The sequence below is a fragment of the Gnatocerus cornutus genome, unplaced genomic scaffold (assembly GCF_029298725.1).
Source record: "Gnatocerus cornutus isolate USDA-ARS CGAHR unplaced genomic scaffold, icGnaCorn1.1 ctg00000023.1, whole genome shotgun sequence".
NCBI classification, from domain to species: Eukaryota; Metazoa; Arthropoda; class Insecta; order Coleoptera; family Tenebrionidae; genus Gnatocerus; species Gnatocerus cornutus.
This window is the reverse complement of record NW_028275375.1, coordinates 2,598,824-2,853,707: the sequence shown is the minus strand read 5'-3', so window position 1 is coordinate 2,853,707 and position 254,884 is coordinate 2,598,824. Positions and strand designations below refer to the sequence as shown.

General features: G+C 35.0%; 26 protein-coding genes across 43 annotated transcripts; 15 read left to right on the top strand and 11 right to left on the bottom strand.

Annotated features, from left to right (window-relative positions):
• Window positions 1–19,461: 19,461 nt before the first annotated feature.
• LOC148166365 (neuroglobin-like) lies at window positions 19,462–81,253 on the bottom strand. Of its 2 annotated transcripts, XM_088049053.1 has the most exons (4): window positions 81,136–81,253; window positions 68,248–68,616; window positions 20,318–20,549; window positions 19,462–20,253 (listed from the first exon to the last, which is right to left on the bottom strand). In XM_088049053.1, the coding sequence occupies exons 2-4, from the start codon at window positions 68,436–68,438 to the stop codon at window positions 20,107–20,109; spliced, it is 570 nt and encodes a 189-aa protein (XP_087905179.1). In that variant the 5' UTR covers window positions 68,439–68,616; window positions 81,136–81,253; the 3' UTR covers window positions 19,462–20,106. The 2 variants fall into 2 exon arrangements, with proteins under 2 accessions (XP_087905179.1, XP_087905180.1); XM_088049054.1 differs by lacking the exon at window positions 81,136–81,253 and having other exon boundaries at window positions 68,248–70,345.
• On the top strand, window positions 29,160–29,983 carry LOC148166372 (inducible metalloproteinase inhibitor protein-like). Its single transcript, XM_088049052.1, has 3 exons — window positions 29,160–29,267; window positions 29,312–29,491; window positions 29,539–29,983. The coding sequence occupies exons 1-3, from the start codon at window positions 29,207–29,209 to the stop codon at window positions 29,943–29,945; spliced, it is 648 nt and encodes a 215-aa protein (XP_087905178.1). The 5' UTR covers window positions 29,160–29,206; the 3' UTR covers window positions 29,946–29,983.
• LOC148166371 (alpha-tectorin-like) lies at window positions 32,105–33,202 on the top strand. Its single transcript, XM_088049046.1, has 3 exons — window positions 32,105–32,343; window positions 32,394–32,573; window positions 32,627–33,202. The coding sequence occupies exons 1-3, from the start codon at window positions 32,280–32,282 to the stop codon at window positions 33,148–33,150; spliced, it is 768 nt and encodes a 255-aa protein (XP_087905172.1). The 5' UTR covers window positions 32,105–32,279; the 3' UTR covers window positions 33,151–33,202.
• On the bottom strand, window positions 38,418–38,801 carry LOC148166370 (chymotrypsin inhibitor-like). Its single transcript, XM_088049060.1, has 2 exons — window positions 38,709–38,801; window positions 38,418–38,657 (listed from the first exon to the last, which is right to left on the bottom strand). Exons 1-2 carry the CDS (start codon window positions 38,761–38,763, stop codon window positions 38,479–38,481), a joined length of 234 nt encoding a protein of 77 aa, XP_087905186.1. The 5' UTR covers window positions 38,764–38,801; the 3' UTR covers window positions 38,418–38,478.
• LOC148166369 (serine protease inhibitor swm-1-like) lies at window positions 49,202–49,818 on the top strand. Its single transcript, XM_088049055.1, has 2 exons — window positions 49,202–49,517; window positions 49,567–49,818. The coding sequence occupies exons 1-2, from the start codon at window positions 49,250–49,252 to the stop codon at window positions 49,770–49,772; spliced, it is 474 nt and encodes a 157-aa protein (XP_087905181.1). The 5' UTR covers window positions 49,202–49,249; the 3' UTR covers window positions 49,773–49,818.
• LOC148166368 (chymotrypsin inhibitor Ani s 6-like) lies at window positions 54,854–55,729 on the top strand. The gene is made up of 2 exons (XM_088049058.1): window positions 54,854–54,923; window positions 54,972–55,729. The coding sequence occupies exons 1-2, from the start codon at window positions 54,866–54,868 to the stop codon at window positions 55,148–55,150; spliced, it is 237 nt and encodes a 78-aa protein (XP_087905184.1). The 5' UTR covers window positions 54,854–54,865; the 3' UTR covers window positions 55,151–55,729.
• Window positions 57,414–57,974, top strand: LOC148166367 (chymotrypsin inhibitor Ani s 6-like). Its single transcript, XM_088049061.1, has 2 exons — window positions 57,414–57,732; window positions 57,777–57,974. The coding sequence occupies exons 1-2, from the start codon at window positions 57,681–57,683 to the stop codon at window positions 57,950–57,952; spliced, it is 228 nt and encodes a 75-aa protein (XP_087905187.1). The 5' UTR covers window positions 57,414–57,680; the 3' UTR covers window positions 57,953–57,974.
• Window positions 63,792–64,574, top strand: LOC148166366 (uncharacterized). The gene is made up of 2 exons (XM_088049218.1): window positions 63,792–63,852; window positions 63,907–64,574. Exons 1-2 carry the CDS (start codon window positions 63,792–63,794, stop codon window positions 64,572–64,574), a joined length of 729 nt encoding a protein of 242 aa, XP_087905344.1.
• Window positions 81,254–85,925: 4,672 nt separating the features above from the next.
• LOC148166361 (uncharacterized) lies at window positions 85,926–117,123 on the top strand. Of its 3 annotated transcripts, XM_088049028.1 has the most exons (11): window positions 85,926–86,296; window positions 93,760–93,887; window positions 94,468–94,609; window positions 100,621–100,841; window positions 103,790–103,957; window positions 113,950–114,672; window positions 114,718–115,565; window positions 115,620–115,783; window positions 115,831–116,221; window positions 116,271–116,529; window positions 116,576–117,123. In XM_088049028.1, exons 2-11 carry the CDS (start codon window positions 93,807–93,809, stop codon window positions 116,738–116,740), a joined length of 3,162 nt encoding a protein of 1,053 aa, XP_087905154.1. In that variant the 5' UTR covers window positions 85,926–86,296; window positions 93,760–93,806; the 3' UTR covers window positions 116,741–117,123. The 3 variants fall into 3 exon arrangements, with proteins under 3 accessions (XP_087905154.1, XP_087905155.1, XP_087905157.1); XM_088049029.1 differs by lacking the exons at window positions 85,926–86,296; window positions 93,760–93,887; window positions 94,468–94,609 and adding an exon at window positions 99,829–100,047; XM_088049031.1 differs by lacking the exons at window positions 85,926–86,296; window positions 93,760–93,887; window positions 94,468–94,609; window positions 100,621–100,841; window positions 103,790–103,957 and adding an exon at window positions 113,805–113,900.
• On the bottom strand, window positions 104,118–105,424 carry LOC148166364 (uncharacterized). The gene has a single exon (XM_088049038.1). It carries the CDS (start codon window positions 105,359–105,361, stop codon window positions 104,141–104,143), a length of 1,221 nt encoding a protein of 406 aa, XP_087905164.1. The 5' UTR covers window positions 105,362–105,424; the 3' UTR covers window positions 104,118–104,140.
• Window positions 108,092–109,368, top strand: LOC148166363 (uncharacterized). Its single transcript, XM_088049039.1, has one exon. It carries the CDS (start codon window positions 108,107–108,109, stop codon window positions 109,322–109,324), a length of 1,218 nt encoding a protein of 405 aa, XP_087905165.1. The 5' UTR covers window positions 108,092–108,106; the 3' UTR covers window positions 109,325–109,368.
• Window positions 111,825–113,223, top strand: LOC148166362 (uncharacterized). Its single transcript, XM_088049036.1, has one exon. It carries the CDS (start codon window positions 111,950–111,952, stop codon window positions 113,198–113,200), a length of 1,251 nt encoding a protein of 416 aa, XP_087905162.1. The 5' UTR covers window positions 111,825–111,949; the 3' UTR covers window positions 113,201–113,223.
• A 2,235-nt stretch (window positions 117,124–119,358) lies between the features above and the next one.
• LOC148166360 (cytochrome P450 4C1-like) lies at window positions 119,359–121,930 on the top strand. Its single transcript, XM_088048524.1, has 8 exons — window positions 119,359–119,539; window positions 119,584–119,778; window positions 120,465–120,647; window positions 120,694–120,763; window positions 120,816–120,988; window positions 121,035–121,198; window positions 121,244–121,592; window positions 121,642–121,930. Exons 1-8 carry the CDS (start codon window positions 119,359–119,361, stop codon window positions 121,806–121,808), a joined length of 1,482 nt encoding a protein of 493 aa, XP_087904650.1. The 3' UTR covers window positions 121,809–121,930.
• A 2,549-nt stretch (window positions 121,931–124,479) lies between these two features.
• Window positions 124,480–125,617, bottom strand: LOC148166359 (uncharacterized). Its single transcript, XM_088049133.1, has 5 exons — window positions 125,431–125,617; window positions 125,262–125,383; window positions 124,987–125,215; window positions 124,817–124,940; window positions 124,480–124,769 (listed from the first exon to the last, which is right to left on the bottom strand). Exons 1-5 carry the CDS (start codon window positions 125,474–125,476, stop codon window positions 124,559–124,561), a joined length of 732 nt encoding a protein of 243 aa, XP_087905259.1. The 5' UTR covers window positions 125,477–125,617; the 3' UTR covers window positions 124,480–124,558.
• Window positions 125,618–128,486: 2,869 nt separating this feature from the next.
• Window positions 128,487–134,158, bottom strand: LOC148166358 (uncharacterized). The gene is made up of 2 exons (XM_088049243.1): window positions 133,994–134,158; window positions 128,487–131,241 (listed from the first exon to the last, which is right to left on the bottom strand). The coding sequence occupies exons 1-2, from the start codon at window positions 134,055–134,057 to the stop codon at window positions 128,738–128,740; spliced, it is 2,568 nt and encodes an 855-aa protein (XP_087905369.1). The 5' UTR covers window positions 134,058–134,158; the 3' UTR covers window positions 128,487–128,737.
• A 98-nt stretch (window positions 134,159–134,256) lies between these two features.
• On the bottom strand, window positions 134,257–183,661 carry LOC148166356 (proton channel OtopLc-like). Of its 11 annotated transcripts, none has more exons than XM_088049382.1 (15): window positions 183,422–183,661; window positions 179,121–179,511; window positions 167,446–167,607; window positions 160,728–160,858; window positions 156,522–156,957; window positions 156,300–156,365; window positions 155,623–155,920; window positions 155,416–155,576; window positions 139,631–139,787; window positions 139,339–139,551; window positions 139,067–139,288; window positions 138,761–139,013; window positions 136,390–136,671; window positions 136,081–136,294; window positions 134,257–136,034 (listed from the first exon to the last, which is right to left on the bottom strand). In XM_088049382.1, exons 2-15 carry the CDS (start codon window positions 179,199–179,201, stop codon window positions 135,726–135,728), a joined length of 2,985 nt encoding a protein of 994 aa, XP_087905508.1. In that variant the 5' UTR covers window positions 179,202–179,511; window positions 183,422–183,661; the 3' UTR covers window positions 134,257–135,725. The 11 variants fall into 11 exon arrangements, with proteins under 11 accessions (XP_087905508.1, XP_087905509.1, XP_087905513.1 ...); XM_088049383.1 differs by having other exon boundaries at window positions 136,081–136,261; XM_088049387.1 differs by having other exon boundaries at window positions 155,623–155,812.
• LOC148166357 (apyrase-like) lies at window positions 140,992–153,518 on the top strand. Its single transcript, XM_088049394.1, has 7 exons — window positions 140,992–141,183; window positions 141,230–141,644; window positions 152,186–152,402; window positions 152,446–152,646; window positions 152,693–152,850; window positions 152,892–153,141; window positions 153,186–153,518. Exons 1-7 carry the CDS (start codon window positions 141,077–141,079, stop codon window positions 153,503–153,505), a joined length of 1,668 nt encoding a protein of 555 aa, XP_087905520.1. The 5' UTR covers window positions 140,992–141,076; the 3' UTR covers window positions 153,506–153,518.
• A 3,003-nt stretch (window positions 183,662–186,664) lies between the features above and the next one.
• On the bottom strand, window positions 186,665–205,044 carry LOC148166355 (proton channel OtopLc-like). 2 transcript variants are annotated; one of them, XM_088048973.1, is made up of 7 exons: window positions 204,579–205,044; window positions 198,974–199,165; window positions 198,807–198,920; window positions 194,105–194,328; window positions 193,884–194,060; window positions 193,665–193,825; window positions 186,665–191,047 (listed from the first exon to the last, which is right to left on the bottom strand). In XM_088048973.1, the coding sequence occupies exons 1-7, from the start codon at window positions 204,782–204,784 to the stop codon at window positions 189,893–189,895; spliced, it is 2,229 nt and encodes a 742-aa protein (XP_087905099.1). In that variant the 5' UTR covers window positions 204,785–205,044; the 3' UTR covers window positions 186,665–189,892. The 2 variants fall into 2 exon arrangements, with proteins under 2 accessions (XP_087905099.1, XP_087905100.1); XM_088048974.1 differs by lacking the exon at window positions 204,579–205,044 and adding an exon at window positions 201,920–201,973.
• Window positions 205,045–206,878: 1,834 nt separating this feature from the next.
• On the bottom strand, window positions 206,879–208,088 carry LOC148166354 (vesicle-associated membrane protein 7-like). Its single transcript, XM_088048693.1, has 5 exons — window positions 207,914–208,088; window positions 207,655–207,858; window positions 207,378–207,606; window positions 207,263–207,330; window positions 206,879–207,208 (listed from the first exon to the last, which is right to left on the bottom strand). Exons 2-5 carry the CDS (start codon window positions 207,856–207,858, stop codon window positions 207,044–207,046), a joined length of 666 nt encoding a protein of 221 aa, XP_087904819.1. The 5' UTR covers window positions 207,914–208,088; the 3' UTR covers window positions 206,879–207,043.
• A 21-nt stretch (window positions 208,089–208,109) lies between these two features.
• LOC148166353 (uncharacterized) lies at window positions 208,110–212,471 on the top strand. Of its 2 annotated transcripts, none has more exons than XM_088048692.1 (3): window positions 208,110–208,203; window positions 209,676–210,797; window positions 210,844–212,471. In XM_088048692.1, exons 1-3 carry the CDS (start codon window positions 208,185–208,187, stop codon window positions 212,226–212,228), a joined length of 2,526 nt encoding a protein of 841 aa, XP_087904818.1. In that variant the 5' UTR covers window positions 208,110–208,184; the 3' UTR covers window positions 212,229–212,471. The 2 variants fall into 2 exon arrangements, with proteins under 2 accessions (XP_087904818.1, XP_087904817.1); XM_088048691.1 differs by lacking the exon at window positions 208,110–208,203 and adding an exon at window positions 208,229–208,344.
• Window positions 212,472–213,013: 542 nt separating this feature from the next.
• On the top strand, window positions 213,014–215,308 carry LOC148166352 (uncharacterized). The gene is made up of 2 exons (XM_088048695.1): window positions 213,014–213,294; window positions 214,822–215,308. The coding sequence occupies exon 2, from the start codon at window positions 214,841–214,843 to the stop codon at window positions 215,306–215,308; it is 468 nt and encodes a 155-aa protein (XP_087904821.1). The 5' UTR covers window positions 213,014–213,294; window positions 214,822–214,840.
• Window positions 215,309–215,347: 39 nt separating this feature from the next.
• LOC148166351 (uncharacterized) lies at window positions 215,348–216,272 on the top strand. Its single transcript, XM_088048694.1, has one exon. It carries the CDS (start codon window positions 215,348–215,350, stop codon window positions 215,834–215,836), a length of 489 nt encoding a protein of 162 aa, XP_087904820.1. The 3' UTR covers window positions 215,837–216,272.
• Window positions 216,273–218,968: 2,696 nt separating this feature from the next.
• Window positions 218,969–223,039, bottom strand: LOC148166350 (protein transport protein Sec24B-like). The gene is made up of 2 exons (XM_088048932.1): window positions 222,895–223,039; window positions 218,969–222,579 (listed from the first exon to the last, which is right to left on the bottom strand). Exon 2 carries the CDS (start codon window positions 222,571–222,573, stop codon window positions 219,376–219,378), a length of 3,198 nt encoding a protein of 1,065 aa, XP_087905058.1. The 5' UTR covers window positions 222,574–222,579; window positions 222,895–223,039; the 3' UTR covers window positions 218,969–219,375.
• Window positions 223,040–223,456: 417 nt separating this feature from the next.
• On the bottom strand, window positions 223,457–225,334 carry LOC148166349 (RNA-binding protein 28-like). Its single transcript, XM_088048605.1, has 2 exons — window positions 225,245–225,334; window positions 223,457–225,200 (listed from the first exon to the last, which is right to left on the bottom strand). The coding sequence occupies exons 1-2, from the start codon at window positions 225,255–225,257 to the stop codon at window positions 223,510–223,512; spliced, it is 1,704 nt and encodes a 567-aa protein (XP_087904731.1). The 5' UTR covers window positions 225,258–225,334; the 3' UTR covers window positions 223,457–223,509.
• Window positions 225,335–225,532: 198 nt separating this feature from the next.
• LOC148166348 (uncharacterized) lies at window positions 225,533–229,272 on the top strand. 2 transcript variants are annotated; one of them, XM_088048607.1, is made up of 8 exons: window positions 225,533–225,634; window positions 225,683–226,009; window positions 226,059–226,177; window positions 226,225–226,425; window positions 226,472–226,659; window positions 226,707–226,933; window positions 228,738–229,097; window positions 229,146–229,272. In XM_088048607.1, the coding sequence occupies exons 1-8, from the start codon at window positions 225,625–225,627 to the stop codon at window positions 229,253–229,255; spliced, it is 1,542 nt and encodes a 513-aa protein (XP_087904733.1). In that variant the 5' UTR covers window positions 225,533–225,624; the 3' UTR covers window positions 229,256–229,272. The 2 variants fall into 2 exon arrangements, with proteins under 2 accessions (XP_087904733.1, XP_087904732.1); XM_088048606.1 differs by having other exon boundaries at window positions 225,677–226,009.
• LOC148166347 (alpha-N-acetylgalactosaminidase-like) lies at window positions 229,256–245,317 on the bottom strand. 2 transcript variants are annotated; one of them, XM_088048608.1, is made up of 8 exons: window positions 245,184–245,317; window positions 244,595–245,105; window positions 244,365–244,539; window positions 240,999–241,430; window positions 232,502–232,699; window positions 232,284–232,448; window positions 229,534–229,606; window positions 229,256–229,484 (listed from the first exon to the last, which is right to left on the bottom strand). In XM_088048608.1, exons 2-8 carry the CDS (start codon window positions 244,759–244,761, stop codon window positions 229,360–229,362), a joined length of 1,335 nt encoding a protein of 444 aa, XP_087904734.1. In that variant the 5' UTR covers window positions 244,762–245,105; window positions 245,184–245,317; the 3' UTR covers window positions 229,256–229,359. The 2 variants fall into 2 exon arrangements, with proteins under 2 accessions (XP_087904734.1, XP_087904735.1); XM_088048609.1 differs by having other exon boundaries at window positions 244,595–244,790.
• Between the last annotated feature and the right edge of the window lie 9,567 nt (window positions 245,318–254,884).

Here is a 254,884-nt window from a genome sequence, read left to right as displayed (position 1 = left end):
TCGAGGTGGAGGACACGACTTCGACTTCCAGGACCGTCTTCAAGAGTGCGAGGATTCAACGCCCCGGCCAGCAAGCAAGTGTCATTTTATTTACACTAGATTCCTTTTCAGGGCTCGTCTAGGAGTTTTTAATGTTCTGAATGTTACAGAGAGCAGCCGTCATCGAGGTGGAGGACACGACTTCGACTTCCAGGACCGTCTTCAAGAGTGCGAGGATTCAACGCCCCGGCCAGCAAGCAAGTGTCATTTTATTTATACTAGATTCCTTTTCAGGGCTCGTCTAGGAGTTTTTAATGTTCTGAATGTTACAGAGAGCAGCCGTCATCGAGGTGGAGGACACGACTTCGACTTCCAGGACCGTCTTCAAGAGTGCGAGGATTCAACGCCCCGGCCAGCAAGCAAGTGTCATTTTATTTACACTAGATTCCTTTTCAGGGCTCGTCTAGGAGTTTTTAATGTTCTGAATGTTACAGAGAGCAGCCGTCATCGAGGTGGAGGACACGACTTCGACTTCCAGGACCGTCTTCAAGAGTGCGAGGATTCAACGCCCCGGCCAGCAAGCAAGTGTCATTTTATTTACACTAGATTCCTTTTCAGGGCTCGTCTAGGAGTTTTTAATGTTCTGAATGTTACAGAGAGCAGCCGTCATCGAGGTGGAGGACACGACTTCGACTTCCAGGACCGTCTTCAAGAGTGCGAGGATTCAACGCCCCGGCCAGCAAGCAAGTGTCATTTTATTTACACTAGATTCCTTTTCAGGGCTCGTCTAGGAGTTTTTAATGTTCTGAATGTTACAGAGAGCAGCCGTCATCGAGGTGGAGGACACGACTTCGACTTCCAGGACCGTCTTCAAGAGTGCGAGGATTCAACGCCCCGGCCAGCAAGCAAGTGTCATTTTATTTACACTAGATTCCTTTTCAGGGCTCGTCTAGGAGTTTTTAATGTTCTGAATGTTACAGAGAGCAGCCGTCATCGAGGTGGAGGACACGACTTCGACTTCCAGGACCGTCTTCAAGAGTGCGAGGATTCAACGCCCCGGCCAGCAAGCAAGTGTCATTTTATTTACACTAGATTCCTTTTCAGGGCTCGTCTAGGAGTTTTTAATGTTCTGAATGTTACAGAGAGCAGCCGTCATCGAGGTGGAGGACACGACTTCGACTTCCAGGACCGTCTTCAAGAGTGCGAGGATTCAACGCCCCGGCCAGCAAGCAAGTGTCATTTTATTTACACTAGATTCCTTTTCAGGGCTCGTCTAGGAGTTTTTAATGTTCTGAATGTTACAGAGAGCAGCCGTCATCGAGGTGGAGGACACGACTTCGACTTCCAGGACCGTCTTCAAGAGTGCGAGGATTCAACGCCCCGGCCAGCAAGCAAGTGTCATTTTATTTACACTAGATTCCTTTTCAGGGCTCGTCTAGGAGTTTTTAATGTTCTGAATGTTACAGAGAGCAGCCGTCATCGAGGTGGAGGACACGACTTCGACTTCCAGGACCGTCTTCAAGAGTGCGAGGATTCAACGCCCCGGCCAGCAAGCAAGTGTCATTTTATTTACACTAGATTCCTTTTCAGGGCTCGTCTAGGAGTTTTTAATGTTCTGAATGTTACAGAGAGCAGCCGTCATCGAGGTGGAGGACACGACTTCGACTTCCAGGACCGTCTTCAAGAGTGCGAGGATTCAACGCCCCGGCCAGCAAGCAAGTGTCATTTTATTTATACTAGATTCCTTTTCAGGGCTCGTCTAGGAGTTTTTAATGTTCTGAATGTTACAGAGAGCAGCCGTCATCGAGGTGGAGGACACGACTTCGACTTCCAGGACCGTCTTCAAGAGTGCGAGGATTCAACGCCCCGGCCAGCAAGCAAGTGTCATTTTATTTACACTAGATTCCTTTTCAGGGCTCGTCTAGGAGTTTTTAATGTTCTGAATGTTACAGAGAGCAGCCGTCATCGAGGTGGAGGACACGACTTCGACTTCCAGGACCGTCTTCAAGAGTGCGAGGATTCAACGCCCCGGCCAGCAAGCAAGTGTCATTTTATTTACACTAGATTCCTTTTCAGGGCTCGTCTAGGAGTTTTTAATGTTCTGAATGTTACAGAGAGCAGCCGTCATCGAGGTGGAGGACACGACTTCGACTTCCAGGACCGTCTTCAAGAGTGCGAGGATTCAACGCCCCGGCCAGCAAGCAAGTGTCATTTTATTTACACTAGATTCCTTTTCAGGGCTCGTCTAGGAGTTTTTAATGTTCTGAATGTTACAGAGAGCAGCCGTCATCGAGGTGGAGGACACGACTTCGACTTCCAGGACCGTCTTCAAGAGTGCGAGGATTCAACGCCCCGGCCAGCAAGCAAGTGTCATTTTATTTACACTAGATTCCTTTTCAGGGCTCGTCTAGGAGTTTTTAATGTTCTGAATGTTACAGAGAGCAGCCGTCATCGAGGTGGAGGACACGACTTCGACTTCCAGGACCGTCTTCAAGAGTGCGAGGATTCAACGCCCCGGCCAGCAAGCAAGTGTCATTTTATTTACACTAGATTCCTTTTCAGGGCTCGTCTAGGAGTTTTTAATGTTCTGAATGTTACAGAGAGCAGCCGTCATCGAGGTGGAGGACACGACTTCGACTTCCAGGACCGTCTTCAAGAGTGCGAGGATTCAACGCCCCGGCCAGCAAGCAAGTGTCATTTTATTTACACTAGATTCCTTTTCAGGGCTCGTCTAGGAGTTTTTAATGTTCTGAATGTTACAGAGAGCAGCCGTCATCGAGGTGGAGGACACGACTTCGACTTCCAGGACCGTCTTCAAGAGTGCGAGGATTCAACGCCCCGGCCAGCAAGCAAGTGTCATTTTATTTACACTAGATTCCTTTTCAGGGCTCGTCTAGGAGTTTTTAATGTTCTGAATGTTACAGAGAGCAGCCGTCATCGAGGTGGAGGACACGACTTCGACTTCCAGGACCGTCTTCAAGAGTGCGAGGATTCAACGCCCCGGCCAGCAAGCAAGTGTCATTTTATTTACACTAGATTCCTTTTCAGGGCTCGTCTAGGAGTTTTTAATGTTCTGAATGTTACAGAGAGCAGCCGTCATCGAGGTGGAGGACACGACTTCGACTTCCAGGACCGTCTTCAAGAGTGCGAGGATTCAACGCCCCGGCCAGCAAGCAAGTGTCATTTTATTTATACTAGATTCCTTTTCAGGGCTCGTCTAGGAGTTTTTAATGTTCTGAATGTTACAGAGAGCAGCCGTCATCGAGGTGGAGGACACGACTTCGACTTCCAGGACCGTCTTCAAGAGTGCGAGGATTCAACGCCCCGGCCAGCAAGCAAGTGTCATTTTATTTACACTAGATTCCTTTTCAGGGCTCGTCTAGGAGTTTTTAATGTTCTGAATGTTACAGAGAGCAGCCGTCATCGAGGTGGAGGACACGACTTCGACTTCCAGGACCGTCTTCAAGAGTGCGAGGATTCAACGCCCCGGCCAGCAAGCAAGTGTCATTTTATTTACACTAGATTCCTTTTCAGGGCTCGTCTAGGAGTTTTTAATGTTCTGAATGTTACAGAGAGCAGCCGTCATCGAGGTGGAGGACACGACTTCGACTTCCAGGACCGTCTTCAAGAGTGCGAGGATTCAACGCCCCGGCCAGCAAGCAAGTGTCATTTTATTTATACTAGATTCCTTTTCAGGGCTCGTCTAGGAGTTTTTAATGTTCTGAATGTTACAGAGAGCAGCCGTCATCGAGGTGGAGGACACGACTTCGACTTCCAGGACCGTCTTCAAGAGTGCGAGGATTCAACGCCCCGGCCAGCAAGCAAGTGTCATTTTATTTACACTAGATTCCTTTTCAGGGCTCGTCTAGGAGTTTTTAATGTTCTGAATGTTACAGAGAGCAGCCGTCATCGAGGTGGAGGACACGACTTCGACTTCCAGGACCGTCTTCAAGAGTGCGAGGATTCAACGCCCCGGCCAGCAAGCAAGTGTCATTTTATTTACACTAGATTCCTTTTCAGGGCTCGTCTAGGAGTTTTTAATGTTCTGAATGTTACAGAGAGCAGCCGTCATCGAGGTGGAGGACACGACTTCGACTTCCAGGACCGTCTTCAAGAGTGCGAGGATTCAACGCCCCGGCCAGCAAGCAAGTGTCATTTTATTTACACTAGATTCCTTTTCAGGGCTCGTCTAGGAGTTTTTAATGTTCTGAATGTTACAGAGAGCAGCCGTCATCGAGGTGGAGGACACGACTTCGACTTCCAGGACCGTCTTCAAGAGTGCGAGGATTCAACGCCCCGGCCAGCAAGCAAGTGTCATTTTATTTACACTAGATTCCTTTTCAGGGCTCGTCTAGGAGTTTTTAATGTTCTGAATGTTACAGAGAGCAGCCGTCATCGAGGTGGAGGACACGACTTCGACTTCCAGGACCGTCTTCAAGAGTGCGAGGATTCAACGCCCCGGCCAGCAAGCAAGTGTCATTTTATTTATACTAGATTCCTTTTCAGGGCTCGTCTAGGAGTTTTTAATGTTCTGAATGTTACAGAGAGCAGCCGTCATCGAGGTGGAGGACACGACTTCGACTTCCAGGACCGTCTTCAAGAGTGCGAGGATTCAACGCCCCGGCCAGCAAGCAAGTGTCATTTTATTTACACTAGATTCCTTTTCAGGGCTCGTCTAGGAGTTTTTAATGTTCTGAATGTTACAGAGAGCAGCCGTCATCGAGGTGGAGGACACGACTTCGACTTCCAGGACCGTCTTCAAGAGTGCGAGGATTCAACGCCCCGGCCAGCAAGCAAGTGTCATTTTATTTACACTAGATTCCTTTTCAGGGCTCGTCTAGGAGTTTTTAATGTTCTGAATGTTACAGAGAGCAGCCGTCATCGAGGTGGAGGACACGACTTCGACTTCCAGGACCGTCTTCAAGAGTGCGAGGATTCAACGCCCCGGCCAGCAAGCAAGTGTCATTTTATTTACACTAGATTCCTTTTCAGGGCTCGTCTAGGAGTTTTTAATGTTCTGAATGTTACAGAGAGCAGCCGTCATCGAGGTGGAGGACACGACTTCGACTTCCAGGACCGTCTTCAAGAGTGCGAGGATTCAACGCCCCGGCCAGCAAGCAAGTGTCATTTTATTTACACTAGATTCCTTTTCAGGGCTCGTCTAGGAGTTTTTAATGTTCTGAATGTTACAGAGAGCAGCCGTCATCGAGGTGGAGGACACGACTTCGACTTCCAGGACCGTCTTCAAGAGTGCGAGGATTCAACGCCCCGGCCAGCAAGCAAGTGTCATTTTATTTATACTAGATTCCTTTTCAGGGCTCGTCTAGGAGTTTTTAATGTTCTGAATGTTACAGAGAGCAGCCGTCATCGAGGTGGAGGACACGACTTCGACTTCCAGGACCGTCTTCAAGAGTGCGAGGATTCAACGCCCCGGCCAGCAAGCAAGTGTCATTTTATTTACACTAGATTCCTTTTCAGGGCTCGTCTAGGAGTTTTTAATGTTCTGAATGTTACAGAGAGCAGCCGTCATCGAGGTGGAGGACACGACTTCGACTTCCAGGACCGTCTTCAAGAGTGCGAGGATTCAACGCCCCGGCCAGCAAGCAAGTGTCATTTTATTTACACTAGATTCCTTTTCAGGGCTCGTCTAGGAGTTTTTAATGTTCTGAATGTTACAGAGAGCAGCCGTCATCGAGGTGGAGGACACGACTTCGACTTCCAGGACCGTCTTCAAGAGTGCGAGGATTCAACGCCCCGGCCAGCAAGCAAGTGTCATTTTATTTATACTAGATTCCTTTTCAGGGCTCGTCTAGGAGTTTTTAATGTTCTGAATGTTACAGAGAGCAGCCGTCATCGAGGTGGAGGACACGACTTCGACTTCCAGGACCGTCTTCAAGAGTGCGAGGATTCAACGCCCCGGCCAGCAAGCAAGTGTCATTTTATTTACACTAGATTCCTTTTCAGGGCTCGTCTAGGAGTTTTTAATGTTCTGAATGTTACAGAGAGCAGCCGTCATCGAGGTGGAGGACACGACTTCGACTTCCAGGACCGTCTTCAAGAGTGCGAGGATTCAACGCCCCGGCCAGCAAGCAAGTGTCATTTTATTTACACTAGATTCCTTTTCAGGGCTCGTCTAGGAGTTTTTAATGTTCTGAATGTTACAGAGAGCAGCCGTCATCGAGGTGGAGGACACGACTTCGACTTCCAGGACCGTCTTCAAGAGTGCGAGGATTCAACGCCCCGGCCAGCAAGCAAGTGTCATTTTATTTACACTAGATTCCTTTTCAGGGCTCGTCTAGGAGTTTTTAATGTTCTGAATGTTACAGAGAGCAGCCGTCATCGAGGTGGAGGACACGACTTCGACTTCCAGGACCGTCTTCAAGAGTGCGAGGATTCAACGCCCCGGCCAGCAAGCAAGTGTCATTTTATTTATACTAGATTCCTTTTCAGGGCTCGTCTAGGAGTTTTTAATGTTCTGAATGTTACAGAGAGCAGCCGTCATCGAGGTGGAGGACACGACTTCGACTTCCAGGACCGTCTTCAAGAGTGCGAGGATTCAACGCCCCGGCCAGCAAGCAAGTGTCATTTTATTTACACTAGATTCCTTTTCAGGGCTCGTCTAGGAGTTTTTAATGTTCTGAATGTTACAGAGAGCAGCCGTCATCGAGGTGGAGGACACGACTTCGACTTCCAGGACCGTCTTCAAGAGTGCGAGGATTCAACGCCCCGGCCAGCAAGCAAGTGTCATTTTATTTACACTAGATTCCTTTTCAGGGCTCGTCTAGGAGTTTTTAATGTTCTGAATGTTACAGAGAGCAGCCGTCATCGAGGTGGAGGACACGACTTCGACTTCCAGGACCGTCTTCAAGAGTGCGAGGATTCAACGCCCCGGCCAGCAAGCAAGTGTCATTTTATTTACACTAGATTCCTTTTCAGGGCTCGTCTAGGAGTTTTTAATGTTCTGAATGTTACAGAGAGCAGCCGTCATCGAGGTGGAGGACACGACTTCGACTTCCAGGACCGTCTTCAAGAGTGCGAGGATTCAACGCCCCGGCCAGCAAGCAAGTGTCATTTTATTTACACTAGATTCCTTTTCAGGGCTCGTCTAGGAGTTTTTAATGTTCTGAATGTTACAGAGAGCAGCCGTCATCGAGGTGGAGGACACGACTTCGACTTCCAGGACCGTCTTCAAGAGTGCGAGGATTCAACGCCCCGGCCAGCAAGCAAGTGTCATTTTATTTATACTAGATTCCTTTTCAGGGCTCGTCTAGGAGTTTTTAATGTTCTGAATGTTACAGAGAGCAGCCGTCATCGAGGTGGAGGACACGACTTCGACTTCCAGGACCGTCTTCAAGAGTGCGAGGATTCAACGCCCCGGCCAGCAAGCAAGTGTCATTTTATTTACACTAGATTCCTTTTCAGGGCTCGTCTAGGAGTTTTTAATGTTCTGAATGTTACAGAGAGCAGCCGTCATCGAGGTGGAGGACACGACTTCGACTTCCAGGACCGTCTTCAAGAGTGCGAGGATTCAACGCCCCGGCCAGCAAGCAAGTGTCATTTTATTTACACTAGATTCCTTTTCAGGGCTCGTCTAGGAGTTTTTAATGTTCTGAATGTTACAGAGAGCAGCCGTCATCGAGGTGGAGGACACGACTTCGACTTCCAGGACCGTCTTCAAGAGTGCGAGGATTCAACGCCCCGGCCAGCAAGCAAGTGTCATTTTATTTACACTAGATTCCTTTTCAGGGCTCGTCTAGGAGTTTTTAATGTTCTGAATGTTACAGAGAGCAGCCGTCATCGAGGTGGAGGACACGACTTCGACTTCCAGGACCGTCTTCAAGAGTGCGAGGATTCAACGCCCCGGCCAGCAAGCAAGTGTCATTTTATTTATACTAGATTCCTTTTCAGGGCTCGTCTAGGAGTTTTTAATGTTCTGAATGTTACAGAGAGCAGCCGTCATCGAGGTGGAGGACACGACTTCGACTTCCAGGACCGTCTTCAAGAGTGCGAGGATTCAACGCCCCGGCCAGCAAGCAAGTGTCATTTTATTTACACTAGATTCCTTTTCAGGGCTCGTCTAGGAGTTTTTAATGTTCTGAATGTTACAGAGAGCAGCCGTCATCGAGGTGGAGGACACGACTTCGACTTCCAGGACCGTCTTCAAGAGTGCGAGGATTCAACGCCCCGGCCAGCAAGCAAGTGTCATTTTATTTACACTAGATTCCTTTTCAGGGCTCGTCTAGGAGTTTTTAATGTTCTGAATGTTACAGAGAGCAGCCGTCATCGAGGTGGAGGACACGACTTCGACTTCCAGGACCGTCTTCAAGAGTGCGAGGATTCAACGCCCCGGCCAGCAAGCAAGTGTCATTTTATTTACACTAGATTCCTTTTCAGGGCTCGTCTAGGAGTTTTTAATGTTCTGAATGTTACAGAGAGCAGCCGTCATCGAGGTGGAGGACACGACTTCGACTTCCAGGACCGTCTTCAAGAGTGCGAGGATTCAACGCCCCGGCCAGCAAGCAAGTGTCATTTTATTTACACTAGATTCCTTTTCAGGGCTCGTCTAGGAGTTTTTAATGTTCTGAATGTTACAGAGAGCAGCCGTCATCGAGGTGGAGGACACGACTTCGACTTCCAGGACCGTCTTCAAGAGTGCGAGGATTCAACGCCCCGGCCAGCAAGCAAGTGTCATTTTATTTACACTAGATTCCTTTTCAGGGCTCGTCTAGGAGTTTTTAATGTTCTGAATGTTACAGAGAGCAGCCGTCATCGAGGTGGAGGACACGACTTCGACTTCCAGGACCGTCTTCAAGAGTGCGAGGATTCAACGCCCCGGCCAGCAAGCAAGTGTCATTTTATTTACACTAGATTCCTTTTCAGGGCTCGTCTAGGAGTTTTTAATGTTCTGAATGTTACAGAGAGCAGCCGTCATCGAGGTGGAGGACACGACTTCGACTTCCAGGACCGTCTTCAAGAGTGCGAGGATTCAACGCCCCGGCCAGCAAGCAAGTGTCATTTTATTTACACTAGATTCCTTTTCAGGGCTCGTCTAGGAGTTTTTAATGTTCTGAATGTTACAGAGAGCAGCCGTCATCGAGGTGGAGGACACGACTTCGACTTCCAGGACCGTCTTCAAGAGTGCGAGGATTCAACGCCCCGGCCAGCAAGCAAGTGTCATTTTATTTATACTAGATTCCTTTTCAGGGCTCGTCTAGGAGTTTTTAATGTTCTGAATGTTACAGAGAGCAGCCGTCATCGAGGTGGAGGACACGACTTCGACTTCCAGGACCGTCTTCAAGAGTGCGAGGATTCAACGCCCCGGCCAGCAAGCAAGTGTCATTTTATTTACACTAGATTCCTTTTCAGGGCTCGTCTAGGAGTTTTTAATGTTCTGAATGTTACAGAGAGCAGCCGTCATCGAGGTGGAGGACACGACTTCGACTTCCAGGACCGTCTTCAAGAGTGCGAGGATTCAACGCCCCGGCCAGCAAGCAAGTGTCATTTTATTTACACTAGATTCCTTTTCAGGGCTCGTCTAGGAGTTTTTAATGTTCTGAATGTTACAGAGAGCAGCCGTCATCGAGGTGGAGGACACGACTTCGACTTCCAGGACCGTCTTCAAGAGTGCGAGGATTCAACGCCCCGGCCAGCAAGCAAGTGTCATTTTATTTACACTAGATTCCTTTTCAGGGCTCGTCTAGGAGTTTTTAATGTTCTGAATGTTACAGAGAGCAGCCGTCATCGAGGTGGAGGACACGACTTCGACTTCCAGGACCGTCTTCAAGAGTGCGAGGATTCAACGCCCCGGCCAGCAAGCAAGTGTCATTTTATTTACACTAGATTCCTTTTCAGGGCTCGTCTAGGAGTTTTTAATGTTCTGAATGTTACAGAGAGCAGCCGTCATCGAGGTGGAGGACACGACTTCGACTTCCAGGACCGTCTTCAAGAGTGCGAGGATTCAACGCCCCGGCCAGCAAGCAAGTGTCATTTTATTTACACTAGATTCCTTTTCAGGGCTCGTCTAGGAGTTTTTAATGTTCTGAATGTTACAGAGAGCAGCCGTCATCGAGGTGGAGGACACGACTTCGACTTCCAGGACCGTCTTCAAGAGTGCGAGGATTCAACGCCCCGGCCAGCAAGCAAGTGTCATTTTATTTATACTAGATTCCTTTTCAGGGCTCGTCTAGGAGTTTTTAATGTTCTGAATGTTACAGAGAGCAGCCGTCATCGAGGTGGAGGACACGACTTCGACTTCCAGGACCGTCTTCAAGAGTGCGAGGATTCAACGCCCCGGCCAGCAAGCAAGTGTCATTTTATTTACACTAGATTCCTTTTCAGGGCTCGTCTAGGAGTTTTTAATGTTCTGAATGTTACAGAGAGCAGCCGTCATCGAGGTGGAGGACACGACTTCGACTTCCAGGACCGTCTTCAAGAGTGCGAGGATTCAACGCCCCGGCCAGCAAGCAAGTGTCATTTTATTTACACTAGATTCCTTTTCAGGGCTCGTCTAGGAGTTTTTAATGTTCTGAATGTTACAGAGAGCAGCCGTCATCGAGGTGGAGGACACGACTTCGACTTCCAGGACCGTCTTCAAGAGTGCGAGGATTCAACGCCCCGGCCAGCAAGCAAGTGTCATTTTATTTACACTAGATTCCTTTTCAGGGCTCGTCTAGGAGTTTTTAATGTTCTGAATGTTACAGAGAGCAGCCGTCATCGAGGTGGAGGACACGACTTCGACTTCCAGGACCGTCTTCAAGAGTGCGAGGATTCAACGCCCCGGCCAGCAAGCAAGTGTCATTTTATTTACACTAGATTCCTTTTCAGGGCTCGTCTAGGAGTTTTTAATGTTCTGAATGTTACAGAGAGCAGCCGTCATCGAGGTGGAGGACACGACTTCGACTTCCAGGACCGTCTTCAAGAGTGCGAGGATTCAACGCCCCGGCCAGCAAGCAAGTGTCATTTTATTTATACTAGATTCCTTTTCAGGGCTCGTCTAGGAGTTTTTAATGTTCTGAATGTTACAGAGAGCAGCCGTCATCGAGGTGGAGGACACGACTTCGACTTCCAGGACCGTCTTCAAGAGTGCGAGGATTCAACGCCCCGGCCAGCAAGCAAGTGTCATTTTATTTACACTAGATTCCTTTTCAGGGCTCGTCTAGGAGTTTTTAATGTTCTGAATGTTACAGAGAGCAGCCGTCATCGAGGTGGAGGACACGACTTCGACTTCCAGGACCGTCTTCAAGAGTGCGAGGATTCAACGCCCCGGCCAGCAAGCAAGTGTCATTTTATTTACACTAGATTCCTTTTCAGGGCTCGTCTAGGAGTTTTTAATGTTCTGAATGTTACAGAGAGCAGCCGTCATCGAGGTGGAGGACACGACTTCGACTTCCAGGACCGTCTTCAAGAGTGCGAGGATTCAACGCCCCGGCCAGCAAGCAAGTGTCATTTTATTTATACTAGATTCCTTTTCAGGGCTCGTCTAGGAGTTTTTAATGTTCTGAATGTTACAGAGAGCAGCCGTCATCGAGGTGGAGGACACGACTTCGACTTCCAGGACCGTCTTCAAGAGTGCGAGGATTCAACGCCCCGGCCAGCAAGCAAGTGTCATTTTATTTATACTAGATTCCTTTTCAGGGCTCGTCTAGGAGTTTTTAATGTTCTGAATGTTACAGAGAGCAGCCGTCATCGAGGTGGAGGACACGACTTCGACTTCCAGGACCGTCTTCAAGAGTGCGAGGATTCAACGCCCCGGCCAGCAAGCAAGTGTCATTTTATTTACACTAGATTCCTTTTCAGGGCTCGTCTAGGAGTTTTTAATGTTCTGAATGTTACAGAGAGCAGCCGTCATCGAGGTGGAGGACACGACTTCGACTTCCAGGACCGTCTTCAAGAGTGCGAGGATTCAACGCCCCGGCCAGCAAGCAAGTGTCATTTTATTTACACTAGATTCCTTTTCAGGGCTCGTCTAGGAGTTTTTAATGTTCTGAATGTTACAGAGAGCAGCCGTCATCGAGGTGGAGGACACGACTTCGACTTCCAGGACCGTCTTCAAGAGTGCGAGGATTCAACGCCCCGGCCAGCAAGCAAGTGTCATTTTATTTATACTAGATTCCTTTTCAGGGCTCGTCTAGGAGTTTTTAATGTTCTGAATGTTACAGAGAGCAGCCGTCATCGAGGTGGAGGACACGACTTCGACTTCCAGGACCGTCTTCAAGAGTGCGAGGATTCAACGCCCCGGCCAGCAAGCAAGTGTCATTTTATTTACACTAGATTCCTTTTCAGGGCTCGTCTAGGAGTTTTTAATGTTCTGAATGTTACAGAGAGCAGCCGTCATCGAGGTGGAGGACACGACTTCGACTTCCAGGACCGTCTTCAAGAGTGCGAGGATTCAACGCCCCGGCCAGCAAGCAAGTGTCATTTTATTTACACTAGATTCCTTTTCAGGGCTCGTCTAGGAGTTTTTAATGTTCTGAATGTTACAGAGAGCAGCCGTCATCGAGGTGGAGGACACGACTTCGACTTCCAGGACCGTCTTCAAGAGTGCGAGGATTCAACGCCCCGGCCAGCAAGCAAGTGTCATTTTATTTACACTAGATTCCTTTTCAGGGCTCGTCTAGGAGTTTTTAATGTTCTGAATGTTACAGAGAGCAGCCGTCATCGAGGTGGAGGACACGACTTCGACTTCCAGGACCGTCTTCAAGAGTGCGAGGATTCAACGCCCCGGCCAGCAAGCAAGTGTCATTTTATTTACACTAGATTCCTTTTCAGGGCTCGTCTAGGAGTTTTTAATGTTCTGAATGTTACAGAGAGCAGCCGTCATCGAGGTGGAGGACACGACTTCGACTTCCAGGACCGTCTTCAAGAGTGCGAGGATTCAACGCCCCGGCCAGCAAGCAAGCGTCATTTTATTTACACTAGATTCCTTTTCAGGGCTCGTCTAGGAGTTTTTAATGTTCTGAATGTTACAGAGAGCAGCCGTCATCGAGGTGGAGGACACGACTTCGACTTCCAGGACCGTCTTCAAGAGTGCGAGGATTCAACGCCCCGGCCAGCAAGCAAGTGTCATTTTATTTACACTAGATTCCTTTTCAGGGCTCGTCTAGGAGTTTTTAATGTTCTGAATGTTACAGAGAGCAGCCGTCATCGAGGTGGAGGACACGACTTCGACTTCCAGGACCGTCTTCAAGAGTGCGAGGATTCAACGCCCCGGCCAGCAAGCAAGTGTCATTTTATTTACACTAGATTCCTTTTCAGGGCTCGTCTAGGAGTTTTTAATGTTCTGAATGTTACAGAGAGCAGCCGTCATCGAGGTGGAGGACACGACTTCGACTTCCAGGACCGTCTTCAAGAGTGCGAGGATTCAACGCCCCGGCCAGCAAGCAAGTGTCATTTTATTTACACTAGATTCCTTTTCAGGGCTCGTCTAGGAGTTTTTAATGTTCTGAATGTTACAGAGAGCAGCCGTCATCGAGGTGGAGGACACGACTTCGACTTCCAGGACCGTCTTCAAGAGTGCGAGGATTCAACGCCCCGGCCAGCAAGCAAGTGTCATTTTATTTACACTAGATTCCTTTTCAGGGCTCGTCTAGGAGTTTTTAATGTTCTGAATGTTACAGAGAGCAGCCGTCATCGAGGTGGAGGACACGACTTCGACTTCCAGGACCGTCTTCAAGAGTGCGAGGATTCAACGCCCCGGCCAGCAAGCAAGTGTCATTTTATTTACACTAGATTCCTTTTCAGGGCTCGTCTAGGAGTTTTTAATGTTCTGAATGTTACAGAGAGCAGCCGTCATCGAGGTGGAGGACACGACTTCGACTTCCAGGACCGTCTTCAAGAGTGCGAGGATTCAACGCCCCGGCCAGCAAGCAAGTGTCATTTTATTTACACTAGATTCCTTTTCAGGGCTCGTCTAGGAGTTTTTAATGTTCTGAATGTTACAGAGAGCAGCCGTCATCGAGGTGGAGGACACGACTTCGACTTCCAGGACCGTCTTCAAGAGTGCGAGGATTCAACGCCCCGGCCAGCAAGCAAGTGTCATTTTATTTACACTAGATTCCTTTTCAGGGCTCGTCTAGGAGTTTTTAATGTTCTGAATGTTACAGAGAGCAGCCGTCATCGAGGTGGAGGACACGACTTCGACTTCCAGGACCGTCTTCAAGAGTGCGAGGATTCAACGCCCCGGCCAGCAAGCAAGTGTCATTTTATTTATACTAGATTCCTTTTCAGGGCTCGTCTAGGAGTTTTTAATGTTCTGAATGTTACAGAGAGCAGCCGTCATCGAGGTGGAGGACACGACTTCGACTTCCAGGACCGTCTTCAAGAGTGCGAGGATTCAACGCCCCGGCCAGCAAGCAAGTGTCATTTTATTTACACTAGATTCCTTTTCAGGGCTCGTCTAGGAGTTTTTAATGTTCTGAATGTTACAGAGAGCAGCCGTCATCGAGGTGGAGGACACGACTTCGACTTCCAGGACCGTCTTCAAGAGTGCGAGGATTCAACGCCCCGGCCAGCAAGCAAGTGTCATTTTATTTACACTAGATTCCTTTTCAGGGCTCGTCTAGGAGTTTTTAATGTTCTGAATGTTACAGAGAGCAGCCGTCATCGAGGTGGAGGACACGACTTCGACTTCCAGGACCGTCTTCAAGAGTGCGAGGATTCAACGCCCCGGCCAGCAAGCAAGTGTCATTTTATTTACACTAGATTCCTTTTCAGGGCTCGTCTAGGAGTTTTTAATGTTCTGAATGTTACAGAGAGCAGCCGTCATCGAGGTGGAGGACACGACTTCGACTTCCAGGACCGTCTTCAAGAGTGCGAGGATTCAACGCCCCGGCCAGCAAGCAAGTGTCATTTTATTTACACTAGATTCCTTTTCAGGGCTCGTCTAGGAGTTTTTAATGTTCTGAATGTTACAGAGAGCAGCCGTCATCGAGGTGGAGGACACGACTTCGACTTCCAGGACCGTCTTCAAGAGTGCGAGGATTCAACGCCCCGGCCAGCAAGCAAGTGTCATTTTATTTATACTAGATTCCTTTTCAGGGCTCGTCTAGGAGTTTTTAATGTTCTGAATGTTACAGAGAGCAGCCGTCATCGAGGTGGAGGACACGACTTCGACTTCCAGGACCGTCTTCAAGAGTGCGAGGATTCAACGCCCCGGCCAGCAAGCAAGTGTCATTTTATTTACACTAGATTCCTTTTCAGGGCTCGTCTAGGAGTTTTTAATGTTCTGAATGTTACAGAGAGCAGCCGTCATCGAGGTGGAGGACACGACTTCGACTTCCAGGACCGTCTTCAAGAGTGCGAGGATTCAACGCCCCGGCCAGCAAGCAAGTGTCATTTTATTTACACTAGATTCCTTTTCAGGGCTCGTCTAGGAGTTTTTAATGTTCTGAATGTTACAGAGAGCAGCCGTCATTGACGTGGAGGACAGGAGTTCGACTTCCAGGTGGACCTTCAGGATGCGACGACTCAACGCCCCGGCCAGCAAGCAAGCCCCTTTCATTACTACTTTCCTTTTCAGGGATCGTCTAGAAGTTTTTAATGTTCTGAGTGTTACAGATTGCAGCAGTCATCATCGGAGTGAAGGACATGATGTCAACTTCCAGAAGGACCTTCAGGATGCGAGGATTCAGCGCCCCGGCCAGCAAGCAAGTCTCATTTCATTTTACTACTTTTCTTTTTAGAGCTTGTTTAGAACTGAATTCTTGATTATTTTCACTAATTTCTGCTTCTTTCAGGTGTATTCCAGAGAAGAATTTTCTTCAGTGTTCCTTCTTCCTCATAATTAATGTCTTTTGTATGTCTTTATTTCAGAGCTCTCCTGTACCTAGTATAGTTAGTTAAGTTAGTTAAGTTAGCAATTAAGTAAGCAACTAAGTTTAGAAAGTAAGTTATAAAATAAGTTTTAGAATAAGTGCGCAATTAATAAATCGGAATATGAAAACAATTATTTGGTAACATTGGGGTTTTAACCATAACTAACTATTGGGAAACTAACATTTCGGAGTACTAATACGGGACTAACACCAATATGTAACTGTAATACGTTTCAGATTTTAGAATTCTGCAGGATATTCCAGTGCCCACAACGTCACAGTCCACTAGGTCGAGCTGTCAACGCTGAAGATGTCGACGACAGGTTTGAGTTTCTAACCGTTTCTCTTTCAGGTTTTGAAATGTTGAGTGCTAGCACTCAATGGGTTTGTTGATTTGTTTTGTGTTGTGTTGTTTTTGTTTCAGATAGCAGAGTTCTGCAGAGTTCCCTTGGTCACTTGTGGAGCGCTTGCGCCCACTACACCAGGGCCGGCCGGCCGGTGTCACCAAAAGAAGCTGTTTCCAGAGCTGAAACTGCAGGAGTCCAAGGATTTCTCAGGCGATTCCTGGATTCCGAGGTTCCCGGAGATGTTCCCACAAATAAAGCGATAAGTTTTTAATTATTTTCTCTTTCAGGTTTGGAAATGTTGAGTGCTAGCACCGGTTTGTATCTTTTTTAATTTTTGTTGTTTTGTTTTGTGTTGTGTTCTTTGTTTCAGATAGCAGAGTTCTGCAGAGTTCCCTTGGTCACTTGTGGAGCGCTTGCGCCCACTACACCAGGGTCGGCCGGCCTTCGGGCCGGCCGGTCTCACTAAAAGAAATTGTTTCCAGAGCAAAAACTGCAGGAGTCCGAGGATCTCTCAGGCGGTTCCTGGATTTGGAAGTTTCCGGAGATGTGCCTTCAAATAAAGCGATAAGTTTCTAACCGTTTCTCTTTTAGGTTTGAAAATGTTAACTGCTAGCACCCACTTGTATCCTTTTTTAATTTTTGTTGATTTGTTTTGTGTTGTGTTCTTTGTTTCAGATAGCAGAGTTCTGCAGGGTTCCCTTGGTCACTTGTGGAGCGCTTGCGCCCACTACACCAGGGTCGGCCGGCCTTCGGGCCGGCCGGTCTCACCAAAAGAAATTGTTTCCATAGCAGAAACTGCAGGAATCCGAGGATCTCTCAGGCGATTCCTGGATTTGGAAGTTCCTGGAGATGTTTCCACAAAAGTGATAAGTTTCTAACTCTTTTCTCTTTCAGGTTTGAAAATGTTGAGTGCTAGCATCCACTTGTATCCTTTTTTAATTTTTGTTGATTTGTTTTGTGTTGTGTTCTTTGTTTCAGATAGCAGAGTTCTGCAGAGTTCCCTTGGTCACTTGTGGAGCGCTTGCGCCCACTACACCAGGGCCGGCCGGCCGAAAGGCCGGCCGGTGTCACCAAAAGAAGCTGTTTCCAGAGCTGAAACTGCAGGAGTCCAAGGATTTCTCAGGCGATTCCTGGATTCCGAGGTTCCCGGAGATGTTCCCACAAATAAAGCGATAAGTTTTTAATTATTTTCTCTTTCAGGTTTGGAAATGTTGAGTGCTAGCACCGGTTTGTATCTTTTTTAATTTTTGTTGATTTGTTTTGTGTTGTGTTCTTTGTTTCAGATAGCAGAGTTCTGCAGAGTTCCCTTGGTCACTTGTGGAGCGCTTGCGCCCATTACACCAGGGCCGGCCGGTCTGACCAAAAGAAGCTGTTTCCAGAGCAGATACTCCAGGAGTCCAAGAATCTCTCAGGCGGTTTCTAGATTTAGAAGTTCCTGGAGATGTTTCTACAAAAGTGATAAGTTTCTAACTCTTTTCTCTTTCAGGTTTGAAAATGTTGAGTGCTAGCATCTACTGGGTAACTTTTGTTTATTTTGTTCTTTCGCATTTGCTTTTGTTCGTGTTTGTGTCTCATTTTCCAGATATCTAGGGTTCCCGTGGCTACTAGGCCAGGAGATGTGAATTGAAAGACATCTCCAAAAGGTTAACAGATGACAACAGTTCGAGCCCCTCATCGTCTACAGCTAGGGGGTGGAGACCCCTGGTGAGTGTACATTTGTTTCCATCACTATCAGATAAAACACGTGTTGCTCTCTTTTGTTTCGAGTCAATCATTGTGGATCCAATTCTGGAAGGCCCAGTCAGGCGGATTAGACTCTTGGATTCGAAATTTCGTTCAAGGGCGACAGTGTTTAACATTTAAACAGAAGATTGTAAAATGTATTAGGAGTATCTTAATTAAGTATTTTTTGAATTATACTATGAATGTATTCTGTTCGAGCTAATAAAATGTGAACACAAATTTACAAATTTTGATTTATTTCCCTTACGGTTTGGTACAGAACGATCATTTTAAAATCACGTAGAGTAGCAGGCCATGGGAGTATTTTGACAGTAAAACGTATGTCGTTTCTTGATTGCCATAGATTTGCTCTAAATTGAGTATTTTAATTAAAATCTCGTTGAAACAAAAAAGCGAAGTGTGTCATTGCGTAAAAACGTTAGAATTTGGTAAAAATACACAAATTTTGCTCTTTTATTGACAGAACTGACAGCTATTTGATGTTTGACACTTTTATCCCAGCGCATCCACCATTTTTAACTCGTCAACTTCACTTATTATTTATCTAGTCGCCTTGCAAACGTGTGTCTGAACTTGACTTTCAAACGTCAACAATTTTGTGTCAAAATGAAAACATTTGAAATTCCCTAAATACAGCAAAAAATGCGAGAATTCAAACGAAAATCAATGTAATAATTTAACATTCTACGTGCAAAATTTTTACAACAAATCATTTTACTCCAACCACGCCAACTTGGGCGTACTCGCGCGTTCTTCCTTTGTTTTCGGCGCCTCCCCCGACTTCTTCCTCACTTTCTTCAGAAACAGATTCCGCGCCACGTTGATCCCCAAGTTCCGATTCTTAGTAATATCCCTCAGGATCTTGGAGAACTTGTACCTCTTGCGCCTCGACAAGTTCTTCACCACGTTCAAGTTCTTCTCGTGCATGGGATTCATCCCCACGTTATCCAAATTCAGGACGTCATTGGAATCCAGGACCGGGCCCAGCGTGGACATGGCCCGGGACACACCGGCCTGGATCAAAATAATAAAATTTTATAAAACAGAAACTTTGATCTAGTGACCTTAATTAAGAAGTGAATACAGCGACATCTCATAGACAATCGAAGAACTCCTAACAGACGATTATAGAGTGCTTTACCTGCCACAATGAATGAAGAAACACTGAAGGGACGAAACAATTCACAAGTAGAAAATTATTTAAACTAATTAGTGGGTATTAGAACTCACCTTTAACTTTCTTTGATTTTCCACTTTCGTCTTTAAATTCCTCCTTGCCATATCTTTTTGATCAAAACTTCTTTTAAAGGACTGCGCACTTATGGTGGAGGCGCCGGGTTCACAGAAGTTTCCGGAAATTGTATTTTAAATCATTGAATATTTTTGTAATTTGAATTTTGTATTGCAAAGTCGTTTTTAGAAATCAGTAGGAGGTTATTATAAATTTTCTATTAATAATAAAGTTAAATAAGCGCGATAAAGACTCCATTGTTGAAAAATTCAATCATATTGGAATTCAATTCCTTTGCGCTTTTCTTAGAAGAGTTTTCCAGTTGTTAAATGAATAATGAAAGGCAGAATACATGTAACTATATATCATAATACATAAATAACAGTATTTTTTAGACGATTAACATGAATCTGATTTGTTGGTGAACATGATACATACAATATACTATGAGTACATACATATAATGTGTAGCACAAAATACACATCTTCAATATCATTATACGTATAATAATATACACAATTAATAACAATTTGTATCATCAGTTTATCATATAAAAACGTATTGTGTGTTTAGTACTAATATTGATATTTACAGTACGTAATAATAATAATCATAATGATGATTTTAAGGCTCTCCACACACGTTCATGACATTTTAACAAACTAAAAAATTGGTACTTGTCTCTTAAACAATTGACTTTCAATTGACCTATTTGAGGAATAAAAAAAAACAAAGTTATGCAACTGGTGATTGTCTCCGCCCCCTTAAACATTGCATAACTTTGTTTAAACGAAATAAAATTCTGCCCACACTATCAACTAAAACCCTAATTTCACCGAATGGAAGGCATAAGCACATAAGCATATAACATATCTAAGACACTATAAGTCTCTAAACCCACCCACACGTCGGTTCACCATAATTAACTCGGTTTTTTATGTTTATAAACAGGTGTGCACAGCAGTGATGTTTTCTTCTTCAGTCTGGTGTTTTTCACGTTGTCGCATTGGCATTGTCGTATCCTTTTATCAACGTTTCGATGATGAACTTTATCGTGATTTTGTAGATGTTCTCCACATTTTCGGTGTAACGGTCTCCAAGGGTCGTTTCGACGGCAGTCAAGAAAGGTTTTTCTATTTTCTACAAACAGAAATGGGGGATTTACAATGAAAAATGGTGTTGGGAAAATTCGATGGAAACTCACCCAAAAATACTCCACTTTAAAACCAGGTATCCGTCGGTGCGAAGCGCCGACTTGGTGCAAATATTCAAAGAAAGCGTCCAGGTTATCCAGTCCTTTAATACCTTCGTCGAGAGTATTCATGACAGTGCTTGCATGTTCCGCTAATTCCAGACTATTGGCTTGGTCTTCTTTGGTTTTCAGTTCTTTGAACTTTTCGAATAAATTTAACAGCTCGCCGTGCTCTTCGAACAACCTGGAAAGAGGAACGATTATTATTAACTGCACGAAATAACAATTAGAAGGTGAAGATTACACTAGGAAAGTACTCCGATTTGCTCCATCAGGGCAGGACTCGGAGATATTTGTAAAATAATTTGTTGTGGTAAACCGCGTGCATTTTTGTTCAAAAATCGTAATTTGCTCTAAAATAAAAATTCTAATTTTGGCCTCGTTTGTTCTATAATTTTGTAATTTGGCACTTTCAATAAACAAGTCAAAACTAGTCATCTCTGAAAATTTCGTTGCTACACGATAAAAATTACAAGCAATTTCTATTTTAACAAATAAATGGAGACATTTTTGGTTCGCTTTAAAAAGAAAATTCTAATTTTTGTTTTGTTTGCTCTACAATGTTGTAATTTGGGACTCTTAATAAACAGGTTAAAACTAGGAATTTCTCCAAATTTCGTTGTTCTACGGTTAAAATTACCAAAATTACAGATTTTATCAAGAAAAAATAAGAAATTTAAATTTGCTCTAAAATGAAAATTCGAATTTTTGTTTGGTTTGTCCAATAATTTTGTAATTAGGCACTTTTAATATACATTTGCTGCTCTACGGTTAAAATTACCAAAATTACAGATTTTTACAAAAAATTTGAAAATTTTTTGTTTCGCTCTAAAATCAAAAATTCTAATTTTTGTCTCGTTTGTTGTATAATTTTGTAATTTGTCGTACTTAATTAGCAAGTCAAAAATTGTAACCTGTTCAAATTCGTTGCTCTACGGTTAAAATTACCAGATTTACAATTTTTTAACAAAAAAATTAAGATATTTTTGGTTTGCTCTAAAACGAAAAATTTCTATTTTGGTTTGGTTTGTTAAATAAGTTTGTAATTTAGGACTCTTAATAAACAAGTCAAAACTAGTAATTTCCTTAAATTTCGTTGCTCTACGGTTAAAATTACTAGAATTACACATTTTAACAAAAAAAATGGAGACATTTTTGGTTCGCTTTAAAATAAAAAATTCTAATTTTGGCCTCGTTTGTTCTATAATTTTGTTATTTGGCACTCTCAATAAACAAGTCAAAACTAGTCATCTCTGAAAATTTCGTTGCTACACGATAAAAATTACAAGCAATTTCTATTTTAACAAATAAATGGAGACATTTTTGGTTCGCTCTTAAATCGAAAAATTCTAATTTTGGTTTCGTTTGTCCTATAATTTTGCAATTTGGCACTCTTAATAAACAAGCAAAACTAGTAATTTCCCTAAATTTCGTTGCTCTACGGTTAAAATTACCAAAATTACAAATTTTAACAAAAAATTGAAGAAATTTTTGGTTCGCCCTTGAATAAAAAAAATTCTAATTTTTGTCTCATTTGTCCTATAATTTTGTAATTTGGCACTCTTAATTAGCAAGTCACAAATTGTTACCTCTCCAAATTTCGTTGCTCCACGATTAAAATTACCAGAATTACACATTTTAACAAAAAAATGGAGACATTTTTGGTTCGCTTTAAAAAGAAAATTCTAATTTTTGTTTTGTTTGCTCTACAATGTTGTAATTTGGGACTCTTAATAAACAGGTTAAAACTAGGAATTTCCCCAAATTTCGTTGCTCTACGGTTAAAATTACCAAAATTACAGATTTTATCAAGAAAAAATAAGAAATTTAAATTTGCTCTAAAATAAAAATTCGAATTTTTGTTTGGTTTGTCCAATAATTTTGTAATTTGGCACTTTTAATAAACATTTGCTGCTCTACGGATAAAATTACCAAAATTACAGATTTTTACAAAAAATTTGAAAATTTTTTGTTTCGCTCTAAAATCAAAAATTCTAATTTTTGTCTCGTTTGTCGTATAATTTTGTAATTTGTCGTACTTAATTAGCAAGTCAAAAATTGTAACCTCTCCAAATTTCGTTGCTCTACGGTTAAAATTACCAGATTTACAATTTTTTAACAAAAAAATTAAGATATTTTTGGTTTGCTCTAAAACGAAAAATTTCTATTTTGGTTTGGTTTGTTAAATAAGTTTGTAATTTAGGACTCTTAATAAACAAGTCAAAACTAGTAATTTCCCTAAATTTCGTTGCTCTACAAATTACTAGAATTACACATTTTAACAAAAAAATGGAGATATTTTTGGTTCGCTTTAAAATGAAAAATTCTAATTTTGGTCTTGTTTGTTCTATAATTGTGTAATTTGGCGCTCTCAATAAACAAGTCAAAACTTGTAATCTCTCCAAATTTCGTTGCTCTACGATTAAAATTACTAGAACTACAGATTTTAACAAAAAATTGAGAAATTTTTGGGTCGCTCTAAAATGAAAATTTGCTATTTTGGTCTCGTTTGGTCTCCAATTTTATAATGTAATACTCTTAATAAACAAGTCAACAAAACTAGTAATTTCCAAAAATTTCGTTGCTCTAGGGTTAAAATTACTAAAATTACAGATAAAAAAAGTAAACAAAATCAGATTTTCAAAGATTGGATTTTGTTCAGTGCCTGCATTTCCTCATATTTTCCTCCGATTCTCTAATTTTCTCACCTCCCCTATTTCACGCAAAATCGAAAGAAAATTCTGAAAGTGTTGGCTTTAGAAAAAAAAATATCGGAACTAAAACCATCGCAATTTCCACGTATGAAAAGTAAATATTTGTAAGATTCGACAGTTTTCGAGCAAAAAAATCTGCATGCAAAATGAATCACACAAGAGACTCCGTTTTAATTCCATTTTTTCGATCAGCTAAAAAAGTCACCTTAATTGCCTATTCACTTTTAAATTCGTAACATGATTTCTTTACTCTTCCGTTCGCTCATTTCCATCATTAGTATTCATCGAACATTTTCCTACAAGAAAACTTTTAATTTTCCTAACTGATAAACTTCCAGAGTCGGACGGAAAAATCATCGTAAATTAAAAGTAGCAATGTTTAATCACATTAGAACTCAAACACGCCATTTCCTTTAATTGTGGAAATATTAAAAACATTATTTCGTTCGCAGGCTTTCAGCGATAATTAAAGATATGATCAATTAATTCCGATTAGAAATGCTGTTACGAAATTAAAGTTTTATTTATATTACGCTTCTTTAATGTCCATCGTCTAATCTTAAATTTATCGATTTTAAAGACTTTTAGTCTCTAGCCTCCTTTCCATTTTCCCTCGCAAATTTCTAATTGGCCACGAGCTATTATTTATACAGTGCCCAATCAATTTGACGGTTTACTTACGCAGTTAACGCCGCAAACGTTCGCAAAATCAATCACCCGAAAAGCTAATAAATTCCATCTAACGATTATGATGTAAACTCACTGGCCGCGAAATCAATCAAGTTGCCTCTGCTGAATGCACGTGAATTGGAATTTACCTCAAATGAATCGAATCTACTACACACTTAATTTCTTCGGTTCAAATTCTTCTGACCTTGCTAAGTTCAACTTTGCTCCGAAGCGCGTATATGGAAATACTTCTATCCGACGGTTCACTCCCGGAGAATTTTATTGCTTCCCGTTTTATAGGAGATAATGTCGTTAGAAACTTTTTTAATGTAAAAACTCGCAGAGAGGAATTTTACTCACGAACCATAAATGTGCACAATCAAATAATTAGAGGAGTCAACAATTTTGGGGGCAATTTCGACGGGAGATGTGGAAAGTGGTTTTGTTCCAGCAGGTCCGGATTCAGGGCTATTCTTGAAAATTAATTCTTTACGGTTGATTGGATGTTAACAATTAATAAAAAAATCGAAGAATCTAACGAAAACCCGAAAAATCTTTTCCGGTGATCGTTTGTTTCTGGGTTCTACTAATGCATGATTTTTCGGCTAAAATCATGCATTAAATGGGCTATTAATGAATGATTTTATTATAGGCCATGCTCGTGTAATTAAAATGCCTCGATCTTTAATCGCTATCATTAGCAACTTGGTGGTTAACTAACTATTATCCAAAAAGCACTAATAAAGTAGCAATTTATTCACTCATTTTAGACAAATAAAATACTCTTTTACTCTCTCAGCACTTTAAAGAAAATTATGCCATATTTCCATGACAACAATGCAAGCATGGCTTTCTAAACGCTAAAATTCGTCACTTCTGTCAACTCTTTTAATGCCTTAATAGCAACCAACAGAGGCTTTGAATAAAATCTAGTATTATATTCAAGTGTAAGGTCAAATGAAATCAAAATCGTCTTTAATTTTAAAGATGAAATTTTAAAAATTTGCATGCTCTAGAAGCTGAGGCAAAAGTTTGTTATTTTGTCACGGTTCGTTTGGCGTCGCGACGTTTAAGAAGTATAATTTTTAACAATTTTTGAGCTTTCGTCGAAATACTGGCGAATTCAATTTTTTTTCAACATAACTGTGATACAAATATTTGAATTTTTATTTTAAATCTAATGCAAACTGTGTTTAAAATTTGCGAAAAAAATGCTGTTTTATCAAGTCAGTTTTCAAAATTATGACGGCGCATTGACTACGTTTACACCAAATTTTAGAAGTCTTAAAAACCTAAAGAAGCTAAAAATAATTTAGAGAAAATCTAGAAAAAATAGAGAGAATTGAAACCAAAAAAAACTTGTATTTGAACGTATGTCGGCTTCTTCGTCGAAACCCGTCAAATCCCCCAAACATTCACATTTCATTGGTCAAAACTGCGCCGACGGTGTTACTTACGACAAATCTCCCCTGCGACTGCAAACTTAAAATTTCACGCGATTTGATCCGATTATCGCGCAATTTGATGCAATATTAAAAAGTCCCGTGTCCGCACTTCCAGGTTAGGTGAGGAAGCTGATCAGTAGACATTTGCCAGATGGTTGCCGTGGCAACCCTGTCGTGTATATACTTACTCACTAGGTCACAAATCGATTTGGAAGCAACCATTTAAAAAGAAAAGAAAAACCTCGACAAGTTAGTTATGTGTAATTGAACTACAACAGAAACCTTCTTTAATGTTTTTTTTTTCTGGAATAACTTTATTTTACTACTTTTAACGTGCACTTTTCGCCTCTTTTGAAAGACTGCATAAGTGGCTTACACCATTACTGAAATATGTTTATTTCGCGCGGAAGAACCAGCATTCAATTTCAGTTCAGCATCAGAAGGCTTAAGCTTTCTCGAAAACAGAAAGAAAAAACGAGTTCTCTTTATGGTAGAGTTGTGTTTATTAATAAACGGCAAAGATCAGTTTGGCGGCATACAACTTATAATTTGAGGTTTTTTAGAGGGTACATGTCTGCTGATAAGGAAATCCGTGCACGCAGAGTTATCGACCATTCTAAAAATAACGATATTTGCTAAAAATAGTGTGAAGTTGACATTTTTAAGTGTATAAAGGGGTGTTCGTCTATTCGTTTTGTCATAGAGAACGTGACAAGTTGACAGATCGGTGATACGTTCGCTCCGCTTGCTCAACGCTGTCGTAAATTTGTGATTTCTGTTAAACAATTGAATTCGACCAATTGTGTTTATTTTCACGAAAATATGGAGAATAAAAAAAATAAAAAATTAAAATAATAAAATGGTGGAGGAGCCATATTACAATAGTCAATAAATTGTAGGCGAAATTTTTATTGGGGTAGCAAAAAGTCGTTTCTAAAGTAAAATTGTCTTCTGATTCTGAATCTAAAGTCCGTTTTGTTCCATCAGGTCAGGACTCGGTGATATTTGTAAAATAGATTTTTTAAAGTACACCGCGATGAGCTTTGTTTTTTTCTCAGATTTTTTTAAGGGTAATAATTTTTCGTAAAATTTCACAGAGGTTCCAAATCCGGGCTCCTCAAAATCAACGTACGACAACAAATAACTGAGTCATGGACGATTAAAGTTTCGGATAATAAATTTTCAATTACAAAATTTTTAATGCTCAATATCTTTGAAACTATGACTGATAAAAAAACAGTCTGTGCCATCGTTTTTCTCGCGCTCTGTCCTTTTACAATTCGCTCTTAAATATGCAAAATTCGCTAGTCAATTTTTTTCGGAAAAAAAATCCGATTCAAGCGATGAAAATTTTCTTATTTTTTGTTTTTTGACTGCCACTCATAAACTAATTGACTTATCAATTTGAAATTAGACCAATTAATAGATCACAAGCCGCTCTTTCGATTGATATAAAAGTCAAAAAGATTAAACGCTGCTTTTGCCCAGAAAAAGTTGCTTAAAAATCACCCTAAAAAGACCAAAAAACCTAATTTAGTCAATATATTGTTAGTTTGTGAATAACTACTTTATTGTGGCTCATTTAACGCAAAATTTCACGCAGATTCTAAAACTGTTGTAATGGTTTTTGTACGTCAACAAATAACCGAGTTATGGCCGATTGAAATGCCGGCTTGTAGCCAAAATGTAAAAATTTTGTTGAATTCGAAAATTATTATTTTTTATGACTAAAACTATGCAACTCTACTTCAGTCAATATCTCACCTCAAGCTACAGGATACTTTTTTAAAATATAAATTAAAACATAAAAAAATCTATAATTTAGAGGAAACCTATAAAATCTAAAAATTTAAACAGCTTCTAATTGTCTAAAAAATGTAAAAAATACATTAAAAAAAAGCTCAGATTTTAATAAGAATAGTGTCCAGGGAGATCATAAAAACATACAATTTAAAGAATGAGAAAAATTCTCAGAAACCAAAAAGTACAGAATGTCTAAAATGGACAAAATCTTAGGTTCAAATATATTTCAAACAATTTAAATAATCCAAAATCAAAAAAAAATGGTATTCAATGTATTTCTTGTTTGTTTTGAAAAAATGTTTAAAAAATTGAAAACTTTAAAAAGACTAACACGTTAATTGGGAACAATAAATAAATAAATCTAAGAAAGAACCTAAAGAGAATAAAAATGACGTTCGAAAAATCTAAGAACCCTAAATAAAATTTAACCCAAAATTGAAACCTTTCGTCTTTCCATTTTGGGTCAGAAATTACTCAAAAGTGTCGTGTGATCCATGAAATTTCTATTCTAAGTCGGCCCTGCATTTTAAACACATGTCGGTTTTTTGCTCGAAAACTGTAAAATCTTTCAAATATTTAGCTTTCATACGACCAAAATGTTGCAATGGTATTAGTTACGACATGCAATTTGAACTCAAAGCTAAATGCGAATAAAAATTTAGTCGACTTGCCAACATTTTATTATTTTCATTTCGATTTTTAGACTTTTCATAAATTCTTTTTAGCTTCTGTCAGAACTCCCTCTAAATTCTCTAGATCTATAAATGTAAACACAACCAAAAAGAAATCTAAATTAAATTAATTAAAGAAAATCTAAGAATAATCAGACGAGAAAAAAAGCGATATTTTAATGGCGGCAATGGTGGAGGAGCAAAAATTATTTTTCGTTATATTTGTTTATAAAAATGTCCATCATTTATTAATATTATATCTACTTTAGAATTTATAGATTCCCAAACAAAAATAAAAATTATGGAGATTTCCCAAGAATAACTTCAAATAATAATTTGTTTTTTTGCCACCAAATATATTATTGCTTTAATTATTCGAAAGACGTATGCATCTAGCATATTTAATTTAGAAATTGAATAATAATTATTATTGATATAACTTTTCCAATTAAAATTTTAAAACTAACTAAATCCGGACTAATATCAACAAAATTAAAATATTATGAATAAATTCCGTTGGCTTATGCAACTCTAGTAACATGAATAACACCGTAAATATGAATGCAATCTTAAAAAAATGCACATATTTTACATATTCATAATTTAACGTTTATAAAAGTTCCATTATATCAATTGTTCGATACGCTATTTATTGCGTTGTTTAAACAATTTGGCTTGCAAAGTATGTAAAGTAGTGGGAGAACTGATATAAATAGTTGTAAAAGTTTTACACATTTAAACTGTTTTTTAAACGTTTTGTAAGTATCAACATCTATTTGTTTATGTTTCGTATCAGCTAATTCGTGACATAACGTCCTCAAGAAAATTAGTTTTTTTCATCAGACAAAGTGCACCCTACAATCTCAAGAAAAGCTCGCTTTTCTAATTTACCTTAAAATCAATGTCGTTTTCCACGCAGTTGCCTCATCTATTGAAAAACCCCAGTGTCTGATTAAGGTTTTTTTTTAATTATTACCTCCAAACTTTATTAATTTACGTAGGCTTTACCAAGCCATAGAATCAAAGCTTCCCACTCATAAAAAGCCACAATTTTTTAAATCCTGTCTTTATAAAAGGAAGCGCTCGCATCCTTTTCATCCGAGGCGGTTTTACAGACCGAGAAAATAAAGGGAGCTTTTTTGGAAGTTTCCAGCGGAACTGTGTGTAAAGAAACTAACCGAGAATATCGCGGAAAACGGGAGAGAGGTTTGTTTTCGAGTTTCAATGGGATACGCTAGAATTGTTTCGATATCTAATTAGGGGTAATGCATCTCTGATTTTTCCACGTTTCCGTTAACAGCCGTTTTATGTAAAACTGTACGTATGGATATTTTATCAGAGGGTAAATCTCGGCGTGATATGTGGTAATATAATCCGAGGGTTGTTTTACCCCGTGAAGGAGGGATAAGCTAAGTCGTTTACGTTTCCTTTCGTGCTCGCTTAAGCTATTAGTGAGGGACATTATCGTTGTTTCTAACTTAATTCGCATCTTATCGATGCCAATTACATTTCGTTTATTAACAGATTTTGGGGGAAGAGATGGCCAGGTACCAACTTATCGCGTTTGCAGGACTTTTAATCCTTGGTTCAACCTCCGCAGGTAAAAATTCTTTTGTTAATACAAAAATTAATAGTTTTTTTAAGCCAATTCGACGTCTTGCCCGGAGAACGAGGAATTCAAACAGTGCGACACAGCCTGTCCCCGGACTTGCCAAGACAAAAACCCCGGAATTTGCACCGAGCAATGCATCTCCAGATGTGCTTGTATTGATGGGTATATAAGAGAAGGTCCCGGTGGTGTCTGCGTGCCGGAATCTTGCGAAGGTACCATCCACCTCCCCCTAAATAATTAATTAATTGTGTTACTTTAGGGGTGCAAATCTGTTCGAAAAACGAACAGTTTACAACGTGTGGTACTGCATGTCCTCCAGTCTGCAACGAACGCTACCCAGAAATCTGTACAATGCAGTGTGTTAAAGGATGTTTCTGCAAAGGCGGTTATATCCGCGAGAGTGAATGTGGAGGCTGCGTTCCTGAAGATACATGTCAACCTACATGTGGAGAAAACCAAAAATATAGCACGTGTGGTTCTAGGTGTCCTGGAACTTGCTCAGAGCCGTCGAAACCGTGTGCCAAAATTTGTGCCAGAGGTTGTTTCTGTAGGGAAGGTTACCTTCTGGATGATAACACTGGGAAGTGTATTCGAAGAGAAGAATGTCCCAAGATGACCGCACAGACTGCACAGGGTGGATCGGAGAATGCCAGAGCTGCTGAATGATTCTAGCGACGTGGAGTTAATAAAGGCGTTGAATAACACGTGTAGTTTTATTTATTAGCACTTAACCGCTAGGTGAGAAAGTTTTGCTGACTAATACAATTTACTTTACTACGAAATGAGAGGCAATCTCTGTGTTACATTAGCAGGAAAGTAAGTTATAATGCGGTTATGATTGGCAGTATTATGTGCTTATTGATTTCAATTATTCGTATTATTCCGGAAGTGGAGCACCTATTAGCACGGCGATGAGAGATTCTAGATGCTTACTATCTGACAATATATTATCTCTGATTCAATATTGACCGAAAAATTTTGCGTTACTGGGGTCTCTCGATTCTTTACGTTTTCTAGTTTCTTTATAATTCCTCTCAACTCTGAAAATCCTCTAAAATTGCCTTTCTGGAGTTTTGTAGATTTTTTTTAGACATTTGAGATTATGTGGATTCTCCAGATTTTACAGATTTTTATACATAATTTAGACGCTTCGATGCTTGGTTAGATTTTCACATGTTTGCATATTTTGATTGCGTTTTCCATTTTCTTCAGATATAATCGTTTCATCAAATTATCCAGATTTCCGTCCAAACTTTCCAGATTCTCCTGAGTTAAGTCCTTCAAACTCTACTTTGCTAGAATTCTTAGGTTTTCTAGACGTTTAAGATCCTTTGAATTATTCAAATTCTCTAATATTTTGAAGGTCTTTTAAAGAGTATTCTTTAGATTTTGTATCTCATAAAGCGGTAAATGTATTAAGATTTAGATTCTTTACACAAAATCATAAACTCCAAATTTTTAATAGATTTTTAAATATTTAAAAAAAAATAATTCTAAAAATTCCGACGTTTAAAAAAAACATTTCTACATAAAAAAATTACAAAAAAAATCGGAAAATCGTTAAAAAGTGTCAAAGTCGCAATTTTTTTTTTAATCTTGTTTTTTAAGTGTACGAAATTACAGAATTCTAGAACAAAAAGTACAAATTTTGTTTTTTCTTTCATGACAAACAACAAATTCCAAACAAAAAAATTGCAAGTCCTACAGTTTTATTGTAAAAGCTCCAAAATTTGAGGATTTTATTTTTTTAAAGGCGTTTTTTAAGTATAAAAAATTACAAAATTCTAGAACCATAAGTAATATTTTTTAGAATTTTTTCCTTTTTAGAACCAACTGAAAAACACGGTTTTCTAAAAAAGTCCGTTTATCCTACAGTATTAACGTTAACAACATGAAATTTGGTAGATTGGTTACTTTAGACATGTTTTCTGATTGTTTTAATGCACAGGATTCTACAACAAAAAATACGAACATTATAACTTTTTTTCCATGACAACCAACAAAATTTTCGAAAAAAACTCTTATTTTGACAGTTTTAAGATTAAAACTACAAAATTTTAGGGACTTATTACTTTAGAGACGATTTTTAAGTGTACACAATTACAGAATTCTAGAATAAGAATTTTTCAGGACCAACTTTTCTAAAAAGTTCCCCAAATTTTACAGAATTGATTCTAAACAAGTGAAATTTAGTAGAGTGGTTAGTTCAGATGTGTTTTCTGATTGTACTAAATTACAGGATTCTAGAACAAAAAATAAGAACTCTAGATTTTTTTGACAAGACACAAAATTCAAATTTGTTATTTTAGTGTCCCCCAAACCCATTTTTCTTGAGATTCGTTTTCCAGTTTTAAACTGTCTCTAAGGATGTGTTCAGTACATTTTTTCTGTGTCCTTTCAGGTCATTTAAAAGACACTTTCTAGCCTTCTAAATTTTCCCTTGTTATCAAGACAATAAACCGTCCAACAACAATATTTTGCTAGACTATTGATAAAATGAATAAACAAATATCTATATGGATATTTATGTACTTACTTAGTCAACTTTCTGTGGAGTTAAGCTTTGCGTACTCAAAAGATACACTTTGGGTATTTTCCGTAAAAATATTTATGCGTGGAAATTGCTTCTAACTATCTCTAGAATTTAGGACAAAAACTCTAGTTTTTTCCTTTTAAACCGTCAAGTTACAATGTTGGAACAGAAATTCTTTCAGTGCGCGTAACTAAATTATTGCATAAATATTTCCCTGCATTCTGGTATTTGAAAAAAAAGTAATATAAAAGTTTCAACATACCGACTTTACAAAAAATAGAACAATAAACGCTTGTTGATAAGATGTCAACTTTTAACTTTGCGACGACATCCAACAATAACAAAGATCTTAAAAGTTAATCCTTTTAGCGTGTTTGCAGATTTGGTACGCCACATATTTACCAAAAGAACGTATAAATAGAACATTTTCTGACATTTCAAACCATTGAGTACCCGTTGCTCTCAAAATGTATTCTCTTGTGGTTTTTGCCCTAGTGAACTCTTTAGTGGCGTATCATGTCACTGCTTCAGGTAAATTAACACCATTCGGAAATCGTCACTTCTATTACCATTTTTTTAAGAAAATTTGTGTCCTTTGAATGAAGAGTGGAACGAATGCGACACTGCTTGTCCTCCAAGTTGCGAAAATCGAACACCTCTGATTTGTACCGAGCAATGCATCAAACGCTGCTCTTGTATTAAAGGGTTTGTTAGAGAGCGACCAGGAGGTCGTTGTGTTCCTTTAAAATCTTGTAACAAACGTGTGTATTCAAATTATCTCTAAACTCTTCGTAATTCAAACCTAATTTTCCAGTTATTTGTGACAAACCAAACGAAGAATTGTCTTCCTGCGCCACGCAATGCCCAGAAATTTGCAACCAAAGAGAGCCTCGTATCTGCCCAGCCGTTTGCACCACCGGCTGCGTTTGCAAGAGTGGCTACATAAGATCAGAACTCGATGGAACTTGCATACCAAGAGACCAATGCAAGCCCAGATGTGGTCTCAACGAACGATTTACTTCCTGCGGGACAGCCTGCCCTTCGATTTGTAATCAAACCCTACCGAAACTCTGCACATTACAGTGTATCCAAGGCTGTGTTTGTAACGAGGGTTTTATCAGAGAAACGAAAGGGGGGCGATGTGTTCCTGAAGTGGGTTGCGAGCCAAAATGTGAAGAAAATGAAGAGTACAGCAGATGTGGCAGCGCTTGTGCGGCTACGTGCTCAGAACCGGTCAAGAGGTGCAACAGAATTTGTGTTAAAGGGTGCTTCTGTAAGAAAGGGCACGTGCGGAATGGAGACGGGAAGTGTATCAAGACTGAGGAATGTCCTAGATAAAGCGAATTTTGTTAACACTTATTTTGAATTTTACCGAAAATAAATTACAGTAGCGAGCATAATTTTTATTTTAATGTCACCACAACAGACTGAAATGAACCGTCTTTTCTTTAGTATAAGTTTGTTTCTGGTTTCTCATTAAAACTTCCAGAGCCTTTTAATTGTGTAAATATGAGTTTTACGCTTGAAAGGAAAAGCTTCATTTTGAGCAAACTGTCATCATCATCATATCATAAGCTCTCAGACGTGACTTCACCCAAAATCTCGTAGCCTACTAGACGTACAAATTAAATTGAACACAATGTAAGTTAGGATTTATAAATTCTAACAGATTCACCTTAAATAGTAAAAATAACGTTATTTTGACGTCAAGTGAGCAAGGCGTAATATCGTCGTTTTAGTAGATTACAGTAGTAAAAAACATCCATTTCACTGACGCTTTAGTGTGCTGATATCAGTTTAGTTATTCGAAACGACTTAAACAGCACATTATGCTTGACGTTGGTAATACATAATTTGTTTGGTTTTGATAAAATATTTTAAGACTTCCGTTGTTATGGTAGGTTATATTATGTACATAAATAATATGAGAATATTATATGTTGCAAAAGTGATAAATAATGTTCAAAACAAAATCTCGAATATGCACTAAAAAGGTGCAATTTCATTTTATGCGACTGTTTTTATGGATTTCATCTCTGCAAACACTAAAGGAATTAGTTTTGAAAATATCCAGCAAATTAAGGAAAATACGGGTTTTTAAGTTTACTGCAGAAATGGTGGAATCCCCCAATTATCTTTATAAAGCTTTTATTTCTAAAAAAGTGTCCACGTGCGCCCCAATTTCTTACTTTTAAACACTGAAAAGACGAATTTTCAAACATGCACAGAACTAATTAAAATACAAAAATGGTGGAGGGCCGGTTTTTTATTTTTAAATTATTTTTTATTCTGTTTCATAATAAAATACAATTTTTATGAAATGTGACTATTTTATTGAAGATTTTGTATGGATCAATACAAAAATTAACAACTTTCTAAATATCTACAAAATTACAAAAAGTAATAATATTAAAATATTCTGCAAAATAGGAACTTTGTGTCTAATGTGTCCAATTTGCACTAAAATACTTTAATTTTATCAAATGCGTCGATTTCCTTGTGAATTTCTTTCCTTTAAAAACCGAAAAAACGATTTTTCTAAATATCTACGCTGAAATTCATAATTCCAATTTTATTTTATTTCATTATGAAGAATGAATATCAAGAAATCATTTTTGTGAAGTTTTCGGTTATCTACAGTATGTCCCCGGATTGAGTTCACAAGAGGAAAAAAAAGTTTATTTTCTATTTTACAAAAAAATGACAAAGGAATAACATTTTTTGCTTATTTCAAAAGAGATAAATCTGTAATTAAAATTTCAAAATTATTAGTTTGTACTTTTAAAATTAATTTTTTCATTATTTTTGTTTATTAAATTTTGTAATCGTATTTAAATAATAGCGGGCTGTGGATTTACAATATCAAATAGTGCGTAAAGATTAAAGAAAAATTTACCCAAAAATGTGTAAGTATTAAAAAATTGGAAAAGAAATGCAATTGCATCCTTAACAATAATTAAGAAAATTCGAAACAATCTTAAAGAATTACTAGTTAGAGTTGAATTATGGGCTAAAACAGGTAATGGGTCAACCAAATAGTGGAAATTGGTTTGAGTTAAGAAACAAATTTCATTCCTTTGACATTTTTTGCAAAATTAAAAATAAAAAAGTTCTTCGTTATTTTTTGTTTTTTTCGATTTTAAGAACAGCTTGATAATATTAAAGTTTTAATTAAAGATTTATTTATTTTAAATTAAGCAAAAAATATTATTCCTTTGTCATTTTTCTGTAAAATGAAAAATAACGTTTTTTTCCCCTTGTGAACTCAATCCGGGGACATACTGTAAATGCAGATACAAGAACAGTTCCAAATATCCACAGAATTAAGAAAACTAAGATTTTTTAATTCTGCAAAATCTCTTTTTCCTAAATTCTAAACAAAGATCCAATTTTATTAAATGAGCTCACTTTTTCGTGTATTCCTTCTCTCCAAACACTGAAATGACAGTTTATTAACGAATTCACAGAACTAAGAAAAATACGATTTTTGAAATTTGGTGGAGGCGCCCACACTGTTATTTAAAAATTATATTTATATGCCTTTACTTTTTACTTATTATAATACTTCAAGTTGATAAAATGTGTGGTCATTTCCTTTTGAGTAAGAAAAAAATCAGAATTTTTCAAGTATCTACAGAATTAAAAAACTCCGGTCAAAATAGTAAAGATCTTGACATTTAAATAAAATGTCTAATGGGCGTCAAAAACATCAACGTTATTATATGCAATCATTTTCTAGCAGATTTCTAGTCTCCACGAACCGAAATATATTTTTTTAAATGTATATCGACAGAATTAAGAAAAATACGGATTTATAAAAGTGCTGCAAAAATGTTGGAAGCTCCCAAATTTTTATTTCCAAATTATTTTTCTACTTCTCTATCAAGCTCAAATTTTGGGAGATGCGCATTTTCTTGTGGATTTCGTCTGTTTAAGCTTAGCTACAAAAAATTTCCCAAATATTCACAGAATTACGAATTCCAAGATTTTTTTAAATACTTATGGCAGAAAGGGGGCAGTTTGTCAACTTTCGAACAAAATGTCTCATTGTGCATTAAAACGCTTCAATTTCGTTAAATACTATTTTCTTGTGTTTTTCTTCTCTTTAAACACCAACAATACGATTTTTCAAAATATCCACGAAATTAAACAAAATACAGATTTTTAATTTTGCTGCGAAAATAGCGGAGTTTCTCAAATTGTAAGTTCCAAATTATTTTCATTTTACTTTATAAAACAATTTCTTGAAAATTCTGCCTGTCTAAATGTAAAAACAAAGAATTTTCCACAAATATTCACAGAATATTGTTATTTCAAATTTACTTTACAAATTATGCGGTCATTGCCTGTGGATTTAGAAAAAAACTGAAAATTTTCAAACATCCACGGAACTAAGAAAACTGAGAATATTATAAATTCCTCCAAAATATTGATTAAGTATGTCTTATGGGGCGCTAAACACTTCAGTCTTACATGCAATCGTTGCTTGTGGATTTCTATTTCTTCTCTCCAAGAACAGAAATCACAAATTTCCAATTTATATAAACAGAATGAAAGAAAAAACGGATTTTCAGAAATGGTGGAGTCTCATATTGTTAATTCTAAACAATTATTTTACAAAGCACGAATTTTGCCCATTTTCTTGTAGATTTTGTCTGCCTAAACGCAGAAACAAAGAATTTTCCAAATATCTACAAAATTACAAAAAAAACTAATTTGTTTCTACGATAACGAAGAATGTGTTCTAAATAGGTGTTTAGTGTGCGCTAAAACCCTTCATTTCTATTAGAAACAGCCATTTTTGGGTATTTATCCTCTCAAAACATCAAAAATGATAAATAATAACAAAGAAAGTGAAAAAATATGAACTTGAATGTTAAATTTTATATGAATGAACAAAAATTTGTAATTTTCATACAAATTCTAAGGTTACGCGTTCCACATTGTTATTGTCAAGTAAGTATTGACTTTCAGGTATTAAAAAAAAATAATTTAAGTTATGACCAACACCTAAAAAAAATGAAAAATTCTACACTATTCGAATAAAGCGACAAAAGTCTTTTTTCTTCCAGGCACACTGGTTGGTATTTTTTTATAGAAATCCAGTATTTACTTTACAGTAAAAAGTGCATTTTAAAACACGACGAAAAAACGAATAAAATTTTTATTTTTTATTGCGGCTACATGTTTTCAAAATAAACATATTTACAGTTTAGAGATAAAAGTTCAGTGAATTTAACGGAAATTTCATTGCGAAATAGTTTAATGGAAGTAAGTAATTAGTATGTTTGTATGTATGTTAAGCAAATATTTAATATTTAAGAACAGAATAAAAATTTATGTAAGTACATCATTTTAACCCCGAAAGAACATAAAAATGCTAATTAGGCAGAAATATCTGTCTTAGCTTAAATTTCAGATGTACTGTTATTATCAAATTAAATTATAAAAGCCCCAATTCGAAAATCTCTTTGTTCAGTGCTTCTATTGAGGTGAACGTTTGATGTGTTTGCTTAATAAATCTTTTAACTTTTATTTACTTTCTTAAGACAATTTACAGAGTGACAAAGGCTTTAATGCGAAAATTAATCTTTTTATAACACTAAAAAATGTATAAAAGCATTATAAAGCATTATTCTCCGTGCCTCCAGAAGTATTAACTGCTAATTTAAAAGTTAATATTAAAAATGTATATTCAAGTGACCGCGTTTTTGATGGTACTCTTTTTGTACCACACTTCTGCTTCTGAAGGTAATTTTTTCGCCCTCCACCACTTTTCTATTTAATATTATTTTAGCCAATTGTGCCAGAAACGAAGTTTTCAAAACCTGTGGCTCCTCATGCCCGAAAATCTGCAACGAAATCATCCCCAGAATTTGCCCGGCTGATTGTCTCCAAGGGTGTTTCTGCCAAGACGGTTACATTCGCGAAAAGATAAGAGGACTTTGCGTACCCGAGACTCAGTGTCAACCAAAATGTGAAGAAAACGAAGAGTACAGCATGTGTGGAAGCGCGTGTCCAGGCACCTGTTCCCAACCCATAAGGATTTGCAACAAAAAATGCGTAAAAGGGTGTTTCTGTAAGGCAGGATACCTGCGCGGAGGTGAAGGAAAATGCGTTAAAAGAGAGCGTTGTTAGGTCTAGAATGAGCATGTCCGAAAAGTCCGATGGTATTTGTTGAACCTTAATTATAATTATGTTATCAGAACTCGCTCACCGGATGCCCATTTATTTCCACGTTCCAATTTTCGTAAATAATTCCCCAACACCTAAATCATTATTAAATTATTGTTACGTTTTAATTATCCTCAAACAGGAAAACGTAATTTCGGGAACAATGAGCACAGGAACTAATTCAAAATAGTTAAATTACTTCCCAAGTAAAACATAGCAATCAGAGAAGTTAAAGTTGCGACGGAGCAAATTCTTAAATTAAGTAAATAAAGTTGTTCCAAACATTACGCATATTCTGGCACGAAATTAATACATCTTGAATAATTTCCTAAGATCTTTGTTATTATGGGTGTTTGCAGATCTCTCCCGGTTCGAGTTGTGTGTTATGCAAACAAGATTTACATTTCGGTTAACATTCGGTCGGTTATACATTATTACTGGGATGATTTTGCTTTTATTTCCCAATAATCAATAAGTATCTACAATGTTAGGTCAACGTTCACAATCAACAGTTGCGGTACACTCGTTGTTGTCGTTTCTTACGTGGCCGTCCTTGCAGTAACATTGGCGTTTTTTGATGGGAACGCAGAAGACGACTTTGTAATTTCTGCAAGTTTGACAGTCGAAGCCTTCGTCTTTTACGATCTCGTTTTTACCACACTGAGGTTCATCTAACGAATAAGATTTTATGCGTTTGATTAAATTTGAATTTTTGATATTACCTGCGAATACAAGGAGTGAAACTGAAAGAATAAAACACAGAACTGCTGCCTTCATTTTAGCGGAGTGATAGAAACTGATTTATTCGTTTCAAGGTTCTATGGAATATACAGGATGATTCTTTAAGGAGAAAAGTGGGGGTAATAAAAAAGTTAAATTGCCCAATGAAATTCAAAATTTTATGTATCTCGATAACAAGGTCAGTTGCTATCCACACTTTATTTGTTAAAAAAGCGCTGTAATAGTGAACGCAATGAAGTTTTTTGTGGCTCTTGTACTTTTAACTTTAGTTGGTTTGGCCCTGTCAGGTATTCAGTTTCCTACGATATGAATTGTTCTAATTCATTTCGCCTCTTTTTTAATTTTAGAGTATGAGTGTCTACAGCAGGAATGTGGTGAAAATGAAGTACTAAAATCTGAAGTGTACGATTGTAAAACATGCAACAGACAATTTGTCAAATGTGCACCACGACAAGAGTTTCGGTGTTACTGTGACAACAATGCAGGCTTTGTCAGAAGAGATGACGATAATAAATGTATACCCAATAATGAGTGCCTTTAAGGAACATTTTGACACGTTGACCGAAAATAAATGTACAATTTTATTAACGAAGAATTTTTTGATGCTCGAATTGTGTTTTTTACATTTTAGATCTCTAATTTGCCGAGTTGATAGATTTTCAGTTCTTTTTTTTATTGATGAATAACTCAAAAGTATTAAATGTCGTTTTCACCTTGAAAATTGATTGAAAAACACTCCAAAAAAAGTTTTTCGTCAATGCCTCGTATATTTGTGAAGCTAATTCAACTTTTGTGGGCCCATTTTACGCAAAATGTCACGTTGAATCCAAAACCGAAAAATTTTCGTTAAGAAATAACTGAGTTATGGCTGTTTCAATTTTTGAAGGCTGGAAACAATTCGCGCTCAATATCTCGGCTATTATTACAGATATTGAGATGCGGTTTGCGCCATCGTTTTTCACGCAATTTTTTACATAAGAAATAGTTTTTAAATTTTCCAAAAGTCAAAAGTTGCAGTTTTTCGCGACTAAGACTATGCCAAACTTCTGATATCGATATATCGCGTATTTTTTGGAGTGAACTTGATTTATTATACATCATTTTACCGAGAATTTTCCACAAATTCCAAATTTGGAATTGAAATTTAGAACCAACAACAAATAACTGAGTTATGGCTGATCAAAGCTTCAGATAGTTGATTTTCGTTTTTCCTAATTTTTAAAGTTAAATTTCTCGAAAACTATTAGAGATATTGAGATGCGGTTTGCGCCATTGTTTTTCTCGCGATTTTTTACATAAAAAATAGTGCTTTGATTTTTCTACAGTCAAAATTTGCAAATTTTCGCAAAAATTTATGACTAAAACTATGCCAAATTTCTGATATCGATATCTCGCTTATTTTTTAGAGTAAACTTAAGTTATTGACATCAGTGTACGCAGAATTTTCCGCAGATTCCAAATCTGGGATTGACATTCAGATCCGACAATAAATAACTGAGTTATGGCTGACCAAAGTTTCGGAAAGTTGATTTTCATGTTTTCTCATTTTTCCTAATTTTAAAGTTAAATATCTCGGAAACTATTTGAGATGTTGAGATGCGGTTTGCCCCATTCTTTTTCTCGGTTCATTTTACGTTAGAAAATGTTCTCAAAAGCCCAAAATTCAATAGTCGATTTTTGGCGAAAAAAAAATCCGACTCAAACGGTGAAAATTTTTCATTTTTTTTATTTTTGGCCATAGCTTGTAAACTATTTGTCCGATCGATCTCAAACTTGGCCAGTAGATAGATTTCGAGCTTCTCTTTCGACTGATGTATAATTCAAAGCTATTAAACGTCGTTTTCATTTTGAAAACATTGATTAAAAATCACCCAAAATGACGTTTTCAAAACAGTTTTTGGGCAATGCCTCGTTTATTTATTAAGCAAACTCAACAAATTTGGGTCTCATTTTACGCAGAATGTCACGCTGAATCCAAAAACATGAAAATTTTTAATTTTCGTCTACAAATAACCGAGTTATGGCCGTTTGAATTTTTGGGTTGTCGCCAGAAGGCCAAATTTTTGAAGGTTCAAAACAATTCGTGTTCGATATCTTGGAAACTTTTTCAGATATTGAGATGCGGTTTGCGCCATCGATTTTTTCGCGATTTTTTACATAAGAAATAGTTCTTTGATTTTTCTCCAGTCAAAAATTGCAAATTTTCGCAAAAATTCATGACCAAAACTAAATAAACCAAATTTCTGATATCGATTTCTGGCTTCTGTTTTAGAGTAAACTTGAGTTATTATACATCAGTGTACGCAGAATTTTCCGCAGATTCCAAATCTGAGATTTAAATTCAGATCCGACAACGAATAACTGAGGTATGGCCGATCAAAGTTTCGGAAAGTTGATTTTCATTTTTCCTCATTTTTCGTAATTTTTAAAGTTAAATGTCTCGGAGACTATTTGAGATATTGAGATGCGGTTTGCGTCATTCTTTTTCTTGACTCATTTTACGTTAGAAAAAGTCCTCAAAAGTTCAAAATTCGATAGTCAATTTTTTGCGAAAAAAAATTGCGACTCAAACGATAAAATTTTTTCATTTTTTTTACTTTAGGCCATGGCTTGTAAATTATTTGTCCGATCAATCTCAAATTTGGTCAGTAGATAGATTTTGAGCTCCTCTTTCGACTGATGTAAACAGAAAAGTATTAAACGTCGTTTTCACCTTGAAAACAGTGATTGAAAATCACCCCAAAACGACGTCTTCAAAACAGTTTTTGGCCAATTCCTCGTTTATTTATTACCCAAACTCAACTTATTTAGGCACATTTTACGCAGAATGTCACGCTGAATCCAAAACCGCAAGAATTTTTAATTTTTGTCAACAAATAACTGAGTTATCGCCGTTTAAATTTTTGGGCTGTCTCCAGAAGGCCAAAGTTTTGAAGGTTCGAAACAATCCGGCCTCAATATATCGGAAACCACCAAAGATATTAAGAAACGGTTTTCACTATCGTTTTTCTCGCATTTTATTACTTAAAAATTCGGTCTTACATTTTCCGAAAATCGAAAATTCGTAGAAGGCAGCAATTCTTTCTTTTCACCTTTTCACCCCCAAAAGTTCCTTCATGTTGCTTTGATGCCAATGCACCTTTAGAACCACAGAACAGAAATGATTGGGTTATGCAAACTAAATTTACATTTGGGGTAAAACTCGGTCGGTTTAGGGACGATTTCGCTTATATTTCCGACTAATCAGTACCAATCTACATACAATCTTCCATTAAACTTTACAATCAACAGTTGCCGAACACTCATTCTTGTCGTTTCTCACGTAGCCATCCTTGCAGTAACACTGACGTTTATTGATGAGAGCACAACGCACAATTTGGTAATTCTTGCAAGTTTGACAGTCAAAACCACTGTCTTTTACGACCTCGTTGTTACCACATTGTTCATCTGTCGAATAAGTAAAATAAATTTGCGTTAAATTATTAACATTACCTGCACATGCAAGAAGCGAAATTGAAAGAATGCAGAGGACTACTATTACAGGCTTCATTTTAGCGAACTGGTGGGATTTCCAGACTTCATCACTTTTATTCGTTTTCAAGGTTCCACAAATTACAGTGGGGGAAATAAAAAGTAAAATTGGCCAATGAAAAACAAATACAAAATTTTAAAACAAATCACAATAACGAGGTCATTCCATTTCATTTCAGTAGTGAGCACCAAACAAGAACATGAAGTTTATTGCGCCTCTCCTAGTTTTAATTTTCGTTGGTTCGGTCTTGTCAGGTATTCAACCTCGTCCAACGCGAATCGTTCTAATCCTCTTTTTAATTTTAGCAGAGGAATGTCCACAGCGCGAATGTGACGAAAATGAAGTCCTCAAATCTGGAGTGTATGATTGTAATACATGCAAGAAACAATTTTTCAAATGTGCACCACAACAAGAGTGCGGGTGTTTCTGCGACAACAATGCAGGCTTTGTCAGGAGAGACGATGATAATAAATGTATACCTCGTAATGAGTGTCCTTAGAGGCACAGAAACTTGAACGATGTTGTAGAAAAAGTGTTGTTTTGTGGGGAAATAAAAACGAAATAAATCGAAAATCTGCAGGACTTAAAAAAGTTGAAAGTTTTTCAGGAGAATTGATCATTAGCTTGCATGCCTGGTTAATACGAAAATGAGTTCACGAACTAAATTATTAGACACATGCAAATATACATGTTTGCATGTTAAAAACTATGCAAACAAAAAATATTCATCAAAAGCTTAAAATTATACAGGTGGTTCGCAATGAGCTGTTAATTTTCGGTTCCCTCTACCACTTCTTTAAGAACTATTTATAAAATGTAAAAAGTTCGGTAAATTCTTCTAAAATATCAGTTCATTTAATCAAAACAGCGAGTTATCGCCGAGGGCGTTTACTAACTGGAAAGCATTTGTTGTCACCTTCTTTTCCTGCTGTTTAAACACGCAAATCCTCTTGTCTTCCTGCACATTTGATAACTACAATTGTCCCATTGCATGTTTCGCAGTTATATGCTGCCAACTTCAGTATTTAAATCGCACGAAATCGCACAGAAAAGACATAATATGCTAAAATGAACAAAAAAAAACATTCCAGGATGTTTATTTAAGCTGTTGATTCTAAAATCTCACTTTTTTTGCACAGTCCGTAGAATCTTGTTAATAAAAATCGTCTATTTGCCTGAGAGAATTATGTAATTACGACAAACAAGATTGGGTCGTATAAAAGCGAACTTGATCCTGGTCAATACGCAATCCAAGATGAACTTTCCTGCTGGTATTGTATTTCTGGTTTTTGTTACATTGGTGTGGTCAGGTAGAATTGTAGATGATAATCAAAAAAGTGTTTTAATTAGTTCTTTTAGAAGACTGTCCAAAGCAGGAATGTGGTCCCAATGAGGTACTAAAATCAGGAGTCTACGATTGCAAGACATGCAAGAGACAAATTGTCAAATGTGCGCCCCGGAAAGAATGTGGCTGCTATTGCGATAACAATAAGGGATTTTTAAGAAGTGACAACGATAATAAATGTATTCGGCCTGATGAATGCCCTTCACCTATAAAAATGTAAAAATTACAACGTGTACTTCAATATAATGATTTTTGTATCAAAATTAGTCACTCGAGTGGGATTATCTACTCGTTCAAATATGATAATTTTTATCTAGAAATAAAATAAATGTTTGTCTACTTAAAGAAAAATATGTAAACAAGCATGTGCAATTATTTAAATGAGCTTCTCAGTTTTAATATTTTTTGCTGTAAAATTTTGTTATAATCTATCTCTATTTCATCTTTTACGACATATTGTTGAACGTCGGCGAAAATATACTTCCAGACTTTAACTTTCTTAGAAGTCTGTTCAATATTTACTTAAGTTAATGAGATTTTATTTTTTATTCGGGTCAGAGCTCTGTAATTGAAAAAATGAAAAAAACAGAGAGACATTCAAACAGTAATATTTATTTACATACGAGCGACTGTAGGTAGGATTTTACGGCTCGAGAGTAATATTAGCTCATGAGTCACAAGCGAAGGCGGCATTTGCTGGAGAGACGTAAAACGTTTTATGGTTGATAAACCGTCTAAACTAGAATTAACAATGTGGAATCTTCTAATAGGTGGAAATTTTTATGTTAAAGTTGGAAAAATCATTTTGAATTATAAAATACATTGTGTAAATAATACTTCGGCGTATAATCTTTATTATGAAAAAGGTTTTTCCTTCTAAATGCCCCTGCGGCTGGTGTAATCGGACTTTTTTGCCGGCTGGAGTATTTACGCATTGTCGGCACAAAAATCAGATTACGGTTGAAATAAATTTCAGTATTATATTTTAATTTTTGATATAATTATCAATAAATCAAAAATTGTGTCACATCAGAGCTATTAGCATGGATTTTTTTTATAGAGTTGACAAAAAACTATTCCGCTTTACTTAATTATGAAACAGTTATAAAGATCAAAGCAGGCAAAAACTTCGTTGCGATATGGATAATTTGCTTGACAAGATTTTCTGCATTCTGAAACATCGTATTTTTAAATACCATTTATAACGATCTTGTAAACTTCATTTTTCCTGCAGCGGATTGTTTGTTGGCGCTAAATTTAAAATACACCTCTGCGATTGGTGCAATTTACTCATCTATTAAAAAAAATTGACATGTGCGACAATTTTTCGTTTGTTAATCGAAATCCGCTGCAGGAAAAATTAAGTATGCCTAGTGGTATAAGTAGGTTTAGTGAAGCGCAAATTAAACGTATTAATCATTATTATATCAAATCAAACTAATTTTGCCCATTTTCACATTGGTCCTCATTCGGGCAATCTTCAATTAGAACACACTTTCTATTGCTATCACTCAGGCGAACGTAATTACCGTCTTGACAATAACATTTCGTTTCATTTAGAAGAGCGCATTTCACAATTTTGTAATTGGAACAAGTTCGACAGTCAATTCCACTGTCTTTCCAGATTTCATTTTCTCCACATTGGTCACACTCTGCAGTAACTAAAAACAAGTTTTATTACATACAATATTCGCGAAAAAAAGAAAAATACTTAATAAAGCAAAGTGCAGTAAAACACAAATTGCCAACACTTTTGCAATTCCGTTCATTGCACGTTTTAAACTGACAATGAGTGTAAATGTGAAGTTCGCCTCTACTTAAGTATACAGACTTTATATTGGCTGAACTTTTATCTGACTTACGTCAAGTCGTTTTTGTTTGTTAACTTATCTTTGTTATCGAATTCTACATTCTTCAAAACTGGATTTAAATTTGCAAGTTAATTTGCATGGAATATGTAGGTAAATTTATGCATATGTTAACTAGACAAAAATTCGGAACAGACTTTATTGGTAGTCAATTAATTAATATATGGCGCTTCTCATTAGTGAGTCACGTCAGGCGATAAGTTTATTATATGCAATAACGTTTATACATACATACAGAGTGATATTGATAAAGAGAATTATTTGTCTAAACTTCATTTTTCCTGCAGTGGGTTTGAATTATTCTTTTATTAGTTTCTGATATTCACAAAACTAACAAACTTTTTCATCGGGATCTGTCACTCACCGATAACTGTCAATTATTTCAAGTTCAGACAGACGTTCGCGACTATATAAATAATTCATTTTATTTTTGTTTTTTTAACAATTTATTCTTTTGTTTTCTCAGTACGTTTGACTGACTTTATCTCTCTTTTTATCAAATAATCAAGACAAGAACTATGTTAAGAAAATATTTTGTCTATTTTTAAAGTTTGTGGTATTAAAAAAATGCTTGTAACTTTGTGGAAAAAATTTTGGTTAAGCTAATTAATTAGACGTTTAAGTTGATTTATTTGAAAAAAAATACCGTTAATCTAGACATTCTTAGAAGGTCTGAAAGAAAAGTCAATTTAAAGGGAAATTCTCTCAATCTAAGAAAATTTATGCCGAATTCTGCCACTATTAATTTTAGCCTGTCCAAACTAAAAATTGCGCTATCCAAAGAGCGTATAATATTATAATAGATAACTTATCTATTAAAAAGCAGGTGTGTATAATAATTAACTCTATTACAGGTATAAACGATCGATTTTGCACGACAATAGCCAATTGAGTAGAATAATGATACCTTTTGTGTACAAGAAACAGTAAATAAAACGCAATCAATTTAACAACGAAAAGGACCAGTTTAAACAAGAAATATCGCGACAGCAAAAATCAGCAGCTCAAGCAGACAGAAGTAATTCATCTGACAGCAATATTAATTCCTTCCACTTCATCTTGTTTCTCGTGTACTTCGTCGGACAAACATGATCAAATAAGCGATCGTCTAAAACCATCCAAATTTCGTTTTGGTAGAATTAACGTCACGTGTTGTAAGCAGAGCTTAGGCTGGTGGTTAAAGTCTGGGATTATGGTGTTGTGGGGTACAAAAGGACAATCACTTTGCGATTGGTGTGATTACCACAAGACAAGTGGGATCACCAAATCACCGAGGAAATTGAGTTTACGTCGGTGCCGATAAATTCGGGGAATTTTGAACTTCATTCTTGACTTTTATTTTGACACCAAAAATCATGCTGGTTTGTGAGTTGGTACCCCTGTCAATACTATGAAATTCTTCCAATAGAACGTCTTTTGATGACAATTCTAGAAAAATGTCCCTAAATGGAAACTTTAAATTGTTTTTCTCAACAATCGTTAAAATAATGTTAGAATTTCCAACTCATGCTAGAACTTGTTTTGGAAAACTGAGTTATCCGCACGAAATCGTACTGAATTTTTTACGAGTTGTCCCTAATTATAGACTATTTCCATGCATAGAAAGCGGAAGATAAAATGTTTAATTTTCTAAGGTTCGTGTTAATTGCGTCCACACGTAACTGAATATTTAGCTGTTTCGTTGTCGAAATATTTAGCTTTCGATGACATCCTTAATATCCTTAACATTGTAGATTCAATCTTTCCTTCATTCAAATCTACTTTGGAAGAAGCTTTTAAGCTAAGCCTACAACGAGATTGCCAAGTTGGTGACTTTCTTAAACCAAACATCACTGATATTAAAACTTTTCGGAGAACTTAGGGAATGGAATCGATATTGTAAAAGACAAACTTTTATTCCGAAAGAAATCGCTAAAACACCGATAAATTAGTAAAGTGCTCGGCCAAGCAACCGTGTTAAAATGTTCTCTGCGAAAGCCAAGTGTACAAATGCTGATTAATTGATGAAGGATATCACGGGGAGATCTCACCACAGGTCGCATTACAAATCCCATTGTGCTCTTGTGCTTTCAACCAGATATCAGAGCCGTTTTGTGAGAGGACAACAATACGAGATTTGTTTAGATGAAACGTATCAATTTTATTTTTGAAATTGTTTCGTTGACTCGTTTGGAGTGATTGATGTTATCGGCGGCTTTTGGAAGAGTTTAATAGCAGTAGTCACAAAAATTTGTCCTGGAGCTGTGAAACGTCGTTTTAAAAGTGGAATTGCCTCCTCAAAAAAAGAAAAAATCTTAGATTAAGAAACGGTTTTTGCCATCGTTTTTTTCGCAATTTTTTACATAAAAAAAAGTTCTTACATTTTGCAAAAGTCGAAAATTCATGACTAAAACTATGCCAAACTTTTGATATCGATATCTCGCTTATTTTTTGGAGTAAAATTTAGTTATTATGCATCACTTTACGCAGAATTTTCCGCAGATTCCAAATCTGGGATTAACATTCAGATCTGACAACAAATAACTGAGTTATGGCCAATCAAAGTTTCGGATAGTTGATTTTCATTTTTCCTAATTTTTCCTAATTTTTAAAATTAAATATCTCGGAAACTATTAGAGACACTGAGATGCGGTTTGCGCCATTGTTTTTCTCGGCTCATTTTACGTTAGAAAAAGTTGTCAAAAGCCCAAAATTCGATAATCGATTTTTCGCGAAAAAAAATCCGACTCAAACGATGAAAAATTTTCAATTTTTTTATTTTTGGCCATAATTCATAAACTATTTGTCCGATCGAGCTCAAATTTGGCCAGCTAATAGATTTTGAGCTCCTCTTTCGATTGATGTAAACACAAAGGTATTAAACGTCGCTTTCACCTTGAAAGCATTGATTGAAAATCACCCTAAAATGACGTTTTCAAAACAGTTTTTGGCCAATGCCTCATTTACTTATTAAGCAAACTTAACAAATTTGGGTCTCATTTTACGCAGAATGTCACGCTGACTCCAAAAACATGAGAATTGTCAATTTTCGTCAACAAATAACTGAGTTATGGCCGTTTGAATTTTTGGGTTGTCGCCAGAGGGCCAAATTTTTGAAGGTTCGAAACAATTCGTGCTCAATATGTCAGAAACTATTACAGATATTGAGATGCGGTTTGCGCCATCGTTTTTCTCGCGATTTTTTAGTTAAGAAATCATTGTTAGATTTTCCGAAAGTCGAAAATGTGAGTTTTTTGGAAAAAATGCACTAAAACTAAAGTCAATCGCTGATTTTTTGACGTAAACTTGCGTTATTTAGCTCATTTTACGCAGAATTTCGGGCAGATGCCAAATCTAGACTCTAAATTCATATCTTTGAACAAATAACTGAGTTATGGGCGATTAATGTTTCGAATAGTTGATTTTCATTTCATAACAAAATTTTTTTTTGACCAGTATAAATAAAATTTATTCGTTATAAATTAGCAATAACACACTAAAACCGTTCCAGTCAAGAAACTCCCAAACACCTCATAAACGATGCATCCGCCATTCCAACACTTGTTTAATCAACGAATAATGAGAGCGAGTACTCATGAGGGTGAAAATTGCCACGCGATCTGCCGGCTCTAGATGCGGTCAATTACTTTTAGCATTGATCTCTGACGTACAGTTCGACACTTTACAACATTTCTGTTGTGACTATTTGATAATGACCCGAATAAACAACACTGATAATAAAATTTCCTCATCACAATAACACGATTAGTCAAAACAGATTTTTATACGGCGTGAACTATGTTGGCAAAAACAACAATATTTGCCGCATTCTGTGTGTGCATTACTCTGCCATCACCGTTCTTAATCAAAGGCATCAAACCTCTAATTTGCGGTTTAAACGAAGTACCAACGAAATGTGTAGAGCCGTGTTTACCAACATGTGAAACTCCACAAGCACCGCCTTGCACCTTTCGGTTGTGTTTGGGAGGTTGCGCTTGTAGCGAAGGATATATCAGGAAATATTTAAGAGGACCATGTGTTAAAATCGATAGTTGCGTCAACCCAGGTACGTCTTTTATACTTTTAACTTGATGGCCACACGTGTCGTATTGTAGATAAAGTGAGCAGGAATAAGACAGTCCCGGAATGCACACAAAACGAAATGTTCTCAGAATGTGCCAGCAATTGTCAACCGACGTGTGACCGAAGAGATGTCAGCGAGTGTACAAAACTGTATTGTGCTCATGGATGTGTTTGCAAAGACGGATACGTCAGGAAGGAAATCACCGGAATTTGCGTGCCTGTAAACAAGTGTAGTTAAAACAGCGTGCAAAATATTTGAAACGAAAATAAAAAGTTGTAGGCAATTTTTGCATTTTTTTAGTCGTAGATAAAACATTGTACATCACACGTGGGCTATAGCATCTTACAATACTCGTGAAGTGACAGCTCAAAGTTGTAATAATGTGTAATTCTTTGACATCGCTTGCAATTTTCGCATTTTCTAATAGATGGCGCCACCAATAAAATTAATAAAATCATCTTAAATATTAAAACATTAGAAAACATTGGTGTTGGCGGACTCTGCATATTGACTATTGTGCTATTGTATCAATAAAAGTTAATGAATGATAATTACAGAGCACATATTTTTATAACAGCTAAACCATAAATAACAGCAGCAATCGCTGTTAATTGCGAGTTAATTGATTTCGGTTTATTCAAACTCGGCTGCACTAAAATAAATTGAGTAAAACGAGAACAGCACACGATTTCTTCCTGTTTTATAAGCCTAGAATAAAATTCTAATTTTCATTATTAGCACTTTATTTTTATTTGCAACACACCTGTAAAGATAACAACCAAACATAATTAACTTCCTAATTGCTCCAACGATTTTTCAACATTTTTTCTTCCAACTCAGCAATTTATTTAATGAACGAATGAGTTTCCGAATTCTAATAATGCATATTGATTCGGTTGCTAATTGGTAATTAGCTTGTTGTATAAAAAAATGGATTAGCTTGTTTATGTACGAAAACAACAATCAATAAAGTAATTCCGCAAATGAAATGGAATTTTCCAGGACAAAATTGGTTTGGCTACATAAAATTACTTCATCGGAAACCTCAAGTGAGTTAATATCGATTAATTTGCAATGAAGTTGAAAAAAGAATAGACAAGGTTTAATGGTGATATTTCCGGAGAATGCTTCATGTTTTATACAGGGATTTGATTGGAGCTGATCGATATGTTGGGGTTTTATTTAAAAGAAGAAAATATTTTACAAATGGACGAGAAAAAAACTCATATTTTCTGTTCAGTTACACAACTACTGAAATAACTTTTTCTTTTTGTTTATTCTTGAGTTTCATTACCTAAATATTTTTTCAAATATTTATGAACAGAATCTACGTTAACGATGTTTTACAAGTGTTTCACATTTATTTTCAGGAATGACATTTGTTTGGATAGTCGCATAAATTTTTACTTTAAATAAAATTCTTTTAGAGCTCTTTGAGCTTTTAGTGTTCTTTTATCGCCCATAATGCCTTCATTGTCTTTCAAATATGTATTATTTCCTTTGCTCTGTCTAGCCGTATCTGTCTTTCAAAGATGCCATATGATAATAGAATCTAGTTTCCTCTACGATTTCTGCTTTTCGTTCTTTTCAATAAAAACAAAGCGAAATAAAAGTTAAATAACTGCGAAGTTTACAGGTATTGAACTTATTGTTTTGATTTCAACTAGTCGACCTTCGAAGCAAAAAAAACGTGGGAACTAAACCAGAGGAGTACAACTGTTGAGCACGCGTTGAAGGTCGAATACTGGCTAGTTCACCTTGTAAGCGCCACCACCACAGGTGTGAAAGTTGTTGTAAGTCCAACTAGTTGACCTTCGAAGGAAAAACGCGTGCGAACTAGACCACTTTCGCTTTTGGAAACCTGCTCCAATTGTAGGAAGAAGTAATGACATCATCGTGTTATTTCTGAGAATATTTTGAACAAAATTTCGTAACTTTCGAAGATTCTGTAAATTAAATGTTTACAAAATTGTAGTTTTTTGATAAATTTCCCGTTTCTAAAAACAACAGGCCGAATGGAAAATATTGGAAATTTTTTGCTCGTCTTGAAAATGAAAATTTCTAAAATCCGTTTCTGTACCTTGAAAAAAATTGAGACTTGAAACAGACAGTCATCAAGTCTAAAATAGTAATCTCTCTAAATTTTATTGCCTTAGTGTCAAAACTACCAAAAATACAAGTCCGAATGGAAAATATTGAAACTTTTTTGCTTGTCTTGAAAATGAAAATTTCTAAATTCCGTCCCTGTAGCTTAAAAAAATTGTAATTTAGAACAAACAATGAACAAGTCGTAAATAGTAATTTCTCCAAGTTTTATTGTCCTAGTGGCAAAATTACAAAAAATACAGAGCCGAATGTAAATTATTGAAAATGTATGACTCGTCTTGAAAATACAATTTTTTAAAGCCCGTCCCTGTATTTAAAAAAAATTGAGATTTGGAACAGACAGCCATTAAACCAAAAATAGTAATCTGTCCAAATTTCATTACCCGACTATCAAAACTTCCAAAAATACAGGTCCGAATGGAAAATAACGGAAATTTTTTGCTCGTCCTGAAAATAAAAATTTCTAAAATCCGCCCTTGTGGCTTAAAAAAATTGAGATTTGAAACAGACAGTCATAAAATCCAAAATAGTAATCTCTCCAACTTTCATTGCTTTATTGTCAAAACTATCAAAAATACAGGTCCGAATGGAAAATATTAGAACTTTTTGCTTGTCTTGAAAAGGAAAATTTCTAAAATCCGTCTCTGTACCTCAAAAAAATTGAGATTAGAAAAAAACAGTCGTCAAGTCAAAAATTGCAATGTATCAAAATTTCATTGCTCTAGTGTCAAAACTACTCAAAAATACAGGTCCGAATGGAAAATAATGGAACTCTTCTGCTTGTCTTGAAAATGAAAATTTCTAAAATCCGTCCCTGTTACTCAAAATAATTGAGACTTGGAAGAGAGAGTCAATAAATCAAAAATAGTAGTTTCCAAATTTCACTGCCCTTGTGTTGAAACTATTAAAATTACAGATCCCAATGCAAAATATTGAAAATTTCTAAAATCCGTCCCTGACACTTAAAAAATTTCAGATTTGGCACAGGCAGTCATTAGATAAGAATAGTAATCTGTCCAAATTTCATTACCCGAGTATCAAAACTTCCAAAAATACAGGTCCGAATGGAAAATAACGGAAATTTTTTGCTCGTCCTGAAAATAAAAATTTCTAAAATCCGCCCTTGTGGCTTAAAAAAATTGAGATTTGAAACAGACAGTCATAAAATCCAAAATAGTAATCTCTCCAACTTTCATTGCTTTATTGTCAAAACTATCAAAAATACAGGTCCGAATGGAAAATATTAGAACTTTTTGCTTGTCTTGAAAAGGAAAATTTCTAAAATCCGTCTCTGCACCACAAAAAAATTGAGATTAGAAAAAAACAGTCGTCAAGTCAAAAATTGCAATGTATCAAAATTTCATTGCTCTAGTGTCAAAACTACTCAAAAATACAGGTCCGAATGGAAAATAATGGAACTCTTCTGCTTGTCTTGAAAATGAAAATTTCTAAAATCCGTCCCTGTTACTCAAAATAGTTGAGACTTGGAAGAGAGAGTCAATAAATCAAAAATAGTAGTCTCCAAATTTCACTGCCCTTGTGTTGAAACTATTAAAATTACAGATCCCAATGTAAAATAATGAAAATTTCTAAAATCCGTCCCTGTCACTTAAAAAATTTGAGATTTGGCACAGGCAGTCATTAGATCAAGAATAGTAATCTGTCCAAATTTCATTACCCGAGTATCAAAACTTCCAAAAATACAGGTCCGAATGGAAAATAACGGAAATTTTTTGCTCGTCCTGAAAATAAAAATTTCTAAAATCCGCCCTTGTGGCTTAAAAAAATTGAGATTTGAAACAGACAGTCATAAAATCCAAAATAGTAATCTCTCCAACTTTCATTGCTTTATTGTCAAAATTATCAAAAATACATGTCCGAATGGAAAATATTAGAACTTTTTGCTTGTCTTGAAAAGGAAAATTTCTAAAATCCGTCTCTGTACCTCAAAAAAATTGAGATTAGAAAAAAACAGTCGTCAAGTCAAAAATTGCAATGTATCAAAATTTCATTGCTCTAGTGTCAAAACTACTCAAAAATACAGGTCCGAATGGAAAATAATGGAACTCTTCTGCTTGTCTTGAAAATGAAAATTTCTAAAATCCGTCCCTGTTACTCAAAATAGTTGAGACTTGGAAGAGAGAGTCAATAAATCAAAAATAGTAGTCTCCAAATTTCACTGCCCTTGTGTTGAAACTATTAAAATTACAGATCCCAATGCAAAATATTGAAAATTTCTAAAATCCGTCCCTGACACTTAAAAAATTTGAGATTTGGCACAGGCAGTCATTAGATCAAGAATAGTTATCTGTCCAAATTTCATTATTCTAGCGTCAAAACTACCAAAAATACAGGTCCGAATGTAAAATATTGGAAATTTTTTACTCGTCCTGAAAATGAAAATTTCTAAAATCCATCACTGTGCGTCAAAAAATTTAAGCTCTGCTGGGCTCCTTCATCAAAAAAAAGTTCCAAAATAATGTCAATAAGATCTGATTGCATAAATTCCATATTTAGACAGTCATTAAAATTTATTGTCAATACCAATGCGACATTCAGAACGAAAGCAATTTCGAAATAAAAATGAAATGCAGATATTACAATAACGAACAGCGGCGAGCAGTGCCAAAACCCCTAAAACTATATTTTTCTGCCTCATAACAACATAATGAAATTTTTGTATAGCCGCATGATTTTTGCAGCGTCATAAACTGATGAAGTACGGCACAATTCCTAAAATTAATTAGCTGTGGTGCATAACACAGCTCATAAAGTAATTAAGTCTGTGGTCAAATTTATTACCATCCTGGTTAAATTAATCACTTAAAAGCAAAGATTCAGCCACGCTGTAAATTAAAAAAAGTAAAGAAAACGGTCTGTAATTTTTCCTGGAAAACAAAGTGAAAATTTGAGTTGGGAATCATGTCAATTTGTTTTAAAATTAACAGCTTGCACGACTCAATCACATGAAAATAGAAATTAACACATCTGCTGAATGATTTTTATTTATAAATTGAATGTAAACACTATAAATTCAAACAAACATGGTTTAACATATTAATTCATATTTAAAGTTTTAATTCAATTGGTGATATTTACTCGTGGCAAATAAAAAATATGTACATGTCTAAACTAACATTGTTATCGGGATTCCCATGTTTACCTGCCAACAATACATATAAGTAAAGTTTGACACTTTATTTTTCATTCATTGTCTCTATAACATGGCTGCTGGTGGTAAATTTCTGATAATTTTTGCTTTGTGTGTGCTGGCAGTCACAGGTAAACCACCTTTTGAGTAGTTTTGATGTAAATATCTTTTGATTTTAGCCCAAATTTGTAGAGAAAACGAAGAGCTGTTAGACAGTGGAGGTGACTGTCGAACTTGTCGAAATGCTGGAGTTCTTGTTAACTGCGTGGTGCTCAAAGAACGCAAATGTTATTGTAAATCTGGTTATGTGAGAGACACGAATGACAACAATAAATGTGTTTTGCCATCAGACTGTTAATAGTTATTTACAGTCGCGTGTGGTAACTTACATTTTACAGCGCGAAATCAGTTTGAAGCACGACGGCGTAGCCGGAGTGCTTTAATGATTGAGCGCTGTAAAATGGTTAACGCACAAGAGTTGTATTAAACTTTTTGGCCGAAAAATTTTAATTTAAATAATCGGATTTTTCAAAATTTATGAGAACTGTCACATCTGACATTTGTAAATTTCATCATCTGTCAATTCTGTCAATTTTGTAGTTGGTGCACAAAAAGTACACAAGATGGCTGTATAAAAAACGTTTTAATATTACTTTAAAAATAGAAATATTGTCTTAATTGAGATAATAATTTAGGTAGATTCCACTTTGATGATCAATCTTCATTATGGTAAAGTGATTTTAATTTATAAACGCATGTGAAGAGCAGACGATTTGGGCAATTTTTACAGCACGGCGTGTGTAAACGTCCAGGGCGCTTGTAAATCTAGTGTTTCCGAAGCTGTCAATTGAATGTTAATTTGACGTTTACAATTCATGAGGCCAAAAAATAATTAACAATTCCATATTTTTATAAAATAAATTTTAATGGAACTCCCGTTGAATATTTTATTGGTTAGGTCACCAAAATTCTCTAATCCCGCCCCTGGCAGAACAATGGAAACCTCTGAATGTTAGACAATACAACAACTCGTTATCGCCCCAGGCTTTGGCATAATAATCAAAATTTTTATACAGATTAATCAAAATTTATCAATTGAAAGTTAAATTTTTTATCAAATTTCGTAATTAACGTAATTTTAACGCAAAAACAATGAAAATTAAAGACGGTATTACCTTAAACATGTTTGTTGTCTAGACTAAAGTAGAAAATTTTTGAACAAGAGATAAAATTTGTAGAAATTTTAATTTGCGGCCGAACTAAAATTTCGAATTTTGTATGAAATTTGATAATTCTGGTAATTTTGATGCAAAAACAATGAAATTTAGAGATAATTTTACATTGAGCAAGTTTGTTCTGTGTACTAAATTAGAACATTTTTGAACAAAAAATTGAAATTTTAGAAATTTTATTTTGAGAACGAACCAAGTATTTTGAAAATTTTCTATCAAATTTTGAAATTCAGGTAATTTTAATGTAAAAATAATAAAATTTTCAGACGATATCACTTTGGGCTTGTTTATTGTGTGCACTAAATTAGAACACTTTAAAACAAAAAAATAGAATTTTTAGAAATTTGATTTTGAAGGCGAACCAATATTTCGCAAAATTTCTATGAAAGAAAGTATTACATTAGGCATGTTTTTGTGTGTACTAATTTAGAATATTTTGGAACAAAAAATTAAAATATTAGAATTTTTAGTTTGAGGCCGAACCAAATACATATTTCGAAAATTGTCTCTGAAATTTCGTAATTCAGGTAATTTTAACGCAAAAGCAATGAAATTTTTGGACAGTATTACCTTAGACACGTTTATTATCTGGACTAAATTAGAAAATTTTTGAACAAGAGATAGAATTTTTAGAAATTTTATTTTTAAGGAAAACAAAAAATTTTGAAAAATTTGTATCAAATTTCGTAATGCAAAGCAATTTTAATGTAAAAATACTGAAATTTGGAGACGATATTAAGTTGGGCATGTTTGTTGTGTGTACTGAATTAGAATATTTTGGAACAAAAAACAGAATTTTTAGAAATTTTATTTTGATGCCGAACCAAATATGTATTTCGAAAATTTTATATCAAATTTCGTAATTCGTGTATTTTTAATGCAAAAACAATGAAATTTGACGATATTAAGTTAGGCATGTTTATTGTGTGTACTGAATTAGAACATTTTGGAACAAAAAAACAAATTTTTAGAAACTTTACTTTGAAAGTAAACCAAATTTTTCGATTTTTTTATCAAATTTGGTAATTCATGCAATTTTAATGCAAAAGCAATAAAATTTGGAGACGATATTACGTCACACATGTTTGTTGTGTGTAGTGAATGAAAACATTTTAGAACCTAAAATAAATTTTTTCATAGGCATGTGATGTACAATGTTTTATCTACAACAGTTTTCGGTTTAAAAAAACGCAAAATATTTACAACTTGACTAGTCATATAATGGAGCTAATTAAACAACTCAAATAAGATTCTTAACAAACTCTATGAAGAAAACGAGTTCAGTTCCTCCGTCAGTTTTAGTCAACGTGGCTGGGTTTCCTTTGGGACCAGCCGTAAATATTCGCATCCGCTTATAACGTTTCGTTTTTTTCAATTCGAAAGATAATTCAATTCCTTTCCAGACTTACCTGGAATATGTGAGGAAAACCGTTTATTTTGCTCAATTTCTCGGGATATCGTATTAATTTAAAGGATGGATTCGAAATTCCTGTTCGATCAACATTTTTTGTCTACCTAAATTCACTTGAAAAATCGCATAAAAATAACTTTTTTTAGCAAAACTGCACAAGTGTAATTAAGCTGCTCACCTTCGCAATAACAATAATTGTGCGAGCTGTACAACAATAAACACAAATAAACGAACACTTTCATAAAATGGCCTTCAAGCTGCGGTTCTTTTTATGGTGTCACTTCATCATGCTAATGGGTAAGAAAGCACAAATATTCGTCCTGTGTAAAGACAAATTTCAGTCTCATCCTGCCCGCCAAACGAAGAACTCCGAGATGTTGGAATTAATGAAACTTGTTTCAACTGTAATTCAAAACCTGGAGGACTCTGCCTCGTAGCGACTGAGACAAAATGTTATTGTAGAGACGGCTACGTGCGAAATCCCTCTCAGAGCAACACTTGTGTCAGAGAGTGTTAAATTATAAGACATAAAATAAAATACCGACTCTGTATATTCTCTAATTTACCGAATTAATCAAACTTTGACAAGCACACGGCAATTCCAAGGCCACAACGAACAAAAGGTTGGAACTTCAAATTACCTCCGATCCAACACTGTATAGGGCAAAGCACGGCTAATTGCTTGTTATAATGAGAGTTGGATTCAGTGATGTCAGACATGTTCAATTAAACGCTCCTGCCATCATGCAACTAACCGGTGCGACATTTCTGCAAGGGCTAAATATGCTTTGATCAGTGTGGAAACTTTTCTGTTTATTTTCAAAAGAAAAATGTAAACTTGACAATGACCTTGTGGAATATTTTTAGTTTAGTTACCTACCACAACGTGATGAAAAACGCGCCACGAATGCATAAATGAGGCTAAAAATACAAACTAGCAATTAGTAGGTTTATTACTTGCTTTTTGATAGATTACAGTCTGTCGACTATCGCAAAAAATAATAGTTTATTATGAACTTGATTTCGAAATCTAGGGAATTTTACGGTAGTTGGCATTTGCAAAATGTTCGGGAAAAAAAATCGAAGTAGCCAAATCCAATTTCAGTCAGTTTGACAGGTGTGACGTTTTGAGGTTACTGGAGCGCAAGTTAGCCAACAGAGCGAAGATTTTGATCATGATCATGATGGTTCTCTTGCATCCAAAGAATTTTTCTCCGATGAATTATTAAGCCAAGTACAACAAGAAATAATGGTGTATTGATCGATTTATCATGGTTTATCAAAACCAAAATCTAAATTGTCAACGTTGACGGCAGGTTGACGGTTTGTCTGCTGCAAACCTAAGAAAAATAAATGCTCCTGGAAATATTGGCACCGGATTGGTCCATTACGATACCGAAATACGCTCAAACGCGTATCGAAATATCTTCATTATGAACGCGAAATAGAAAAAACATTTTTCCTACGACCCCATATGAAAGTGACATTTTCCACACGGTTAAATGACTCCGAAAGTTGATGTTTTCGTACATCCATTTCCGAAAGTAAAAGTCACTAGTGTGATATGAATATATCCGCAGAGACCTGTCAAATTTGACAGTTATTTTGAAATACAAATGTAATTCTTGAATTTTTGTCTCAAGTATCTAGACGATTCACTGTAAAACAACATGCATAATCATAAAAATGAATTGGTTAGGTCGTTTTTGACAAATCAGTTTTGACAGGTCTGTGCGGATATATTCATATCACACTAGTGACTTTTACTCTCGAAAATGGATGTACCAAAACACGAACCATCTAAATATGTGGCATACGTCACTTTTTTATGAGGTTGTAGAAAAATGACATTTAGAATAGATAAGAATTGAACTATTGTCGAAACTTATGGTTTCTTCCTGATGATGAAAAGTCGTAGGAAAAATCGTGTACATAATTCGTCGGAAAGTGTCTTTCTTGCACTCGTGTAATATCTGGCTGGCGCCTCGTGCATCTACTTTTACACTCGTGCGAAATTGGTCACTTTCCGTACTTGTTATGTAAATATCTATCGTGTGATTCATTAAATTTCCATTCTGGGTAGGCCGTGTATTTTGGACGTGCGTTGACTTCTTGTTCGATAACTAGCAAATCTCGCAAATATTAAGTCGAAACTACTGTAATGTTGTTAGTTACGACATGAATTTTTTTCTCAAAGCCAACTGCGAATGGAAATTTAATGAATCACACAATATATCGCAACTCAGAGAACTGTTTGATTTAAAATAAAAACACGTGTACTTCAAAATGTTCTTGTTACTTCTAGAGCTCACCCTCATTGGGGCGGAGACGACAACTTTTCACAAAATTGATTAGACACCAAAAGTGTCAAAATATCTATATTAAGTTTCGGCATGAAAAGCCCTTGCAAAATGAACCTAAGAACCAACGGCGCCAGAGCCCCCGGAATTGGAACTCCGGGCAACAAAATCTCTACAATTTCCGCAAATATTGGAAACGGCAGTGGTGGTTCTGACGGAGGAGCAATTACTGAAGGAACTTCCCCGGCGGGTTCTTCTTTACTCTCTTCTTTCTCTGCAGGTTCAGGAGCTTCGTCCGGTTGAGGCTCTTCCTGCTCCGGTGGTTTAGCCTCATCGTCATCTACAGGTTGTTCTTCAGCATCAGTATCATCCGGTGGTGTATCTTGTCCTAAAATTCCGTAAGAGAAGTTTGGTAAAAATAAAGTAGGTAATACCGTGCGAAGAGTGTATTAAATTGACTGCAATCACTGCGAAGATAAGCAAACGCCACACCCGGATATGCATGCTTTTCGAGCTCATTGAGTTTTATAAATTTTCACTTTTGGTTTATTATAATTATTTTATAACGAACGTGAGTTTTTCTTGATCGTTTCAATTTGTTCTGCTTGCTGTATAAACGTTACGGTTATTTTCTTAAAGTTTAAGTGTAACTAATTTTTAGCAGAAGGCTTTCGGATTTGCGTAAACAGCGGCGAAATGATTTCATCTTCCCGAAAGTTTTCCATTCTGGTTATCTTGAGCGTTATACTTCTAATACATTGTATTGAAGGTAACAAAATAGCATCTTTGTGAGCTTATTAAACTTTCTCTGGTTTGCGTTTACAATAGCTTTGTGAAGTTTCCGATAGATTTTATCAAAGAATTTGCGCAACGCAGATAAAGTTTATTGCAGATTTTTTGTTAAATGCTTATTTTTGTTACTGTTTTAGGGAAAAACAAAGATCACTCTTCGAAGACAGTGAAAGGTAAACGTTTTTTAACAATTTCAATGGTTTTTTATCATTTTTTTGCAGTCTCAAAAGAACAACTCCAAGAGGCGCAATTATATGGAATTGTAACTTCTTTAGGAAGGTTAATTTTTAAAATATTGTTAAGTTATCTACAAGAATTTTTATTCTTTATTCCCGGTATTAATTTGTTGTATCTACCAGTAGTTAATGCAATTTCAGAATTATTCTTTGGGAAATAATCGTGAGCTGAAATTAGAATGTATCTTCATAAATAGAAGATAGAAAATATAAATTTCCTACTTGTAATTTCGATGTTTATAAAATAAAAAGTATGACAACATCCAGTGTGCTGTGCAATTTACAGTGTCAAACATTGAGGTTATAAGTAGATATTTTAATTAGAGCTTATGCGCAAATTTAAGTCAGTAGAAAGTTAGAAAAATCAATTTCAGTTGTTTTAAAAACATGCAAAGAATGTGTTGACAACTGTCAACACTGTCAAATTTTGACAGTTGACGCTTCTTGCGTTAGTAGAATTCATGTTCGTTAAAAGAAGGCACATTTTCGGTGGTTTTCAACGCCAACTACAATGTTATATTCTTTTATGAAAAGCTGGTTTGTATATCATAAATTTTCGAGTTTTTTGAGTCATAATGGTAAAGTAGGTTCTTAAATTCTTACATTTTAGTAGAGGTCCGTAACCTACTTACGTCATAACGATAACAAAATGTGAAACGCCTGTACTAAAAACTTGTAAAGGAATTACACATTTTTTTTGTTCATTGAAGTTGAAGAATTTGCTTCTATAAAACTGAACATTCAAGTTCAAGTCATAACAATTTGTTTTTACTTTGTTTGTTATTATTTATCGTTTTTAATGTTTAGAAAAAAAAATATAAGAAAAGGGCCGGATTTAAGGAAAATGAAGCCCAGATTAGACACACACTCTCCATTATTGCGGAATAAAAAAAATTCTTAATACTTATGTACATATTTGTAATTCTGTAAATATTTGGGAAATTCTTTGTTTTTACATTTAAACAGATAAACTCGCAGCTTTATGCTTTATAAAAAAGGAGAAAAATAATTTAGAAATAACAATTTGAGAGGCTTTGTTACTTCTCGAGCAAATATAAAAATCCGTATTTTGCTTAATTCTGTGGATATTTTGAAAAATTGCCTTTTTGGAGTTTAAAAAAAAATTCATCAGAAAATGGCCACACTTAATAAAATTGAAGTGTTTTAGTGCACATTAGAGACTTTATTTAGAAGGTAAGACACATGCAGTCCCATTTTTGCAGTATTTATAAAAATAGTAGAATTCGTAATTCTGTAAATATTTGGAAAATTTCTTATGCCTGTGTTTTAACCAATAAAATCCACAAAAAAATTAACACGATTCTTGAATTTCGTGCATTATAAAAAAATAGAAAAATAATTTTGAAATAACAATGTGGACGCCTCCACCAACCACACAACTTCGCTTCTCTTAAAATTCGTGCTTTATAAAAAATAAAAAAATAATTTGAAATTAACAATTTGGGAGCATCCATCATTTCTGCAACAATTTCAAAAATTCGTATGTTCCTCAATTCTGTTAAAATAAATTTGAAACTTTGTCATTTCGGTTCTTAGAGAGAAGAAATCGACAAAGAAATTATTGCATATAATAAAGTTAAAGTTTTAGCGCCCATTGGGCAATTTACTTTGAACTCAACCCATTCACTATTTGACAGGATTTAAAAAATTCTCAGTTTTCTTAATTCTATGGATATTTGAATAGTTCCTGGTTATTTCTAAATTGACAAGTAACAATCGCACATTTCATAAATAGAAAAAACATAATTTTGAAATAACAACGTGGGCACCTCCACCAAACTTGTGGCCACTTTGAAAAATCGTATTTTGCCTAGTTCTGTAGATATTTTGAAAAACTGCCTTTTCAGTGTTTAGAGAGACAGAATACACAAGAAAATAGGCGCTTCTCTGAAAATTCGTGCTAAAAAAAAATAATTTAGAAATTACAATTTAGGCGCCTCCACCATTTCTGCACTAATTTCAAAAATTCGTATTTTCTTCAATTCTGTTAAAATAAATTTAAAAATTTGTCATTTCGGTTCTTGGAGATAAAAAATTCACAAGAAAATTATTGCATATAAAAAAGTTGAAGTTTTAGTGCCCATTGGGCGTTTTATTTAGAAGTTAACACCTTCACAATTTGACAGGATTGTTAAAATTCTCAGTTTTTTTTAATTCTGTGGATGTTTAAAAAGTTTTTGGTTATTTCCAAAATGACAGGAAATGACCGAACATTTAGTAAAGAAAATAGAAAAAACAATTTTGAAATAACAACGTGGGCGACGCCACCAAATTTGTGGCAACTTTGAAAAATCGTATTTTCCTAGTTCTGTAGATATTTTGAAAAACTGTCTTCTTAGTGTTTAGAGAGACGGAATACACCAGAAAATGGGCCCCATCTAGTAAAATTTCAGCTTTTTAGTCCACATTAGATTTGTCTAGAAGCTAACATACTCCATTTTTGCAGAATTGAAAAAATCCTTAATTCTGTAGATATTTCCTTGATTCTGTATCTTTTGGTATTCAGTTTTTACTTGATTCTGTATCTTTTGGTATTCAGTTTTTATAAAAATTGGAAAAAAAATTGTCAATATCGATTTTGGCGATTCCAATTTTAAAAATCCCCATTTTGCTTAGTTCTGTACAGATATTTTAAAAAATCGTAATTTCGGAATTTAAAGAGGAAAAATATTCAAAAAAATTGTCGCATTATAGAAATGATGTGTCAATTATTTGACATTAAAACGTCAATTTCAACTATATAAATAATTCCATTGATCACTCTGTACTTTTCCAGCTATAAGATGCTTAAATATAATTTGATTTGTCAGCTAACTCCGAAGAAATATGTTCTTCTTAAATAGAAACGTCACACAATTATTATAATCAGTAAAATTAGCTTTGTTTTATTCAGTCACGCATTCAAACACTGTTAGAGCACGTAAAGATTATTTGCATACCACACCGATAGGTGTTAAACCGATTTATCAACACCAGGCGTGAACAAGAAATTCTCATTTTTGACACCATGCTTAGGAAATTCTCCACACTGTTAATAATTCTGTTTGTTTCCAAAAGGACCAACTCTTGTAAGTGTTGCTATTTTCACTTCTATTTATTATTTATTATTATTGAATTTATAGTGTGCATTCCATGTCCCGAAGAAGGTCTAACTTTCTCTTCGTATGTCAATTGCGACTGCCCCTTAACAAAATTCTACGACAACGCCACAAAAAAATGTGTGGATTTCTACGAATGTCCCCCTTATCCAGGCCTTAATCTCCCATTAGTTAATCCCTTCCAAGATTTGAGCAATTTTTCCTCCCCTTCGTTTAACATGTTACCCCAGTCTCTCCCCAATAATCAAAATATCGATCTCCCCAAAGAAGTAACTCTTTTAATGAAAGCCTTCAACAAGCGTTCCCGCGACTTCCACACAACTTTGCCTCGTCTTCTAAAACCAGTTTTTGGTCCTGTAATGTTTGCAAATCAAGATTTGCTGAAATCCTGCGAGGGAAACGCCGGCTGCATGATCCGAGGTGTATTTAAAAAGAAAAGTAATTACGATTTGATTTTCCCGAAACTCGATACAGTGCTAGACGGATTACTTAAAATGTTTCGCGAAGTTTTAGATGATTTGAAGGAAATGGGGAAAGAAGAGTGCGCTCAAGAGGAGGATTGTCCTTTTCTTGAGAACATTTTGAAGTTGAATGATTTACTGCCACGGAATGCGGAGGAGATTAGAGATGTGTTGCAGATTGCTAAGCAGCTCGGCAAGTACTTCTTCGACGACGAGGACGCGAAGGAGTAGTCGAGCTTATTGGTGTTAACTCAATAAAGAGTGCATAAAACTGGACTTTTCTTAGATGTAACTAAAGAGCGCATTTTATTTATGGTTGAAACTGCTTTAAAAAGATGCAAAAAATTTGAAGATAACTGATTTAAGATTTAAGGGAAATGGAGCCCAGATTAGACAGACGCTCATAGAAAAAACAGTTTGAGAGACTTTGCTAATTCTGGAGCAAATATAAAAATTCGTACTTTGCTTAATTCTGCAAATATTTTGAAAAATCGCATGTTTGGAGTTGAATTTCAAAAAATCTTATAATTCGTAAGTTTCTTATGCCTGCGCTTAAACCAATGAAAACCACAAAAAATGAGCACATTTCTTAAAATTCGTGCTTTATAAAAAATTGCAAAATAATTTAAAAATAAAAATTTGAGATACTTCGCTATTTAAAAGTCTTTTAGAATTCGTAATTCTGTGAATATTTGAAAAATTCTTTCTGTCTGTGTTTAACCCCACAAAATCTACAAAAAAATGGGCACATCTCTCAGAATTCGCGCTTTTTAAAGAATTAGAAAAATAATAATTCAGAAATAACAATTTATTTATGGCTGAGGCTGTTTTAAAAGCATGTAAAGAATCTGATGACAACTGTTACCACTGTCAAATTTTGACAGTTGAAGTTTCTTGCATCAGTACGTACAATTAAAAATCATTAAGAGGCTGCACATCTTCACTGGTTTTCAACGCCAACTACGATGTTATATTTTTTTATGGAAAGCTGGTATGCAAATTTTCAATTTTCGAGGTTTTAGAGACATAATGGTAAAGTAAGTACTCAAATTCTTACATTTTACCAGAGCTCCTTTGCCTAATGACGTCATTACCGACAACAAAATTTGAAAAGCGCTTGTTGTAAAAACTTGTAAAAGAATTATTTTTTTTTGTTTATTGAAGAATTTACAAAAAATTGAATATTTAAGTTCAAGTCATAACATTTTTTTTTACTTTATTTGGTATTATATCTATCGTTTTTAATGCTTAGAGAAAAAAAATACAAAAAAGAGCCGGATTTAAGGCAAATGAAGCCCAGATTAGACATCCTCCATTCTTGCGGGATAAAAAAAATCTTAATACTTACATATTTGGAATTCCGTACATATTTTAGAAATTCTTGGTTTCTACATTTAAACAAATGAAATCGACACAAATGAAGGAAATGGCCGCTTTTCTTAAAATCTATCCTTTATAAAAAAGAAGAAAAATAATTTAGAAATAACAAATTCAGAGACTTTACTACTTCTGAAGCAAATATAAAAATCCGTATTTTGCTTGATTTTGTGGATATTAGTTTATAAAGAAAAAATACACTTAAAAACAGACGCACTTAATAAAATTGAAGTGTTTTAACTTGTAAAGAAATTTAAATTTTTTTTGTTCATTGAAGAATTTACTTCAATACAATTGAAGATTCAAGTTCAAGTCATTTTGTTTTTACTTTCATTGATAATTATTTTCTTTGTTTATTGTTATTTATCGTTTTTAATGTTTAGAGAAAAAAACTAAAAGAAATAAGCCGGATTTAAGGGAAATAGAGCCCAGATTAGACAAACACTTTCCAATCTAACATATTCGTACTTCTGTAAATAATTCGGAAATTCTTTGTTTCTACAGGGTGATTTTTTTAAAACGGCAGGCGTTGTAGAATTTTTATTTATGAACCGATTTCAAAAATTTAAAAAACAAATTAAATGGTTTTTAATTTACTATAAACTGGTGATTTTAAAATTTTTCTAAATGTTTTAGTATCTTTTGGGCGATACTCAACTTTCTTATTTTAAATTGACACCCATATTTTTTTTTTCATAATTTAGAAGATATTAATTTTCTTGATTCAGAAATGTGTAATATGTTCTACTTTTACAAAAAATATTAAAAAAAAAATCAAAATGAAAAAATTTAGGCAATGAAAGTTAATAAAATCTAGGTGCATGGTGTCAATTGTGCAATGAAAAAAACGGGATGGCGTTTCAACAGCATTTTAATTAAATTAGGTAGTTGTTTTTTCTGATTTCTAATTATTATTGTCTTTTGTTATTAATAATTTCAAAAAAAAAATGCCGATCCTTTCTATTATTTGCTGCTTTTTGACATTACAATAACGGCATTCTTTTATTTGACACCATGCAATAGATTTTATTAACTTTTATTGCTTATTTTTTTTCAATTTTGATATATTTTTTTTAAATATTTTTGGTAGAAGTAGAACATATTGCACATTTCTGAATCAAGAAAATTAATATCTTCCAAATTATGAAAAAAAAAATATGGGTTCCAATTTAAAATAAGAAAGTTGAGTATCGCACAAAAGATACTAAGACATTTAGAAAATTTTTAAAATCATCAGTTTATAGTAAATTAAAAACCATTTAATTTGCTTTTTAAATTTTTGAAATCGATTCATAAATAAAAATTCTACAACGCCTGCCGTTTTAAAAAAATCACCCTGTATATTTAAACAAATGAAACGGACAAGAAAATGTCCGCTTTTCTTAAAATCCATGCTTTATAAAAAAGAAAAATAATTTAGAAATAACAATTTGAAAAACTGAATTGCTAATTCGAGAGCAAGTAAAAAAATCCGTATTTTGTTTGGTTCTGAGGATATTTTAAAAAATCGCCTTTTTGGTGTTTAAAAAGAAAAAATTCACTAGTAAATAGACGTATAATTTGTGTTTTAGTGCACTTTAACACTTTATTCAAAAGTCCCCTTTTTGTAGTATTTAAAAATCAAAAAATTCGTAATTCTGTAAATATTTGAAAAATTCCATATAATATGTGTTCAAAACCACTGAAATCCACAAGAAAATAGGCAAATCTCTTAAAATATAAAGAAATAGAAAAATAATTTGGAACTATCAGATTAGCAGCCTCCAGCATGTTGGCAGCAATTTCAAATTCAAAACAAATTTAAAAATTCATGATTTTGGTTCTTAAAGAGAAGGAATTTACAAAAAAAATATTGCATATAAAACTAAAGTTTTTTCTTGAGAACATTTTAAAGATGTGTTGCAGATTGCTAAGCAGTTCTTCTCACGACGAGAACGGTGTTAACTCAATAAAGAGTACATAAAACTGGTCTTTTCTTAGATGTAACTAAAGAGCGCGCTTTATTTATAGTAAGACTAAGTAGATTCATCGCCGACTTCATCTTATACCAAGCCTGTTCAATTTTGATTTCTCCCCTTTGCAAAAAGTTCCCTCAAGGTCATCGCCGTACATACGCCAGCGACCCCAACGACGAAAAAACGTATCAAATTCTGGTGATAATTCTTTCATTTTGGTGACATTTCCGTCACTTTGAAAGTTGAAGTGATGATAGGTTAGGTATGTCGGTTAAATTCATCAAAAATTACGGCATCTGGAATGCAAGGAAAGCGATTTCTCCGAACTTCCATAAAGAAAACAGATCATTCTCTTCGCGGAAACGGCTAGTAATCAGAAATATATAATTAAAAATCAAAAAATGCCAGAACTGTGTTTCAAGAAATTGTCGAGAGTGGCGCTAGTGTACGCACGCCTCACGTACTCATGGCCTACTTCGCGGGAACAGATCTCGGAAGCTATTGAACAGGCTTGGTATAAGATGGAGTCGGCGATGGTAGATTCTAAACATCGAACATGCAATCCTACTCACTTTAGAAACATGCAAACCCCTGTAGACTCCATAGCCCTGCTGATCCCCTTCCACGACGCCAACATGTTGTATTTCTGCTTGGCAGTGAGAGGCAATCTAGGATCAACAGTCGCAGGTGGAGCAATCTCATCCGGTTTCCGGTTATTCCCCGATCCACCACTGGACGCCAATTTTCCCAGCTCGCACCCCATCGTTGTACAGCCAGCCTTCTGAGCACACACGACGTTATAACGAAACACTACGTTTATCAGTTTTCATCACAACACTGATGGTATTAACACAATGATGTTAACTTTCTATTTACACTATGTACTGCCTATTACAACTCCTTTTATAAATTACTTATTGTTTGTTTAATAAGGCAACGAGCTGAAATTATACGAATGACGTAGCACGAAACTCCAAAAGATACAATATACAGAGTGGCTCGTTTTCAATGGAAAAGATGACGTCTCAAACGTAGCCGCATCGATTTCCTCCCTCGAAAAAACAAAAGGAGAATATTCTCATCCAAATGAAGACACTCCTATTTCTCCTTCAGCGATTGCAAAAATGCGTAAACAGGTCTGAGATCGATTGAGCGTCTCGGCGTAATTTCCTTCCTCTGAAAGGTGACTCCTACAAGTACTTGCAGGAATGAAAGTAATGTTCTCTCAGAGGTAAACTAATTTCTTCGATTAATTACACTAGTTAACAAATTTTCGACGAAATTTGAACTGGAGGAAAGTGGAAGGTACAATTGCCTTCTGATTCTGAATACGAAGTCGTTTTGCTCCATCAGGTTAGATATTTGTGGAATAAGTTTTGGTTAACAACTTGCAGAATCTTGAAACTTTAAAATACATCGTTGAAAAGGTAATTAATTAATTAAGCTTTGAGAGAACTATACAGAAGTCGCCGGAGGAGGTAGTTTTTGCATACTTTTTTTGCATAGAACTCTTGAGTAGGTAGTTTGTTTTTTTATTATATTACTTCATAATAAAGGTTGAGATCTCTGCATTCTATTGCGGTGTTAAACACATTATTGTCTCTTTTAATTTAAAAGTTACAGGACAAAGAACATCACGTTTTGTTTATTTTTAAAAATTTTGCGTTTCTAAATATGATTTCATAGGTCAGAATGGAAGATCATAGATCAAAATATGCAGCAACTGTTAAAAAAGTGTTGATCAAACTGTTTATAATTTAAATAATTTTGAAGGCATTTTCGTATCAGTTTTGATCATTTTTTCGCCTCAGGTAAAATTTACGTCAACCAGATTTCCCGAAAAAAAGCTCTAGTAAAGATGTACATAAAAAAATAATTTCAGTGACATCTACCTCCTCATTTTGTACTAACTTTCCCAACAGATCGGCGAGTATTTATAGTTTTCCATTGTGTTTCTCAGAAAATTTCAATTTCCACCCTTTAATATTATTTTTGGTTCATAAGCAAACTGAGAACTCTTCAGCATTAAAAAGTTTTCTGGCATGTGTTAGCATTAATAGTATATTGTATAACAAGTGTTGAAAATGGAAGATTTCACACGGGTTTTGCAGAATTGAGCCACGAGCCGTAGGCGAGTGGCTTAAGCAAACGAGTGTGAAATCGAATTTTCAACACGTGTTGTACACGATATTTTTCCGACGACCACAAAAATCGCAGAGTTAATATTTTATTTTTTGAAAGTTAGATACCGATAATGCCCGATCTGCGTCAACCTGTGTGCAATATAAAAACACACAGTTGTCGGCCAATCAGAGATCTCAAATTTTTCATTGCACACGGGTATGCGCTTCGTTCATCTTTAATTTTAATTTTAAATTTTCACTACGAGAAAACTGTATGAAATGTGACATATTTTATAGTGGTGGTCGGAAAAATCATTTTTAAACTTAATATTTGTTTAGAAGTTGCGATTTTGTAGGTACTTTTTTATAAAATTGCTAAAAAATTAAAAAAAAATATAATTTTTTGAAAAACCTCTGAATGGTTTTTGCCCTGTAACTTCTAAACGAGAAGAAATAGCAATGCATTTGTCAGAGCGTCAGAAAGGCAAAATTTCAGTCTTTTCAAGAATGCATAATAATGACAAATCGGTATAATAATTATAGAGTTATATGAAAAAGTGCAAATAAAAATTACAAAAAAAAAATTTTTTTTGGGACTTCAGCTCAGTTTTTCAAAAATATCAATAGAATGACTAACTCTAGCAATGAGTTTATGGGTCGTCCGAAAGGTCATTCAATTGGCATTCTAAAACACACTTTCGCAATTCCATAAGTTTGCCAGTAAGAAAAGAAGAAGAAAGAAAAACTAATTTTTTTTTAAGAATATCTCTGAATCCGAATCTGAGATGACCTTTCCAGTTTTCCAGTAGATTTTTTTCCAAAATTTATTGACTAGTGCAACTCTTCTTAAATCATTTAAAAAGTGCTATAAAAAATGCATGCACGAGTAACGTGGTAAAGTTGTTAAATTAAAATCGAAAATAGTAATACATTTTTTGCACGATAGAACAATTTTGCTTAGTTACCGCGCCTGCTGTTGGAACAGTAAGTTGAGTTTACTGGTTACCAAGATAAACAAAACGGTAAGTACAAAATTTACTTACCGTTCTAGAACGGTAAGTAAAAATTTAAAAATAGTCATTAAAAATGAAGGATTTATATCCATTCTCAGACCGAAATTTTGACTTTTCAGGAATTTTTGAAGCACAATTATTGTCAATTATTTGTAACATTTTTAGTTTTATAAAAATAATCGAAATTTGTCTATCGTGCAAAAAATATTATAAGCATCACAAACGTTAAGGACTATACCGATCTCAGACAATAATTGGAGTCGTCGCTGCGCTCCTCCTCCAAACAATTGTCTTCGATCGGTAAAGTGTCCGTTCTTAATACTTCTAAATAAATTATTATTTTTGTAACTCTATGAATTCTGCTTTATGCATTTGAACAAACAAAATTTACACGAAAATGGCTATTTTTCTTAGAATCCATGCTTTATAAAGAAGAAAAAAAAATTAGAAATAACAATTTGAGAGACTGCTATTTAAAAATATTAGAATTCGTAATTCTGTGAATGTTTAAAAAATTTCTTATGTCTGTGTTTAAACCGATGAAATCCACAATAAAATAGGCACATCTCTTAAAATTCGCGCGTTATAAAGAAATAGAAAAATAATTTGAAAATATCAATTTGGGAGCCTCCACCATTTTTGCACTAATTTCAAAAATTCGTATTTTCCTCAATTCTGTTAAAATAAATTTAAAAATTTGTCATTTCTAAATTGAGAAGAAATGACTGCACATTTCGTAAAGAAAATAGAAGAAACATCATTTTGAAAAAACAACGAGGGCGCCTTCACCAAATTTTCGTAACTTTGAAAAATCGTATTTTTCGTAGTTCTGTGGATATTTTTAAAAACTGTCTTTTTAGTGTTTAGAGAGACGGAATATATGTATACAAGAGAAGGGGCCCATTTAACGAAATTTCAGCTATTTAGACCACATTAGACTTGCTTAGAAGCCAAAATTGCAGAATTATATTTGCAGAATTTAAAAAAAAACCTTAATTCTGTGACTATTTCTTTGTTTCTTTTTTCTCAAACAAAAGCCTCATCTAATATTCAATCTTTATTAATTTTGCCAATTCCACCATCTGCAAACCAACTTTTGAAATCCGAATTTTGCTTACTTCTGAGATATTTGAAAAATCGTATTTTTGGTATTTAAAGAAAATAAATAAACAAAAAATACTCCCATATAATAAAATGGTGTCTCGTTCTCAAATATCTGTCAATTATTTAACATTATAACGTCAAGTTCGACTAGATAAATAATAAAATTGATCACTCTGTAGTTTTCCAGCAGCTACAAGATGTTTAAATCATGAGAAACATCACACAACTATTGTAATTAGCAAGAAATTGACTCAAATTTGTATTGACTAGTCAATAGACGACTAGTCTTCAGCATTCATTCAAAAAGTGCAATGAAAAATGCATGCACGACTGACGTGGCGGAGTCGTTAAATTAAAATCGAAGAGAAGATTGTATAGAAAATATTGTGAATAAACTGTACTGAGTTGAAGGGAAAATAAGCAGCGATTTATCACCGGAGAATGACACTAATCTAGTGAGAATAATAGCCAATCGATGCCGGTATTTAGTAAGCAAATCTATAGAGACGCATGCTTAGACGTTCGCAATCCGTAATATCCTTCGCATCAAGCGGAGAAATGTTTGTTAATAATTAAGCGGTTTATCGATTAGTGTGTAGTATTCTATGAAGTTTTAATTCTGTAATTTCTCCCGGATGCCAATCGCAACAGTTTTAATTTTCCCAACGAAAAAACGACAAGTTGAGAAGAATGCGAAACAAAAACAATAATTAAAGACACGGCGCAATAAATGCGAATTAATTTTCAATGATTTATGGTCACTTCGATTGTATGGCACTCACTCTGTACGCCTGAGAACACTCTACTATTGACACAATGGTAAATTGGTGGAAAATCGAAGAAAATTGACGTCATACGCGCATTTCTGTTTGTCTGAATTGCATGTATGTAATTATAATGGTGGTAAATGTGCGTAAACTGTCTTCAATCAATGATGTTACTGTGACGCATAAACTACGTACTGTCGGGAATTTAATTAGATTCGTATAAATATAAGCGACACGGTGAATGTTAATTAGAAGATAAGGCTCTTCCTTGGAGGTGACTTTATATTAACTTTGCGTTAAAGTTTAGATACAGTTAGTTAGATCCTAGGGGGTTATTTGGAATAAAAGTATTAGAGAAATTAAAAGAATTTTAGCCGGCTCAAAATAGAGAGTTTTAATTAGAAATGATTAATGCTAGTTTCTTGACAGTAGTGACCGTTCGCAAATGCTGGGCTGAAGTAAATTAAGTTTAATGGATCTCTTACCTTATATTGAAGCTTGATACATTATAATTTAGGAATATAAGGGTATATTTCGACCAAAAAATGCTTTAAAAATTTGTATCCAAGAATTGTGTTCTGTGTTACTAAAAAACCTTAATTTTCTAAGAAGAATTCCAGCAAATTTATGGATTAAAGGAGCTATTAAAAACTCATAGAACCCCAGAGAATAATAAAGAAAGTTAGAGAATACTCAATAATCTAGACATCTAGAGAAGCTTCAAACATATTTTTTTTATAAAAATTCAATTCAAGCAATAAACCCGTTTAAGAGTCTTGGAAAACCTCAAAAAAACTTTGAGAAATTAGAGGGATTTTAAAAAATCAAAAATTAGGAATTTTGGCTAATAACAGCCTTCGGTTCATTCAAAAAATTTCTAAATTGAATCATTTCTGCTCTATAATTTTTAAATTTGGCTCAATTAGTAACTAAATCTAAATCAGTCCCCTCCTAAAATTTGATTCCTGCGAAATGAAAATTTCCAAAGTTACAAACTAAATAATTTTTTTTGGTCAATTTCGGTTCATTTTCAGAGGATACAAATCCAAAATGTATCTTGTTTGACTTATAATTTTGAAATTTAACTGCTGTGATGTTAAAATTGCCCGAGTCACAACCCCTAAAATTTTGTTTAAAAATTTTTCTATTCATCTTCAAATATTTTTTTTTATATTGCCTCTTCTGGTCTATGTATAATTTTGCAGTTTAGCATAATTAATAAGCAGAGTAATAATAGTAAAGATGTCAAATTTAGTTGCTTTAGCATCGAAATTACCTGAGTTACGACCCTTAATAAAAATTGTTTCCAGTTTTTGGTTTCTACATAAATTTCTACATAAAATCGCTTCGGTCCGATAGTTTTGAAATTTAGTTCAATTTATTAGATCAACCTAAATAACTATGCTCCTCAAATTTGATTATTATGGCGTGAAAATTACGAGAATTCCAAGCTATACCAATTTTTCTTGGAAAATTTTGGTTCATCTTCAGAATAAAAAAATTCAAAATGTATCTTGTTTGACTTTTCCAATTTGACACAGTTAATAAGCAACACTTGATTACCAACCTTCCAAAATTTTACTGCTGCGACTTTAAAATTACCAGTTACAACCCCTAAATTGTTTCCAAAAGTTATGGATATAATTTTTTTAAATATTGTTTTTTTTGGCCTATGTATAATTTTCAAATTTAGTACGCTTAATTAATAAGCAGGTCAATATTAGTAAACCTACCAAATTTAGTTTCGTTGGCACCAAAATTCACAGAGTTAAAACTCTTATTAAATTTTTTTGTAATTTTATTTCACTCAAATGTAAAAATTTCTAAATTAAATTGCTTATGCTCTATAATTTTCAAATTCGGCGCAATAAGTCAATAGGTCTGAGTTGATAACCTCACCAAATTTGACTGCTCTGGCAGAGTTTCAAAGTCTTTATTTCTTTTTGGAAATTTTGGGTTTATCTTCAGAATAAAAAATTCCAAAATTTGACCTCTTTAATCTTCAATTTTGAAATTTGGCGCATTCAATAACCAACTTCATGTTACCAACCTCTTAAAATTTTATTGTTCTGGCGTTAAAATTACCAAAGTTTCAGAGTTGGGAAATTTTCGGTTCAACAAAAAATTTCAAAATTTGTCTTGTTTAATAAGCAACTCCAAGTTACCAACCTGCTAAGTTATTAAGTCTAATTTGTTATTTTTCTTTTTTTTAATTTTGAGTGCCTTTTCAGAATAAAAAAAATCAAAAATTTATCTTGCTTGACCTATAAATTTGCAATTAAAGCCAGTCAATAAGTAACTCCAGACTACCAACTTCACCAAATTTGATTTCTGTGGTATTAAAATTAGCAGAGTTAATAAAAATTGTTTTCCATTTTCGATTTACTCAAAAAAAAAAATTCTAAATTGAGTCACTTTTGCTCTATAATTTTGAAATTTGGCTCAGTTAGTGAATAAATCAAAATTATTAACCTCTACAAATTTGATTGCTGTGGCGTAAAATTTACCAGAGTTACAAGCTCTAATATATTTTCTTAGAAAATTTCGGTTCAGCTATAGAATGAAAAATTCTAAAATGTATCCTGTTTAACAAACAATTTTGCAATTTTACACAGTTAATAACCAATTCCAGATTACCAACCTTCCAAAATTTGATGCGGTGATGTCAAAATTATCAGAGCTGCAGCCCTTAATTTTTTTTTTATTTAAAAAAATCAAACATTTCAAAAAATCCTGAAAACTAAAAAAATACTTAAATCCTGTGATGGTAAAAATTTCTCTTCGAGATTATTCAGATTTTATTGATTAAAAATAGTAAGATTTCCGAATCTTCCCGCATTTTTTCGATAGTTTTATAATTTTTTTCTTTCTCTTTTTCATTTTTTGAATTCTTGAATGTAATTAACTCAAATGATGCTCAAAATCAAAGACGAGAACAGAAAGTATAAGAATAAGAACGAAAGTCTTAATTAGAAAACTGCGGCCTTTCCCGAAATGCCTAGACTCCTCATGAGACGCTAGATTACGCCCAGAATCGATGCAACCCGGAGCAATTCCGTGAGAGTTTTCTTTTCATTCCTTCTTTTTCAAAATTAAAGTTCAACGTAGGAAAAAGCGAAAGGGTTTTACCAGGAAACCTGAAAGTCTACATCTTGATTTATGGCTTCGATAAAAGCTTACGAAATGAGGATGGCGTGAACGATCACGCTCCGCCCGTTAGAAGACTTAATATTCGTTGTTTTACAGAGTGTCTAAATTAATTTCAATACACTGTATAAGAAATCTGGAATTTTTCAAGCGATCGATTCTAGACCGGCGGTATTTTCAGTTCCAATGTTTACATAGTAAGAGGGTCGAATTAGAATCGGGCAATCTGTATTTATAACAGAACATGTTGATTCAATGTAAACATTACCTACGCTCCAAGTACTCGTCGTGTTTGTGCTAACTTTCGATAAAAATAAATTTTCAGAAAAGCGCTGCAATTTGCAGGTAAATACGCGAAAGGAAGCTACAATTCTATGTTTGACCTTTCAATTTATGGACCCTCAAAAAGTCTGTTCATTAGAAATTCGACAAAAAGATAGAAAGAAGCGAAACGAGGAGCACAAAGAACCGCATCGAGCCACTACAACGACAACGCAATCTAATATTTCGAAAGGATACAAAGGATTAGGAAAAGATAAATCAATAAGCGTCACACAAGACTTCGGCCTTCCTTCTCGTTCTCTTATTTTTCCGGGAAGCTCCTGAAAAGCCGCCGAATTCCATTAAAGGGGCAAGTAATGTATGTATGGACAAATCGATCCATTGAAATAGACACAAACATTTTAATATTTGCGACGGTTTTCCTAGTTCCGGAAGAATTATTTGCATAGTGAGAGGTAGTCTTTTGCATTTTGATCGAAACGGATTCTTTGAAAACAGCAGGGAAATGTAAATTAAGGAACCTGAATCTTCTAGCTACCACGAAGGCGGAAAAAACTAAGCACAACCCGTTAATTGGGCATTCATTTAAACCTAATCAAAGTTAAATTTTTATCAAAGATATGTCGCGTTGAAAGTTCCCAGATCTAATTTAAACTTTTGTATTTTGACCTGACCTCAACTCTAATTACTAAGGCGAGTAGGGATGGAGGCCCTTTTAATAGCCTTGTTTGCAGCAAAAAGGTAACGTGTAATTAGGATTTCGACAGAACTAACTTATAGAATACATCGAAACTATATTTGTCGACACACTTAATTTTATTACTGCCGGTCTTTACGAGAACAATCGGTCTAATGAAGCTTTATTCGCTTCTGTTGATTAAAAAAGTCCCCAATGAACTGTATATCTATCGCCAATCGATTTTTTGTTCGTTAACTGATAATATTCGGATGATTCTAAGAGATATTTTCGACGAATTTTTCTCTTTACAGTAGCACCTCTTTAATGCGAACAAAACTTGATCGCAATTAAATCAGATTACCGAGGTTCTAATGTAATTTGGTTGTACAGGGTGATTCACAAAAAATTTATTCGGCATTTTTCTCAAAATACAAAAATGATAAAAACGTGAATTTAGAATTTGAAACACCCCATATATGTATACAGGGACCGGCAACACTTGTGTCCACCCCCAAAATTGTCTTTAATTTTAAAGATTAAATTTTGAAAATTTGCAAACGCTCAAAGTTGACAAAGCTCTAGAAGCTGACGCAAAAATTTGTTTTTATCACTGATAGTTTTGGCGTCGCGACGCCTTAAAAATGTAATTTTTAGTTAATTGTGAGGGTTTGTGATATCAACCCCTAATTTAATTTTTTTTCAATATACATGTGTTAAAAATATCTCAGTTGTCATTTTAGATTCAATGCAAATTGTCTTCAACATTTGAGAAAAAAATGCTGTTTTATCAAGTTAGTTTTCAATTTCATTACGTCAAAATTGGGAACTACGTTTACACCCACCTGTCAACATCTTGTGTCACAAATGACATCTATCCTTTGGCTCGCTTTAGATTGTAACAAAAGTCTTACTTGGTGAAATTGTCGCTTTGTCGATGTTAATTAACGATTTCTGGTGTTCATAAAGTGCAACATGCCCGTGTTAATCAAAATTAACCTCTATAAGAGTGAATGAAGAGACTTGTGAAATTTTGGTGTAAACGTAGTTTGCCGCTGCGCTGTCAGAATTTTGAAAACTAACTTGATAAAACAGTTTTTTTCGCAAATTTTAAACACAATTTGCTTTAGATTTAAAATAAAAACTCAGATATTTGTATCACAGTTATGTTGAAAAAAAATTGAGTTCGCGAATATTTCCGCAAAAACTCGAAAATCGCTAAAAATTATATTTCTTAGACGTCGCGACGCCAACCAAACCGTGATAAAAGAGCTTTGTCAACTTTAAGCGTGTGCAAATTTTCAAAATTGTAACTTTAAAATCAAAGACGATTTTGGGGGTGGACACAAGTGTTGCCGGACCCTGTATATTCTGGATTTTACATCCAAATTGTACCATTTCAAAAATATTTTCCTTTTTTTAAATTATTTACATGTGAGCAAAAAAGTGTAGTTCAAAACCGCCACTTTTATTGGTAAAATTATATACAGGGTGCGATTTGAGGACAGTTAATTTTCGGTTCCTATGAAGAAAAAGAACTTTTTTATTTCAAATAGAACAGTATATTTTTAATATATCATCGTGGACCACCCTGTACAAAGTTGATCCTCCATCCAGATGCTGCACTTTTCCAACTCCGTCGCCTTTAAAGTTCGATGCTTTATTGTCAACACCGGAAGAAATATTTTCGAAAATAAGTGATTGGAACACCTCAGTATTATCGATCTCGCCAATGCAAGTCACGCAAGGTTCTGGCAATCGACACGCATCAAGGGTTGTTCCAAAACAAAAGATTACCTTTTGGGGTGAAATTGCTGCTTTTCAACAAGTTATCGATACCATCGTAGGAAAAACCGGCTGATTATACTAACAACGAAAAGCTCTAGAGAAAATTTTAGAAAATTAAGATCTTGGGTGAAAATTGCTTTTCCTTAGGTACTATTTTCAGCAATTCGTAAAAGGAAATTCAAAAAGATTGTTTTGAGTGCGTTAATAAGAGCGTTTCAATATTAGGTACGTTAATAGTTTTGTTATCATAGCAACATAAAAAACGGTTGAAAACGAAATGTAAATTAGAAAAAATACCACCAAAAAACTCGTTTTTACTAAACGCTGCCAAAAATATCTGTTTTACGGACTCGTTTGAGTCCCCAAAATAAGTCTTTCTCGGACTCAATCCCAAATAAGGTTTCTGTTTTCGGTAGCTTTAACTAAAAAATTTTGTTTGTAACTACGCCTCGTCCGTAAACAGCAAGAATTAGTCCGCAAAAACTGTATTTTAGATACTTTTAGATAATAAGAATAAATAAACTTTCTTTAACTCGTATTTACAATGCCGTTTTAAGTTGTCGTTTTAGTGAAGCTAAAAAGTAACATTGCGACACTCGTGAGTAAAGTGGCGCTTTAGGTTTTGAGTTTGTAGAAAAAGTATAATATGTAACACGTTTATAGACTTCCCTAAACACTCGCTACTCTCGTGTCTAAATAAACTCGTGACTAAAAAGACATTTATTAAACTTGTTAGATAATATACTATAAAAGCACTCGTCCTTTCCAGCACTCGTGTTATCTAAAACTTTTTTAAGCCGCCGTCCTTTTTTAACGTTTTTGCAGACAGATAAATTAGGCCAAAAAATGACGTTTGGCGTCTTTCGTTTTTCAAATTTTTTGAGTGACAGGGACGGATTTTAAAAATTTTCATTTTTAAGACGAGTCAAAAATTTCCAACATTTTCTATTCAGACGTGTAATTTTGACAGTTTTAATGCTTAGACAATAAAATTTAGAGAAATTACTATTTTTGACTTGTTTATTCTGTTCCGAATTTCAAATTTTTTGAGTGACAGGAACGGATTTTAAAAATTTTCATTTTTAAGACGAGCCAATAATATTTTCCATTTGGACGTGTAATTTTGACAGTTTTAAGGCCTCTAAAAAAGAAATTAAATATTTTTTGTTGTCATCAACGGTAGTCTACTGAAGTCCTTCAAAAAAAGTTAGAATTTTTTAATTTCAACACAATTACTAGAGAAGCAACCTTGAAGAATAAAAGTCACCAAATCAAACTTATTTTTTTTGTTTTTTAAATTTTGTTGACCTAAAAAAATAGTGTGGATTTATGCATCTAAAAATATCTTCGTGTTGCTACGACTCGGCTCCGCCTTGTCTTCAGTCTTCCAAAAAACATTTTTTCGGCCTTTTCATCCAAATTACTATTGAGTATTGAAGTTTTTTGATATTTTAGAATTTTGAAAAAAACTATTTTCGGCCTCAGAATTCAGTGTTTAGCCAGTTTGTAGCAATAATTGCAACCATCAAATAAATTCCATCGTAAACAACATTAGAGTCCATAAAGTGGCGGACACCGTCCGTAAAGCACTTTTGGACAATATTTTCTCACTTCATACAAGTCATTGTAGCCGTTAATAAAACTTACAGAACTCTTAAATTCAAACTTTATCGATTTGAAGGTGTAAAAGTGAAGAATGACAAATGTGCCATTCTGTCCATCCATAATGCAACTGTTGGAAAATAAAAACGATAGTTTTCAGAAGAGGCAAATAAATTGTTTTAGCGGCTTTAAATTAAATTAAACTAATGTGAGCAAGCGGGTTCGCAGATTGTTCGTTGAAACTTTGGCCATTTATTCTAATGATGTTCGTGTGTGCCATCAAATGCATTCGGATGCAAACGAGCGCACGAATCAACAGTGTAATCAGGAGGTGAAAATTTTTTCTTAATGGAGAAAAAATGGCGTCTAAGCGAGCTTTTGTAATATTAAAATGCCTTGACTGCAATTTGTACTTCGCATTCCTTGGACTCGGAGAGAAAAGTGGTTATAAATCAAATGGTGACCTTTCCATTTGGATCTATTTCCAATTTCCTCCAAATTGAGTGACAACCTGAAATAAAGTATTTGATCCTTCGGAGGTAAGTAAAATTGAGTAATTTCGAAGTGTAACCTTCTGCGGACGTACAAAGTATTTCATTAGCGGTAACTGGCTTGTGTCAATTCGAAGCTCTCAACTCGATGAAATAACATTTGTATTTAGTTTGTACTCGGCGTTGAAGACCTCGTATCCAAACACCAAAAGAATAATAAATAGGAAACCTCAAGTCCGACGTCATCTTTTCCATTTTTTACGCCTTTCCGCACGGGAAAACCGGAAAGAAAATGAGAATGTTTCTCTTCGGGATGGGATTAGATTGGGATCCGGCGTTAATCCGAATTGATTACATCGATTATTAAAAAAGTACAGTCACGGACAAAGCAAATGGAACTGCGTTCAACTCCGGAGTGTCCCGGTTCCATTTCCAATGCCCGCATCGCGTCACAACATCAAACTAACCGTCAAATCTTAATCCAAATCATTGAAATCACTGCAACCTCACACACTGTTTGTGTTAGGCAACCCGCGACAGAATAGGCGTTTCAGCGGCTTGCCTATCTCGACCTAGGCTGAGGTCCAACTGAAATTCAGCGTCCTAACGGGCTGAAACGCATGCGCTCTTCAATTTACAGACGACTGCGAGAGCGTTTGATGAAGAGGGTCTTAGGACGTGAAATATTGATTCGGTTATTGTTTGGGCCGGTTGTGCTAATATGCAAGAATTTGACACGGTTTTGCATTTCACAAGAATAAACAATCTCTTCTAATTCTATCAAAACGAAGCTCTTCAATTCGTACCTCTTCATATTCGTCTTCGCGTAATTTTTTCGTTCTGAAGATTACATAGCTCATGCTAAAAGCAGTCATTAATTATATCACGGTGCAGCTATTGCTACTAAAATTAAAAAGCCGAGATACAAACAGGCGAAATGAAAAAATAATGAGATGAAATCTTCGCGAATATATTAAACCGGCGAGTCATTGTTTTTCAAAATTTAATGAAACAAGTTCCTGGGAATACTCATCCGTTGCCACACGTGCATCTACCCTGAATAAACAATCTCCTTGTATAAAAAAAACCGAGGCGACGACGTCAGTTTCGCCTTCTTAATCCCGTCATCCGAGACCATCTTTCATCATTTTGTTACGCGGAAGACGTCTTAAACTATTTACTTTAACTTCAGTCAATAAAGAAACGAAACTATCATATTTCACCACGGTTATCATGAAAGATTTTTGATTTCTCCTTAATCAGTGGGACGTGACCTAACTTCCTTTGTATCTATCATCATACGGTTTTGACCTATTTGAGGACAGAAATCAATAATAATCATTTAAGGGTAGCTTAAAATATTTAGGTGAGGGTTCTGCAAAGACCGCCGGGAAAATAAGCTCTGGAGTAATCGATGTCGTGTTGAGAAGGGTGTGTGGGTGTATGTGTAAAAGCAGTAGCTAGGAATTGCACGTTTGGTTTTATGTGTTTTTGCACGGTGGCGAGGGGGCAGGAAGGTTTCAGGCTCAAATCGGAAATAGAGATGCAATTAAAAGTTCAAAAATACTTTTATATTGAACCAAAAATGATCGGTTTTCCCAAAAGAACTAAATTTGAACACAATTTTGGGTGGCCACTTAGTCACACGCTGGCTGCGATCGTAAATACAGAGTGATCGATAAAAGTGCGTCTTTGCAATTTTAGATGTTGGTAGCCCGTTTTATATACAGTGTGATTCACGTAACTTTTTCACCCAGCCGAACTTTAAATGCAACCCATAACACGTTAATCATCTGAAACTTCTTTCAAAAACATTAAGAAGTGTCAATTTTAGAGTTTGCCAGACTTGTAAAGTTATGTGAATCACCCTGTATATTTAGGCGCTCTCGTGAATAAATTTTCGAACATTTTGATGAGGTTTTTGTCTAGATCTGCTTGTACGTCCGACTAACAGGTGGCACAAGTAGAGCGTAGCTTTAATGACTCGACGAAAATTGGTTTTTCATGTGACACGGCAACCTTATCGCCATTCTAAAATCGCTTTGGTAATTTAAATTCAGTTAATTAATTTAAGTGACGTTTTTTATGCCTTTTTGGAGTTTTTTCGTTGTTTTTTTTTTAGCGGAATAAGGGGAAAGAGTAGGCAACTAACATTGCAAATGGCGCTTCTTTTGTTTTTTCTTTAGATTGTCTTTGTCGAAGGGTTTTGGGGGCGAATGTTGATTGATGAAATTCACTGAAAACTTTAATTTACTCTTTAGTTTCTCTATTTTTGACTTATTTACTGTCTATTGCAAATCTCAAATTTTTGGAGCGACAGGAATGGATTTTAAAAATTTTCATAAGTAATATAACGAGTGGGCTCGAAATTGTCGGAAATTTTTCCGACAGACGAGTAGTTTTTTCGACGATCAATTGCACGAGTGAGCGAAGCGAACGAGTGCCAATTGTCCGGAGAAACAAACTACGAGTACTGGAGGAAAAATTTCCCACAATTTCGAGCTCCCGAGTTATATTCGTCATGAGAATTCAACGAACTGACAAGCAACTGACAGCTCGCGTGGTATTTTCGCGTGGAATTGTCACTAGTGAAAATTTCCAAGAAAAGTTTGCTGTGATTGGTTTATTTGAAAAAATAAATGTCTCTTATTGGTCGAATCTATGGTGAGTTGAATTCTCATTTTCAAGACGAGCCAAAAATTTCTAATATTTTCCATTCGGACGTGTAATTTTGACAATTTTGAGGCTATGGCAATAAAATTTCGAGGGATTACTATTTTTGAACTGTTTATTCTCTGTTCCAAATTTCAAATCTTTGGAGCGACAAAAACAAATTTTAAAAATTTTCATTTTCTAGACTAGCCAAAAATTTCTAATATTTTCTATTCGGACGTGTAATTGTGACAGTTTTAATGCTAAGGCAATAAAATTTGGAGAAATTATTATTTTTGACTTGTTTATTCTCTGTCCCAAATTTCAATTTTTTTGAGCAACAGGGACGGATTTTAGAAAATTTCATTTTGAAGACGAGCCAAAAATTTCCAATATTTTCTATTCAAACGTGTAATTTTGTTAGTTTTGATGCTAAAGCAATGAAATTTGGAGAAATTTCCAGTTTTGACTTGTTTATTGTCTACTCCAAATCTCAGTTATTTTGAGCAACAGGGACGGATTTTAGAAATTTTCATTTTGAAGACGAGCCAAAAATTTCCAACATTTGCTATTCAGACGTGTAGTTTTGATAATTTTGATGCTAAAGCAATAAAATTTATAGAAATTTCCATTTTTGACTCGTTTATTGCCTACTCCAAATTTCAATTTTTTTGAGCAACAGGGACGGATTTTAGAAATTTTTATTTTGAAGACGAGCCAAAAATTTCAAACATTTTCTATTCAGACGTGTAATTTTGTTAGTTTTGATGCTAAAGCAATGAAATTTGGAGAAATTTCCATTTTTAACTTGTTTATTGTCTACTTCGAATCTCAGTTTTTTTGAGTAACAGAGACGGATTTTAGAAATTTTCATTTTGAAGACGAGACAAAAATTTACAATATTTTCTATTCAGACGTGTAATTTTGTTAGTTTTGATGCTAAAGCAATGAAATTTAGAGAAATTTCCATATTTGACTTGTTTATTGTCTACTCCAAATCTCAATTTTTTTGAACAACAGGGACGGATTTTAGAAATTTTCATTTTGAAGACGAAATTTCCAATATTTTCTATTCAGACGTGTAATTTTGACAGTTTTAATGCTAAGGCAATGAAATTGGGAGAAATTACTATTTTTGACTTGTTTATTCTCTGTCCCAAATTTCAATTTTTTTGAGCAACAGGGACGGATTTTAGAAAATTTCATTTTGAAGACGAGCCAAAAATTTCCAATATTTTCTATTCAAACGTGTAATTTTGTTAGTTTTGATGCTAAAGCAATGAAATTTGGAGAAATTTCCATCTTTGACTTGTTTATTGTCTACTCCAAATCTCAGTTATTTTGAGCAACAGGGACGGATTTTAGAAATTTTCATTTTGAAGACGAGCCAAAAATTTCCAACATTTGCTATTCAGACGTGTAGTTTTGATAATTTTGATGCTAAAGCAATAAAATTTATAGAAATTTCCATTTTTGACTCGTTTATTGCCTACTCCAAATTTCAATTTTTTTGAACAACAGGGACGGATTTTAGAAATTTTTATTTTGAAGACGAGCCAAAAATTTCAAACATTTTCTATTCAGACGTGTAATTTTGTTAGTTTTGATGCTAAAGCAATGAAATTTGGAGAAATTTCCATTTTTAACTTGTTTATTGTCTACTCCAAATCTCAGTTTTTTTGAGTAACAGAGACGGATTTTAGAAATTTTCATTTTGAAGACGAGCCAAAAATTTCCAATATTTTCTATTCAGACGTGTAATTTTGATAGTTTTGATGCTAAAGCAATGAAATTTGTAGAAATTTCCATTTTTGACTTGTTTATTCTCTGTCCCAAATCTCAATTTTTTTGAGCAACAGAGACGGATTCTAGAAATTTTTATTTGAAAGACGAGCCAAAAATTCCAATATTTCCCATTTCGCCTGTAAGATCAGCTCCGTTCTCATGGATAATTACCGTCGTACGCCTGAACAACCACGCAGGTGCCTTACCACTCTTCAAACCACCACAAAAAAAATCTCGCAACCTTCCCACTTTTAAATTCAACCATAAAAGTAGTTTGGGCATCAGTAGCGTGACTCGAAGCAGTTTAATCAACGAAATTATTAGGAGCGATATTTTTTAAGCTGATTAAAATGTATAAACGGGCTAGTTATACCCAGGGCTGTTTTAATTCGTTCACTTCTTTCCGAGAGTTTGTGTGCGTCTTCGTCGGCAAGTTTGTGAGATTTTAAATTATTTCCCACACTCACCAGAAACGCGAGGTAAATATTTGACGGGGAAGATTGTTTGCACGATTTATTAAGAGGTTTTGTGGCTTAGGTGTTATTGGAAAGCGAATTTTGGTAGAAATATTAGGCACGGTTTTGTAGGTTTTAGTAGAGACAATAATTTAACACACGTTAAATTCGTGGCATATTAACATCTCTTTTTTCACCGACTTCTTCACGCTTCGTGACTCAAAATAATATCAAAAACTGAACACAATCCACAACATTCGATCTCTGAAATGTTGTGGTTTGTTTTTTACCTCCAAGTCTTCATGATTGTATTTCCTTCCATTATCGTGCCAGAGAATGTTCGCTCATTTTATTGTCTTCATAGGCTCTCAAAAAATTGGTAATTGGCACTCATCGCATTCTGAACAGAATGTTTGTCACATGTTACAATCCGGTCGACGTTCTTTTCATGTAGTCCGGCCATTCACAGTTGCAGACAAACGCAACCAGATTCTCAATGAATTAGACGGAGCAAGGTCGGGTAGGAGCGGGGGCGTTTCCAAGTCGCGGTTCCTGAAGAAGGGTCCACACACTCCACCGTAACAGTAGTGCTCGCCGATGGCGATGTGTTGGAAGTAATCTGGAGCGCGCCTTTGGAAGTGTTAAAAAACGCGCAGATCGCGACCGGTGGGTGTTGTGAAGTGCTCCAAGTTCCAACCGATGAGGAGGGTGAATTATGATACGTCCAACAAACCGGGTAAGCGAAATTTTTGCGTGTACATTTAACTACCGTTACTAGTGCGTTTATGGCTTTGTCTCTTTATTGGGGTTGCTGGAAACTATTAAAGTCAACGCAATTAGCGCACTAAAGATTTGGGTCCTTGTTAGTGAGCGTAAAATGGCGCGAATTTATTAGCACAATCCGAAAATCCAATTGTTGAAAGTGGTAATTATAGTCCCGTTCCAACAATCAATCATTTCATCGCAAAGTGAAGGTTCCAACACGATCTTCATCTCACTAATTTTTAACTTTCGACAAACTATTATTTTAGGAAACCATGAAAAGTTCCCATTATTGGACGATTTAAACCTGTGAATTCCGATTTTATTGCTTTCGTTATTTACGCAGCAAGCCAATAAACCATTGAGATTTATTACCTTATCCTCCGACCATGCAACCATTTCCTGTCTCAGTCGTACAGTTTTTATTTGAAATTGATCATTATTATTATTGTTATTCTCTGAGAAGCAAGATTTTCAAGCCGCAAATCCGATCGTAAATTTCGGTTTCAGCACGTATAGTCTTTAAACCGATCATTAATAATTTCTCCGTTGCTGAAAACTCGAAAACCTCTTATTAGATGCTATTATTATAAATTATTCGATAGAGAATTGGGGCTAATAACAGCGTATTTGAAGCTCGTCTTGTAATTTGATGCGTTCACAATCGGGACTATCATAATGGGGTTGGTTTGATCGGTTTTTGATTTTTTGGAATTGCGGAGTTTCAAAAATGTAGGGCTTTTCGCACGCTCTACTTGTTTTATGATCGAAGCAACAGTTAATTATTCCGATAATAAAAATGTAGGATGTTGGAAATAAACGTATTAATCAAGTTTCTGCCTCTTCTTAAAAGTATCTGGAATCCAAAAATCGTGTTTGAACTTCTGGGTTGTCGCCAGAGGGCCAAATTTTTGAAGGTTCAAAACAATTCGTGATCGATATTTCGGAAACTGTTTCAGATATTGAGATGCGGTTTGCGCCATCGTTTTTCTCGCGATTTTTTACATAAGAAATAGTTCTTTGATTTTTCTACAGTCAAAATTTGCAGTTTTTCGCGAAAATTCATGACTAAAACTATGCCAAATTTCTGATATCGATATCTCGCTTATTTTTTAGAGTAAACTTAAGTTATTATACATCAGTGTACGCAGAATTTTCCCCAGATTTCAAATCTGGGATTTCAATTCAGATCCGACAACAAATAACTGAGTTATGGCCAATCAAAATTTTGGAAAGTTGATTTTCATTTTTTCTCATTTTTCGTAATTTTTAAAGTTAAATATCTCGGAAACTATTAGAGATATTGAGATGCGGTTTGCGCCATTCTTTTTCTCGGCTCATTTTACGTTAGAAAATGTTCTCAAAAGCCCAAAGTTTGATAGTCGATTTTTCGCGAAAAAAAATTGCGACTCAAACGATGAAAATTTTTCATTTTTTTTATTTTTGGCCATAACTCGAAAACTATTTGTCCGATAGATCTCAAACTTGGCCACTAGATAGATTTTGAGCTCCTGTTTCGACTGATGTATAATTCAACGCTATTAATCGTCGTTTTCATTTTGAAAACATTGATTGAAAATAACCCTAAAATGATGATTCCAAAACAGTTTTTGGCCAATCCTCGTTTATTTATTTAGCAAACTCAACAAATTTGGGTCTCATTTTACTCAGAATTTTATGCTGCATTCAAAAACATGATAATTTTTTAATATTTGTCAACAAATAACTGAGCTATGGCCGTTTGAATTTTTGGGTTGTCGCCAGAGACCCAAATTTTTGAAGGTTCCAAACAATCCGTATCTCGGAAACTATTACAGATATTAAGATGCGGTTTGCGCCATTGTTTTTCTCGCGATTTTTTACATAAAAAATAGTTCTTAGATTTCCAAAAGTCGGAAGTTGCAGTTTTTCGCCATTTCGCCTATAAGCTGACTGCACAATACACTCCCCGAAAAGCTCATAGCGAAAGCTCGCTCACATGCAGTTATCCTGTACCGTTCGTATCGCTGGAGCTTGGTAAAGTGTATAAGCAAATTTTCAAATTTTCGTCGTTGAAACGAAGGACGATTTTAAACGTGGCCACAGACAATTTCCGAACAGAAAAAAACAGGACGTCATTTCCATTAATTCCGCGCTAATTACATCTTCGCAAGTGGTACTTTTCACCTCAGTTCAAAGCTCCACCACCATAATTACGAGTTTAGAACAGTTGGAAGCGTTTTTCGCAAAGTCTAGTAATAATCAGTCTTTTCCTTAATCGAACATTGTGAATAAATTAATTAAATATTCCATCAAAGGCCGCTCTTGGAGCGTGAAAGATTCCATTCTTTATCTTGTTCTCGTCCGTCGTATCAAAATTCCAGAGAGAATGATATTAAATAAACATCCGGCAGGTAGCTGAAACACGCTTCGTTTTAATTGATAGCAAATCATTTTAACTGTTCTTAACCGCACGTTAATGTTATGTAGTTGAGTGTTTTCTAAATCGTGTAAATGGATTAGTTTGTAGCTTGTGGCAAGACGTTTTTCCCTATACATCGTAATAATCACTCGTGTTTAATAACAGTATTATATTTAATGAAGGTTGTCCATTTCCTGTTATCAGAGTGGATTAAACCTACCACAGGATATTTAAGATGGATAGAAATGTCAACAACACGTTGGTATAATCACAAAAACATGCAGCTCTTGGAGATTAGTTTGTCCGGTTACGTCTCTAATAAGCTTGAAAAAAGAAACAAAGACCTGATTATTTTTTCAGGTACTAATTATCCTTCACTGATGATAAAACACTAGTTTATTACTATACAAATTTAGAACACACAGGTGTGCTCTCAATTATTTCACTTTCGCGAGCAATATAAAATTACAAACTCGTTCATTTTAGTCGTACAAGATCTTCAAACAAAAATCAAGTTTAACACATGTCGTGGAGTTAATTGCGTTCATTATTTCTCCTGCTATCTGGAAACTCAAACGTACGTGTAAATAAGTAATACAGGTGGTCGAAAAATAGCGAACCGACTGATACGATCATGAAGGCATAACGTCACGTGAATCGGAATTGTGGTTCAAAATTTTTATTCAAAGCTCCATGTAATATTATAAGTGAGAGAAATGCTACATAACAAGCGAGTGATACAAATCTCACGAACATTTCGCTCATATATGACATACAACGTTTTACCTACGATCGCTTTAAGTGCTTTAATGAGACTCTTTACAGCACCGAAGTAGCAAATCGAAGTTTCCGAACAGAATTTCGCCACTCATAATCAATTAGGTAAAATTAATCCACATCCCTTTTCTACAAGATCAAAATAATGTTATCTCCCCAGCACAATAGAAAGTAGGTTCACTTTTCGCACGTTTGTTCTTAATGAAGATTTCCATTGTAAATTATGGATATTACAGAGCAGTGTTAGTTGTATGTTAATAACAGTGAGAAAACGCAATTTCTGGAGCAACCGGAAGAAATTTGTTGTCAGAGGGTTTACTTCAACATCCAAAAAATCCTATTTTTATTGAACAAATTTTCTTAATTGGTTGAGAATAAACAATCATTACTGACCTCCGCGAGTGATTTCTTTTGTTCCGCTGATTTAATAGCGGTGTTCAATAACCGTGTTAGAGGTAAAAGAAGCGGTCGGTTGTCCAAATTACCATAAGAGGATAATAAATGGAGCAGGTTTTGGTGGAGCAAGGGACAAGTGACCGGGCGGATGTTCACTTCCGTTCACAGAATATCACATTGCGAATAAGACGTGGCGTCTCAGGCGGTGGCCGGCACAGCGGTTCTTATCTTTGAAGAAGAAAATTAGAATTAAAGATAGAAATTCCCGTAAGATTTTGACGATCTTAAAAAAAAAATAAAAATCGAAAGAGAGAGTATTCAATAAAAATAAATTCAAAGAAGCCAAAGGAACAGAAAATCTGTTTGTTTGGAAATTGGATTCTCAGTGATTGTATGTAGGCAACACAGAATACGCACTGCGTTATATGAAGTCGCAGAGACTCGGGTTCAGTTTAGTGAACCCTGTGACTATTGTACACTTTTGGCTTAGATTAGACAAATCAGCTGTCAAATTGTCGATAAAACATTGTGAGATACACGTTTCAAAAGGATCTTAAATTAAACTTGAATCTTAAATAACTAATTATTGTAAACACTTTAAATATTTTTTTCGAAAACTTTAAAGGTGTTTTAAGTTAACGTAATATTCTCGAGATGCTAATTGAGTTATAACGTATTACACACGTACTAACTAAATGTTTTCTACCGTTTTATTGAGTCAACAGAAAGAGAACAATGCTAATTATAGTATTAACTAGCGATCTTACTGTTAAGGAGACTTGAGAAATTTGCGGTTTTCACCATCGTTTGCTTCCCCCATTTACGATAAGAATCCTGTAGATTTCTAATTGGGTCCATATCTAGCTTATTTAGCCATAAGTATTTGTGCTCATTTTACGGAGAATTTCGCGCAGAATCCAAAACTGGGCGAAATATTCACGTGTGTCAACAAATAGCCGAATTAGAAGCGTTTAAAGTTGCGGACCGTGAATTTTTAGTTCCAAAAAGATCGATATCTCTAAAACTAAGACAGAACGAAAAATTGGGTTTTTACCATCATAAAAATCCGGTCTTAACTTGAATTCAACAATTTAGAAACATTTTTTTAAGAGCTACCTTATTGTTTTAGAGATATTTTTTGTCGATTTTTGAACCTAAAAATCTCTGAAACTATAACAGTTATTAAGATGCGGTTTTCACCGTCGTTTTCCTGGATTTTCAGTTGATCAGGATCAAAGTTACGTATCTTGAATTTGAAATTTAACAGTGGTCGAAAAAAACAAGTTTTTAAATCTAATTAGGTCGATATCTCGCTTATTTAAAACGCAATCTTCAACTATTGAACTCATTTTACGCAGAATTTCACGAGTCCAAAACTGGCCGAAATGTTCACGTGAAATATAAGCGTTTAAAGTTACGGATAGTGAATTTTTAGTTCCAAAATGTTTAAAGCTCAACATCTCCGAAAATAAGACAGAAAGAAAAAGGGTTTTTTACCATCGCTTTGCTCGGGTTTTTACATAAGAATCTGATCTTGACTAGAATTAAAAAATTTAGAACGTTTTTTTAAAGACCATTTAAAACTTTATTGTTTTAGAAACTTTGTTGTCAATTTTTGAACCTAAATATCTCCGAAACCATGACAGATATTAAAATGCGGTTTTTGCCTTCGTTTTCCTAGATCTTTAGCCGGTCAAAATCATAAATTACATACCTAAAATTAAAAGTTTAAAATAAGTTAAAAAAATCAAGTTTCCAAATCTAATTCGGTCGATATCTTCCTTTTTCAAAGAGAAATCGAAAACTAATGGTGCTTATTTTACGCAGAATTCCAAGCAAAATCCAAAACTGAGCGACAGATTTTCACGTACGTCAATAAATAACCAAATTAGAAGCGTTTAAAATTAAGGATAGTGAATTGTTAGTTAAAGCTCGATATTTCTGAAACTGAGACAGAACAAAAAAAATGGGGTTTTTACCATCGTTTTTCTCGGGCTTTTTTTACATGAGAATCCGCTCTTGACTCGAGTTCAAATTTTTTTTTTAAGGTATGGTTTTATTAGAGTAATTTATTTGTCGATTTTTAAACCTAAATATGTCATATATTAAAATGCGCTTTTTGCCTTCGTTTTTCTGGCAATGTAGCCGATCAGAATCATACAGGGTGATTTTTTAAAAACGGCAGGCTTTGTAGAATTTTTATTTATGAACCGATTTCAAAAATTTAAAAAACAAATTAAATGGTTTTTTAATTTCCTAGAAACTGATAATTTTAAAATTTTTCTAAATGTCTTAGTATCTTTTGGGCGATACTCAACTTTCTTATTTTAATTTGACACCCATTTTTTTTTTCATAATTTAGAAGATATTAATTTTCTTGATTCAGAAATGTGTAATATGTTCTACTTTTAAACAAAAAATATCAAAAATGAAAAAATTTACGCAATAAAGGTTAATAAAATTTAGGTGCGTAGTGTCAAAAAACACAATATTGTTATTGTAATGTCAAAAAGCAGCAAATAACAGAAAGAACAAGTTTTCTTTCAACAAGATGGGGCTACACCTTACAATGCACAATGCATTTCTCGTAGGTGTCAATTGTGCAATAAAAAAAACGGGATGGCGTTTCAACAGTATTTTAATTTAATTAGGAAGTTGTTTTTTCTGATTTGTAATTATTATTGTCTTTTATTAATAATAATTTAAAAAAAAAATGCCGATCCTTTCTATTATTTGCTGCTTTTTGACATTACAATAACGGCATTCTTTTATTTGACACCATGCACCTAGATTTTATTAACTTTTATTGCCTAAATTTTTTCAATTTTGATAATATTTTTAAAAATATTTTCTGTAAAAGTAGAACTTATTACACATTTCTGAATCAAGAAAATTAATATCTTCCAAATTATGAAAAAAAAAATATGGGTTGAGTATCGCCTAAAAAATACTAAGACATTTAAAATTTTTTTAAAATCATCAGTTTATAGTAAATTAAAAACCATTTAATTTGTTTTTTAAATTTTTGAAATCGGTTCATAAATAAAAATTCTACAACGCCTGCCGTTTTAAAAAAATCACCCTGTATATTACCTACCCAAAATTAAAAGTTTAAAATAAGCTAAAAAATCAAGTTTCTAAATCTAATTCGGTCGCTATCTCGCTTATTTCAGGAGCAATCTAAAACTACTGGTGCTCATTTTATGCAGAATTTCATGAAAAATCCAAAGCTAGGCGATATATTCACGTACGCCGATAAACAACCGAATTTGAAGCGTTTTAAGTTGTGAATAGTGATTTTTAATTCCAAAGGCTCAATATTTCTGAAACCAAGACAGAGCGAAAGATGTCTAGCAAAATTCAGTCAAGATAGTCCAGTTTATTGCAAAACATAGTCGGAATAGTTTTTAGCAGCGCAGAATTTGTTGCAAAAGACAGTCGGAGAAATTAATGCGAACGTGAGATTTGTTGCAAAAGACAGTCAAAAGAGTTGTTGTGAAGACCTATTTGCTGGAAAAGACAGTGAAGACAGTTCTTAGCTGCCCAGAATTTATTGCTAAAGATAGTCAGAAGCGATGATGGGAACGTGAATTTATTCCAAAAGACAGTCGAAATAGTACTTAAAGCACCGAATTTGTTGTTAAAGACAGTACTAATTAAAAAAAATATGTGGGCGAGGTTACTACTTTGTTAAAATATTTTTTAACAATTTTGAAACAAAAATTAAATAACAAAAGATTGAATTACCTTCTTTTTACTCATGACAAAGCAACAACGAGTAATTAATTATTAAAACAAGAATTTGAAATTTTATTGATCATCCTTTTAGTGTGTCAACTGGCAACATAAACCTCATATTTCAGTTTCAGATCTTGTCGTCGACACATGCATCATTAATCACTGAGCTAAGATGCAAACGAAGAACATAAACATTGAGAGGGCCCCCAATAACAGTACAGATGGAGGCGGTACACGCATCAATATTCCTGAGGTAAATAACATAATAAAAACGTTTATACATAATCGCAGGTTTATTAGTTATGACCAATACAATCGTTATGGACAGTTTAATATTCAAGGTAATAATTTCTACTAACCCGTTGAGTAGGCAGGATTTCGTTATTACAACTTGCTGGGAAAAGTGGAATAAAAAATCGTCTGCAGCTTTTCCAAAGCGAATTTTATGCCAGTTATCAAGAAAAAAACTCGATAAACGGTTACTTTGTGATTAATTTGTGTAAACTTCATCCGACAGCCAACATTTAGCATAAATTTTAATATTAATATTATTGCTTCAGGAAATTACTTTTTCATGATTTTAAATGGCAGTTTATACTTGTTAAAGTTGTCAACAGAACTGTCCTAGAATCTTTAGTGACAGACTTTAATGTCGAGGACCACTCACACCCACAGATGTGAAGCTGACATTGATTCGCAATTTCTTGTAAGACCGCCAATTATGACAATGATATGATAATGACTAATGTGCAATGCATGTAAAGATAACCAGTGGAAAGTCGCCTCTTCCAATCCTCCGCGTTATTTACGAAATTACAGCCAAACTGTTTCAGAAATCCGTCTTGATGATACAGCGTGGTTTAAACAATATCGCCGAAGGCTTCCAGACAAATGGTGATGTAGACAGCGCTCCGCCGCTACCTCCAAGAACGGCAATTATATTCAGCCCTTTACCTGCCGTGTCTAAACCACAAGGTATGTTCAAAAAAAAAATGAAAAATTAGAATTTTTCTTACGTGACTACCCGCATTATCTCCGGTATTTTTTAATTGCATATTAGAACCCAAATTCTTTTAATTCAGCCAACAATCCAAGCGGGTATTTTCACTTTCCCTTCTAACGCATCGTTGAAGTCTCCACCAACAATGCGCAGTTCTGTTCGTTGAGCGCTCAGATCACTTTGATAAAGAGTCTTAATTAATTTAATTGAAGGTAATTAGTTCGAAAACTTGAATTTTGTGATAAGACGATGGTGTCATCATTTTTCTTGTGGGATTTAAATCCCCCAGCGACCTGCCACAACATCTCCTCTCCATCTGGTAATAAAGGATAAACAAACAAGAAAACACTTTCTTTGTACGTTGTTCGTTAATCCCGATCAGTTCCGATACTATCCGATTATCTAATTCTTCAGTCATAAGTTTACAACCTGTTGCGACGACGCCAGGTGCATAAGACGTTTTCATCCGTTGGTGTTCTTTGTTTGTACCACACGTGACCGGTAAAATTTGGCGTTTTTCCGATAGTGTAGTGACCAGTTTTTCACTTGGTGTACTGGGAGTTGACTTGGAAAAGCTGGAGCATAAGTGTGCGGGCATCGGTGAGTTTATATTATACCTAGTGTTTGTTTTATGGTTGTTGAGCTACCGAGGTATTTTATGGACGATTATCTTATTATCCTTATTAGTCTTGTAGAAATTTATAGCGAAAGATGCAGATTAAGAGTGGTGAAGAATTTCGCAGTTGAGGGACTTTCGTGGAATGTTTTGATGGAAGTATGAGAGAATGCTGTCATTATTTTTTTTCTTTCGTCGACGATTATTCAAGTGTTAGTGACACTTCTTTGGAATGTTTCTCATTGGAGTGGGCTCTTGTACTCTGCACAGAATAAAAGAAGACAATGTGGTGGATCACACAGGTGTGTTGACAGAATAGTGGGAACCGAACGAATCATTTTACTTTTAAATGAGACCGAAATATCGTTCGGAGAATTTTCTTATATTTCATAAAGGAGATAACATCGGACTTTCACATTCGTAAAAATATGCGTGGAGAGACAACAGCATCTTTATCTACAGTTGTCCCAAAATTAAGAACACTTTCACTGATTTTTTCGAGTCGAGAATAGCTCCAGTTGTTAACCAACTTCCATTTAAAATCTCGCTCGGTATCTTGCCGGAAAAATCCTCTCTCGGTAATACAGGAATGTAGAATCGTTACATTTCAAGTTTTTCGTATTTTTATAGTCTTCCAGTCGTCTCTCCATCACATTCTTTTTCCCTCGTCCGAGCTTCAGATAATCCGATGTTTTGACGCCACCAATATAACTAATAAGAGTGAAAGGCAAAAACGAATAATTGAGTTGTCCGATCGAGTTAATTGGCAAAAAGAACAGTTTTATTAAGATAACATTCTGTGCTACTGTGATATGAAATTTTTCGTCTCTGTGAATTCCGGTACGGAAAACTGGAACAAAATTCCGTTTGTCGGAGCTTTTAACTTTATTTATTTGTACTGTTAGTTTTTATTGTTTAAAGATTTATGTGTGAAGTGTTTAGAATTACAATAATAATGACAAATTAGTTTAAGTGATGCACATTTTTTTGTATTAATAAAGAATGTTCATTTGCTATTTTGGCTTAGTTTGCGTGTGGTAAAAAAAAAGTTCCCAAGAAAACGACCGTCACGACACGGAACTACGCTTGGTGTTTCTCACTAACGCTAAGAATGCTTTGTTAGGGAAAATTGCGTCTTGGTTACTGGAGGTTTGGTGTTGTTATTTTCGTACGAAGTTGGAAAATTCAAAAACAGTTAGATTACTCTCAAAACTTGCAGATGTTAGAAATTTTTCAAAACTTGCAGATGTTAGAAATTTTTCTTACTGTAACTGTAATTATAGTAATAACGTTACTTGAGTTGAACAATTAAGTTTAAGTCTGCCTATAAATGCAATAATTACACCATCAATAATACTCTAACAGCTTTTGCATCTACTTCTCTTTAGTGTTTTACAACAGAAGCAAGTCTTTGTGAAAGTGAATGGATAAGTAACGGTAACTTTATAGTGTTCTGAGGAATAAGAAAAGAAAAATTAAAGAAAATCCATGTGGTCCAAAAATTAGAGAGAATCTCAATAGACTGATGAAAATGTAACGAAAATTTGAGGGATTCTAAGAAGAATCAAAAAGAATTCAGACAATATAAGAAAAGTCAAGAGACTCTAACAGGAAAATATAAAAAAAACCCAAAGACGCAATTTTTCACGAGTTTCGTTACTGTAATACCAAAAATGAAGGACTTACAGGTTGTTGAAAAAAATACAAATTTTTCATGGCATCAAAAAATAAACATTTAAAAAATTAAATTTTCTTAAGGATAGTTAATAGCACAATTTTTCACGGAATTCGTTCCTCTAATAAAAAAATTAGAGATTATAAGATGTTACAAAAATATCAGTTTTATTTACCAAAAATTAAAATTTTGAAAAATTGTGCCTTTTGTCGTTAATTTTTGTAACTTAAATTCTTTTAAAGACAGTCAAGGATACAATTTCCCGGACTTTGTTACTGTACTAAAAAATAATGGAATTACAGGATGTTGAAAAAAATAAATTTTTATGGCACCAAAAAAATTATTTAAAATTTTGCGTTTTGTCGTTAATTTTTGGAAATTAAATTTTTTTAAATACAGTCAAAGAGCACAATTTTTCGCGGATTTCGTTACTGTAGTATTCAGCGAGAAATCGTCGTTTTGCATCGAAATATGCGGTTTTCTGTAAGAATTTTGATGATTTCGTGCAGAATTCTGCTGTTTTCTTGCAATTCAGCCGTTGAATCTTGGTAAAAAGTGATGATTTTGTAGATTTCGTGCTCTTCTTTGCGAATTTAACCCAGAAAACAACGAAAATCGGCGAGAAATCGTCGTTTTGCATCGAAACATGCGGTTTTATCTAAGAATTTTGATGATTTCGTGCAGAATTCTGCTGTTTTCTTGCAATTCAAAAATAAAAGATTTGCAGGATGTTCAAAAATAACAATTTTCAAAAATGTGTCTTTTGTCCTTTTTTAAAATTAAATTCTTATAAGGATAATGAAGGCACAATTTTTCTCAGATTTAGTTACTGTAACACCAAAAATAAAAGACTTATAAGATGTTAAATATAAATTTTTCATGGCACCAAAAATTAAAAAATTTAGACAATCGAAGAAAAGATCTACAAAGACATTTAGAAAATCAAAAGATACTCTAAAATAACAAGAACAGAACCGAAAGACTCTAAAAAATCTGAAAAAAATATAAAGAAAATGTGAGGGCAAACTCAAAATTTTAGAGGCTCAAGAAAGAGAAAAATGAAAGCACAAAAACTACAAAGAAAATATAAATATAATTAAATAGGGGAATAAAATATATATGTATAAGTAAAACGCCCAAATTAAAGATAATCCAAAAATAATCTAAGGAAAAATTTAAAGAAAACCTTTAATTAAACCGAATTTGAAGAAAGTCTGAAGAGTCTTGAGCATCTAAAAATTTAAGAGAATCTAAAGCTAATCTAAAACAAACCAAAGACTATAAAGTTAATCTAAGAAAAATCTAATCTAAATCTTTAAAACCCAAAAAGAATTAAGACATAACTTGAGAAAAATCCAAAGAAAATTTAACAGAATTTCAGAAGATTCTAAGAAAACTCAAGAATAATTTTGTACACTAGAAGAGAATATAGAAAATTTAAACAGCTCTAAACTCGCCAAGGAAAGTAGTACAGAACATCTAAATACTAAATATGTATGTAGTGTAAAAAGAATTGAAAAAATCTAACAAGAATCTAAATTGATCAAAAGGCAAATCTAGAGAATCTAAAGGAATTTAAGGAGCTAAAAATATAAATTCTAAGACCTGGAAGAATTTATGAAGAATTCATCTTGAGATTTTTGTCGTGGCCCTATAAATGAATGAATTTATCTGAAACCTTTTGAATTAGAGGTGGAAATATGTAATAGAATCTATGGAGAATTTGTAAAAAATCTACAGATTCCAAGGAAAAATCATTAAGATTTTATGCACTCGCTATGTAGAAAAGTTTGGAAAATTCAGATAGTAAACATCTTTAGTCATAACTGAGAAATTAAGAAAAATGCAAAAGTTAATGTAACCATAGAAAATTTGAAATTAACGTAAAAATATCTAGAGAAAATCAAAAGAGAGCGTAAAGAGAATCTAGCAAATACAAGTAATCCAGATAACTACAAGAAAAAAAATCTAAAGAAAGTTAAGAGACAATTCACAGAATCCAAAGAGGATGGATAGAGAATTTCAGAGGAAATAAAAAAAAATCAAAAGTAAAAGTACCTAAACCCAGAGAATCTAATAAAGAAAACCTAAAAAATTCAAATAGAACCAAAAAATTATCTAGACTCTAAACAGGATTTAAGAAGAGTCCTAAGATTCTTAGCATCGATTTTTCTTTTTTATGGTACCCAATCTGCATCTGATTTTATTTGTAATTTAACTGGTAATAGAAGCTTCAGATGACAGTCGAAGAAACAGAACCACGTAAAAATCTAGAGGAAGCTGTTGGAGTTTTGCAGAAGTCAATGGCGGCCCGTTCCATCCTTATTTGAACCACTCGAGAAACCGCCTTACGCTGGCAATTTAAATGGCCATTGCCCTACTTTTGACAGTACTCCGTTCGTTGAGCTGCACGATCCAAGAGGGCGTTCTAGTTTCTGAACATTGATCATAATCATTTGAAAAAAATTCCGAAACACAGTATCTTGAACAACAAATGCTCATTAATGACTGCAACGTAGTCATGCGTGTCTAGTATCTAATTGATTTTTACGGTTAGATAATGACGATCAACACAAAGAAATTGAGCATCAATCAAGACGGAATGAGGACTAACCTGATTATTACAAGTTAGATTAACAATTGGTGTGAGAATGTAGCGAAAAAAATGACGCAAATTTGCAGGACCTTCTCTTCTTTTCGAAGTGGTACCAAAGAAGACCTTTGAAATAGCCAAATTGACATCTTTCCCCACACTTCCGGTCTTCGTTCGTGAAAGTTCCACTTTAATCAACTGGCTGTGCGCTAACCGTAACAAGAGAGAACTTCCCGCTTTTCTATGTTAATCCAAGATTACTACATTCCCCCTCTTTTTTTGGCCAAGCCGTAGCTAAAACAATACAGCACAGTGTTAGTTCAGTGACGATGCAGGTGGTATAAAAATCGCGAAACGTGTGTGATTGTAAGATGTCGCCATGTGATGGCAACGGGTCGTACTGTTCGTCAAGTCAAGCAAGGAGAACGACTGAGGAGGTCGCAGAACTCGCTAAATCCTCTATCGGGGCCGGACAGTGACGTTGAACAAAATGAAGGGATTGCCAGAGTGGTCAAAACCACCGATTTCGGTATGTGGAGAAGAATGTCTATTGTCGTAATAGCGCTGCGTTACCACATCGACGCTTTCTAAAGAAGTCTTGTCGCTTTATGGAGCGTTTTCAAATTTTTTCTCATTACCAAAACCCATCATTAGTCTCTTCTTGGTACTACTAATGTCTTAAAATATGGAGATGCTTTTAAATGATGCCATACTTTAAAAGAATATAATTCAACTCTGATTTTATCTCACACATTTTGCTCGTCATTGTATTATTCTCATTTTTCAGAACGAAATTTTGTAGAACCACTTTGTAATTCGCTTTTTTTATTAGTATTCTCACCGTCATTATACATGTGAGCACGTTAATTTTAATACGTTTGTTATAATCCAACTCCTTATATGACTTGTGTTTTATACTATGTTTTTTCTACAATCTGCGAAATACCTGTTCTTTAAAGACTTTTTCCTAGAACGGTTAAGTTGGTACCTGTCTCATTTAAGTGTTTATTATTGGATGAATCTCACGCTTTGACAAGCAATTGACAGGAGTACCAACTTACAAAACTGAACCACTCTAAAATTAATTGTCCTTTTTTTTCAGTTGAGGTGGAAGGTTATGGGCCCTACAAGCCAGTGCCACCCCCAAAACCTTTACCCCAACAGCCTCCGTCGCAGCAAGGGTGCCTCACGCCGCCTCCTTACAGGATGCCTCCCTATCCTTTGTACAACGAGCCCAGTATTCCAGGAGCAACAGGATTAGATACTTCCACCTCTGATCCAGCGAGTCAACAAGGACTTCATACGCATTCCAGCAAATTTCCTGTAAGTGCGCTCGTTGGAAAAAAGTGTTGGATCTTCGTGTGCAGGAAGAGATTTCTTCTTACTTTTAACACCTACAATGACAATAAAACCGAAAACCAATAAAACGGTTATCGAGTCGTAAAAGCGGTTTCTCTTGTCACTACTAAATCATTTCGCTGGGGATTTTTATTGGTTTAATTAAACTCTATCGGAATATTTATACTGTACTGTTGTGTTAATAGACAGTGCATTTGTGTCGATAATTAAGAGAGGCATGAACGAGTGAAGCGAGTCATATTATTCATATCTAGTTGTTCGTTAAGCGTACGATCAAGAAGCGTGCAGTCTAGGAGAGTGAACGAACTCGTATAAAGGTTGTTGTGGTCGACGTTATATTCCTACATATGATTAGACGCCTCCGATTGTCTACAGCCTGTAGAACAATGACTATTATGTAGGCAGTGAGAAGAACTGTCTTTCATGAAGTGTGACAACCTGACGCGTTTTTAGGGATTATTATTAATTAACGTTGGTTGCATGCAGTGTTATGGGAGGATGTTATGATCTCATGAGGAGGCCGGGGCATCCGTAAAAAACAGAGGAACTAACACAATAAATAAATATTTTGTGGATTTTAGAATAAAACAAAAACTGGAAATTTCTAAAAATTCTAATTCTAGTTACTTAATTTTCTAATTTTAGCACAATTGATAAACAAACCTCAGATGGTAACGTCGTCAAATTTTTATTCAAAATTTCCATACATACGGGTTTTAATAAAAAACGGATGAATTTTTTTTGTTTGTCCTAATAATAAAAATTTCTAAAAATTTACATTCTTGTCTTAAATCTTTGTAACTTGGTACAGTTATTAAAATACTCGGAAGTAGTAACTCCTTCAAATTCTACAGATTCTGGACAAAAATTGCCAAAGTTATGGATTTTAATGGAAAAAAACTGTTTGTTCCATAAATAAAAATTTCTAAAAGACGCATTTCTAATTCTAAAATTTTGTATTTTAGCACACTTAAAAAAGAAGACTAAAGTCGTAATTTTGACAAATTTTACTACTTTTAAATTAAAATTGTTGCGGATCTTAATAAAAAAACGGATGAATTTTTGTTCGTTATAGAAATGAAAATTTTTCAAAATTTAAATATTTGTCCTAAATCTTTGAAACTTGCTACAGTTGTTAAACTACACGAAAGTTATCACTCCTTTAAATTCTACAGTTTTTAGATAAAAATTGTCAAAGTTATCGATTTTAATGAAAAAAATGTGGAAATTTTTAGCCCGTTTCGAAGACAAAAAATTTTAAAAATTTAATTTTTTGTTCTTAAATTTTTTAGTTTTAAGCACAGTTGATAAACAAACTTTAAATAGTAATGCCGCCAAATACTATTTTTGAATCAAAACTGCCATATTTACAGAATTTAATAAAAAAAGATTGAAAAAATTGGAAAATTTTAGTTTGTTCCGACTATAAAAAATTCTAAAAAGGCATTTCTAATCCTAAATTTTTGTATTTTAGCACACTAGATAAATAAGGTTACAGTAGTAATTTTGTCAAATTTTACTTATTTTGGAATCAAAACTGCCAACGGAATTTAATAAAAACGGTTGAATAAAACTGGAAATTTTTAGTTTGTTCCGAATATAAAAATTTCTAAAAGAAGCATATCTAATCCTAAAATTTTGCGATTTAGTACACTTGAAAAACAAGGCTAAAGCAATAATTTTGACAAATTTTATTACTTTTAAACCAAAATTGCCAAAGTTACAGATTTTAACAGACAACGGACGAATTTTTTGTTCGCCCTAAAAATGAAAATTTCTAAAAATTCACATTCTTGGCCAAAATTTTTGTAATTTGGTACAGTTGGTAAACTACACGGAAGTAGTAACTCCACCAAATTTTACAGTTTTTGGATAAAAATTGCCAAAGTTATGGATTTTAATGAAAAAAATCTGAAAATTTTTAGTTCGTTTTGAAGATAATAATTTCTAAATGTTCCATTTTTGTCCTAAAATTTTCTAATTTTAGCCCAGTTGCTAAACAAACCTTAAATAATAACGTAGCCAAATTTTACTATTTTTGAATTAAAACTACCGGAGTTACTTAATTAAATTCAAACTGGTGGTTGAAAAAAACTGGAAATTTTTAGTTTGTTCCGAATATAAAATTTTTAAAAAAAGGCATTTGTTATCCTATTTTTTTTTTGTCCTAGCACAATTCATAAACAAAGCTAAAGTGGTTTTAATTCTGATAAATTTTACACGTTTAAAGTCAAAATTGCCACAGATACGAAATTTAATAGAAAAATAGAAATCAAATGAAGTTTTTTGTTTGTCCTAAAAATTCACATTCACTGGAAAATTTTGTAAATAAGCACAGTCTATTCTAAAATAAAAATTGCAAAAATGTTTTTCTATTCTTTGCGATAAGAGACATTTATATTTGTCCGACCGCCTCTGATCAATCCCACGATTAAGTCATTGGCTAGCACTCTCCTTATCAAAGCAGTTTTTCTGACAAAAAACGCACAAAACGCCCAACTTGAGCGCTAATTTCCTGCACAACTTCTCATTGGCAGCTAATTAATCTACAAAAAAGGCTTCCTTTTACGGTCTTATCACTAATGAACGCTCCAGCATTATTACAGGACAATTTTTGCTGATAATAACAGTGTTGCCAACATATCAGGTCGATTTTTTCGACGACAAGTAACAAGAAAATATTTCCGAACGACTTCTTACACCAAGAGTTCAATTAGTCATGAGAACATTCCCAATGTCTTGGCGTAACAATCGCGATGAAGAATAACATTGCACCGTACCATTCATGATATTTAACAGTTCTTCTACTGGATGGCCATAGTAAAGTTTCACAAACCAACGCAATTGTGTAGTATTTACGTCACACTTTTGTAAAAGTAGATCGTAATAATTATTATAATTAATTTTTTTAGATTGAAAGGGAGGTGATTCTGTCGAGCACCGACAAGAACTCCAAAATCCCGATCCTCCACGACTACAAGAAAAGAACGAAAGGCGCCATTGCCCCAGACGTTCCACCTAAACAGATGGCTGCTTGGACTGCACAGGGCCAAACCCATCAGATTCTCAGTCCCGATCAGGTTTGTCTTATTGATATTCTCTAGTTGTTCTTAGAAACGTTACGCACATTTTTTATTGATTTTTGTAAAGCGAGCACGTCAGATTTTGAACACGCGATAACAAGATTCTTGTAACTACGGGCACATTGCCTTCGATCATTCCAGAATTTTAATTCCACAATTAGTTTAAACTTCGTTTATTTCTTACAATTTTCGGGGTTTCAAACTACATTTTATATTATCTGCGCTGCGGTTTATCACTGCCAAAAACTGTTCGATCTCCGGGGAGGTAAAGTCCGCACGTCTGTGCACAGGCTGCGTACAATTATTAGCAACGGGGTAGGTTATACAGTATGGAACTTGTCCCTTTCCGAAGTACTCCAAGTCGCACTGATTCCTCTTGACATTCCTCTCCACCATGAACTTCTCCAGAATGCTCCAACAACCACAATCCCATGGATTTCCGAACAAGAAAACAACGTGGTGTCGAAAACTGTCGTCTTCCAGTATCAAATGCGACAACTTGTTAAACGCGAGCGAAATCTGCAGTGACGGGTGCCGTTCCGGAAAATTAAACTTATTGAAAGTCAACGGATAAGAAATTCTGTTGTGACTCAAATCCAGAACTTCCAGTTGAGACAAATCCTTGAATTCCGCCACCCGAAGAGTCAAGATCTTGTTGTACGACACGTCAACAATTCTGATGTTTTTGAGGTTTAGTAATCCAGGCGGTGATGAGATTCTGTTGTGGCTAAGATCGAGCTCTTGGAGACTCTGGAGGTTTTCTAAGATGCTGTATTGTAAGACTTGGATATTGTTGTACGACAAGTCTAGTCTTTCTAAGCTAGTCGGAAGACTCTTCGGTCCGATCACCGCCAGTCTGTTGTTCCGCACAATCAGTTCCTTCGTCGCGTTTCTTAAGAACTCGTCCGAAAAAACGTCCGCTTCAATCATCTCCAGTTTGTTATCAGACAAGTCAATCGTGCGAATTTCGCAGTTATAGAACGCCCCTTTGTGGAAATACTCGATGCTGTTGTTGACCAAACTCAACTTCCTCAGTCTCATGTTGTCGAAAGTCGTGAACCGGATCCGTTCGACTTCATTCCCGTAGAATTTTAAGTACTCCAGTTTCCAGTCTTCCGGGTCAAAACTGAAGGTGTACGACTTTATATCATTAATCAGCCTCACTACTGTTAAATGCGTCATCCTCTTGAACCTGTCAATTCTGAAGGAATTCGCGTCGACTGATCGCAACTCTGCATTGTTATTTTCCGCACCGACAACAACTTCGGTCCAATTTTCGACGTTGTACTTCTTGAAATCCGCCAAATCGTCACAGAATGTAACATACGAGTGAATGCAGTTGCCGTCGGTTTGCAGAACGTGCACAAAAACAAGAAAAGTGAGTTTCGCGATGGAGCACATGGTGCTTGGATGCGACTGTTTTGAAAACTGACGAGACGGTGGACAAATTGAGTGGGAAGGCGATGCCGACTGGTATTTCCAGTTGAGAAAGGAGATTTCAATGCGATTTCAATCAAAATTGACTGGTATTCCCAGTTGAGTAAGGAGATTTCAATGCGATTTCAATCAAAATTAAATAGTAACGTCGCCAAATTATACAATTTTTGAATTAAAACTCCCATAGTTGCAAAATTTAATTAAAAGCGGTTGAAAAAAAACGAAATTTCTAAAAGGGGGATTTCTTTGTATTTTAGCTCACTTGATAATCAAGGCTAAAGTGGTAATTTTGACAAATTTCACTACTTTTAAATCAAAATTGTCACAGTAACGGGTCTTAATAAAAAACGAACAAATTTTTGGTTCGTTCTAAAAATGAAAATTTCTAAGAATTCACATTTTTGGCCAAAATCTTTGAAAGTTGGCACAGTTGTTACACTACACGAGAGTAGTAACTCCTTCAAATTCTACAGTTTTTGGATAAAAATTGCCAAAATTATGGAGTTTAATGAAGAAAAACTGGAAATTTTTAGTCCGCTTTGAAGATAAAAATTTCCAAAAACTCTATTTTTGTCCTTAAATTTTCTAATTTCTGCAGAGTCGATAAACAAACCCTTAATAGTGTAACGTGGCAAAATTTTACTATTTTTGAATCAAGACTCCCATAGTTACGGAATTTTGCAAAGAACGGTTGAAAAAAAATGGAAATTTTTAGTTTGATTAGAATATAAAAATTTCTAAAAAAGCATTTCTTATCCTAAAATTTTGTATTTTAGCACACTTGATAAACATAAGCCAAAGTAGTAATTTTGACTAATTTTACTACTCTTAAATCAAAATTGCCGCAGTTACGGATTTTAATAGAAAACGAATAAATTTTTGGTTCGTTCTAAAAATGAAAATTTCTAAGAATTCACATTTTTGGCCAAAATCTTTGAAAGTTGGCACAGTTGTTACACTACACGAGAGTAGTAACTCCTTCAAATTCTACAGTTTTTGGATAAAAATTGCCAAAATTATGGATTTTAATGAAGAAAAACTGGAAATTTTTAGTCCGCTTTAAAGATAAAAATTTCCAAAAACTCTATTTTTGTCCTTAAATTTTCTAATTTTTGCAGAGTCGATAAACAAACCCTTAATAGTGTAACGTGGCAAAATTTTACTATTTTTGAATCAAGACTCCCATAGTTACGGAATTTAGCAAAGAACGGTTGAAAAAAAATGGAAATTTTTAGTTTGATTAGAATATAAAAATTTCTAAAAAAGCATTTCTTATCCTAAAATTTTGTATTTTAGCACACTTGATAAACGTAAGCTAAAGTAGTAATTTTGACTAATTTTACTACTCTTAAATCAAAATTGCCGCAGTTACGGATTTTAATAGAAAACGAATAAATTTTTGGTTCGTTCTAAAAATGAAAATTTCTAAGAATTCACATTTTTGGCCAAAATCTTTGAAAGTTGGCACAGTTGTTACACTACACAAGAGTAGTAACTCCTTCAAATTCTACAGTTTTTGGATAAAAATTGCCAAAATTATGGAGTTTAATGAAGAAAAACGAAATTTTTAGTCCGCTTTGAAGATAAAAATTTCCAAAAACTCTATTTTTGTCCTTAAATTTTCTAATTTCTGCAGAGTCGATAAACAAACCCTTAATAGTGTAACGTGGCAAAATTTTACTATTTTTGAATCAAGACTCCCATAATTACGGAATTTTGCAAAGAACGGTTGAAAAAAAATGGAAATTTTTAGTTTGATTAGAATATAAAAATTTCTAAAAAAGCATTTCTTATCCTAAAATTTTGTATTTTAGCACACTTGATAAACATAAGCTAAAGTAGTAATTTTGACTAATTTTACTACTCTTAAATCAAAATTGCCGCAGTTACGGATTTTAATAGAAAACGAATAAATTTTTGGTTCGTTCTAAAAATGAAAATTTCTAAGAATTCACATTTTTGGCCAAAATCTTTGAAAGTTGGCACAGTTGTTACACTACACAAGAGTAGTAACTCCTTCAAATTCTACAGTTTTTGGATAAAAATTGCCAAAATTATGGAGTTTAATGAAGAAAAACTGGAAATTTTTAGTCCGCTTTGAAGATAAAAATTTCCAAAAACTCTATTTTTGTCCTTAAATTTTCTAATTTTTGCAGAGTCGATAAACAAACCCTTATTAGTGTAACGTGGCAAAATTTTACTATTTTTGAATCAAGACTCCCATAGTTACGGAATTTAGCAAAGAACGGTTGAAAAAAAATGGAAATTTTTAGTTTGATTAGAATATAAAAATTTCTAAAAAAGCATTTCTTATCCTAAAATTTTGTATTTTAGCACACTTGATAAACATAAGCTAAAGTAGTAATTTTGACTAATTTTACTACTCTTAAATCAAAATTGCCGCAGTTACGGATTTTAATAGAAAACGAATAAATTTTTTGTTCGTCCTAAAAATGAAAATTTCTAAAAAGTCACAACTTAGTACAGTTGTTAAACTACACAGAAGTAGTAACTCCTCCAAATTCTACAGTTTTTAGATAAAAATTGCCAAAGTTACCAAGTAAAGAATTAGGAAATTTCAATGCGATTTTCAATCAAAATTGTGCGTCTCTTTAAATACCTGCGATTGAACAAGGTCGCGTTGGGTTATCACGCGATATAATTATCGCAAAACCAGTTGTTGCCGCCAGTACCAACTCCAAACTCGCCATGTCTCCATATCTACTCCTAGTGCTGATGTTCCACCCATCAAATTGTGGGTGTAGACACTCCTTTGTAACAATATGTGACACAATCCAAGACTTTAAAAGTTACACCGACGTGGAGACTTTAACGGAAGTGATGATAGGGTCCGAAAGTGGTACCAACATGTCTTCGGTCGATTTGATGCACACTCTTCAGATCAGTCGGTACCACAATCTCTTAACTTTGATGATTATCAGAGCTGTCAATAGGTTGGATATTACCACGTATGCCTTTCAGTGTAATTACGACAATTCTCCTTTGCAAACAATTATTTTCTATGGGAACATCATGAAGGTCATCAAGCCGTACCATTTCCCTCTTTTCCACTTGAAGAAAATGAGTTTGGTTAACAATGAGATTGAAGCGGTGAAGGGTTGGGCGTTCCGAGGACATGAAATCGAAATCTTGGATTTGTCAGACAACGCCATTGAGGTTGTCGAGAGTGAGTCTCTTCCTTTGGTACCGGCGAATAAAGTGGTGATCATCCGGAACAACAAAATTACGCATATTGAAAGTGGGAGTTTTTCCTCCAGTCTTGAGTTCCTCCACTTGGACTACAATAAACTCCGGTACATCCAAGACGAAGTCTTCGCTGATTTGGTCAATCTCAAGCAACTGACTCTGAGTCACAACAACTTCAACGCTTTGCCAAAAATCGAGCATCTGAAGAAGCTTGTGCATTTTGACATTTCTTTTAACGCCATTTCGAGTTTTAAGAAAGACACGTTTAAGCAAATGGATGAGTTAAAATTGCTTGACTTAAGTAACAATCTGATTAAGAGCGACGTGGTTTTATCGTGGATTATTACCCCTCAGAAACAACCAACTTTGGTCATTTCGTTAGCAATGAACGGATTACGCCAGCTAAAAGTAGAAGAAGTAGTTCTCCAGAACCAGACTCTGATTTTGTTTGGAAACCCATGGGACTGCAACACTTGGCCGCAACTTAAAACCAAACTAAAAGGACATGAAAGTGAATGTGACATCGAGTTTCTATCGTCGGGAAATGCTCCCTATTGTATTAATTACAGAGCGGACTCTTATCTTTTCGTTAGCATGTGGGAGGGTGATGTTGACAGGTTCCACGACACTGTTACCAAGAGTAATAAAAGTACAAACTGTTTCCTAGCACCGATAGGACACAAACTGTTCAACCATATTGGTTTTGGTTGTGTCGCTTAATTAATGTAAACAATCCAATAAAATCTCAAAATAGATGGGCAAGACCCAGATCTTTCTATTATCGGGGGCCTTGAAAGGTTATCATTCTTTAGCCGCAATAAATTCGCCGCTGCAGTGCGATGTTCATATGACAACATGTGACACTTTTGAAGACTTCGAGAACTACAACGACATCGGCTCCGACTCAGGAAGCACGAAAATGGTCTCTGTGAACTTCATGGAAACCTTGAAGCTCGACAGGTACTAACTTTCGTCTTTGATTATCAAAACAAAATTTCTAAAAGGGGCATTTCTAATCCTAAAGCTTTGTATTTTAGCACACTTGATAAACAAGGCTAAAGTGGTAATTTTGACAAATTTCACTACTTTTAGATCAAAACTGCCACAGTAACGGGTCTTAATAAGAAAGGGACGAATTTTTGGTTCTAAATATGAAAATTTCTAAGAATTTACATTCTTGGCCAAAGTCTTTAAAACTTGGTACAGCTATTACACTACACGAAAGTAGGAACTCCTCTTAATTCTTCAGTTATTGGATAAAAATTGCTAAAGTTCTGGATGTTAATGGAAAAAAAACTGGAAATTTTTAGTCGAAGATGAAAATTTCCAAAAATTCAATTTCTTGTCCTTCAATTTTCTAATTTTAGCACAATTTATAAACATACCTTAACTAGTAACGTTGCCAAATTTTACTATTTTTGAATTAAAATTGCCACAGTGACGGGTTTTAATGTAAAACGGATGAATTTTCGGTTCGTCCTAAAATAAAAATTTCTAAAAATTCACATACTACTTGTCCTAAATATTTGTAACTTGGTACAGTTCGTAAACTACACAGAAGTAGTAACTCCTCGAAATTTTACAGTTTTTGGATAGAAATTGCCGAAATATGGATTTTAATGGAGAAAAACTGGAAATTTTCAGTCCGCTGTAAAGCTAAAAATTTTCAAAAACTAATTTTGTTCTTAAATTTTCTAATTTTTGCAGAGTCGATAAACAAACCTTAAATAGTGTAACGTCGCAAAATTTTACTATTTTGGAATCAAGACTCCCAGAGTTAGGGAATTTAATAAAAAACGGTTGAAAAAAAAATGAAATTTTTAGTTTGACCGGAATATAAAATTTGTAAAAGAGGCATTTCTTATCCTAAAATTTTGTATTTTAGCACACTTGATAAACATACTCGTAAGCTAAAGTAGTAAGTTTAAGAAATTTTATTACTTTTAAATCAAAATTGCCGCAGTTACGGATTTTAATAGAAAACGGCCGAATTTTTTGTTCGTCCTAAAATAGCTATTTGTGTACCAAGGCCAAAAAGTGGTTCTTTTTTGGCTGAGCCTTTTTTTAATGGTCGAGGCGCTAGCCAAGGCCAGAAAGAAGGCGAGGGCAAAATGGCACTTTTTGACCGTGTTACACACAAAATTTTTTAGGCGACATCATTATATTTACAAGTTAATTAATTTTTATTTATGATTTATTGATTTAATCAATTATAACAACTGAATAATTGTAAATATTTATAAATCCTTCAGAAAAGTTCATATTTTCCTTATTTACATTTGCAGTTTCAGCACGTGTAGCTTCACAATTTGTATGAATTAGGTTTGATGTGCTTTTTGATGTTGTTGCGACAGCACTGCTAGACATGTTCATTTTCAATAATTCAACACGTCTTTGTTGCACTTTACAGCAGTTTGTCGATTTGATTTTACCTAAATAATTATAAAATTAAGGGTTATATCGGTATCTTGACGTAATATGCAAAACTATGGATAGATGGCGCCACCATAGATCGGCCGAAAATGTTTGCGGCCAGAAAAGACTCACTTTTAGGCCGCTTTTAAGGCCTAAAAATTTTATTTTTAGTTCAAGTCGCCTAAAATAGATTTTTTTTTAAATTGACATTCTTATCCTAAACCTTTGTAACTTAGCATAATTGTTAAATTACTCGGAAGTTGTAATTTTTTCAAATTTTACGGTTTTTGGATAAACATTGCCAAAGTTATGAATTTTAATGGAAAAAAGCTGGAAATTTTTAGTCCGCTTTGAAGATGAAAATTTCCAAAAACTTTATTTTTGTCCATAAATTTTCTAATTTTTGCAGGGTCGATAAACAAACAAATAGTAACGTCGCCAAATTTCTAATTTTGAATCAAAACAATCATTGCTACGGAAAACAGTTGAAAAAATTGGAAAAATTTCGAAAAGAGGCATTTCTAAACCTAAAATTTTGCATTTAAGCACATTTGATAAACAAGTCTAAAGTAGTAATTCTGGCAAATTTTACTACTCGTAAATCAAAATTGCCAAAGTTACGGATTTTAATAGAAAACGAATAAATTTTTTGTTCATCCTAAAAATGTAAATTTCTAAAAATTCACATTCTTGGCCAAAATCTTAGTACAGTTGTTAAACCGTTACGAAGAGTACTAAAAGTAAAAACTGTGTTCTAGCACCGGTAGGACATAAACTGTTCAACCATATTGGTTTTGGTTGTGTCGCTTAATTAGTGTAAACAATCCAATAAAATCTCAAAATAGATGGGGAAGACCCAGATGTTTCTATTATCGGGGGCCTTGAGAGGTTATCATTCTTTAGCCACAATAAATTCGCCGCTACAGTGCGATGTTCATAACAATGTTCGCGAAAACTTTGATTCTTCTTTCTTCCTGTTCGCTCGTCCACAAAAGTGTGAGCGTGTGCAGACAATCGTTCATGACAACATGTGACACTTTTGAAGACTTCGAGAACTACAACGACACTGAGAACCTCGGTGAAGTCATCATCGGCTCCGACTCAAGAACCACGAAAATGGTCTCTGTAAACTTCATGGAAACTTTAAAGCTCGACAGGTACCAACTTTCGTCTTTGATTATCATTCGTTCGATTGATACTCTGGAGATGACTTACCACTATGAGTGTCTTTACGTCACGAGCTCGTTGAAGTACCTCAGTTTGTACGGTAACAATCTGAAGAAAATCGAAAAGTACCACTTTCCCCTCATGCCGCTGAAGAAGTTCAGTTTGGTGAACAACAAAATCGAATCTATTGGTGAAGAAGCGTTCATGCACCAGAGCATGGAGAATCTCGATCTCTCCGATAATTTCTTGGAGACGATCGAATTCAAATCCCTTCCCTTAACAAAAGTAACGAAGGTTTTGAGCATACGAAACAACAAATTATCACACATTCCCCCAAAAAGCTTCCCGGTGAGTTTGGAGGTGTTGAATTTGGACAAAAACAACCTCCGGTACCTCCACGACGATGTCTTCACTCCTTTGAAGCACCTCCAACAGCTGACTTTGAGTCACAACAAATTCAACGAAGTTCCGAGGGTGGAAAACCTAACGAAGTTGGTGGTTTTCGACATTTCCTTCAACCAAATCCGAAATGTGGACAAGGGGGCGTTCAAAAACCTCGACAAGTTGAAGTTGTTGGACCTCAGCAACAACAAAATCTCGAGTGTGTACATCTTGAACTGGTTGGAGGTCCCTCAAAAACAACCAACACTAACAATTTCGTTGGCTTTGAATCGTCTCAAAGATCTGAGCTTCAAGAATGTCGATCTGCAGAATAAAACGTTGATTCTGTATGGAAATCCATGGAACTGCAGCCGGTGGCCGGAGATTAAATCCAACGTGTCAAATCATGAGAGTACTTGTGACATGGAGTTTTTAGCAAGTGAAGAGACTCCGTATTGTATTAATTACAGTCCGGGCGTTTATAACTTCAGCGGGATGTGGGAGAGCGATGTTGATAGGTTTCATGGCGTCGTCGCCAAAAACCGGAAGGTGTCCCAGTGCACTCTGGCTCTTAAGAAGCAGCAGCTGTTGTACCCTGTTCATTTCTTTTGTGTGTTTGTGAAAGATAACTAATAAATCTAACAAAATTGATGAAATTTTCGTTCGTCGAAAAACCAGAACTGCCAACACGTGCCTGGTGGATTGAGTCATTGGATTTCATATTGCACCACCGGTACTGCTGATTGCGAAACTTGGAATTTTTCTTCCGTACGTGCCTGGTAGATGTCGCTTGTGTTGGTGTTAATTTGCATTTTAATGGTTCTTCGGCAATTCCAATGAAAGTTATCTTAATTTATCACTTCCCGTATTTGATGGGGCAGAAGAGAATTCTCAACAACCAATTAACATCAATGTTAGATTTAAAACCTGCAATTAGATATAATTGGCACATTTTTGCGGATTGGGAAAAAAGCCGAATTTTTCCCTTCTCACTCTTCACAGTATGCTTTGGAGTACCGCGGCTGTCTGAAGGCAATTAGAATGCGCTGTAACATCCGACTTATACATAATGCATCTTAATATGTGTTTATATTTATAAGGCAAGCGTTCAATTAAGGGGAATTCTTAACAAGAGTGCAGGTTTCCTACCTTTACACACTTGTCTGATTGGGTCTTCACAAGAAAGATACCATCTACGGGAATTGTTTATAATTCTATGTAGATGGCCGCGCGGTGCGGAATATCTATATTTTAATACACGCTCAGTATTGTTTCGTTCTTCGTTCCGGTAACTGCTCAAATGGTCGAGTTTGCGCTCAACACCACGGAAGCGGTTAACTTCCTACCGGTACCACCACAGTACTAATCGAATTTTGTTGTAGAACCACTCCGGAATGGTGCAGAGCCCTCACCAACAACTCGAGCAAAACTCGGTTTTTCGTGCAACGTACCACCCCACCCCTCAAGAGTACTACAACGGCCAAACTCCTCACTCCACTGGTGCGGTACCGAGGCAATCCTGGCATGGCGACCCCCCCAAACCGGCCCCTCGTCCATACCAAGACGAGTTTTCACAAAACACCCAACAAGTCACTGTACAAATTGAAGCGTCCAAGGAACAGAAGGATAAGAAGACAGTGGCGAAAACGTACCACACCATCAAGGACATTATTTCCAGCAGGTTTAAGAACAGTAATAAGGAAAACTCCGAAGACAAGACTGAAGAACCGGGTTTGAATAACGTCGCCGAGGAGCTGCGGCGGAGTCAACGGAATCTTGGGGATGAGGAGAAAAAGAGCGGCGAACAAGGCATATATGGGAAACCGCGCGTCGATCAGAATATTTCCCAGCACCAGTACAACCAACACATCATGCAGCAGCAGATGTTACAACAACATTACCAAGTGAATCAACAAATTAAAATGCAGCACACTATGTACCAACAACAGTTGATGCAAGCGCGAAGTCAAGAGGTGTTGTCACGACCGGACGAACCCATGTACTATCAAAACGCATATGGGGCGACGCCCCAGAGGGGTAGTAACAGGTTTCCGCCCGCCACCAACAGGGAGCAAGGGTACATGCAAGTCCAGCACCAGTCACCGGTGAGTTCGATTCAAAACCTCTTCAATTTTAACGTGTTTCTTTAGTTTACTAGTCCGAAGGATAAGGATGAGCGTCGGCAACCCATCGCAATGGAGCGCCGAAGCGCCCAACAAATCGAACGTGATAGTCAACGGCAGTTTGAGTCACGTCGTGCCGCGTCACAGCCCCAACTTGCGTACGAAGACGAGACGCGATCAGAAGTGCCTGATGGGCGACCTCAACCACAAGCAGCCCCCACACGGCGCGGTTCCCACGGGAATATCATGGAGGCGAGTCTACCATCAGCGCCGGATGGGGAGAAAGACAGCGATGATGGGGGCTTCCTCAAACGAAACAACTCAAAAGAACGGAAGTTAGACGAGAAGAAAGACCAGGAAGACGACAGTAAAGTCATGGAAACACTCCAAGGATCCCCGCGGAAGCGTTTGGAGGGAGAAATCGGGAAAATCGAAGGGGTGTATAACGTCGGCCAGCGATCTAAAGAGGAAGACAGAGGAAAGAAGAACGCGGGCTCGGCTGCCAGTTCGGATTACGACAAAACAGGACAGTCGTCTTCCAACGCTGATTCCGGAAGAGGAAGTGCTGCTTATAGCAGTGGGAGGAGACCTGGGGGAATTGATTTGGGGGAAAACCACAACGGGCAAAGGGAAAGTCACTATCGCGACCACGGACACGACTCTGAATGGGTCGATATCGTCGAAAACGAGTTGAGGAATATTTTGGAACCGAAGCTCCACGAGCTGTCGCTGCAAGGAAGTCGAGATGGAATCGCGAACTCCACTCTCAGCGAGAGCATTTCTTCGATGACTCCTCCTTTACCGCCTCTGTCACCTGGGGAGCAATCCTCGCCCAATATTACCCCCCGGAATTCGACGCGCTACAAACACAGCAGGTACGAAAATTGACTGTGATTCTAATCTCCAAATCTTGATTTTGAATCTTCCAGTTTGCCTTATGGGAGTAAACCGGATTATGAAGCCTACAACAGGTCGTCAAAACTCCACCCAAGTCGCGATGTTGGAGGAAACGCGCGTTGGACCAGCGGCTCTAACCAGAAGCACAAGAATCCGAAGAAGATTGATCACACCGCCGTGTTAAGAGGGAAACAAAGTACGTTTTCTCTTGTGAAAGAACAAACTTAACAATTCGTTTTGCAGTCTTCGGTCTGGACACCACCGACTTAACATCAACGACCACCAGATCTCTAGACCTGGAGTCCATGCTAGATGGTCAGAGCGACTCCGACGGCGATATCAGCACAACTGATGCTAGAGCCATCCGGAAACAACTCGAGGGTCTTGAAACCATGTACTCCGAGGTCCTCAAGCTTCTAGGGGTGAAAAAATACACCGGAAGATACCAACCGTCGGACCCCAGGTTCAGCAAACGGCGTTACGGAAGCATGTCATCCTTGCCATCGAGTTCTGTGAGCAGCCGTCCGATTAGAGACAAGCGACGTGCGCACGAAGACCGGAAAAAAGTCCGCGACATCAGAGGGATCAATAAGAGATTTCAGCGATTGGAATCTCACGTGGTGACTCTTGCAAGGTAAGGAAATTTGATGGTGGAAACTTCTTCTCTTCAGTGGTGTGTTTAGATCCGTTGCTCACTTATCGTCCGAAATGCGCACCCAGCATTTGATGATACAAGAAATGGAAAACATCAGAGGTGAAATCGCGGCTTTGAGAACTCAAACGAACATGTTAAATGTGCGATCTCAGTCAGCTTCCAGAGCTGTGAACACCTCGAAGGATTTACCAACTCTAGCGAATCCGACAAGGGTGAAAAAGCTCACGAAGTTTTTTGGAGATGAGCCGCCATTATTGAGATTGTTTTTAAGGAAATTGGGTTATGAGGTTCGTTTTTTAATGTTTGAGGCTTTGTTTTTAATTCTTTTTGTAGAAGTATGCAAACGTTTTCGAGAACGAACGAGTGGGAATGGTCGAACTGCCATATCTTAGTGAAGAACGACTTCAGAAAATGGGAGTACCTCTAGGACCACGGCTTAGGATCATGCAGGAAGCGCAGATTTCCGTTTGTAAAGACAACACATTGTGTATAGTATAGGAATGGTAGAATCAGACAATCATAGAAAATAAAAAATAGGTTTAGGTTTTGCATTAGAGGAAGTACTTTTTTAGGTTGTAATTTGTCTGGTTCATCGTGTTTGTAAATGGCGGCTCGTAAAAGACCTCGGGATTCTAGTTTAATTTTTTTATATTGTATATTTATTTTTATAACGAATTTTGTACATAAAAAAGTGAAGACATTGTAAGTTATTGCCACTTATACCAAAGATATTTTTATATCAAAAGAGCGATAAAAACTCGTTCGGTTTATTTTGAGGCTGAAGGCGTAATTCGGATGAGTTTTTATTTGACCGCTCAGTTTTTAGTTTAACATGTAATTTTGTAATGGGTTTTGTACTTAATAAAAGCTTGTATTTATTACTTATTATGTTATTCCCATACCACATATGTAACATGAGCGAACTTATGGGACAAAAAAAAAGGAAATATGACGATTTCTCCAAAATACCAAGTGATTGAAAAGGATATAATTTCGTAATGTGTGAAAAAAACTTAATTCAAGATTCAGAAAACGAAATGTATAACTGGTTATCGACCCTTCAAGGTTAGAATTCGTCGAATAAAAATTATTAGGAACTTCTATTTTCAATTTAATTTACATTGGTCCCACTGTTGAATTAATTGTCTAAGCTCTTTAGATTCTTTACATTTTCAATATTCTTCTTCAATTTTAATTTTTCTTTTCTTCTGTTATTTGTATCTGGATTATAGGGAACTTTGAATTCTTTGCATCCCGAATTTCACAAGTATTTAGATTTTCTAAAACTCTATAAATTTTTTTTATTCTCTTCGATTTTTAAATTTCTATAGATTTTTTAACTATATTCTAAATTATACTCCAAATATCATTTAATATTTTGTTTTTCTTCCAAATTCCGCTATTTTTGAGCATTCTTTTAAGATTTCAGACCGAAATAGAGAAAACTTTCTACTTTTCTCGATTTCTAATTCCACTGGATTTAGTGGCTTTCCGCGCAATTTTTTGAACTTTTTAGATCATCATTTTATTAAACGACTAAAATTGTGCTGATTTTCTGGATTCTCGAAAACCACAAATTCTTCATTCCTGTGAACTATTTAAAGTATATTGAGATTCGATTCAGAGTATTCGAATTCTCCCTTAGATTTGGTTGATTTTTGGATTTTTTATACCTTTTAGACGCTCCAAATTCTTTTTCAGACCTTTCAGATCCTTTATATCTTTGAGGAAATTACTAGTCGTGTATAAACTTTACCAAATTTCAAAATCATCAAGCGAAAGGCTCAAATTTTAAAAATTTTGAATGAATGACACTTTTTTGTGCATGATTTACCTAATTAGCTAAGAAATCGATCCAATAAACAACAGTTTTGAACATCCAGCCAATGAATGATAAGTTACGTTCGAATTGGTTGCTCGAGTGCGTGTTTTTTTTTTTTAAAACTTCTTTGATAAAGAGAATGCCAGCCAATCGCACGAATTCTTTTTTGGTTTTAATCCGATTTCATTCACATTCTTCATTTTGTTATGAGGAATGGATGGATCTTTAAATATAAATTTCTAAAAAGTGTTTCTTTTGCTTTAGAAATTTGTAAAAATTTGTAAATTTGTAAAAAAGTAACAGAATTTCCATTTTTTTAATCTTCAAAATTTACAATATTAAAAGCAAAGCATACAAAAAAATCACAAAATGTAGGTATATCGAAAATAAGCACCAATAAACAACAAATAAAAAAGAATCCACTGCAAACAACCCAAAAAAATATATCATTTCAAAAATTTATTGTCTGAACAGAGTCGAAATAAGTCTATAAAGCACCAAAATCGAAGTTTTTCTAAAATGTCAACAAAACTTTGGTTTGAAAGGCCTTAGAGATCTTTGCATGTTGGCAGTTGTGTTATCTTAGGGAGCGGAAGACAGATTTTAGAAATTTTTATTTTTAACTTTCTGTCTCGTGAGTTTGGTGAGTTCTAGCGTTTGCAATTTCTCCTAGACCCGTTTAAACTGGCAACAATAACTTTCAATTTTGAATTTAGTTAGGTACCTTAAGCATCATAGCAAGATCTAAACGTGTTTGAGCCTATTCATTTCTGATTCCCGAAATTTTCTCTGTATTTTGCACGTTTTTAAGTTTCCTGGATTTTGTAGCCATTCTCTCTACCATGTTTTCCAATAACCTTTACCTTTGACGATCCGATGTGACCTTGAAATCGATTTCACTAGATTGTGTCCGGAAAATTTCTGTCTAATTTAACCTTGCCAGTCGGTGACCTAGAAGATCTTTTGGCAATATTTTGATAAATTTATTAGTTTGCAATAAGTTGTAACAATAAAACATTTATTAACATTTTAAACAAATTCCAAATTTGCAAGAATTAATTGTATGACCGAGAGGTCGAGGCAAAATAACTCTGGTATTCCGGTACGATTGGTACCATTAGAATGAAGTCAATAACAAACGGAACTCAAATATTTGTTTTAATAATAAGGACAAAATTAATTCACTTCCTTTTTTCCTCTTTTAGTATTACCAAGGTGAATCTAAGATCTTGAATATTTAGTCCAGTATCCCAACATAATCTTTACAATTTGCTAGTGTTTCAAACGTATCAAGATGGACTTTTTGTTGTCTAATTTATCTCATTTACTACAATTATTTCTTGTGTTGTGCCTCATTCTTACCACTGTATACAACTGGAGAAGGCGATGGTTATACTACTACTCGACGAAATTTCCGGGACCATTTTCCTTGCCAGTTATTGGTACAGTGCAAGTTGCATTCGCTGGCCAAAAAGGTACGTTGAGTCACATGTTGTGACATCATTAATCTCGTTTTTAGAAATTTTTACAGTATTTGAGAGGCTAATCCGAACATGCCCCAAAGTGTGGAGAATTTGGATAGCTAACCAAATGTGCATCGTTTCGTCAAGACCTCAAGATGTGGAAGTTGTGCTAAACACGTCGGTGAACAAAGAGGATTTCTTGTTGTTTGACTATAATGAAGAGTGCATTAGTTCGATTTTCACATCACCCGGTAAGCTGGTTATTATTGCTCGCACTGTACAAATTTCACGTCTCTCTTGCAAATGCCGCCTGAGCTGGCGAGATGTGAAAAACCGCTTACTTGTCTCGGAGCTTAACTAGCTCCTTTTCAGTAATATGTCATTTGACTGACTTTCAAGTAAATAAACTGTTTATTAATGAATATAATTAAGATTTTTATCTACGACCATTTAGTTATTTGTTCATAACGTAGTTCGCTTGAACCCGTGTAGTAATGAACTCATTACGAGCTCTGATTGGCTGAAAGTCATTTAGTTATGAGCACTATAACCCAATGTTTCATTAATTTATCCAAGTACTCAATGAAAACAACTGTCAGATTTTATTTTGACAACTAAAAATTCCCAAAAGTCATTAAAGTTTGTGTATTTTGAAGAAGAAAATAGTGTTTCAACATGAATAGTAGTAGTGATAGTAGTTCTGGCGAATTAATGTGTACTCAGCTAGACATTGCAAAACCCTAACCTTTAATCCAAGGCTTGTGTCTACTTTTTAGTGGTCGTAGATAAACCATAGTATTACACTCGCATGTCATGGCCCTTATTTACTCGGTTGATGTACTCCATTCGCTCGCAGGCTCGCTCGTGTTGAAAAATCAACCTCGTAAATAAGACGTCTCATAACATGCTCATATAATAATATACTATAACATTGCAGTTGATGTGTGGAAAATGCACAGAAAAATAATAAATCCCAGTTTCAACCAACAAGTTATAAACTCGTTCACTGGGGTCTTCGCGAAATATGCACACGTCTTGACAAATAAATTAGAAGAGCATTATGAAAGTCCCATCGATATCCTACCAATAGTTTGGCGACAAACGTTAGATACGCTTTTTGGTAAGATTTCCTTCTATAAATCCCCATAATTTCGAGTTTTCTTTAGAAACACTAGCAGATGTAGATCCTGGCATTCTTGCCAAGAAAAATGACGACATTATAAAGATGATAGTAAGGTAAGTTATAACCTTCAAAAAAACAGTTTTTCTTTGGTTGTTTTTCTTTTAGATACGAGCAATTACTCACTGAGCGCTTTTTCAAAATCCACCTTCATTTGAATACAATTTGGAAGTTAAGTTCGTACGGTAAAGAAACCAAATCAATCATAGAAAAGAAGTTTGTTCATATAAGACAGTTGATCGATCTCCATCTTTCCACACACTTATCATTGGAGTCTCATGGTAAATATAACGACACTAAATCACCCGGTATTCAATTTCGTTTCAGATGACCCCCTTAGAGACAAGATATTCTTAAACAACTTGTCGAAAAACTTACCCTCGAAGGACGTCGAATCGGAAACTTTATTCATGTTCATTGCAGGGAGTGAAACAACAGCGATTACACTCAGCTCTGTTTTATTAATTCTGAGCATTTATCCAGAAATTCAGGTTAATTAATAAACAAATCAATCATTCATTCATTTGATTTTGTAGGAAAAATTGTACGAAGAGCAGTGTGCGATCTTCAGCGACCACACCTCAGATGTTACAGTAGAAGACGTCAACCGCATGGAATACTTAGAAAGAGTCATCAAAGAGACAATGCGTTTGTTACCACCGGCACCTTATGTCGCAAGAACTCCCAAAAAATTCATAAAATTGCAAGATCATACTATTCCAGCGGGCAGTGCTGTTATATTCCCGATCTGGAAGATCCACAAAGATCCAGAGTATTGGCCGGATCCGTTGAAATTTGATCCCGATCGATTTCTACCCAGTGAAGTTGCGAAACGACATCGGCTTGCATATTTGCCTTTTAGTTGGGGGCCTCGTAACTGCATAGGTTGGGGGTAAAGTGTGTGTGGTGGAAAAATACCGTGTGTTTGTTTTAGGTTTGAAATATGGAATGATGTCGATGAAAACGATGTTGTCTGTTATCGTTCGGAATTTGAGAGTGAGGCCGGGGAAGTACAAGTCTATCGAGGATATTGAAGTTGAGTTTCACTTTGTAGGGAAGGCGAAAGAAGGATATCAAGTTGCTTTCGAAAAAAGGAACTAATGGTATTTTAGTCATAGTTTGTCATCTGTAAATTACTTAGATAGTTTCATTTGTGATGTGTACCAAATAAATAAATTATGTATAGTAAGACACAACGAAAATAAAGACGAATTTAGGGTGAATTGGCGACTTTTATTGGTAAAAAAAAGCGTTATTATAGCTCATTCTACGCAGAATTTTACGCAAATTCCAAATCTGGTCTTGAAATTCACATAGGATAAATGACTAAGTTATAAGCCATTAGAGTTTGATTTCGTCAAATAAAACTTTATGACGAAAGTATGTCAAATTTCTGAGATAATTATCTCTCTTATTAAACGCTTAAAAGCACAGAAAAAACGTAAAACGTAAATTAATATGTAAAGTAAACTTACCCTACAGGCAGTGTCCGGATCAAGCTGCGACATCTCATCTCTGATTGGTTGCTCATGACATCATTTGCTCACCATCACTTGTGTTTCTGTTCACAAAACTCACTCACTTTCTCACAAAACTCACTCACTTTCTCACATAACGCACTCACTTTCTCACATAACTCACTCTTAGTTCAATATCTCACCCTAAGGTCTCCCAAGAACTCCGTCGTGTCTTCATGAGGAAATTTTTGAAATTTTGCGCGTTCACTACCGATACAAACGAAGCAACTGTCTTTGCACCGCGGAAAATCACTTTGGAAACACGAAGTGAGGAATGTTTCCGGTGAAAATAAAGCAAAACGGGGAAAAACCGGATATTACTAGTTAGGCAGTCGCTTGTCTTTAGGTTGTTTGTCAGGTATACCAACCCACACTGAATAATTTCCCTTTGATGTATGAACTGGGTTGTAAAAATTTCACTTTTCCCGGAAACTGCACTATTTTCGGTACTTCTATCACAGATAATAGAATGTTCAGGTAAAGACAAACAAATTAAAGCTCCATTTGATAATTGAAATTATTTTTGTTTGGTTAGTAACCTAAAAAACTCACTATAATTGACAGTTTTGGAACTAAAACCAGTAAAGGTGGTTTTGCATTCTTAAGGTCACTTTACACTGACATGGTCACCGAGATGTCAAATAGGTATTTTAAATTAATCCCATTGTTTTTTTTTGAAATGTTTATTCTTTTTCGGTTTCGGCGATTTAACATTTTATTTGCGTATATCCGCGGAATTCGAACGACTAGGTTAACCGATGGTGTCCGAACTGTTGCAGAACGCGGAATTTTCAGTTTCTTTCGAATTTTAGTGTAGAATTGTAAATTTCAGTGTTTCATAAAAGTGTTTTTGTGTTCTCAGACGTTTGGGCAATACTAATTCTCATCAAAATAGTGTGGAGAGAAAAATGTGGGGTTATGTTCATACGCTCAACAGATGGCGTCAACACAAATAATCTCCCACGGTCACTAGATAGAAATCATTTTGGTAAGTTTTTGTTCATGATGGTCTTACAAATTTTAGCTTATTTTGATATCAACAGGTCATTATAGGTTTTGTTCAAAGAAAGAAAAGTCTATTTTTAAAGAGCTTGCAATTATGACCTTAGGGTTAAACGTATTAATTTTATGATATCGTTTATGTGATTACTAGGAAAATATTGTTTATGTTCGATTTTATTTTATAATTATCTAGTAATTTAATGGGTAATCAATTCCTCAGCAGTTTATAACAGTAACTCTTTGAGATTGGATCAGTTCGTTGGCACCATTTTTGATAATTCCTATCTTCTTCCTTCCTGTAACTTTTTTTGTTGTTTGATTACTTTTTTGGTGTTGTTTCATTACATTTTTATTTGCAATGGACATATTTGCAAGAGTATCAACAACGTTTTACAGGTATTTTCTTGTATTATTGCCCCAATAAGTCCAACACCTGACTCATTTTAGACACTACGCCACAAAAATCAAAACCGTAGACCCCATCGAACTCAAACACTTCAACGAAATGGCTAAACAGTGGTGGGACAAATCCGGTCCTCTTGGCGCCCTTCATTCCTTCAACAATTGCAGAATCCCTTGGATGCAGAACCGTTTGAAAGACATTGGAATTATTCCTCAAGCATCTAATAATTTGGCAGGACTGTCATTTTTAGACGTAGGCTGCGGAGGTGGCATCCTCGCTGAAGGTTTATCTCGTCTAGGTTGTAAAACTGTTGGATTAGACGCCAGTCAAGAGCTCATCGACTTGGCAAAATGGCACGCTAAAGACCAAAATTTCCCCAATTTGCAATACACCTGTTCGACAATTCAAGACTTTGCTAAAGAGAATGAAGAGAAATTCGATGTGGTTGTTAGTTCGGAGGTCATAGAACACGTCACTGAAAAGGACGAGTTTGTTAGAGATTGCATTCGATGCTTGAAGCCTGGAGGATCGATTTTCATGACGACTCCAAACAAGACGTGGTTGTCGTTTTTTTGTGCTATTTTTATGTTGGAATATGTATTTAGAATCTTACCAAAAGGAACGCACAGATATGAGATGTTTATACATCTTAATGATCTGAAGGCATTTTTTGAAAGAGGTGAGTAAGAAGAGTTGGTTTGGAGGAGTGACCAGAGTTCTTTGTTGCAGAAAACTGCAAGACTGTGTACACTAGAGGGCTTATTTACGACGTGTTCAAAGATAAGTGGAATCTTATAAAAAACGAAAACATTTCATATGTCATCCATGCGGTTAAAAATAAGAAAACTGCTTGATATGAGAAATTATCTCTCAGTGTTTATTATTTTATACTAATACAATACATTCTGGTATAAAAGACTTTTTTGGTGTTACATAAGATCAGGATTTATATTCACAGGAGCGTAAGGCGCCAACAGAGTCAACAGATCCAAAGAATTCTCAGTAACCGAAGAGACGTACTCATCACACGGCTCCTTGATGGCTTCCACAAAAGATTTCGTCACCTTTTCAACCCGTTCGTCTTTAGGGCACTTTTTGCCAATTTTGGCCAGTAGACATGCCTCCCACTTCTCCAGTTGGCTGCAACAATGCATTAGTCGATTCCACAAAGACCTTCTTCAACTTACTCGCACGTGGCCTTCAGTCCAAACTTGTTGGAGTTGTAATCAAAACAATTAAGAAGTTCATCTTTGGTTTTGTCTGCTTGAACGGCTTTCACGCAATTTTGCACATAACTGCTGAATTGGGGGGCTAAAAGAGTTTGTAAGAAAGACTGAAAGGTGGGGGTGCAACTCACAGAAGAGGTACTCGTTGTTTTCGTAGGCGAAGTCTATGAGCGAGAAGGAGATGTCCAAGTCTAGTTGGGGCAAATCCTTGAATTCTTGAGGAAGGCAGTTTTCTAGTTCTTCCATGACTTCGTTGAAGCAGTTTTGTATGTTGTGTTTGAAGGTGTTTACTGGTGTTACAAACACTGGAGATTGTTGGGTGGTGACCATCAGGCATAAAGTGGCGTTGTCTAGAAGAGTCTAAGAAAAAAAAAATGTGTGGAAATGTTAAGAAGACTTAATTTACCTTGAAGTTTTCTGCGCTCCTCGAAGAGTTTTGGTAGCATTTCTCTTTCACCATGGTCATTGCAACTGCTTTCATTTTATTCATGTGATTAAGAATCTCAGTGTTGTTGGTGCAGTTTACATCTAAAACTCTTCAATTATAAGAAGAATTAATAATTAAACTCATTTACCGTAAAGAACCGATATGAAAACCGCACAAATTAAGAAGATCTTCATTTTTTTATGTTTCTGGTTCTGGTTCTGAGTTGAACTAGCGGAAGAGCTGCACTAACTTCAACCTAAGTATATTTTCCAACGTCTAATCTTTATAAATAAATTGGAGAATTGTCGTTGAGACTCAACGTCGCACTTGAAGGATATGAATCACGAGTTTAGATGGAAAAGGGCAATTATTTAATAATGGCAAGTGGAAAATTGTGGTTTTATCAAGAATTTAGTCCGACAAATAGAAATTAATTTGGGAACTAAAAACGTGACAATGGCAGCGAGCGCAAAAATTTTTAATGTAAATAATTTTTTATTTCGGTCCATTAAAACTCTTATTAAAGCATTACTATTAATTTTGTCTTTAAAGCACTGTTTTGTGAGTTGGATCTTCTGTCTACTGTAATAAATATAGTTTTTGCGGTCTAATTACTATTTATAGACGAAGTGAGGCCGATGAGTTCGCAAAAACGTTTTTAGTACCAATTTTTTAAATTCTAACCGTTGAATTTGCGCAAAATTTTTTTTGATTTTCGCACTTCAAAACGATGCGAAAACTTGAAAGTGGAGTGTCAAGGTGAAAATAATTGTCAAAACTCTCTCTTGAAGTTAATTTTACATCTTGCTGCGATGGTAGAAAAAGTCTTGTATACTATTCGTGCGAAATGGATGTCACGCACACGTCGTGTTGTCCAAACCATCTTTCTCCTAGTTTTTATGGATTTTTTTGGTTTATTTAAATTTTTTTATTTCTTTTTTGTTGTTTTAAATTAACATTCGTTCTGAATATAAAAAAAGAATAAAACGGAGACTTTTCCTTCTATAAATTAATATACAAAAAACAAATTGTGTCAATTCGAAACAATCCGTGTTCAACAATTAGGAAACTATTAAGAAATATTAGGAAACCCTTTGCGCCATCGTTTTTCTCGCGATTTTTACGTGAAAAATAGTTCTTTGATTTTCCAAAAGTCGAAAGTTGCAGCTTTTCGCAAAAATTCATGACTAAAACTATGCCAAATTGCTGATATCGATATCTCGCTTATTTTTTAGAGTAAACTTGAGTTATTATACATCAGTGAACGCATAATTTTCTGCAGATTCCAAATCTGGGATTAAAATTCAGATCCGACAACAAATAACTGAACTATGGCCGATCAAAGTTTCGGATAGTTGATTTTCATTTTTTCTCATTTTTCCCAATTTTCAAAATTAAATATCTCGGAAACTATTAGAGATATTGAGATGCGGTTTGCGCCATCGTTTTTCTCGGCTCATTTTACGTTAAAAAAAGTCCTTAAAAGCCCAAAATTCGATAGTCGATTTTTCGCGAAAAAAAATTGCGACTCAAACGACGAAAATTTTTCATTTTTTTTTATTTTTGGCCATAACTCGCAAACTATTTGTCCAATAGATCTCAAATTTGGCCAGTAGATAGATTTTAAGCACCTCTTTCGTCTGATGTATACTTTAATGCTATTAAAGGTCATCTTCATTTTGAAAACATTAATTGAAAATCACCCTAAAATGATGTGTTCAAAACAGTTTTTGGCCAATACCTCGTTTAATTATTAAGCAAACTCAACAAATTTAGGTGTCATTTTACGCAGAATTTCACGCTGAATCCAAAAATATGACAATTTTTTAAAATTTGTCAATAAATAACCGAGTTATGACCGTTTGAAATTTTGGGTTGTCTCCAGAGGGTCAAATTTTCGAAGGTTCGAAACAATTCATGCTCGATATCTCGGAAACTATTCCAGATATTGGAATGCGGTTTGCGGCATCGTTTTTCTCGCGATTTTTTACATAAGAAATCGTTTTTAGATTTTCCAATAGTCGAAATTTGCAAATTTTCGCGAAAATTCATTATTAAAACTATACCAAATTTCTCATATCGATATCTTGCTTATTTTTTAGAGTAAACTTGAGTTATTATACATCAGTGTACGCAGAATTTTACGCAGATTCCAAATCTGGGATTAAAATTCAGATCCGACAACAAATAACTGAGTTATGGCCGATCAAAGTTTCGGATAGTTGATTTTAATTTTTTCTCATTTTTCCCAATTTTCAAAGTTAAATATCTCGGAAACTATTAGAGATATTGAGATGCGGTTTGCGCCATCGTTTTTTTGCGGCTCATTTTACGTTAGAAAAAGTACTTAAAAGCCCAAAATTCGATAGTCGATTTTTCGCGAAAAAAAATTGCGACTCAAACGATGAAAATTTTTTATTTTTTTTTAATTTTTGGCCATAACTCGCAAACTATTTGACCTATAGATCTCAAATTTGGCCAGTAGATAGATTTTGAGCTTCTCTTTCGACTGATGTATAATTCAAAGCTATTAAACGTCGGTATCATTTTGAAAACATTGATTGAAAATTACCCTAAAATGACGTTTTCAAAACAGTTTTTGGCCAATGCCTCGTTTATTTATTAAGCAAACTCAACAGATTTGGGTCTCATTTTACGCAGAATTTTACGTTGAATTCAAAAACATGATAATTTTTTAATTTTTGTCAACAAATAAGCGAGTTATGGCCGTTTGAAATTTTGGGTTGTCGCCAGTGGGCCAAATTTTTGAAGGTTCGAAACAATTCGTGCTCGATATCTCGAAAACTATTGCAGATATTAAGATGGGGTTTGCACTATAGTTTTTCTCGCGATTTTTAACATAAGAAATAGTTCTTAAATTCTTTAAAAGTCGAAAGTTGCAGTTTTTCGCTAAAATTCATGACAAAATAAACTATGCCAAACTTCTGATATCGATATTTCGCTTGTTTTTTGGAGTAAACTGGAGTTATTATAGATCATTTTACGCAGAATTTTCCACCATAGATTCTCTATATTTTTTCCTTGTTTTTATGGAATTTTTTTAGATTTATTTTTTTTCTATTTCTTTTTTTATTGTTTTGAATTAACATTTTGTCTGAATATAAAAATGGAATAAAACGGGGTTTTTCCCTTCTATGAATTAATATACAAAAAAACAATTGTGTCAATTTAAAATTCGTTTATTTCAGTTTGCTTTTAACAATTTATTAGGACTATTGCATTTTCCTTTTAAAGCTCAATAACACTTGAAACAATTTTTCAGAAAATATCTACCATCGAAATTCTATATAAAATTACGTAATTTAAGGCATGTAAAACTTGAGCAATGTTTCCTAGCGAAACAATATTTTGTGTTAAGAGCGCAAATACAAAATTATGAGAACGTTTCGCTCGAATTCCGCACATAATTTTTTCGAGGCACTAATTGAGGCAAATCATGGTGTGGTTTCTTTTTGATCACCACGTTTCACTGGCTTTCTACCTTGCGTACCAGCATCCAATTTTTTCCAAATTTTATTCAACTTAGACAAAATCTTCTGTTCGTTCGTATCATTCATCATCTTATCGTAATGACCCCTTATTTTATCAAAACAGATTTTATTGATTTGTTTCGGAAAATTCCGCTTCTCCACGCATTTCTGCACCTCTAATGCTTCAGGATCCCATTTATAAACGAATTGGTCGTCTTTATTCACGTAGAAATTGACGATGTACGTTTCTTCAAGAACATTAGGGAACAAGAGGGGACTTGGCAGGATTCTCTTGAGGCACTGAACACTATAAATGTGCTTTTCAACGAAGGCAATAAACGCAATCACGTTCTTCAGCGCGTTGACTTCTGATCGTTTTTCAAACTTATCAATATCTCTGATTGCTACTCCGGTCCAGAAATTTATAATAACGACGGACATGCTCATGGCAAACAGAAAAAAGAGAAGATAGCCCCCGAATGAAGTCCTTTCGAAGTCAACTTCACTGACGTTGATCTCTCCAATAGTCATGAAGTACGACATGAAGACAGAACGATAAAGAAACGCGAAAAATCTGTGGTCTTCGAACATTATGTGGAATCCAGCAGCAAAAGCGATCATCAAAAGCGAGAAGAAGAGCAAGAGACTGATGAAGGTCCTGAAGACCATTTGTAACATGACAGACCAATGGGCGAGTTTCGGGTGGTACCCGGCGGTCAGAAGAAACACAATTGCCATTTCAATGAAGACAAACGCGCGGAATTCCGTCAAGCAGAAGCTGCCAACTAAACTAATCATCAAGAGGATTTCGCCGTACTCGTGCAGAGTTGTCGTCTTGGTACGACAGAACGACATTAGCTCCTGTAGGACGTTTTTCTGTCGGAGGAAAACCCAAGATTTTAAGACGATGTTAGCTAAACTGAAGCAGAAACAAACAACGCGTTCGCTGGGAGAAGAATACGGAAATCTATAGAAGAAAACACTAAGAATCAGGAAGAGGAGTGCTTGAAACCCGAGGATTCCCCAAAAGTAGTTCTTCACTTTAAACCACTTTAACATGACGAAGGTGTGAATCAGAGGATGTGCAAGAAGGTGCTCCAAGTGGTTGTACCTGCCAACGAGGGAGATGACGTCAACTTCCGTTAAATTACCATCCGTCAATCGCCGGAAACGGAACTTCATCGTGTACTCCGTCGAGTTGAAATCAATGAAGTGTCGCGTGTCGAAGACCAAGCAGGAGTCTAAGTACGTGTTCAAATCAGTGGGGTTGAGAATATCCAAAGGACACTTCCCCACGTTGTTTGGAACAGTCAAAGACACGTCCGGGCGCTTCAGGAGCTTGAAGATGGCGTTCTTGTGGCACAGCCGGATTGCGTAGTACAAAGGAGTGTTACCACTTTTTTTGAAGACAAAAGTGGGATCTAACTTGTCTGATTCCAACATAATCCCGAAGAACTCGCGTTTCATGGAGTGTCCTCTCCATCGTACGAAATTGGTAAACTGGTTGTCAGTGATAATCGTCGTCTTCCAGGTGATAAGCATTTTAAAGATATCCGGGTAGTTGTTGCGCGCTGCCATCTCCAAAGGAGTCATGGGGTTAACTTCAGTCACCTTATTGGGATTAGCGCCGTTCTTGAGGAGGAAATTGACCACCGGCGCCATGTTGCGAGACTTGTTGACCGCGTACTGTAAAAGAGTGTTTTCGCCATTGTCGCAATTGGCGAAATGTTGAATCTTCTTGTAATTTAAAAATAGTTGGATTTTTTCTTTCGCGATCCAAAAGAACAGCTTTGGTTTGATGTCCAATCTGCTGAACCGGTAGGTCCTGTTGATGCGCAATTCTTTTTGAATGAAGTCTTTCGTGAGGGTTTCTTCAGGTTCGCAAATTCCTTTGTCTATTAGGAGTTTCCCAACTTGCTTAAGAGTGTCTAAAGTACTCTCGTCTTTCGTCTTCTTAAATAGTATAGCAACATGGTCAATCGCAAATCTTCCACTGGCGTCATTTTTATTGACATCCACTCCTGCCTGCACCAAACTGTTGAAACACTTCAGAAAATCTCCATTGCTAACATCGGCGTACTTTAACGTGAAAATGATAACAGAATCCGAGTACCTCGTTTGATTTACATCTTCAAGACAACTTTGCTTGATTATTTCGTTTAGTCTTTCGATATTCAGAGTCGCTGCGGCAAAAAATAACGCTTCTTTGTTGTTACATCCGCATTCTTCATAACACACGTTTAACAATGAAGATATAATTGAAGTTTTGAAGTTTGTTTTACATGTTTGTTTCGAAAATAGAGTACTGCATTCGCTTTCAAGGACGAGTTTGAGTGCTTCCACTTTTTCTAGGATTGTGTGTTTGGACAGGAGTTTTCGGAGCTCGGCTGGTTTTTTGTCGCATGCTGAGTTGACGCTTTGGATCAGCTTGTAGAGATGTAGAAGTTTTTCTTGATCTTCGGTTTTATCTAGAAAGATGGTTAATTAATTTATTTGAACGGTTTTTGTTTGAGTTTTTGTTTTTTTAGTAAATGGTCGCTTGAGGCATTTGTTCATAATATTTATTGTCAAAAAAGTGTCATGTCCAAGTCTGGGCTTGCAATTTACATCCGACAACAAATAACTGAGTTATAACCGATTATATTTTCGGAGAGTCGAAAATTTGATCCGGTCGAATAAAACTTTATGACTAAAACTATGCCAAATTTCTGATATCGATATCTCGCTTAATTTTTAGAGTAAACTTAAGTTATTATACATCAGTGTACGCAGAATGTTCCGCAGATTCCAAATCTGGGATTGAAATTCAGATCCGATAACAAATAACTGAGTTATGGCCGATCAAAGTTTCGGAAAGTTGATTTTCATTTTTTCTCATTTTTCGTAATTTTTAAAGTTAAATATCTCGGAAACTATTAGAGATATTGAGATGCGGTTTGCACCATTGTTTTTCTCGGCTCATTTTACGTTATAAAATGTGTCCAAAAGCCCAAAATTCGATAGTCGATTTTTCGCGAAAAAAAAATCCGACTCAAACGATGAAATTTTTTCATTTTTTTTATTTTTGCCCATAACTCGTAAACTATTTGTCCGATAGATCTCAAATTTGGCCAGTAGATAGATTTTGAGCTTCTCTTTCGACTGATGTATAATTCAATGCTATTAATTGTCGTTTTCATTTTAAAAACATTGATTGAAAATCACCCTAAAATAAAGTTTTCAAAACACTTTTTGGCCAATACCTCGTTTATTTATTAAGCAAACTCAACAAATTTGGGTCTCATTTTACGCAGAATGTCACGCTAAATCCAAAAACATAAAAATTTTTGAATTTTTGTCAACAAATAACTGAGTTATGGTCGTTTGAATGTTTGGGTTGTCGCCAGAGGGCCAAATTTTTGAAGGTTCAAAACAATTCGTGCTCGATATCTCGGAAACTATTTGAGATATTGAGATGCGGTTTGTGCCACCGTTTTTCTCGCGATTTTTTACATAAGAAATATTTCTTTGTTTTGTCTACAGTCGAAATTTGCAAATTTTCGCAAAAATTCATGCCTTAAACTATGCCACATTTCTGATATCGATTATTATTTTTCAGAGTAAACTAAAGTTATTATGTTATACATCAGTGTACGCAGAATTTTCCGCAGATTCCAAATCTGGGATTGAAATTCAGATCCGACAACAAATAACTGAGTTATGACCGATCAAAGTTTCGGAAAGTTGATTTTCATTTTTTCTCATTTTTCCTAATTTTCAAAGTTGAATATCTCGGAAACTATTAGAGATATTGAGATGCGGTTTGCGCCATTGTTTTTCTCGGCGCATTTTACGTTAGAAAAAGTTCTCAAAAGCCCAAAATTCAATAGTCGATTTTTCGCGAAAAAAAATTCTGACTCAAACGATGAAAATTTTTCATTTTTTTTATTTTTGGCCATAACTCGTAAACTATTTGTCCAATAGATCTCAAATTTGGCCAGTGGATAGATTTTGAGCTTCTCTTTCGACTGATGTGTAATTGAATGCTATTAGTCGTCGTTTTCATTTTGAAAACATTGATTGAAAATCACCTTAAAATGAAGTTTTCAAAACAGTTTTTGGTTTTAAATACCTCGTTTATTTATTAAGCAAACTCAACGAATATGGGTCTCATTTTACGCAAAATTTTACGCTGAATTTAAAAACATGATAATTTTTTAATTTTTGTCAACAAATAACCGAGTTATGGCCGTTTGAAATTTTGGGTTTTTGCCAGAGGGCCAAATTTTCGAAGGTTCGAAACAATTTATGCTCGATATCTCAGAAACTATTTCAGATATTGAGATGGGGTTTGCGCCATCGTTTTTCTCGCAATTTTTTGCATAAAAAATTGTTCTTAGATTTTCCAAAAGTCGATAGTTAGAGTTTTTCGCGAAAATTCTGTTCTGAGGTCGATATCTTGCTTATTTTTTTGATCAGACTTGCTTTATTTAGCTTATTGTACGCAGAATTTCGCGCAGAATTCAGAACTGTGCCATATTTTTACGTACGACACTAGACAACCGAATTAAAGACGTTTAAAGTTGCAGATAGAAAATTTTTAGTTCCGAAATATTGTGTGATTCATTAAATTTCCATTTGCAGTTGGCTTTGAGAAAAAAATTCATGTCATAACTAAAACCATTACAGTAGTTTCGACTTAATATTTGCGAGATTTGCTAGTTATCGAACAAGAAGTCAACGCACGTCCAAAATACACGGCCTACCTAGAATGTAAATTTAATGAATCACACGATATATAAAGCTCTATTTCTCCGAAACTAAGGCAGAGCCAAAGATGTGTTTTTTACCATCGATATTCTCGCGCTTTCTGACTTTAGATGAGCAAACGAACATACAAAATAAATTGTAATTTCTCTCTATTTTTCGATTTCAACTCTATATGTGAATTTTATTTCTTTATCATACTTTCGAGCCTTTGGTTCTTTGAAATTATCCTTTTAACTCTTCTTTTAATGTCCACTGAATTTACTAATAACTTGACCTCGATACAGTTGCGTGACCGTCCAGTCGATTTTTTTTTTACAAAATCGTTACTACTAGTGCCCAAACAAAAGGAATTTTTTAATAAAAATAGAAGAGAAAAATCTGCATTTTTATTTGTGTACCACTCTACCCTTTACTAGAGACGAAAATATTTGTGGACTGCATGCAATTGCGCAACTATAAAAGGATAAATACCTTCAAGCTCTTCGATATCCACATACGTTTCTGTTCCATATTTCAAATCGTTTAATATTGTCATTGTGCCATCATTTTGATATTTTTTTCGTGGAAAACAATAAATAGTGTTCCTGAAAAACGTGAACTATCGTGACTAATTTTCTGTTATTACGTCCAGTCCGGTTTCAGTCCAATCGATTTTAGCACGGGTGTCCTAGCGCATGCACTAAATCAGTGATTAAAATGATAATGGATAAAAAAGAGTATAAATAAAACGAACATTATATTTTCGCACTTTTATTATTCTAAATAAATAAACAATGTAAATTTTAATAAAATGGCTGGTTACGCTATATACTCGTGTTTATTTCGGTAAATGACACACAACGTACTAAAATATGAAATGTAAGAAGATCTGTGTTAATGAAGAAATAATGAATAATATCAAGCATTCAACATATTTAAAATGTAATGGGTAAAACGTTGAACATTTAGAGAAAACGGCAGTGTTGAGTACGATCCAAGCCCATCTACACAGTAGTAGTTTTAAAGATTATCGACTTAATTGGACATTTGAGCGTAAGTACCTACTACACATCACGACCTTACTTGAATCTCATTAAATTTTTCTCCACAATAGAAATAAATACATTATGATTTAAAATATATACATTTATATGAGTATATTCTCCAATATCTAGCTCTATCTATAACATTACTTATAAATATGTAATATTAATGTTATATATTTTTACGGTGATATAACACAGATTTCACAAGACAGTAATGTAGTACATGTAAAATTTTGATGAGAATTATGACTGATTTCTCTCAACTTAACGCTAAATGGAATCACATTTTCAACGATTATTATTTGCTCTTCTAAGTCGAGACCTTGCTCTAATTTTAAGGTTGTACCGAAAGGTTGGTCATTTCTTACATTACAAATCAAACTAATCACTAAATGTGAGACGACGGGAACGAAATGTGGGGATGTTTAAGTCTTTTAGTTTAACATTGAGGTGGTCCACAGAAATTACAAGCAGTACATTTTAATATCTATGTGGCGGTACAAAAGTAAAATGTGTGAAATTGTAAATATCGTTCTGGTAACAAATTCCCTTTCAAACAAATCACATAAAATTCCACCAATATGGTTTGATTTTTTTGTTATATACACACACATATACCAACATCTAACTAGACTACATTTCAATATTATTAGTAGCGCTCGCTTGAAATTTTATAAAAATGTTGGAATTATGTTTATTTTAAAGTCTATAAGAACAGTTCCGCGGGGAAATACCGCAATATTCCCCCCCGGCACTGCAGTCAACTAGTCTAGTTACACTAAAACAGTAATCTGTAACACTGATCTACCGGGTCCTTATAAAAGAATGTAATGTGCCGCCTCTCGGTGAACCCCACTAAATCGGTCAGTATTTGAGGTAAGTGGCACTTTTATATTCGTTTATAAAAACCCTGTTTTTATGGTGGATGGGTCTGTTCTTTTAAGTAGCAAAATGTCTACGAGTCTAAGTACTTTGGTTTCATTATAAACATGTGCGTGTAACGGGGAGTCCCCAAGCAAAAACAACGTGAAGAAATAAAATACACAAAAAAAAACAACAAAAACAAAATTTTGCCTACTTTAGATGAGCAAAACCATCAGACTTTCTCATTATAAACCTCTGAAGGGAGTGTGTTTGTTAGCTGATCCCTTGGGACAACATAAATGCTACTTAAAGAATTACTCAAGTCTCGCTTTATAACTAGTCTTCCAGATCTCCGCCAGTGTGACGGCGGAGTGGAATCTATGGAAAATACACAGGGGCAGGGTGAAACGCTGAACGATGGCCCAAGCTAAGAACCCATAAAACTTCAATTGAACGGGATTCGCTTTCACTTTTTGCATCTCGAAAGTGTAGATAATCCACATGGTGACGTTGCAGATGAGCAAGAACGTGACGACTTGTCTTCCGGGTTTGGATCGGTCGTGCTCCGGGAGGTGGACACGTCGGCGCGACACGTCGGCGATGAAGAGCAGTTGGAGGATGACCTAAACAAACTGTTAACTCTTTCTTCCTTAAGACACCAAGTCGTACCTGTAGAACGGAGAGAACTCCGGTGATCATCACCAACAAATTGGATTCGTTGGTGAAGGCGTTCAAGTGCCCCGCAATGACACTGAACACCGCGTAGATGAACAAACCGAAAGCCGAGACGCGCAGGAGGATGTCGTTGAGATCACTTTGTTCTTCGGTTTTAAACTTGAGCGACTGTACCCTGCAATTTAGGCGTGTTGGCGTCAGGTGCATTCTTGTGTGAGAAATGAATGATGAGCGGCAAACAAAAACAAAGCATGAAATGAAGAAGCAAAATTGTTAGTGTCTGCGTTGGTGAGGGCTACTAACCTTATAAATCCGATTATGATGGCGATGATGCTCAGCACCATGATAACACAGTGAGAGACGTCTGCAAGGTAGATGGCAACGAGCTTGTAGTGGTCCTGGTAGATGAGCACGAAGAAGAGAATCAAGCAGATCATGGAGCACACTAAAAGGAGTAATCCGAAGAATAAGCCCTTGGAGGCTCCGACGCAGTCGACGCGGCCTTGTTGAGCGTGCGCTAGGGCGACGGCTCGGCGGGATAACATCACTTCCAAGCGGTGCTCGAGGTCTTCCTGGGTCACGTATCTGGAAGAGCACCCGCTTCGTGTCAAGTCCAGAGAAATTTGATCAAAAATGACCACAAAAATTATTTCAGTTTTGAAGTTTGACAGAAAAAAAATTCTTAAGAGTTCATAAATTTTTTATTAAAAAATTGAAATTTTATTCGAAAATTTCAAAATTAAATACATTTAATTAAGAAAAATTCTGTAAATTTTTGGAAATTTCTTTCTTTCTGTCGTCAAACAGACTAAAATCTACACAAAAATAAACAAATTTCAAAAATCAATATCAATCAATCAAAAAGCAAATATTTTATTCGACAACATCAAAATTAAATACATTTTAAAAATTTGTGTTTTTTTTAACTATGTGGATTTTTGAAAATTTCTTTCTTTCAGTCGTCAAACAGAAAAATCTACACTAAAATCATGAAATTTCTTGAAAATGAAGTGTTTATAAAAAAATAGAAATTTTTCTCTATAATATCAAAATTGAATACCCTTTCAAACTTGTATTTTTCTTAACTCTATAGAATATAAGAAATTTCTTTTTTCTGTCGTCAAACAGACTAAAATCTACACGAAAATGACCAAATTTCTTAATACAGAAGAATTTATAAAAAAGTAGAAATTTTATTCAAAAATATCAAAATTGTGTACATTTTAAAAATTCCTCATTTTCTTAATTCTGTGAATTTTTGAAATTTTTTTTCTTTCAGTCGTCAAACGGACTAAACTCTGCACGAAAGTGATGAAATTTCTTGATAATAAAGTGTTTATAAAAAATTTAAATTTTATTCTAAAATATCAAAATTGAATATCCTTTAAAATTTGTATTTTTCTTAACTCTGTGGTATTTAGGAAATTTTTTTCTTTCTGTCGTCAAACAGACTAAAATCTACACGAAAATGACCAAATTTCTTAATACAGAAGTGTTTACCAAAAAGTATAAATTATATTCAAAAATATTAAAATTAAATACATTTTAAAAATTCCTCATTTTCTTAATTCTGTGATTTTTTGGAAATTTCTTCCTTTCAGTCGTCAAGCGGACTAAACTCTGCACGAAAATGATAAAATTTCTTGATAATGAAGTGTTCGTTTATTCTAAAATATCAAAATTGAATATCCTTTAAAATTCGTATTTTTCTTAATTCTGTGGAATTAAGGAAATTTCGTTCTTTCTGTCGTCAGACTAAAATCTACACGAAAATGACCAAATTTCTTGATAATGAAGTGTTTATCAAAAAGTAGAATTTTTATTCAAAAATATCAAAATTGAATAAATTTGAAAATTCATATTTTTCTTAACTCTGTGAATTTTTGGAAATTTCTTTCTTTCTGTCGTCAAATAGACTAAAGTCTACACGAAAATGACCCAATTTCTTTATGTGTTTATCAAGTGTTTATCAAAAAGTAGAAAATTCATTAAAAAATTTCAAATTTAACTACATTTTAAATTTCGTATTTTTTCACTCTGTGGATTTTTGGAAATTTCTTTTTTTTTTGTCGTCAAACAGACCAAAATCTATACAAAATCTACCAAAATTCTTGCTATTAAAGTGTTGTTGAAATTTTATTTGAAAACATCAGAATTAAATACATTTTAAAATACGTACTCGTATTTTTCTTAAGTCTGTGGATTTTTGGAAAATTCTTTTCTTTTGTCGTCAAACAGACTAAAATCAACACAAAAATTACCAAATTTCTTGATAATAAAGTGTTTATCAAAAAGTAAAAATGTAAAATTCGTATTTTTTAATTGTCTGGATTTTTGTAATTTTTTTTCTTTTTGACGTCAGACAGACCAAAATCTACACGAAAATGACCAAATTTCTTGATAAAGAAGTGTTCAATAAAAAATATAAATTTTATTAGAAAATGCCAAAATAGTTACAAATTAAAAAAGGAAAGTATTTGATTTAATTTGAAACATTTTTTTCTTGTTCTTTTTTTGTTCTAAAATAAATGGTTTGAAGATAAATGAGGACAGCAATTTTTGGAGGTGTTTACCCCAATCTTAAGGGATGAAACTACCACGTTAGGTGAGAAAACTTTTGTCTGTCAAGCTTCAAAACTTGGGATTTAAAACTCATTTTCCCTGTAGGTAGTACCTTGGATTCCGCCCAATATGCTTCCACATGACGTAAATAACCGCCGCTCCGATCAACGAATATTCGATAATAAACGGATACAAATACGGTGCAGATTCTTGTACTATCGTCCCCATGATGTTAACTCGTTCGCAGCTCAAAGGATGAGTTACATTTCCAGTTGCATTGGTCGCATTCAACGCGCTAAAAGCTTGAGGGATAATATCATCAATGAACTCCGATCCGTTAAAAGTGTTAATTGGTTCTTCAGCGACTAAAAACAAAGAGGAATTAATGAACGCTGCTTCTAAGTACCTGCAAACCCACCGTTAACCACATTGTTAGTATCAAAGTTATTGAAGCTTCTGAAATCAAAGAAATTGCGTTGAGGAGTGGAAGCAGTACTAGTGGTAGGAGCAAGAGTAGTTGTTACAGCTCTCCAGAACCTAGTGGTGGCTGTTGTGGTAGTAGACGGCGTTGTAGTAGGAGTGTTATGAAACATTCGCCACATGGTCGTCGGTATGATTCTCGTAGGATTTGTGAACACACCTTTAGAGTTAGTAGAGTTAGTACCACCAAGAAAGACATGCAAGACTTACGTCTATAGCTGGTGGTAGTTGGCAGAGTGGTAGCTAATCTATGCAAAGTAGTCGCAGCAGTGCTAGTCGACGTTTTAAGCACACTTCTTAACGTCGAAGTAACAAGAGGTGCTGTAGTGATAGCAGCTGCTGTTGTAGTGATAATGTCTGGCACTGCAACGTTGCTGCCTAACACCGTGTTTGCATTGCGCAAATTGTGCATACGTACGCTTTCTGCAATATTTACAAAGCGATGATGAAGTTGTTAGTTACAAGAAAAAGCGGTGAGATGCGAGCGAATTGGAAGACTCACCTGATAAACCAACGGTCTGGTTGTATTCGTCCTTGTGGTATAAAGTAATCTCCTTGAGGTATTCAAGGACGAGGGTCCGAATCCAGACGCAGATGTTTGTGGCCACCACGTGCATCAGACCGAAACGTGCTATGACTTTGAATCGGTGAATGTTTAGCTGGAATAAATCAGGAAATTAGAAAATGTATTCATTATACTTAAAGCAGAGATTAAACGAGAATTTTTAATGGTATTTGAGGGACGGATATTCAGAATTTCATAATTTTATGGTAGATTTTGTTGTCTGGCTATTTTAAAGTTAAACTAATGTTAATTGAAGTTATGTTTAAAATTACGAATTTACAAACTGCAAAACAATTAAAACCCAAAAATATGCAATACAATACAATTTCGGTTTTTTAGATTCTCCGGATTTTTCGTCTTTTTCGAATTTCTCATATTGTTTTGGTTCCTTCGATTTATTTGATTCTCTAAGAAGAGGGGGATTTAAAAAAAGGGTGCCTTAGGTCCGGACTTGGAAAAGACCTCGAATAACTTTTTTTTACACGAGAATGAAAGAAAGCGTGGAAAAGTTAGAGAAACTTTAAAAAAGCAGAAAAAAGAAGAAAAGTTCCAATGAATCTAAATTTACGCGTGATGTGATGACACTGTGGAGGGAATTTGGTAATTTTTCATATAACTTCATTCATATAACTTTAGGTAACTTTTTCATTATTTCGTTTCTAATTGAAATTTCAGTTTGATTTACCAAACGAGTTGGGAAAAGTCACTTTACCACCAATCGGGATAAAAATTGGTTCTTTTGAGAGCCCAATTTATTTTAAACAAATAAAACTTTTCTCAATTTCCATTCTGAAATCATTCTTTAGATTTATCCTTTAAATTTTCTTCATGTTTGGAATATTTCAAACTTTTCGCAGTTAGATTTTTAAAAATTCAAATTAATTTTTGCGTTTTTTCTGTTTTGCGTTTTCCATGTTGATCGTTTAGACTAGCCATTGAATTAACTAATTAACTGTTCTATTGAAAATATCCAAAGACTCTCAGATTATTTTGAGAACTAATCATTTTTAAGTGGAGACTTCCGATATCACAATGACAAAAAACACAAAATTTAAGTAACAATCATAATCACTAATTGTTGTTGAGATAATCTTTCTTAAGAATTCCAAGGCTAGATAAAAAATTCGTGTTGATAACGGTCGCATTACAATTATTTTTCCACACCGCACTTAGTTTAATTCAAACCATCCGAATACATAATAATACTTTTACATAATGCTTTTTTTTAACATTTAAAAAGTAAACTACATCGCATTTAAAACATTTTAAAAAGTACTTGAGAATGCACAATTATGATTATTATCTGTCGCGATAATTCCCCCATCGTCACACACCTATGAAGCACTTTTAATCTTCAGTCATTGTCAAGCCGTGGGAACGAAGATGCTTCCACTTTTTTACTTCTGTTTAATCCCAGTGGTGCTGGTAAACAGCCAAAACGGCGATTTGTTTGACTTGACTGTTGTGCACGTCAACGATTTCCACGCCAGGTCTGTATGACCACATATCTCCAGTTTATCAAACGTGATTTTGCAGATTTGAAGAAACGAACGACGAAGGAGGGACTTGTAAAAGCGACACGTGCATCGGAGGCTTTTCCAGATTGTACCAAGAAATCAGCGACACTATAAAAGACAATTCCCATGCGATTCTTCTGAACGCTGGGGATAATTTTCAGGGGACTTTGTGGTACAATATTTACAAGTGGAATGTGACGCAATACTTCCTTAATAAACTACCGTTTGATGCGATCGTGTTGGGTAACCACGAGTTTGATGATGGCGTCGCTGGAGCTGTTCCTTTCATCGAAGAATTGGAAGCTCCAGTTGTGGTTTCTAATATCGATGATAGTTTGGAGCCGACGCTCCAAAATACTTACAATAAAAGCGTCGTTATTGAACGGTTTGGGAAGAAAATCGGGATCATTGGAGTGATAATAAAAACCACAAATGTAAGTTTTTCTTGGGGAGTAAAAATTTCCCAACCGGACCACCCAAAATTGATTTTTCGAATTTTGAAGCGGTTTTTTCTTCAAAATAAAGAATTAGGGGTCTGAAAAACTATCTAAATATTATTTTGAAATTATTATTTTTGATAAAGTTATGAAGATTCAAACTTTTTTGCAGCGAATCAGAAAATAGTATATTAAAGAACGTTTATAATGGCCAATTTTGGTGCACAAGTTCGCCTACAGCTCGTTTTATATGGGACGAGTGCACCAATGCCATTATAAAACCAGTCCTTTATACTATTTTTTCGAATTTGCACCCCTTTTTTAATAAAAAATTAGACTTTTCCTTTTTCACGATTGGTAATGGTTTTGTAACCACGACTTGCCACTTGATTTTCAAATTCAATTTAAAATTTGACATTTATTGACTTTTTGAATTTTAACCTAACCTCAGAACCTGTATTCACATCTATTATACAGGGTGATTTTTTTAAAACGGCAGGCGTTGTAGAATTTTTATTTATGAACCGATTTCAAAAATTTAAAAAACAAATTAAATGGTTTATAATTTACTATAAACTGATAATTTAACATTTTTTCTAAATGTCTTAGTATCTTTTGGGCGATACTCAACTTTCTAATTTTAAATTGGAACCCTTTTTTTTTTTTCATAATTTAGAAGATGCTAATTTTCTTGATTCAAAAATGTGTAATATGTTCTACTTTTAACCAAAAATATTTTTAAAAAAATTATCAAAATTGAAAAAAAACAAGCAATAAAAGTTAATAAAATCTAGGTGCATGGTGTCAAATAAAAGAATGCCGTTATTGTAATGTCAAAAAGCAGCAAATAACAGAAAGGATCGGCATTTTTTTTTGAAATTATTAATAACAAAAGACAATAATAATTACAAATCAGAAAAAACAACTACCTAATTTAATTAAAATACTGTTGAAACGCCATCCCGTTTTTTTATTGCACAATTGACACCTACGAGAAATGCATTGTGCATTGTAAGGTGTAGCCCCATCTTGTTAAAAGAAAACTTATTCTTTCTGTTATTTGCTGCCTTTTGACATTACAATAACGATATTGTGTTATTTGACACTACGCACCTAGATTTTATTAACTTTTATTGCCTAAATTTTTTCGTTTTTAATATTTTTTTTTTAAATATTTTTTGTAAAAGTAGAACATATTACACATTTTTGAATCAAGAAAATTCATATCTTCTAAATTATGAAAAAAAAAATATGGGTGTCAATTTAAAATAAGAAAGTTGAGTATCGCCCAAAAGATACTAATAAGACATTTAGAAAAATTTTAAAATCATCAGTTTATAGAAAATTAAAAACCATTTAATTTGTTTTTAAAATTTTTAAAATCGGTTCATAAATAAAAATTCTACAACACCTGCCGTTTTTAAAAAATCACCCTGTATTTAGGTACAATTATTGTTGGCAATTATATTGATACATTTTTTGTTCACGCAGCAATTTATTAAACACGAATCGTAAAATCCAAATTGACCAAGAACTTGACAGGAAACAAGTGACAGCCAGACTAATTAGTTCTGCCAATTCTTAAAAAATAAAATTTCCTACTTTGAGTTCTTTTATAGATTCCTATAAAGGACTCCAAATTGAGTACTCTAATGGACCTATTAAAGCGGCAAATTTGAAAAAAGGACTTTTACTGCCCTATTCACTACAGATACATCTATAAAATGAGTTATTAAATAAATCAAATAAAACAATAAAACAATTATTTTTTCTGAAAAAAAAAGCATTTTAAAAGGAAATAAATCTAAACTTAATGAAATTTTCGTATGTTTAGCCAAAAAAATTAAAAACTTTTTTATTTATGAAGTGCCAAGAAATGTTTTTTGTCAAAACTTGTACACTATGAAACATAGAATAAGTTGCACTTTTAATTTTTTGGCTAAACACACGAAAAATTTATTAAGTTTTTGTTTTTTGTTTTTAAAATGTTTTTTTGAGGAAAAATAATTGTTTTATTCTTTTATTTAAATTATTTAATTATTTTATAAGTGTGCCCATTGTTTCACCTCACGGTGGAATGTTGTAACACGGAATAGTTATTCGACTCAAATGGTTTTTGGATGTTTATTGAATTATCGGTACAACGACTTACTCTTTCGAGTTTAGAATTTTGAATGCTTAAAAACTAATTTGTTATGTCTCACCCCACCCTGCCACCATCAGTTGGTACAGAGGGGGTGGATTTGTGAATTGGTGGTGGCCTAAACATACTGCCCCCCTTGAAGTTACTTACTTAGTACTTCAATAATCGTATTTACATATATCATATTTACAAGATTATTATGCCTAACTAACAATTAAAAAATAACTAATTCATTAATAACAACGAATAAACATCTGTACATACAAACTTAAATGACTAAGAAAAGCAAGGCAATAAAGGGAAGAAAAAAATAATAATAATAAAATGCGAATTGTCCTTCACACGTAAACTGAAGTCCGCACTACACTTGGTCACTACTCTTGGTCCTGAATGGGTAGGAGACACAACCTTTTCAATGACCTCTTCATGACGCCTTGGTTGGTACGAACGCTGACCACCCGACAATGACCGTCGTTGCCTGGATGTACCTCTGCGATACGGCCCATCTTCCAACACAATGGAGGTGAATTGTCGACGAGTAGCACCAATGCCCCTACGAGGTTCTCGGGGACCTCGTCTTGCTTCCACTTGGTTCGCTGTTGGAGACTGCTTAGGTATTCGCGGGACCACCGATTCCAATAATGCTGTCGAAGACGTTCTACCAGCTGCCATCTGGACAATCGGTTGATCCGTACTTCTTGGAGGTCGGGCTCTGGAAGTGCTGTTAATGGCTCTCCAATCAGGAAATGGGAAGGGGTTAAGGCTTGCAAATCATTTGGATCGGGACTTAGTGGTAACAATGGTCGGGAGTTTAAACACGCTTCAATTCTAACCAACAGTGTTTGAAACTCGATTAATGTTAAATGGGCGTTACCCATTACTGCTTTCAGATGTCTTTTCATTGATTTGATATTGGCTTCCCATAGACCACCCATATGTGGGGATCTTGCTGGAATGAAATGCCATTTCGTATTTAAAATAGCCAATTTGCGCGTAATTTCCGGTTCTGACTGCCTTAACGTATTAAAGAATTCAGCTAATTCGCTTTTAGCCCCGACAAAATTCGAACCATTGTCACTATATAAATCACGTGGTTGTCCACGTCTGCTTGCAAATCTTTTAAGTGCGCCAAGAAACTCCTCCGTGGTCAGATTCGTAGCACACTCAATGTGAATCGCTTTTGTCGAGAAGCAAATGAACAACGCGACATAGACCTTGATTAATCGTCTTCCACGACCAACAGATTCTCGAATCATGAAAGGGCCCGCGTAATCTACTCCTGACACAAAAAACGGACGAGTAGGTGTAACTCGTTCAGCCGGGAGATTGCCCATTTTGATTTTTGGTGTTTTAGGATGAATATAAAAACATGGTAAACAGCGGTGTAATACTTGACGAATCGCACTGCGAGCTGAAACTATCCAGAAACGTTGACGTAAAGCTGCCAGAGTGGCCTGAGGGCCTGCGTGGAGTTGTCGTATATGCTCGTGCTTGATAATTAAATTGGTGACAAAATGATTTTTTGGTATTAAGATGGGATGCTTTACGTCGAAATTTAAGTTGGAGTTTTTGAGTCGGCCACCAACACGAATAACCTTCGAATTATCCATGTATGGATCTAACGATAGAATTTTCGATTCTTTCGGTACTGGCTTATTCGCGCTTAAATGTGCCCAAACCGTGGGAAATCCATCTCTTTGAACAATGCGAATTATGACCTCAAGGGATTCATTGAGTTCATCGTTGCTTATGCTTTCGGTCTTGATTTTGGTTTTAGTTTTGCAGTTTTTTATGAAACGTAGTATCCAGGCTGTGACTCTTTGAAGCCGCTCAAGACTTGAATATTTTGTCAACAGCGTGGCAGACAGAGTGCCTACATTACAAAGCACTACTGGGTTTTTTGTTTCCGGAATATTATCTGGGTTCGGGTTAAATTGTGACTTTGGCCAGGTTTCTTCGGGACCTAGAAGAAACTCCGGGCCATTGAACCAAAGCTTGTTTTTTAATAGATCCAATGGCGAGCTACCACGACTGATGATATCAGCGGGATTCGCTTCCGATCGTACGTGGTACCAATTTTCGGGCGCTGTTAAGGCGGCGATTTACCTCCAGAAAAATGTATGTTTTCAGGCCTCACAAAATTCGATATTACTCCGTTGTCTGTGAAAAAAATCAGTTCAAATTTTGTGAAACTGCAGTTAAGATAGTAATTAATGTCGGGACGTTGAGTTTTTTTGAAAAAAAGTAATGACAGTATGATAAAAAAAATGTTGAAAATCGTTAAATTTGGCCAAGTTTAGAACTAAATATCTCAGGAAATAACATTTTTTTTGTAAAAAGCTCTTCGTCCCGACACAGAACCATTCTTTAACAAGAAGAATATCATGTTCGTTCCACTGTTAATTCTTTTATAATCATGTAGGATCAAATTTACATGAAGCCTGCATCGCCCAAATTGTGGATAAATTGCGTACATCTTAGGTTGAAACCAACCCTCTGTGACCATGATGGTGGGGGAAAAAATAACATGTGTCCGAGAAGTGAGCTGAACGAAATTGTACGATAATAAACGACTAACTTTCTTTTCTTTGCCCATTTGGTCTCGAAATCGAGTCGATGTCCATTCAAATTTAAAGACTTGACATACCTAAATAACGGGCTCAGCGGCAAGTCACATATTTTGAGAAATTATTTAAACTACGAGTAGACATTGTCACATTAACCTGACTGCAAAAACTATATTATTAAGCTTTGTTAATAAACTTGCAATTTGATATTGAGAGTTCTTAAATATTGTCGTCTTGACAAATGAGAAAAAAATTATTGACGTTGAAATTCAAAAACTGTTCTAAGCGCCATGATATTAATTAAAAATAATGAGATATTCACCAATACAAATTAGTCAATGATTTTATTAAATTTTATTAAAAAATCGTAAAAATAATAACTAATTTTTTAAAAGTTTATTTATAAAACTCTTTGTTGGCAGGTTTAATAAATGGTAAAATCTGCTGAAGATTGTTATTTTGCTTGCATTTTTATTGGTTGTTTATATTCAATTGTGCTAATGCTAGCGCACATTTACAATACACCTATAACACTTTTAACAATTAGAATAAATTAAAACAGATGTGATAGGATAACTTTCACGTTGTGTTAAAATTTGAAGAGATTACTTACTAAAAATGTCTTTGTTGAAGGTTGACCATTGGCGATAGTGTCAGGAACAACAAAAATGATTTGTGTCTTGGCTTTATTTATGATTTACTACGAATTTAGTCAACATCAAGTTTTTCTGTTTGTTGTTCGGTTCATTCACAGTCCAGTTAGATAAGAAGCAAATTTTTATTTACAGATTGGATTCTTTAGAACGAAGGCATACAGACAAATACAAATACATCGGACATTCCACTTAGTTTTTCTTCTTTTACCTTCTTTCCGGTTTTCGTAACATATTTCTTGCCTTGCAATTTTAATTTATTAAAGGATTGAAAGTTTTTTTTATCAAATGTGGACGATATTATTTAGAATTAATTTATTACATTATCTAATTTTTCAAATTTTTGGCTCTTAGATCGGTCTCTATGTTAAGTCTGTAGGTATTTACTATAACTTAATTTTATAATTTTAAATATTTATTCTAAAACTGTTTGGCTTTTTACAAAATTGACTATTTTAAAGACCTGAAACCTTTAAAAAAACAGCAGAATTTACGCAAACACGGAAGCCAAAAAACGGACTATTGCATATTTAAAAGGGAAATTTTTTGTTTACTCTTTTAAATTTTCTTAGAAACAATTGGGAATTGTTTAGAAAACAGGTTTCACTGTAGTTTGCATCAAATTTGAACAAATTTCGTACCCGAGCTTGTGAATTCGCGTTGCGACAAAGGAATGCCTTGGTTTTAACAATTTCGGCTAATTTTATGTTTGTTTGTTTTTTGTTTTATTAAATAATTGGTTTGTTGTTGCTTTTATATTTTTTGTTTTTATTTTTATATTATGTATTATTTTTTATCATTATTTTTGCTATATCGCTGTCTTCAATGTCTACTCTTTCTGAGCTGTAGTTCAACTAATAAAATGCTATGCTAAAAACGCTTCGTTTGCCGAGTCTGAAATGGTTAGTGTACTGCCGATGTGTCCGAAAGCATCACCCTGCCCTTGAATTTCGTCGAAGGGATGGATGTGTGTAACACTATAAGATTACAGCAGAGAAACGACACAGCAAACCTAGAATGCTCTGGGTAAATCGCCGCCTTAAAGTATTAATTTCGGAAACGCGATTCGCCACAAAAACCTTCAACGTATTTACAGGAGTTTTTAACCAACTCAACACGATCGTTGAGTCGGTCCAATAAAGTTCTCGCGCGATTTTTTGTGGGACATTATGTTTTACCCTTGTCATCAAATTGGCCAACAAAAGCGCGCCGCATAATTCCAACCGTGGGATTGTGACTGTTTTGAGCGGGGCGACACGTGATTTTGCGCATATTAGTCTTAGTTCGTATTCATTGTCGCTTATTGGAACCCTCAAATACACGGCTGCCCCATATCCCTGCTTGGACGCATCTGAGAATCCGTGCATTTCCACGAGTTCAGATGAATATGACATAATTTTGCGTGGAATGCTTATGTTTTTCAATTGTTTAAACTCATTTATTAACGAAGTCCACGCGGTGTGAATTGATAATGGTACTGACTCGTCCCAACCCAGTTTCAAAGACCAAAGTTGTTGCAATAGAATTTTCGCTCGCATTATGATGGGACCGATTAGACCTAATGGGTCAAAGATTTGCGCTGTTACGGACAATATTACGCGTTTTGTGACCTTTTTTGGTATGCCACTGTAATTGAAATCGTAATTAAATGTGTCATTTTTCGAGTCCCAAGAGAGACCCAAAATCTTTGTAGTTTCGATTTTGGTCAAATCAACAATCTGAGACGACGCGTCAGAAGTTTCGGGTAAAACCGCGGAACTGTTGGAATTGAATTTTCTTAATTCGAATTTTCCCTGTTCGAGAATGTTTACTACCTGCTTTCGAATTGTGATTAATTCGTTTACAGAATCAGCTCCAACTAATAAGTCGTCCATGTAGAAATTGTTTAGAACAACTTGACTCGCGATGGGAAATTCGCGCGCGTTTGTATCCGCGAGTTCCTTCAAACACCGCGTCGCTATGAAGCTGGCAGGTTTTGTGCCATACGTAAGAGTTGATAATTTAAATGTTTTTAATTGTTCATTGGGATTGTCACGCCATACTATCAATTGGTAGTAAGCATCGTTATTATCGACAAGAATTTGCCTGTACATCTTCGCGATGTCGGCATTTAGAACGAATTGATGACTTCTGAATTCTACTATAATCGAGAACAAATCGCGTTGAATTACTGGGCCACGCAATAGATGGTCGTTGAGACTTGTACCATCAGAAGTTTTCGCGGATGCGTCAAAAACAACCCTGAGCTTTGTGGTTGTACTGGATTCCTTACGTACCGCATGATGTGGGAGAAATACACAAGTTGTGCCGAGATTTTGGATAAGTTCCATATGACCTAGAGCGAGGTACTCCGAAATGAATTTAGAATAATCTAGCTTGAGTTGCGGTTCTCTTGCAAATTTAGTTTCAAGGTGGTTAAACCGTTTAATTGCAAGGCCTTTGGATTCCCCGATTTTTAGCGGGTTACGTTTGATCGGCAGCTTTACTACAAAACGCCCCGAAATGTCACGTTTCGTATTTTCCCTGAAATGGGTCTCGCAATCCGTTTCTTCTGCCGACAAAGGTTTATGACAGGTAGTACCAGATGCTTCAAGTTCAAAGAATTTTACTACTGTGTTTTCTAGGGACTTGTTAGTTATTGCCAGATTACAAACCGATTTCGGCAGGATTTGTTTATGATGGGGTCCAGCGGCAACAAATCCAAAGTGCGTTTTCTGTAGAATTAGACCCCCAGGTAGTGCAATTTGACCAACGCATAATAAAGACCAAAACAAGCCGCTACCAATTAACATATCTACTGCAGCTGGTTTATGGAATTCCGGATCGGCCAAAAATACATTCTTTGGAATTTCCAAGTTGTCCAATTGTGTTAATGGTAAAGTTTCCGTGATTTGATTTAAAACAATACATTTGATATTGTCTGCTTGATACGCGTTGTATCGTGACTTTAGTGATATCGCTACCGTTTCATTAGAATTAGTGGTGGTGCCACTGATTCCCTTGATTTCGAAACTTTCTTTCTTACGTTCTAGACCCAATTTTGCACACATGTGAGCCGTTATGTAATTGGACATGGATCCCGCGTCTAGGAAAGCTCGACAGCGTTTGAATTTGTTATTCGCGGACTTGATTAAAATAACAGCAGTGGCTAATAAAGTGGAATTATGAACTAAATTACCATTTATCGCATGATTATTGATTGTTTTTGATGTACTTGGCGTCTCATTGTCTACGTGAAGTAATGAGTGGTGACGTTGACCACAAGTTTTGCATCCGTTTGCAATGCGACAGTTGCTCACCGAATGATTATTCCTCAAACAATTTACGCAAAGTTTTAATTTGGACACTTTTTCGAGGCGTCTTGATACAGTCAGGTGAACGAATTCTGGGCAGACAAAAACATTGTGTTCTGGAGACTTACAATATATACAAGATTGCGATTTAACATTAGGTTTAGTAATAAGTGTCGGGTTCGATGAAGTTCGTTTTATGAATTTCGCGTTAACTGTGTTGGGTATATTATTGATTTGATTAGATTTTTGGGTTACTTGGAGCGCTTCTAAAACCGTGGCTCTTTTTTCTAAAAAGGAAATTAGGTCTTCGTATTTGGGAACTTCCGTGCTCAGTGACGTTTCCCAATCCCTTTTCGTGTTAAAATCTAATTTCTCGATTATGATGGGAACTAATATCGCATCCCATGACTCAATTGGAATTTTCAGCGATTTAAGTGCCGTTATGTTTGTTACAATTACGTCTAGCAATTCGCGTAGAGAGACACCGGATGCTTTCGAAATATGCTGTGCATTTATTATCGTTTTCACGTGGTCGTTTACGATTAAACGCATGTTTTTGAATCTTTTTATCAGAATATCCCATGCCTCTGTGTAGTTTTCGTTTGAAATGGCTAAGGATTGAATAGCGCGTAAAGCTTCGCCGCGTAATGCGTTTTTTAAATATTGAAGTTTCCTTCTGCCGTCAAGTCTTTTGTGATCACCGATCAACGAATTAAAACAATTTTCAAAACTAGTCCACTCCTTGTAATCTCCTGAAAACGGGACTAAGTTTAAGGCTGGAAGGTCAGGTAAGATCTCGTTTCTATCGGTTGATGTGGTTGCTTGTGGACCTTTATTATTGATTTGAGATTCTGAGTTTGTTTCGCACCTTTCGATTAAGTCTAGAATGTCGCCTAACAAATCGCAATACTGATCTTCGAACGCAATTCGCGAATCGCGGTTACTTCGTTTTGCTGCTTCTGTTTTACTATCGTGCGCTTCTAGCTCGTATTGCGTTTCTTCAAATTCCTTACGTAACCCTTCAAGAATCTGTTTGCGCGCTACTAGCCGATTAATGCTATTGTTCGCGAGATCAAAGGTTTTTACGTAATCTTGAATGCGTCGGAACTTTTCGGCAATCGTTACCAAAATAATTTTGAGTTCTTCGATTTTCGTCATTGTGCTAAACACGAATTAATGAATAAAAATGATTTTGAATTATTTGATTGAATCGAAACTATCCGGTGATCCGCTTTCGTCGTACACGTTGGTGGAATTGAAGCTAGTTTAACTTAGGAATAACGGCAAACAGGAATAATTAAGAATGGATTTGAGAGCCACTAACCTTTTGCTCCACGAAGCTGATTGGGATCCTCTGGTGGACGACGATGTTGGACGACTTGAATATTGAGTATCTGGGAATCCGGCTCGAAGGACCAATGTTTCACCTCACGGTGGAATGTTGTAACACGGAATAGTTATTCGACTCAAATGGTTTTTGGATGTTTATTGAATTATCGGTACAACGACTTACTCTTTCGAGTTTAGAATTTTGAATGCTTAAAAACTAATTTGTTATGTCTCACCCCACCCTGCCACCATCAGTTGGTACAGAGGGGGTGGATTTGTGAATTGGTGGTGGCCTAAACACCCATAGTGGACAGATCAGTAAAAAAAATCCTTTTTTGAATCTTTTGTAGTTTGCAAGAAAAATGCATTCTTCTGATTCGCTGAAAAAAATTGAATCTTCATAACTGTATCAAAAATAATAATGATTCCAAAATAATATTGGATACAGTTTTCAGACCACTAAATCTTTATTTTAAAGAAAAAACCGCTTCAAAATTGGAGAAATTAATTTTGGGTGGCCCGTTTGGGAAATTCTAATAACGCTGGGATTTAGGAAATTGCCAATACGGGAAAACTGAAATTTTTCGACGAATCTGAGTCAGTGAACGCCGAAGCCGAACGTTTAGCCAAGGAAGAAAACGTTTTTACCAACATAGTCTTGTCTCATTCGGGGTACGACGTCGAACAAGAAATCGCTAGGAAGGCCACAACAGCCTCCAAAATTGGTTTGGTGGTGGGGGCGCACTCTCACACCTTTCTATACACAGGAGGTAAACTATTCCTTCTTTTGCGTTTGTACAAAGGCCGTTCCAGACAATCCTCCTGGTCCTGCGACTCCTGAGGGACCCTACCCAACCATTGTACAAAGATCAGAAGACGGTAAAAACGTCTTGGTTGTACAAGCCTCCTGTTACTCCAGGTATCTAGGGAATATTACAGTAACGTACGATGAAAGCGGTGATTGCGTGTCTTGGTCAGGAGCCCCCATTTTCCTCAGTACTGAGATACCACAAAGTAAAGTTACTTTAATCACGACTGGTGGATTGACACGACTTTGTAGATACTGAGATCAACGCCGAGTTGAAACCTTGGAAAGATGGAATTGACGACATCGGAAAGAAAGTCTTAGGGAGTTCTCTGGTGACGTTGGACGAAACGGCCTGCAGATTCTCCGAGTGTCTTTTGGGGAATTTTGTCGCCGACGTCATGGTCTACAGCGTGAGTTTTTTCCCCCACAACTCTTTTATCTATTCGAGTAGTTTGTCGGTTTGGCAGATAACTCGTCTTGGAGTTATGCAGCGTTGTCTGTTTACAACACCGGAGGGTTAAGAACTACCATTGAAAAAGGGAGTATCACGTATAGTGACATGATCACGGCCCAACCATTTGGGAACTACTGGGACGTCGGGGAAATCCAAGGAAAATACATCAAGGAACTGTTCGAGTTCTCCTTAACACCATACAGAAAAGGAAGAACTGTCTTCGACGCGAACTTATTACAGATTTCAGGTTGGTCAAACTGACTCGTGACGTCAGTTAAACGTCTTTTACAGGTTTCCGTCTTGTTGGTAACATGTCAAAACCCGCCGGCTCTCGCATTGAATCACTTAAAGTTCGTTGCAACGAATGTGATATTCCGGTTTACGAAGACTTGGATTTGGAGAAGACGTATCGTCTTGTTGTTCCCTCGTTTTTGGAACAAGGAGGCGATGGGTTTGTTGTAATAAGGGACCATTGGAAGCTTCTTCAAAAAGGACAGATGGACATGGATGTTTATACGCAGTATCTGGCGGAGAAGTCTCCAGTGTTCCAGGAGGTGGAAGGGAGGATGGAGTTTGTTGGAGAAACCCGACTTGGGTCCAGAAATGTATAATAAAGTGGTCTCTTCTAACTAAATAAATTGTTTGCAGTTTTTATTATCGTTGTTTACGCCCTTTTGCCGACATGAATCATGTCCTGCTAAATCTTATTTTGACGATTTCTCGCTAATTTACAGAGCAATCTTAATCTATTTGTGCTCATTGTACGCAGAATTTTACGCAGAAACCAAAACCGAGAGAATTCTTAATTTTCGTCAACAAATGACTGAGTTATGGCCGTTTGAATTTTTAGGTTGTCGCCAGAGGGCCAAATTTTTGAAGGTTCGAAACAATTCGTGCTCAATATCTCTGAAACTATTACAGATATTGCGATGCGGTTTGCGGCATCGTTTTTCTCGCGATTTTTTACATAAAAAATAGTTCTTAGATTTTCCAAAAGGCAAAAGTTGCAGTTTTTCGCGAAAATTTATGACTAAAACTATGCCAAACTTCTGATATCCATATCTCGCTTAATTTTTATAGTAAACTTGAGTTATTATACATCAGTGTACGCAGAATTTTCTCAGATTTCAAATCTGGGATTTAAATTCAGATCCGACGACAAATAACTGAGTTACGGCCGATCAAAGTTTTGGAAAGTTGATTTTCATTTTTTCCCATTTTTCCCAATTTTCAAAGTTAAATATCTCGGAAACTATTTCAGATATTGAGATGCGGTTTGCGCCATCGTTTTTCTCGGCTCATTTTACGTTAGAAAATGTTCTCAAAAGCCCAAAATTCGATAGTCGATTTTTCGCGAAAAAAAATTGCGACTCAAACGATGAAAATTTTCAATTTTTTTTATTTTTGGCCATAACTCGTAAACTATTTGTCCGATAGATCTCAAATTTGGCCAGTAGATAGATTTCGAGCTCCTCTTTTGACTGATGTATAATTCAATGCTATTAAACGTCGTTTTTATTTTGAAAACATTGATTGAAAATTACCCTAAAATGATGTTTTCAAAACAGTTTTTAGCCAATACCTCGTTTATTTATTAAGCAAACTCAACAAATTTGGATCTCATTTTACGCAGAATGTCACGCTGAATCTAAAAACATAAGAATTTTTGAACTTTTGTCAACAAATAACTGGGTTATGGCCGTTTGAAATTTTGGGCTTTCGCCAGAGGGCCAAATTTTTGAAAGTTCGAAACAATTCGTGCTCAATATCTCTGAAACTATTACAGATATTGAGATGCGGTTTACGCCATCGTTTTTTTCGCAATTTTTTACATAAAAAATAGTTCTTATATTTTCCAAAAGTCGAAAGTTGCAGTTTTTCTCAAAAATTCATGACTAAACCTATGCCAAATTTCTGATATCGATATATCGCTTGTTGTTAGAGTAAACTTAAGTTATTATACATCAGTGTACGCAGAATTTAACGCAGATTCCAAATATGGGATTTAAATTCAGATCCAACAACAGATAACTAAGTTATGGCCGATCAAAATTTCGGAAAGTTGATTTTAATTTTTCCTAATTTTGTCTAATTTTTCTTAATTTTTAAAGTTAAATATCTCGAAAACTATTAGAGATATTGAAATGCGGTTTGCACCATTGTTTTTGTCGCAATTTTTTACATAAAAAATAGTTCTTAGTATTTCCAAAAGTCAAAAGTTGCAGTTTTTCGCAAAAATTCATGGCTAAAACTGTGTCAAAGTTCTCAAATCAAAATCTCGCTTACTTTTCGGAGTAAACCTAAACTATTTGTGCTCATTTTACTCAGAATTTTACGCGAAATCCAGAAACGTTTGAATTTTTAACGCACGTTAATAAATAACCTCATTAGAAGTTCGTATTTTCCGAAACTAAGACAAATCGAAAGATGGGGTTTCTACCATCGTTTTTCTCGCGCTTTTTTATTTAGGAATCTAGTCTTAAAATCCCAAAAAAATGTAATGTCAATTTTTGAAACTCACCCTTGAATTCATAAAAATGAAGTACATCTGCATAAACGTGAAGATCATCTGCAGCAGCGGGTTAACTCCCCTCAGAATCATATAACACGGCGAAGTGAACGGCACCTCAAAGAACGTCCCAAACTCCAACCCATTATAAATCATCGTCCCCAATCCAAAAGCTACAAAACGATCATTACCACTTAACCACACCAATCCTCAACTCACCAATAGCCCCAATTCTCAAAAAGAAGCTTCCATGACTCTGATCGTTCTGCGTCGTCTTCCTCTTCCTCTTGCATTTCGTAACAGTTCCAGCCTCAACGTCTGTATTGTTAGTTGATGCAGCCGGCGCGGGAAGAGCGGCCGGTTGTGGTGTTGTCGGTGGTGGAACAGGTGCAGCAGGAGGTGTTTGTTCCTGCGAGACAACAGGGACGTCAGATTGTGCACTGATTTCTGCCACAGGCACCGGCACTGCAGCCAAACCTGCGTCAACCACCCCTTCGGAGTTGCGCCGGTATGTGCTCTACCCCCACAAAACCAAATAAAATAATGAATAAAAGAAACGAGTGTTGAGTGCAACATGTTTGTGCGTGTAAGTTTTGACGGGGATTTTATTTTGTTTTATGGCTAGAGGATGTGAGCACGCGGGAGCTAATTCATTCAAGAAAATTCCATTTTTTTTTCATTAAATAGTTTGAAGGTTGATTAGCTCCGGCAGCAACTTCACTTCTTCTTGTTATAGACAGAAGGGGAAGCGCAAATAAAAAGATAATTTCGATTTTCATGCCTTTAATAAAAGCCACCATAAAAAGTCTACGGATCTTTGTATGATGTTGAAGGAATAAGAAGCGAATTTAGTGGGAAGAGGAAGGACTGTTAACTAGGCACCAACCTTCGCTCACCTGGTGAGTTGGGGATGTTGCCTTCTGCTGGACCATGTCACGCATCTTACGTGGAAATCTCTCCCTCTACACGCACAACATGCTCAACAACGCAAAATAACTCAAAATAAATAAAAGAAAACACATCAAAATCAAAAGTAAACCCCTTCATTGTTAAGCAAGTGAGTTACGGTTAGATAACTAACTTGCCACGAGTTTGATGTTAGTGGTCAAAGAAATTACCTTTTCCTGTTTTTTACTCTTCTTGTCTTTGTCTTTTTCTTTCTCTTTTTCCTTTTCCTTCTCCTTTTCCTTCTTCTCTTTTTTGAGTCTCTCCTTCTCGTCTTTCTTCTTCTTTTCCTCCTCCTTCTTCTTCTCTTTTTCCTTCTCTTTCTCCTTCTCCTTCTCCTTTTCCTTCTCCTTTTCTTTGGCTTTTTCTTTGGGTGGTTTCTTTACTTTCTCCTTCTTCTCACTCTCGGAACAACAAGTGCTCTCTTGTAATAGAAAACAGAAGACGTAGAGAAGAAACAATATGCTCATACCATAGAGGTACGTGAAGAAACCTTCGTAGTAATAAAGCGGGATATTGTGTGTAACTACATCTGATATTACGTACGCTATACAAACAACGATCAAGAGTTTCGCGTAGACGAAACTCATGATAATGAACAGGGAAGTCCTGCAAAAGAACGAAAATTTCAGTCAGTTTACAAAACAAAACGACATGGATATAATTAGTTGACTTGGCATGGCTAATGGAATTTCACTGGTTATTCCAAACACTTTTACTAAATTGAAACTTCATGTTAAACAAACCACTAATCAATACCAGAAGGAGTTATCAAAAGTGTCTCTCCACGACATGATAACGATACGTACTGTGCTTTATCAGCAACGCAACAAAACATCTTGAGTTAACTCTCTAACACTCACTACTACACTAATTCTCTATAAATAATCTCAGAATTTCAGATTTCAGGACTCCCACCCCGCTTCTCCCGACTTAATTAAAAGCATTTTTGCTCTGTTATGAATTCCAGATGGTTCTAGTTCCTTACAATAATATTTTGAACATAAACTAGAAAAAATTTAGTTGGGCCTTTCATAATAACAAACGCGGTGAGTCACCCAGAAGAATATAAATAGAAATTAAATAATAGATACCCCAATTATTTCCGCGAGTTTATTTTGGAAAGTGTCAGGACGAGCGTTGTAATGGAAAGACGTCATTATTATAATAAAACTTTTCTTTTTGGCACGAATGTAAGCAAATATCAATATTTTCAGCGGCGGGGATTATCTGATTTTTGTTTTATTGTCTGCACGCGATTTAAAATGAGGACAATGAAAATAAATTTTTAATGATCACATTGAAACCACTTTCTGAATTTTATTTAAATTGTTGTTCGAATGACGCATTTCGGAAGGAAAAACGGCGAGTGGGTGTTAATTTAACATTCAAATTCTCGGTACGAAATTACAGCATTTTAGGACAAAAGAGAGGAATTTTGGATTTTTTTTCGGTTGAACCAAAAATTTTTTTAATTCAGGGATTTGAAATGGTATGAAAGTGAAATTTGGTTATTTTTGCATCCTAACTATTTATGCCAAGTTACAACATTTTAGATCAAGAACATCAAATTTTAGACTTTTTTCTGGAGAATAAACCAAAAATTTTCGAACTTTTTATTAAATTCTGCAATTCTTGTAGTTTTATTGAAAACGCAGTGAAAATTGGTGACGTCGGTATTTCTGTCGTGTTAATAAATTATTTACGAAAAAACTTACATTTTTGAACAAAAAGCAAATATTAGAAAAATTTTGATATGATTATACCGAAGTTAGAGTTAATTTTATATCTCCACCAATTTTCGCAATGAAACAATCAAATTTTTGAAACAAATTTGTGTTGACACGCTCAATGTTTGCACCAAATTACAAAATTTTAAACCAAAAGAGAAAAATCTTAAGAAATTTTTGATTAGAAATGAACCTAAAATTGTAATTTTTTTTTTCAAATTCGGTAATTCTCGTACTTTCATTGCTAGAGAAATGAAATTTGGAGATTTTACTAATTTTGACACGGTAATTAATTATGGCAAGTTACGAAATTTTAGAACAAAAAATACAAATTTTAGAAGTTTTTGTTTTTGAGATGAAGAGAAAATTTTCCTAAATTTCTGTTAAATGCTGTAATTCTTGCAATTTTTATTGTCAAAGCAAAGAAATTTGGTAATGTCACTACTTAGGAGGTGTTAATTTCCAGCATCAAGTGACAAAATTTAAGGACAAAGACTAATTTGGAAATTTTTTTATCTAAATATACCGAAATTTTTAAATTTTGATTTAATTTCATATCTTCCACAGTTTTAGTAATAAAACAACCAAATTTTGAAAACAAACTAACATTGACACGTTTATTGATTGTACTAAATTACAAATTTTTACACCAAAAGAAAAAAAATCAGAAATTTTTGTTCGGAATTGGACCAAAAATTGCAACATTTTTTCCCAAATCCGTTAAATCTGGTACTTTTAACGTTATAAAAATGAAATTTGGTAATGTTACTAATTTTGATCTGCTAATTAATTATGCCAAGTTACGAAATTGTATAAGAAAGAATAATTTAGAATTTTTTTTTTTAATGCACAAAATCTGAAATTTTTAAATCTTGAATTAATTCTATATCTCCTAGTTTTCGTACTAAAACAATCAAATTTAAAAAATAAACTTGAATTGGCACTCTAATTTATTGCACCAAATTACAAATTTTTAGACTAAGAAAGAAAACTTTGAGAAATTTTTGTTTAGAAATGGACCAAAAATTGCCAAGTTTACATTAAATTCGGCAGTTTTAATGCTATAAAAATGAAATTTGGCAATTTTACTAATTTCGACATGCTAATTAATTATGCACTTCCAGAATTTTAGAACAAGAAAAGATGATTCTAGAAATTTTCGTCTTTGGAATGAAAAAAATGTTTACAAATTGTTGAATGCTGTAATTTCTGTAGTTTGAATGGCAAAACAATCAAACATAGCGATGTCACTATTTAGGGCGTATTTATCACCTCAGTAAAGTTAGAAAATTTTAGAACAAACACAAATTTCAGATTTTTTTTGAACTAAATTTTTTAAAAATTCAATTTTTCTCACAGTTTTAATAATAAAACCATCAAATTTTAGGAACAAAAACTGCAAGAATTCCAAACCAAATTACGTGGGAAAGAGTAAAATAATGATTATCAATTAGCCTGGATCACAATAGTGCCTTCAGCGCCGGTTTTCACGAACTACAAATCGTCCAATTCTGCATTGCTCTAGAAAACCGCCCCCAAAGCTGGTGCACTGTACCTTTTGTCAGGTTTCGGTTGAACCTTTTTGAGTTCCATTTCTTTGTTGGCGGCATTGTTTTTTTCAGCAACGGAATCACTTCCGCCGTGGGCCCGTGATACCGGAAGTGTCGCCATATTGTCGACAGACTCCACCTCAACAGTGGCAACCTTGAGTTCACCACCACCCACCATTTTAATTCAAATAAATCCAATAAGAATTTTCAAAAATACCCAATTTTTCAATTCGTTGCGTTGGTATTGGATCACATTTTTTGTGCTTCGAATCGTATCGATGTCTCTTAGGCCGGATCAACTGTTTATTTTTGTTGGTTTATTATGTTAAACAATCACATTTTTGAGGTTTTTTTACGGAGATTTTTACAGAGAGGGTTAATTCACATGTTGACCAGGACGCTTATCTACCCGTTTTCGTCACAATTAGCACCAATTAATGACAATTCACCGTCGGTTTTTTTATTTGAATAATGAAAGCTCGGCGTTAGACGCCTCGAAACCGTGAACTAGAAAGCTCGCGAGAGCCGATAAAGGAAGGGATGCTGCAGGAGAGTCACGTGTTGTACTAGACTTGTTGGGATTGGTCCATGAGAAAAGCTGGCCCGGGATTTCGACCCAGTGACCTCCGTGACCTCACCCAAAACAATACCAAAATCCTCAACGTTTTTACGGTTTTATTCAACAAAAACGCATCTTTACCACCAGCGAAAATCGGGGGGGAAAAACCACCCCCAATTCCAAAATTCGGGGGGAAAAAAAACAGTTTTGACCGGTGGTGGGTGGTTGGTCCGCCACCACCCCCACGATGGTATTTTCGTCAATTTCCCAACTCAAAAGTGCCGTTTATTGTAGAAAAAGGGAAGCTGCGTCCGTTATTGATCAATACCACCCCCACTCACATTACGAGGGCGTAGCAGCCACTCTGTAGAGCAAATGGAGCTTATTATATAGTACACGCAACACGATCTCTTGAAGAATCACCCACCACCGGACCGGAAGAATTTAAAGCCTGATTACCCTCACAGGCGACCTTTTTAAAATTAACTGACATTCTAAATGAGGGGGTGCCATCAAATCGTCATCTGTTGCTTCACTTACTTGGCATTCTTCGGAACAACCGACGTTTCAACACAATGAAAGTCATCTTCTGGTTCTTTAGGCATTAAAGGCGTGCGGTCGGCTCGATGATGAGTTGGTGATGTGTGAGAACCGTAGCCGTCCGCATTAAGCTGCAACGAGAACATTTTCAATCAGACGAATTAAAATCACATTTGCAAAGCAGCGGAATATGAGTTTTATTCCCACCTGACATGTATGCCTAATAATGATTTACATATTTTATGCGCCGGAAGTACAACAGGTGGTTTTGATTTAAAAATAGAAACGGTCTATGAGGACGTCGCCGGATTGTTCCAAGAGTTTTTTGAACTCTGCGAAGTCATGTCTTATGAGCATTCTAGCTCGCTTTACAGATTTCGGTTTCGGCAGTCACACATTTATATGTATTAAAAAGAAATAATTACCGTTTGGTTCCACTATGTCTCAAAAATCGCTAAAATTCGTAATTCATGATATAAAATTCTGTAATTTCGTACGCTTAAGAAGCGCCTTTTAGGTAACAAGTTTAACATTAGCGTTAAAATTGTCGAATTTACAAGTTTTTTTTTAAATGCGAACTTTGAGTTCTTCCTAGTCTAAAAATAAAAAATTCTAAAATTTGCAAATCGTGAATTTTGTACACTTAATAAACGCCTCTTAAGTAACAAGTCAACCAAAATTGACTGCATTAGCGTTCAATTTACAGAATTTTTTAAAAAATTTGAATTTCGAGCTTTTCCTAAACGATTCGTGACCTAAAATTTTGTAATTTGGTAATCTTAATAAACGTTTCCTAAGTAAAAAGTCCACAAAATTTACAAAATTAAAAAAAAACATTGAATTTTGAGTTCTTTCTCGTCGAAATGAAAATTTCTAAAATTTGCAATTCGTGATCTAAAATTTTGTACACTTAATTAACGCCTCTTCAGTAACACGTCCACCAAACTTGACAGAGTTAACGGTAAAATTGTTGAATTTACAGATTTTTTTTTGAATTCTTCCTAGTCTAGAAATAAAAAATTCTAAAATTGGTAAATCGTGATCTAAAATTTTGTAATTTTGTACACTTAATAAACGTCTCTAAAGTAACAAGTTCACCAAATTTGACTGCATTAGCGTTAAAATTGTTCAATTTACAGAACTTTTTAAAAAAATTTAATTTCGAGCTTTTCTTAATCGAAATAAAAATTTCTAAAATTCTCAATTCGTGACCTAAAATTTTGTAATTCGCTAATCTTAATTAACGTCTTTTAAGTAAAAAGTCCACAAAATTTGACAGCAATGGGGTTCTTTCTCGTCGAAATGAAAATTTCTAAAATTTGCAATTCGTGATCTAAATTTCTATAATTTTGTACACTTAATTAACGCCTCTTCAGTAACACGTTCACCAAAATTGACAGAGTTTGCGGTAAAATTGTTTAATTTACAAAATTTTTGAAAAAAATTAAATTTCGAGCTTTTCCTAGTCAAAATAAAAATTTCTAAAATTCGCAATTTGTGGTCTAAATTTTGTAATTTTATACATCTAATAAACGCTTGTTATAAAACAAGTCCATCAAATTTGACAGCACTAGTATTTTAAAATTGTCGAATTTACTGGATCTCAAAAAAAATCAAAATTTCGAGTCCTTCCTACACATAAAAAATTCTAAAATTGCCAATTCGTGATCTAAAATTCTACAATTTTGTACACTTAATAAACGCCTCTAAAGTAACAAGTCCACTAAATTTGACAGCATTAGCGTTAAAATTGTTCAACTTACAGAATTTAAAAAAAAATGAATTTCGAGCTCATCTTAGTCGAAATCATGATTTCTAAAATTCGCAATTCGTGATCTTAAATTCTGTAATTTTGTACACTTAATAAACGTCTGTTATATAACAAGTCTACCAAATTTGACAGCATTAGTATAAAAAATGTCGATTTTGCAGAATTTTAGAAAAAACTCTAAATTTCGACTCCTTCCTATACATGAAAAATTGTAAAATTTGTAATTCGTTATGTGAAATTCTGCAATTTTGTACATTTAAGAAGCGCCTTTTAGGTAACAAGTCCACCAAATTTGAGAACATTAGGTTAAAATTGTTGAATTTACAGATTTTTTTTTTAAATCTGAACTTCGATTTCTTCCTAGTCTAGAAATAGAACATTCTAAAATTTGCAAATCGTGATCTTAAACGCCTCTAAAGTAACAAATCCACCAAATTTGACAGCATTAGCGTTAAAATTGTTCAATTTACAGAACTTTTTAAAAAAAATGAATTTCGAGCTTTTCCTAGTCGAAATAAAAATTTCTAAAATTTTAAATTTGGTGAACAGATTACATTTTTAAAGCGTCGCGACGACAAAATTATTGGTAATAGAAAACCAATTTTTGCTTCCCATTCTGTGTAACAAATGCATAGAAAAGTGAACAAGGTAATTGCTGGTTGTAAATTAAAAAATTTCAGCTTCGATTGAAAATCTAAAATTTTGGGCTATGATTACTCGCTTAATTATTGAAATATTTGTTAAAACTTAGGACCGTTGTATTCAGAACAACTTGCTTTACAATTCATCTTTATAAATTTTTGATAGAACAACGCAAACCGAAGTTACAGTTTTCAGCCAATATTGATGCAGTGTAATTATCTTTCCAGGGGTGATATCAATAAAAAAAAACTTGCAATTTGTAGATGACTACAAGGACAGTATATATTCTAAATTTCAGTCTTCTAGACCAAACCGTTTTTGAGTTATGATCGCTCCAGCATTTTAATTAAGGTACGACCGCTCTTAAATTGTTGCGTTTCAACAGTTCGTCAAATTGGACAGGAAACACAATTTCTGCTTTTGGGGGAGTTATACCGGAAGTTGAAGAAAACCTTCCGGGATTAGCAACTCTCTTAAAATAGTTGATTAGTTTTTGGAAACAATTTCACAAGCTATTCAACAATAAGTTATAAATAAAATGCAAGAAGCGTACTAACAGCGAACCGGTTTTAGATTTACTGCTGAAAAAACAATCTAAATCGTCTTGGTACGTGTACTAACTAGGTTGACGGATGTTTTCTGCGGAAAAATGCGTCTTTGCAGCACGTACAGCTTCGCATGTTGTCGCCAATGGAAAATCTGGAAAATATGCCCGGAAGTTGGTCTAATTGAATGGCAAAAAGGACGAAACTAAATAAATGAAGAGAGAGACTAGTTAATTTCGAGTTTCGAATCCTTTTTTCTTTGATCTATTTTAGATACTTGCTAAACGCTTGTTAATTAATGATGTTTGTTATCAAACAACTAAAAAACACATTTGAGTTAAGTGCGTGGCTCCTAAACGATTTGTGGCTCTGTGTAAAACGTTATGAAGACGCCAGCTTTTCAATCAAACTCTTTACCGTAAATAAACAGACTGGTTTATGGGTAATAAAAAGGTTAGAAGTTTAATAGGGTAGCGAAGATGTAAATTAATGTGTTATAGCCCTCGGGGTCTTAAAAATAATTCAGTGGCTCTTGTGGTTTTAATGCTGCAAAACAGTGAAACTTGGGAAAGGCGAATTTTGAAAAAAATTGTTTTGATTAACCAAAATTTATAAATTTTCATTCAAATAATTTTATTTTTTGTTTATTACTTGGACACATTTTAAATTTTTTTTTTAAACTTTTGCAAGGGAATTTAGGGCACCTCCTATGTCACACTTGTTTATTAAGAGTACAAAATTTCAGAAATTTTCTGAGGACTAACCAAAATTTTCAAATTTTTATTAAAATTTGTAACGTTGTCAATTTTAGCAATATCTCTATAAAATTTAAGAAAATTAATTCTTTAGATTTGTTTATTTTGTGTACAAAATTGCATAATTCTAGAACAAGAGAAACTATTTTTAGAAATTTTTCTTTTGAGAAGCAGCCAAAATTTTTATTAAGATTTGTCACTTTGGCAATTTTAGCAATAACTCGATGAAATTTGGAGAAGTTACTATTTCTGATGTGTTTTATTTAACAAAATTTCAAAATTCTAGAATAAGTTAGACTAACTTTAGAAATTTTTATTTTGAGGATCAACCAAAATTTTCAACACGTAATTTTGCCAATTTTAAAAAGTTAAAATATCTCTATGAAATTTAGGGAAACCTACTCTTTAAATTAGTTTAGTATTTGTACAAAATTGTATAGTAAGTCTTGAACTAGAGAGATCAATTTTAGAACTTTTTATTTTGAGAAGCAGAAACTCAAAATTTTCAAAACCTGTTCGAACCTATAACTCTGGTAATATTAACAATACTTCCGTGAAATTTGGGCCAGTTACTATTTTTAGATTTTTTTTATCAACTGCACTATATTTTAAAAAAATTGAACAAAAGTGACAAGTTCAAAACTTTTTATTTTAAGAACTCACCAAAACGTTCAACGGATTTTATTAAAATTAGTAACTTCGTTAATTTAAGCAATATTTTCACAAAATTTGGGGAAGTTACTACTTTTGACTTGTTTATTGTTTGTATAAAATTTCATAAATCTGAAACAAAAGAGGCAAATTTTAGAAATTTCTGTTTTGACGATCAACTAGAAATTAAAGATCTTTATTAAAATTTGTAGCTTTGGTCTTTTAGCACGACAACAATGAAATTTGGGCAAGTTACTAATTTTGACTTGTTTATTAACTGTACAAAGTTTTAAAATTTTTGAACAAAGGTACTAATTTCTAGAAATTTTTATTTTAAACTATGTGTATTAAAATTTATAACTTTGTTAATTTAAGCAATTTCTTAACGAAATTTGGGAAAGTTACTGACTCTGAGATGGTCATTAACTGTACAAAAATACAAAATTTTTGAACAAATATGACAAATTCTAGAAATTTTTATTTTGAAAAGCTACGAAAATTTTCAAGATTTTTTTATTAAAATCCGTAACTTTTTTAATAATGCAATATCAATAAAATTTGAGAAAGTTACTTTTTTGACTTGTTTATTATATGTATAAAATTCCATAATTCTAGAACAAAATTTTCAAGATTTTTTGTTAAAATCTGTAACTTTGGTAATTTTAGCACTACAACAACGAAATTTGTTCAAGTTACTATCGTTGCCTTACTTAGTAACTGTACAAAGTTCCAAAATTTTTGAACAAAATTAACAAATTATAGAAATTTTTATTGAGAAGCCACCAAAATTATTTAATAATTTTTATTAAAATGTGTGACTTTATTAATTTTGGCAATATTTTAATAAAATAAACAGCAGTTACTGGTTTGTTTATTATTTGTGTAAAATTTTAGAAAGAAAGAGACGAATTCTAAAATTTTTTGTTTTATAGACCATCTACTAATTTTTCAAAATTTTGTTTAAATCTGTAACTATAGTAATTTTAGCACGAACACGACGAAATTTGGGGAAGTTACTATCTTTGACTTACTTATTAACTGTACAAAGTTCTAAAATTTTAGAACAAAAGTAAGAAATTCTAAAAATTTTTATTTTCAAAAGCCACCAAAATTTTTAACCATTTTTATTAAAATTTGTAACTTTATTAATTTTTGCAGTATCCCAACGAAATTTAGACAAGTTACTAGTTCTAACTTGATTTATTAACTGAACAAAGTTTCGAGATTCTAGAACAGCAGAAACAAATTTTAGAAATTTTGATTTCGAATACCAAAATTTTCGTTTTTTTTTTCAATCTGTAACTTTAGTCATTTTTGCACTAAAGGATGTAGCACTAATGTGTTTATTATCTCCACAAAATTATAAAACTCTAGAACAAAAGAGACGAATTAAAAAAAAAATCAGATCCAATAAAATTTTCAAAATCTGTTTAAATCTGTCACTCTGGTAATTTTTGTCCATAAAATTTAGAAAAGTTACTATTTTTGATTGTACGTTCCAAAATTTTTGAGCAAAAGTGAAGAATTTTGAAAATTGCGGATTAACAAAATTTTAGAAATTCTAGAACTAGATATACAAATTTTAGAAATTTTTGCATTGAAAATCATTCACAAATTTGCAACAATTCGGATTAAAATATTTAACTAGTTTTTAGGACCCCAGAAAGTTCTGTTTCTTTACTTTGAGTAGAAAAAAAATATCTGAAGACATGTTGCAATGTCTATAAAATTGGTTATCGATATTTATAATAAATATTCATAAGGCAAGATCGGAAGCTGTGCACGATCAAATTGCTTATTCACGTATCTCAGAAAATCAGTAAATTTATTTCCTGTTAAAGATTGATTCAGTTTTTCATTTCCTTACGGTCCGATGGTTTGATAAAATCTAATTTTATAAAACATGTTAGTGCAATTATAGAGCTTGTTTTTGATCTCACAACTGATCCGCCTCTGTTTTAATATTTAAGAGATGATAAACGCGATATTACACACCGGATGGTGTTAAATTTAACAGAAAATTTAGCAAATAATACGCATAAAAGTGGACGTTTTCATCGCCACTATGTCACCTAAATACCACTTCTCGGTACGCGCAAAACTCGTTTTCCTTCCATCAAGCATGTGGCAATTTTTAATTACACAACATTACCGCATCATCTTCGGCGGTTTAATTACTAATAAAAAAATCATTAATATTCAAATACCAAACCGGTCATCGCTGTCCACTCCACAGGCCCTAAAAACTCACTTTCCGCTTTGCATCACAAAGCTGTGCACTAGACGTGATAACATCCTTCTAATCTAACGTTTTGTTCACGACACGGATGAAATAATCCAATTTACAAACTTACTCTAACAATGGTGGCTACTGGTTGATGATGCTGCTGGTCCATAGCGAAAGGCGGCGGTGTTGGTATTTTCTTCGGAAGCGGTTCCATCGGTATCTGCTCCCCCAGGAGGCGCTCTTTCATCTCATGAATATACGGACACCGCTGCATGTTCGTGATTTTATACTGAAACGAAAAATGCTATTTGAGAAATGCGCTCTGCTCTTGTCGCACATCTTGGAAATAGTGGAACTCGCAATTACCGTAATAGGCAGGGTCGGTCATTCTGTTAGCTTGCTAATAGTTGCTGGATTTTAAAAAATGAATGTAATTCAACAGATTTTTGTAAAAATTTGTAAATTTTGGTTCTATTAACGCTACAACAACGGAATTTGGCAAAATTACTTTCTCTGACTTGTTTATTGACTATACAGGGTCCGGCAACACTTGTGTCCACCCCCAAAATCGTCTTTAATTTTAAAGTTACAATTTTGAAAATTTGCATACGCTTATAGTTGACAAAACTCTAGAAGCTGACGCAAAAATTTGTTTTTTATCACAGTTTGTTTGGCGTCGCGACGCCTAAGAAGTATAATTTTTAGCGATTTTTGAGTTCTTGCGGAAATATTCGCGATTTAATTTTTTTTTTCAACATAACTATGATACAAATATTTGAGTTTTTATTTTAAATCTAATGCAAATTGTGTTTAAAATTTGCGAAAAAAACGCTGTTTTATCAAGTTAGTTTTCAAATATCTGACAGCGCAGTGGCAAACTACGTTCACACCAAAATTTCACAAGTCACTTCATTCTATCTTATAAAGGTTAATTTTGATTAACACGGGCATGTTGCACTTTATGGACACCAGAAATCGTTAATTTACATCGACGAAGTGACAATTTCACCAATTAAGACTTTTGTTACAATCTAAAGCGAGCCAAAAGATAGATGTCATTTGTGACACAAGATGTTGACAAATGGGTGTAAACGTAGTTCCCAATTTTGACGTAATGAAATTGAAAACTAACTTGATAAAACCGCATTTTTTTCTCAAATTTTGAAGACAATTTGCATTGAATCTAAAATAACAGTTGACATATTTTTTACACATTTATATTGAAAAAAAATTAAATTAGGGGTTGATATCACAAACTCTCACAATTAACTAAAAATTACATTTTTAAGGCGTCGCGACGCCAAAACTATCAGTGATACAAAACAAATTTTTGCGTCAGCTTCTAGAGCTTTGTCAACTGTGAGCGTATGCAATTTTTCAAAATTTTATCTTTAAAATTAAAGACGATTTTGGGGGTGGACACAAGTGTTGCCGGACCCTGTACAAAGTTTTAAAATTTTTGAACAAAAATCACAAATTCTAAAAATTTTTGTTTTGAGAAGCTACAAAAATTTTCAATATTTTTTATTAAAATTCGTAACTTTTTAAATTGTATTAATATCCTAAAAAAAATTGAGAAAGGTACTACTTTTGACTTGTTTATTCTCTGTATAAAATTTCATAATTCTAGAACAAAAGAGACAAATTTTAGAAATTTCTGTTTTGAAGACCAACCAGAAATGATTACTATTTTTTGTTAAAATTTGTAACTTTCGTTCTTTTAGTACTACAACAACGAAATTTGGCCAAGTTATTATCACTCGCTTGTTTATTAGCTGAACAAAGTTTCAAAATTTTTGAACAAAAGTATTAAATTTTTGAAATTTTTATTTTGAAAAGTCACCAAAATTTTTAACGAATTGTATTAATTTGTAACTTTGTTAATTTAAACAAAATTTTAACGAAATTTAGGGAAGTTACTAATTCTGAGTCGTTCATTAACTACACAAAATTCCAAAATTATTGAAGAAAAATGAAAAATTCTAGAAATTTTTTTGAGGCTACAAAAATTTTCAATATTTTTAATTCAGATTCGTAACTTTTTTAATTATAGCACAATTTAAATGAAATTTAAGCAAGTTACTGTCTTTGACTTGTTTAATATCTGTATAAAATTCCATAATTCTAGAACAAAAAAGACGAATTTTAAAAATTTCTGTTTTGGAGACAACCAGAAATTTTGTTAAAATTTATAAGTTTTGTTATTTTAGTGCAACAACAACAAAATTTGGGCAAATTACTATCACTGACTTGTTTATTAACTGTACAAAATTTCAAAATTTTGGAACAAAAGTACTAAATTCTAGAAATTTTTCTTTTGAAAGGTCGCCAAAATTTTTTACGATTTGAATTAAAAGTGTACCTTTGTTAATTCAAGCAACATCGTACTGAAATTTCAGGAAGTTACTAACTCTAAGTCGTTCATAAACTGTACAAAGTTCCAAAATTTTGAGAAGCTACAAAAATTTTCAAATATTTTTTATTAAAATTCGTAACTTTTTTAATTATAGCAATATTTCAATAAAATTTGAAAAAACTACTACTTTTGGCCTGTTTATTGTTTAAATAAAATTACAAAATTTTAGAACAAAAGAGGCAAATTTTAGAAATTTCTGTGTTGAAGACCAACCAGAAATTATTACTATTTTTTTTTAAATTTGTAACTTTCGTTTTTTTAGTACTACAACAACGAAATTTTGCCAAGTTATTATAACTGACTTGTTTGTTAACTGTACAAAGTTCCAAAATTTTTGAACAAAAGTACAAAATTCTAGAAATTTTTCTTTTGAAGGGTCACCAAAATTTTAACCGATTTGTATTAAAATTTGTAGCTTTGTAAATTTAAGCAATATTGTAACTAAATTTGGAAAAGTTACTAATCCTGAGTCGTTCAATAACTGTACAAAGTTCCAAAATTTTTGAACAAAAATGACGAATTCTAGAAATTTTAATTTTGAGAAACTACAAAAATTTTCAATATTTTTTATTAAAATTCGTAACTTTTTAATTATAGCAATATCCCAATGAAATTTGAGAAGATTACTACTTCTGGCCTGTTTATTGTTTAAATAAAATTCCAAAACTTTAAAACAAAAGAGACAAATTTTAAAAACTTCTCTATTAAAGAACCAGAAATTTTTAAGTATTGTTGTTAAATTTTGTAACTTTGGTTTTTTAAGTACTACAACAACGAAATTTGGGCAAGTTACTATTATTGAGTTTTTTATTAGCTGTACAAAGTTTCAAAATTTTTGAACAAAAGTACTAAATTCTAAAAAATTTTATTTTAAATGGTCACCAAAATTTTCAACGATTTGCATTAAAATGTGTAACTTTGTTAATTTTTGCAATATTTTCTTGAAATTTAAAGCAGTTACTAATTCTGAGTCGTTCATTGACTGTACAAAGTTTCAAAATTTTTGAACAAAAATTACGAAATCTAGAAATTTTTATTTTGAGACGCTACAAAATTTTTTCTATATTTTTTATTAAAATCCGTAACCTTTTTAATTAAAGCAATACCCCAAGAAAATTTGAGAAAATTACTTCTTTTAACTTGTTTATTGTCTGTATAAGATTTTATATTTCTAAAACAGAACAGACGAATTTTCGAAATTTGTATTGTGAAGACCAAAATTTTAATTTTTTTTCAAATCTATAACTTTGTAGGTTGCTACTTCTGATATGTTTATTATTTCCGCAAAATTACAAAATTCTAGAACAAAAGAGACGAATTTAAAAAAAATTACCGTAAAGCCTCATTTCCACGGTCCGTTCTAGAGAGAACAGAATTTGATTTACGATGGAATTTGAGTTATTGCACCATATTTTGCGGTCAGAAAATTTGCAAATCCTATTGCACCCTTGGTTTACAATCCTCTGTTCCGATTCGGGCGGACAGGCTGGTTGAAACGCCGAACCACCACACGGACTGCTACATTTGATAGTAACCAACAGGTTTAATTACTCCAATTCCTTTAATTTGAACACTATTTTTTTATCACAATGTTAACAAGGTAAATAACACATATAAATGTGGATTAATTTTGATAAAAATGGTGATAAATGTAGATGAACGTACTTAATTCTTGCGTTGAAATTTATAGAATCATTGTTTAAAAACAGGCGTGAATGTATGCAGGTAGGTACGTTTCTTATCTCTGTGAGTAGATTTACCCTTTTGAAATAACCGATAAGTCTGTATTTTTGTGGATTTGGTAAGAGTTATTACCTGAAAATTTGAATTTTTAATTTCGTTCTATGAATTGAATTTTCTGGATTTTAATGTCGTTAACATACCAGACATATCCACGTACTAAGTAACTTGAAGTATAAATAAAATAAAATTCATTCATGAACTACTGGTTCAAATGAACGAACCATCTTATCTGTCCGACATCGGTTCGGCGGACATTTCAACACAGAACCAAGACAGAACGCACCGGACAGTTCAACACAGAACGCACAAAATCATTGAAATTAGCCGATCTTTTAGAGAAAACTTTGCAAATTAACAATGCATTTCAGAATTTTTGTAGTTAAGAAGGAATAAATAAAATGTTACTGGATTCTAATTGATGATTCCTGACATTATTTTACTGGTTGAAAAGTTATTTTAAGATCAATTCTGGGCGTTCTGTGTTCAAATGTCCGCCGAACCGATGTCGAACAGACAAGATAGTTCGTTCAATTAAAGCAGTAAACTTTGTACTGTAGGAAAATTCTCATATAAACCGTCGTAATTCGGAAAGATTCAATTCATAGAACGAAATTAAAAATTTAAATCTTCAGGTAATAAGTCGGACCAAATCCACTAAAATACTACCTGTCGGTTACTTCAAAAGGGTAAATCCACTCACGGAGATAAGAAAACTACCTACCTGCATTTATTCTAGTCTGTTTTCATACAATAATTTTGTATATTTCATTGCAATATTAGCTTGATGTTAAAATAACTTTTCCACCAGTAAAATAATGCCAGGAATCATCAATTGAAATCCGGTAATATTTTATTTTTATCCTATTTAACGAGATTAATTATAAAAAATTCTGAAATGTATTGTTTTTTTGCAAAGTTTTCTCTAGACAGGCGTCTAATTTTCAATGATTCTGTGCGTTCTGTGTTGAACTGTCCGGTGCGTTCTGTCTTGGTTCTGTGTTGAAATGTCCGCCGAACCGATGTCGAACAGACAAGATTGTTCGTTCGTTTGAACCAGAACAGAATGTTCATCAATTTATTTCATTTTATTTATACTTCAAGTAATTTATTACGTGGATATGTCTGGTTAACTTTCACTAATATCCAAGAAATTCAATTCATAGAACGAAATTAAAAATTCAAATTTTCAGGTAATAACTCTGACCAAATCCACAAAAATACAGACCTGGCGGTTATTTCAAAAGGGTAAATCCGCTCACAGTGATAAGAAACGTTTCTACCTGCATTCATTCACGCGTGTTTGACCTGACCTGACCTGACCTGACCTGACCTGACCTGACATTATTTTACTGGTGGAGAAGTTATTTTAACATCAAGCTAAATATTGCAATGAAATATACAAAATTATTGTATGAAAACAGGCGTGAATGGATACAGGTATGTAGGTTTCTTATCTCTGTGAGTGGATTTACCCTTTTGAAGAAACCGACAGGTAGTATTTTTGTGGATTTGGTCCGACTTATTACCTAAAGATTTGAATTTTTAATTTCGTTCTATAAATTGAATCTTTCTGACTTACGACGGTTTATATGAGAATTTACCTACAATACAAAGTTTACTGCTTTAATTGAACGAACTATCTTGTCTGTTCGACATCGGTTCGGCGGACATTTCAACACAGAACAAAACACAGAACGCACAGTAATAAAATTGGCCGCATAGAATGAACCTAACTTATGAAATTATTTTGTACGTTCGAAAAACAGGGATTTTTGTATGCTTGGTCTGCGTTCTATGAATTGAATTTTTTGGATTTTGGTCAGAGATATTACCTGAAGATTTAAATTTTTAATTTTGTTCTATGAATTAAATTTTCTGAATATTAGTCAAAATTACCATAGCTGACATATCCACGTAATAAGTAACTTGAAGTATAAATAAAATGAAACAAATTTAAGAACATTCTGTACTAGTTCAACTGAACGAACGAACCATCTTGTCTGTTCGACATCGATTCGGCGGACATTTCAACACACAACCAAGACAGAACGCACCGGACAATTCGACAGAGAACCGAGACGAAACGCAGAGAACCTAATTAATTTTTTTTTAATTGCACTTCATGATTGCTGACAATTGATTGGTAAAAATGAAAGTTATTTAACATCAAATAGTAGCTGCAGTTTTCAGATTATTACTTATGAAATGGCCAAAAAAAAGTTCAAATCATAAGATTTAAGGTCATTCTCAAATATCGAACTTAGCTTATTTGATAAGTAGCTATTTATTTCTCCTAAAAATTATAACACTCGGACGAACAAGTTGGTTCTGTCCGTTCTGTCTTGGTTTTGTGTTGAAATGTCCGTCGAACCGATGTCGAACAGACAAGATGATTCGTTGAGTTGAACCAGTACAGAATTTATTTAACTTCATTGATCCTTCAAGTTTCTTATTTCGCAGATACGTTGTGTAAGTAAATTCTCCTAAAATCTATTTAGCAGATTTAATTTACAGGATCATATAAAAAATTTAACTCTCCATGTAATAAACCTAACTAAATCCATAAGAATACAGAGGCCTGTCAATTATTTCAAAAGGGTTAATCCACTTACATAGATAAGAAACCTACCTGTATTTATCCACCTTTTTTCATGCAATGATTCTGTAAATTACAATGCAGAAAATAAATATCTGCATTTATCGCCATCTTTATTAAAATTAATCCACATTTATATGTGTTATTTACCTTATATTAACATATGATAAAAAATTAGTGTTCAAATTAAAAGAATTGGAGTAATTAAAACTGTTTAGTTGTCACCAAACGTAGCAGTCCGTGTGTTGGTTCGGCGTTTCAACCAGCTTGTCCGCCCGAATCGGAACAGAGGATTGTAAACCAAGGGTGCAATAGGATTTGCAAATTTTCGGACCGCAAAATATGGTGCAATAACTCAAATTCCATCGTAAATCAAATTCTGTTCTCTCTAGAACGGACCGTGGAAATGAGGCTTTTTAGGCAAAATGGCAAAAAAATCGGTCATTCAGTTAGCAGTTAGCTGACTTCATTTTCAAAAATTTAATTGAATGGTTTATAAATGGAAATCCGGAACTCAGCTCGCCGGAAATAGTCAGGAAGCTATTCGGTTTGCATGGTAAATATTTACAAGAATTTTCTGCCAACAGATGTCTGTTCAATTTCATTTAATGCAAGTGTGCTCTGTTTGCGTAAACACAGTTCTTGCGACTGTTATTACAAAGATTGCGTCGCTCGAACAGACTGAAAGAAGCGAAAATTGCACTTGGGCGGAATTATCGTCATGAAAATTTATGAACGACATAATTAAATACGCTATTGATTGGCTTTCTTGGAAACTGTTAGACGAAGTCTGATCGATATTTTGTCGTATTATCCAACACAAATTTCCAGTCTTTTCGCTCCGCTGCTTCTTACTCATCGAAACAAAATAATTATCGATTTCTATCCCGGTAATAATAATTCCATGTGGCAATTAGCTTCGCTCGATTCTTATCTTCCGGGACGTCGTTGTTTCCCACAGGAGTTTTATCGATGCGGAACTGTATTTTCTCAATTAAAATAATAATCTTCTATCTAGTCGATATTTATTAGTTTTATTACTTATTACGTTCAGAATCTAATTACTACAAGTAGGTATCAGGAATGTCTATTTTTATACGAGAAAAATTGTTTCGAGTTCCAAGTTGATTTATTCACTCTGAAGTAATTATAAACAGTATGATGAATACTACCAGAGTTAATAATTTAATAATTTATTTATATTTCAATTTTATGGTGGTTATTATAGGCCTCTTCAAAGCATAAACATGTTTTGTTGTATTATTAAAGTTACTCAAGATTTATTCAAGTAGACTTAAGACCACAATTCAAAGAGTAAATGCATCGTAAAGTGAATTTAATTTGTGCTCAACAGATGTTACACTGATTTTTATATTAAAAGTCTTTTTTTTACAGTTTTATTTATTTTTTATAATTATCAATAAAGTACTACATTTAATGCTCTAAATAATTAATTATTTTCGAATTTTTTAATTCCCAATTATTAATTTAATTCCTAATTAAATTTTGATCCATCTTACGTTCTTCTTTCGAATTTCAAATTGTCGCTCTTTTTGTTTCAGATTTTAGTTTCGATTCTTCCACATTCTTCTTTGGTCTTTTTGAAAAGTTGTCTTTTCAATTCTCTTCATTCTCTTTGAATGTGTTAATTTTTCTTTGGATCTTTAGATTGTACTATCGGTCTATTTATCAAAATATTCCAATCGATTCTTTGGGCTTTTGGACTTTAGAAGGGAAAATCTAACAAACCCAAAGGATAATCTAAAGAATTGTACCAAAAGAATTAACATAAGAATGCAAAAAGACAAAGAACCGAAATCGATGGTAAAAATAAAATTGACATGCTATAAATCTGAAGAATAACAAAATTCCAATAAAGAATGTAAAGTACAAAATGGTAATTTTCAAATAGAAATCAAAGAAGAAGTGAATTTGATTGATGAATAAAATGATTGAAAATTTCGTTTATTTAAATGCACGTACCTTTATTTGTTAAATTGCCCTTTCAATTCTTTTGATTCTTCTTCGGTTCTTTATATATTCTTTGGGTCTTTAGATTGACCTTCCAAACAATGAAATTCTTCGTTCAATTTTTCTGAATATTCTTTTGATTCTATTCTATTATATTTATTATGTCTTTTTCGTTTTTTAAGAATTTTTAGTCGGAATAAGAACGTAAAAAACCGAAAGCCTAATATGGAAAACAAAGGGAATAATTTAAAGGGCAGAAAAAAGCATTTGAGGAATGATTAAAGAATTTTTTAAATCGAAGATAAAATGTAAAGATTATACGGAAAGTTTGAGGAATTCTAATGAAAAAAACAGAACCCAAAAGATGCGAAATGAGAATCCAGAAAACCGAAAAGAGAATCGATAAAATAGTATGATACAGAATCTAAAGAATTATTTATAAAATGGAAACAGAAATCTAAACGATTCCTGAGAAATCTAATGAATCAAAAGAAAAAATAATGAATAGAAATGTGAAGCTAAAAGCCATAGTCATGGTCATAGCCATAGTCATAGAAATGACAGCAGCGCCAAAAGGATCAAATAAAGAAGAAAAGAATTTAAAATTTTGAAAGGAACATGACAAATCCACAGAATTAAATGGAGAATTTAAAGAAAATCCCGAAAAAACATAAATCTGTAGAAGCAAAAGAACAATACAAAAAATAAAGTGAAAACCTAAAAGCGAATGAAGAATACAAAAGAGGAAAAGAATCTAAGAAGAAATCTAAAGGAAAATATGAAGGAGAACAAATGTAAAAATATAAATAACAATAAACCACCGGAGAAAGAAACCAAAAAATAGTGAGAATAAATAATACCCAAAAGTTTTAAACAAAAAAAAAAATTCGTAATCCTGTTTAAAGTCTCTTGGTTCCATTTAAAGTTATTGATAAATTCTATACCGATTTTTCTTGGATTTTCTAAATAAATTTTAGCAAATTGTTTATAAATTTTCTTTAGATTTTTCTTTACAATTTTCGTTTTTCTAGATTGTTCCCTTCAGACTCTATTTAGGTTTCCCTTGATTTGTCTATAAAATCTCTCTTGATTTAGCGTAGATTAATTTTAGATTCTCTTTAGTTTTTCTCATTCTAATTTTCTTACATTCTCAGTTCTATTTCAATTTTCTAGCTTTTTCTAGACCGTGAATAAATTTTTATCAACTGTTCTTCGTGTTCTCTAGATTTCTTTTAATGTCCTCCTTAAAATCTTTTTCGATTTGATCACAATTCAGCTCTTAGTCCGGTCAAATTAGACATTCGGGGCTACATAAATTCGCAACAAGCTGAATGTTGGTACAATTGTTAAAAATACAATTATAAACAAACCCTGAAAGTTCCCCATCATTCCCGTGTATGGATTTTTTTTTATTTAAGGTCAACGGTCAAAAAAATTTGTTTTTCGGGATTTTCAGCAAAACTCGGCTGCTGCTCACCAACATCTTCTTCGGGTATTACCAAGTTCAAGTGTGGCTTGTTTTTCAGAAAGACCCAACAGACTGGGGTTGGAAGTTAATAAACAATGAATTAGAACCAGTTTCAACTTTGCTTCCACCTCTACTTTTTTTTATCAACATCGCTTTTTTTGCTAATATCCATTATTTACAATAGTTTCAATTAAAAAGGATCGTTACTGACTTGTGGAGTAGGCCTACTGGGGAGGGACAACTGTTACAACTTTTTGAATCGCTGTATCTCTGAAACGGTAGCTTGTAGGAAAAAAAGTGTTAATATATTTTTTATAGATAATTTTATGATCTACAATTTTAGTTTGAAGTATTTTTATGATAAAACCTACCGTTTTGCTGAAAATCGCGGAAACTCATTTTTATGACGTTTGACCGTGAATAAAAAATTTTCCATACACGGGAATGATAAGGAACTTTCAGGGTTTGTTTATAATGTATTTTGAACAATTGTACCAATATTCAGCTTGTTGCGAATTTATGTAACTTCACCCTAACTTTTTGCTCTAATTTGACCGGACTATCTAGTTTTTTAGTTTTTTTCTTTAAATTATTTCTCGAACTTCCTTAGTTTTTTTTTAATTTTCCTTCGAACCCGCCTCTGCATCGAAAGTTTCCACTCAAAAAAAATCCTCTAATTGTGTTTTGACCGTACAGCAGATGTTGAACCCATCGTACTGTAAAATTGCTAATTTGACGTCTCTGATCGCAGCACGATATCTTGTTCTGCATACTTATCGATCTATTCTCCAAGCCAGTAACATTAGATGTCATTACCATTCACAACACATTTGTCACATCGTTTGGAAACAAATCCGGCACGAGGGCACGTCACTGCCACAGAATTGCACCGAATTTCATCGTAATTTACGAGCGTGGAAAACGATTTTTTCCCTGATGAGTGACGAAGAGTTGTCATGTAAATTTATGGAAATTCAATTCACCTTGAGCGCGCTCTTCAACTGACCGGTTTTTAATTAAAAATATAGGTCACACCCTTCCCTATATTGATCAAAACAAAAAGCGCAAAAGCTGAATTTTGACCCAGTTATCAGCGTCTAATTCCGATGCGGCTATTTTCGTCCACTCACCTAAACTCCAGAAGTCAGTGCATCCAATGGGCAGAGTGCAACGACAACAAAAACAAAAGAACGCGCCATCCCGTCCGCGCGTCACGAATCATCAAAATCCCCGGAAATGTCATCGGAAGGGTGGCAAACGTGCTCCGGCGGTCAAACCGGAAATGAGTTCTTCAGTATTCAGAAAATAAAGCAACAAAAGTGCGTGCGTACAACTAGTCTACTGCGATTAGGTCGACGGACTCGCGGCCAACTTGATGGTAGCTTTGCCGGTGCGCTGCGCATTTGTCCCGGATTCCCCGCTCTCTTGACGAGAATTCGCTAATTCCGAGTGCGTAGGTTAGATAAGGGATGACGGCCGCGTGCGGTTCACACCCCGCGTGGGTTGAGATGCGTCACAAAATGATTTTAATGCGTAAGTCACAAGTCAACACACATGCATGTTTGGACTATTTCTACCACAAAAAATTCAAACTGCAGCCAAACTTACAATTTTAACTTTACATTTGATGGCTTTCTGGTATCTGTCATCGTTCGCGCTGCCGCTGTCGCTTTTAACGGAACTGTTCATTTTTTGCTTTTTTCATTCTCGTTTCGAACAAGTGCAGGATGATAGAAGAATGCACTTATACTAACATCTGAAATCGTTATGCGCGAATGTGTGTTGGTGGTGTTAGTAGGAGCGTCCACCGCGTGTCGTCGTCGAGGCGCCACTGTCTAACAGCGTCAAGCTGTCTGCTTATAACTAGGACGAGTCCTGCAGGATCTATTTTAAGGAGGTCAGCAGAAAAGACGGCTCATTAACGAGATACCAATTTCCAGAAGCGAGGTAACTAAATTCGCTGCGATGGATTTTGTTGTCAGTTTAATCAATCGATCAACTGAAAATAATAGAGATATTCAGTGAACGTGCAAGGGGGAAGGACTTGTGACAGATTTCCAGGATGATCCTGGTCAAAGAATTTGCAAATTATTTATAAGCGTAGTTGGCTGGTACGGAAACGTGTGTCTTGATATCTGTCATTCGAGTAAATCTAGCAATTATTTGACGTTTAAACATCAAGGTTAGACACACGTTCGCAAGGTGGCAGCCCACTGGATAAATAATGCAAATCATCATCTACAAATTGCCCTTTGCGGCTTCACAATGATTGACTAAAATTTATTATGGCTCGTGGAAATTTTGCTTCTTCGGTACAAAATGGAGAATGTGACTGAAATGGAAATAAAACCCAATTCTCTGTTCTAAATTAGCTAATTCAGTGTTCTAAATCTCAAAATTTTAGAATGAAAGGAACGGATTTTAGAAATTTTCATTGATAGAATGAACCAAAAATTTCAAATATTATGCATTGGGCTCTGTCATTTTGGCAGTTTTAATGCTACCGTAATGAAATTTGTCGAACTTGCTACTTTTTAGTTGTTAATTCGCTGTTCTAAATCTCAAAATTTTCAAGACACGGGGACAAATATTAGAAATTTTTATTTATAGAATAAACCAAGAATTTCGAATATTTTACATTCGACCCTCTAATTTTGGCAGTTTAAATGCGGGCGTCATAAAATTTGGGGAACTTGCTAACTTTGACTCGCTAATTAACTGATTAAAATTTTACAATTTTAGAACGCCAGGGACGGATTTTAGAAATTTTCATTTTTAGAATAGATCAATAATTTCCAAAAGTTTGCATTTTGCCCTATTACTTTGGTAGTTTCAATGTCAGCGTAATGAAATTTGGCGAGTCTGTTACTTTTGAGTGTCTATTTAACTGTTTCAAATCTCAAACTTTTTGAATAACGGGGACAAATTTTAGAAATTTTCAATCATAGAATGAACCACAGATTTCCAATTTTTTGCATTCGACCCTGAAATTTTAGTAGTTCTAATGCTAGCGTAATGAAATTTGTGGAATTCGCTACTTTTAAATTGTTATTTCACTGTTCTAAATCTCAAAATTTTAGAGCGACAGAGACGAATTTTAGAAAGTTTTATTTATACAATGGGCCAAAAATTTCCAATATTCTACATTCGACCCTGTAATTTTGGCAGTTTTAATGCAAGCCTAATGAAAATTGGGGAACTTGCAACCTTTGAGTCGCTAATTAACTGATTCAAATTTTACAATTTTAGAACGCTAGGGACGGATTTTAGAAATTTTCATTTTTAGAATAGATCAATAATTTCCAAAAGTTTGCATTTTGCCCTATTACTTTGGTAGTTTCAAGGTCAGCGTAATGAAATTTGGCGAGTCTGTTACTTTTGAGTGTCTATTTAACTGTTTCAAATCTCAAACTTTTTGAATAACGGGGACAAATTTTAGAAATTTTCAATCATAGAATGAACCACAGATTTCCAATTTTTTGCATTCGACCCTGAAATTTTAGTAGTTCTAATGCTAGCGTAATGAAATTTGTGGAATTTGCTACTTATAAGTTGTTATTTCACTGTTCTAAATCTCAAAATCTTTGAGCGACAGAGACGAATTTTAGAAAGTTTTATTTATACAATGGGCCAAAAATTTCCAATATTCTACATTCGACCCTGTAATTTTGGCAGTTTTAATGCAAGCCCAATGAAAATTGGGGAACTTGCAACCTTTGAGTCGCTAATTAACTGATTCAAATTTTACAATTTTAGAACGCTAGGGACGGATTTTAGAAATTTTCATTTTTAGAATAGATCAATAATTTCCAAAAGTTTGCATTTTGCCCTATTACTTTGGTAGTTTCAATGTCAGCGTAATGAAATTTGGCGAGTCTGTTACTTTTGAGTGTCTATTTAACTGTTTCAAATCTCAAACTTTTTGAATAACGGGGACAAATTTTAGAAATTTTCAATCATAGAATGAACCACAGATTTCCAATTTTTTGCATTCGACCCTGTAATTTTAGTAGTTCTAATGCTAGCGTAATGAAATTTGTGGAATTTGCTACTTTTAAATTGTTATTTCACTGTTCTAAATCTCAAAATTTTAAAGCCACAGGGACAAATTTTAGAAAATTTTATTTATAGAATGGACCAAAAATTTCCAATATTTCGGCTCTGTAATTTTGGCAGTTTTAATGCCAGCATAATGAAATTTGAGGAACTTGCTAACTTTAAGTCGCTAATTTACAGTTTTAAATTTCACAATTTTAGAACGCCAGGGACGGATTTTAAAAATTTTCATTTTTAGAATGGGCCAATGATTTCCAAAATTTTGCATTCTGGTCTGTAATTTTGGCAGTTTTAATGCTAGCGTAATGGAATTTAAGGAACTTGCTATCTTTCAATGGCTATTTAACTCTTTCAAATCTCAAACTTTTTGAATAACGGGGACAAATTTTAGAATTTTTCATTTATAGAATGAACCAAAAATTTCCCATATTTAGCAATCGGCCCTCTAATTTTGGTAGTTTTAATGCTAGCGCAATGAAATTTGTGGAAGTTACTACTTTTAAGTCGTTAATTCACTGTTCTAAAACTCAAAATTTTAAAACGACCGAGACGAATTTTAGAAATTTTTATTTATAAAATGGGCTAAAAATTTCCAATATTCTGCATTCGACCCTGTAATTTTGGCAGTTTTAATGCAAGCCTAATGAAAATTGGGGAACTTGCAACCTTTGAGTCGCTAATTAACTGTTTCAAATTTTACAATTTTTGAACGCCAGAGACGGATTTTAGAAATTTTTATTTTTAAAATGGGCCAAAGATTTCCAAAATTTTGCATTTTGCTCTATAATTCTGGTAGTTTTAATGCCAGCACAATAAAATTTGTGGAACTTGCTATTTTTGAGTGCCAAATTTACTGTTTTAAATCTCAAAATTTTAGAGTGACAGAGACGAATTTTAAAAATTTTCATTTATCGAATCGACCAAACATTTTTAATATTTTGCATTCAGCCTTGTAATTTTGGCAATTTTAATGCGAGCGTAATAAAGTTTGGGAAACTTACTATCTTTGAATGGATAATTAACTGCCTTAAATTTCAAATTTTTACAACTACAGGGACGGATTTTAGAAATTTTCATTTATAGAATTTTGAAGATTGATAAAAATCATCTCTAAATGTACAGAATTAAAATTTTTTGAGGTTAAAAAAATCTAAGCAGAGGGATGCTTCTTCTATTCAAAGGATGGCGGTAAATAAGCCAACCAGCCCCGGAAAATCTCTCCATTATCCAAGGGATGGCCCAAACTGGGTCATCACGCAGTATAATCTCGCACCCAAACTATCCACAAAGTTCCACCATATCTTTTGATTTTTAGTCACGTATTACACGCCTGAATCTGTTCCAAGAGAAGGGTGGCTATTTCCGTCCCTAGTGCTCCAACACCCCTCAAGTCCGCGTACCAAATTATAACGCATCAAGTGCTCCCGATATAGCCATGTCTCCAGTAATTAGATTTTAGCAACAAATGAACTTTAGATTTCAAAAAGAAGTGCACTTCAATTTCGTTCGAAGATGACGCGCAATAAATGCGGAAATGCATTTAATGCGGCAACCTTAGGGGTCGTTTATCCCCTCCAAACACCTGTTCTGTAAGTGAACAAAGAAGCATCGGGACGCCGTCGACGCCGATCGAACTCCACTACTACCCTTACGAAAAAAGTCCGATTCAAAACAAGAGGGAAAAGTTAAACAAATTGAGCGCTTTTGCGTTGCAAATTTCAGGGGTTGTTTCAACTAATCTGAAGCTCAGTTCTTTTTTAATTAATTAGCGGTAATTAATTAGGAATATCTACACAAGTGTAATGTAAAATTGTGACTTTTTATGGCGTTAATAAAAAAATTATTGAACTCACCACCCCATATTTCCGGCGTTAATTCCAATCAGTGCCCATCCGAAGAGGTCCAGTTCTTGCAAGTTCGAGTTTTCTGTTTTTGAGACGAAGCGATATGTTGGTCGATATGTATACTTTGCTTTTATTAAAATTTGAGTGTTTTTGCGTGAAATTTATAAAAGCTCGCGTGTTACCGCACCTAACTCTGAAATTACTATACTCAACGTTGCATTGCGTTGGTGACTGTAGAATGCGTTTTAGTGTTTTGGTTTCCCCCTACTACTGTTTGTATCACGTGACTTGGCTTGGGGGTTCAACTGAGGACCCTTGCGTATCGTATCATATATACCATGGACCATCCACCCCCTCTAATTCCATCTTCCCGTTTCCAATGTAAATTTTTTAATAGGGTTCGGTACAGTTGTTCCATGACTTGAGTTATTGTAGTTCGATGGGTGTCATTTTATTGACGATATTTTTATCCAAGCATCAAAAAAGTATTTTTGAATTGTGGACGTCAATAGCATCCGGTTCTTTGTTTTTCGTATCAGCGGCTCTGTGGCTCTTGTAGCTTTATATGGAGGTTCGAACTATAAAACCCGGAAACTATCAACTCGTACTAAATGATGCAGACGTTTCTTTGCCTGCGAGCGGCCGGTTTCCGGGTGCTCATCAAGATTTTGCTGGCTTTCCGGTCGTATTGACCGCATGTTGGCTTTTTTAGCACGACGCGTGTGTTAGTTGTAATTAAAGAGCGGAAAATGTGCAAGAAAAAATACAAAATTTTTGGGTTTTCTAAATGTTTTTTATTTTATTTTTTAGATTTCTTAAATTTATTGTTCAATCTCTTTAGATCTTTTAGTATTTTAAATTCGTGTCGAATGCTGTTCTTAATTTAATTTAATTTTAGAAATTTTCATTTTAGAATGGGCCAAAAATTTCCAATATTTTACATTTCACTCTGCAATTTTGGCAGTTTTAATGCCAGCGTAATAAAATTTGGGAAACGAGTGGCTAATTTAATTGTTCTAAATTTCAAAATTTTTTGAACTACGAATTTTAGAAAAATTTATTTTTATTTTTAGAATGGATCAAAAACTTCCAATATTTTACATTCGGCTATGTAATTTTGGTAGTTTTAATGCCAGCGTAATAAAATTTATGGAAGTTGCTACTTTTGAGTGGCTAATTTACTGTTTTAAATCTCAAAATTTTAGAGCCACACAGAGAGATTTTAGAAATTTTCATTTATAGAATGGACCAAAATTTTTCAAATTGTGCATTTGGCTCTGTAATTTTCTTACTTTTAATGCCAGCGTAATAAAATTTGTGGAACTTGCTACTTTTAATTGGCTAATTTCGTGTTTTAAATCTCAAAATTTCAGAGCTACAGGGACAAATTTTAATTTTGTTTTATTTATTTATACAATGAACCAAAAATTTCCAATATTTTGCATTCGGCTCTGTAATTTTGGTAGTTTGAATGCCAACGTAATGAAATTTATGGAACTTGCTACTTTTGAGTGAATAATTGACTGCTCTAAATCTCAAAATTTTAGAGCCACAGACACAGATTTTAAAAATTTTTATTGATCAAATAGATCAAAATTTTCTAATATTGCGCATTTAGCCCTGTAGTTTTTGCAGTTTTAATGCCAACGTAATGAAATTTGACGAACTTGCTACTGTTTAATAGCTGATTAACTGTTTTAAATTGTAAAATTTTAGAACGACAGAGACGGATTTTAAAAATTTTTTATTTTATAAAATGACCCAAAAATTTCCAATATTTTACATTTCGCTCAGTAATTTTGATTTAATGCCAGAGTAATACCACTTGGGGGAACTTGCTACTTTTAAATGTCTAATTCACTGTTCTAAAACTCAAAATTTTAGAACGACAGGGACAAATTTTAAAAATTTTATTTATAGAATGGGCCAAAAAATTCTCAATATTTTGCACTTGGCCCTGTAATTTTGGTAATTTTAATGCCATCGTAATAAAATTTGACGAACATGCTACTTTTTAATGGCAACTTAACTGTTTTAAATTTCATAATTTTAGAACAACAGGGACGGATTTTTAGAAATTTTTAATTATAGAATGGACCAAAAATTTGCAATATTTTACATTTTGCCTAATAATTTTAGTAGTTTTAATGCCAGCGTAATAAAATTTAGGGAACTTGCTACTTTGTAGTAGGTAATTCACTGTTCTAAATCTCAAAATTTTAGAGCCACAGGGACAAATTTTAGAAAATTTTATTTATAGAATGGGCCAAAAATTTACAATATTTTGCATTCGGCCCTGTAATTTTGTAAGTTTCAATGCGAGCGTAATTAAATTTGTGGAACTTGCTACTTTTGAGTGGTTAATTGAGTGTTCTAAATCTCAAATTTTTTTAATGGCGGGGACTAGAAATTTTTATTGATGAAAAAGGCTAAAGATTATTAATAATTTGTTTTCGGCTCTGTAATTTTAGCAATTTTAATGCCAGAGTAATAAAATTTGAAAAACTTGCTACCTTTGAGTGGCTAATTAACTGCTTTAAATTTCAAAATTTTAGAACGACAGGGACGGATTTTAAAAACTTTGAAACTTAAATCTGAGACCTGAAATATTAATTTTAACTATTCTCTGGGATATTCGCAAATTGATTAACGTTTCCTGAAATTATTTTAAATTAACATCAATTGGAAATTAAAAAATGAATAAATTAAATAATTCTACAGAATCTGGGTAGAACTATTAAATTTTCTAGGATTCTCAATTTTTTTATAAATTTTTTAAATTTATTTTAGAGATTTTTTGTAGACTTACCTTGATACATACTTTACTTTAAATTTTCTACATTTTCTCAGGAGTTTTCTAGACTGCAAAATAATTATTAAATTTTCTTTGGGTTCTCTACATTTTTTTTAAATTTATTTTTATTCTCCTCAACTTGAATTTTCTACTTTTTTTAATCTCATAGATTCTCGTCACTGTCTTCAAATTCTTCCTTGTTTTTGTACGGATTTTCTGTATATTCTCTATAAATAGCCCTCAGATTTTCTTATTACGCTGATGATTAAACATCGCCCTTGAACCCTTGAACTTCATGCCTTTTCCAAAACATCAATTAACATCAAGAAAATCAATTTTGCGACATTTTTAGGATTCAAACACATTTGTATGCTGTCGAGGCAGCAAATTTTATTAGCACTTTGTGAAATTGAAAGAGTAGAAGAATTGTGTCATGTACCGGAAGAAATAAATCTCTGTAAAATTGCGCAATATTTTATTTTATTACCATACATTCAGTATATAACTTGCAATTAAAATTAACATGTAATAAATAAATAAAATGATAGCTATATACAATAAAATTGTAAATCCATAACGAATAAATTATTTACAATTCTCAAATAAATTTATAATTAATATGGCACAAAACATAATAAGCATTTGATTGGCACCAATAATAATTTTTGGTAAACACACTTTAACATCTAGACTACTAAATATTGTTCCCCGAATTTGTACATAACAAAGGATCAACGAGATCAACAACAGAAAGTTTTAACAAAAATCTCGTTGTAGCGAGAGGATCAAAGCAGTTGAGCAAAATTGGTGGAATTGGTGAGAATCTTACACTAAGTGGACTGTGGATCTTCAATTTGTACTTTGTGGAAGACGGACTTGTAAATTCTTATAAAAACGTGTGTAAATTGTGTGTAAAAAGGTCAAAGCGATGATATGAAGGACTAATATGAAAATACGATTTCATGTTCCACAAAATTATTGTTATGAATTTATTCACCCTGTTCGAATTGATCAAACTGTTTCTAGACTACTAACTTGGCTATTACGTTCCGTTTCAGCTTTCCTTTGTATCGAACACACTAAACTATTTCCTTTGAGCCATTAATATGATTTATGGCAACTCATCATTGTTACATTAGGCGGCGGAGAAAACTCTCCCAGGCCGAAAAACTGAACATTACATCCGGACAGTCTTAGTAACCAATCAAAAATTACATTTAAGTGACGAGGAGGATAATATGACTACTTAGGTTAGAATAGATCGCTTGGGGGATATGTAGCAAAAAATCCGTGAAAATATGCAGTAGTGGATTTCGCATATCCAATTTCCCTGAAGTCTTGCAACTACAAAGTTATGTAATATACACTCTTAATACACTGTCATAAAATACAAGATTTAATTAAAGACAACTTACACGTTACTTGAAACTAGATAAGATTTGCGTCGCCAAAAGTCGCACTGGTTTAGGTTTTCCTTGCTTCAGGAGTACCGTAACAGCTACTTTATCGGACTAGTCCAAACAAAAGTTTGAAAAAAATCGAAAGAATTTGAGATTCGCTAGTGCTTCTATGAAAATTCTTTTTAACCATAATTACGATCAAGAATTTTCGTTTTGTCTCAGTAGTACTTTAATAACTACTTTATCTGACTAGTACGAAAAAAGAGACAATTTAAGCTTTGTTAGTACTGTACTCTCCTCTCTGTCTCAGTAGTAATTTAACAACTACACTAACGTTTAAAAATCTTGCACCCTTTTATTAAAACGATGATAAATATTAAAATTTTAATCTGAGCATAATTATAACTTTAATAATTTTATAAAATCTGTATTTTGAGTTCTAAAATTTTGCACTTTGGCACAGTCAATGAAGACTTTAGAAATAGTAACTCACTCAAATTTCATTGTCATAACTTAAAAACTAACAAAAATACGAATTTTAATAATAAAAAGTAGAAAGTTTTTGGTTCTTCTTAAAAGAAAATTTTCTAAAATTTCTATTTGTTCCAAAATTTTGCAATTTGCCACAGGTAATTAACACTTTAAAAGTAGTAACCTACTCAAATTTCGTTGTGATAACTTAAAAACTGACAAATACACTAATTTTACTAATAAAAAGTTGAAAGTTTTTGGTTCGCCCTAAAATAAAATTTTCTCAAATTTGTAGTTTTTGTTCTAAAATTATGCACTTTGGTACACTTAATAAACACTTTAAAAGTAGTAACTTCCCCAAATTTCATTGCCATAAGCTAAAAAATAACAAAGATACGAGTTTTAATATAAAAAAGTTAAAAGTTTTTGATTCGTCCCAAAATAAAATTTTCTAAAATCTGTATTCCATGTTCTAAAATTTTGCACTTTGGCACTGTTAATAAAGACTTTAAAGATAGTAACCTCCCCAAATTTCATTGTCATAACTTAAAAACTAACAAAAATACGAATTTTATTAATAAAAAGCTAAACATTTTTGGTTCGTCCAAAAATAAAATTTTCTAAAATCTGTATTTCTTGTTCTAAAATGTTGCATTTTGACACAGTCAATAAAAACTTTAGAATTAGTAACCTTCCAAAATTTCATTGTCATGACTTGAGAACCAACAAAAATACAAATTTTATTAATAAAAAGTTGAAGGTTTTTAGTTCGTCCTAAAATAAAATTTTCTAAAATCTTTATTTCTTGTTCTAAAATTCTGGACTTTGGTACAGTTAATAAAGACTTTAAAGGTAGTAACCTCCCCAAATTTCATTGTCATAACTTAAAAACTAACAAAAATGCGAATTTTTATAAAGAAAGCTGAAAATTTTTGGTTCGTCCAAAAATAAAATTTTCTAAAATCTGTTTTTCTTGTTCTAAAATTTTGCACTTTGACACAGTTAATGAAGACTTTAGAATTAGTAACCTTCCCAAATTTCATTGTCATAACTTAAAAGCCAACAAAAATACGAACTTTATTAATAAAAAGTTGAAGGTTTTTGGATCGTCCTAAAAAAAAAATCTAAAAACTCTATTTCTTGATTCAAAATTTTGCACTTTGGCACAGTTATTAAAAACTTTAGAAGTAGTAACCTCCCCAAGTATAATTGTCATAACTTAAAAACGAACAAAAATACAAATTTTATTAACAAAAAGCTGAAAATTTTTGGTTCGTCCAAAAATAAAATTTTCTAAAATCTGTATTTCTTGTTCCAAAATTCTGCACTTTGGCACAGTTAATAAACACTTTAGAAGTAGGAGCTTCCCCAAGTTTTGTTCTCATAACTAAAAAAACTACCAAAGATACGAATTTAAAACAAAAAATTAAAAATATTTGATTTTTTGTGTTAGTGAAGTTTATGTCTAGAAATTTTTATCTAATTTAAGATAAAAAAAAAGCTGACTAATTGAAAAGCATGTAATTTCCAGTTTTGTTTAAAATGGAGAAGGTGCAAGACTTTTGAACGTTGGTGTACTTTTTCGGTCTCGTATAAAAAAGTTTGAGAGGCTTTAAGCGTCGCTAAAACTGTGTTTTCCTCTCTGCCCCAGTGATATTTTAATAGCCACTTTATCGAACTAGTCCGAAAAACGTGTTTTATCTAGTACTTCGCTTGCTCCTCCAGTGCGACATCACAACGACATGGACAAACGAACATTCTGCCTCCACCGACAGCCAATTCAGTCTTAAAGGATCCGAAAGCAACCACCGCTGGCTACATGTACGTCGGTTTGATTTTATAGGCGCGTTTCCAAATTTCGCACAAGCAAACGGTCGAGTGAAATCGGTAAAAAATCGCCAAGGGCATAGAGACGTGAGTGATAATAGTCCAAGCCCACAACCCGTAAAAGTGTAATTGAATCGGATGCGATTCCGCTCGCGATTTCTCAAGAGTATTAATGGCCCACATCGCCAAGTTTGTAACCAAAAGAAAAGTAACAATTTGTCTTCCTGGCTTTCGGCGGATCTGCTCTGGGGTCACGCAACTCCTTCTCGACGCGTCGAGAATAAAAATAGTCTGACAAGTGGTCTGGAGGAGTGACGCCAGAGCGGTGACCAACACCAGAACAGTGTTTCTTTGTATGGTGAATTGGCCACCGATGATTGTGAACGTGCTATAAATGAACATTCCAGTTTGGGCGCCGATCAAAAGGATGTTATCTAGTTGGAGATTCTTAGTGCCGTCGTATTTAAGTTGGCGGACCTGCCACATCCCCAAAACAGCCGCGAGAGTGGTCAAACCGTACAACGTCAACTCGCAAATGTTCACTTCGATGACAGCCAAACCGACGAATTCCGACCGCGATATCAACACGAAGAATAAAATCAAAGATATGATTGTTAACACGAGGAGCAAAATCCCGACGAAGAGTCCTTTGTGCGCGCGAGCACAATCAACGGAATAATGATGAGGACTCCTTTTGTACGCCGACAGATCAACCTTCTTGTTGCTACTCAATGGCAACTTCGATATGTTCTTCCACATTACGTACAAAATAGCCGCACAAATCAAACTGTATTCTATTGTACAAGGAAATAGAAACGGCGACGCATCCTGCACCAACGAACCGATAATGTTCGTGCGTCGACACTCGTACAGGTGGTGTGGGCCTTTGAGACCTCTGGCGATGATGTGATGGCCGTGGGCCTCTGGAGGATGGTCCATGGGGACGGCGGGAAGGCCCAAAATGTTACTTTTGTACGGAATTCTATGGGAGATCCGCAGCGAGTTGTTCTCGGGGTTGTAGAACGTGAGGATTTCGTGCTTCGTTTCTTGGACCAACACGTTCAGCCAGACCGAGAGGTTCGTGCCGATCATGTGCATCAGGCCGAATCGGGCAGCGACTTTGTGGCGGTACACTCGCATTTGCTGCAAAAAATTTGAGAATCACAATATTTTTCTGGCTTTTTTTCTCTATCCACCGAAAACACTTTTGTAGCAAAAAAGGGAAAAAAACGTCAAGGTCGCCTTGCTCAAATTAATAACTGAGCCCCAAAACCGCCCTATACAATGCTCCCTTTGAAGGGCCATCTCAAACCTATTTGTAGTAAATCTAACAGTTACTGGAGAAATCGGTAAAAATCCACAAAACTCGTCAAAAGATCACTTATACCTGAAGCAAAATGACGATTTTTGATATAGGCAGAGAGTTTTGAAAGCTGCATTCGCAAAAAAAAGTTGAAATACATCAAATGGTGAGTTTTTAGCAAGATTCAATGGTTAATTATGTAGAAATTGGGAGTAATGTGCATGAAAACCAAAAAATCGTCAATGATACACTTTTTTTTTAAGCAAAATGACGATTTTTGCTATCGACAGACGATTTTAAACTCTGTTTTCGAAACATAGAGGTCGAAATACATATCATAGAAAGTTTTTGGCAAGATCCAACAATTGGTTAATCATAAAAAAATTCAAGAAAAAAGTGCATGAAAGTTGAAAGTTTTTCGTCCGTCCTAAAATAAAATTTTCTAAAATTTAAATTTCATGTTCTAAAATTTTGCACTTTGGCTCAGTTCATAAAGACTTTAAAAGTAGAAACCTCCCTAAATTTTATTGCCATAAGTTAAAAACTAACAAAAAAACGAATTTTAATAAAAAAAGTAGAATGTTTTTCGTTCGTCCTAAAATAAAATTTTCTAAAATCTGTACTTCCTGTTCTAAACTTTTGCGCTTTGGCACAGTTAATAAACAATTTAAAAGTAATAACTTCCTCAAATTTCATTGTCATAACTTAAAAACTAACAAAAATACGAATTTTAATAAAAAAGAGTTGAAAATTTTTGGTTCGGTTTAAAATCAAATTTTCTAAAATATTTATTTTTGTTCTAAAGTTTTACACTTTGGCACAGTTAATAAAAACTTTAAAATTAGTAACCTCCCCAAATTTCATTGTCATAACTTGAATACTAACAAAGATACAAATTTTAATAAAAAAAACTGAAAATTTTTGGTTCGCCCTAAAATGAAATTTTCTATAATCTGTATTTTATGTTTTAAAATTTTGCACTTTGGCACAGTTAATAATGACTTTAGAAGTAGTAACCTCCCCTAGTTTCACTGCTATAAGTTAAAAACCAACAAAAATATAAATTTTAATCAAAAATAGTTGAAAATTTTTGATTCGTCTTAAAATAAAATTTTCTAAAATCTGTATTTCATGTTCTAAAATTTTGCACATTAGCCACAGTTAATAAAGACTTAAAAAGTAAAAACCTCCCCAAATTTTATTGCCATAAAATAAAAACTAACAAAAATACGAATTTTAATAAAAAAAAGTAGAAAGTTTTTCGTTCGTCCTAAAATAATAAAATTTTCTAAAATCTGTACTTCCTGTTCTAAACTTTTGCTCTTTGGCACAGTTAATAAACACTTTAAAAGTAATAACTTTCTCAAATTTCATTGTCATAACTTAAAAACTAACAAAAATACAAATTTTAATAAAAAAAAGTTGAAAATTTTTGGTTCGTCCTAAAATAAAATTTTCTAAAATCTGTATTCCATGTTCTAAAATTTTGCATTTTGGTACAGTTAATAAAGACTTTAAAATTAGTAACCTCTTCAAATTTCATTACTATAAGTTAAGAACTAACAAAAATACGAATTTTAATAAAAAAAAGTTGAAAATTTTTGGTTAGTCCTAAAATAAAATTTTCTAAAATCTGAATTCGATGTTCTAAAATTTTTCACTTTGGCCCAATTAATAAAGACGTGAAAAGTAGTAACTTCCCCAAATTCCATTGCCATAAGTTAAAAACTAACAAAAATTCGAATTTTAATAAAAAAAAGTTGAAAATTTTTGGTTGGTCCTAAAATAAAATTTTCTAAATCTGAATTCGATGTTCTAAAATTTTTTACTTTGGCCCAATTAATAAAGACGTGAAAAGTAGTAACTTCCCCAAATTTCATTGCCATAAGTTAAAAACTAACAAAAATTTGAATTTTAATAAAAAAAAGTTAAAAATTTTTGGTTCGTCCTAAAATAAAATTTTCTTAAATCTGTATTTCTTGATCTAAACTTTTGCACTTTGGCACAGTTAATAAACGCTTTAGAAGTAGTAACCTCCCAAAATTTCATTGTCATAACTTTAAAACTAACAAAAATACGAATTTTAATCAAAAAAAGTTTTTGGTTTGGTTTAAAATAAAATTTTCTAAAATTTTTATTATTATGTTAATTATAAAGAAATCGACAACAATGTGCATGTAAACCAAAAAAATCGTGGAAAAATCACTTAGATTTGAAGGAAAGTGACGATTTTTGCTATCGACAGACGATTTTGAAGGCTGAATTCGCAAAGAAGAGCTTGAAATACATCAAATAGTAAGTTTTCAGCAAGAATGGACGGTTAATTATAGAGAAATCGTCAAAAATTTACTTGAAGTTCAAAAAACTCGCCCTTTGCATTCCTCAGCCAACAGAGAGCGCTTGAAAATCAATAAAGAGCTTCCGCGAGACCGCCAGTGAGGGCGTCACGGTGCTTACCTCGTTATTCAAAAAGATGAAATACATTTGTATAAAAATAAACGCCATCCTAGTGGCCGGCGTCAACGCCAATAAGACGTTGTGGCATTTGGTGTCCCTTTCAAGTTCAAAGTATTGTCCAAATTCCAGCCCTGAGTAAATCATGCTTCCGATTCCAAAAGCTGCAAAGACACGTTTAGCACGTCGAAAACTAGCCTCTTGTTTGAGTTGAATCATTACCGACAGCCCCCATGCGGAGATAAAAGCTCCCATAATGGTTCTGCTTGGTGACCGCCGCTAAAGACGCCCTCCGCGGTCGATTGTACATCTGAGAGCTGGCAGTATCGCCGCTGGTTTCCCCTGTATCATTATCGGATTCGTCCGTTATGCTCTCTTCGTTCTCGCTTTTGGAAGTTTCTGCAAGGAAAGGTTACACCGATCATTTACATTCTTTGTCTTACTGTTGTTGGCTTTGAGTTCGCGTTTTCTCTTCCTTTTGTCTCGGAGCAGCACTGTGTACATGTATAGGAGGAAGAACATACTGCCGATGTAGAGATAAAGATAGTAGGCTTCGTAGAACGACGGAGGAATATAAGTTGAAATCACTTCCGCCATCGGAAACGCCGTTCCCATCACCACCAGCAATTTCCCGTACAGCGCTGACAAAGTCGTCGCCAAAGCGTCCCTGCAATAGAGCAATCAACCTGGAAATTTAAATCGTAATTGCTGCAGAGGAAAAACGTGGAGGTAACGGATCGGTTTTAATAAGCGGCGGAATTGCCTTCCAAGCTTGTCTCTTGCAATATGAGGGTTGCGCCTCTTTAAATGGAAGATTGTTTTATGCATGAAATTTTCAGTGTGGCGAGAAATGCGCGAAAACTTGGGGAATTTATAGGAGTTTATTATCAATAAAAGTCGCCAGTGGTGTGTTAAAAAGGTCCATTTTATGGATGGAAACGTGGTGGCCCTCGGATTTCAATGGATCTCATATTTTCGCGGCCCCCGTTTTTTATTTTTGGAGCACTCTGGAAAAATGTGCAAAAAAAAACAAAAAATTTGTTGAAAAATTACGTATTATTTAAAGCAAATCGACGACTTCTGTTATAGACAGACAGTTTTGAAGACTGAATTTGCAAAATAGTGGCTAAAATACATTATATAGGAAGTTTTTAGCACGATGGAACGGTAAATTAAGGAGAAATTGGCAAAAATGTCCATGAAAATCAAAAAATTAATTTTATTTGAAGCAAAACAAAGATTTCTGCTATCCACAGACGATTTTGAAGGCTGTATTTGCAAAGTAGAGGTCGAAATACATAAAATAGAATTTTTTAGCAAGATCCAACGGTTAATTATGCAGATATCGACAAAAATGTCCATGAAAAGAATAAAAAATGTGAAAAATCACATATTTGAAGCAAAATGACGATTTCCGACATCGACAGACGGTTTTGAAGCCTGTATTCGCAGAGAAGAGGTTGAACTACATTAAATAGTGAGTTTTTAGCAAAATCCAACTGTGAATTATGGAGAAATCTGGAAAAATGTGCAAAAAACTAAAAATTTGTTGAAAAATTACGTATATTTGAAGCAAAACGACGATTTCTGTTACAGACAGACAGTTTTGAAAACTGTATTTGCAAAATAGAGTTAAAAATACATTATATAGGAAGTTTTTAGCAAGATGAAACGGTAAATTATCGAGAAATTGGCAGAAATGTGTATGAAAACCAAAAAGTTGTAAATTTTTTATTCGTTCTAAAATACAATTTTCTAAAATCTGTATTCCATGTTCTAAAATTTTGCACTTTGACAAAGTTAATAAAGACTTTAGAAGTAGAAACCTCCCCAAATTTCATTGCCATAAGTTAAAAACTAACAAAAATACTAATTTTAATAAAAAAGTAGAAAATATTTGGTTCATCCTAAAATAAAATTTTCTAAAATCTGTATTCCATGTTCTAAAATTTTGCGCTTTGACACAGTTAATAATGATTTTAAAAGTAGTAATCTCCCCAAATTTCATTGCCTTAAGTTAAAAACTAACAAAAATACAAATTTTAATAAAAAAAAGTTGAAAATTTTTGATCGTTCTAAAATAAAATTTTCTAAAATCTGAATTCCATGTTCTAAAATTTTGCACTTTGGCACAGTTAATAAAAACTTTAAAATTATTAACCTTCTCCAATTTAATTGCCATAAGTTAAAAACTAACAAAAATACGAATTTTAATAAAAAAGTATAAAATCTTTGGTTCGTCCTAAAATAAATTTTTATAAAATTTGTATTCCATGTTCTAAAATTTTGCACTTTGGCACAGTTAATTATGACTTTAAAAATAGTAACCTCTCTAAATTTCAATGCCAAAAGTTAAAAACTAACAAAAATGCAAATTTTAATAAAAAAAGTTAAAAATTTTTGGTTCGGTCTAAAATAAAATTTTCTAAAATCTGAATTCCATGTTCCAAAATTTTGCATTTTGGCACAGTTAATAAAGACTTTAAAAGTAATAACTTCCCCAAATTTAATTGCCATAAGTTAAAAAATTACAAAAATACGAATTTGAATAAAAAAAAAGTAGAAAATTTTTGGTTCGTCCTAAAATAAATTTTTCTAAAATCTGTATTCCATGTTCTAAAATTTTGCGCTTTGGCACAGTTAATTATGACTTTAAAAGTAGTAATCTCCCAAAATTTTATAGCCATAAGTTAAAAACTAAGAAAAATTCAAATTTTAATAAAAAAAAAGCCGAAAATTTTTGGTTCGTCTTAAAATAAAATTTTCTAAAATTTGTATTCCATGTTCTAAAATTTTGCACTTTGACACAGTTAATAATGATTTTAAAAGTAGTAATCTCCCCAAATTTCATTGCCTTAAGTTAAAAACTAACAAAAATACAAATTTTAATAAAAAAAAGTTGAAAATTTTTTGATCGTCCTAAAATGAAATTTTCTAAAATCTGAATTCCATGTTTTAAAATTTTGCACTTTGGCACAGTTAATAAAAACTTTAAAAGTATTAACCTCCTCCAATATAATTGCCATAAGTTAAAAACTAACAAAAATACGAATTTTAATAAAAAAAGTAGAAAATTTTTGGTTCGTCCTAAAATAAATTTTTATAAAATGTGTATTCATTGTTCTAAAATTTTGCACTTTGGCACAGTTAATTATGACTTTAAAAATAGTAACCTCCGTAAATTTCATTGCCAAAAGATAAAAACTAACAAAAATACAAATTTTAATAAAAAAAGTTAAAAAATCTTGGTTCGGTCTAAAATACAATTTTCTAAAATCTGAATTCCATGTTCTAAAATTTTGCATTTTGGCACAGTTAATAAAGACTTTAAAAGTAGTAACTTCCCCAAATTTAATTGCCATAAGTTAAAAAATTACAAAAATACGAATTTGAATAAAAAAAAAGTAGAAAATTTTTGGTTCGTCCTAAAATAAATTTTTCTAAAATCTGTATTCCATGTTCTAAAATTTTGAGATTCAATTGTCAATGGTTCAATTCAAATTTTGAGATTCAACGGTTAATTATGAAAAAGTTGGCAGAAATGTGCAGAAAAACTGAAAAAAAATGTCAAAAAATCACTTATAATTGAACCAAATTCACGATTTCTGTAATAGACAGATCCAACGATTAATTATGAAGGAAAAAGCGAAATTTTTCAGTATGGCGAAAATGCGCGAATACTTGGGGAATTTATAGGAGATTATTATCAATAAAATTCGCCAGTGGTGTGTTAAAAAGATTCATTTTATGGATGGAACCTCATTTTTTCGCGGTCCCCGTTTTTTATTTTTGAAGCACTTTAATATATAAAATTAATCATAAAAAAATCGCATGAAATGTGGATAAAAACCAAAAAACTCATCGAAAAATTACTTGTATTTAAAGCAACATGACTGTTTCTGTTATAGACAGACGGTTTTGAAAGCTGAATTTGCAAACTAAAGGACAAAATACATTAAATAAAAAGTTTTTAGCAAGATCCAACGGTGAATTATGATGAAATCTGAAAAAATGTGCAAGAAAACCAAAAAATTCGTTGAAAAACTACGTATATTTGAAGCAAAACGACGATTTCTGTTAGAGACAGGCAGTTTTGAAGACTGTATTTGCAAAATAGAGGTAAATTATAGAGAAATTGGCAGAAATGTGCATTAAAACCAAAAAATTACTTATATTTAAAGCAAAACGACGATTTCGGCTATCGATTTTAAATGCTGTATTCGCAAAGTAAAGATCAAAATACGTACATAAAATAGATTTTTTTAGCAAGATCCAAAAGTTAATTATGGAGATCTCGACAGAAATGAGCATAAAAAGAAAAAAAAAATTTGAAAAATCACATATTTGAAGCGAAATAACGATTTCTGACATCGACAGACTGTTTTGAAGGCTGTATTCGCAGAGAAGAAGTTGAACTACATTAAATAGTGATTTTTAGCAAGATTCTTCGGTTAATTATGGAGAAATTAGCAGAAATGTGCAAAAAAACAAAAAAAAATACAAAAAAAACCACTTATATTTGATCCAAAATGACGATTTCTGTTGGACAGACAATTTTGAAGGCTGTATTCGCAAGCTATAATAAGTTTTTAGCAAGATCCAACGGTTAATTATGAAGCAAAAGGCAAAAATTTTTAGTGTAGCGAGAATTTACAAGAGTTAATTATCGATAAAAATCGCCAGTGGTGTGTTAAGAAGGTCCATTTTATAGATGGAAACGTGGTGGCCCTCGGATTTCGGTGGACCTCATTTTTCCGCGGCCCTCGCTTTTTATTTTTGGACCACTAAAATATATAGAATTTCATAAAAGTCGCCAGTGGTGTGTTATAAAAAGGTCCATTTCCGCGAATCCACTTCCGTTTTTATGGACGCGAATAGCTCATGCGAACCGTGCTAAAAAACAGTCCGAGAAACACATCTGAACTTTATCGCCCCCCCAAGTTCGTGTCCTCGCATATTCAAAGATGATTGAAATTATTGCCGACACACTCAACAACACGTCGCTTTCGTACTCTTGAAGGGGAGATCCGCGCACCGGAAAAATCAATATCTCAAGACAACCCTCGTGAGTCTAATCAGTTTAAGACTCCAACAATGACCCGTAAACAGAACTGTATCTCTTAATTCGTGTCTAATTAAACTTACGCCCCCAGTTGCCTCCATTCTATCTGTTTTTCGGCCCGGGAAAGTCGTCTCATCACGGGAAACTGGTGATGGTAGCCGTATGGAGCGACGGCTAAGGGGCCAGGTGACAGAATCCTGAAACGGGATAATTTATGACTATGAAAATTTCGACGTCGTCTTCGTGTTACTTCGGGGGCGAGGCTATGTGAACATGTGCGGTTGGTTTAGAGGATTTCGAAGGAGAAGAGTGATGACTCAACGTTTCTGGTGATACTATGACAGCAGAAGGGGATGCTGGAGACGGCAGAAGAGGGTCACCACCCCCAAGTGCACTGCTTCGACTGCCCCCGCTCATGTTTTGGGGAGGGATCGTCGGCCAACTGCAAATAAAATGACAATTAATGAAAAGTCGTGTTGCGCCCCAATGGTAGTCGGGATTTATGAGGGAAAGATAGGAATGACACGAGTTGAATTGAATGTAATCAATAACATAACAGTTTGAGTTGGTGCTATTTTAGGAAACGTGGCAGTTGGAATGACAGATAAACATCCCTTATTTGTTACTGGTAATGTTTGGGGAGACAAAGGATGAAGCCCTTAATTGAAGCGTTCACTCTCGAGCGAGAACAAACGCTGATCATTTGCACCAAGAAGACAATTGGCGATTAATTGTAAAGTCAAATAAAAGAAAACGCGGTAGATTTCCGATTTTAGAACTCGAGGATAGTTTTAATGAGTGGCGGCTCTAATTGGCCTTTTACTGCCGATTCTAAATCTGCATCTTGTTTTCTCCAAAACGTCAAAATTTTGAGAAAAAAACTAGAAAAAAATCCCCAGATAATGATGATTGAGTGGTGTTACAATTGTCAGAGTTTATCTTCAGAATAAAATTTCCTCAATTTATGTTGTTTGACTTACAATTTTGCAATTTAACGGAGTTAATATGCAACTCGAAATTAGTAACTTCCCCACATTTGATTGCTTTGGCGTTAAAATTGACGGAGTTACACCAGTAATAAATATTTTTCTCAGTTTTATCTTTTCTAAAGAAACAAAAATTTGTAAAATCAGTCCCTTCTGCTTGATAATTTTGAAATTTGGTATAGTTTATAACTAAGTCGAAATTAGTAACCTTCTAAAATTTGATTACCATAGCGTTGAAATTGCCAGAGTTACACCGTTAATAAAAAAAATTAGTTTTCTATTCAGCAAAATATAAAAAAAATATATAAAATTAGTCTTTTCTGCTTTATAATTTTAAAATTAGGTAGACTTAATAACTAAGTCCAAGTTAGTAACCTCCCCTAATTTTGTTACTATAGTGTTACAATTGTTAGAGTTACACCGCTATTAAAAAAAATCAGTTTTTAATTTTACAAAATACAAGAATTTCTATAAAATTCGCCTTTTTTACTTTACAATTTTGAAAATTAGTACAGTTTATGATAAAGTCTAAATTAGTAACCTCTTCAAATTTGATTACCATAGCGTTAAAATTGTAGGAGTTACACCGTTAAAAAAAAATGGTTGTCGTTTCTCCAAAAGAAACATATTTCAAAAAAATTTGTCGCTTTTGCTTTAAAATTAAGAAATTTGGTACAATTAATAACCAAGTCCAAGTTAGTAATCTTCCCAAATTTGGTTACTATAACGTTAAAATTGGCAGAGTTACATTGTTAATAAAAAAAATATGTTTTCGATTCAACTAAATATAAAAAAATATATACAATCAGTCGTTTTTGCTCTAAAATTTTTGAAATTTGGTACAGCTTATAACTAAGTCCAAATTAGTAACCTCCCCAAATTTGATACCCATAGCATCAGAATGGTCAAAGTTATACCGTTAATACAAAAAATCGGTTTTCGATTCAACAAAATATTTATAAAAAACTATAAAATCAATCCATTTCCCCCTATAATTCTGAAATTTAATACAGTTTATAAAAAAATCCAAATTAGTAACCTCCCCAAGTTTGGTTACTATAGTATTAAAATTGTCCGAGTTACACAGTTAATAAAAAAAAATTGGTTTTCGATTAAGCAAAATATAAAAAAAAACTACAAAATCAATTCTTTTTGCTGTATAATTTTTAAATTTGACACAGTTTATAACTAAGTCAAAATCAGTAACCTCCCCAAATTTGATTGCGATATCTTTAAAATTGCCAAAGTTACAAGCTACAGTATTTGTTTCTTCGATTCTTCTTCAGGATAAAAAGTCCAAAATTTATCTTATTTGACTTACAATTTTAAAATTTGGTACAAATACTAACTAAATCCAAATTAGTAACCTCCGCAAATTTGATACTCATAGCATCAGAATTGTCAAAGTTATACCGTTAATAAAAAAAAGTCGGTTTTCGATTCAATAAAATAATGAAAAATTCTGTAAAATCCGTCCTTTTTACTCTATAATTTTGAAATTTGACACGGTTTATAAGTAAGTCCAAATAAGAAACCTCCTCCAATGTGATTGCGATACCGTTAAAATTGCCAAAATTACAAGCTTCAATATTGGTTTTTTCGATTCTCCTTCAGAATAAAAAGTCCAAAATTTATTTTATTTGACTTACAGTTTTGAAGTTTGGCACAAAAACTAACTAAATCCAAATTGGTAACCTCCCCAAATTTGATACCCATAGCATCAGAATTGTCAAAGTTATATCGCTAAAAAAAATTTTTTGATTTTCGATTCAGCAAAATATAAAAAAATCTATAAAATCAGTCCATTTCGCTCTATAATTTTAAAATTTGGAGCAGCCAATAATCAAGTCTAAATTAGTAACATCCCCACATTTGATTACCATAACATTAAAATTATCAGAGTTACAGGCCTTAAGAAACTCAGCTCCTTGATTTTTTTTTAATAAATTAAGATAAGAGCGGTTTAGATGACAAAACTTCAAAAACTCCAATTTTTTCGGTCGCAAATCTGTTTCAGAGGCTCTAAAAGTAACAAAAAACTTCCATCGTGCAGATGTCGTAGTAATTTCCTCTTTAGAAGAACCTAAATTTAAATGAAAGCACTCGAAGACCAAGCCACATGTGTCCAACAAATTATTTCCGTGTTAAAAATAGTAAAGAAAAAGAACTCTCCGAAATTGTCAGCTGCTGTATATAAAAACTATTGTTACCTTTAATGGCCTTCGACGTGCGGGTTAACCATGTCGTTCCATCGCGGCCCTAGACAAACTGAAGGGTAACTAAACCTGATGAGGCAATTATTCCATTGAGTTAAATCAAATCATTAAAAGTGAGCGAATTGTTTCCCACATGCGGTGGCAAATAATGAAGCTTTAAGTCCTCGACCACGTGTAAAGAATTCCACTTTTTGTTCGGAAGCTCTCAGAGCATGCAATTATATTCTTTCCAGTGGAAAAAGTCGGGGTGGAAAATGTTACTACAAGTTGCGATTATAGGGTCAGCGAACTTTAACATAATTCATTGAACAGAAAGGGCGGAAAGGGTAAGTTGCTAAAACTGGTTTAGGTGGAAAAAGTTTATCCTATTAAAAAGGATTTACTTTCGAGTTTTCACGAGGGAAATTCATTGCGAAATGAAAGTAAACAATTGGTTTTCAAAAGAGAGGAATCAATAGGTCAGGGAACGGTCGTCGCTGCAGAGGGTGACGGGTGACACGTTTATGACGGGAATTATCGGCGTTCTGCGCCATTTACTATAAAATATAGCGAGTTATTTATCGGGAACGGAAAGGCTAGAAGAGACTATAAAAGGGCCGTAATGATAAGCGATAAGCTAAAAGAACTAAATCGGTTGGAAAAGAAGCTTTGTACTATTGCTATAATTTCAGAATAAAATTTAAAGAACCATAGAATAAAGACGTAAAATTTTCTATTTTTTTTTAAGTTTCTTATAAACGCTATAATTTCGAAATGTGTGAAGCTAAAAGAATAAAATTTAGTACGGTTACTCAATTGAACCTCTTTATTAACTACACCAACTTACAAAATTATAGGAAAAACGCCTCAAATTTTACAAATTTTCTTTTAAAGGTTGATCCAAAGATTTCCAAAACATTTTTATGAACGCTATAATTTCAAAATGTGTCATGCTACAGAAATAAAATTCGGTAAAGTTACTACTTTGAACCTGTTTATTAACTGTACCTACTTACAAAATTATTGGATAAAGGCGTCCAATTTTATTTTTTTTTTAAGTCGATCCAAAAATTTCCAAAACTTTACTTTACTTTACGTTAGTAAAGTTTGGTAACGTTACTTCTTTGAACCCGTTTATTAACTGTACCAACTTACAAAATTATAGGATAAATACTTCAAATTTGAATTTTTTTTAAAAGGACTATCTAAAAATTTACAAAACTTTCGTTTGAACGCTATAATTTCGAAATGTGTAATGCTAGAAAAGTAAAATTTAGAAAGATTACTACTTTAAGCCTGTGTATTAACTATACCAACTTGCAAAATTATAGGACAAATAAGTAAAATTTTACAATTTTTTTTGAAGGACGAAATAAAAATTTTCAAAACTTTCTTATGATCGCTATAATTTTGAAATATGTATTGCTAGAGGAGTAAAATTTGGTAAGGTTACTTCTTTGAACCCGTTTATTAACTATACCAACTTATAAAATTATAGCATAAATGCGTTCAATTTTACAAATTTTCTTTTAAAAAACGATCCAAAAATTTCCAAAACCTTTTTATAATCGCTATAATTTTGAAATGTGTGACGCTAGAGGAGTCAAATTTGGTAAGGTTACTACTTTGAACCCGTATATTAACTGTACTAACTTACAAAATTATAAGGACACATAGAGCCAATTTTTAATTTTTTTTTTTTAAGAGCTGTCGACAATTTTCCAAAACTTTCTTATAAACGCTATAATTTTGAAATCTGTAAAGCTAGAGGAGTAAAATTTGGTAGGGTTTCTACTTCGAACCCATTTATTAACTGTACTAATTTACAAAATTGTAGAACAAATACATCAAATTTTAAAAAATGTCTTTTAAAGAACTACCCGAAAATTTCCTAAACTTTCTTATAATCGCTATAATTTCAAAATGTGTGATGCTAAAACAGTAAATTTTGGTGGAGTTATTACTTTGAACCCGCTTGCCAACTGCACCAATTAAACTGCAAAATTATAGAGCAAATATGTCAAATTTAAAAAAAAAAATCTGTTGTGGAGCGACCCAAAATTTTCCCAAACAATTTCGAAATTTGGATTTGAACCTGTTTGTTAACTACACCAAGTCTTAAAACTCTCGAATGCTCTGATGGAAAACACAGCTTTCGTGTTTTCGCGCAATTTCAGTTAATTAAAGCAAATTTTAGTACTAACAGCCCTCATTTACTGAATCCACGATTTGACCATTCCAACTAATTAACAAGCCCAACCCCTAAATACGACGTGGATTTGGGGTAAAACTGAGTATTTTCATTGCATTTCGGACCGCAACATGTTCCTTAGTTATCTCTCTTTTCCAGAAGATACAAATGGGAAGCACGGGGAGCGATAAATTATGTTTTTCTATCCCCTGGCTTATTTGGGTTTGGGTGTGAAAGCTTTTGTAAAATATACATTCCGACGAATAGCATGTTAAAAAAACATAATTTTCCGCTCAGAAAAGCTCAAATTGTTGTCATTTCCAAGATGTAGAACTAATAGGAAACAAGCCTATAAATCATATCAAATTCCGTTATTAGCATCTCTTTCGTCCTTATAAGGTGAAACAAGAACTGGCGGATCGAAGAAGCAATTTAATCCGAAAGTGTGGGATTTTCTGTAAACAGATACACTAAATCACGTACCTTTCTCCCTCAGTCTTCCCGTGCCCCAGAGCGGTGGGGGTTGCCGTGGTATCGGCAGTAGTGTCCCCGAGGTCAGCGGCAGAAGTAGTTGCCATCTCCTCAATATCAGAATCAATTCCTTTATCGAAATCCATATAAAAGGAATCCCTGGAGTCACTGGACCCCCGTCTCAACTTGAGACTTAAATCCGGGGAGCTATCATCCATCGTAATTATCGATTTATTATTCCCGGACGAACACACACTTCCGCTTTAACATTCTTCTTTTTTTCTTTGACCTGGTAGTACCAAACGGTACTACAGTCGAATCCTGTTACTCCAACTCACATCACTCAGACTTTTCTAATCGATAAAATCCGTCTCTTCCTTCTAAGAAGTGCAATAAGATTCAGTGCGAGATTTCACGCATTTTAGCTCTTACATCGTAACGTTTCCAACACCGACACCGTCCGCACTCCACTGACGCTCGGCTCTCTTTTATGTGTAAGCTGCAGCGGAGTCAACGACATAGCTATACATCCTTCGTGGAGTAGGGGGTGTGTACCACCAGAGGGTAGGAGATGCGGGGTGAGACCACGCGCTGGAAGGTGAAAGGGTGCGACATCGATCGGGGGCTGCATCACAGTGGAGTCACCTTTTGTACGATTTATGGAAGGCGATTCTAGTAAAGTAGTAACGGGTTCATTCATGGAGCGGTTTTTATTGGGGATGGGCGATTCATAAAGGATTCAAAAAAACTCAAAGGATCCTCAGGTATTGGAACTGTTTTACTTTTTGAAAATCGCAATCGAGCTTCCAGTTTTCCAGAATTTTCAAAGAAATCTTCAGGATTCTTAACGATCTAAATGAATCTTAAAAAATCTAAAATAATTTTAGAGGCTCTCAATGAAGCTCGCAGAATTCCAGAAGATCTTAAAGTCCCTACAAACTTTCCAAGGACCTCAAAGACTTTACAGTCTCTAAACTAATCTAAACAAATCGATGGATCCTAAAACATTTTTCGAAAAGACTTTGAAATGCTTCTAAAAAACTCTGCAATCTTCAGAATTCTAGAGAATCTTAAAGATGCTAAAACAATTCTAAATAATTAAAAAAAAAACGAAAAAAAATTGTCAAAGATTTTAGATGTCATATAAAAAATCAAGAATTAAATTCAATAAAGTAATTCTATTTGGTGCATGATTTAATTAGCTTAGAAATTCGTCCAATAAAGAGTTTGAAACATCTAGCCAATGAATGTATCTAAAATACTCTGCAATTTTACAGAATTCTAAGAAATCGTAAAGATGCTAAAATAATTTAAAATAATTAAGGAAAGATGAGAAAAAATTGTCAAAAATTTTTGTAACAAAAAACACACGATAAAGATAATCCCAGCCAATGGCAAAATTCTTTTTTGGGTTTTAATCCGATTTCTCCATTTTGTTACGAAGAAAGGGTGGATCTTTAAATAAAAATTCTTAAAATTGCTCTCTTTTTCTCAAGAAGTTTGTAATTTAAAATCGAAAAAACATTCTACTTTAGATTACAATAAGATTTAGATTTCCACTTTTTTGGTACATTTTTTTTTCAAAATTTGTTGACTAATATGTATTCTTATGCAAAATATTTTAAAAAAAGCATAAAAAATACGATGTATGTATTTATGTATGTATAATACATATTATGTACGTTTTTATTTTTTATTTCTTTAAAAATTCATACTTTCTATTCATGTGATCGTTGATATACATATTTAGAAACGATCTAAGCAGGCTTTGGAGACTGTCTAATCTAAGCAAGCCTTGCGATTGTTTAATATACCTAAGCAAGTCTTGGACTGTCTAAACTAATTGTTATCGAGATTTGGAGACTGCCTAATAATCTAAGCAGCTTTTTTAGACAATCTAATCTAGCAAGCTTTGAAGTGTTTAATCTAAGGAGGCTTTGGAGACTGTTTAATTCTAAATAGATCGTCTTGCGACTGTCTAATATAAGTAGGCTTTGAAGACTGTCTAATCTAAGCAGGCTTTGAAGACTGTCTAATGTAAACAGGCCTTGCGACTGCCTAATATAAGCAAGCTTTGGACTGTCTAATCTAAACAAGCTTTGGATACTGTCTAATCTAAGTAGGCCTTGATCTGTCTAAATTGAAGCCGGATTTGGAGACTGACTAATCTAAGCAGGCTTTGGAAACTTTGTAATCTAAGCAGGTCGTGTACTTCAGACTGTTGTTCCTGCATGAAAACGAAATTATTTAAACAGTGCTGCCAACATGTTGGGCCTCCTAAAGGTTTTGTATTGGAGAATAACACCAAAAAACACTTGCAAATTGCTTTATTTATATAACAATACTTTGGCTACTTAGAAAATTATAAATTAACATGAGTAAACTTAACATACAAAATAGTGTCTTTACTATGATAATAACACTATAATATTATATGTACATAAGATAAAATTTTGACCGATTAAGAATTAAAACGTTTACTTCTTAGCAAGGCAACTTTGCCAAAGAAGTCCTCCACAAGCCATACAAACAATAAAGTAAACAATCACAAGAACAACTCCTCCAATGATAAAATAAAGTTTCACGTTTTTCCAGAACATGGAACGCGCCAAGTTTCGACTAGTTTTCCTGAAGGTAACAGACTGGAAAATGAAAAATCTTTAGTCAGGGAAACTCAGGAAATGATTGATACGTACGCCGCTGTTCAAATTTTCCGCTTTGTTTACCAAAAGCTCCAGTCTTTCCCCTCTCATTGCCACGTTATCTGAGATAAATGAGATAATTAATGGGTCAAGTTTATGACGTCATTACCTATATTCTTGACCATGATATTCTTCAACTCATCCAATTCTCCATGAACTCTGGAAATTGTATCAACGTCATGTGATTCTGAATAATGTTTCATTTCGTTTGCTAGGACTCTGGAAAATTCCGAATTCATGGCGTATGCAATGGCGCTGTTTGAGGGCTCCCCATATGAAGTTTTGAATCTTCTTTTGATCTCATTGAGGAATAGAAACGCCCGTGACCTCTCAAACTCCTAAAAGTAAACAAAATTACTATTGGAATGTCGAGTTTTACGACGCACATCATCAGTGATACACATATAGATAATCTGATTTTCAGAAATGTAATGAAATAGGTAATTCCCATGAGAATAAGTAAGTTTCTCATCATGCTCTGGTATCTTTCCAATGATTTGCTCGGTAACTTCAGCAAAATTGCCCGCACACGAAGCGTATCTAACTAGGACAGTATTTCCCCGAGAAATAACACTGTAGAGAATCGGCATCTAAAATAATGGATTTTAGTTAATTGACCTCAAATTTAGTGCGATTGAAATTTACCGTGACAATGTTAGATGCGCGTCTAAGAAGTTGAACAACCACTGGTCACTGTGAAAAGTGTAAACAAATCTCTTTCAAGGCTAACTGTGTTCGAAGGAATTTGCAAGTTTTTAGAACAATAACAAATGTGTCATGTCTGTCAAAGTGACAGTGACAGTTCGTGTTGAAGAGCGCATGCGCGAGATAACGGCAGTGGCGTAGTTAGGGAAGGGCCGGTGACTAAGGATTGTTTTTATACCTCTGGTCGGGTGGGACGTGTGTGTGGCTCAAGATGCCTTCAAATTCGAAAGGTCAGACAATACTTAGAATAAAAAAAAGTGATTTAAATTAGTGTGTTGAGTTTTGTACCCTCACAATCTTCGATTGTTTAAATAAATTCGTTTTGGGCCAAATGTTGCAATATTGTGAAATTCTAAAGGGACTTTTTATAGGTAATTACTGATAGCACTGATAAGAAATCTTAGAGATTCGAAAACGCAATCCAAAATACACATTGGACTTCTTTAAGGGCTCGCACTAATTAATTAAATGACCTTAATACACATCAAATGTCATGTAAAAACGGCAAATGTCAAATTCTGGGGAGCAAAGATGCCAACCTTGTTATCTCAAAATTTCCAAAAATAATTCATCAAGATTCCTACTTGAAATAAATGCATAATTATAGTATATCCGGCAAGAGATTGGGAGATCTTGACAGTTGATATATAGTTTGGCATCAAATTATGCTGGAAAATACACTAAAAGCACTAAATTCCTACGCGAAGTGGGTCGACAGCAAGTGGGCTTATTTTGTTATTTTAAATTTCGCGCGTATAGTTTATCCGGTGAGATTGGGAGATTTCGACATTTGACATATAGGTTGGTAGCAAATTATGCTACAAAATACACTAAAAACACTAAATTCCTACGCGAAATGGGTTGACAGGGTTGTCAGTAACTGGGGTTACTTTGTTATTTTAAATTTCGCGCGTATGGTACACTTTTTATCGCGTAGATTTAATGACTTTTCTGTCATTCAATCTCTCACCGTACAAACTATACGCTACACTTTTTACCGAGTATTTAAATATAATGACTTTTCTGTCATTCATTCTCTCGCTGTACGAACTATATTGTACATAACTGTCAAAGTGCAGATTTATAACTTAAAGGGCATTTTTCCTGCAGAGAATTTTTGTAGGCGCCAAATTTAAAAAACAGCCATGTGATTGGTTTTTCACCTCAGCGAATTACACAATGCTGATTTTTTAAACTCTCGCTATTTTTGGGGAATGTCAAACAAGAACTGTAACATTTGTCAAATTATCATCAAAAACTTGACAGTTGCTTGTGGCGCCATCTATTGATTAAAATTGACATATTTCCGATACAGGTATCTATTTTACCTCTTTGAAATCTTAGTGATTTTTAAAACTCTTAAAAAATCGGAAAGTTCTCTGCTGGAAAAATGCTTTATTTTGGCCGCCACTGTTTTGTAAAACGGCTTTTTTAATAAATCACGCCATTGAAATTCAAGTTATAGTTACCTAAACATTAAAATTCCCCTAGATTCGTTTGAACATTGAAAAAAAAATAATTCCTCTAATACTTCAAAAATCCGCAGATTCGGTGAAAAGACTTGGTAACAGTGCTACCAACTGCTACAGATTAAAATTACTAGGAGCTGCTACCAACTTTACTTGAAAACTCTTCTGATTCTTAAAATTTTCTCTACACATATTTTTTTTTATAGTTTCTCTAAATTTTCTGTTTTTTTAAGACTCCCAACTGTGCACCTCCCTCGGTTGGACCCCCCTGCACATCGCCACAGAACAACAAGACACCAACGAAGTAAAAAAACTTCTTCATTCTTCAAACATCAACGTCCCGGACAACTTCAAACGCACCCCCCTGTCGATAGCCGCCTCCAAAGGCAACATCCAACTCACCACTCTTTTCGTAGAAGCCGGAGCTGATGTTAACACCGGATTTCCTCTTCACTACGCCTCCGAAAAAGGCCACATTGAAGTAGTTCGTTATCTTGTACAAAAAGGCGCCGATGTGAATCTAACAAAGGATCAGAACTACCCTCTGATAATCGCAGCGAATTATGGGTACTTGGAGGTGGTGAAGTTCCTCGTCGAACATGGGGGCGAAATAGACCGCAGGAATGAACAAAACGAGACTGCTTTACACAGAGCGTGTTACTCGGATAATTGTGACCTCATCGCCTTCCTGGTGGACTCAGGATGCGATGTTAATGCTGCCGACAGGTACGACTTTACTCCTCTTCAGGTTTGTTTGAGTTACCATGAAGACAATCCAGAGCCGATGAAAGTTTTGTTAAGTAAAGGAGCATCTTTGGAAAAGTACGATTCGCAAAAATTGTCGTTCTTGCACGAATCTTGTAATCCTGAGGCCACTCTGGAGTTAATCAAACACGGAGCGGATGTTAACTCTCTTGATATAAGAAACGAAACTCCTTTGTACGCCGCGTGCGAATCTGAGTACTCTGACTGTGCAAAAACACTTCTTCAGCACGGAGCTGATCCGAACATTGTGGCGTCTGGAGGATGGACTGCTCTTCATCTCGCTGCAAAACACGGCGATTTGGAGTTGGTGGAGGAGTTGGTTAAGCGCAACGCTGATGTTAATGCAGTTGGGGCCCAAAATGTTATTCCGTTGCATTTGGCTGTTAAAGGGGGGCACTGTGATGTGGTGCGCCTTTTGGTAGAACATGGGTCACTGGTAGACGTTCCTATTGTTGAAGTTGAAGATGTTAACAGTTACGCGGGGAAAGTGTTCAAGGGGGATGGCGAATCTCCCTTGTCTCTGGCACGGAAGGGTGGATACAAAGACATTGAAGAAGTTCTTCAAGGGTGTCGTCACCAAACTGAAAAGAGTGAGTAAAAGTGGTAGTTTTCCCTTAAACCAAGAGTTTGTTTCAGGTTGTAACGCAACCATTTCGTTGGTAACATCCGATAGTCTCGACCAAATCAAGAATTTTTCTTCGGACGATAACAGATTGACCTCCAGAGACTCTTTGGGATGGACTCTACTCCACCACTCCGTCTACAATCGTCTCTACGACATGTCCTGTGAACTCATCAAGAAAGGTCTGGATGTTAACTCTCTGGACAAATTCGAACGTACTCCTCTTTCCCTTGCCGCCTTTTCGAACGACGTCCACCTGATCCGTCTCCTGGTGGATAATTCTGCGGACGTGAACCTCGGAGTTCCTTTGCTTTACGCCATCAATAATCAATCAGAGGAAGCTGTCTTGGAACTAATCAAAAGCAACTGTGATGTAAACATCAAAAACAAGACCTTTGCTAAACATCCTGCTTTAGTAGAAGCAGCCTTTGAAGGTCTCTCCTCTATCGTCACGGCTTTGGTGGAAAACAACGCTGATGTCAACGGTGTTAACAAATATGGAGAAACTGCTCTTCATAGAGCATGTAACTGTGGCGATGTTGAATCAGTCCGCGTGTTGGTCGACAACGGAGCTGATGTTAACAGTGTGGATATCTGCAAAGAGACTCCTCTTATCTCTGCAGCGTTGGGCGCCAGCCACACTGTCGTTAAAATCCTCGTAGATAAAGGAGCCGATGTCCACTGGTTGGACAACTCGCGATGGACACCTCTTCATCGCGCTTGTCGTGACGAACTCAGCACTCTCGAGTTGTTGTCAGCCGGTGCTGATGTCAACTATTTCAACGACAACGTGGAATCTCCTCTTTTCATCGCAGCGGCCTTCCCGAAGGTCGTTCGAGTTCTTCTTGACCACAACGCCGATCCCAGTTTCGTTGCCTTCGGAGGATGGACTCCTCTCCACGAGAGCATCTCCGAAGGAAACCTGGAATCCGTCAAACTGTTTTTGGATCATGGTATCGATGTCAACAGAGGAAGTGCTGAGAACGTCCTTCCTGTTTATTTAGCTGCGATCGGTGGTCATTGCGAGATCCTCCAAGAGCTGTTAAATCGCGGGTCTTACATCGATCCTGTGATTTTGGATGTTGGTGCAATCAGAATCGAACCGTATTATTTCGGTTATGGCAAACGGTATCAGATTGTGGCTGGAAACACTCCATTGCTTGGAGCGGCTGCTAGGGGGCATCTGGGAGCTATCAAGGTGTTGCTTTCTTCAGGAGCTGATTTGAAGGCGAGGAACGCAGGAGGAAACACTGCTTTACATGAGGCGGCTGCTGGAGGTTTTAAGGACGTTGTGAAGTTTTTGGTGAACGCTGGAATTGACGCCTCGCTGAAGAATAACGAGAAGAAGACTGCGCTAGACTTGGCACAGAGTGAAGATCTTATCACTTTGTTAAGTTAAGAGTGACATACTGCATATTTTAAGGTATCCATTTAAATTTCCAATTGGAGTTGGCTTACATTTAAAAAGTCATGTCGTAACTAACACCACCGTACCAGTTTTAACACATTAACATGAAATATTTGAGAGTTTTGATAGTTTTCGATCACGAAACGACATGCGTTTAAAATACATGGCCTGTCTAGAGTGGAAATTTAATGGATCACACGATATAATTTATTGCAATAAAAACTGTGATGATTTTATTGGGGAATTAATTTATCTCCGGTTGGTATCTTATCTTTCAAAGTGTACGCCGGTTAATCCGTTTGGGATTATGAATTGCCATGCAAGATGTCAAACTATGTGAGCAGGTCTACCAACAGATTTCAAATTTTACAGCTTCTTGGACGCCGTTTTTTTTCCAGTTCTCCTTTTGAACTCGATTATTAGATTCAGTTTTCATATTCTTGCAAGTTTCTTTTCAAAACGATGTTATTTCCTTTAAGGTGAGCTTTATCGCAAAATTTAAAATAAAAATCGCAGATGGCTGTGCTTGCAGTGACTTTAAAATATCCATTTGCAGTTGGCTTTGAGGAAACATTTCAAGTCGTAGCTTACACCATCGGAGCAGTTTGGACGCAAGAAAATTAAATATTTGGGAAACTTGACAACTTTCGAGCAAGAACGTTTAAAATACATAGTCTCCCAAGTGTAGTGTCCCACTTCAAATTCAAATTTCAAACTTTTCGCGCCACAACGACCGCAGGGATTTTTGCGTTAAGAAGTTGGTGGACTGGGTAGTTCGCCGCCGCCGCAGCGGAGGAGGCGGGAGACGCCGGAGGCGAGTGATTCTGGGTACGACTTCGGAACTACCAAGGTGCTGTGTTATCGAGTGCGTTTCGCCAAATTTTTCCAAGTGTTCATTTTAATTCCTATTTGGTTTAATTTTTTCATTTTGTGTTATTTGTAGTTTGTCAAAATCTTGTAAATAATTTTCTTTTTGTTTAAACCCATTGACTTTGACGGGAGTGTAGTGACTCTTTTAGGGCTTCTTGTAGAAGCGCTTGTGAGTTGTCACCTTTTGGTATGTAATAATTTTTGTCATTTGTTGTTTTAATAAGGAAGTCACTCCGGATTCATGTAAAGTAGCTATTTTCTGCACAATTCTAAAGTAACGCGTTTTTCCGCTGACGTAAGCGTCTGGATTCAATCAGTGTTCGCCCACCGTCCGATAAGACACGTGCAGAAACAGTTTAGATTCGTGGAAACCCGATACTTTTGGGAACTTGAATTTTATTCGATGCAGTTCAAGGAATTTATACTGTTGAGTTCGAAGAATTAAAAATAGAATAGGATTTTAAAGAAATTGTGAAATACATCAAATTAACTGGGAATGTCTTTTTGAACCGCTCTGTGTCATTCGTGAGCAAAAACGAGTACATTTTTCCTAAAGTCCACGACTTTCTCTTCCATTGTATTTTATTGAAACTGAAACTGAAAATTTATATGTTTATGTATTTTATGTATGTCCCTTGTTTTCTTAGCTGCTCTGTACTTGTCCGAACCCAATTCTCCTTTCTAGATTTTCTTCGTCACAAAAGACTCAACATAACAAACAGCCTCTCGCGTTAATGCTAGTATGTTTTTTTTTTGAGTGTGATCAATTCAAAATTAAACTTTGATTTTTGACTTTCGAAAACCCTCCAGTGCTGGAAGCTTGTTACGTGGGACTCGCGGGGTAGTCAGGGTTCACCTAACTAGCGGGTCTTCCGCGGGTGAGATGTTGGTTACTCTTAATCTGGCCATAATTTGTTAGTACTCTCGATAAGACACCGCCTGTACTATGCTTGCGGAATAGGAAAGATTGTCTTCGGGTCTTCCGAAAACCTAATCTCGTCCTGTTTCTGTGTGTCGCCTTGGAAAATAATTATCATTTTATTATTGATGTTTATTGATAAATTGTTTGTATATGTTTACTTGGTAAATTGTGTGTTGTTTTTCATTGTTATTTTGTTTAAATAATTTTTGTAGTTTGATCACACTCACAACAGAGCGAATGGGAGATTTTCGTAGTTCTTTTGACGTAATTCACTTTCTGTTAATTTGTTTATTGCATTTTTGTACCGAAACGTTTCTTTGTAAAGTGACTTCTTTTGACATTAAAGGTTATTAAGAATTTTGTAACATGATCAGTTCGTCTGTTCAAATGCTTGTAATTCTTGAACAATTAGCTGTAAAATTTAAATCAAAACCATTCAAACTTTTAAAGTCTGAATAAAACAAGTTAAACCACATTTTGTCTGGTGTATTTTTATTTCTTTGTGTTGGTACGCTCTTCCCAAAAGACGATGCACTGCTTTGTATCTAACGAACATCCGCCTTCACAACACAACGTAGGTCCTAGCCGTTTCAGACGATCACGATTTTCGGCCATTTTATTTATTTTAAAGTTCGCGGTTCTTGAGTTTGGCGGTTTATTTGAATTTTGGCGGAATTGGGTTACAGATCATTACAGATTTTGGTGCCGTGACCAGGATACATTGATAGTGTATCGTAGTGGAAAGAGCGTCTGTTACTTGATTGCACGCATACTGGTTTGTTATCGTCACAGGTGTAAGCTGCAATCGAAGATGGTTGGCAAGAAGAAGCAAGCTAGTTCCAGTGGCACCTGGAGCACCGGAAGTTCCAAAGGAGGACCATTGGTAGCAACAACAATTAGGAAGAAAAGGACACCCAAGGACCAACCGGGACCGATTAATCCAAATCGATTGTCCGTTCTTCTTCAAGAGAAGGCCCGAATGGAAGAAGAGATTCGGAAAATGACGAATGTGGGGGCGACTGACCAGCAGGAAATGGGGGCGACCAACCAGCCGGAAGTGGGGGCGAGTACCTCTTCTGGAGTAGCATGTAATACGGTGAGTCGTGAAATTGCTAGAGAGCCCGACTGGAAACAATTGGCGCTCGATCTGTTTTCCAATGTACCCCACGTGTCAACCCAACCTCCTCAAGGACACTCCATTTTGGAACGTCCGCGATTCTCGGATTCTTTCCGGGAGAATCCTTTAAAATTTCTTGAGAAATTCGAATTGTTTTTTTAAAAATCACGCCAGCCTCAATCTCAGAAATTAGACGAGGTCATGCAATGTCTTTCGAGACGCGCCGAAGAGTGGGCCACAGCGAATCGTACTCACTGGATTGATTTTCAAGATTTTCGTGTGGCATTTTTGTCCTTTTTCTGGTCGGAAGCGAGGCGCCAGAAAATTCAAATGGAGATACTTTCCAAACCTTTTGACCCTAAACGCGGATTAAATGTTGTCGACTTTTTCTTTCAACGATTCAATCGGTTGTCAACACTTCTGCTGCCGATGTCCACGGAGGACATGGTAGCTACGATCATGCGACTAATGCCAAAAGAATTGCAAGCAGTGTGGTCGTTGGTTCCATACAGCGAACGCACCCTTTCTCGCGCTCAAGGTTTCCTCGCCGAACAGTCTCAGCTCGAATCGGTGGAGAGACCACTCAAAAAATTCCAACAAACGCCAACCGTGTCTTCTGCCACTGTGCAATTTAATCCGTTTTCGATTCCACCCCCAACACCCCCGGGAAAATCCAGAAGGACGTGTTAAAGAAGGGAACACGTCTGGTTGCGGCTTCAAAACCCTCAAATTTTCCTTCCTCAAATTTGTTTGAAAAAACCCAATTTCAGATGCGGCAAACAAGATCTCTGCCAAATTTTCTCTTCTCCATTCAGGGCCCTATCAGATCTCGGACAGACCACATCCCAATGTGTACACTTTGAAGGATCCGGAAAACCATAACATCAAGGGCAAATATAACATCACTAATTTAAAATTATATTTTAAACGAGAATGATGCTACCACAAGTTTTCTGTTTCATGTACCTTTGAGCGAACCACCATCTAAGGAGTAAAGTGTCTCCGTGCGCTCCATGCCTTCCGAACACCATCTAGGACCAGGCATCATCAGAGCCGAGTCTTTTGACCGGTGAATGTTACCTGTTGTCCAAGGTAGTGTATCCCTCACGGGACTAATTCAACCAAACCACCAAACCACCAAACCAACAAACCACCAATCGACATGGACTCCTCGAAAGGCTTTCCGCTCCGAAGACACTTGGGGGCGACTGTAGTGTCCCACTTCAAATTCAAATTTCAAACTTTTCGCGCCACAACGACCGCAGGGATTTTTGCGTTAAGAAGTTGGTGGACTGGGTAGTTCGCCGCCGCCGCAGCGGAGGAGGCGGGAGACGCCGGAGGCGAGTGATTCTGGGTACGACTTCGGAACTACCAAGGTGCTGTGTTATCGAGTGCGTTTCGCCAAATTTTTCCAAGTGTTCATTTTAATTCCTATTTGGTTTAATTTTTTCATTTTGTGTTATTTGTAGTTTGTCAAAATCTTGTAAATAATTTTCTTTTTGTTTAAACCCATTGACTTTGACGGGAGTGTAGTGACTCTTTTAGGGCTTCTTGTAGAAGCGCTTGTGAGTTGTCACCTTTTGGTATGTAATAATTTTTGTCATTTGTTGTTTTAATAAGGAAGTCACTCCGGATTCATGTAAAGTAGCTATTTTCTGCACAATTCTAAAGTAACGCGTTTTTCCGCTGACGTAAGCGTCTGGATTCAATCAGTGTTCGCCCACCGTCCGATAAGACACGTGCAGAAACAGTTTAGATTCGTGGAAACCCGATACTTTTGGGAACTTGAATTTTATTCGATGCAGTTCAAGGAATTTATACTGTTGAGTTCGAAGAATTAAAAATAGAATAGGATTTTAAAGAAATTGTGAAATACATCAAATTAACTGGGAATGTCTTTTTGAACCGCTCTGTGTCATTCGTGAGCAAAAACGAGTACATTTTTCCTAAAGTCCACGACTTTCTCTTCCATTGTATTTTATTGAAACTGAAACTGAAAATTTATATGTTTATGTATTTTATGTATGTCCCTTGTTTTCTTAGCTGCTCTGTACTTGTCCGAACCCAATTCTCCTTTCTAGATTTTCTTCGTCACAAAAGACTCAACATAACAAACAGCCTCTCGCGTTAATGCTAGTATGTTTTTTTTTTGAGTGTGATCAATTCAAAATTAAACTTTGATTTTTGACTTTCGAAAACCCTCCAGTGCTGGAAGCTTGTTACGTGGGACTCGCGGGGTAGTCAGGGTTCACCTAACTAGCGGGTCTTCCGCGGGTGAGATGTTGGTTACTCTTAATCTGGCCATAATTTGTTAGTACTCTCGATAAGACACCGCCTGTACTATGCTTGCGGAATAGGAAAGATTGTCTTCGGGTCTTCCGAAAACCTAATCTCGTCCTGTTTCTGTGTGTCGCCTTGGAAAATAATTATCATTTTATTATTGATGTTTATTGATAAATTGTTTGTATATGTTTACTTGGTAAATTGTGTGTTGTTTTTCATTGTTATTTTGTTTAAATAATTTTTGTAGTTTGATCACACTCACAACAGAGCGAATGGGAGATTTTCGTAGTTCTTTTGACGTAATTCACTTTCTGTTAATTTGTTTATTGCATTTTTGTACCGAAACGTTTCTTTGTAAAGTGACTTCTTTTGACATTAAAGGTTATTAAGAATTTTGTAACATGATCAGTTCGTCTGTTCAAATGCTTGTAATTCTTGAACAATTAGCTGTAAAATTTAAATCAAAACCATTCAAACTTTTAAAGTCTGAATAAAACAAGTTAAACCACATTTTGTCTGGTGTATTTTTATTTCTTTGTGTTGGTACGCTCTTCCCAAAAGACGATGCACTGCTTTGTATCTAACGAACATCCGCCTTCACAACACAACGTAGGTCCTAGCCGTTTCAGACGATCACGATTTTCGGCCATTTTATTTATTTTAAAGTTCGCGGTTCTTGAGTTTGGCGGTTTATTTGAATTTTGGCGGAATTGGGTTACAGATCATTACACAAGACAGGAAATTTAATGGATCTGACGATTTTATTTGTCGCATGATTTTATTAGGGAATTAATTTATTACCTGTTGGTATCATCGTTAAACTCCACGACTAATCCGTTTGAGGTTGTTAATAGTTGTAAATATGTCAAATTCCCAGAGGTACCAACAGATTTCAAATTTCAATGTCTTCTTTGACGTCGTTTTTTTCCGGATTCTTGTTTAATTCTTTATTAGTTTCAGTATTTGTTTTTTACGAGTTTTTTTTTTCATAATTAAGTTATTTCCATTGTTCAAAGATTTGCATTTTGGCGGACTTTATCAAGCGAGCCGAAAAAAAACTGGCTATGCTTTCGTAATCTTGGCCATTCGCAGTTGGCTTGGAGGAACACTTTCAAGTCGTAGCTAACACTATCGGAGCAGTTTTGACCACTGAAAATTTAATATTTGAGAGATTTGACAACTTTCGAGAAAGAAGCCGACGTACGTTTAAAAAAACACGGCCTCCTTAAAATGGAAACTCGATCACACGATTTCGTTGTCAGGTTGCTTTGTCGCAATTAAAAGATTATAGTTTTATTAGGGAATTAAATTATGATCGGTTGCTATCATCACGGCTAATCTGAGGTTGTCAGTTGGTATGTAAATATGTCAAACTACCAGGGCTGCCAATTCATTTCGAATTTCAAAGTCTTCTTTGACGCATTTAACTGATAAGATAAAATAGACAAAGGAATTGTGCATTGTTTTTTGTTCCAATTCGAGTGTTTAAATAAAATTTGCTTATTCATGGTGTCTGGGCGCTTTTGTAAATAAAAATAATACAGTATATACATATTTATTTTTATAACTTATATTTTTTAACAGACAATTTCATAGATACCAATAGGACAAGATAACGCGTAAAATAATTTGCAACTAAGAACTAATGATTTTTACATTCCACATTAAATCAAAACTGTACTAATAAGAACATATCGTAAGACAAGTCAGTGAGTTTGACGCCATAAACAATTAATAATAAATGAAGCATTAGATGAATGCAAAAATATTGCTAGACTCGATAAATAGATAGTTTTACATATCACAATATATAAATATCAAAACAGTAAAATCAACCTTAAAAGTAATTAAAACTGTACCGCACGCGATATAGAATCCACCGTCCCATTGAGCAATAATTTTGCATTACCTTAATTATAAAAAATAGTTCATCACCTCCCCCGTCCTCATTTGATCTGGGTCTTCAAGTGTTGCATAAACTCGTGATAACTCAGTGCGTTTTCTAATCTATCCTCAATCAACCTTTCGAAAAACTCTATCCTAATCGGACTATTGTCTCTAATAACATGCAGCGTCGCCGCAAAGGGTTTCTCGTCGTTCAAATAATTAATAAACTGATGCAGTCTTTGGTTGTGTAAGTTGTCCAACACCGGCAACTCGTACATTTCGTCAGTGATCGACACATAGTCCCGTACCCCCAAAGCTTCATTCAGGAAGACAGTGGGCACTCCGGGACACACCAGCATGATCATGTGCTCTCCGGTGTCCATCAGAAAAGCTCCCTTGGAGTCGAGGCACCGAGCGGTCAATTGTAGATGCGGGGGTTGCGGAATGGGCTCCTCCTCCGAGTTGAGGATGACCGGTTGCTCGTCTAAGCAATGCACCGGGTAGAGGTTCGGGTAGATGGCTTGAATCAACTGACTCAACGGCTTGGTCTTCATGTCGATCATCGCTTTGACTCGGTCGTCCAAGCGCGTGCAGGTGCCTGTCCGGAACGCGGAGGATTTCAACAAGGCCGAGATGTACAAAGGCAGGAGTTGCAAGCATTGCGGGGCGAACAAAGAACTGGAGCCGTTGCCGAGGTTGAGACTCAACTTGTAACTAGATAGGATGTCTATGGCCACGTTGATGAACGCCTCTCTTGCGTCGGAAAGACTAGATTGCATCGAGCGGTCCACCGCCATTTTCCCCAATAACCCCACGATGCACTGTTGATCAGCGGCGTTGATGACGTCCGCGAGAGTCGCGCAGATCGGGAGGCACAGCGTGTGCACTCTTATTCTTCTTTCGCCTTTACTGGAGGTGTATAACAGAGCGGCTTGGAAACACACCGACTGCACGTCCGCCAAGCTCTCGTCTATTGACACTTGCATGCCGAAACCGGCGTCTGGGCTCACGTTCGGCAACGACAACAAATCCGTTGATCGCACGAAGAAGTTCCCATGGAAAGTGTGGATGGACAGACCTCTGGTGCAGCGGATTCTCATCACAGCCTCAAACCCGATCTTCCTTACGAGGTACCGCCGGAAACACCTCTCAAACCTCTCGTTCTGCAGGACCCTGGACGCCTTAAACAGCGGGAAATGGTGGATACAACCCCCGCTGAACCGGCTGATTCCACTTATAGTCGCCATATCGACATACTGCGAGTTCATAACGAACAAATCAACAGCGATTTGTTGTCCGCTGCACTCCAAAGCCAAGCGTTTGTAGAAATCGTTAGCTGGATTCAAATGCGAGACTTCTGTCCCCGCTCTTTGACTGGGATCTTCGCGGGGGTGGAGGGCCCCAGGTCCAACATTAGGCAACGACGCTTGGAAAACCGTCACGCGACCCCCTGTCGCCCCCATCATCTTGTGCGCCGCCTGCAATGCCGCCCCCAGCGCAGAATTGTTGTCGTAACTATTGTTGAATCTTGTGGGCAGCTGGGTGAGGAGATCCGTCAGCAAGTCGGTGCGGTCTTTCAAGTTCACCAGGAGGTTATCGGGACAGGGCAAAAACACGTCGTCGATTTCTAGTACCGTCATTTCGTGGGGTTGACTCAAACCCTCCCCCAACGCGAAGAAGTGTAAAGCGGAGTCGTAGGCGATGATGCCGACTTGCGTGCGCGCGTCTCCTGGTAAACTCTTCAGTTCTTCCAACAGGACGGCGCAGGTGCTCGCCAAGTAGCCACTCTCGATGGCCAAGCGGGAGATGTCGAACAAGAAGAGGTACACCGCCGGTTGAGGAGGACGCAGCATGTACTCCGCCGGAGCGATGTATTCGATGGTACTCGATTTTATCTCAGGCCTCCTCGAAGGGTCTCCATACGTCTTCGTGATGGGATCAAATTGGAACTCTTCCGGTAACTCGTTGACTCGGTAGCACAAGTTGCATTTCCACCTCTTCGTGTCCACGAAGAACACGAACGGATTGATATAAGTGCGACAGGCGCGGCATCTCACGATGACGTTGCATTGGATGACCGGGAGATGAGTCAAGTCCTTGAAGGGATGAATGAGGATCCCGAGGGGCAACCGGGACTTTTGTAACAACGCGTTGCTTTCCGGGATTTTCGTCATCGTGCAACGAAACACCTCGGAACTACAATTCGCAGAGTCGAGGATTTCGTTCCCTAGGTAGACTTTCGGGCCGACAACTTTATCTCTTGGTAGAACGTTCGGATGTTGCAGTAAATCCACATGGTCGTGCCCCCAGAGTTTGTTGAAGCCTTGCTGGGCCACGTTAGGGGGCTGCTGTTGGTAGAACTGTGCGTTATTGGGGACGGGCTGCTGTGGGGGCGCCTGGGGGTATCTATTTGTGTGCAAATTGGTCTTCAACTGATTCAGAGGCGGCGGGATGTTAGCATTGGCAGGCGACGTATAGTTGAACTGAGGCGGGTTATTGTTTTGGAGCGCCTTCGCTTGCCCCACTGTGGGGAACTGAGGGTGCTGAAAACTCGGATTGTAGTTGGCGTTCGGAGGAACTTGGTTTTGGGGGTATTGGGCGGCGGGGCGGTGATTCTGGGAATGCTGGACTGCTGGAGGAGCCTGGGGGCGCTGAGGGTATTGATTAACCTGACTTTGGGAGTGCTGGCTCGTTGGGGGCGCCTGGGGATATTGATTAACTTGACTTTGGAGATGGTTGTGGCTACTTGGGGGCACCTGTGGATATTTACTTTGGGGATGCTGATTTATGGGTGGGGGCTGGTTTTGGGGATGCTGAGCGTTGTAAGGGGGCGCCGCATGGTTTCTGTTCACCGCCTGATTGTTGTACTGGTGGTTTCCTTGTGGGGGCTGCTGCCTCAACATTTGCGCACTGTTCTCGGTTTTGGGGCCGTTTATGGGCGAAAAAGCACTATTAAGTCCACTCGGCTGTAAAGTCTGATTGGGCGTGGAGGTGTTAAACGTGTGGTTGACGTTCAGTTGCCCCATTTTCTGCGTCAAGACCGTTGGAGATCTAGACGGTGGCAGCTGTGATTGGGGAATGGGGGAACGCATTGGTGGCATCTGTTGCATTCCGGGGCGCGTCGATGGTGATGAGTCACGAGATGAGTGCGACGAGTGAACCCCATTGAACTGTACAGGTGGCTTTTCTGCAAACAGTGGCCGGGGGGCCATTTGCGGCGGAATCCCATTGGGCATATTTGGTTGTGCCATTTTCATCAGTATCTAGAACAAATCAATAAAACTGAAATTCCTGGAAGCGTCAATTACAACGAATTTACTAGGAAAAAAAAACAATTAAATATTCATAATTGGTCAAGTTTTAGAACAGTGTCAAGGTAAGTGTCACTCAGTAAGTGGGTTAGAACGAGGCGCCGCTCTCCCGGATTTTGCATGATTTTTGGACGTGTCTTGGAAGGAATTCAATTAAAAACAGCGAATCAACCTTTGATCCTGAATTTTCAGGCGAAACTTCGGGATTCGGGACAAGAACGGACCAGAAACGAAATCAACACAAACTGATTATTTAGGGGTACTCACTTTGGCTTCATCGAAGATTATCTAAGGGTGATTAAAAATTCTATCTAATTTTCACGACTATTTCTTCTCAGCACAATTTTGAGTTGTCATTACTGTCAATCTTACGTGGCCGCCGACTGCAGCGCCACTCAAAGTGCAGCGACCTAATTACGATTTACTTCGTCAGCGCCAGGGGCGGCGCACACAGTTGGGCCGCATGACACGTGGATGGAGTTTTAAAACGCACCTTTATGCTAGTTTTTAATCATCCAAGCGTAATATTGCCATTATCCCCGAATTAAATACTATGTTTTCTCTACAACAATCGTATAACCACATATTTACCGGAATTTATTAACAAATGTGTCAGTTGCGGCATAACGTAACTATGGAGACTGACAACGTAACCATCGTGACTCACAACGTAACTATGGAGACTGACAACTGACAACATAACCATGGAAGCTGACGACGTAACCATGGAAACTGACAACGTAACCATGGAGACAGAGACAACGTAAGAGTCATATTTCCACTTGTTGGAATATGAATGTCACACCTTTAATAACACAGGCAAAGAAGATTAATTTAAAAATGACCTTTATTTACAAAAAAAATATAATGTTACAAAGAGCCTCATTCATACCACTTCGATTTCTTCTCTTTCGGAACCGCCAGCAATTTCTTTTTGTAGTCTGACACTAATTTCGAGAAATTGTCGTTATCACCTTTCTTGTTGATCTTTTGTTTAGGCTGCTTGGTGAAGTCCTGCCTCCGTTCATTTAGCGACTTTTTCGCCAATTTTTTCTTTTTCTTCTCCTTCTTTAGGTTCTCGTGATGCAAACTGGCTTGTCTTTTGAGGTTGTAGCGACTCCTCATCTTCTGGGGGCCAGGTTTAGCTGAGACTCCAACAAAAGCTTTCTGTTCTTCGCTACTTTCACTCTTTATTCTCTTCTCTTTCTTTGCCTGGTCCTCTTTAACTACTTTCGGATCAAATTGTTTACATTTCGGATTCTTTTGCCTGGATTTCTCTAGTCGTTTCTGCTTGGCTTTAACCATCGCCTTATTTTCTATGGAAAAAGTGACAATGGGCCTCCTCGTCGCTGAGAAGACATTGGGGTTGTTATTCAGGTTTCTAAGGGTGGTAAGAGCATCTTCGTGCCTCGCGAAGGCTACAAATCCAAACTCTTTCGATCTCCCGACTCCTGAAGCGTCAACGTTTTTTAAATCTCTCATAACTCTCGCCTCCTTAATCACTGAGTTTTTGGGGCTATTATTCTGCACCAAAGCCCGCAGTTTCCCGTCGTCCCAACTGGGGGGTAAATTGTGGATCACCAACCGTTCGCGCGACACGAACATGTTCAAATTCCGCAACATCTGAGTCTTGTATTGCTCCAACTGAAGTCGCTTCGCCATGTCCGTGGCGGAGACACCTTCCGCCGCCTTAGTCCCGGCTAAAATAACTCCTTCTTTCACCAAGTAGAGATTCCTGGAGTCCTTTTTCTCGTCATGTGGGGCGTTCTTCTGGTGGACTTCTTTCCGTCCTAAGGCTCGATGGCAATCCAAAATGTTACCAAGAAGAGTGAGTTCAGTTCCTGCAGAGAGCGCCTTCTCAGCGTCTTCATTGTTGACGAATTTCACGAAAGCTGTGCCTTTCGAGTGCTCAGTGAACTTGTCTATGCAGATGAGCGCGTAGTAAACGGGGCCGAATTGCTTCATGCAGTCTTTGAGATCTTCATTTGTGGCGGAAAACGGCACGTTTTTCACGAAGACGGTTTTGCCTTCAACGACGTCGTTGGACTCGAATTTGGGTTTTTTCGTCGGAGGTTCTTCTTCTTCCTCTTCCTCGACTTCGTCTTCGGATTCTTCTGAAGCTTCTTTATCATCCTCTGGTTTAATTTCTTCATTACTTTCTTGGGTTTGTACCTCCTCAGGATCTATCGGTTCTTCTTTTATCTTCACATCCTCCACTTTAAGTACAGTCTTTTCAAAGTATTTATCCTTCGCCAAAGCAAAATCCACTGAAATCTCGCGTTCCAAGAAAGGTTTCCCGTTTAAATGGTGCCTGGCCTTTGCAGCCTTCTGTACTAGTTTGAACTGGATGAACGCGCACCCAACCAACTTCCCGTCTTCTTTTTTTAGCACGGTGACATCTTCCAGTTCCCCGAACTTCCCGAAATGCTCCCTCAGGTTCTCTTCAGTAGCCTGAAATGGTAAGTTGCGGATGACCAAACGCGCCCGCCGCTGCTTCAACTTCTCTTTGCGCTCCTTCTTAATGGATTTTAACTTCTCTTTGGTGGTGAGACTTGGTTGCTTCTTCTTCTTACCTAAGAATCAGAATGAGAACTGGTCGACTTGGCGCTAAACTCACCGTGGTGCCCCATTTTAGTTCATAACCTCAAATCGGATGTCGGTGGTCACAGGACAACGAAAACCAGTTAATGGAGTCCAATTTTAGTTCAGTCTTAAGACAACCAAGTGAAAATGAAGAGACTTGGACTTGTTTACACGTGCGACGTGCACTGACATAACCTCAAACTCACCTGTCAAACTTGTCAAATCAGGCGCAGATGCTGTTGCTTCCTTCGCGATTTAATCAATATTTTCAATTTACAATCACTAAAATCCGTTGTTGTGTTCACAAAGGCTTCGAACAATGACCGGATTCCCGTGAATTCTGCGATTTTCTAGTTAAACACCTGCATGAGTGATTCTAACCTCAATCTGTGAGCCCCACGTGTTTCTAGCAGGATGAATGACGGTGTGTATCACTCGCGTTAATAATTCAGCTAATTTTTGGTAGTTTTAGCTTTGCAGGATTGTGGGGGCGGCGATGATGGAGATTCCGATGAATGGGACGAGATGGAGGTCACGGGGGAACAGACAACTTGTCTGTTTTGCCCTTTGCAGTTTCTTACTATAGCTGTGGCGCTGGATCACTGCCGAACTGAGCACAATTTCGATTTGTTAGAACTGAAGAATAAGTACAACATGGACTGTTATTCTTACATTAAAATGATCAATTATATTCGGATGCAGAAGCCTGATCCTAAAATCTTGACGGAGTCGTCGGTGGCGCTGTGGGACGACGACGCCTATCTGAAAACCGGAGACATGGAGTCGTGGTTGATGTATGGTAAGGAAGCCCCCACAAACTGTCTTTGTGCTCTAATGGTAAAGTTTAGATTTTGATGACTTGGGAAGCGCTCCTTCCACTCCACACTACGCTATTGATGGGAAGACGCCCATCAGCAATCTCAATTTTTCTGATCTGCAAAGACAAATCCAAGAGCTGACTCTACAGGTGGGTATCATCACCACCTATTTCTTTGTCTCAATGAGGGGTTGCAGATCAAGCATAAAGACTCGTTGTTAGAGAACGCCATCAGAGATATTAATAAGATGAAAGAGGTGACTAGGACACTGGTGGAGGTTGGAGACGCCACAATGAAAAATTCTTTACCCTCCAATGTCGGGCATTTACCTTTGGGCTGTGATTCTGATTATTTTAATTCTTACTCACACTTTGCTATCCATCATGAGATGTTAAATGTATGAATATTAGAAATTAAGAATAATTTTTAACGTGGCATTCCAGGATACTGTGAGAACTGAAAGTTACAGAGACGCTATTCTTTCAAATGAAGACACTTTTAAAGGAAAAACTGTCTTGGATGTTGGCTGCGGCACTAGTATTCTTTCCATGTTTGCAGCAAAAGCTGGAGCTTCCAAAGTGTATGGAATTGATCAATCTGATGTTATTTACAAAGCTATGGACATTACAAGGTTGGAGGTTCTCAAATGTTGATTTATACCAACCTTTTGATTCTTAGGGAAAATAATTACAATGAGACAATCCATTTAATTAAGGGCAGAATTGAAGATAGCAGTTTACCCGTGGAGAAAGTTGATATAATTGTGTCAGAGTGGATGGGATATTTCTTACTTTTTGAAGGGATGCTGGATAGTTTTATTTATGCAAGGGACCATTATTTAAACCATGGGGGTTTAGTGTTGCCAAACAAGTGCACCATGCATTTAGTGGGGTGCTCAGATAAGGGTAAGCTTGCAAGGCGGCTTGAAAATTTGAAGTGAGTTGGTAGCCCTGTTAAAGTTGCACACATTGAATTTGACGGGTGTTTGTTTTTTATTGGTTGGATTCTTGATTTTGGTAATAATTTTAGTATTTTTAAGATGACAAGGTTGGCTCCCAGAATTTGACATTTGCTCATTTTGACATGAATTCTATTATCATTTTTAGGGAGATGAAATGTAAAAGTTGAGGCAAGAAAACTCTTGAATCGATGGTTTTAACACTTTTTGAAGGTTTTATGTCATTCTTGACACAATTAGAGTCACAAATTGCGCTGTCAATTTAGTGTTTTCTGTCATTTTTAATAAATGAGCATTAACAGAATCTAAATTAAATCTTAATTCTTTAATTTAGATCAAGTATTTAACATCATGACATGAACAATAGTGCCAACTTTGTCATTTTAAACATAGCAGTTGAACCAACCTTAAATAATTAAATAAATAAATAAACTGAGAATGGTACCTTCTCTCAGGGAGTTCATTTTTACAGTTTACTAAATTTGAAGTGAGTTGGTAGTTCTGGTAAAGTTGCACATGTTTAATTTGACGGGTGTTTGTTTTTTATTGGTTGGATTCTTGACTTTAGTAATAATTTTAGTAGTTTTAAGATGACAAAGTTGGCTTTATTGTCCCCCAGAATTTGACATTTGCTCATTTTGACATAAATTCTGAAATTTTATCATTTTTAAGGAGATAAAATGTAATAAGTTGGGCCAACAAAATTCTTAAATTGATGGTGTTGACACATTTTGAACGTTTTATGTCATGCTTGACACAATTGGGCTGTCAATTGAGTGTTTTCTGTCATTTTTAATACATAAGCATTGACAGAATCTAAATTTGTCCTAATTCTTCAATTTAGATCAAATATTTAACATCATGACCCGCACAAATAGTGCCAATTTTGCCATTTAAAAAATACCAGTTGATCCAACCTTAAATAAATAAATAAACTGAATGGCACCTTCTCTCAGGGAGTTCATTTTTACAGTTTACTAAATTTGAAGTGAGTTGGTTGCCCTGGTAAAGTATCATACGTTTAATTTGACGGGTGTTTGATTTTTAATGGTTGTATTCTTGATTTTGGTAATGATTTTAGTTTTTTTTTAAGATTTAAGGTTGGCATCTTTGTCCCCAGAATTTGACACTGCTCATTTTGACATAAATTTTATTATTTTTAGGAAGATCAAATGAATTAAGTTGAGCCAACAAAACTCTTGAATTGATGGTGTTGACACATTTTGAACGTTTTATGTCATTCTTGACACAATTAGAGTCGTAAAGTGGGCTGTCAATTTAATATTTTCTAGCATTTTTAATAAATGAGCATTGATAGAATGTAAATTAAATCCTAATTCTTTAATTTAGATCAAATATTTAACATCATGACATGAACAATAGTGCCAACCTGTCATTTAAAAAAAAAGCAGTTGATTCAACCTTAAATAAATAAATAAACTGAAAATGGCAACTTTTCTCAGGGAGTTCATTTTTACAGTTTACTAAATTCCCCAGACTCAAAAACTGCAACTAATTCAAATAATTGAACCAACTTTTTGTAATTTGATAATCGACTTGACATTTAAATGTCACGGAACGTTGCTTAAGTGGTCAATTTTGCACAATTTTGCCGAAAAAAAAAACTAGTTTGATATATCAAAGTTTGTCCTGGAAGTCGTTCATGGTGAAACATTGCTACCAACTTGAAAAAAGATTCAAAGCCCCCTGTACGGTGAAGCAGTGCTACCAATCTACAAAACCTTTTTTAGAACGTTACAACAAGCTCATTAATTTCTGGGACGACGTGTACGGCTTCTCCATGACCTGCATGAAATCCGAAGTCCTCAGAGAAGCCTGCATAGAAACAGTTCCCGAAACCTGCATAATGACAGACCCAGTAGTACTCAGCGAGATTGATTTAAACACTTGCACAGTAACGACTTGCGATTTCAGCTCTAAATTTACACTTAAAGCCACCAAAGACGAAGAATTGACGGCTTTGGTGGGTTATTTTGATACTTTTTTTGATTTACCAAACAGTGTTCACTTTTCCACTGGACCACAAGCTGTGAAGACCCATTGGCAACAGACTGTTTTTTACCTCAGAAAACCCATCGCGATGAAAACCGGTAAGTCAGTTTCGTGGACAATGAATTCAATTAATCGGTGCTTGGCAGGTGAAGAGATCGAAGGCTCGTTAACTTGTTCAAGGCTCCGGAAAAACCTGCGAGGTTTGTCAGTGACTGTGAACTTAGCCAACAATAAATATCAGTACACGTTAGACTAATAAAGGTTTGTTTTTCACGTTTATTTAATTAAATTAAAAAATTGATAATAAAAACCTGTACCTACAGTACTTACAAAAGTATAATTTAAGTCGTATTTACATAATTAAAATCCGTTGTTTCGTATTCTAAACACTTGGTTAAGCGGGTTGTAAATCGTCCGTTGGGTCGTAAAGTACGGAACTCTGCGTTTATAATCGGCTTGCACATCAGCGCGGAGGATTACAACACCTACAAAGACATTGTTAAAACCGCTGGAAACGTGTTTTAAGGACAGTACCTGATGGGTTCACTTTCACTTTGATTTTGGTTTGTGGAGACAGAACGCCGTAATCCACGTCTTCATACAGATCCTGAAAAAACGAGTAATTACAGGAAACTGTTAACTTTCTCGCCTAATCAGCGCTAATCTTTTCGTTTACGTAACTCAGTTGTGACACCATTTTCGTGTGGAAAACAGGAAAATAGTCAGATTGCGCAAAGTTGACGCAAAAATCCCGTTTATCTATGGGGTATTCCACACCAAATCGACCACTTTTGGCCCCGACCCTCTTAGATTTGGCTGAAAGTTTTTCATCTTTTTAGAATTAGAATTTTTTCAAATTTTTGTTCCCAACCCAAAAAAAGTTATGAATTTTTCCAAAAAAATAGCTATAACTTTTTAAAAAAATAACTTATTGGGAGTTTTTTTTTAAATTTTTGTTCTGAAATGTACTTTTTAGAAATAAATACAAAAAAAAAATTAAAATGATAAATTTAATGAAATTTTTTACATTTTTGAGAAAACGTTATTTTCTCGCCATTTTTTATTTTTGATTTTATTGTCTCAAAAAAAACTTCAATTAATTGTGCGATCAGTACCGCATATCCCAGAGTGGCCCGATTTTTTTCTATTTTTTTTATTTAATTGAAAAAAGTTTCATTTTTAAAATTTTTATTTTTTTTTTTAAGTTATGCAATAAAAAGAATGCAATTAAACGATTTTACAGAATTATATACTCTTTTTATAGTTTCATTCTACAACTATAATAACTAGGATTCAAATTTAATTTATTAATTAGCTCCATAAGCTAGGGCTTGACAATTGCAGACTTACCTACAACCAGTTCACTAGACCTACGGGAATATATTTTATGTTATAAGTCTACGACTCTTTTATATTGTGAACACAAAATATGTAAAATATTTAAACGCCACAAAAGAAACTAATAAATGATTTTTGGTGCATTATTTTTTAAATCATTGTACGTATGTTAATTACAGTAGAACCTCGATTATCCGGGTGCGGATTATCCGTGCAAGGGTGTTCGTTCGGTTATCCGTGCATTACAAAAAACACACTACATACTTGGTACTTTTGCTTCCAATGTTAGAAAACTTAATATTTGAAATTTCACGAGGTGTAGTTTAATGAGATTTAAGTCAGTGCAGAGCAAAAACAATGCAAAAAATGAGTTAAAATGTCGGTTTTTGAATAGTAGTGTTAACATTAACACAAATGCTTGAAATAAATTCTTAATAATAAAATAAATAAAATAAAATAAATAAATAAATAATAAAAACCTTCATAAATAACTGAAAGCGGCAAAGAAAATTTTGGAACCAAAAAAGAAATAAATGAAAGATCAGTTTTTTTTTACTACAAAATAGTTACTTCTATGTAATATGACCGATAAGAGTTGATTGTTTCAATTTCTTTCAATATTTAAAATTGTTATTGTTAAGATGTTGATCAATTTTGTTAAAGTTTTGTTAAAGTTTACATGTGTTTTGTTTAAGTTTTGTTAAAGCTAAAGGAACGCATTCCATTTATTTTATCGATGCAAGAAATTTAGATGAAATTTGATTATACCGTCTTTTTATGGGTTATTACTTTGTTTGTTAATTTTTTTATTCATTTGTTTTCTTCTTTTTTCTTATTATATTATCTCTGTTTATAATTACAATTATTTAAATTGATTTATGTTAATGTTATATGTATATTAACATGAAATGCAAGGTGTTTATAAATGTTTCTAGCATCAAGGGGGGCTAGAAATGTCAAAGAACTTTGCCGCTCATTGCAAATGTGGGTTTAAATTTTTCAACTGACATTTGCAGTTAACCTCAATCATAGAGCAAAGTTAATTTTAACAAAAAAACTGTTCTAGTTATGGTTTTAAACCTGAAAATCAAAGACTTGGACAGACAACATCGTTGAGGTGAGTGACATTTTAAGTGTAATTAAACATAGTTATATTCATTATGAAAACAAAGCGGCAAAATAGTGCTTGACATTAATTCCGGAGCCACCCTTGATCCTAGAAACATTTATAAACACCTTGTATATATCTATCTATTTATTTTGAATTAAAAAAACGTTCCAAATAATTCTCTTTTGCATTAAATGTATTTTTATTTAGCAACTCGATTATCCGTGTTTTTCCTCCGGTCTCGAGAAGCACAGATAATCGAGGTTGTACTGTATATCCAACAAAAAACCTAGTCATTAGATTTGTAGAATGAAACTGTTAATTGCGTATATAATCCTGTAAAATCGTCTAATTGCATTCATTTTATTGCATAAACAAAGCATTTAGGAAAAAAAAAATTTTTTTTCAATTGAATAAAAAAAATAGAAAAAAAATTGGCCCATTCTTGGATATGCGGGAATAATCGCAGAATTAATTGAAGTTTTTTTTGAGAAAATAAAATATAAAATAAAAAATGGCGAACTTCGAAAAAATATCGGTTTTTCTTAAAAGTGACAAAAATTTCATTGAAATTATCATTTTATTTTTTTTTGTATTTTTTTCTGAAAAGTACATTTCAAAACAAAAATTTTGAAAAAAAAACGTCCCAATAAGTTATTTTTTGACAAAGTTATAACTATTTGATGATAAGAAAATTCATAACTTGTCTTGGATTGGGTAAAAAAAAATTGAAAAAAATCTGAGAACTGTAGTAGAAACAGATGAAAAACTTTCACCCAAATCGAAAAGGGTCGAGGTCAAAAGTGGTCGATTTTTGTGGAACACCCTATATACTCACTTCGACTCTATATCCAGTGGGAGACGTCAATCCCAATTCTTTAAGAGTTACGGCAACATCGGACGGCGTCCCGTCCGTTCTTCGGTTCAAGAAGGCGATGGCATAGGAGAAGTAATTCTGGTAGAGTGGAGTGATCGGCCGCGACCAAATTTCGATGCCTTTATGCTGAAAACGTTTCGAAATGGTTTACAGTTAGAATTAATTAGTTTGTTGTTCACCTTGTATATACGCCTTCCTTGAATGCCCAACGGATCTTGGTCGACCGCTATGATTTTCTTATTTTGCAAGATTGCTTTGTACTCTGGTCGGATCGATCGCAGGTCCACCGACATCAAAAGAGGCGCTGCTAAAATCGCCCAGATGGCCATCTGAGTCTTGCTTTGTTCATAGCTCAGACCGAAGTTCCCGATTATCAACTGCAAGAAAAGTTATGTAAAAAGATGACAGAGCGTTTCGTAATGTTAATAAAAGGATTTTCAAACGAGATATGGAATCAGAAAGCGAAAATATGTTAATTTTCGAGCGCGAAATTTCGATTCGTTTAATAAAACAGATAAAATGTGAAGGAGGTCGTGGGTACGACGTGTTGCATTATCTAGATGAGTTAATGCGTTGGAACATTTGCATTTTAAATTAAACAGAATGTTGACTTGTACTATTATGTAGCGTGAAGTGGAGATAATTTCGTTTAATTGTTATGGAAATCGGACGGATTGTTAATGCAACAAAGTATTCCGGTCAATTTGTTGCGTCTTCGGAAGCACATAACCACAAATTCGCCAGATTTAGGACTGTTAGCACTGGAATAAAAATGATAGTCCCCCATCAAAAAGACAACTACAAGGGTGGAAATAGTTTACCGGTGGCTCCCTTCGCTGCTTTTCCTTGCCTTTCCGTTTTGGGTTTAAGGGTGAGGGGGCACCTGAGACTTCATTTTTGTATTTAGGGGTGTTGGGGGTGCACTAGGGAAACAACTAAACTCTAATTAACAACAAAACTCGCGAGTTTTTGACTTTTGAACAAATCGAGTGAGCTGTCAACAGCACTACCAACCACAAGAAAAGTCACCAACTCAATGATTTTCGTTATTTTGAGCCGAAAAATTATAATTGGATACTGAAATAAGGTTGTTTGGACTACAAAACTAAATAAGTGTGAGTCCATGTCCATAGAAGTTTTTCCATTTTTTTAGCGCAAGGGATGTCGATCTAGTTTGACACCATGTGGTGGCAGCACTACTTTTACTAATGCGCAGACGCGACCCGGGACAAATTTTGTGTTTTTTCACCCTGTGTTGTGTGGTGTTTTGTGTTTTTTGTGGTTTTGAAGCTCCCTGCACTTATTTCAAGGTATTTATAATGTTTTCTGCTTTTTGGAGAATAAGTAGTTATTTATTTTATTGGGTACAATAAGGCAACAAAAACGCTGCTCATTTGGTACTAATTTTGGGTATTTCAAACCCCAGATAAGTTGCTGGTGGTCATTTACCCAAATGCCTTGATGTTTTAACACAGTTACCCGTTAATAATGTGGTCCATTTCTCTCCTATTTGAGGCAAATAAAGTTACCCATTACTTTCTAAAGACATAAAGTAAAGCCATGGTCCATTTCCATGAGCACGTAGGCATAGCCTTCTAATAGCTAATTTATGCTTTAATTGTGACTAAAAAGTGTTGGATAAAATGTTGTATTACATTCAAATATTACAATAATAGTTATTTGTATACCAAGGCCAAAAAGTGCTTCTTTTTTGGCCAAGACTTTTTTTAAGAAAGAAGGCGAGGGTAAAATGGCACTTTTTGGTCCTAATACACACAAGATTTTTATTTGTGATTTATTGATCTAACCGTTTATAATAACTGAATAATTGTAAATATTTATTAATCCTTCAGAAAAGTTTATATTTTCTTATTTACATTTAATTTTGGCATGTGTTGCTTTACAATTTGTATGAATTAGTTTGATGTGCTTTTTTATGTTGTTGCAGCAGCACTGCTAGACATGTTTATTTGCAATAATTGTTGCACTTTACAGCAGTTTGTGAATTTGATTTTACTTAAATAATTATAAAATTGAAGATAATGCCGGTAAATTGATGTAATTTAAAAAATGAACGATAGATGGCGCAACCTTAGAACGGGCAAAAATGAAAGCGACCTGAAAAGGGTCATTTTTCGTCCCCATTTGAGAACTGAAAATTCAGTTTTTAGTTAAGGTCGCCTAAAAAAGTTGTTTTTTGCAATTTTTTGAAGCAAGTGTTTGTTTTTGGGCAAGTTTTTACCTTAAATTGTCAAAATTGCGTCAATATTTATGCATTAAAGTTTAAAACGAATTTTTTCCGATTTTCCTGTGTACTTCCTCGTCAGATTTATCTAAAATTTTGTCGCTTTTTAACAATTTTAGCAGTAACAATAGGTGAGGTAGAACATAGTTCAGATCCGACATACGTTAATTTTGCATGGATAACCAGAGGGGAAGTTTAAATTAACAGCCTGTACAAAGTGTTGCATATCTGACACAAATCTGTTTAATTTCCCCTTTTTCTCTTCAATTTTGAGAGTTTTGATTGGGTTTTGATGGTTTTAAGACAACTGCTGGAGTAAAAAACTTGAAAAACGTACTAAACAGCCACTCGAGTCAATGAGGTGTACTGGAATCTCAACCGCGAACTCGCTTTTTTTGATCGCACGTTACATAAACCAGTCGGAGTAATTTATCTTAAAACGGTACATTTGGAGGCAGAATTCCATCTGTAACACACGGAAAAATCTAACGGACATTGTAATCCTACTTAGGTATGGAACTATGACACCAGAAACTACCAAATTTGGAGAAACGCGAACCTAATTAAAACCATCACCAGTTCAAAATGTTTCACTCGCCGAGATGCAAATTTTCACACATCATTATTGTATCGACAGTATTCCTGTGTGCAACGGAGCGTTTCAAATTTATAGTTACGAACACGCGGTCTATTGTTTTTCATTATTTGTAAACTGTTATCGTTACATAACATTATCTAAGAACATTTTAATTGTTTTAAAAAAATATCTCGGAAAAGCATCTGTGAATATTCGTGGCGCTTGCAGTAACAATTATACAATTAATTTTATCTCATTCGGGATCATTACAAATGGAAAGAAAAACGTTGCAGTAACCTTAATTTTTATTACGTGTACTAACACGTTTTTTGCGGGTATAATTTTGGATACTTTCTATGGATTTTGACAGCAGGAATCGGGCTCAAGGTTCTAATTCAAGTAAATTGTTCTTTGGTCTAATTAAATTATTATTATGTCAATTAATTATTATCCAAGACTCGTGCGACCTGTAAGAATAACCTTCACGAAGTTAATATCGTAAACTAAATGACTGGTCACGAATTATTATGACGCGTTTATGCAGGAAATGAATGAAATTTACTTTTTCGCTGTGGGGATTTGACGGCTCTCCAGCAAATGCCGCCTGGGCTGTAGGCGAGACTTTGGTCGAGCCGTAAAATCCAACTTGCAGTTGGTGGAATGTGCTGGAGCCAGGGGTTCTAACTGCTCAAAAGGACAAAACCACTACTCTACTTGATTTTTAAATTTTATTATTTATGACAAGTACCGACATCACCCCACACCCTTTCATACAACTAAAACCGCCCATTAGGCAGGGATAGTTGGGTGATCACTTTTATTGATACCTGTCTTAAATTACAAGATTTAAGAATCAACTACTGTGGTGTTTTGTGCAGTTTGGGCCCCAATTAAGTCATAAACACGGCATTTGGTGCTATTAACAGGACAATGGGCCCTGTCGCAACCAAGGGTATCGTCTGTCGACCTTTAAATCCTCATTTTCGGTAATGTCAATACAATAGTGAAAGTCCTTTTTCAAAGCAGCCGAGGACGAATTAAAAGAATTAAATGTCAGCAAATTCGTTGTTTACAACCGTGCTAAAACTTTTGTCAAAACGTCTATTATCACGGCCAATTTAACCCAACTAAAAAATGAAAGTGTAGGAAACACGTTCCCATATCCCACAACAAAGTGAGAAAGTATCTGTTAACCGAGAGGCCCGAATGACACGTGTAATTATCTCAAGTCGCTCCCAATTTTCCTCGTTTATCGCAGTAATTGCAGTATGACGTGTAACTGGACAAACAAAAAACAATCGGTTTCCTGTTCCTTTGAAACATCGTCAAAAAGCGGTATTTTATCTATTGAGACGGTGGGAAATTTTCCGACAAAGGGAAGTGTGTACTGCCAAGGACGACAAATTGCTACACTTTCTCCTTTTGGTTTGAGAAATATTCAGGCGAAAAAGAAAGGATAACTGTGAAAGACTATAAAGTTTGAAGTCGCTCAACATTTACCTTAATCTGGTTCAAATAACGGACAGCTTCTACGGTCAAAACGGTTTGGAATTCTCTATGAAAAATCTCTCCAAATACATTTATTTTGTACATTTTTTCTACTTTTACTTTTCGGCGAGACTTGTTTACATATTTTTATTCCACTTTCCACACTAATTGTAAGTCAATGTTATTGGAGGCAAACACATTAGTTGACATTAATTAATTTTTTTTAGCATAGTTATCACTCAATAAAGTGCTAATTAATGTTGCGATAACTGAAAATTAATAATTCACAACATGCAGGAAGAAGATGCTTCCTTTTAAGGCGATAATCATTATCATTATGTTTTCAGCAAGGCATCAATTTTAATTAGGAATAGAATAATGCAAGTCGTAAAATTATTATTAATAGGCGTTAAATAAGATTAAATAATAATAAGAATAATAAATTGCCGCGCATAACCGAATGGCGTAATTGGACTTTTATTCGAAATTAGGATAATACAGTCGTAAAACTGTTCCTAGTTGTAAATCATAATAATACACTTGATAGAGTCAACATTTTTAAAGAGGAATTTTTTTGAAAAGAGAAGAAATTTTAACGGGATTTCCGTGTTTAACAATAAAAGTGGTAAAGAGAACAAAGACTACAAATCTGGACACTATAATCTCGTTTCTTAAAAAATGTATTTATGTGTTTTCTAACCTAAATTTACCGCATTTTGAAGAATAAACTAAGAAACATTGAAGAAACAAACACATCTCTCAAATACCAAAATCTACAATTTTTGTCTTTTGCGAATAAAATAATTATTTATGCAACAAATTGCGTGGTGTTTTACATACTAGAAGGAAGTTTGTCCAATTACCTCATAAGGCGACTGACTAATAGAGACCCAAAAAAATGTCGCACGTCAAGTCTAAATTTTCTACGATCGATAGCTCTGAACCAAAAACTTTCGAAAAAATATAAAAACAATTTTGACGGCAAAGCAATTAAATTTGGGGAGAGAAGTTATTTGGAGTTGCTTATTAACTGTGTCAAATTACAAAATTGTAAGTCAAACAAGATAAATTTTGGAATTTTTAATTTTAAGTTTTTATTTCCAATATTTTTCATTTGGACGTGTAATTTTGATAGTTTTGATGCTACAGCAATGAAATTTGGAGAGATTTCTATTTTTGTCTCGTTTATTGTCTGTTCCAAACCTCAATTTGTTTGAGCAACAGGGACGAATTGTAGAAATTTTCATCTTCAAATCGAGCTAAAAATTTTCAATATTTTACATTCGGACGTGTAATTTTAATAGTTTTGATGGTACGGCAATGACTTTTGGAGAGATTTTTATTTTTGTCGCGTTTATTGTCTGTTCCCAACTTAAATTTTTTTGAGCAACAGGGACGGATTTTAGATGTTTTCATTTTGAAGGCGAGCCAAAAATTTCTATTATTTTACATTCGGACGTGTAATTTTAATAGTTTTGATGCTACATCAATGAAATTTGAAGAGATTTCTATTTTTGTCTCGTTTATTGTCTGTTCCAAACCTCAGTTTTTTTGAGCGGCAGAGACGAATTTTAGAAATTTTCATTTTCAAAGCGAGCCAAAAATTTCCAACATTTTACATTCGGATGGCTAATTTTAGTAGTTTTAATGGTACGACAATGAATTTTGGCGAGATTTTTATTTTTTTCTCGTTTATTGTCTGTTCCAAACCTCAATTTTTTTGAGCAACAAGGTCGGATTTTAGAAATTTTCATTTTCAAGACGAAACAAAAATTTCCAATATTTTACATTCGGACGTGTAATTTTAATAGTTTTGATGCTACAGCAATGAAATTTGGAGAGATTTCTATTTTTGTCTCGTTTATTGTCTGTTCCAAACCTCAATTTGTTTGAGCAACAGGGACGAATTGTAGAAATTTTCATCTTCAAATCGAGCTAAAAATTTTCAATATTTTACATTCGGACGTATAATTTTAATAGTTTTGATGGTACGGCAATGAATTTTGGAGAGATTTTTATTTTTGTCGCGTTTATTGTCTGTTCCAAACTTAAATTTTTTTGAGCAACAGGGACGGATTTTAGATGTTTTCATTTTCAAGGCAAGCCAAAAATTTCTAATATTTTACATTCGGACGTGTAATTTTAATAGTTTTGATGCTATATCAATGAAATTTGAAGAGATTTCTATTTTTGTCTCGTTTATTGTCTGTTCTAAACCTCAGTTTTTTTGAGCGGCAGAGACGAATTTTACAAATTTTCATTTTCAATGCGAGCCAAAAATTTCCAACATTTTACATTCGGATGGCTAATTTTAGTAGTTTTAATGGTACGACAATGAATTTTGGCGAGATTTCTATTTTTTTCTCGTTTATTGTCTGTTCCAAACTTCAATTTGTTTGAGCAACAGGGACGAATTGTAGAAATTTTCATCTTCAAATCGAGCTAAAAATTTTCAATATTTTACATTCGGACGTGTAATTTTAATAGTTTTGATGGTACGGCAATGAATTTTGGAGAGATTTTTATTTTTGTCGCGTTTATTGTCTGTTCCAAACTTAAATTTTTTTGAGCAACAGGGACGGATTTTAGATGTTTTCATTTTCAAAGCGAGCCAAAAATTTCTAATACTTTACATTCGGACGTGTAATTTTAATAGTTTTGATGCTACATCAATGAAATTTGAAGAGATTTCTATTTTTGTCTAGTTTATTGTCTGTTTCAAACCTCAATTTTGTTGAGCGACAGAGACGGATTTTAGAAATTTTCATGATGAAACCGAGCCAAAAAATTCCAATATTTTCCATTCAGACATGTAATTTTGATAGTTTTGATGTTAAGGCAATAAAGTTTGGAGACTTTACTATTTTTGACTTGTTTAGTTTTTGTTCCAAATCTCAATTTTTTTAACGACAGGGACGGATTTTGGAAAATTTGATTTTTAAGACGATCCAAAAATTATAACTCTGGTAATTTTAACCCCAAAGCAACTATTTTTGGGGTGGTTATTAATTCAGACTTGCTTATGGGTTCTGCTAAATTGCAAAATATACCAAAGACCAGAAGAGGCAAACTTTTTTTAGGATGAACCAAAAACTATGTTAAGGGCTGTAACTCCGGTAATTTTAACGGTGTTAAATTACAAAATTGTAAGTCAAACAAGACAAATTTTGAAATTTTTATTCTGAGAAGAACCAAAAATTTCCAAAAAAACACAAAAGCTTGTAATTCTGTTAATTTTAACACCACATCAATCAAATTTGTGGAAGTTACTGATTAATACTCAACTGCAAAATTTATTATTAACGTTTATAAATCTGGTAATTCTAATCATACAGCAATCACTAAATTTGGTGAAGTTAGTTATTAGGAGTTGCTTCTTATTAATTGTGCTAAATTGCATAAACGTAAGTCAAAAAAAGTTGTTAATTTGATATTCTGAAGATGAATCCAAAAGTTTTTAAAAATTTGGATTAAAGCTGGAACTCTGGTAATTTTGGAGCCAGGTTACAATAAAACTTAACAAATTCACTCAAAAATGAGAAAGTTTCCTGATATGTATTAATGTAATTATGATTAATTAACACAGTCAATTTGTCGCGAAATTAATTACAAAAGAAATTTGAAGGCAACAGTTTTCATTAAGGAATGTTCGTCTTTTTTTCTGATCAGGTCATGTCCAAGTTTGAACAGCTGCCATTGTCATCTCAATCTCAAGAACCTGACTTAAGTACTCCCCTGATAATTCTTACGTAATTAATTAAACCGTTTGACTTCGGAAGTGAAATCTGCAGAGCGTTACCGGAGAAATTTCGATACAATTACGTAATGGGTGTATCCACATGCGTTGTTAAATGCCGAAGTAATTAGAACCAGGCGAGGTCGTGTTTTTATTAGATTGGAATGACTGAAAGGGAATTCACATCAAAGTGTGCTGGGAATGTTTAAAAATGTCCTTGGTTTGACAGGCAGTATAAATAAAAGTTTGGATTTTTGGTCTCTCGATGACAGAGATACGGAACGGTTTTTTTATTTCGTACATAAATTTCCAATCGCTGGAATTTTATGGCGTAAGAGCAAATGCTAAAAATATCCATTAAAGCAGATCCGCCATCAAAAGAGGAAGAGTTTCCATAAATTTTGATTGAAACGACGTGTTAAACTAAATTCATTTAGGTTTAAGTAACTTTCTAAATATTACTTAAGCGCAGGAACCGGATTTGTGCAAAAAGCTCCAATTGATAAGACGGAATTCTAATAATAAAACGATGTCAACAGTACAAGTGATAGTTTTGCAGCTCTGCAGCTTAGGAAAAATCGTACCCACGAATATGTTAATTCTAACTTTCCAAGAAAATCATCAGCTTACCATATCAGGATCGTTCCAATGTCCAGGTCCCGCATTGGCCACAATAACATCCTGATTATTCCCGTAATAATCAATAATACTTTCAACACTGGCCCACGAATCTTGAATATCATCGAAATTACGCCACAAATTACAACTTTCAATGATGGACGAGAAGTTTGGTTGCATTCCTGCATAGATTTGGTACACGGGCCAACTGCAGGAATACATCATCGCTCTTCCTGTTTGGTTGAGGTAATACCCGAATTCCGGGTACCCTCGATCCATTTCACTGGGATGGGCATAGCATCCGTCGAGTTTCACGTAGTCGACGTCCCATGAGGCGAAAGTTTCGGCGTCGGTTCTCAAGTAACCGAGGACACCTGGATAACCGGCGCAGGTGTAGTTGCCGAAGTCTTCGTAGATTCCGAATTTCAGACCTTTGGCATGAACCTGGGGACAAAGAGGCGGAAGTGTTTGGTAAATCATTTGTCAATTGTCAAGTACAAGATAATTTGATATTTCCTTGTATCGCGACATCGGATAATGGTTTCAGTGTCAAATCAATCATTGGGAGTTGACAGATGGTTTATTGAGTGGTTGATGTTGTGGAAAAAATCTGTTATGCAACAAGTTCGAGAATTTTCCAAATTGCAAAAAAATTACAATTTTTTGGATGCAACTCTGTGATTTTGATAGTTTTGACGTGGGGGCCATGAAATTTGGAGAGATTACTTTTTTTAACTTGTTTATTGTCTGTTCCAAATTTCAATTTTTTTGAGCAACAGGGACGGATTTTAGAAATTTCCATTTTCGAGACGAGCCAAAAATTTCCAATATTTTCAATATTTTACATTTGTCCGTGTAATTTTAATAGTTTTGATGCTAAGGCAATGAAATTTGGAAAGATTACTATTTTTGTCTCGTTTATTGTCTGTTCCGAATCTTAATTTTTTTGAGCAACAGGGACGGATTTTAGAAATTTTTATTATCGAGACAAGCCAAAAATGTCCAATATTTTACATTTGTCCTTGTAATTTTAATAGTTTTGATACTAAGGCTATGAAATTTGGAGACGTTACTATTTTTGACTTGTTTATTTTCTGTTCTAAATCTCAATTTTTTTGAGCAACAGGGACGGATTTTAGAAATTTTGATTTTTAAGACGAGTTAAAAATTTCCAATATTTTTCATTCGGACCTGTAATTATGGTAATTTTGACCCTAGCGCAATGAAATTTGGAGATATTTTTATTTTTGTCTTGTTTATCGTCTCTTCTAATTACCAAATTTTTTAAGCAACAGGAACGGATTTTAGAAATTTTTATTTCCAAGACAAGCCAAAAATTTCCAATATTTTTCATTCGGACCTGTAATTATGGTAATTTTGACCCTAGCGCAATGAAATTTGGAGATATTTTAATTTTTGTCTTGTTTATCGTCTCTATTAAATCCCAAATTTTTTAAGCAACAGGAACGGATTTTAGAAATTTTCATTTCCAAGACAAGCCAAAAATTTCCAATGTTTTTCATTCGGACCTGTAATTATAGTAATTTTGACCCTAGCGCAATGAAATTTGGAGATATTTTAATTTTTGTCTTGTTTATCGTCTCTATTAAATCCCAAATTTTTTGAGGAACAGGAACGGATTTTAAAAATTTTCGTTTTCCAGACGACCCAAAAATTTCTAATACTTTTCATTCGGACCTGTAATTATCGTAATTTCGACCTTAGAAGGGTTAGTGCAATGAAATTTGGAGAGATTACTATTTTTGGTTCGTTGACTGTCTGTTTAAAATTCCAAACCTTTTGAGCAACAGGGACGGATTTTAGAAATTTCCATTTTCGAGACGAGCCAAAAATATCCAATATTTTACATTTGTTCCTGTAATTTTAATAATTTTGATGTTAAAGCAATGAAATTTGAAGAGATTACTATTTTTGACTCGTTTATTGTCTGTTCCAAATCTCAATTTTTTTGAGCAACAGGGACGGATTTTAGAAATTTTCAGTTTCAAGACGAGATAAATTTTTTTAATATTTTCCATTCGGACGTGTAATTTTGATTGTTTTGATACTAAGGCAATGAAATTTGGAGACGTTACTATTTTTGACTTGTTTATTTTGTGTTCTAAATCTCAATTGTTTTGAGCAACAGGGACGGATTTTAGAAATTTTGATTTTTAGACGAGTTAAAAATTTCCAATATTTTTCATTCGGACCTGTAATTATGGTAATTTTGACTCTAGCGCAATGAAAATTGGAAATATTTCTATTTTTGTCTTGTTTATCGTCTCTTTTAATTCCCAAATTTGTTGAGTAACAGGAACGGATTTTAGAAATTTTCATTTCCAAGACAATCCAAAAATTTCCAATGTTTTTCATTCGGACCTGTAATTATAGTAATTTTGACCCTAACGCAATGAAATTTGGAGATGTTTTTATTTTTGTCTTGTTTATCGTCTCTTCTGAATCCCAAATTTTTTGAGCAACAGGAACGGATTTTAGAAATTTTCATTTTCCAGACGATTAAAAAATTTCTAATATTTTTCATTCGGATCTGTAATTATCGTAATTTCGACCCTAGAAGTGTTATCGCAATGAAATTTGGAGAGATTACTATTTTTGGTTCGTTGACCCTCTGTCTAAATTTCCAAACTTTTTGAGCAACAGGGACGGATTTTAGAAATTTTTGTTTTCAAGACAAGCCAAAAATTTCATTCGGTCCTGTAATTATGGTAATTTTGACCGTAGCGCAATGAAATTTGGAGATATTTTTATTTTTGTCTTGTTATCGTCTCTTCTAAATCCCAAATTTTTTGAGCAACAGGAACGGATTTTAAAAATTTTCATTTTCCAGACGATCAAAAAATTTCTAATATTTTCATTCGGATCTGTAATTATCGTAATTTCGAACCTAGAAGTGTTATCGCAATGAAATTTGGAAAGATTACTATTTTTGGTTCGTTGACTCTCTGTCTAAATTTCCAAACTGTTTGAGCAACAGGGACGGATTTTAGAAATTTTTGTTTTCAAGACGACCCAACAATTCAAAAAAAAGAATGGAAATATTTTCTCGCACAAAAATGCATCATTTAATAAAATAATCAAAAATGCAGCGAATGCACAATAAATAACAGTAAAAAAACAATAAATAATGTTCGGTATGTCGTTAAATGCAAAGAATTAATCGGCGATGAGCTTTCCATTTCTTATATTCATCAATGCGTGAAGAACGTGTAAAAACATAACTGCTCCATGTGTAAATTGCTCTCTAAATGTATAATTTTTTCGAGAATCCGCTAAAAATTAAATTTTCCCTCTCTCGACCCCCAATTTATACGATTGATTTTATAATCCTAACAAGAATTAGATAACTCCACTTACATAGTCAGATAATGCTTTCATTCCTCGAGGGAATCTTTGGCGGTCCGGAACTAATTGTCCGTAATTATTCCGTTCTTTTTCTAACCAACAATCGTCCACATTTATGTATTCGTATCCCACATCGGCGTAACCCTCCGAAACGACGATATCCGCCATCGTCCGGAATAAATTCTCGCTGCAAAAAAAAAACTGTAGAAAAAAAATCGGTTTAAAGGGAAGTTCCGTAGTACCTGATGCAGTTCTCCGGGTCGTTCCTGCAGTCCGTGTTGCACCGGAATCGCTCCCAGGCGAGCCACCCCATGGGTGGCGTCCGCGCCAGCCCATTTTCCAGCGAGATCACACAGCTAATTAGAGAAAACACCAAAATCCCGGCAAAAGTTTGGCATGATTGACACATTTCACGGTAATTTGACGAGCGAGTATAACCTAAAAAAACCACAATCACATCCCCACAAAACAGAAATTTGGCAGAATTTCTAAGCGCGCGAAATAAACATTTTTAATTTCGAGCCGATGGTTTGTTACCGATACATGTTTCTTTGGCGGAAGGCGTGCAACGACTGCGTTCGAATCGAGCGAACCGCAACTTTACCACTTCCTTCGCAGGAGTTTTTTCAGTTTTTGCACCACCTGCAATCCGGCCTCACTTTCACCCATTGCCCTATATTTGCACGGTTTATACATGAAACCAGTTATTTCTTAGTGGTCGTGTCTTCGAGTTTGATCACGAACTAACGGAACCTGAAGAAGTTGAGTAACAGCGCGAGACGCACAATTTTCAAAGATTTTCCGATTGAGATTAACAAAAATTCACGTTACCTTGAGGTTGGCACGATTTTAAAGACTTCTTTGTTGCTTCCCTTTTATGTACGCTGAAGGTAAAAGTGGATTATTGAACGCGCCTACGTCCTTTCGCGAGCGCGGCTTCAGCGGCAATAAAGACGAAAAGCTGCGAATCATTATCTCCTCCGGATGTTAAGTTAAGCCGGAGGCGAGCGCTGGTTAAATGACTCTAATCTATACCATTCTAAGCATTGTCAAGAACATTGTGGATAGTCTTGTCATTTTTTTATTGACATTACACGTCGGGATGAACGAATGAAGGCGTGTTTTGGTGTCATGACGAAGAGAATGCGTTTGTAATGCATAATAGCACGTCCTGCCTATTGTACTCGCTAATCATGAAGGTAGGTAGATCTAGAACTGTGAATCACAATTTAGAAAAATAAGTCATGTCATTAGGTGGGTGCTGAAAAGGTCAAAAACGCCATTAACTAACACGGATGGGAGAAAGTCTTGTAAAAAATGTTGAAAATTTACAACTAAAAGTGAAAATTGACGTTCACGTTGGAAATAATAACAAATTTGCATGCGATGCCCGAAAATAACAAGAATTTAGAAGTGTTTGCTCACTTTTTTGTGTTGTTTACATTCGGTTTGGAATAAATGGAATGTATTGTTTGTAGCGGAGAATTTACGGTGTACCTGCCTATTAATCTCAAGCAGGTCGAGCATTTTCTCTTTAGATTAATACTCATTTTCAATAAATTACATTTATTTTAATTTACAGAGAAATGGAGGTGGTTTTAAACACATTCCATTGATTTTAGTACGCTGCTACGTTTACTAATAACAATAATGGAAAAGAAAAGTCGGCGCTTCGAAAAGTGAAATGAATATTTAATCATTGAGTCGAAAAGAAAATAATGTAGTCTAGGAGATTTTTACCGAATCTCTTTAGAGAATTGTTTATCATTTTTTTTTAATTTTCCTTAAATTATTTCTAAAGCTTCTTGATTTTTCCTCGTAGCTCTTTTTTTTAGAATGTACCTATAGCTAACAATTACTTTTTAATTTATTTTAGATTGTTTTTGGAGTTTCTGGTTTGTTTTAGATTCTGTGTTTACATTCTAATGTTCTATTTAGATTTATCTTACATTCTCGGTGCCGTGTCAATTATCTTGAGATTGAATTTTCTAAATTGTTCTTTACTGTACATACATAAATTCTTGTGTAATTCAATCTTATGATGAAATCCAAATATCTGAATAATCTAAATCAACCCTCATGACAGAGTCGTACTGTTTCTTTTTCGAAAGGGCACTTCTAACAACGCAATACTATTTGACTCACCGGAACCTCCGAAACGGTCTTATATAGCCAGGTGCGGGTTAAGCTCAACCGGGAAGTCACGGAATTCGCACAACAAAACGTATTGCCAACTGCATTCTGGAAATTACAGACTGGAAAATGATTCCATCCAGGTACCACACTGGTTTCTATAGGTTCTCTGAATTCTTTTTGGATTGCTTCAAAATTTTCTTTAAATTCTAACTTATTATTATCGACAGATTCTTCAGATTTTTTTTATTCTTTTTGGTCATTCCAAATCTAATTTTAACAATTGATGCATTCTTTGAAATTAAATTTAAGATCCACTTGATTCGTCTTAACTTCGCTTTAGATTCTTCTCAGATTTAATTTTTTTGTAATCTTTATAATTCTTGATATTTTATGTTTTGTTTGTAGATTTCTTTGTATTTTTTTATATTCTTCTAGTTTTTTTTAAATCTCAAAATTTTCTTTAGAATTGGCTCAAATTCTACTTTGATTTTCATCAGAGTTTCAAAATTCTCGATAAACTCTTTTTAGATTTTGACAACTCTTTATTTTTTTAGAATAACTTTTGACTTCTGTAGTTTTTTTATTTTTTTGTGTCTTTTTGAGTTTTTTTCTTATATTTCTAAACAGTTTTTAGATTTTTCTTGGAATTTTTTTAGTCACTTATTGTTCTCAGATTGTGTTTAAGGTTTAAATTTTTTTGTTTTTTTTTTCAAGATTCTTTTTGGAGTTTTCTGTACATTCCCTCAATGTTGTCTTTGAATTTGTTATTTTTTTATACTTTTTTTTATATTTTCTCTCAATCATAATTTCTTAGTCTTGTTTACATCAACATTTTTTTTTAAATTTTAGATTTTTTTCTTAGATCTCTCTTTAAACTTTTCTTTGATTTAACAGGCTTTGGACTTTATATTTTCCTTACATTATATTTAGAGTCGCAGGAACGGATTTTAGAATTTTTTTATTTCCAAGACGAACTAAAAATTTCCAACTCTTTCAATTTAAGTCTGTGATTTTGGTAGTTTTGACGCTAGAGCAATAAAATTTTGGAGAGATTACTCCTGACATGTTGAGTTTTTGTCCCAAATTTGAATTTTTTTTGGATAACAGGAACGCATTTCAGAAATTTTTATTTTCAAAAGGACTCAAAAATTTCTAATATTTTTCATTCGAACCTGTAATTATTGTAGTTGTGGCGCTAGAACAATATAATTTAGAGAGATTACTATTTTTGACTCGTTGATTGTTTGTCCTCAATCCCAAAAATTTAGCGGCGCAGGGACGGATTTTAGAAATTTTCATTTTCAAGACGAGCTAAAAATTTCCAACTTTTTGAATTCTAATCTGTAATTTGAGTAGTTTTGACGCTCGAGCAATGAAATTTGAAGAGATTACTATTCCTGACATGTTGAGTTTTTGACCCAAACTTGAAATTTTTTGGGGAACAGGAACGGATTTTGAAAATATTTACTTTCAAGACGACCCAAAAATTTCTAATCTTTTTTATTCGGGGCTGTAATTATAGTGGTTGTGACGCTAGGACAATGAAATTTGAAGAGATTAGTATTTTTGACTTGTTGACTGTTTGACCCAAATCCCAAAAATTTAGCGGCGCAGGGACGGATTGTAGAAATTTTCAAGACGAGCTAAAAATTTCCAACTTTTTAAATTTTTTCTGGATTTAACAGGCTTTGGACTTTCTTTAGATTTTTCTTAGATTATATTTAGAGTCTCTATGTTCTTTAATTTTTCTTACATTTTACAAATTCTTTAAGATTTTTTTGACTTTATTATTTTTTATATTTTTGTTTGAAATTCTTCCTAAGCGGGCCCCGTTCCCTTAAAATCCGCCGATGATAATTACTGTTGATTTTAATTTGCATCTCCTTATTTGCAGTTACAATTATGTACTTTGTGGTTTGCTTGCTAATTCTCGTAAATTACTCTGTTAATCGCAGTCCATTAAAAAATGACTGTTTTCTTAACCGGAGTGACATATTTCCACACCTTACATTTCCATTCGATCCGGTTTTTAGCAAAAATATCAATTTAATAAGCTTTTTTCTAAAGCCCATAATTTTTCCGAACGTGCATAGAATTAAAAACAGCAAATTAGACACATCTTCAGTGATTTATTGACCTTTATAAGAATTTTAGAAACTGAGTATAATTGCCAGACATGTCATCTCAGGGTTACTCTTTGCTTGACGTAATTATATTTATTTCACAAGGAGAGACAAAAAGTTATTAAATAAAATATTTATTCAAATTATAAATAACTGTGGATGGTATTTATATCCCACTGAGATAATAAAAAAAACTGAATTTGCTATTGAATAAACATCAAAAAATTAATTCAATTTAAAATTTGTGATTCTCAGCTAATAACTCACACTTAGCTCTGACGCAACTGTTAGTTGCACTGTGGCAAATTAACTTGAAAGCGGCCCGTAAAACAACAGATAAAAGTTAAAACGAAAACGATTTAATTCCGAATTATCAGCAGAGTATTGGGTAATTTTAATTAATTTTGATTACAATTTAATGCGTACTTTGGAATTAACAATTACATTATTATGCGACAAATGTGTCATTACTTTATTTTATGGTGCTAAAACAGAATTAGATGCTACACAAAAAACACCGAATGGGAATAAATTACAATAAATTAGATTAAATTTAGGTTTATTAAAGTCGAATTATTGAATGAGTACACGACAATTCCGATTGTGATTAATTAATTATGATAATTAAGTATTTGTAACGATAGTATATCAAAGAAAAATCTGCATTTAATTGAGAAAGAACTAACTTTAATCTGAGATTAAATTGACGTACACGAATAAATTAGCTTAAATTAAATTACGTCTACAATAACAGTAACGTTTATAGTAAAAGTAATTTAGGTAACAATGCAATTATTGGAATCAAACCGCTTGAAGTAATTAGTGTAATCCACATGAATTAAGTAATTGGTGAAATTTTCCAATCGTTAAAATTAATTTTATTGCTGGCGCTATCAAAATTTGAAAATTTTTCATTCAGTTTTAGATCCTTTGAAGGCCAAACACACTGTAAGGATATTAGGTCTCTTCAGCAAATGCCGCCTCTGGCGGCATTTGCTGAAGACCCGTGAAGTCTTACTTTCAGTCGCTCGAATGTAAATAATTGTTTGAACAGAATCTAGTTTTGGGTGAATTTATAGAAGATTTATTTATGCTTTTAATTCCTTTTAAAGTAGGTTTAAGCTAATTACTGATTCACTATCAACATGTAGTGTTGCATGGAAAGTTAAAATAAATTTAATTGGGTCAAACTAAACCGAATTTGACATCGATAAAGCGAGGAGAAACGAATTAGAAGAAATTAAGGCATGGAACAAAACTAAATTGGCAGGAAATTCGAACAAAATAACCAAATTGTTGTTAATTAAATGTACAGAATTATTAAGTTGAGTGGAATTGAAGAAGTTTAAATATTTACTTGTGATTAGGTGCAATTAGTACGTTACAAAGCCTCTTATTTGTGTTATTACAACAAATTATAGTTATTTAAAGTTAAATTGTTCTTGTTCGGCAAAAACTGCCGTCTAAAAGTAGTATTTCCACAATTTCATTTTTCAGTTCATGGCTAGGTTATTGCAGGTTAATTAACACGCCTGTAAAGATCGCAATTATGTATGTTCTACATTAAAGACTAATTTTCTAGTGTCGCAAGACATTCAAACTACTCGTAGAAAATTAGAAAATCCCCGTCGCCGACTACCATAATCGCACGATTTATTCGAATTTCTCTCAAAAAATCGGAGGAAATGGCATTTCAACTCGTTATGTCAATACAGATTGCGCAATTTTATCCGGATCGCTCATCCGACTACGCGCTCGACACACTTTTGACATTTCTTAACATCCGGGTTATCGATAAAACAAAAGTTTATGCGGCCGGATCTGAAGAAATCTCCAAAGCACGGCTATAAAAAGCGAAATTGTTTAATTGTCGGACAGGTTTGCCGACCCGATGATCTTGCGAAAAGTCTGGACCCCCCGAAAAGCACTTCATCGTCTAATAACCTTTATTTAGAATTCGACGGTTCATCCACATCAAATAGTGGAATTTATGTGAGTTCTGGGAAGAACCAAGGTCTTGGATCTTTCGATATAAATCAAAGTCAAGATCAAATTGTAGCTGACACGGTCAATGGTCAAAATAATTAAGTGAGTATCTGTAGGAAACGTGTCAAAATTATAACCATGAAATAATGATTCCTTGTTGTTTGGGATTTTGCAAAAAAAGAAAATATTTTCCTCGGCTGAGTAACTCCGTTTTTTCTCGTCGATGGAACATGGAAATTGCCTTCAGTATGGTAGTCCTTGGGCCATTTTTCGTAGTAATTACTCCTGCTAATCCTCGTTTTGATGAATCGTAAATCAAAAAGGAAAAGTAATCAACACTTTTGTGTTCGACACATTTTGTTTGCTTTAGTAATCGTTGAGTTGGTTTGGTTTCTTTTTGCCGACTTTCACACCTCATTACCGCATCTTTTACCATTAAATTCTTACTGGTTCACTCACCTGCAAAAGGATCTTTTTCAACGTAATAAAGTCGATTTTTGATAATAGTTATTTATGGTTTATATAATGTCAGATAGTCTATATTTTACTTTAATTGACGTCAAAATAATGGAAACCCACTTTTGGACGTTTAATAGAGCTGTTCTTACGCAAGCCTCATTATCCATATTAACGATAAAAAAAAGTTGATGTTGAAACTAGGATGTAAAGATGAAGCTAATCGTTTTAAAATGTTACTTCTATTGTTGATATTTTTCAAAAAGTGGTTTGATTTATGATCGTGGTTTTAAACAGTTCTCGATGTTTTCAACAAAGGTTACATTGTTTGAATGATTTAGTGCGCCGCAAGCGCTTAACCAATTGAGCCGAAAGAAGAAACAATCTGTGATCCAAAAAGGAGGAAAAAATTGTAACCGCAAAAGACTACCTTTGTAGTTTGGTTGGTTAAGAAGGTCAACCGAGAAATGTATGGTTTTTATTAGGACATTTCCATGTGGGTGGACTACCACATGACCTTGGGCGGTGGTTTGAGGAAAACCCAAACGAAAATAAAAGGTTCTTTTTTACCTTTTTGGGATTGTTGATCATTTTTGGGATTTTTTTAACCATGGTCAAAATCATTATCAAAATGCAGATATAGTGCTCCCAATCGTATTATGGAGAAGTAATGTTAATGTATTGGTGCTCATTTTACGCAGAATTTTGCGTAGAATCCAAAAAGGTGAGATTCGTTGAGATCGTCCAACAAATAACTGAGTTATGAGCGATCAAAGTTTCGGATATTGAATTTTGAGTTGAAAAATTTTCAAGGCTCGTTATCTCAGAAACTACAAAAGATTTTTTGAAACGGTTTTCACCAGCGTTTTTCTCGGCTCATTTTACTTTAGAATCCATTCTTAAAAGTCGAAAATTCAATGGTCGATTTTTTGGACAAAAAAGTTTTGCGACTCAATCGATAAAAAATTTTGAATTTTTCGTTTTTCGATTGCGCCTCGAAAACTATTTGCCCCATCGATCTGAGATTTGGCCAGTTGATAGATCTCGAGCTGCGCTTTCGATCGATATGTAATTCAATAATATTAAACGCAGTTGTCGCCCCGAAACAGCGTCTTGAATATGACTCTAAAATCATCTTCTGAAAATGTAATTCGGTCGATATCTCGTTTGTTTGTTAGGAAATTCGAGCTATATGGGCTCATTTAACGCAGAATTTTGCGCTGAATCTAAAAATATCCTTATTTTTCTCGTACGTCTACAAATAACTGAGTTGAGGTGTTTGAAATTTCGGGTTGTCGCCAGAGGGTCAAAATTTTGGAGATTCGAATACGATTTTGCTCGTTATCTCCGGAAATATGGCAAATATCAAACAACTTTTTTCGGAATCGTTTTTCTCGCAATATTTTACCTTAGAAATCGATCTTCGATTGTTCGAGTTCGAATTTTTTTTTTTTTAGTAGTTGGAAGTTTAACCGTTTTAACACAAATTTGAAAATACTAGTTTTCTGTGAGTGCAGTAATTCTTTGTTTTCTTTGTTTTTTCCTCCATGGTTTACATCCGTTCCTTTCCCTTTCTTTCCCTACTAGTCTCAGTTCCATTCTGAAATTCTTCCAATTGCAATTTGAAAAACCGAACTAGAGAATTAAATAGTTGCGCATTGTGACATTTTAACCATCACTTTTTATTGGGAAATGTCTGCAGAATGGAGGTCACAACATTACTCTTTTGTCTTAAACCATCTGTTCAGAATTGTAAATATTAATTAATTTAATAAATTTACAATATTGTAAAATATTCTAACCTGTTTACTGTGAAACCGGCTTTATCAAAAAATTATTTCTGTGAGAGATTGGTAATCATTGCTTTAATATATGAAATTATTGATTACTTGGCTCTGAAGGTATTTAAAATAAAACTAAAAGTATGAAAATGAAGCCGGCAAAACTGGGAGAAAGTTGTTTTAGTTTTAATCTCGCTGGCGATGGTGGTTATTAGTTATTCGTTCGCACAAGCAATAAATAAGTCCATGACCTTACACCAGTTAACTTTGTTCTTCTTATGTCTCATTTTATTAATATTTTTATAGATTCAAGGAGGCTTGTCCTCTTATCATGTTGGTATCTCTGACAGTAAATTGACGTTTTAGAAAGAACGTGAGAAATCGAAGTTTCGCAACAATAAAATTGGGATTAATTAATTCTGGTCGTAACAAATATTTAGAACCAATGATAAAAAAAAATTGAAAACTCTGAAGAAATAGAAAGTGAACTTTGATAGACGACAGATAATTAATAACTAAAGCAAACAAAAAAAAGTAGGGAAAGGAAACTTTAGAACCATCAAATTTCGAACCGAAACAAAGATGGATTATCTCATTTATAAACCCAATTAAAAATATAATTTTCATGGTAATTTTCACGGTACCGATACATAACAAAATTTCCAAGTTTTAATTGCTAAGTACAGATTTTTATCATGAGCATACATAAATTAAGATGAGACGCTTATTTTTAGAAATGAAATCAAATAAGTTTGTTGTTATTATTCTGCAGTTCTGCTTCGCAATTTAAATTTAATTGTATTTTTTTTAATCGTGTTTATATAATATTGTTGCTCCGTGAGGTCAAATAATGTCAATAATTAAATGTTCAAAAATAATGTATTTGCTATGTTTTATTCATGGGTGCGCCATCTCTTAGTTTCATAGTCAACGAGTTGGTTGAAATGTCGGTATCTAACTGTGGAGGAAAAAGTGAAATGTTCGGTTGGATTCGATTCTTCAAAAATGATGTAATTACGGAAATAAAAAATCCCCAGATTTTCAAGTTTGAAAATGCATAATAAATGGAAATTTTAAGGGTGCGTAAATTAAGAATTTTGTATTTACAGACATTTAGAACAGAGATCTTGACATTGATTTGAATTTTCCAGGTTTCTTTAGATTTTTAGATTTTTACTTTTGATTCTTTTCCAAAATCCCTATCGATTCTCTGGGTTTTCTAAATACTCTTATTATGTGTGTAATTATTTCCGCATTTTCTTTAGATCTTTCTTCTGTTCTTTTTGGAATATTTACATAATTGGATTTGTTAGACTTTCCAAGTTTGTACTTAATAATTCACCTTCTCTTTCGATTAATTTTAGATTTTCTCTCATTTGTCCTGAATTTTTCTTCCGGTTTTTAGAGTCTATTTTGATTCTATTTTGATTAATTTTAGATTATTAAAACCTGAATAAAATACAAAGCTTTTGATCACTGCATCAACTCGTTGTGAATTATTACTTTCTTTCGGCTTTATCCTGTACATTACAAGTTTTTCAAAAATTCTCAGTTCTGAATTCTTCAAAATTTTAGTTATTACCATCTTTATAACACCGCTGTTATAGTTTGGTGCTTTACTTACATAACATCCTGTATGCAGGAATTCTGGCCGTTTTTGAACTGCATATACAAAAAGAGTATGGTAATTCCAAGTCTTGGTGTTTTAAAGATAAAATTACACAAAAATTTCAACAAATTTGCTTGTGCGCCACTGATTCAAAAGTGAACAAAAAATCGAGTTGCTGGTTGCTTAGGAAACAAGTAATCTCAGGTGAACTTTTTGCCAGTGGTGTAGAAAGTACGTGGATTGGGGTTAATTTTATCTTGTCAGTTTTTGATTTAAAAATTATTTTTCATACTTCATAATACTCCTAGAATAGCGCAGAACTGTTTTGTACATGCATTTCAAAAACAGCCTGTATATTGGTGTTTAAATTTAATATAACATAATAGTTTAGATGATAATTATAATCGGGACTTTTGGCTAATCCGACAAGGATCTGGCAAC

Coding starts and splice junctions, on each gene's coding strand:
- LOC148166351 (XM_088048694.1), top strand. CDS start 215,348: ATGCAATGTCTTTCGAGACGCGCCGAAGAGTGGGCCACAGCGAATCGT.
- LOC148166365 (XM_088049053.1), bottom strand. CDS start 68,438: ATGGGGTGCGAGCTGGGAAAATTGGCGTCCAGTGGTGGATCGGGGAAT. Junction 20,550..68,247: donor GGGGTTTGCATGTTTCTAAA/GTGAGTAGGATT, acceptor TCCTCTTTCCAG/GTTGTTCGAAGAGCACGGCG. Junction 20,254..20,317: donor TTAAAGTGGAGTATTTTTGG/GTGAGTTTCCAT, acceptor TTCTGTTTGTAG/AAAATAGAAAAACCTTTCTT.
- LOC148166355 (XM_088048973.1), bottom strand. CDS start 204,784: ATGGATGATAGCTCCCCGGATTTAAGTCTCAAGTTGAGACGGGGGTCC. Junction 198,921..198,973: donor CACATAGCCTCGCCCCCGAA/GTAACACGAAGA, acceptor ATCCCGTTTCAG/GATTCTGTCACCTGGCCCCT. Junction 191,048..193,664: donor TCATCTTTTTGAATAACGAG/GTAAGCACCGTG, acceptor AATTTTTTGCAG/CAAATGCGAGTGTACCGCCA.
- LOC148166363 (XM_088049039.1), top strand. CDS start 108,107: ATGTCTCCATATCTACTCCTAGTGCTGATGTTCCACCCATCAAATTGT.
- LOC148166353 (XM_088048691.1), top strand. CDS start 208,305: ATGTTGCAATATTGTGAAATTCTAAAGGGACTTTTTATAG. Junction 208,345..209,675: donor TCTAAAGGGACTTTTTATAG/GTAATTACTGAT, acceptor TGTTTTTTTAAG/ACTCCCAACTGTGCACCTCC. Junction 210,798..210,843: donor TCGTCACCAAACTGAAAAGA/GTGAGTAAAAGT, acceptor AGTTTGTTTCAG/GTTGTAACGCAACCATTTCG.
- LOC148166370 (XM_088049060.1), bottom strand. CDS start 38,763: ATGAAGGCAGCAGTTCTGTGTTTTATTCTTTCAGTTTCACTCCTTGTA. Junction 38,658..38,708: donor TTCACTCCTTGTATTCGCAG/GTAATATCAAAA, acceptor CTTATTCGTTAG/ATGAACCTCAGTGTGGTAAA.
- LOC148166356 (XM_088049382.1), bottom strand. CDS start 179,201: ATGAACAGTTCCGTTAAAAGCGACAGCGGCAGCGCGAACGATGACAGA. Junction 155,921..156,299: donor CAACATCCCCAACTCACCAG/GTGAGCGAAGGT, acceptor TTGTGGGGGTAG/AGCACATACCGGCGCAACTC. Junction 139,289..139,338: donor AACTACCACCAGCTATAGAC/GTAAGTCTTGCA, acceptor CTAACTCTAAAG/GTGTGTTCACAAATCCTACG.
- LOC148166369 (XM_088049055.1), top strand. CDS start 49,250: ATGTTGGCAAAAACAACAATATTTGCCGCATTCTGTGTGTGCATTACT. Junction 49,518..49,566: donor CGATAGTTGCGTCAACCCAG/GTACGTCTTTTA, acceptor GTCGTATTGTAG/ATAAAGTGAGCAGGAATAAG.
- LOC148166359 (XM_088049133.1), bottom strand. CDS start 125,476: ATGAAGATCTTCTTAATTTGTGCGGTTTTCATATCGGTTCTTTACG. Junction 125,384..125,430: donor TTTCATATCGGTTCTTTACG/GTAAATGAGTTT, acceptor GAAGAGTTTTAG/ATGTAAACTGCACCAACAAC. Junction 124,770..124,816: donor GGACTGAAGGCCACGTGCGA/GTAAGTTGAAGA, acceptor GCATTGTTGCAG/CCAACTGGAGAAGTGGGAGG.
- LOC148166357 (XM_088049394.1), top strand. CDS start 141,077: ATGCTTCCACTTTTTTACTTCTGTTTAATCCCAGTGGTGCTGGTAAAC. Junction 141,184..141,229: donor GTCAACGATTTCCACGCCAG/GTCTGTATGACC, acceptor GTGATTTTGCAG/ATTTGAAGAAACGAACGACG. Junction 152,403..152,445: donor CACCTTTCTATACACAGGAG/GTAAACTATTCC, acceptor AGGCCGTTCCAG/ACAATCCTCCTGGTCCTGCG.
- LOC148166354 (XM_088048693.1), bottom strand. CDS start 207,858: ATGCCGATTCTCTACAGTGTTATTTCTCGGGGAAATACTGTCCTAGTT. Junction 207,331..207,377: donor TATCATGGTCAAGAATATAG/GTAATGACGTCA, acceptor CATTTATCTCAG/ATAACGTGGCAATGAGAGGG. Junction 207,209..207,262: donor CGGAAAATTTGAACAGCGGC/GTACGTATCAAT, acceptor TTCATTTTCCAG/TCTGTTACCTTCAGGAAAAC.
- LOC148166348 (XM_088048606.1), top strand. Junction 226,010..226,058: donor GGAGTCGTGGTTGATGTATG/GTAAGGAAGCCC, acceptor GGTAAAGTTTAG/ATTTTGATGACTTGGGAAGC. Junction 226,934..228,737: donor AGTGGGGTGCTCAGATAAGG/GTAAGCTTGCAA, acceptor AACCTTTTTTAG/AACGTTACAACAAGCTCATT.
- LOC148166350 (XM_088048932.1), bottom strand. CDS start 222,573: ATGAAAATGGCACAACCAAATATGCCCAATGGGATTCCGCCGCAAATG.
- LOC148166347 (XM_088048608.1), bottom strand. CDS start 244,761: ATGTGTCAATCATGCCAAACTTTTGCCGGGATTTTGGTGTTTTCTCTA. Junction 241,431..244,364: donor TGAAAGCATTATCTGACTAT/GTAAGTGGAGTT, acceptor CTTTGTCCCCAG/GTTCATGCCAAAGGTCTGAA. Junction 229,607..232,283: donor CCACTGGATATAGAGTCGAA/GTGAGTATATAG, acceptor TCGTTTTTTCAG/GATCTGTATGAAGACGTGGA.
- LOC148166372 (XM_088049052.1), top strand. CDS start 29,207: ATGGCCAGGTACCAACTTATCGCGTTTGCAGGACTTTTAATCCTTGGT. Junction 29,268..29,311: donor CCTTGGTTCAACCTCCGCAG/GTAAAAATTCTT, acceptor AGTTTTTTTAAG/CCAATTCGACGTCTTGCCCG. Junction 29,492..29,538: donor CGTGCCGGAATCTTGCGAAG/GTACCATCCACC, acceptor GTGTTACTTTAG/GGGTGCAAATCTGTTCGAAA.
- LOC148166367 (XM_088049061.1), top strand. CDS start 57,681: ATGGCCTTCAAGCTGCGGTTCTTTTTATGGTGTCACTTCATCATGCTA. Junction 57,733..57,776: donor TCACTTCATCATGCTAATGG/GTAAGAAAGCAC, acceptor GACAAATTTCAG/TCTCATCCTGCCCGCCAAAC.
- LOC148166362 (XM_088049036.1), top strand. CDS start 111,950: ATGTTCATAACAATGTTCGCGAAAACTTTGATTCTTCTTTCTTCCTGT.
- LOC148166371 (XM_088049046.1), top strand. CDS start 32,280: ATGTATTCTCTTGTGGTTTTTGCCCTAGTGAACTCTTTAGTGGCGTAT. Junction 32,344..32,393: donor GTATCATGTCACTGCTTCAG/GTAAATTAACAC, acceptor CATTTTTTTAAG/AAAATTTGTGTCCTTTGAAT. Junction 32,574..32,626: donor TTTAAAATCTTGTAACAAAC/GTGTGTATTCAA, acceptor CTAATTTTCCAG/TTATTTGTGACAAACCAAAC.
- LOC148166358 (XM_088049243.1), bottom strand. CDS start 134,057: ATGACAATATTAAACGATTTGAAATATGGAACAGAAACGTATGTGGAT. Junction 131,242..133,993: donor GGATATCGAAGAGCTTGAAG/GTATTTATCCTT, acceptor CCATCTTTCTAG/ATAAAACCGAAGATCAAGAA.
- LOC148166364 (XM_088049038.1), bottom strand. CDS start 105,361: ATGTGCTCCATCGCGAAACTCACTTTTCTTGTTTTTGTGCACGTTCTG.
- LOC148166352 (XM_088048695.1), top strand. CDS start 214,841: ATGGTTGGCAAGAAGAAGCAAGCTAGTTCCAGTGGCACCTGGAGCACC.
- LOC148166368 (XM_088049058.1), top strand. CDS start 54,866: ATGGCTGCTGGTGGTAAATTTCTGATAATTTTTGCTTTGTGTGTGCTG. Junction 54,924..54,971: donor GTGTGTGCTGGCAGTCACAG/GTAAACCACCTT, acceptor TTTTGATTTTAG/CCCAAATTTGTAGAGAAAAC.
- LOC148166366 (XM_088049218.1), top strand. CDS start 63,792: ATGCTTAGGAAATTCTCCACACTGTTAATAATTCTGTTTGTTTCCAAA. Junction 63,853..63,906: donor TTCCAAAAGGACCAACTCTT/GTAAGTGTTGCT, acceptor TTGAATTTATAG/TGTGCATTCCATGTCCCGAA.
- LOC148166361 (XM_088049028.1), top strand. CDS start 93,807: ATGCAAACGAAGAACATAAACATTGAGAGGGCCCCCAATAACAGTACA. Junction 93,888..94,467: donor CACGCATCAATATTCCTGAG/GTAAATAACATA, acceptor AAACTGTTTCAG/AAATCCGTCTTGATGATACA. Junction 116,222..116,270: donor CACGTGGTGACTCTTGCAAG/GTAAGGAAATTT, acceptor TGGTGTGTTTAG/ATCCGTTGCTCACTTATCGT.
- LOC148166360 (XM_088048524.1), top strand. CDS start 119,359: ATGGACTTTTTGTTGTCTAATTTATCTCATTTACTACAATTATTTCTT. Junction 119,779..120,464: donor TTCGATTTTCACATCACCCG/GTAAGCTGGTTA, acceptor ATAACATTGCAG/TTGATGTGTGGAAAATGCAC. Junction 120,764..120,815: donor ATTATAAAGATGATAGTAAG/GTAAGTTATAAC, acceptor TTTTTCTTTTAG/ATACGAGCAATTACTCACTG.